General features: G+C 38.7%; 2 protein-coding genes across 32 annotated transcripts; both read right to left on the minus strand.

Moving 5' to 3' along the window:
- Positions 1–26857: 26857 nt before the first annotated feature.
- LMO7 (LIM domain 7) lies at positions 26858–158167 on the minus strand. 28 transcript variants are annotated; one of them, XM_064408536.1, is made up of 34 exons: positions 158004–158167; positions 123179–123249; positions 119309–119378; positions 100430–100536; positions 71306–71336; positions 70817–70930; positions 70185–70383; positions 68807–69059; positions 67467–67754; positions 66997–67197; positions 65822–66538; positions 64280–64309; positions 61863–61980; positions 60562–60704; positions 58812–59280; positions 57730–58053; positions 54722–54836; positions 49114–49275; positions 47553–47737; positions 46809–46869; positions 45759–45815; positions 43614–43639; positions 43192–43296; positions 41715–41807; positions 39979–40376; positions 38239–38304; positions 37844–37909; positions 36124–36176; positions 34316–34535; positions 33167–33439; positions 31736–31844; positions 29907–30009; positions 29358–29404; positions 26858–27598 (listed from the first exon to the last, which is right to left on the minus strand). In XM_064408536.1, exons 1-33 carry the CDS (start codon positions 158070–158072, stop codon positions 29361–29363), a joined length of 5340 nt encoding a protein of 1779 aa, XP_064264606.1. In that variant the 5' UTR covers positions 158073–158167; the 3' UTR covers positions 26858–27598; positions 29358–29360. The 28 variants fall into 28 exon arrangements, with proteins under 28 accessions (XP_064264606.1, XP_064264614.1, XP_064264613.1 ...); XM_064408544.1 differs by lacking the exon at positions 158004–158167 and having other exon boundaries at positions 54722–54833; positions 57730–57770; positions 57924–58053; XM_064408543.1 differs by lacking the exon at positions 158004–158167 and having other exon boundaries at positions 57730–57770; positions 57924–58053.
- A 5351-nt stretch (positions 158168–163518) lies between these two features.
- UCHL3 (ubiquitin C-terminal hydrolase L3) lies at positions 163519–204927 on the minus strand. 4 transcript variants are annotated; one of them, XR_010356014.1, is made up of 10 exons: positions 204747–204927; positions 204527–204538; positions 195059–195187; positions 191866–192022; positions 191457–191542; positions 190335–190382; positions 168135–168210; positions 165516–165574; positions 164951–165069; positions 163519–164244 (listed from the first exon to the last, which is right to left on the minus strand). XR_010356014.1 is itself a non-coding variant. In XM_064408565.1 (9 exons), the coding sequence occupies exons 1-9, from the start codon at positions 204786–204788 to the stop codon at positions 164161–164163; spliced, it is 693 nt and encodes a 230-aa protein (XP_064264635.1). In that variant the 5' UTR covers positions 204789–204927; the 3' UTR covers positions 163519–164160. The 4 variants fall into 4 exon arrangements, 3 of the variants coding, with proteins under 3 accessions (XP_064264635.1, XP_064264637.1, XP_064264636.1); XM_064408565.1 differs by lacking the exon at positions 164951–165069; XM_064408567.1 differs by having other exon boundaries at positions 163519–165069.
- Between the last annotated feature and the right edge of the window lie 1940 nt (positions 204928–206867).

Here is a 206867-nt window from a genome sequence, read left to right on the forward strand (position 1 = left end):
AATCATTCTTGAAATCCAGCAACCTCTTCCAAGTCTCGTCAGGTAAGGATCTGAACTAGTGTCTTCTCTTGGCTCACAACATTTGCAGGCAATATAGTTTCAGTGGGTTGATCTTAACCAGCTGCTAGGCACACCTCCAACTGCTCTCTCACTCTCTCCAACAGGATGAAGAAGAAAATGAGGTAGAAAAGCCCATGTGCTGAGATAAAGACAGGAAGATCACTTGTCAAATACCATCATGACCAAAACAGACTTGAGGAAGATTAATTTCATTCATTGCCAATTAATATAGAGTTGGATTAATTGCCAATTAATATAGAGTTCTCTTCTCTTCCCATCAAGTATTAAAATGTTGCTGTTGGGTTTTTTTCCTATTGGAAAAAATACTGAAATACTGTGAGAAACAGAGACAAAAGTAAAACAGCACCTTACCCTTGCTCCCCTGTTTTCTCGGGCTAAACTTTATTTATTAATTCCAATATCTCTACCTCTTCCACCTCTCCAGACAGGGCAGGAGGAAGGAGGATGAAGTCTGTGGTCAGTCCATAAAATCTCCTCTCTGCTGCTCCTTCCTCCTCACACTTTTCCCCTACTCCAGCATGGAGTCCCTTCCATGTGATCCAGTCCTTTAAAAATTGCACAGACATGGGTCCTTTCCATGACTGGCAGTCCTTCAGGATTACCCTGCTCCAGTGTGGGCTCTCCACAGGCTGTGCCCAGATATGTGCTGAGAAAATTGCCTGAGTGTATCAATAAGTGATGGGCTCATCATCTCCACCTTCTGTTAACAACTTCCAAAAAAGTGTTAATTCATTTTCTAACTAGACTTTGCTGTCAGGCCTAAGCAGAAAGGAAGCAAGGAGCAGGGCTGGAGGATAGGGTTCTCCCTCAAATCTGTCACCTGTTTTAGGTTTGCATCCTTTTTTTTAGCAATTCTTACACTTGTGTCAGTGGAACATGTTGCCTTCCTGAGTATATTACCAGAAGTATATATATAAGTATATATAATCTTACATTTGGATTTATGAAACACTCAGACTGCTCAATGAAAACAGAGAAAGAAGGAGAGCTTATGAATTCTACTCACTACACCACTGAAGGTTCAAAAAATCAGTTCTGGGTTGCCCCCAAGGCCTCTGCCTCTGAACTACACCTAATCCTGCCTCCTCAAACAATACCAACTATAATTCCATTTTATTGTGAATAAACATTTAATCCTTTGAACTCTCCTTTTAATTGCAAAGACTTCACTTTCCTTCCTTATCACTTTTCTTGTTTGTTTGTCTGAGAGAAACCTATCTTTTCTCTTCCCATCAAGTATTAAAATGTAGAGGTTTTTTTCATATTGTAAAAAATACTGAAATACTACAGCAGATCCCCTTTGACTTTCAACTTGTCTGAATTGATTTCTACTCCAAAATTCCTTTATTCTGCACCATCTTGTGTCCTAGAGTCTATGGGTTGTTGGCAGTTACCTTCAGTTATTATCTTTTAATCTTCCCCTGTCACTCACTTAAACTGCTATTTCTGACTTATCTTGCTCACCTGTCATTCACTTCAATCCCCTGACTTCAATTCACTTTTTTTTTTCTTAGTGAGGCAACTTAGACACTCATCATGTCAGCTCTCGATTTACCAGAAAACCCAAAAAGAAACGGATACACAAAGGACTAAACTCTGTTCTGCTATGTCTATACATACTAAATTACTTAAATGGAGAAAAGTTGTTTTAAATGCAAGAAGAACTGAGATTCCAGTCTCAAGTGTGCCTCTTGGAGCACTTTGAAAATGGTAAAGGCAGACGAGATCAAAAGGCTGAGTGGAGAAGAATACGTAACTGGGTACTTGAGCTCTTTCTTTTCCTCTCAAGAGACAGTGATGTTTTGGAATGCAAACACTGAAAGGAAATGAAATAAAGCTCATTTCAGAGTTAGTTTTGAAATTACATGAAACTTCATAATCTTTCCCTACTTTAAAACTGGGTTTAGAAGAAAACAGCTTTCAAATGGATTAATGTAGACATAAAATCGAATGCAGAAAACTTTTGAAGCTTCCCAAATATCTCCTTAACACTTTCCTGCTCACAGTTTAATGTAGACTAGTACATCATACATTATGGCAAGTACTGTGCAAGTGTTACTCCTCAATAAACTCGCAGGCCTTAGCACCTAACTCATTAAATCTACTGGTTTAAATGCCATACTAACGAACCATAAGCAAATTAAAAATATACTGAGCAAAATAACTCAAAAGCAGTACATACTCTATCAATCTAATCTTTGAAGTACAAAGTCAGGAAATTATTCTGCTGGTAGCCTTATTTTAATTTAGAGAAGTGCTGTTCTGGGTGTTGTGGCTCATCTTCAAAAAAAAAGAAAACCACAAAAAACCCCACAAAAACATTACATGGGCCCAGCATAGTGAAAACAAATAATTTCATAAAATACATTTCAATCTTTGCTCCCTTGTCACCTCAAGGCCATAGTACTGATATTTGCAGTAGTTATGATGGCAGCAGAGACATACAGATATTTAACAAACAGTCTTTCTCTGCTCTGGCAGCTTTTTAAGAGCTTTGGAGCTCTGCAAAACAAATGACGATTTTGCTTTTCAAGTGTCTCCTGCCTTTTAATCCTTTGCATAGCAAAGGAAAAACACCTCCAATACGTTTAAATTAAGCAAAGCAATAGACAAGCCAACAAAACAGGATATTACCAGTTTGACACCAGGCTGCTGTCTGGCAGCCTGTGAAGACACTTTCTCGCGCAGCTTCAGCTCCCAGCTCTGATGCTCCACATTATTTTGTGTTTTTATGTAATGCAGAATGGTCAATGGCATAAACTACAGCCCAGATATTACAATGCATCCATTAAAAGAGCAGTTTAAATCATCCCGTATTCAACCCTCCGCCAAGCACACATCAGAAACCCAAACCATCCAAATAATTTGCAAAACAAAACCATACGAAACCTAACACCAGCATGAGTTATTTTACATAGTGAAGAGGTTCTTAAATGGCTCTTAGGGTTAGTGCAACTATGGTCAATTTATTATGTTGAAAGCAATCCAATGGAGATTCAGAATGCTGAATATGGATGACATTAGTTTTGCAGCTGATTCTCAAAAAAAGTGCCAGTATACACTTCACATCTTAAAACCTACTGTAATTAGAAGCCAATATCTGCAGGGTCTGGTGGATCAGGATAGCTGTTTTTATGTTTATGTGCCGCCCGTTTCCCCCACATCTGTATCCAGCAGAAATGAATCCCTGGCAGTTGCTTGGTAGTAGTGCTTGGCAGATGTGAATTGTTGCAGGCCCATCTAGGACAGCAGGGTCAGAGTCCAGCTCTGTGCAGAAAAATTCAGAGCATAGGTAGTTGCTTGTTAGGCTTTTCATGTCATCCTTACCCATGTAAAATGCATGGATGTAACATGAGTGTGGCACTGAGCAGTGGTTTGAAATTTTCTTCATATGTTGATTGTGAAAAGATTCCAAAGAAGTGACAGACAATCCCAGGCTAGATTTAAACCCACTGCTTTTCTTAGTTTCCTTTTGCAAAACTTGCCTGGGGGTCCCAGGGTCACCCTAGACACAGTTTAAACACCACCACTGCAAATGAAGAAAAAAGATTGAGGAAAATAAATACACTGCTACTAAGGCTGGACAAAAAAACATGCAGAGACAGACTGACTTAAAATCAGCCTGAAAAAGCAGGAAGACTCTAAAAAATACTCTGTTTCTACTGCAAAGCTGTTTTCAAGAAGACTCACAGTAATGCAGAAAGATATCCCATTACTCCCCATCAGCTGTCAGAAAGTTCTTCTATAGACAGCCAGTGACTAAACAAGGAGAAGTTCCAAAAATCAAATTTGTTGAAAATGGGATAAGGTGGGTTATGACAAGGATTTATCGGAAACTTTTAAACTCAGATTTACTCCCTCAGAATTTTGTCTCTCATAATCTAGACTTTGGAAAAAAGGGATGTGTATGGTCAGCTTTGCTTTAAGATATCTAGAGAAATAGATGGGTTTTAAGTAAATAACATATTTGCTTAAATATGTTATGTAGTAACATATTTAAGTTATCAAATAATAACTTAGCACTGTGGCAGCCTAAGCTTCCTCAGATACAGGGCCTGAAAATAAAACTTAGATTAAACAAAAAGACAAATAACCTTAATACCTAAAATGAGCAAAATGGAGGCAAGGAAAACAAGCTGTCCACAACCTGGAGAGTAAAGAGTTGTTTAATATCTTCAGTCTTGCTGAGGTGAGATGTTGATTTCAGCCTTACTCAAATCAATGAAAATATTTGCAGCCATTTGAGGGAGCTGTGCATTAAGTTTTCCTTTATTACAGCATACAATCTCACGTGTGTTTAGTAATGATTAGTACCTTATTCATTAATTATCAATTTTGATAGGATATATCCATGTAAAGACAAACAAACAAAAAGTTAATTTCTAATATCCTTCTAAAAACTTCATGGTAACTCCTGGTTTTGCCAGAGAAGGTTTATTTTGCTGATAAACCAATACAGAATTTAAATATAAATCATATATACTATATGGAATTGTTTGCTTCAAACATGAAGATTTAAGAGGGTAAGTTATTCTCAAATAAATTAAAGAGTATTAGTGAGTCTGGATAATTTGATTAAAAATTATAAATATTTACCATTTTAATTGTGAATAACAATTAAAAAGCAGAAATTTCTTCAGTCCCACCCCAAAGAGATTAGCTATTACCTGGTTCAAAACATGTGCAAAGTAATGTGCACAGATTCCTCTGGTCTGCAATCTCAGCACATTTGCTGTATCTCAAACCTCAGTACCTAAGACCACAACAGGAGAAATCTCAAGAAAGAGATGGGGAAGGAGACAAGAGAGACATGCAGGATTTTACAGCCAAAGCAGCAACTGTGTTTAACACTGGTGATGAGTACTCTGAAGTGGAAAACTAAAAGCAGAAACAAGTGCTCCAACCCAGCACTGTAAGAAGTGCCCTCTGTGTGTTCACAAATAGAACAAATCCTTTTGCGCTTTTCATCCTTTTCCAAGTGCCCTAACACTAAAGCAGTAACTTGAAGTGATGCCATTCATTCAGCTGCTGGGCTTTGCTGAGGCTGGGATTGGCGCAAAGCACTGAAGGAGGCCTCAAGCAAAGAGAGAAATGAACCAGCAACAGAAAAGTTGCTCCTTAAGTTCTTATCTCATTCAAGTATGTATTGAAAGAAATCTCTCCAAGAAGAAAAGGCATTTTTCCCACATTCATTGTAAGTTGGAGTCTGGAAAGTTTATGAAAATAATTCCATATTGTGGATTACCTCAAAAATGCTAGTACTCATTTTCCCTCTAGTCTCATATTTCTGCAGAAGTAGTTGCATGTATGCATAATTATATACATACATATTCTTTTAAAAGCTTTTTAAACACAATTTATTGTACTTGTACTTCTTTTTTTCAGGGGAAGAAGGAGCAGTAGCAGCCTGCCCTTGTGAATCATGAGTAGAGTGAGACTGAAACTGTCCACTGTCCCTCAGAAATGTCTCCTGACATGATAGCATCTACTTTTAAAGGCTGAGCTGGGGACTCCTGACTCCTCAATCAGTGAAGAAAGAAAAGCATCTGGAAAGCATCTAAAGAGGGAAGAAAATGTATATGTCATCTCAGTGGTTCAAATTACTCTCTGGAATTAACTCTTCCCATGGCTCTACAGGGAATTTCAGCTTTTAACCTAAATTGACTAACTAAAATGTTCTTACTGTAAATGTTGGGAATACCTTCACAAGATCCCAAACATCAGTTCTCAGTATCCCTTCTTGCTTAAGATCAGATAAGCCAGTTAAATTGCTCCCTTTTTTTTTCTGAAAAAACATTATTTATTTTCCTGAACAGCCACCAGTGAGTTAATATGTTTCATTTGGGGTTAATGGTGTATAGAGTTTTGGGGTATTGTTTTTTTTTTTAAGTGATTCATATAGTCAAGGCCAGAAAACATGATTACATTTATTTCATCTACTTTCATGAGCAATAAGAGAATATAGAACAGAACAGAATCTAGAACAACAGCTACTGCTCAGCAAATCATATGGGAAGATTCCTAATATCTGACAAGACCAGAAGATTGGAAGCAAGTCTGTGGACAAAACCCATTACTGTCTTGGTTTGGATGGAAGACTGTATGTGTACTACTTAAATAGTAAATTAGGCAAACAAGTATTTAGGGATTTTTTAAAACCTGGTTCATTTATATGTTTGAACTTTTAGTATCTATTCTAGAGATACATTCATGAAGTTCATAAAATGTTTATTAACGAAACTGAGGAGATGCAGATCTTTTGTTCCATGCTGTAAAATTAAAATTCCATATTAAATATCATTTTAGTATCAAATGGATCATAAAATACTCATGACTTATTTTTACATAGACAATATAAAAAGCACAAACTTCTGCCCAGACAATCTCTATAAAAAATAGAAACATGCTTGTGTCTAACAACTGATTTAAAATTGTTGGACTGGGCCAACTCTGAATTATTTTTAGCAGGTCAGGGTGGAAGGCATGAGACCACATTCAGAGATTAACAGCTAGATGTGACGTCTGAGTTCAGTAAAGCACAGATCACCCTGACTTAACAGCCAAAGTCATCAACCCTTGAAATGCTCTAAGAAAATCTTTCCCAGACAGATAAAATACCATTCAGCAGACTTCAGGGACCTGTGTGGTTGGGCTGAGCAGAAAGGAGCAGAGCAGCACTTAATAATCTGTATTAGGGTGCTTTTTGAGTACAGCTGTCTCTGCTTGCTGCTGCTCCAGACAGACTTGCTGTTCACAGAGGTTCAGACCTCACCTCCAGCAAACTCTGAGTTGTGTGGACAACCCGCGTGTAAAACATCTGTTGGTCATGTCATCGTCACTCGTCACATCGTGCTGTGTCCCCCAACACTGACTCGTGTTTCTGTGCATTCTGCTCGTTTCTCACCCAGCCCTGAGGACCGGATCCCTCCAGCCTTTTTCCTGCAGAGGGAGCAGCTGCCCTGAGATTACCCTGGGCTCCCCAGCATCCCTGTCTCTCCTACGGAGGTGGAGAGAGGACAGGCTTCATACAGAAAAGGAAAAAAGTTTTTTTCCTGTCCCTTCTTGCCTTTGCTTTCTAACTGGTCACACCGGGTGCAAAAGGGATGGAAGCACCTGGTTCCTCACATGTCAGGACCACTGGTCTCCATTCCTACAAGTTGTTCTCAGACATTTTTTTCCAAAGGGTAAAGGTCTCTGTTTTCAAAAGCAACTAGTGATATTAGGCTCCTTGACCTTTTTCTAGCTTACTTAAAAGGTCTTTTCTCTGAAAGTAACATATTGTAAAGCCAATTATGTAAGTATCTCACCCACCAAGCAACAATGTAAAGCAAACAAACAAAAAATAAAGCATGGAGGTTCCCAGACTTTAGTCATTTTCCAAGAGTCAGCCTGGCAATTTTAATGATGAACATCTATTTCCCTGTGTTATCCATACAGAGATGTGCCAGTTATTCTTTCCCTCCACCCAATGCAAGAGAGAAAAGTGTCAGAGATAAAAGGAAAAGAGTGAAAACACTGAACAAATCAATCTTTACGTGTGTCTCTTAAATGTCTCACCTGCTAAACCTTCTGAAGATTGCCACTGGCTTTTGCTGATTGTATTCGGTTCCAGAAGCTGGGAGTCCCCCTGTACTTTGATTTCTTTGTAAGGTAGTTCTTTGCCTTGCTGGTGGCCCTATTACAAGCAGTTCATGCCAGAAGTGCCTTTTGAAGAACTAGAAAACACAAAGCCTCCTAGGAAATACATGATACATAAAGGCCATGGCAGTAAGGTGCTGTCATATTTTCTTTAAAAATTAGTGGTAAGATGCCCATTGACTTTGATGGTGACAGGATTTCATAGCATGTGCCCATAGACCAGGTTTAAGTGTTGCCCAGGTCTCAGTTTCATTCCTCATGAGTAAGAAAACACAGTAGAAATTTTTTTAATACCATAGCCAGCATAGATACTTTAGTACTTCCCCGCAAGTAAGCCTTGTATATTATGGGAGTTTTTAATGCTTGTCATTAAAAGCTCATTCTCCTCATTCTGGCAGTTAGCTATAGCATAACTTTTTAATCTTAGCTGAAATGGCTTAAGGCAGCTATGTTATGTAGAGCATCTCCAGGATAACAAAGCAGGAGGCAAATCCCATGGTTGTAAGAAAAATGAGATGGAAACAAGTGAGCTAATATCAGAGAATGGGTATACACAGCAACAGCAGAAGCATATGGCAGAAATGGGATTTGAAAGCAGGAATCAGCTCCAGATTCAGATATTCCAATGTGGATGCCTGCAGAAGTGGCCACACTTGTCATTAGTGGAAATCTAATCAGTGTAGCCAAGGGGAGCAGAAGAGCAGCTCAGCAAGCAGATGCAGGGATGCAGTCTCATTGTCTCAAGTCAGTCACCTCACTTCTATAAGGTCCATGCAGGTGCCTCAGATTCCCAGGACTGGTTCAAGCAGTATAAGATATATATACTGCAACAACAGAATTGGGGCCCCAACTGTTGATTGCTAGTATTTATGACAGTCACCTACTTGTTACTTTAGTGAGGAGGATAAGAAAAAGTATTTACAGGTATTAAGAAAACCCCTATATATATCTTCCTTTGGTTTTTTCCCCTGCTTTTGGACCATGTTGATATAGGTCATGTGTCTCCTTTGTTAACATACATTTTATACATATATATATAGGTAATTTTAACACAGGTTAATGTCACCTCAAAATTTGGAACAGCTGTTTAAATAAGTAGTCACATCCATGATTAAATACACTTGCTATTCTCTCTGCTTGACAACAGCTGTGCTGTGACACTAGCCAGCTATAGTCACTGATACTATCCAGACACATCTTCACAGGTTATTTGAAAGGAGTTTGCTTTCCACATTATCCTATCTGGCTTCAAGACTGTTTAAGGTGAAGAAGGGAGAAACAATGTTTGCAGGTTTAAACAAGAACTGGGGTGTAAGACAGGGGAAAACAATGGGGGGAAAAAACCTGAACAAATGGGCAGCAAAGCATTAACAATGTGACAAGACTTTACAATACACTGCAAAGCTATTTCCATGTCTGTTCAAAAATTACTGTTTCCATAAGCAGCAGAAGGGTCCCACTGCTGGCTGCCCCTAAAAACTCTCCAGTGTCCCACCTCTACACACCCACAAGCCCTGCAACATCTCTGTAGAGAGACCCAGGTGGTTGAGATCCACACAGTTAACACGTCTCAGTCAAGGCATGTGGCAGCTGAGCCTGGATCCATCTCAACTGATCTAAAGCTTTCAGCTCAGGCACTGATTTGGGCCCTTTTCATCCACTTGGCATTTTCATGGAATCCCCAGGAACGTGTCTGTTTTGAGATTTCCACATCTCTGCCATGTTAAGCAGATGTTGACCAACAAAAGCCTGACAGACAGAAACAGTGCAATCACAGAAACCTGTTACTCACAGGAAAGCACTAAAAAACAGATTTCAAAGGTATTTCACAAGTCAGTGGGGAGCAACTCACTGATTCTAGAGGTTGTGTGAATTGAAAATAGAACAATTCCCCCAGAAAAAAATTTATTTTGAACACATTCTGAAGCAAAATTTATGTTTGATGCTGCACTGATGTCACAGAGAAAGAGTAAGAGCCATGTCAAAATAAATAGTTCAACATAAATGCTGTTTGCTTGGTTTTGTCTGCTAATCATTGCCCAGAAAAGGTAAATCCTCATAGCTCATCCAGGATTTTCTGGATTTTTCCATAGGAAAAGGTAAGGACCATACATCTACCATACCCATGCATGGATTCAAGAAGAAAAATACATACAAATCAGAAAGCAAACATTAAAAGACACAAAGAAGGAGAAAGAGAGGAAAACAGTCCTCTTGTAGGCTGGCAGGTAAAATTTAAAGTGGTGTCACAGTCACTAAGGAGAAATTAGTGTCAGCATCCAGTATCACTATACTGCCTTGCTATGCATTAGCAAAGAGAAAAGGCAGTTTCCCTGGATACAACAGGAGTCAGACAGCAATAAGCAGCAGCCTGGCTCATCAGACAACAATTCTCAATTATGGGAAAGTTTGTTTTCTCAGCAGTTGTTCCTTTCTAAGGGAGAATAGTGCCATGACCTCTAAAAAATTTGCAAGACCCAGCAACTACCATGAATATTCAGTGGCCCTGTGATCACAGTGCCTGTGTTGGATAAAGAAAATTCAGGGGTTGGTAGGACTCTGTGGGTTCCCTCCTACCCACCTCTGAGACAAACCCTTCCAGCATTTGTCTCTTCACATTTTTTGACCATCAGTGTAGACTCAAAATGCTCCTGTCTAAAGTTTCACTGAAAGTTCTTTGGAAATTTGATTTAAAAAAATTAGTACTTTTCTGTTGGTTTTGTGGTTTTGGTTTTTTCTTTCTTTGTTTGGTTGAGTTTTTTTCAGACTTAAAAAATCATGGCATTTCTCTACTTACAGATCCAGCCCTCTTTTTTCACCCAGAGGAATTCTGTCTAGGTTTTTCTCAAGGCTACATCACTGGGTCTGGGTCTGACTTTAAGCTGTCTCTCCTGTTTTCACCCACTCATGCACACCTTTCCTCAGTAATGCCAAAAAGGACCTTTGCATGTCACCGTCCTTAACACCTAGACAGAAGTGGGGGCAGCAAGGAGACACTGACCAAATGGCATGGAAATGGAGGAAGATGCAGGATAAGGTAGATGCTTTTCACCATGTGAGTTAGAGATCCCTAAATAAATGCCATGAGCAGCCCAATTTTTTAAACAGAATTGCACACATTTTCAGCACAAGCAGCAATTATGACCCTTTATATAAACTCTTTTGATTTTTTTTTTTTCCCTTTCTTTTTGCCTTATGCAGGAAAAGAGGGAAACTTTTTTCACAGATTTCGAACACCATAAATGAAATTTTCACCATCTCTTTAACTGCACTCCTTTTTATGAACACATCATAAAGTGATTTGCTTATGTCAGGTTTGAGATAAAGCTAAAACAAGACTTTTCCAAAAGAAAATAATCAACAAAAAATGTTTGCAGTTACAAACATGTTTTCCCTACTCTTTCCCTCAGACAATGTTTTCAATTGTGGCTATCCTGCAATGTATTTTTACACCCTAAATGTTTTTTGGTGTGATGATCGTTCCTTTGTTATTTACAAGATCTACATATAGTTATATGGCAATAAGCTTTAGATAAAACCTTTAAATAGCAAAGAAAAAACAAATGAATTATCAAACTCTGGGATCACCCTGCACAACCACAAAACCATATCAAGAGAATGATCAACTAAGATGTGGTTTACTTACTAATAAGATAATGGCTTTTTGAGCAGAGAACTGTTTGGGAGGATGTCAGTCATGAGAGGATATGATTCTTCAAGTTATTGCTGCCACCCACCCTTATATGAAGAGAACCAGTCTGCACCAAGTGCATAGAACAGAGCTTAGGTGAACTAAACGACTGTGAGCATGCAGAGCTTTTCTTTTTCACAGTTAACTACCTTTTTCAAGAGGATGTTGGCAGTAGTATTGCACCCAGAAATGTCTGGATTTGCGCAGCAAAGATGCATGTGGGCCTGCACTGCAGGTGGAAAAATGCTGTGAAAATGCAGTTGTGTTTAGTGGACAGATCAGTCAAAAAAAGGCAGATGGCAGCAAACAAACCAGAAGCTTCTTTTTTCTTCTTCTTTTTTGGTAATGAAGAAATTACAGCTTTCTGCATTGTGGTCCCTCTGAGAGGTTTCCTCCTACACCCACAAAACCTCTATGACTCCCATTTTCTAAGTGCCCATTCAGCACAAGACACCTGAACCTGTGCACAGCAGCTGCAACCCACTGATATCTGATTGCTGGAGTGTCTTCAGTGACAGACTTTCCAAACAGCTCTCAGAGAGGCTGACCTGGAGATTTAGGCTAGAGACACTTTGTAGCATTCTTTCTTTACTCTCTAAATATTTCACTGGATTCATGCATTTCTCCTTCAAAATACTATCATGTGGGTTTAGCCTCTACTAGTCCACAGAGAACAATATTGAGCCATTTAAGCACTGAGTATTTTCAGAAAAGCACTTCAGATAGCTCAGGGAATGACAGAATGGGTAAGACTGGAAAGGACCAGTGAAGATCCAACCAGCCTAACCCAACCTCCCTGCTCAAGGAAGGACCAGCAGACTACCTTACTCAGGGTTGTGTCCAGGCTGCTTGTGAATATTTTCACAGAAGGAGACTCCACAACTTCTCTGGGCCATCTGTCCCCTTTCTCTGTCATCCTCACAGCAAAGAAGTTTTTGACATGGGTGAACTATTCCCATTTACATGAGAAGTTCATACCAAAGCATGATTGTTATCTTTTCTTAAGTACAGCTGCAGGATAAAAGCCTGGTAACATCTGAGAGCACAAATTCATTTGTTATATGCACGGTGGTTACGCATTGTAAAGGAATCCTCTGTTCTTTCCGCAGGTGCAACTCCTCCACAAGACTTAGCGAGATGCTTTGTGATAAACTTGGGTGGCACAAAAGTTTACTTTGCCTGAAAGTCAACCAGCAGAATTTTAAAAAGCATCCTATTGCCCAATACAGTTGTTTTTACAAAGCTGTCAGGGAAGAGTAGGTCAGCTACTTTCAAAGAAATACAAGGAATGTCAGTGAACATCAGATGCATCATCAATTAATAGGCAAGTTAAAAACTGAAAAGTAGGGATTCATACTTAAAATTGCAAAATTTAATAAAAAGCTCATGGATGGCTTAATATGCTACTTATAGCATAAAACAGCAGCATTTGGGCTGATTTCCTGCTTCACATCAAACTCTTAAAGAAAAAGAAGCTTTTGGAAAATCATCAAGTGTCCTTTCAAAATCTCTGTGTTGAAATTAATGAAAGACCAGATCCTTTCTGACAAATCCACATCCATCAGTTTTTATAGTAGATCCTCTAATTGTGCATGAAGAAAACAAAAAGTAGGCTCATTTTAAGTCAAAGCTGCTGCCTTTTAATGTGGGGCAACAGGGAACTGGAAACCTTTTCTGTTTTTAATACTGAGCTCCTGGTTTCCCTTTTTGTGATATGCATGCAACAATTTGGCAAGCGTAAATTTTTTAGAAAACAACATTTCAACTCCTTCCATGACAAAATACTTGAAGAATGAATCTCACAGACTGACTAAAAAAAGTCTTCATTATTTGAACTGCCCAGTTTAATGAGCAAATTATTAAATATAAGAACAGGTATTCTTATTTTTAATGTATGTTCATTGTCAATTATCTCTAATAGAGCAAAAAATTAAACTTGAATTATTAGGATAATTCCCTAAAGTTAAGAAACAGTCACTGCCCTCCACTTTTAAATATGGCAGGAAGCAATCTGATGATTTGACCCAGGCATTTCATAAATATGGCACAGGAAAAATATTAAAGAGTATATTTATGTACATATATAGACTTCATTGGCTTATAGCTCAATGTAATTTGCCTCTTAACTACATTTTGAAAAGAAAATGCTAAATCTGATGTACACAGAGATAGAAGTGACCATTAGAAAGCAGGCAGAAGGAATATAGGCTTCATACAGTATTGTGCCTTAGTAAAAATCTAAATACTGCATCTTACCATCATATCTGAAAAAATAATTCATATTGGCTTTCTGTGCTATGAACTGAAAGACTGGAAGAACTGTAATAAGAGGCTACTCATGGATGTCACAGAATTTCCTTTTCAAACTGTTTTGGCAGTGTAAGATATTTAATGACCTGGAAAACAGTAGATTAAACCTGAGCACAATTTTACGTATTTTGGAGGGGTATTCAGGTGGCCTCAAGTGATGAGGGGCAAATATGACTGACTGGCCAGAGAAAACTCAAGTCAACTGCATTACAGAGAGAGCAGCAAACTGCCACAGGCAGGGGCAGCTGTGACAAAACTGACTACACAGAGCAGGTCTCAGCTAGATAGAAAAAGTGAAATGAAGTGAAAAAGAGCTATTGCATAGGTATCCAACACCCAAATTCAGTCAGTAGCTGAATTTATATAATGTGCCATAGAAATATATCAGAAAAGGCCAAGAGAATTTCCACAGTCCTTAACCCAGCTAAGGACAGGGAATTTGCCTTGTAAAGTTCCCTGTTTCTTCTAGGTGATCCCACATGTGGGCAAAACCCCAGGCATCCTGCCTGGGAAGGGCTCTGTCCCAGTTCCAAGAGCAGCAATTCAGTCAATCCTGTGAGTGATGACAGCAGATAAACCTCAGACCTGTAAAATACACAAATGCCTTTAAAAGGACCAGCAGACCCTACTCATGCCAGTAGCTGTAGCCAAAATAATGTGCCTCAGAAACCACCAAGAAACGGAAGAAGTTAATTCTGGTCCTACTAAAGAGTAACTCCCCATTTCCTCACCCCTCAGAAAAACTAATTATATTAAGACATGCACAGAGCATTTTGAATTATTAACAAAAGTGATGTGACAGTTGGACAGCCTCACATGCCATCTATGTATATTATAGCAACCACATAAGAGTTACAACTTGCATTTTGAATGTAATTTAGAAGACTTCATTTGCTCCCCTTCCCTTCATTAGTATTCTAAGTGTATCAAGGAAAATACAATTGATGATTACGTGAATTCAATCTAAAAGGAAAACAAAACTCCAATTAGACTGGTAGCAAATAAAAGAGAAACTGGTATGTTCGCTTAACTGAATATAACACTGAGCTGTTAATTGACTCCACTACCATTTCTCAGTGTAAAAGAGTGATTAAGTATTGCAGTTTTAAAGAAAAACCTTTAAGCTCATTCAGTAAATATATTTAAACGGCATTTGTTGAAAAGAACATGACCTTTCACTGAATGGTTTTAATGAATTTAACCCGAACAGGGGAGACTCATGTTGTCTGACAAGATTTTTGAAGGTGAAGAAGAGGTGATGTTATGTCAAAAAAAAAAAAGTATCAGTTTGCGCTAATCAATACAGTCTTGTAAAATTATTTTAATATTAACTATTTCCATAAGTGGTCAGTACACCCTGTGAGCCACTCTGGGCTGGAATTTCTTAGCCACGAGTTCTGAGTTTCAGATCAGACCAGGACACACAGGGGAAAGACTACTTTAAGTTTGGAAGAACTCATGCAAGAAAAAAGCTGAGTATCAAAGCCAGTTCATAACAGAACTAGAAAGGCTGAAGCAATTGAAATTCTAAAACATAACTACAGCTGAAGCTAACTGAGAGGAGAATGAGGATTTCACCTTTTTAGTACTGGCTCTCTGTGTTTATTCTCCCCTTCCTCCTATAAACTAAAAAATATTAAAAATTAATTAAAAGGCATTTCTAACTCTTTAATCATTCTATGTGTCTGCAAAGCCTGAGGCATTGCCTCAAATGCTACAACGAATGCAAAGCCAGAGAGCTTAAATACGAAACTTAGGAGAAAATCCACACTTATTGAATCCAGGCCAGCCATGGTGATGGGGATCTCAGCAGCAGCCACAAGCTGGGTTCTGCTTAGGGTGCAGAGAGCTGCAGAGCCTACAGCTCCTGGAACACTGGCACTGTAAAGGGCATCAGGGCAGGGTGCCAACATTGCCAACTTGACACTTTTTAAGCTGTGCCACCTATGGCAAGGAGGATCTCTGCCACAGTGCCAAGCTGCCACTGGAGTCAGGGCTGAGCTAGGATTAGAGTTATGGCTAGGCTCAGGGTTGAGTGAATGAACGAGCCTACAGCTCCAGGAACACCGGGGCTGGAACAGGCATGCCAAGGCCATTCTGGCAGGGCCACAACATTGCTGTTTCTACATCTTTCAAATTTGGACCACCCATGGACTATGGGCTCTTGGCTCATCAGCCCCAGTGACAAGATGCCATTCGGGTTCCAGTTAGGTTGGAGACAGCAAGAGAGCCTAGAGCTTCAGGCACATTGTGGGTGGAATATGCATGCCAAAAGGATCATGGCAAAGCCACAACATCTTTCACATTAGGGGCATGCATAGCGAAGGGAACCACAGCCACGGCGTCAAGCTTGGTCAAAGCTTAGGGAGAAAATCAATGTAATTGTGAAATTAAGTGAACCAAATGAAACTGAATGGAAGGGAAAGGAAGTGCATTTAAATTAAGTGAAACCAGTGAAAAGATTTGGCCCAATTATGTTCCATTTCATGTCTTTCCACTTCTAGCATCTTCTTAATTTCTCAAGTTATATAAAAACAACCTATTTACACAGAAAGCCCCCAACAATACACTACACTGAATGGCTCTCCGCCATTTTTTCCCTGTTTGAAGAAATCCCTTCTCCCTTGAAGAGCGTGCCTGTCTCCTGTCCGAAGCAAGGAGGTGAAGTGTTATCAAATAACATCCAGGTGACAGCCATGTCCTCTCCTAGCTATTGCAAAAGTTAACTTTGTCCTGGCAAGAACCAGGACAATTTATCTGTCATAAAGCCCACAAACATTAATTTGCATTGTATGATTTTCTCTTATTTTCCTTAATGACCAAAAGCACAGCTCAAGGTATGATTAGGAAAATATTTTTTTAATGACTGCAACCAGTGATGCTGAAAGCTGCCTTTCACTACTAAGGGCCCAGCCCCTTCCTGCTGTGATCTGTGCTTTTCAAATTCCTGCAGTCAGCATATACTATCACACCACACTCTCACATAAACCATACTAACCACAGTACCACCTAAAACCAGAAAGTAATCCTTCATACAGTTTCCTATATTTCTATTCTTCTTGGAGATGGGCTACAAGGTATGAACAGCTTTCCTGCTAAGCAGTCCATAGAATCATGAAATGGTCTGGGTTGGAAGGGATTTTAAGAACTATTTGGCTCCAACCCCCTGCCATGGGCAGGGATGCCACCCACTGGATCAGACTGCTCAGGGGCTCATCCAATCTGGCCTTAAACACTTCCAAGGATGGGGCATTCACCGCTCCTCTGGGCAACCTGTTCCATCACATCACTGCCCTCACAATAAAAAACATCTCCTATCTACATCTATCCACTTTTAGTTTAAACAGGTGTATGTTTGTACTTCCTTTATTCTAAATTACTCCAAGTGCCCCCTGGAAGTTTCCAACAGAAGAAGTGGATTTTGCTGAAAACAACTTCCTTTGCATGGTGGAAGACCACACAGCCAGTGGAAATCAGGAAAATACAAAAATTCTTTGCATTTAAAGCCAGTGTTTTACAAAACCTACAACTTGACTAAATTATAACGTCAGTGGGGAAGAGTTTCCCTCAGCACAGTGAACACAGAAGAGACCTGACCCCAGTCTGTATCCGTAAAGTGCTGCTGAAGCAGGGCAGAAGGAAACAAGGGATAAGTATCAAGTCACTTGTGGGTTAGCTGCCAAAGAGACATCACTTCTGCCAGCGAGACATCACTTCTGCCAGCAACATGAGCAGCAGTAAATAATCACTGAGCCAGACTGACAGTGTGTAGGAAAGTGAGGAGACTGCCACATTTCCCTCTCCAGCATGGCTGCAACCAGCCCAAGGCTTGCTGCTTGGCAAGTGAAACACTGCCATCAATTACTGACATTACAGGGAGAGGATGACAGAGGGTGAACATCAGTTTTCTTCCCATTTAATTTGTCAGGAATACAAAAACCTGACTTGAGTGCTGGATGTGAGTGTGGAGAAGATAAAACCAATACCCACAGTACACGGTGTGTCCAACCTCTTGGCCAGAACCACCAGTGAAGAAGCACAGGAGAGTGCTGTTCTCGTTACAAGGTAACTAGGCAAACACATCAAATTCTGTCCAATGCAACCCACAGGGCCAATCCCATACTGGCAGAATGAAGAAAGTTCATACTCCAATGCCAGAGAGACTGGGACAGCAGAACTTGTCCATCATTTATTTGCACTGGCTGTTGTTTGCCCAATCTTGTTTTGAAAAGCTGGCAGATGAAGGCCACTTTCTACCCATTCTAAGTGTTAAAACATGTCTCAGAGGTTCAGGACTTAGTACGGGCAGAGAAAAAACACTAGTCCTTTTAATCTGACTTAATTCAGTAGAGAGGGATTAGTCTGGAAAGAAGTTTGATGCACTAAACCTTTTAGGACTGGTGGAGATGATGTACCACAGTGCAACCTCCCCATCCCTATCTGTGGAAGTATCTTCCACACAGACAAACTGTTCAGATTTTGGTCAAATTTAGATCTAAAATGAAACTGAAACATGTTATCATCCTTTTGAGCATTCTCCTCACAGGCTGGTAGGCTGAACACTGAAGCTCATGGGTGCTACAAATACGTGTGGAAAATCCAAACTTAAGTCCTCATGTGGAAAATAATTAACCAGTAGAGCTGCACAGATCCATTTTACAAACATCCAACTAGAAACACTAGAAAACACTACTTGCAACCTCTTTTTAAAAGTTGTGTGGAATCACAAACCCGTCACTCGAGTCCAGGACCAGCTGATAGCTTGAAATTCAATTTTACAATTTAAGAAAGAATTCAACCTCAGAATATCTTTTGGTGAAGTAATCATCTATCACAGAATATATTCTGTGATTAAGGGATGCACAAGGATCTTCAAGTCCTACTCTTAAGTGCATGGCTCATACAGGGATTGAACCCAAATCTTGACATTGTTAGCACTGGGCTCTAACCAAGTGAGCTAATCTCAAGGTCAATCAAAGACTCTTCTCACTCTATTAGCTGAAGAGACAGAAGTTAATATTTTTAAAACTATTTCTTCTGGTCTCTCTTTTCTTAAGAAGAAAAAAGTCAGCAGGTTTATAAAAACTACCATTTACTTAGTTTGAAATCAGAGGCTTCAGGAACATCACAAAGAAAATTTCTAGTCCAACAAAATACAAGAGCACTGAGCATCTTCCCAGCATCACAGCACATTGTTTTCATCACTCTTGAATCTCCAGCTTCTCTCTCAAGCTTCCAGAAAAACCCCTGGTGATACGACCTCTTCAGCACCCATCCAAAATCTTATAGACCAGAGTGCCAATGTAGTTGTAATTTAACCTGCACCATGCACACCATTATCAGCTGAAGAAAACCAGCATAGTCCTACTAAGCAGCATAGTCTTTATTGTATTCAGCTCAGCCAAGGTTATCACTTTGCCGCCTCACTAATGGGCCTTGCCGATCTCAGTCATATTCCTGCTCTCTCTGGACAGCAGAGAAATAAATCTCCAGCAGAGCAGGCTCTCCTTTCACACAAGCTGCTGGAGTTTACTGAACAGCAGAACACACCCATGGGCTGCACGGGGAAGCCTTTTTCCCACGCTGGAGAACAGCAGTGGTGTTGCAAAGAGCCTGTTCCATCATGGGAGGTAAGAGGCAGGCAGCTGACTCCCAGGCTCATGGTCACTGAGTGCTCTGCATAAAACCAGCAAGGCTCTGTGGGAATCAGAGTTGCAGTAGATCTACATGCAAGAGAACAGGATTACAAACACACCTGTTTTGCTGCCTCAGCATTCAATCTGATCAGAAGATAAATGCACTTGCTGAATAGTGTAACCATTGTTGTTATTGTGGAAAAAAAACCTAGTGAAGCAGGACAGATGAGAGAAACAGATTAATACTTTGACTGCAAAAACCTGTGAGTGTAAATATCTGCTTCTTAAGGGATAACCAAAGATCATTTTTGCCCTTGTCTATTGTGATGTCCCAGCCTTGTGGGGAATGGAGCAGCCAAGATTCCTAGATTCTCATGGTCAAAAAGAATGACTAAAATCAGAGGGTCTGCAAAAACTCAAAGTTTTATAGTAGATTACACACTTGGCATGGAAAACAGTATCTTAGGCCCTGACCTATTCTATGTAAGCATATGGCAGTGGGTTTTGGATAGAGGGGTAAGATTTCCTAATCTTAGGAAAGAGAGAGAGGAAAGAAAGGCGAGAGAACCAGTCTTGGTTTCAGCGTGAGTCCAGCTGATGGGATGCCCAGGGTCCTGGGGATGCTACCTGGGTTTGGTGGGGGTAGCATCTTATAAATAGATTTTCCTGTCCTGAAGACACATTTTGCACTTTCTTTGCAAATGACTTCTTATGCATAGCCCTTTCCTCTGGAAAAGGGCCAAAGGGCTTCAGGGTTCTTTGGTGATCTTGATCCCTCCCTCCAGTTCATGCCCACTTCTCCTTCCTGCACTTGTACTTTACTGTGTTGTGTTGATCTTCAGGAACGAGGACAAGGATTTTATCCCGGAAAGTGCTGCACTACCTCTGTGTGGGCCCCTTCTCAGCCACATTTTGTTCTTTTTCACAGGTTATTACTAACAATCTGTGGTTGGCTCCACAGCTATCAGCTATTGCTGATTGAGACACACACATTATCTGTATCTTCTGGAATTCTATATCTCTTGATACTTTTATGAACATATTTCAGAGACCATAACCTTGATAAACTGAAGGGAATAATTCAAATGCTATCTAGTACTAGGTGAAGGGATACTTTGGCTTCACAAGCTTAACAAAGTCAGCACCTTCAATTGGCATTTTCTATACAATCCAGATTTATGAACAACTCATGATCTAGCAAAGACATGAGGATTAAAAGAATATATAAACAGTTTTCCTAAATAGGCAGCTTTCTTGGCTTCAAGTCAAAGCTGTTACAGAGAAATAGGATTTAAGAGGACATTCAGTGTATATGATACCAGAAGTATCCTATGTGGTAACACTATGTAGCTACAAAGTGCTATAGTCAGTAACCAAAAAGGGCATTAGTGTAAAAAGGCAAAATGGATACTGTAGCCTGTATATCCTGTCCTGTTTACCATCCACCCATATTTTCAGTACCAAAATGGCATTTATAAACCCACTTTTTGTTTACCATTTGCACAACATCACTAGAAGAAGGAGATTAACTGGAAAAGTTTAGGTGATGGTGAAACCAGGGTGGTTGGTGTAACACAGAAGGTCTGAACATCCTAAATATATTTGTACATTGATAGGGGCAACCCCCATTTCAGAATTACCTCTCCTTTATGGCTGAGTTGACACAGTATTGAGGGAGAGGAACACAAAACACTGCATTAGCAGGTGCTAGATGTGCCATGAACTATCACAGGCAACAGAACACTCCAAAGAACACTGAGCCCAACAGTAAGAAGCCAAAATCATCCAATTATTTCAATAGCAAAGAAGTGATTTGTTACTTTTTTGTTTACTTGCTGAGATCCAAAAGTACTTGTATGCGTGGAAGTTGTTGATAGAAACACATGCACATCTGTAATATGCATTTTTTAGTATTGTGAATAGCACAACTCGTGACTGCCACTCTGCAGTGCACCGTGCTCGATGGCTGTGGTTTATTCACAGACAGGAGCTGTGCCTGGCTGAAGGCTGCTTGCTCACCAACTTCCTCCATTGCAGTGGGGCTTCTCCTAAACTGTCTTGGGATTTTCCTCCTCTGTATGCAGACAGGAGTACACTGGTATAACTCCTGGCTTTTACAGCAAGCAGCACATATATATCTCATAGACATGACAGTTACCTTGGCAGGAACTAATTTCATTTAAAGTACCACATGCAAGTATAACTAGTGTTTCTCTGCAGGAATCTCGCTTACATGGGCATCAAGAGACAGCAGCTGTTATCTTTGCAGAGCTAGAGTTTGATGAAAGGCTGGAACTCTCATATCAATATCTGCCAAACATAGCGGCACTAATTGTAATTTTTGCAACTGACACTTCATGCTGAGAAATAGAAATGGAATGTCATCTTGTCCCCTTGCCTGTCAAGACACATCAGCATGGAAATCTCTTACAGGTGCTTCCCCAAGACAGGAAAATTTAGCAGAACCACACAGGGCTTTGGGCATGATCATTCCAACAAAGGCAAACCAAAACCTGAGTAATTATCCACAAAAGCTATGCAGCAAAATTCCATTATGGACCTTAACTCTTATTTGAATATATGCCTTATGAAAATAAATCCTTATACAGCCTCAGACTTTTTTAATGCTCTTCAGGATTATTTCTCCTGTGTTATAAAAATTCTCCTGGGAAAGTTTTGTGTTGCAGTTCACTGGGAGGTCTTTCAATCCAAAATGTCCACCCGCAGAGGTAATCTTGCATTTTGTGTTTAATGTGGGCAACAAGGCTTTATGTACAGGTATAAGAAACAAAACAAAGCAAAAACCCAAAAAAGGACATATGTACAATCTAAGACAGAACAAAGATAATCAATCTAGCTCTAGAAGTCTAAATCAACTTAAATGAACAAAAATAAAATCTAGACTAATAATAAGCTAGAAATGTCATTAAAATAAGTTAAAATTAGCATTTTTAAGAGTGCTAATTAACCACTGGAACAATTTATTTTGACACTTTTCATCATTTGCATACTTCAGATCTATACAGAGCTTCTTTCCAGCAAACACCACTGTTCAATACAGTTGTGTTCAATATGGGAATTGCTGGATGAGAGATTCTGATCTTTGTAGCCATACAGGCAGACCAAATATTGCAGTAGCCTGGTCTGAGCCCGAAATCTGTGAATTTTGGTACAGAAGGGCCATATACAATTGAAGCAGCAATAAACGGCACATCTGGTTAAGTGCCTAAGGAGATGAGCAAATTCCAGTTCAGGGAATCAGAAACACTTGTTCTGGCCCAGGTACTTGCAAAAGACCATTTAGGGGGGCACACTGTGCCAAACACAGGCCTGCTCTCACGGGGGTGTGCTCATGAGCTGCCCATTTGATGGCCTGAGCTTTTTCTTTCTTCTATTGCAAACAACAAAGAGAAACTGTAGGTGCATACACACTTGCACATGTTTGTTTTTTTTTTTTTTTTAAGTGTTTTTGTTCTCTGTACAATATCAACTGTTCAGGAGAACCCAGTAATTCCCACTGCACAATAAGGCAGGTCTTTGGAGTGTTTGTTGCCTACAGCAGGTACTTAACTGGCAAGTTTATTTCAAGTTGGTTGAACCAATTAAAAAAATTCTGCAGTTTTAATAAACTGATACCCCACTGCTCACCCTAGAACATCCCTTTTGAGAGGAAGCACTTTAAATCATCCTCATATGTTGTTTTATGTTGGTGCCCCTAGCTACCAAGAAGCGTGGGGCTAAAATGAAAATGCTAAAGTGCTTCCAGCATGAAGCTGCTCTTTGGTGTAATTATGCCTGCTGCTAATAAGCCTTCCATTACAGCCATGGCACAGGTTTTGCTAATCCATTACAAATGATTGGTTGGAATTTAAAACACTGCTGCAAGCACACCACTTTTCACACTGAGTTCACATTGTCAGATTTCAAACACTTTCCCCTTCCATAAGTGACAGATTGGGCCATGCAACAACAGCTATTACCTAAGGGAAGTGTTGAACTTATCACTTGAACTCTCCCTTGGGATTCACCTGGAAAGTATTTTATTGAAAATAACGAGACTGCCTCTGACCATTTCTGGTGTCAGTGTGAACTCCAAACTCAGACATCAGTTTCTAAAAATGGGCTTTGCTGCATAAATCCTGCCACTGATCAGCACTGCCTGTGGTATGACAGCTTGTGTGAACAGGTGAACTCATAGGTAATTCATGTTGAAATTTCTGACAAATCTCCTGTTATAAAAACTCCAAAAGAAACTCATAAAAACTAAGAACATATGCAGTACCTTGGACTGTACTCCAAAATGCCTGATTTGTTCATATATATTAGACATAACCCACAATGAAATGGGGAACATTTTCTATTTTTGAAGTGTCACTCTGTTTGAATCTTGACCTGTGACAGAGCTGTTACCCATAGACCACTCAGTTCCAAAGCTGCATTCAAATGTACACTACAATTAGTTGCCTGCAAGCCTAAAGAGAGGGGAGATTTCAAGAGTTCTCAAATAATTCCAGATTTTTTAAAAGCCAGATAAGTAAGTATTAAGTAAACAGGTGTGCAATAATGCAGGTGTCTACATGTGAGTCACAGTCTGCATGACTGCTGATGTCAGTGAAGCTTAGACAGCCATACACCTCAGCTAACAGTGGACATGTTCTCACCAGCACCCTGCACTGGGAGTATTGAACAGAGCACACAGCCTGAAATGTACTCAGAGTTTAGCAGCAGTGCAAAGTTCCAGCTCTCCTGTACACCCATGCATTTGAGGGCTGCAACTTTAAACGGCAATTCTGCAGCTGATGAACTGAGGGAGAGCAATTGGTTCTTCTTTCCTTGAACAATACCTTAAAAAAGAATCCAGCAAAATACAGCAAAAACCTCCACTAGAAATCATCTAGTTCATTTTTCTGCACAGGAATTGTTGTCATAGCCATCATCCTTACCTTGAGGTGCTTTAAGCAGCAGCTAATAAATGAAACAGGAAAAAAAAAAACAAACAAAACCAAAAAGAGCCCAAGAAGATGTCTCAGATTCACTTGCATATCACACCTCCATGATGCCAGGTGAGGAGAAAGGGCCAAGATTAAGACAAAGTTCTCTTACATCACAACTTTAGCACCTTTTAGAAAACACAACCCCTTTTATATGAGATTACAATCACAGAAATGGCTTTTTAATGTGCAAGGTGTACTTCCACAGTGCCATCTTGTGTCAATAACCAGGTTTGCTGAACTTGAGAGCCCAGCATGCTCTAAATACTTCAGGAAGGATCAAAACAGAAAAAATACAATATTTATTAGATGGGCTTTTCTGTCTGTCCCCCTCCAAGAGAAGGAAGAGACAAAGGAATTTTTGTTACTCACATTTGCCACTATGAATTAACAAGTGCAGATTTGTTGTTATCCTATATCAAAGGTTCCGTCCCTTCTCGGAGATTTCTCATGAGCAGCTCCTCACGGCACTGACTCCTTCTCACCACAGCCAACAAACTCCATCTCCCCTCTCGACCAGCCAACCTGCTCTTTTATAATACCCCTCTTAACTGGATCCAGCTGTGGCCTATTAAGGGCAGGCTTGTTCTTAATGCTTGATAATTAGCACAGCTGTAACTCCTTAGGGGCCAGATTACCTTCACTACTTGTCTCTATTCTCCTACCTTCTATCTAACCACACAGATTTGAAGGAGCTTGGTGGAAACTCAGCTTCAACTCTTCAAAAGTTTCAATTTCAGCTCTTTGAGGCCCACTAAATTTGAAATACCAACTCATTTGTGCACAAGCAAGCTAACGAAATAACCCAGCCTTTTTGCAGACATTTTGTGGGAAGATGAAATTGGAACCTGCATGGAAGTACTTGACACCATCTAGGAGAAGCCAGCCTGGCTTAGAGCATACCACTCCAGGCTGTGGAACATGAGTCAGGCAGCATTGCAGACCACAGGCTGCTGGATTTGCTTTCCTTCCATTTTTCACCACCAATTTCCATGCCCAAAGGATTCCCATGGACAGGAAACAGACTGGGCTCAAGATGCGAAAAACAGCATCACCATCCTTAAATTTTCTCACAGTTTTGCTGCACAACACAGTGCTGGCAGAGGGATGAACAGGCTAAGATAAATTCGTTGGTTAGAAGCTGAGAATCTTTGACTTGTGACCAAAACAAAAGTTTCTCTCGGTGTACTTCAAGGCTGGTAGTGGAGACTGTACGTATCTGGAATTTGGGGGCCAGAAGAACAGTGGTTCATTGGTTCATTATTGTAGATTTTGTCTACAATAAATGCAAGTCTGAAAACTACCATGTAGAGGGCCATCACAACATATTCATCCAAGGTATGTGCCTTAACAGAAAGCCAGACCTTCACAGCACCCAAATCAGATTCTGAATTTAGGGAAGCAAGCTTCTTCCACAAGCAGCAGAGAGGACTCTAGAGAGCTCTTTGAGCAGGCAGTGTCACTATAGTCTGTACTTGATGAGTATTCACATTGCAGTGCTGTCATCTGTGGTCTATCATGTCATTACTTACCACAACAGTAAAAACCAAATTAAACACTTTACCAGTCTTTAACTAAATACCAAAAAGCAGAGTCAAGTTTGGCCAATGAGACATTTTAGATTTTTATGATAATTTTTAAAGCAAAAAGTAAAAATAATGTTTGGCACTTTGTAATTCAGCAAGCAGCATTCAGTTACGAGCAGGAGAAATTACAGGAGCACAGGTGAAGTTCTCTCACTATGCCAAAACAGAACAATCTCCCTTTGTGGCCCCAGCTATCACAGCCACAATCTCTCTTCCCAGTCTGTGAGCTCCCCTACACACCACCCCCTGCAAAATCCCCTGAGAGCAAGGAGCACCCCAAGCTGCTTTGCAGCCTCACTGCAGCTCTTCATGGTGCCACATACAAGCTCACACTCAAGAGTCCTCCTACACCTGTCAGCTTCCTCTTCCTCAGTTTTACCCACAAAACACTCCCCCAAATTCCTCTGATGCACTTCCTATGCTTTTTCACTGCTTCCAAGGATATGGACACAGAAGGGTATGTAACGAAGCATGAAAGGATTTGGGGAAGCCACTGTCCAGAACAATTTGGAAGCCACCACTGAGACATAGAGCACATTCCAGCTGTGTTTTCAAGAGGAGCAGAACCTAACCCAAAAATATTTTTGGCATTTCATTTCTAGCACTAGCAATAGCAGAGAAATTTTGAGGAACATCCACCTCTTTCAATTTTTTTTCAGGGATGGGCATATAGTCTCACCACTGGTACTGAATACTCAAGGGAAAGAGCATGAAGAGTTTGATGAAAAAGCTGTACACAGACTTTGACATTGACTACAAAGGAAGAGAGAAAAAAAGGAAGAACTGTTTTCTTGCATATATTTATGTGAACAACTTAATCCTGTCAGAACAAATATTTTTCCCAAGATGAAAATCAAACAATTTTATATTTCCACACACAACCTTAGACATCTTTAGCTGAACAGAAAGGACAAAAACTTCTAATAAATGCAACATCCGATTTTTTATTTACAAATATATGGTAATTCAACAACCGTTCTCCACTCAATTTGCAGAGGAAAGAGTGATAGTTACATTTCCAAACAGGAAAAGAAAATGCTCTCTCTTAAATGGATTCCACAGAATATTATGCCAACACCACTGAGCAAATTCTGAGATTATTCTTTGTATTTAGGTTTCAAAAAAGCACATAATTTTAGAAACCAGCATATAGAAAGCAAACACATTTGTGTGCATTTAAATGCAGCTTCATATTAACCTAGAGAATTCACTTTCAGTATATGTCAAAAATAAAGACAGCAATTGCAAATATATATTTATATTAGCTATTTCTCTAATGCTCATTTCAAGAGCTTAGAAACAAAATACCCTCTTCATATACCATTGGAAAGTCAACTAGTTGATTATAAGCCTCAAAAATATTTTGAAGTTATTACTGAAAATATACTTATTCTCTCTTGTGCTCTCAGTACTTGAAGCTGAAAATGTGAAAGCATTTTTCTCAGCTATTTTCTTACTGCAATTACTTTCTTATAAATAAAAATAGTTACATGAAGAATACAAGGTATTGCTATGAAGACTAGACAAGCAAGAGTTACTCTTAGAAAAAAACCACACACACAATATATATATTTATAGATCTACATCAGCAGCAATCACCTCTTCTTGTATCTGCAACAGTGGTTTCATATCTTCATTTGCTTCACATGGAGGTTGGTTGTCCAGCTGTTAGGGAGAGACAAAAGAAACTGTAAGTAAAGTCTAGTTACTGAAGAACTTTTGTGACAACAATTAACATTTTAAAGTTTAAAATAGTCACTTAATAGTAAAAAAAACATTTTGAAGTTTCAAATACTTATTGAAAATGGTAACACACTAATGTATGCATTCTGAATCAAGCAATCCAAATTTAATGAACAATACAAATTTGAATTTAATCCAATTATAGCACTGCAAGTATTTCAGGCCAAGTCATATTCCACAGAACATGCACCTTACCAAATTCTTAAGAATTATTTTAAATTTATTAATTTTTAGTATTAGCACAGAGTGATAGTTTCTCTAAATTTACCCTTCAATAATGAAATTAAAATTTGCTAAATTACTATAATACTATAAAGAACTTTTTTATCCTCTCTGCATACCTCTGTGTAGGTATCTGCCAATACAGTGGTGTTTCACTAGAATGTTCCAAGTTTAAACCACAGAACTAATACAAAAATGTGCAAAAATATCACATAAAATTACATAAAATTGCAAAATGAACATTAATAACCCTACAGTTTATCAAACCTTTTAGCCAACATGCTCACATTCCAAACTAACAAATAATTAGCCAGGTTGATGTCAAATGCCAACTGCAAAACACAGGATCTCGCATCATAGGCCAGTACGGTCCTCTCAATGCATTTTCACTGCAGTAATTGCATAGCTGGGTTTTGTATTATTCAAATAGCTGATTTCAATTACTAATAACTAATTTGAATACTGTGTTCTGTACCTACAAGTTCTTACAACTCCTGATTTTACTTGTATCTCATAGAATTATGTTTTGAGGTGCCCACTGGCCCAAGTAGATGCAGTCTGAAGGGAAGGGAATAGAAACGTTTCCTCACAGATCAGCTCTGCTTCTGAAAGGCACTGCTGTGACTTTATGGGCTGTAACGTCAAAGAGAGACTAAATAGCAATTCATCCATAATAAAATTATTTATCCAACTCACCCAGCAATATTTCCCCCCAAAAGAAAAGACAGAGAAAAAAAATAACGTGAGCAAGCTCCAGAGTGAATCTCACACATCTGAGTGCTTCAAATAGGAACACAGTCACTTCAGTGTCATCTTGTCATCAACAAGAAGATACATTCTCCAAACTTTAAATTAGATATGGTTTGACCCAGTGCCCTGGATCACCTCCAGATGGAAGGGAGTGATTCTCTTCCTCCTTCCACTGACCACATTAGCCTCTGTGAATGCGCTATTACCCTCACGAGGTGTTGCGCTTTCTGGTTTTAGCTCGAGTACCACATCATCACCTCTGTGACTTCTCTTCATGGAAGTCAAAAAGAGCCTGCAAACAGCAACAGCATCAGATGCAGAGCTTCTCTTTTCCTGAGCTAGGTTTCACAGCCAGCAGCTGCCCAGTTCCTGCTCAAACACTGTAGCATGAATATCCTGTTCCCTTCACTGCCTTCCAATATGAGAAAAATGTGCCAGGCTCATAAAGAAACACGGACATTTTTCCCAGGAAGTAATTCAGAAATTATTTCCCTTCCTGGATTTTTATCATCCTATAGAATTTCACATTTGCTACATAAAAAAAAAGAGCTGTATGAAACTCCTGACACTTATCAAAATTAGGAAGTTGTCTACCATCATCTATGACAGCAGAAAAAAAGACCTAAATACCACTATACAAAGCCTTAACATCATGCTCCAGTAAATCAGAAGTCTGCAAACCATAAGAAGGAAAAAAATTATACTGCACCTTTTAATTAAGATCTGTAAATAAATCAATTCCTCCTGAACTTGTACCTAAATGAATAACCAATTACAGACCTATAATTCCAATAATAATAGCATCATAAAAAGAAACCAGCATTTGTGCCACCTGCACAAGATAAACTAATTGCTTTCCAGGTATGCATTAGGACTGAATTAAATACCTATTTCAGCTTACTTTTTAAGAAAATGTAGACACTTTTTCAAAAAGGCTTCTCTGTTATCAAGAAAAGCCCATTTAGCACCTGACAGCTCCTTGACACCACTTTAAGATCTATAAAGGAAGGAAGATGACTATACCATGCTGTTTGCTTGAAACTGCATAATAACAACTTGGTAAAATCAGCTACCAGTGAGTTAGAAGTTAGGAATGACTACCCTAAAAAAGACAGAAACTGGCAATCAAACCTTGCTGAACCTATTTGCTAATTTAAAGCTAAACTTGAAAGCTATCAAGTGGCTCAGCTGTGCAAACACTTGAGGTTGTACAGCACAAAGAACTACAGTCATGCACACTGCAGTTGGATTGCCTTACTTTTAAATCTGATATAGCAGTCGTTGCAGAAGAGTTTGTTGTTTCGGATCCTGACTTCAGCTCCAGAGCGGGATCCACCAAGGTCGCATCCACAGGCAACACACTGTATCACACATGAATAATTAGCAACTCCTTCCAAAATACTAAGAAACAAAAATGCTGTTCAAAAGCAGCTCAGATTAAGCTCAACAAAGCCTGAACCATAACCCCACAATCACTAGAAGCAAATGTACAACGATTAGTAGATCAAAATGCAACCAACCCTGAGGAAGTATTGTAAGGCGACGACGGGACAATGAATAGCAGAGATACACCAAGTAAGCAAACATAAAGCAGACGGTTTTTAGAGATTAGTTCATTTAATCTAATTTGAACTTTGGTTTCTCTGAAAACTAAAACTGCTTTGGCACAAAAATAAATTTTGTTCTTTAGATGGCAACAGGAATTTTGGCACAGAACACCTGGGTGTGCTACTTGCAGATTTCCATGTGGCACTACATGCTGCTGGTGTCCTCAGTCCCCTGGCACTCAAAGCAGAAAATACTCAGGCACTCCCAATTTCCTGGGTTTGCATCATCGAAACAAGTTCTGATTTGGAGAAATGGGGCTGATTTAATTTTTCTTGCATAAACACATAAGAGGCTTGACCAATGCCATGCTAACACTAAACTATTTAGCTACGGTAGCTAAACATGTACTTGCTGTGAATATGGACCACATCTGGAAAGAATGTAATCCAAAACATAATACTCCCCTTACTGAATTTATGAAGGACAGATAGTTTCCTTGCTTAACCAAGTAATGAATCTTTTGGATGGCAGTCTGTTCAACAGCTCATTAATTTTCAGAAATTTGAAAAACAGAAACTTGGCATTTTCTTATGGAGGTTATAAGCTACAGGTGGATTGTCTCACACAGAATACATGTCCTGCAGAAAAGGGAATGACAACTGATCACTATGGATTGGTCCTGTCTCTCCTGCTCAGGGAGGCAGAAAAAGGAAGAGCTTGGAGTCAATCCCTAGCAATACTGCAGGCGATGCACTTGAGCTGGCCACAGAAGACAAGTGTTCTGAACTAGGCACAGAAATCTCTTTCTTGGAGTCAGGGAAGAAGTAGGGTCCAACAGCACCTCCAAGTCATAGTCTAATTCCACATCTGAACTGAGGGCAGGGGAATGGGACTGCTTTGCTGTCTTTTGCAGGCAAATACTTATTCTTTCAGCTCTGTAAATGCCCCAAGCTGAGGGGAAATCATGTAGGTAGGTCCAGGTCTCAGGGCATGAGCTAGTACACTTAATAGGTGACTAGGTCTGAGAAGCATTAAAGACACCTTTTTGGTTTTTTTCTGGGTTTTATCCTGCCACTTTGAACTCTTCCAACATGCCTTCACTTGGAAAATAGCACATGAACACTGTCTTCTAAGGTTAACTTAGAAAGGATGGGTCATCTTAAATTATTTAATTGCCAGGGTCCAGGCAGAGATTTTTATTTTTTTTAAGAGGAGCTGCTTCCTCTGTGAGAAGTGGTTCAGCATTTTCCAATATTTTGCCACCTATTCAAAGAAGGAAATCTTTGATCTCACAGTCCATGTGCTCATCTTGCTTTTCAAAGTCCTACATGTTACCTCTGGAATTTAAGAAACACTTCTAGAGTTGAGTGCTAAATGCCTGCAAATGGGACTGCCTCATGGAAATATGCATGCACCACGCTGTCAAGAGTAGAAGGCAAAGCAGGTGATTAGTAAGAACCCCTGTGAGCATAACACTGAGTAGCCATGCGTGCTCCTGATTAGTTCCTGTTCCTTCACGATGTGACTCCCAGCTCTCACCTTAAAGCAATGTAAATGATAACAAAGACCAAGAGACTCAATGATCATGGCTGCTCCTTTGCCCAGAATGTTATTACAGTATGAACAGATTTTCTTCCCACTGACTGACCTAAATATAGAATGAAAAACCTTAAAACCAGCTTGAAAATGTTTAAAAGACAAAGAAGATTTATCAAATACTTTTTGAGATTAAAAAAAAAACACATGGGCAAAAACTGGACTGCTTCGGGAAAGTAAACTAAAAATTAATATTATTTAGAATAGAACTGAAAGCCATGGAAAGCTGAAGTATTATACATCAAATTTACATAGGAACAAGTTAAGAAATTCTGTGACATTCTTGGCACATATTTCATTGTATAAAATACCTTCTACAAATAAAAAGTGTACTGTTAAGTTTGGAGTGTAAGAACAAAGGTTTTGTGCTCCTGCCTTCTTAGTTGCAGGGAACTATCCAGAAGGCTAAGTTTTAGCAAGCACCCCTTCCAAGTTCCACCATCTGCACCTTGTTAGATAAAAGAAGGCTAGTCCTGGAGATAAAATATTATGTTAACTCTTTGAATGTAAACCATATGGAGGTCAGTTTCCATAGATCTACCAAGGTGTTAGCAAATGGAAGTGAGAACAAATAAGCAAATATGGTTAAGAAGGTAATATTCTTACATCATAAAGAACATAAAAGTCTAGCCTAAAAAAATAATAATGGGGTCAATTTATCACTAAGTGCCTGAGAGTGTAAGAGCTAGTGAAGTAGTGTTCACTGTTGTTATTTATAACACATGCAATTCTGTGTGGGATGATTCTCTGGAGTACTATCCCAAGGTATTTTTAAAATGTTTTAAGTACATAAAACAGCAGAGTTATCTACCCTACCACAGCTGAATTCCACTTTTGTTTCAAAATATGTTGCAATTCTTGCTTTCTCCTCCTAGATTAAAATCAACATCCTACTCTGTAATTCTCCAGGGTCATGGGTTATGAGCATTCCTGAGTGCTCCTCAAGATGATATTGACCACATGCCAGGAAGTGAGGAGGAGAGACCAAGATGAGGGTCATAAAGCGTGGGTTTCAGGAATCTTTTGTTAAAACAAACCAAGGGAAAATAAATGTCAGAAATGCCATCTGGAACAGGCTTTTGCTAATCATTTTGGTAACCAACACACAGCTTGGAGACTGCAGATTGATTATTGAAGTTCCTTTGTTTTTTTAACCAATGTCAAGCAGTGATGACAAACCTGCGGAATTTTCTGAGTGACTGGAGCAAGGAGGTAAAACCAGCCTGTACTTCCACTGTCCCCTCCAGCTAGAAAACTCCATACTTGTTAATCAATGCTATGGGCAAGAATACTGCAAGTCCAGCACATACAAAAAGTCTGCCTTTTAGTGCTGTCCAACATTTTTATCTTCCCAGAAAATGGGCACCCACTCACCTGCTGCGTGTCTGGGACCCTGACTGGGAAGCAGAGAGGGGAGACTGAGCCCTGGGAGCTGTCTGTGATGTGGAGGGGGCTCTTGCAGAGGTGGCCACAGGAGGTGCTTTGCTGGAGGAAGGAGTGCACATGTAGGCTCGGTTTGAAGTGGACACCGGGCGACTAAAATCTTGACTAGAAGATAGAGATGAAGAGGATGCAGACTGGTTCAGCCATGAGTGGTGCCTCCATGACCTAATTCCTGAAGAATCAAGATTGTCCAAAGACTCCCCTCTGTAACAGAGATACAAGCACCTCAAATGTAAATGGCAGTACAGATGGAGCAGCAGAGCTATATCCCGACTTTTTTAAGAGAAAGCCATTAATCTCGCGTTTTTCATATTTTCTGGGATTAATAGGTTTGTTTGATCACCCTGAGCAATATTCTTCATGCACAGATTTAAATGTATGACTGATAAATTATCCTTTGTATACAGGCATAGTTCTCATGGTAAAAACCAGGCGAGGCAAAAGCAAAACACTTCACTGCAGCCTTATCAGGGTGAACTGTATCAAAATCCACAGTGCAGCAACAGACCTCAGATATCAGCTTTGTTTATGTTTTCTCCAAGGGATACCAGATCAAAAATAACAATCCACCCAGACTGGACAGCATCACCCAGGTACAACGTGTTTGCCCAATAATCAAACACTCTCCTGACTGATAACTCAGCTGTTTCCTAAGTGACAAATCCAACATTCATACATTAAATAAAGCAAAAATAAACTATGCAAACTTTATGACATATTTCTGTGTTGAAAAAAGTATAATTCACCACAATAATTCACTTCCAAACCAGGTTGCCATGCTGATATTCTGAAATGCGTCTGCTGATGACAAGGCACGTTATTGATTTCCATTGCTGCTATACCAACCAAGAAACAAGCAGCTGAGTTATTTACAGGTCACATCCACATTCCTTACTTGCAAAAAAACCCATTCAATCCCAGGTGTAATACAGCTGCCTTCTATCTGTGCTGCTATGCTGTCCACCTTACGGCATTTCACAGACTCAATTTGCTTCTATGCTCTTTAATATAGGCTAAAGTTCAGAATAACCAAAAAAATGTATGATGAGAGACACAGTTAATATTTAATGAGATTCCTACCTCCTCATACTACTGCTGTACAGACTAACGGGTTCCTTATGTATACTGGCACTGCGCTGCCTAATCCAGCTGCTGTCCGTGTGTAGAGATGTTTTCTTTCTCATTTCCTGAAGGATTTGCTGTCTCTCCAACTCTGCTGCAGACAGGTTTTGCTCCTTCTGAGACTTCTTCTGTGACTCACCCATGTTCCAGGACCTCTCCGAATACTTGCTCTGGGTACCTGTGCAGGCAACACGTGCAAATATCAGCCTGACACCTCAGGGCACAGAAGCAGCTATCGTCCTGTCAGCACTCTGGCTATAATTCCAAGAGCTGTTGTTCATCACTCCATTCACAAGTTATTCCAGTTCCCTTTTACAGCTGAGTAAAACTTACCAATACAACATTCCTGAAATTTTTTGTTTGTCTTTCCATTAATGTAGCCTTTCACATAATGCTTATTTAAATACATTCTCCTTCACTTCCTAAGTGTATATGCATAGACATTAGTGTGTACACACCCCTCTTTTTAAAAGGGTATCGTCTCGTTTAGAGCCATAATTTGGACTCTTCCTCCAATACAAACTGAACCACATGCAAAGTACATCATTAATTAATGGGATACATTCTTTCTCTTCAAGAGTTCATACTCTTTTCTTCTGCAAGTTGTCTCTGTTTACAAGAATTTATCCTTCTTTCTTTCTTTCTCTCTCTCTCTCTTTCTTCAAGGCACTAAAAACACTGCTTTATATTGCTTTTATTGTATCTTTATATAGATACAAAGGGGAGAGGGAAATCTTTCAGTTATTTGGATTATGTGTTAACTACTGAGTTGAAATGAAATTTATGGTATAGATGGCCTTTGCAAATTTGGAAGGGGAAACAAAGAAGCAACCTTTCTCCAATAGGTGTTGACATATCACAAGGCAACAATTTTTTATTTCCTAAATCCAGTACATATTCTTTATAGTAAAAACAATTAAGAAAATTACTCAGCAATAAGTCATTTAATTGAAATTTCAATCCTTTTAAATGGTGCTCTGACTGTAGATTTGTTCTTGGATTTAATGGTATTGATTATCATTGTAAAATACTGTGGAAGTTTACTTTCTCTTTAGTTTCAATGACAGTGTTTTAATGTAGGAAAGCAACATTTTTAATCTGCAATATATCCCCTAATACATCTACTTTCTTTGATTACTTTTTTAAACTGTGTTTTAGACACAAAAGTACCTTGCAGGCATTTTTGACTGCAACATATTTATAAAATTGGTTTGTTTGCTTTGCACAGAATTCTTCTAATATAAACAAAGTAATATAACTGAACTGGAGTCCAGGACACAAGCCATTTGACATATCAAGAGCTGACTTCTTGCTCTGTTATTACTACACTAACTGAAATTAAGAAGACAAAAAGTTGCATTAAATACATTCATCATCTTGGTATGTGCAGCTTTTTGTTGTTGTTGACAGAGTCAATGCATCAAAACTACACATATCTTCAATGATATAACTGCAGGATTGATCTTATCTCATGTAAAAATCTCATGTTAAAATTTAGGCATCTAAGAGCCATTGGTAATCACTGTCTTCAATAGGGTAGTTCATCATATTTGTCCTCAGCTTTTATGTTGACTGTATGATCTTCGTCTTGCTGTTGAAGGTTCTTTAAATTGGGGCACAGTATGAATTCACAATGCAGCTACCAAAAAACACTCTAAAAATTAATTTTCTTAGGATGACTATATGCACACTTTTTTTCCTCCTACTTTACTCCTTCTCTACCTGCCAAAAATAATTAAATATAATGGAAATTATACAGTACTTACCATTTCTGATTGTGTTGAATTCATTCAGTTCTGTTGTTGACTTTGACTTATTCCTAAGGATATAAAAACATCTGTCTTAATTATAAGACCTCATTACAGACAAAGCTCTTATCATTGCAGATGATAAAACCAGTCCTCTTTTTTTCACCATTCCGCCCATCAACCATTTATGCTATACTTAAAACAAGAGGCAAAAAATAACTAATGATCAAGAGGATACTAAGGGGAAAAAAAGTCTATATTTAGATCTCAATAGACAATCACCAATTAAAAGTTAAAATTTTGTACTGAAAGTAGTCAGTGCTTCAGGTATAAGGAACTGATCATTGTAGTTGTTCCAAAAAAACATATAAAAAACCAAATCCTTCCCTATGGAAGCTTTGTGGAGACTACAGTCAGACAAAGAAGTGAGAACTTTCAGAGCAGATTTACAATTTATTTGGCTTAATGACAAACTGAAATCATACTTCAGCACTGTTGCTACACTGTAACACCTTCTCAAAACCCTGCATGCAGATTGTTTTTGGAAAAAATTACTGTCCACTGATTATACATAGAAGCATAATTTTTAATGAGTTTTAGCCAAGAAATGGCATTCAACAAAGGCCATATACAGGAAGACAAATCCAAAAAGTTTGTTTTCTGACAGTATAGAGCAGAAGCTTCAGCAACACCTCTGCTGTATTATTAGTCTCAAGTAGTACAGCCAATGTTTTAGTTTAAAATAACTCACAAAGGATTTTAAAGGAAATCCTTTGGTCCTAACTCAAAGCTGCTACATTAATGTTTTTACACATACAGCATTGGCTGCACAGCCACATTTTGAAAGAATCTTGTTCTTTATGTGGAGATAAATGAAGCATAAACTTCATCACATCTTGCTTCCTTAAATTCTTACTGTCTGTCCTATGGTGTGGACCTGTTTTATTATCTATTTAAGAAGATGGAATACTCTCACAGCTGCCTGTAGTGAAGAAAAAACAGTGTCCTCCTCACACCTATATCCAAGATGTAACTATTTAGTGCATGCTCCTTCTGAAGTTAGATCTAGATCTTCTGTTAGTAACAGATCCATTAAATGTACCTTGTAATTTTTGGAGTTCCTCTTTATATAAGAGAGGTATGCTCACTTCAACTACAAGAAGTGATCAAATACACAGCAGAAGTCATCTTTCAGAACTACTGTAAGATGCAATGCAAAACAAAGGCTTAATTTGTAAAGCAAGAGATTGTACCTTAAAATTAACTTGTGTAAATTACAGGAGTAACATGCACTGTCGCCTTGATAAATATCCTGCTGCTGCCTCTCACTTCCCTTCTTGTTTACTCTCTCAAGTTGCACAACCCGAATTGAGATGACTGCACCTTAGTTTGTAGAGCATGTTATGACACAACCACAAGAAATCTGAAATTGTTTTCCAGCCAGGTAAGTTTAGTACCACCCACATATTTACCTCCTCACAGTTTTGTTTCTCCCCATGGAATCCCACTGACTAACTGTTGCTTACAACACAGTGTATAATTTGACAAAAGTTTGGCCTCTTGTTTTTTAAATATGAAAACATGCCATAAAAACTGCAAAACACAGCAGCAATCCAATGTATCCTTTTAGCTGCTGTGACTGAAGTTCACTAGAATTAGTGAATTTATTTAGACTTTAAGTTTTCTGACAAAGAAATGGTGATGTTACAGTGGTGTTGAGATTCAATAACAGACATACCTGTCAACAAATGACTGGCCAGGCTGCTCCTCAATGGTTTTAGAAACTTCGTAACGCTCATAATGCCTGTTGGGAAAAAAAAGAAACATTATGTTCACATAAAGAAAAAGACACAAATAGACATAAATAGTTCCTAAGGGAAATATTCAAAATAGATCCTTAAGGGGAAAAAACCCCCAGTTTAAATTAACCACCCCCCAAACAAGTAAAGTTCTAAGGAGTCTTAATTTAACAGTCAGAAATACAACTGATAAAAGAAGGCAGAAAAAGAAGAGTTGTCAGAAAAACTGCCTGAAATTACATTTTGTGAAGTGACAAGGAAACCAGACATAAGCATGCCAGAATGGTTATTGCTAAAGATGTTTCAACTATGTATTGATTCAATTTCTTACTACCTATCAATGAGAGGATGGCCAGCTCGTTCCTCTATTGTTTTAGATACTTCATAGCGCTCGTAATGTCTAGAAGCAAAATAAAGATAAAATACATATTAAAATAAAATTCTAGAAATTGAGCAAACACTAAGTATCCCCAGAAAAAACTGAGAAAGTTCAGATGTGTTAAAAGAATCCCAAAGATGAAGGTGCTGCAAAAACTACAAGCATCAGTATACAATAGTGATTATCTCAGCCATTTCAAAACCAGTAGGAAAATTTTATCAAAGCACAGCAGTTCTCTAAAAATTATATTTTTATTGCAGAAGAGTGTACAGGTGCAGTTCACAAACTCACGAAGTTTCACAGACAACACTCTTTAGCTGACTGTCCCCTCCCTCAGTGTACTTTGCAGGAAGTACCATGCCTTTGCAGGTGTTTATATGATGTTTCAGATTTCAAGTCTTATCTTTGGATATCATCTTATAGCAAATATTTAACACCAGATATTTTAAAGCCCAGTTTCACTGAACTTGCTCCTTTACTATTAAGCAAAACCACCCATGTTTAGCAAAGCACATCCTTTGGCAGCAACCTCAGAAGCAATGAAATCCCTGTGGACTAAAGAATGTACCAGGGATTTAGATATGCAGATATTACCTCAGCTCAATAAATTACTACACAAAGTTCTATCATCTTGCAACTGGGACAAGCTAAAATTGCAAAGTTATCCTGGCTCTGCTGCCAGGAAGAACCTGTTCAGCCATTGTAGCATTGCAGCCTGCTTTGCTCAGCAGGCATATCAAGCAGCAGTCATTTAGATTTAACTAAAGTAACTTTGGGTCTTACAACCTCCTCTGCAAATATATGCAGTTTTTAAAAATCATACCACTTTCTCCTAAGACTTAACTTGATACCATGTGTTCTCTTCAGTCATCTCTTTTTACTTACATAAGAAAAAGAGAAAAACCTCAAGAGAAGCCACAAGTCATACACAAGGCAGTAAGGTAAATGGAGACAAAATAATGAAAGGTTACTGGTTCAATTGGTCTCAGACAGATTAAACTCCTGTAACAGTACTCTGAAAACTTCTGGGCAAGAACACAAACTTGAGAAGTAATAGGTGGGGATTTGTTTGATTGTTTTTTAAATCAAGCTGCTGAAGAAGGTAATGAGAGGAACAAATATATCTGTAGTGGATATTTCTAGCAGGCTATGATATGTAAGCAAGTAACCATTTACTCATATACCACGATGTCCCTCACTGACAAACTAACCCAGTACTTAAATTGCAATTAAGCTTTATTGTTACACTGTTGAATTAAAATGAGAGACAAATCTGTAAAAATCAGCCACACATTTGTTGAAGAAGTGTTAACTTGGTATTTCTTCTGGAAGCCCTGTATGTTGAGTCACTGGCTCTCAAGTTGAGTCACTGGCTTGTGCATAATTCTTACAAAATTTTCTCATCAAGTCCTTCAGATCTTTTTTCATTTGGCTGTAATTACTGTACTTACACATCCCATTAAAAAAATAGCTGAAGTAGGGAATAAAGCACTTGATTCTTGGGAAAGGCCTTTGTGTTATGCCTGATCCTTCTGTCTTTGGAAGGAAAGACTACGGTACAGTATTTCGCACCTACTGATTGCAGCACGAATCTCACGTGAACATCCTTATACACTCAGGACAGACACAGCCCCGTAAGAAATGGATTTGAATTTGCAGAAGGAAGAGAAAGTACATCCTAGCACAAGTGCACACCTTTGGTACTGAGGCACCTCCACTGACACCTCCCTCTGCTTTTCTGCCTGCCGCCTCTGCTCCTCCATCTCTGCCTGCCGCCTCTGCTCCTCCATCTCTGCCTGCCGCCTCTGCTCCTCAGCGTGCTGCTTCTCCCTCTCTTTACGTTGTCTCTCCAGCTCCAGCTCTTGGAGCTCCTGCTCTTGCTCAAAATGCCTGGTTGCTTCTTCCTGGATCCTCCGTTCCTCCTGAAGCCTCCTCCTTCCCTCTTCCTCATGCAGCGAGCTTGCTGCCAGCTCGTTTTCTCCATCTCGTTCTGGCTCCTCGGGAGCATTTGCTTCAGGGCTTGCTCTCCAGCTGGACACAGGTGAAGCCTGAGAAGTGATGGATGTTGTATTTAGGGTTAGAACGGTCTTCTCCTGAGGCAAAGAAAATTAAAGAATCATGTTTTTAGGGAAGGGATCTGTTTTTTAAATGGATTGCTCACCCAGAAAAGGTAATTTATTCTATAAGGTAAGCATGTATAAAAATCATCCCCAGCACTTCCAGTGCAAGACGCAGGGCTCAGTTTGGTTTCACATTCTCCTAATTCAAGAGCTTCAATCCACACACCAGCCTTAGCAAGCACCACAGGCAGCATGGCCACAACTATGTGAAACATTCTGCTTTCCAAAGTATCGCTTACATGTCAAGCCATCCCTTCCCAACTTAAATACCCATGGAAAACAAACCCTTCCATGATACCCAGCGTTTCTCCCTACTGTTTTGACTTAGAAACCTGAGACCTGCTTAAGAGTGTGTACACAAAGATATACACTGCAATCTATATCAGACTGATGAATTTCACATGAATCCTCATGTGGAGGAATCTCCACTCTTCCATTCTTCTACCATTTCAAAGTCAAGCCTCAGACCTATCACTCTATGACTCTTCTCAAAAATGAGAAAAGGCCTTTCAGTGGTCAAAAGATGTTTTAGTTGCAGGAAGAAAATAATGGGTCCATCAAAACCTCTAATGACAGAAAAAATATTAAATGGTCTAGATTATTGTACAGCAAAGTCCTCCAACAGCTCAGAAAGCTTTCTTATTGAAGTTCTAAGCCTTAAATTATGGTCTACTCATTCATGACTGTGTAAATGCAACTGATCTAGTTTGGATGGCTGAAGCAGCACTTAGCAGTAGAGAAGAGATACCTCAGACAGTTCCCACACTCAGGAAAAAATATGTTCATCTTCCCATAAACAACAGCCACAGAAGTCAGCATCTACAGAAACTACATACATTCAGTGTTTTAAAATAGATAACTGGAAATCTAAAGTTGATTTGGTATGTAAATTTATCAGATGAACTGTCTGCCAGTAACAAGCCAGACATCTATGAACATGCTTCCTGATAAAGTATTGAAGGAGAACTCCAACAAGTAGCATCAGGTGGTAAATAAATAGCAAAAGTCTCCATTTATGATCACAACAATTAACACATGCTGTGACTTTTTGCCAACATATTCTTCCTGTTAGTTACCTAACCAGCTAATAAGGAAAAGACACAAATTCAGCATATCTCAATACATCCCACCTACTCTTTCCATCCCATTTTTGCAATCTCTTTCTACCAAGACATAGACAACAATTTATTTCCCAAAATGAGAAGATAAATTACATAAAAATCCCTAATATTTTGCCTGTTTGCATGCATCTAGTATAAGAGAAAAAAAGCCCTGATGAAACTAGTCAGCAAAGTTTTATTCACAGCCTACCTCATCAAAATACTTGGAGCTCTCTTTTTCTGCTTCTTGCTTAGCTCGTAGCCATTCTTCCCTCAGTTTCTCTTGTTCTCGTTGGTATTTCTCCTGTTAGGTTAGATTGAAGTTAAACAAGCAAATAAGAAACATGGTATTTTTTACTTTTATTTAAATGTACACTGGAATTTAATGTGTTTTTTTAACAGACCACACAGACCAGACAAAAAAGAACCCTGAGCTCCACTAGAACATTAGGTCTGCCACAAATTAAATACTGGCTCAAATACCATCCAAAGGAGTTCTGTAATTGATTTTTGAGACTCCAGGCTTATTACATGCTAAGTCTCACAAAAGTCAACCTCATAGTCCCTGTCCCCCACTTTAGTTACCATTTGAACAAAAAAACCTCAGCTATCTAAGGTATTTCAGGAAAAACACAGTGGTTGTATTTAACTTGGAATTAGGCACATTAATATGGTAAGTATAAAGAAATCACTAAGTGAAATAGTGAGCAAGATCTCTCATTCTTTTGAAATGTTACCTTAAACAAAACCCAATTTCTTGACCTTGAAATTTGTCTTTTGACTTTTGATTTGGTACGAAAGCAATATCAGGCATTGCTTAAAGCACATGGTAAATGTTTTGGTGGTTTTGTCAGTCACCACTTTTATCTTGGGAAAAGCAAAATATGCTTGCATTTTGACATCACAGTTTTCTGCTGAATACAGCCAAAGAGGGCTTGTGCAGAATAAATTGTATTCACTGATGTCTCTCCTAGCCAACAGACTTCAGACAACAAACTTTAATTTAATTTGCAGAGATGTGTCTCTGAGCATGGTTACACTTCACTGGGCTGAGCTCTTTGCAGAAATGTACGCTTCGGTTTTTTGTGCTATCCTAAGACTACAAACAATGCCCCTTCCCTCTGCAACACCACCTCCAGTTCTAGCTAGAGGTTATCAAGGTGCTTTGGCATTAGCAGATTCAGCTTCCTGACTCAGAGGTCCTGGGAGCCAGATTATTCCAACTGATTAGCTGATTGCTAAACGACAGGATTCTAGCAGGTAGGTACTGGCTACCTCCTCTACATATATGAATATAAGGCAGTATCACTAATTGAAGGTAAAAGTCAGGCTAGAGGCAATTTCCTTAAGGGGAAAAAATACAATCAATATTCAAAATGGAAGACCCCTTAGTTCTTCACTTAACCTTTAAATTCTGTTGTCATTAAGAACATACCAGCCCTGGATGACTGAGCACTTCTGGCTGTAGTGAATACACATTGTGTGTTTGATTTTATGATGCTCACAAAAGCATTATCCTCTTTTTTCTGAATAACTCCTAATGTGTGTGACTGTGCAGGCCACAAAATGCACCTGAGAGTCTCCCCAGGCCATCAGTAAGAAGAACTGCAGAAGTCACGTGCTACTTTTCTTTCCTTGTTGCTACACACAGGAGATTGGCAGCCCATGATTATGAAGATGAATTATACCTGCAACAAACGGTCCTGCTCTTTTTGCCATTTTTCCTGTCGTTTTCGCTCTTCCTCTTGATCCCAAACCCGACGGCTAGGAGCGCTGATGGACGGGACTGGAAGCTAATATAGCACAGAAATTAAATTGTATTATCCTCTTGCCATGTAATCAACACTCTACATTTTAAAACATTTTTTTAGAGTGAGAAATAGGAACCATTACCAGCTCTACAGTACAGTCACTTATAGTGACAAGGACATAAATTAGCCTTTTCTTCAAACAGACAGAAAGCAACCAATGCCTTGACAAAGCAAATCTTAGCCAGTACGCTCCGATGTGATTAAAATTGTAAAGCAGTATAAAAAGCAATAGAAAGCAGAGAGCTTCTTGAAAAGGCTAGGATTATACAATCAACTAGTAGTTCACAAGTAGTACTTACATCAGGCATTGCAGGCTCTGGGCCTCCTGGAAGATTTGGAAGGCAAAGAGAGAAATCATTAGACCCATACATAACTACTGCAAGACTTGTGTAACTGTGGCAAGTCTGTGAGCTTCACACTAATTTTTTCTTCCTTAGTAAGACATACTCGCATTTGCCCTGCTGAACTTTCTCAGGGGCAGAATTTATTAGGTGCTTTCAACTAATGTGCACAATTGTTTCAAAGCTTTGCATGCTTGCAAGTGCCGTCAGCAATTGCTTGAATTAGCAGTACACCTTCCACTGTAGCAACATAAAGGTTCTTTACTATTCCTCTCTTATTATTATTATTGTGAAACCCAACTGTTTAGCATGACCAATACCCAGAACACTGCACACGGGTAGAGAAGCTATTAATCCTCTGCCCTTGGTATGAATTAAGAGCAACTGAATCCACCGGCAATTTCTCCACCAAAAAAACCGTGTATTTCTGCTCTCCAATTTTACTTCCTTCCTACTTCCAAAAGTACACTTGAATTCAATGAACTGGTCACCATTCACCACAAACCTTTTGCTATTTGAGGCTATCACACTTGGCCTTGCCATCCTGTGACAAGATGATTATCAGAGAGAGATGTGTATTATGCTAATTTATTAAAAGCTGAGAAAATGGGGAGAAGCACAAATTTAAATATAACAATTTCTTAAGTAATGTAACTATTTTTGTTTGTTGACAGTGTACTTGTTACTTAGCTGTCCAAATCGCAGTTTTGAAAAATAGCATTAAAGAAAAAATTTGCAACATTATTCTGAAGTATAGTCACATGAAGTGGAAGAAAGTTCATATTTAGGATACAAAAGACTCTAATCATCTGTTCTATATATACACAATTTTGTTGTCACTCTCAGATGACAACAGCCACAGTGAAAATCAGACAATCAGCTTAATCTATTGCAGTTGTGCCAGGAGATATTAAAGGGAAGCATAGACTTTTTTGCTCCCCTCTTCTCTCACCCCTGTAATCTTATGCTGAACTCCACAGGAATCTTCATGTAATTGCAAAGCTGAAGTGTCAAAAGTTTAAAATTAACAAGCTGAACTGAACATGCACTCTAGAAATACAACCTTGTCCTCCCCCTCAAGCACAAGTGAAATACCTCAAATATTGTTCTAAAAATAATTAAAAGAAAAAACTAATTTCTGCCAGCCATAAAATAAAAAACCAGACAACAACAACAAAACCCCAACATCAACAAACAACCACCAACAAAATACCACCATATTGTAGATACAATATTGCAGATACAGCAGAAGCATTTAAAAAGCAAACAGAACCACAAACACAGATATCTACTGTGGCACTTCACATATTGCTTCTGGCGAAAAACAGAAATCATCACCACTAAAAGCAAAATCCTGGCCCCACACAAATCATTGGCAAAACCCAACTGAGCTTCCAGCAGGCCAGAATTTCACTCTTTCAGGCTACAGCAAAACAGAAAGGCATACATAGCCCAAAGACAGCATAGGACATACAACATTAGTGGAAGTATGTGAGCTGTGACATGCAAAATGCTGAAAAGCAACCTACAAAACCAAAATTGAGTGCCTCATTCATTGTCTTTTTTTAAAAATGCTAGCGTATTAAATTCAAAAATTATATTGGTCTTCTTGGGATCTCATAACATCACCACATAGTGGAAAGCCAGCAGATGCCTTTTTATACCAATTTATGCAAAAGCACAGAGCTGCAACTCAAACTCAAATCCAGAGTTAAATACTTCATCAACAGCTCTGAGATCTTCTCTAAACCCCTGCTGGAATATTCACCATTATTCTTGTTTTGTAGGTAGTAGCAAACCTGAACAGAGAGTGCCACCCTTCCATCCAGTGGGGAAAAAAAAAAGTATGAACGACACAGAAAAGATTTAAACAGCTATAGATATAAGAGAACACGCAAAGACCCATTACCACAAAGGTAGACCCATGAATTGTAAGAATAACCTGATGACCCTGGGGAAAGAAGGGAAATTAATTACGTTGCTTCATTGTAACTGCAGAAACAACACTGAAGAGGTAGAGCACCCAGCACCAGACTTGTTAGGGAGAGTGTGCAGCAGGAACAATTTCATGGAAGTACATGAAATGTTAGCTCTTTGGTTTACCTTGTTCAAAAAATTGTGACCGCCTTTTTAAGTTTTTCAAAGAAATAGGTTCAGATGCTATTTGAAAAATACAAAGAATACAAACAAGTCAATGAGGTGCCTTTTTTTTAATGACTATAATGACTGGATAAGAAGTTTCTGTTAGACCTCCCATACACTGCAACATCACTTCTGAAAAACAAAAAGCCCCTGAAACACAAAGGAAAACCTTAGGAGGTTACATCATATACTAATTAGGATTTCATTTTGTCAGTAACAATGTCCAATTATAAAAACAGCAGAAGTGTCAAACTCAGACTCAGATTCTCCCTGTCTGATTTAACCATCCTTGACTGGGATTCTGAATTGAAATGAGAAGTCTAATGATCACTCAAGGCCACCAAAACATCTCCAGAGGGCAAGTGTTATCTTGGAGGAATTTTTCTATTAATTGGCATTCAAGCTAAAATGAAATACAAAGCTCCTACTTCAGGATTATTATTCCATTAGGAAGTATACGTACCTGATTTCTCTCACTGCTGTCAAGTAAGGTTGTAACTGCTCATAGCCTCATATGCAATTATTATTCATATCAGAAACATCAATATTGTTCCCCGGGAATACAAGTAAAATAATAATAATGAAAACAGCCACTAACCCCAAAACCTTACAACTGAAAGAGGCAGGAGAAAATAGCAAAAAGTTGAGTACTCTTCATTCTTCCTGGGTAGTGAAATAAGTCAATACTTATACTAACTCAGTCACCATACAATGCAGTAGCAATTACAATAAATGGTGTGCCTTCTTCTCTTTCACCCCTACCACACATTACATTTACAACCACTAATGCAGAGACAGGCAGCTTTGTCACAGTTCTCAAACTGCCTGACAAACTGTGGAAGCAAGCTAGACCCAGTTTGGATGCAACAAGATCTCTGTGATATCTGTCTGGCTTTTGGCTTGTTAAGGTCTCACTTCACCCGCTGTGTAACGCTTCCAGTCATTACTGGCTTCGTGTCTGTGCTTGTCGCAAACCACACAATTAGCAGATGAAAAGCAACAGTGCTTTACCTCTTTGTTCATTAGAGCCAAGGTCTCCTTGCATTCCATTTATCAATTTTGTTTCTGTATCCTGAAATATATAAATGAATGAACACATAAATGTCTTAGCCTCATTAGATTTGTGGAAGTTTATCCAGCTATGCATCTTTCCTATCAGGAGCTATATGTCACAAAACACTTCATAATATTTTATAGAAAGATACTAAACAATCTAAAACTTCCCCAGTGTAATTTATAATAAAGCTACTGCATGCATTTGAGGGAATCAATAACTAGCTGTGAACTGCTGCAGAAATAAAGCACATTAGCTTGCAGGAAAATTCCAGAAGTCAAAATTTTCCTATTTCAGCTCCTTGGCAGGAAGGTTTTATTTGCAAGTTTGCAAATTTGAAAACACATATGCACCTGTTCTTTGAGGCTGCAGCTTCCATTTAGGCTAAAAATTCAGATCAAAGTCTTCTCTAAAGAACAAACATTATATATGGTTTTAGTCAAAAGACAGTCTGCACCTGTTTTAATATTTATCATTCACCAGTGTTCTCTCATGAACAGACAGTAGAAAGTCTTTAAAACATCTTATTTACCTTAATACTTACATAACTACATCTCCATATTTCAGATGCAGGGTCCTATACTTGTATTGCTTAAAGAACAGAAGATTTACAAGTTCTTTTCTCCATCCTCCCACTATCAAGACACTACATTTTTTCTTCCTCCCCCCATTCTCCCATAAACCTTCAAAAACATACTCACAGAGCTTTGAAGGCTGCTGGAGAAATCTCTTTTTGTGGATGTGGTGGAAGCATTTGAAACTTTTTCTCCCGAAGTTGCATCAATCCATTTATTTTCAGATGTACCTATAATGTTGGTACCCATACTGGTGAGATTGAGGATTTTATGCCTTACACGTGGCAGGGAAGGCAGGTCTTTGCCCCAATCTTTTTGGTATGTGGAGGATCAAGAAATTAATATAGACAGTAACGTCAAAGAACAGAACAAGAGCTAGTGAAAACATTAAAATAACACAAAAACAGAAGAGGGGGACACACAAATCAGGTGGAATTTGTGAAGACAGGAAAAAGGGCATTTATAGCAGACCGCCTTCCCCAAAAATGCAAATGTTAGTCATAAGCCAGGTAAAAGTTTGCCAAAACAAAAGATGTTTTGCTGATATGTGCTACAGCAGCTGAACATAAGAGAGGAGTTAGCATTCATTGGAAACTATTTCATTAGTGTTAGTAAGGATTGAGAAAATTCTTCCGACTTTACTCACTCCAGGTACAATGAGACTCATACACTATCCAGGGAAGGGTCATTTTCATGTCCATGCTCATCAGGAAGCACAGAGAGGGAGAAGAAAAGGCAGCCTAAACTAAACTGGCAAATTGATGAGGCAAAGACAAATGATGCTCTTCTCACATACTCCATTCTATCTCCTCTCCCACTGAAAATTTTATTCAATTAGTTTTTTGTCACTAATCACACTCTTCAGTTTTATTAGGTCCTATGAAGTGATTTGTTCCTTGTCTCTTCCTAACCCCACTGTTTTTATCCCAGTTTGCTGGCAACTTATTTACCTAGCTTCCCACTAAAAGAATGTTTTGTATTTATACTGTGAAAAAAGTCACTGGTCACACTTCTAACTCTGCAAAAATTCTTCTAGAACTTTGAAAGGATTTCATGATTAAAACCATGGCAAATCAAGACATGCTACTAGGCTGCCAAGCCAGGATGAAAACCCTCCCTACCCAGAACATGGAGTACCATTCTGGAGAGATTACAGCACCACCATATTTGGGTCAATGGCCAGAATCATAACACACAGGTGCTGCACCACCCACAAGCTTATACCTCATTTCAAATGCTCCCTGAAGAAAGGAACAACAGATCCTCCTTCCCTGAAGAAAGGGAGCTGTTGATTGAGAGAGAGGGCCTTTAAAAATTAGTGATCAGACTCTCTAGATATCAGACCCTCTTAATTCTTATGGTATGGAAGGGAAGAAAATGTTAGATTCCTTTTTGTGCTGGTTGCACACTTTTTTAACCTGTCCATCCTCTAAGAAACAGGCCAGAGCACAAGAGTAAGGTCAGTAGTTCAATGTTTTGCAGATTTGCTTGTCAAGACATTTCTAATGCTCAAGCAGTTAAAAAAGCCAAGTTGTGTTAAAATGCAACAGACACGTTGGCAAACTACTCAGCTTAGATACGTATTACTGCTGTAAGGGTAATAAGGACTCTCAGCTGTCAGGTACAGCAGAGACAAAGCTTATTTGCCTTACAGAGCATACAGTATCTGCCTGACGAAACAACTCACCATTCTTTCCATATCGTCTGACATCCATGACCAGGTTTCCAGTTTCTAGTGCTCTGCTGATGGCTTCTTCCCACAGACTGTAGTCCATGTGTGAAACCTTTGTGCCGTTGACAGCAATGATCTCATCATCTACGTGCAGCTGACAAAGTGCTGCAGGGCTGCCTGCAGGAAACAGAAGAAAAATGTTATTATGTCTCCATTCATATTTTTTCTTTTTATCGCAGTTGTGATTGGAAGAGAGTGGACTGGAGAATCATTCAAAGAAATGCTTAACGGTGCATATTTAGAAAGTCTTAGAAAAATTCACTACACTGTAACATAAGCTCAGTAAACTCAGTATCAAAGCAGCTTTTCAATTTAGAACTTATGGGAACAAAAAAAGAAATCAGTGTTCCGGACTTGTAAGTTTCAGATTATGGTCACCCCATTTAATGAACAACCTCTGTGTTCAGTCTTCCCTTCACTAACTCACCTTTATAATCTGTGATAGTGAGAGTGAGGCAGCCCCACAATGTCTATATCCAATGATTAGCTGAAATTCAGCCAATGTTTGGGTAATCCTCTTATTTGTCAAAAAAAACCCCCAAAAACTAAACAGCTTGCACTTTGTTAAGTCCAGTAGAAGCTGGCTTTCTCATATTCTCATTTACATTTTCTGAGCTCTGCTGACAAGAGTATGCTGCTTTATTGCTTTGCTAAAATCGTTTATTAGCTCTGAATGGATTGGTAATAAGACTCAAGATATTGCTGGGTATTGTCCCACTAGACTTCTCTGGATTCTACTTATTTTATCTATTAAGGGCAAACTTTATGGCAAGTTGGACTTTGAATCTACTGATGTTTTGCAAGACAAGCTGCACTTTATACTTTTTTCATCTGCTACACATTGGCAGGCAATCTCACTAGACTAAGGACAGAGTACATAGAAGACCAGTCCACAAACTTTTTCTCTATTTAATTCGGAAAATGGATGAGCTGAGAAACTCAGACTCTCCAAGCAAGATTTTACAGATTACATAGGAATGGTTCTTCCATTAAGAATTATTCCCTTAGCAGAATAGAAAATAGAAAAGCCAAGTAAAAATATAGTTAAGGATTGCACAATAAACCCTCACTTTAATAAAACAAGTTTGAATTACACAGTGGAAGGATTTTCCAAAGTAGTGAAATCCACACATCTTACTTAAAATATACCAAGAACAATGCACTATTACATTATTAGAAAAAAATGTGGACAAGTATGACAGAAAAATTTAGACACCATATGCTTCATCCTGAGTGTCTTTTGACTCGTTAGTAAAATGCTGCTGTAAGTCTGGCTCATCCACTAAGGATTCAGATGGCTTCACACATGAGGAAGTTAAGAAATTAAGAAATGCTGTTTCCTAGTACGGCACCAAATAATGATTCATCATAGTTCACTAAAAATCTCCATTGGCATCTCTGCTAGAAGAACATGGCTCCATACTATATCTTTCTGCATCATTCTTAAAATATGGACTAAAAAACTTCATTTGCTGTTATCAGTACTAATTGCTTTTAAACTGTATTGTGGAATAAAAGGTAGGGTTTTCATCTGAAGGAATGGACAACAGTTTACCTGGAAAAAAATATGCATGTCTGGGGGTCAGGAAGACATTAAAGAATCACAGATTTTTCAGGTCTGTTAATGGAAGGTATTACTAAGAATACTATCAAAGATACTAACACTGAAGTTACTAATTTCGACAATATCATGCAACATTCAGAATCATGTCTGATATTTAGTACCAAATAGGTTAACCACATCTGGATTAAGCCTTATGCTCATGATACAGGGTCCATCAGAGTCATTAGATCTCATAATTTCTGTCTTGAGTTGTGACAGAATAAGCCCCCAGTAACCAAAAAAGGTTGTGTTAATTTTATTCAAATAATTTGTCAGGGATGAGACTGGGCTCAGAGGTGTGAACAGTATACCTTGGCTGACTCAGTTTTAGGAAAGGAAGGGAGCTGAAGATTTCACAGTTCCTCCTATAACATTAGTAGAAAGGTATATGCAGACCATACTCCAACCATACAGACTGAATGAATAGCAGCAGTCTCTAGATCTGGACCTAAAATAGCCAGAACAACTTACACTGCTCATTTTTTGGCCTGTAACTTTGCCAGCAGCTCTTCCTCCACAGTCCCTGGACAAAAGGGCTTCTCAAGAGGGCAGACCAGGGTGCCTAGAGTGGGCTTCTGCTCTGGTTCACATCCAGAGAAGCCCACAGAGCCTGCTCAAAAATTCAGATGCCAAAGGTTGTATGCTACCAGTTCTCTTCCCATGTCCAGCTCCTCCAAGACTAGAGGAGTTAATTCCTGTATATTCCTATAAAGAATTTTGTTTTCATTATATAAAATATGTACTGCTTTTATGTTTTTATAGGTTTTCCTGAAGGTAAAAGGCTTTTCATTCTTACTAGTCCCCAGTAAAAACAAAAACAACCAAATACTAATTTTCCATATGTTCTAAGTTATCTCTAACCTATCCCCATCTGTTGCTATTACAATAGATAAACACTATCTCAATGATTAAAAAAAAAAACAAACTTGAAGAATCTGGATCAAATTTACTTTGTCTTACATGACTACAAGTGTTTGATCAGACATGCACTCCTATACCAACACAGTCTCAAAAAAATTATTGCAAAGGGAAAGTGAAAGGGGAAGAACTGAAACAATAAAGATTATATGGCACTGGGGAAGTTGGCAGAACAATGTCTAGATTGATGACTTAAGGCTTTCTATTTACCTAATTTTTAGTGTAAAGGCTGAAAACTCCTTTAAAAATGAGAACTGTCCTTTTTTATATGTAATAAATGGGTCTCACTGTGTTACAAGCTTAACTCTTACTTAGGTTTTTGAGAACACTTATAAATTAATGTTGCCTATCAAGTAGTTTTCTTAGTAGATTTTTTAAGGAATTTTTTAAGAGTCATCTGTTAGTAGTAAAAAAATATACATGCTGGGTATCATCTCAAGAAAATTCTACAGTTAGTTAGGAAGACAACATATCAGAAAAAGTATTCCTGGAAGCTTTTTCTGCGCTCAGGAAAGAGAAAAAGGTGACTAGAACAGTTGGTTTGCATTTGCCAAGCCTAAATCACACTTGACCAAGCTGGTTATCTGCAATGATGAATTGACTGTGGATGGTGGAAGAGAGGTTACAATCCACCTTGTCTTTAACAAGACCATTGACATGATATCCCACAGTATCCTGGTATCAAAAGCAGGATGGTATTGCCCACAGGGCAGAACGACCAGATGGTGGAAAACTGGCTGGGCTGTCAGGCTCTGTGGGAAGTCGTTAATGGCTCTTACTCAGCCCGCACGCTGCTCACAAGTGGATCATGAGGATGTATCCAGGGACCTACCCTCGTTAATGTGCTCACCGATAAGCAGGAGAAGGAGGAAAACACACCCTCATCAAGTTTTCAAACCTTGCCAAAAGTGAGAGGGTGGCCAGTACAATGGAGGGCAGGGCTGCTCTTGAGAGCAGGAACCTGACACTCAACAAGGCCACATGCAGGGTCCTGCTCCTGAAAAGGACTAATCCCAGTGATGGTACAGGGCTGAGAGCAAGGCTGGGGGAGCCCTGGCAGTGGTGGGGCTGTAGGAACACTAACATGACCAACAAATCGAGACACATGGCCATTCAGTTCTCTCAGCACCTCTTATGCCACACTGACAATACTGTGTCCAGCTTTGGTGCTCCTCTGTAAGAGAGACATCAATAAACTGGGGCAAGTTAAATGGGAAGGTACTGGGATGGTTAGGGCTGGAGCCATCACCAGTGAGGAAAGGCTGAAGAGTATGGACTTGTTCAGCCTGGAGAAGAGAGGCTGCAGGAGAAGTTAACAGTAGCCCCCCACCACCACCCAGTACATACCAGGAGGTCCCTGAGAAGGAAAAGCCTGCTCTTTATTGAAATTTATGGCTGGAAAACACAGAACAGTGGTTATAAACTGGGACAAAGACTGGTCTGACTATATACGTAGGGGAAATTTTCTCTGAGAGGATAATGCTCAGAGAAGCTGTGTGGATTCCATTCTCAGAGGGTCTCAAACCCCTATGGGTAAAAAGCCCTAGGCCACTTGGTCTGAATTCCATCTTGACTTTTTTTGAGCAGTGTATTGCTCTAGATGATCTTCAAAGCTGAATTATCCTATGACTTATCCTTAAAAATAGGAAATACAACATTCCCAAGTGCCTAGCTGAAAGCATATAATATTCTTTCATGGGTAATCCACCTCTTTCATCCCTCATTTCTTTAAAGGGAGTAAGGATACAAGATGAGACAGTTGTTGGAAGAAAAAAGTGCTGAACACAGGCTACAAACAAGAACACTGAGATACAGCCCAATCTCAGTTAAATCTATACTTTGTGCTCTTCCTTGTGAGAATGGTAATAAAGCATAACCAAGATAACAACCACAAGGCCTTCACCTTTCCTTGGGACAGAGCCCATGTGGTCTTTTGTGAATGGCAGTGGAAATGGACAGACCCTTGCCTCCAAGGAAGGAAATTAAACTCGAAGCCTAGCAGCAGGAAAAGCAAAGGGAAAGTTATTCTTCAGGCAAAGTGAATATCACTATTTCTAGAATCACAGAATGAAACAGGTTGGAAGGAACCACAGTGGTTCATCTGGTCCATCCTCTCTGCTCAAGGGTTATCCTAGAGCAAATCTAATTAAGAAAAGTACTCAGATATAGTGAAAAAAGGCCACTTCACTTCTTGAATTTGAAAAAGAAAAAAAAAATCCAAGACTGCTTGTTAACTGCTGTTAAACAGTATTGTTTCCTCTCTGGAAAGCATAATACAGGGCTAACTAAATTAAAAGTTTCCAGTTATTTCTCCTTTCTCAGGATGATCGTGTGTTAGGTGGAAAGAAGGGCACAATTCAATATTCCTCAAGTATTACTGGCAATGGGAAAGAACATTGTTTATAAAACACGCATTATATGTGATTTGCTTAGGTTTTTGTTGTTTTGTTGCCTTTTTTTTTTTAAATTGAGCTCATTCTCTGCAGAAGACTATTAAAGGTTAGAAATAAACCTTATATATGTGTCATCTCAAGACAAAAATGTTTGCTTTCCTTCAATATTAAAACAACTGAAAAAACTACACTGGAAATCAATTTAGAAGTTGCAACTACTTAAGAATATGAACTGTCTCCAGAATTCAGCATGATTAAGAAAGCAGAAAATGAACAAAGAGTATTAACTCCTAAGTTTCCTCTGCAAGTGTTTACAAACCATGTGAAGTGAAATCTTTCAAACTTAGCTGTAAGAAACAGTCTGGATATTGGAAGTCTGTATTTGCCCGTAAACACTGTTCTGTAAGAGGCTTGGTGAGCAAATATTCATGTTTACACCCTCCTTGATCAGAAAAATGCATTTTGTTATTTCTGCATTCAAACTGTTTAAAGAGATGAGGAAATACATTAGCAAACTAAATAGTGATTTTTCAGTTCTGCACCTGATGTTTTAAAATGTTTGCAGCATTCTTAGCAGAAAACTCCTTAATTTGGAAGCCTCTGCAAATTAAACATAAGAAAAAAAATTTGTGTATATATACACATTTACCTTCTTCAACTGTCTGTACAATGGCTCCTGAAGAACTCCAATTTGTTGTAAACCCAAAGCTGCGACTGTGGCCAGGTCTCTGGTTTATACTGATTCTCATTTCACTGTACTGCTCCTGAAAAATAAAACATGACACTACAGTATCTGGTATCACAGGAATCTAAATGAGGGAAAGTTTATCCTCTAAATAAGTGAGGCTGCTCACAATGTGCACTTTAATCATCTATTATTAGCATCACAGACAAAGGAAACAGTATTGAAGTCAGTTAACTAACTCGTTTGCTTTTTATACCAACAGGTGTGTTTTCAGTTTACATTTATATTTTCTCTACACATATCTTTCACTCTGCATTTCTGTTATTTAAAATGTTTTGCAACACAATGCTAAAAAAATTTAAGAAGTTGGAGGAAATTAAACCCCTAAATGATTCTTTGTGGATTGTCTTTGAATTTGTGAAATGTACCGCCTCCTCAGAGAGCATCAGAGACGTGAAAAAGCTAGATAACCATAATAATTTTTTTTTTTTGCATATGTTACCATAAGAATCATCATTTTAGGTTCATGCTGCAACTAGGTTTACTTGGGTGCACAATCATCTTCTTGATTTTGTGTGAAATACTACCAGCTTGCTATAGATTTTGTAATAGAGGCCTTGGATAATAAAAATAATCCCAAAATTAACTAAATTCAGATATTTGCTTTTAATGGACTTTCAAGATGCTTTCAAAAGCTGAATCAAACTCTAACATGGCCATTTTAAAAAAACAAGAATATCTGAATGGGAAAACATTTTGTAACACTTGCTTTCAATCCCACGCTACATTTGGAGCATGTGTTGCATACATTAACATTCTAAGGTGAGCTCATTAAAAACTACTAAAATACCTAAATGCATGCTACACACTTCATGAGCATGACACTGACATTGATACAAAAGAAAAAAAAGTAGATTTTTCTGTCAAACAATATTAAGATAGATATATTCCAGCAAAATGTGAGTGGAAGGGACCCTGCACATTTTTACACAAGCTTTAAATGTACGCCTACATTTTGGTTCCCTAGCGACCCAGCCTTCCTGAAGAGTCGGATTCATTTTCCTTAACTTAAAATATTTAAAAGTCTAGAAACCTATGCCAATTCCTCTAAGCTCCTATGTTGTAAGATGCAACAGACAGCTACAGCAAGCACTGCACAAGCAGGTGCAGCCAACTGGAGTCTCAGGGAGGTGCAGTCAGAGGTGGTTTCAGCAGCACCCCAGTACTGGATAGAGAAGAAAACAACAGAGCACGGCATCATCCCAAGGTATCACCTCATGTTACAGGAATGTTCCTGGGAAAACACTCCCCATTACAGCCCAGGGTAGAAATTAAGTCTTTTCTTCAGAACGCAGCTACTGGCTTGCAAATGCTCCCACACAGCCCAAGCCCTTAGGTGAGTATATTAAAAGTGAATCTACTGAACAGGTTAGCACACTGGGCTAGAGAACATACACACCTTTAGAGTTTCAGTGTGTTCCTGGAAATTACTACTGGTCTTATTTTTTCTTCTCACCATCCCAACATGACTCTTCAGATCCCCCTCTTGCCAGAGAAGTAATGTGACTTTGTGCACTGAACTTTTAACACTTTTATAGGTCATCTCTAAAACAGTGCTCCGCAGACCTGGTGTCATGGCCCTGATGACTAGTGAGCTATATCAATCTCTCTGTCAATGATTTACAAACACATCAAATGGAACTTGCATTCCTTAACTTGGAGCTTGGTAAGTTACATAATACGACTGAGATTTTTTCAACTTTTTAAAATATCTTTAAAATGTCCTCTCCCCCCCATATTACTCAATTGTAGGAGGAAAAATTTATAATCTTTTAACTAATGACAGCAGAAGAACAAATGGACCTAGTACATGCTATTCTCATTTGCCTTGCTTAAACAGATACTAAGAACTCATATCAAAACTGTCAGTTTTTACTGATTACAACAGAAATTCCTCTGGCTGTTTTTGCTACAACATAGGAAACAAAAAGATCATGATCTCTTTCCTTATACAGCAATCACAGTTTCAAAAAATTATGATAAATTCATTACAATGGCCAAGAGGCATTAAGGGTATTAAACTGCAATGTATTTCTTTTCCACAAGTGATTAGGAAGAAGAATGTTTGGAAGCAAATGAATTTCTAAAAGAGTTGTTATGGGAAGTGATTTCATAAATCAGCATCCAAGGTCTTATGACCTTCACCCAAGCAACTGGCACAATTAAGTTTTACAGCAGGATCAGGAATGCAAATCTGTTAAGGGTTATGAACTGAATCATCAGATAGTACAGAAAGGTATTTAGTAATTTAAAATTAAAGCTATTGTTGGTGAAACATGTAAACAGTTGGAGGAAACAACACTTAAGATACATATTTCAAAAAGAACACTGAAAGACCCAGCCCTTTGTCCAATAAGCACATGCAAAAAGAGATGGTGATTTACTTCAAAATTAACAGGAACATTAATTAGATTCAAGTAAATAACTAAAAAAAAAATATCCAAGCCACAACAGATGGAAAAAAGGATAGTGTGATACTCATGTTTATGGCCAGCCTTTGAAAAGCTGACCTTTATTTTCCACCACCAGTTTAAAAGTGCAAATGAATGCTACAGCAGCTCAGATAATTCATCTAACTGTCACACCTGATTATAGGAACAGTGTGCTAATTTGGAGAATAGCAAAAAACTTTGCAAGCATTAAACATATGTAGAATAACTATTCTGAATTAGAAGGATAAATAAAATTAAGCACATGGCAAAACAGATAGGGAAAAATTCAGCAAAAGTATAATTTTTTCTTCCCCAAATACTCTCTTTTCCTTAAATTAAATCAAAGGAAATAGCAAGTCTCTGAGATGTCCTCTTAGTACCAGAAAAATACTTGTATTAGATGTACTTTTAGTTATTTTTTTCTTTTATTCTGCTGTGGCATTCAGTTACACCAAGTAATCACACTATTTCCACACTTACCATGGATTTTGAATCCTTAGGCTCTGTCAGACTGGCAGTTTCTGCAGAAGATGCAAGTGAAAGAGAATCAGGAGGACTGCCATACTCTGGCTTAGGAATACTACTTCCAGCATCTTGGTCTTGGGACTTTAAAGGTAATGCCAAACTAAGAGGAGGTGTTGACTGAACACCTTTTTCCTCCTCTTCCTCCTCACCTCTGCTTCTGAATGCACCGGTGGAGACAGGGTGTGCAGAGTCTGGTTGTGAAAAGGAAATGCTGGTGAACAAAGTTTGAGTTCTTTTAGCTTTTTCTACTTCTCCATTGTATTTCTGAGCATCATCCATCTAGGAAAAAAATGACAAATTTTTATTTGGTAAATAAGTGCTTTAAAAAAAGAAATCCTTAAATCTTTCAGTGATTTTTATTTTTAACAAAACCACCTCCCCCTTTGAAGCAAATTCTGGTTCCTGTACCCATTGTTAACTACCTACATAAAAAAAATTATTTTTTTCTCTTGAAATACTCGCAGAACAAATAGTCCAGACTTCTTAAGATAAACTTGTTAAAGTCATCTGCTTAGAATTATTTACATTCTTACCACTTTTTAAATTTAAACAAATAAGGATTTAGGAGAAAACTATGAAAATCATCATAGTAATGGGGCAGGGGGGAATCAGTTTCTTTGTTTCAGTGCTTTAGAGTGTAGACAAAATTTAGTCTAGCATAAAATTTCACCAAAGTCAGCAGAGCAGAGGAAACTTTTATCACCTGAAAAATTGATCTTTAACACTTAATTATGTTAATCTGGCTCCAGATAATTACCTCCAGTGACAGTTTTTTGATAAAGCAGGCAAAGGAGACTTACTACAAGTAATAAAAAGAATATTTTACCAAATATAGTTACCAGCTTTAATTCTAGGTGTGCATTTAAGCACAGAAACACAAGTAAACATCTACAGCCACGACAGAACTTCCTGCTCTATTAACACAGCCTTCATCACACAGGAGGCACTATTTAACAAAGCAAAACACTAAAACTACTGTTCTCCCAGCTATTGAAGACCCCAAATTTACAAACTTCAGGAATGAAGCAGAATTTTACCGTGAACGACCGTGGAAGTGACGAGATTCCTCTTGAATGGACACCAAAAGGTCTTGGTGTAACCACAGATGTTAACCTGGAGGTATCAGTTTTCTGGTAAGTTCTCGGGAGAGAAGCTGAAACCTGAGCTGACCCAGTTTGAGCATTCACTGAGTAACGAGTGGACGAAAGCGCCGGGCTCTGCTCCCGCTCCAGGCTCTCTGGAGGAGCAGGAGCTTCTCGAGCAGCCGAGCTCTCCGGCAGGTTCTCCTTGGGCGGCCGGCTGGCGGACACACTTTTACTGTCCTTAGTGCTGTAGGAAGTGTCTTCTTCCAAACGGTAATCTTTGGCTGCTGACCAATCTTTTGCTGCTGTGGAAGGTGCTTTTTCTTCACCAAATACATCATCGTTCAGTGAATACGCCCAGTTGTGTTCCTGTTTCTGCTGCTCATAGGAGTCCTGATCTCTCTCTTCCCTATGGGAATAGAGCCTGTTAAAATACCAAATTCACTTGGCAAACAGGCAGGCCTCAAGTCTTTCAATTAGTAACTGTTTAAGGCTGAGCATAAGCCAAATAATGCATCTCCAGTAAATTAAAATTATAGCATCATTTAAATATATTAGTATTTCAATGTATTTTTTAATCTATCTTCTTCCACCTCCTCCCCAGTTCAGCACTCTTATAGCACTCAGACATACTACTATCATATTATCAGGCTACCACCATGACAGAAATCTTTGCCAAGAAAATGATCTAGCTACACATAGCTGTAAATGATACAGATACACATATGTTCAAGTTACACATCCTCAGAAATTCAGATTTATTTCAGAAAGAACAGGAATAAGATAGTCCCATAACACTGCCTCAACGGTGTAACTGTGCTCAATGTTTCTGAAATGCTATGCTGAATTTTAGATACCTAAATAAGACAGTGCCCTGAAATTCAGCTAATTATTATTTTTTTGCTATTCATTCCTTTGTCATAAATGAACAACGCTACAAGGATAATCTTTAAAACAACAGTTATAGGATTCTTATTGGTGCTGAACATTCAATACAGTTAGCAACCATACTTTTATTCAAGCAACTAATTTTTGTCCTCACAAATAAGTAAAAAAATTAAAGAAATCCAAAATATTAGGCTTTTTTTAATATGAATACATGTCATGTGTATATTACCTTCAGCTCAGTCATATGTGCATTTGAAATAAATAAATAAATAGATAAATAAATAAGACTGTCACCACTAGAGATGGTACTGTGCAGTTTACCAGAAAGTAAGTACCAAGAGGAAAAATTAGGGATGAAGGGGAAATAAAGTAAAAGTTTACAGCTCTGTGATATAAATTTAAATTCTGACTGCAGTTCTCCCCAGTTGCTAAAAAAATGGCAAACGTAGTGGTAGAAGAAAGATAAATAGTTAACTTTATTCATGAGTAAAAAAGGCAGCTATCCAGTTCAGTGCTATTGTTTTAACTAATTTAAAGAGAATGCAAATGTTGACTTCTCAATACTTTTATTTATGGACAGCAAAGTAAAATAGCATTTATAGAGAAAATTGTTTAACATTCCGTGCAAACAGCATATCAGAAAATCATATTCAACCCTTAAAATGTAGAAATCTAGGCAATTGATTTTGCAACTAAAATTGTCAAGATCTCTGCAGAATCAATTGCAACTTGTTGGTAAAAGAGACTCAAAAATTTAAAGAAATAAAAATGCTCAGATTTATGTTCGTACACATAATACTCCCATTAGGACTATTACCTCTCCTGCTGCATTTCCTTCAGTGACTTGGTACTCCTTCCAGACACCTCAGAGGCTCTCCTTTCAATTTCTTCTCTCTCTTCCTTTTTCTTTTGCAATTCTGAAGTGTAACTCTTTCTACGACTCTTCCATTTTGCTAGATCCTGTTTAGAATAACAAGAATGTATACCATCATATTTTCTCAAGGCCTCAAAGACTTACAGAGGCATCCCATTACATGCTATTTATTGGCCTGATTTCATTTGCATGTCTGCATCACAGCCACATTTTCATCTACCTTTCCCCTAATTGACAAAGGGGTTGTCATGTCATGTTCTAGTCAGGATTGCTGGCTCACTGCCTCCTTAAATTAAAAATTATAATTACTGGACTATATGCAATTTGTCCCATTTTTTCTCCTCTTAACATTTTCAATTTTATTCTAAAATACTTCACCAATCACACGTCATTGAAAACTAATGCAAATGCAATCTGTACTTCTTTGTTGAGGGCTTTAGACTTTAGTATGTAATTATTTTTCCAAATCACTACTATGTTAGACTGATACACTAGATTGAGAACAAATATGTTTTAAATTCTAAATTGAAAACAGACATTTCTGTACTTTCTTCATTTCTGTAAAACCAAAATATGAACTGGCAATATTGTCCATGAAATACCAGAGCTGAGTTAAGGGAAGTACTGAATATTAGAACTGAGATGCATTAAACAAACAACTATGAACTTCTAGTTTGGTGCTTTGTTCTTATTTTCAGCTTCTTGTTGATACTCCTTGTCAAGCAGAGATTTTAATAAATTGAAAAGTCTTTATATATGCTTATGATGCTGTGCAAAGCTACCATACAGTTTACAAGCTGGATTTAAGACAGCATTATTAGGGGATAGGAGCCTCAAGAATTTGCACAAGGAAGTATTATTTATTCTCCTTTCTCCCAGAGGATCAAATACTCAGACATTCCAATCATTTTTCCAAAAAAAGTATTCGAAAATTGCAGATAACACATGCCCTAACTTCTCTTTATGTCCAGAGAAATCAAGCCTGAAGGCTTTATTACAGTACCTACAAGTTTTATCCTGAAGCGTTAACCAGAAACTTAGGAGGATATTTAAAATAATTTCAGTTCTGCATTAAACAGGCATCCCCAAAAACTCTAGTAGCTGCATGAGATGAATTGTTTTAGAAGACAGCCCCATGAATTGCTGCACACATGCCAAAGCTTTTTTACTAGGGACACTGAAGGCAGGTGACACCCGGCCCCATCAAGCAGGATGCACAAGAAGAAGTGAAAAGGAGTCCTTACTTCTTGCCACTTTAGATCTTGCTCTTGTAATTGTTCTTTTATCTTCTGCAGTTCTTCATAACGGATTTTGCGCAGCGTCTGCAGCTCCTCTGCACTGACATCATTCAAAGATTTACTCCTAGAAAGGGAAAAGAGAACTCAGCTTTATAACATCCTAGCCCTCATTTACACGAGTGAAACCTTCAGAGAGAGAAAAAGATTTATATTAGTACAACTGAATGCTCATGAATGTTATTTTGAATGGAGCAGGAAACACATGGGCAGCTGATGGGATGTGCTGTAGTGCCAACACGCAAGTCATTAGCTGGGTATTGGAGCAAATAAAATCAGGTTAAGGGAATAAGCAGCTCTGTACATCTCCATGCTGATCATTCACATTGAGCTCCGCATAGAACACTGGTACTTCTGTTTTAACTTGCTATTCTCTTTATTGATTTCGTTTCTTTCTTTGACTGAAAAGGCATCCCCTACCCCCAAATCCAAATTCCCACTCCTGGACTTCTCTCCTGTAACAACCCCTCTATCACCTCCTGTTCTTTCCTTCCTTCCAAACCAGTTATTGATGCACGTTTCCAAAAGACTAAGAGTCACACACGGCCAAATGCTCAGTTCATGGAGGTCTCAGGTCCCACTAGCCTATGCTGATCCTCCCCAAGGCTCTGAGATGCTTTCCATTAAAGGTGGGATGGCTAACACAGCCATCTTCCTGCTAACATCTTCAACATGACTACAATTTCCCCCAGGAACTCCTACTTGCTAGTTCCCTTTAACCTAAATTCCTCAAAGCTCACCTTTCATACTCTCCCCTACCACGTGCTATGTTTTCCTTTATTCTTTTACACTGCAGTGATAAACATAAAAGGACATTTAGTTTCGATATAGGACCAGGCTCCTGATGAGATGTGACCACAAGCCTCTGAGACAGTAAGCAAAATGCAGGTGTTTCATCATAAGGTTCAATGGTATAATGCTAGGGAAAAGGAAAAGCTAGGTCTCTAGGGCTTGGGGATTTTTTTGTTTCTTAATATTCAGAAATACCTTTGTTTCCATTTATCCAAAGTATGAGTTATATAGAGGGATGTAGTTAAGTTACAGCAGGACTTGAAAATGTGGCACTTCTCTGATTTGATGGAAAATAAGATTAAAACCAAAATAGATTCAGCACGGAGCCTTGCTCTAATCTGTTGCATTCCAAGAGATCTCTGAACTAACAAACCAGACTCTTAATTCCTCCCTAGTGGCTGAACTCATTTTCATTGGTAACATGAGACTGGCCTCTGGCCTCTAGAAATAAAGGCTTGGGCAGTAACTCATCATGTCTGTTTGCTTATCTATTTTCTGAATGAGAAGAGTGCCAAATTCAGCAAATATCACCTGGTTGCTATTGCAGAAACTCTTTTCTTGTACAGTTCTTTTCCTCATTTTTATGTTTAAGTTATATCACACAGAGAACTGTTTTAGGGTAACCAAATACTACATAAGGATGTATCAAATTTGTTCCAGATTAGTTAAAGAAAACTTAAATAACTACCATTTCCACTTCTTTCTCTTGAATTACTATATCTGCCTGCAACAAAACAGGAAAATCTCAACCTAAAGAAGATATAACCTAAGAAAAGGTATATTCATACCGTGGAACTGCATCTTAGTTTTAATTTCAGTCTAAACTGAAAAACCTAACTAATGGCTTGAGTCTTCTGAGTCTCCCTCTCCTAACACCTAACTTCTGAAACATTTTTCACTTCTGGAAGTGTTCAGTAATTTACCAGGTTTGCCTCAGAGTAAAAATAGGGAAGCAAATATATAAATAAATTTAAATTTAAAAAAAAAAATCAGTAGAACACCATACATTCCCAAATACTTAACATGCTATCACACAATAAGTGGAAAAAATATTTCTCTTTGAGTCGCAGTTCATCATAAACAACATCTAATTTCCCATGGCACAAATCTATAAGTTTACCACTGAGCATATATCTTCCACCTGGAAGATATAAAATAACCCCAGGCCATTCACCAATCCCATGATAAATACCACTGCTGTTAATTATTTTCAGATTCTAGCTGTACAGCCTTCAAAATAAAATATTTAATTTAATACTCCTTTACACTTTTTGAGTGTTTTAAAGCCTAATTTAAATACAGAACAACAAATTTTTCACTTCAGCAGGAATAAAACATTAGAGCTGATTTTCAAAGTGCCTGATAACCATAAGTTGAATACATGAGACAGCAGAGAGAACTTTTGCCATATACACAGCTTTTATCTCACATTCATTACATAAATGGCAAAGAACAGAACAACAAAGCATCATGCACAAGTTTTCAGCATGAGTTTTTAGCTACTGTGCATGCATAAAGATGAAAAGAGGCAAAAAAAATAGCATTACAATCGTTCAAGCTTTTATAAAACTTACCCTTGCTCATCAGAAAGCTTTTGAAACAGTCTGAGAAATCAGAAACCAAAAAAAGAGATTCAGTGTCTTGATATTGATAACAACATTAACACTATTAGTAGACCAGCACTCTCACTAAGTGATGGGGAAACTGAAAGCTTGGGAACCAGCCAGCATGGAAAAGCACATCAGGAATTGGACACCAGTCAAAAAACACACCAGGACTTGCATGATGGGCAAAGTTGGGTAGAACTGTCAGAACAAGGTTGCCTGCAAGTTTCCAACACTTTTCATTTAGCAGTACTGCACAAATAGAGCCTTGTGCTATTTCTACACCACTTATTCATTCCAGAGCTGCTGAGCAGCAGGATGCTCAAAAGAGACTCATTTCAAGAAAATAACATTAATGCCACCTCGAGTCCCTACAAAAAGTGTGGCTTACAGAGGTTGTTCTCTTGTTACTCCATTTCTGATACTAACTGAAAGTAATATTTGATGTGTACCAGAATAAAAGACCCTAATAGGAGTTTAGCATATTAATCCCTGAACACAACTAATCCAGGTCAATTCAAGAGGATTTTTAGTATTCTTGAATATGAGTATTCTATAATACACCTATTTAATGCTACTGAATGAATTTTTAAAACATGCAATATTTCCAAGCACTTCAAAAATATTTCTCAGTGAAGCTCAAACTTTGTTAACAGTATTAAGCTTAAAAATTAAATGCAGCAACATCAAAATATCAACTGGAACACGGAAGTGTCTTAGTCACAAAATAATGATGCACAGCTGGGAGATCTGCAATTTGCAATGCCGTATTTTCAGAGCTAAGTAAACATCTGGAACCTCATTCTCCCCCAGTAAATACAAAATTCAAAGGAGAGAGATAGGAAACACTTAAGAAGCAGTATTCAGTCAGACAAGAGAAATTTTGAGGATACCAGGAAAGAATTAGGGGAAAGAATGAATCAAGACTTTATGAAAGTAGGAGGAGAGTACTGGCAGAATAAAACATGCCATGGTGGACTTTAATATTACATAGCCACTACTTGCATGCACCATGAAAACACTTTTTTTTTTCACCTCATCTAATCATCTCAGAACTGTGGCAGAACAGTTTACAAGCATTTTTAAACTTAGGTGCAAGCAAGAATATCAGAATGCCCGTTTCCAGAATTTGTCTTTAAAGCATTCATGTGTTTCAGAAATGTTTTTACAAATTATCTTGTAGAATATAACAAAATATTTCTAGACTCCGTAGTCTTTTGAATAATCACTATTTCTGTTCAACCATGGAAAGAAACTTATGCAGAACATTGAGCCTGGGGGAATGATAACATATTTTCTCCAAAATGGCAGCCGAAAACTAGAAAACTTTATAATTTTTTGTTGAAAATATGGTATTGCAGTCATGAGCTTCTATTCAAAGCAAATAAAAAGCTTGTTCGAGGACAACACGAACAAACAGACTGGCACTCTACGAATGGTTCAGCACAGGATGATGCTTTTCTGAATGGGAAGGGTTCAAGGGCACTCAATCTGTGCAGGACACAACCTGACCTCTCCACCATCTGTCGTTTCTTGTGTCTAACTTTGCTGGCCTCCCTGATTGCTTCCCACTTCTTCCAGTCTTCTTCACTGCATGGACCTGGGATAAAATTTACTGGCTGGACATTGCTTCCCACTTTCCAAGATTCAATCTTGCGGGTCAGCATATCGTCTTTCTTATGGTGTAAAGATGGTGACAGAACTCTGCCATTGCTCTTCCTTTCCTCTGGTATCGCATTTTTTTCAAGTAAACATAGAAATTTGGACCGGATCTCTTCTGGAAGACTCCACGGATCAGGAAACAGTGCTGGGTGATACTTGTCAGGAGCACCTGATAAAGGCACCTCTTTTTTTTGAGAGAGGACTTTACGAAAAATCATGTCATCCTTTTCCAAATCTGGAATCACAGTTTGGCCCTCTCTAGGTTGCAGAATTATCTCACCCTCTAGAGGAGGCTCCTGCTCAGAGAATTTCTTTAAGTAACGGGGGTCTTGAAGAACAACTTGATTCACATGGAAAGCCCCAGTTTTCCGAACAAACAAATCATCATTCTCCAAATCTGGATATAGATATCCATTGTCCTCATCTCCTTGCTTGCCTCCTGGTATAAAGGAAACATTCTTTCTACATTTTATGAGCCTAGGGCCAGAAGTGGGATCAATTCTGGTCTCCATTTCAGAAGACACGTAGTCAGTGTATTTTTGCAGGGCCTGAAGTAACGAAAACTGACTGAAGCATATAAAACAAAAGGAGGGAAGTAAAAATATCATTAACTAGCAAGAGACAAGCAGATCACAACGTTTTGCAATATACATTTGGTTTAGACTTGCAGTATCCCAAGCAGAATGACAACACCACTTGGCATTCACCACCACTGACCGTAGCGCAGCACACGCCAACCAACGCAAAGGTATCCCGGCATCCTAACCTGCTCAGAAACATCACACTGACATGCTCACAATACAAAGCCAGTAACCCTATGCAGCATGTTACACTTTCACATTTACACGTTTCAGAAGGCCAGCAACTTATGGCTACATTAAAAGAGAAAAAAACCGAAACCCAGCAAAACAGTAATAATCAAAAAAGCACAGCATCACGGGACGTGGTTTAATTTCATTTAGCTGTTGCATATCCAGCATTTATTTTTGATGCATCAAGAGAACAGCTCATGCAGCAGTATCAACCTGGGCTGATCAGGAGACTCCAAGATTTTTCCTTCTGCAATCTGTGACAATGAGCTTCCCACATATTCAGCAGTTGGCTTATAATTCTGATCCCTTCTGCAGCTACTGTTCCAGTCAAAACTTGGTCTTGATTGATTAGCAACAATGGTACAGCTTTGTTTGTAAGCAAATTCCTCATCCTCAGAATCTGATCTCTTTCTACTGTGTAGCAGCAGAAAGAATGAGCAGAGGAGAAAGAAAAAAAACATGAAGTGTACTCACTGAGTAAAATGCACAGAGGCAACAGTGCAACAGGTGCAACAGTATAACAAAAATAATATTTCAATTATTAAAAGAGAAAAGAAAAAAATAAAAAAAGAATAAAACATATCCTGCTGCCACACTGGCAATGAAAATTTAAAAATTCAGAGTCATAGAACTACACTTTAGGCTTTGCACACAGGAGAGAACAGGCATGCATGAAAACGCACCTGAACCCTTGAATCTCTTTATACCAGGGTTTGAAAGAGGATTTCTTGATTTTTTTCCATAGCAATTCCTCCTCTGGAGTCCAAAACTTAGGAAGAAATTTGTCAAAAGCAACAACTGTATTTGGCGCTGAAGAACTTAGCTTGCGAAAATAGAGATCATCTTTTTCAATGTTTGGGATGCCTACTTCTTCCTCGTCCTCATCAAAATACCCAGATAATTGTGAAGGATTGTTAGCTCTTGGTTTGTTTTCCTCTTTAGTATCCAACTGCCTCTGCCTCTTCTGGTTACTGTTCAAAATATCCAATCAGTTAAGATATTTTAGGAGCAACTTGACATAAGGAATGCAAAAAGACATGCTTTTTGGCTCAGGAGCTCAGCCTTGTGAATGAAGCATATTAGTTCTCAATTTCATCACTGCAGCACCAGAAACAATAAGATAGATTAAATTAAAAAAAATTAAAAATAAGTTAAATGGTTATATCAGCATCCTATCTCCTCTGACAAAAATACAAAATTTGACAGAAAAAGCAAATCAAATTATCAGCTGTGTTAAAATGCCGATTAGAAGACTAACTTTATGGAGTTATTTAAGGGCTGCGATTTAGGTAACGCAATAGTTACTGGATCTTGGATTAGTATCTCTGACCTCAGTGGTTCAAGCATTGCAGCTAGTGGACCAGCTGGATAACTTTCTCGCGAGCAAGATTTAGGAGAGTCATTGCGCAACATGAAATGATGTCCAGGTGCAGCAGAGCTTACAGGGCTCTTTTTGACTAGAAATCTACGATTTGCTAAGTCATCCAAAACAACGTCGGGCAGCCTTCTTTCATCTTCTGAATCAGAGCCACTGTCATACTCAGAGATGATCTGGAGGGAAGCTGGATTTGTGAGCCCACACTCTGCTCTGCTATTTTGACAGGAAGCTACAGGATTCGTTTCACATCCACTGAGGTTGACCGAGACAGGAATAGAATGAAGATAGTGAAGTCACGAAGATAATGGTGAAACTCAAGAACTGCCCACTAATCTCATTTGTATGCATCAAGAAGCCGGACAACTGAAATTCATCACTATATTTTGGAAGCTTTAACAAGCAGTCAAAACCATCTGGAGTCTGGCCAGTTAAAAAAATTACTCAAGCATCAAAAAACAATGTAAAAATCCAAAACCAAAAACCAAACCACACAACCACACCAAAACATCCCCCTTGGTAAAACATAGAAAATCAAATACTTGACTTCTTATTGCAGCAAGAGCAACTTTTCTTTAACTAATAAAGAAGTAACTTATTTTAAAAATTCTACATAAAATCTACTTTAGTAAGACCACACACCAGTACCTTGAAAATGCTCCATCTGACTCAGTGAAAACAGGACTTGCCCAGCTCCTCCTGTTGTCCTCATTCTTCTCTATCCTCTTCTTCCTTAAAGGTGCTGGCACATATGCTGTCTGCTTGTTTTTGTTCGGTAAGAAACGATTGAAGTCAGTGGTAGGTTTTGGTTCAATCACAGAAATTCTGCGGTAAGACCTGTCATCTTTATGGGAGTCATGCATTTTGGAAGGCAGTTCTGAGTCTGTGTCACTGTCGCAACCTTAGAAGAAAGTGAAAATAAAAAGGGAAGATACAAACATCATTCTCCAGACATGTGCTCGTAGCTAAAACTTGGATCAAAGTCTTCTAAAATCAATTTATGTCTGTATTTTAGATGTTTCAGCTGCAAATTTGCTGAGCTACTGACAGGACAGTAAGAAAAGTATTTTTAGAAGTCTGTGGCAAAGCTGTGATAAGATCCATTAAACTCAATTTGGTTTGCATGATCCTCCTGCATTTGTTCCATTCCTTCATTATCACTGTTCCCTGCAGGAAACAAAGTGCTGGCCTCCAGACTGAAGACAAAAAACAGCACAGAAATTTTTTAATTAAATAGTATCTGCAAGATAAATTTACTAACACAGACAAGCAGCAAATAATATAGCATTGTGCTCATTTCACAGATTAAAATCCATTAGAAGCCCAGGGTACATCAGGTATGTAGTATGGCTAAATGTTGCCTTGCACAGATCAGCAATGCTCCATGGAGCCTCTTCTCAATGATTTTGTTACTCACATGAAACAAAACCCAAAACCTCACAATTTGTGTGACTTTAGACTACAAGTTGGCATTGAACTTTAAAACCAGCAGAGAAATACAGGCTAGAGCACTGCTTTAGGGATCCAATGTCGCTATCTTCTTGTTACCTTTATTTTCATGACAAACAACTAAAAGTAACAAATACTACTCAGTGTTTAACCTAGGTGGGAAAAACCTTATTGAATATTCACAAATGAAGTAAAGACATAGCAGTTTGACTCAGTCGCCCTAAGAACAAGGTAAGCAACTTGTGCAACTGGTGAATTTTAGGTAATTCCATGCAGATATAATTTCTAGGAATTTCCCTTACAGAACTCTGGGAATATACTCTGGACATACACACACTCTAATGTGCCAGTGAGAGCAAGAGTTTCAGCAACCCTTCCGAGGAAGATCTGTGTGAGCAGTGCTTTTTTTCTACCAACTGTTAGAGGTGAATATTTGCTTACGCAAAATGAAACTGCAACAGTTACAAAACTAGAACTGACTTTAAGTACTGGATATCCAAGTACTAGGTCCATACATTGTCTTTTCCCACACTCATAAGATACAAGTCAACAAAAGATTTCAGAGAGGAAAACATACCTTCACTGCCACCTTTCAAGGTTATATCCGATGAAAAGCTTGTGCAGGATCTTGAACCAAGAGAGTCCAAGCTATCAAAGGAATCGTCTCTTTTATGAGTAACTGAAGATGAGAAAGGCTCTCCCCGGTCAACGTACCAAATATCGCCGTACCCACTGTCTCTGCCGCTTCTGCTCAGCTGGCTGGACTCTTCAAGTGCCTACAAGAGTCACTTTTGAAAGGCCTTTTCCAATAATTTAATGTGCAAATGCTACTCATGAGCATTTTGAATTCATAAACAAATTTCAACAAAGACTACTGCAAAACCCGGAAACACATAACAACAGTTTCAACAGGAGACTTGGTAAAAGGTCTTAAATTTCTCTCATCTCAGCAAAGAGGACTGAGATAGGGCTCTTCACAATGTACCACATGAATTACAGCAGATGTGTTCTGAAATTCGTATGGGTAGCAGAAGAACTAAGCTAAAAATCATTCCTTTCCTATGGAACTTGACAGCAAGCAAAACCAATTACTGTGTTCTCCAATCTAAGAAGAAAATGAAGCCTTCAAGAGACTGTTTAGAATTGCTGCTGTATAACAAACTATAAAATTCAGGCTATTTGTTTCATTTCCTTTTTTGGATTCCTTACCTTACTCAGTGCTTGTCCTAATAACTTCTCAAATGCTTTAAGATTGAGGTATGGACCATTATAATCAGGGTCACTTTGAGCTTTTCTCCCAAGCCAGTATAATGTAATCAAAACCTAAAAACAAACAGAAAAAAAACCCTGAATACAAACTTACTTTCCTCTCATGCCAGTGTAAAAGAATCTCAGCATGCTGTTAGAGATGTTTCCACAATGCACTGCAAAATCTTTCATACAGTATCAGCTGTGATTGCTACCAAAACCAATCAAAGAGTGTCATGATACATCTCATATATCTCATGCGAGCAGATATAAGTACTGGTTTTGATTATTACAATGATTTGGGAAAGTAAGATGCACATAGAGATCATTGTAAAATGGCATTAATTTGCATCAGATAAATCAATAGTTGAAGGATAAGGTAAATATGATAGTACCATAAACAGAAGCATTTAGAAATAATTAATCACAATTAATGTGCAACTCTCTTACATTTTTCACTCTTCTGTTGGTTTCCTCTGGTCTGATGCAGGGCAGAGAATGAGAAAAAGAAAAGAAAACAAAATATTTTAAAATTTCTGACTTAAAATTCAATTATTATTCAAGATGTAAAAAGCTTCAAGACCAATTATTAGTCAATATAAAATATGCAACTATGACTGCTCCAAAAGAAATAAGAAGCATTTAGCTTTAAATACAATCATAACTCTATACTATTCCAACTGTTACATGCAAAATGAGAAGTTAGCCAATCTATTACAGTTTCTGTTTTGAGAGGTACACAGAAAGGTTCTAGGCATTTTTAATTAGCTGTCATTTAGTTATCAATGAAACAGAAGTAGAAAATAAGCTGTTGACTTTGGGAAATATAGCCTCTATTAGCCAGGGAGATCACAGAATCAGAATGGTTTGGGTTGGAAGGGCCCTGAAAGATCACCTACTTCCAACCCCTCTGCCATGAGCAGGGACACCTTCCACTAGACCACACTGCTGAAAGCCCCATCCAGCCTGGTTTTGGAACCTTACAGGGATGGGGCATCCACCACTTGTCTGGACAATCCATGCCAGTGCCTCCCCACCCTCGGAGTAGAGAATTTCTTCTCATTAGCCAATATAAACTGACACTCTCAGTTCAGTCATTCCCCCTTGCTCCTATCACTACAAAACCCCCCAAGAGCCCCTCTCAAGATTTTGCATAGGCTTGCTTTAGCTGCTGGAAGGCTGCTACAACGTCTCCCTTGAGCCTTCTCTTTTCCAGCCTGAATAACCTCCGATTGTCAATTCCATATGAAAGGAGATTCAATTGTAACTTTTCCCCTAATTGTATTGTTTTCTAAAGTATTTGCCTTAGACAACAGAGAACATTTTAGCCAAGAGTAAACTTTTCAGACCAAAAAATGAGAAACTGAAACTGGGACAAGTGGAGAGAAACGATGTAGGGCTGAAAGAATGGGTTTGGCTTCTTTTATGCAAATACATTTTTAAAAAAAAAATATTAAATACATCTGCAATCACTAACATTAGGAAGCGTTTACATATATACACCAAGTCTGTAACCCACCTTGGAAGTGTACCAATGGACATTCCTGTTCTCCTCCCACTCATTTTAAGAGCAAGAAGAAGAAACTTCTCAAATGGGAGGTTCCAAAAGCCTCGTAGTCCCCAGGTATAAATACTCAGGGCTGGACTGCAGACAGTGGTTGAACAACACTGCTGTCTGCAGTGCCAGCAGTTATAGAAGAGCAAATGGCTTAAATACACCAAAACAACTCTTCACCTGCCCTGGTTTGGAGCTGGTTCGGCTATAAACTTCACACACAGCACAGTGAAAGAGTTCAAACAGAAAAGCAGAGACTTCACATGCAGCAGCAGAAAAACTCTATTCAGAGGTCCCTAACATGCCTGACCAACAATGTGTCAAGATACTTATCCTGTTTCTGTCTGTCTAGGAACACACTAGTTAAAGGTTACAAGAAAAAAAGGAGAATAAACCATTCAGGAAACAGTTAGGAGTTAGTGTAATAAGGACAGGGCATGGTCACTCTTCATGGAAATTGAATAATCAATGAGACGTGACAACCATCAGGGACACAGACTGTCTCTTCCCTCCTCCTCTTTCTTCCTATTTTGAGAGCACCCGCTCCCACTCAGTGGCTCTAATTGCCTTGCCCATCCCCACATCATAAAGAAATCAGGCTATCAGGAACACAAAGTCCTGAGGTGGGTCTGACCTCCACAGTCCTTGCCTGAAGCTTGCTTAGTATCTCATGCCAGAGATGTTTCTGCCTTTGTAGCCAGTGACCTCTTTTGCACAGATAAGGAAGAACCCTCCTCCTTTAATGTGAAATATTTACACTTTTTTGTTTGTTTTTCAATCCCTTCCAAAATCCATTGCTATTAGTTATTCACTCAAGAATAGTGAAGAAAATTGTTTTTGAAGAAAAAAAATTCCCCCTTTTTCCAATGAGCTAAACATTTTGTCAGTGTCCATGTTGCAGGGCACACCATAGCTGTGACCTAAAGGGCTACAGGAGACAGGTGATTTCCCATTCTCCAAGCAGAGAATGGAAAACTATTCTTACAACACTACACTTCTCATACCCAGCGAAGAACATTTTAAAGGTTAGCATTCTTTACCCTTAATTTGTTAGCAGAATTTCTGCTTTGGTTTGCAATTACAAAAGCAGAGACCCTTGCTAAGGATGCCTTAAAGTTTGCTCCCAAACTTCAGCATTCCAGTGAGGCATGGAAGACGCTGCCCTTAGCTGGCAGGAGCATATATCCAAAAGGCCGCCAACCTTCATGTAGACCAAAGCTACAAGACTAAAAACAATGATGTCCACTTCTGCTTTCCTTGAGTTCTCTGGGATAATTTCAGTCAACCGTTTTGCAACAGGAGCAATATTTAGTTGTCTTTATATTTCAATAAAATTTCCTTACTGGAATAGCCATAAATACACTCGGCCTGTGTATTTGGACTAAAACCAACACAAAACTTAGGCCATTCTGGTAAACAGCACCAAAAATGCAGGCAGGGAGATATTTCATGCACTCCAATGACAGACCCTGCTTCATTCCTGTTTACCCTGCTAACAACAGAAGCAAACAGACAAGGTGTTTACTCTTCATTCATGAAGTTTTTTCACTTGCATTGCTACTCTCCTTCTCTGAACTGCATCTATTGGTTTCTAAAACTTTTTAACAACTTGTGACAGTAGACACAGTCTGAGCAGAAGAGGATAAGAAAAAATCCAAGACAAACTCTGCTGATCTAGAACACTGTTCTTCATTTTTGTATGTATGTATTAATTATTTGAATGTACTTAACCAAGGAAAAGGATTATTCGGAATGATGAATGTACTGTCCAAGACCTGTTAAATGATAGGTATATAATTTTTTTTTGGTCAAAAAATCCTGATTAAAGAAGCAATGTTGTTATCTTACTGGAAGGTCTTAAAATTAATTTCTGACCCAAAAATTTCACAGCTACATCTTCTCTGAGGCATGCAATTTGCAGAAGGTGTAGTTTGGATCTGCTTTCTAACATTCTCTGTGTGAAATAAGAGCCTTTAAGGCCTTTTATATGTACAACCTGTCCAAGCTCATCTGTGTTTAGCTGCACATGCAGTTGCCTATTTCTCTTCCAGGACACTCCACTTAAAATATCTATTGTGTAAATACTTATTGGTTAGAAGTATGATACAAACTGAAGAGCTATTAGAAGGAATTAATTTTCCCTGTATCAAAACAGAAAAAGCAAGGCTTTTAACTCAATTGTAGTAAATGAAAACACAAAATGGAATAATTCTAGTACACAGAAATTCTTCATGAGGTGTTATAAAAATAACATAACTACTGTGCAATCTATGCAAATAATTCATCTAGGGTCTTGTGTATAACTCTGAACAATTATGGTTCATAGGAGGGCACAAGACAGAGGCATCAGCCTCAAGCATAGCAAACTCTTTGCTGCTGTAAGAGTAGGCATGACCCTACAACTCTTCTGAGAAACTGTGACCTAACAGGAAGCTCCTGCTCTCACCCCCAACTCCCCTTTACAATCCTGGCTCCAAATACACAGGGCTTCAACACTCAGTTTCTCACACTGTATTTGAATAAATCATTTAGAAGATGGAGTACAAGAACTTCAGCAACTTAGCTTTTAAGCTTTAAAAAAAACACTCTGGGACACTTACAACCTTATTTTAAACATAAGCCTATAGCACTGAAGTGCACACACAACTGATTTCAGAGACATTTCTCATACGACAGCTAACTTAGGAATTGATGGGGTAGCTCACTTGCTGAAGTATCTTTGTCAATGCAAATAAGTGCCAATACTACACTTGGTTACTGTAAAAGAAGTCTGCTTTTTCCTGTTTCCATCCAAAGCTGTCATAGAGCCAGCCCAGCTGATGCTAATCATATTCTTTATGAATATTGGTATAACCCAAGTTTTATGTGGGCTGCAGCTTTGCCCAGGAGGGCATAGCCAAGGCTGCATCTTAAAACTAATCTGCTGAAAGAATTCAGTTCCTCCCCACATGACACTGCAACACTGTTTACTAAATCACTTTGTGTATTTTTAAACATTAACTTCTCTGTCTTCCCACAGCTTTCTTATATCTCCTTTCCTTAACAATACAACTTTGCTAAAGATGTCTGAACTAAGCAAAGAAAGCAGCTAAGTAGAGCAGTTAAGATCTTACTGGAAAAATTTATTTTAAACACTTTGCTCTTGCCACAGTCTCAGCATTTAAGCATCCATTCTGAAGCTCAAAAAAAGCCCAACACCAATCAACCTATTCTAACCTCAATATCAAATTCCAGCTAACAGAGAGGTCTCAAAGTTGTAAAAGTAGAATCCTGATTCACGAAGTGTGAACCTTAAATGTTGGCAGCAGTATTAATAAAAGTTTACATACAACTTCAAGATTAGCCACCCTGGAAAAATCTCTAAAGTCTAAAGGCCACGAGACAAAAGCACATGGGGGATATTATGATAGTAATTGTGAAGCACAACCACATAAATCCGAGTTGAACACTGATGGAAAAAGATGTGGAATAACCACCTGTGAAGAAATAATGCCTTCTGTGTAAATCATCTCAACTACGTCAATCCTTGAGCAAACAGAAGAAAGACAAATGGGACAGGAATAGCTCTCACTTGTTGGTGCGTGATATGCTTAGAACGAAACACCTCTGTTACATTTGAACACAACACATTGACAAACATCACTTCCAGACTGACAGATGTTTCTCCAACAAAGACCACTCTACAAGAATAAAACAAAGTGACATGGCAGATCAGCACAAGGCTGAGCCACAGCTCAAGGCATTTATTCTCAGCTCCACTGTTTGCTCAAGGTTAAACAGCAGAATTAGTCACCAAGGCCCTAGCTTGACAATACAAAGGCTTTGGCAGCAGTTCTAGCTTAAGGATTTCCTGGTCCCCTTCTCTCTTCCAGCCACTCCTGTTTGCTGCCCCCGTGGTTATGCCAACACAACCCTGAATCACACTGCTGTTCCACGCTGCCAGAGGGCTACACCTGTTTCTCTGTGTTGTTCCTAATATACATTTTCAACCCCTAAATTAGCTTGCTGATCTGTTTTAGATCACACTCATACAAGCAATTGCACCAGCACCATGGCAGAGGAGCAGGCTGGGGGCTTGGTGGAGGACTCTGCTCCAGACACCAGTACCGTGAGAACCCCCATGTGATGACCCTGAGACAGAGGCGCTCTGTGCTTCCCATTTTTAAGGAGTCAGGAAAGCCTGCTGGGATTATTTTAGTGCACTTTTGGGCATTTAAAATATTTTTTTTTAAATTGTAGACAATCATACACGTTAAAGGAACTGGCAGGCCACAGTACTTTTAAGAAATCATGAACTAGAGTTTAACCAATTATAAAATACATCCACTGACACCTACAGACACCTCTCCACTGCCTCCATACAAAAGAGCAGTGCATTTTAAGCTACTTTTTTTTTTATCTATTGCAAAATTTTTAAACAATAAACTAAATACTTTGGATTTTATTTTTCTGACACGATATGGTTTTGTTTCCCCAAATCCTAATATGTATGAAATTCCAGCAACTAGCAACTCATGATGTCAAATCTACTGTAACACTTCACTTTATTATTTTCCAGGAAGAACAATGTGGAACTCAGGACCACATCCAAGATACCAGAAGTCTGAGCAAAATTCTGGAAGATTATTTTAAAGCATCCTGTTCAGAGAAGGGTCTGTTTCTCATAGAGAAACATATTTAAATATACTTATCAATTGAAGATTTAAAATTTAAAAAAACCCAAAACCAACAAACAAAGAAGCAAGTTTGAACGGAGATTCCTCCTCCCCAAAATGAGGGTTAGCTGCCAACAATACATGTGGTCCTGTCCAAAGAGATAAGACAAATCTGAATCCATTTACGGGGAGAAAGAAGGAACAGAGACACTCCCACTGATAGAAAGGAATGTGGCAGTGACAAATGCACCCTGCCCAGTGCCAAACCCATCCTTGGTGACGAACACTTCAGAAACCCCAACAGCTGCCAACCCTGTTTTCTGTCCTTTCCTCTAAACTACAGATCTCACAAACACAAGACTTGAATAGATTGCTGTTTAAAAAAAAATACTGGTGATCTCCCTTTGAGCTTCCATCCATCAAGGCAGCAGTCACACCTCCAAAACGCCCTTTGAAGGTCTTGGAAGAGCCATACCCTGGCCTGGAAGCTGTAGCATATCAGTTGGCTGTAGAAAAGCCCATTCCCCACCCCTTGCTGAGCTGCAGGCACTGTAGCCCTACACCAAGCAGCTTCACTTACGGTTCTGAGGAAGATGTCAGGGGATTTGGAGACTCCTGTACCCCCGCCGGGTATTGCTGCGCAGGAGATGAATGCTGCCTGTCCAACTAGCAGCGGGCTCGTGCTAAATTTCAACCTCTTTGGCCACCTACTCAGCTGCTATTAATATTGCTGTTATCGGATTTCACTGAATTCCCACGTGCTGCTGAGAATAGAAAGGCTCCAGTGGAAGATGTGGTTGCTGCATGGGTACAGAAACATGAGGACATTCCTCCAGCACTTGGATTCGTAGCAAATTGATATTCAACCCCGAGAGCCACAGTTCACTGCTGAGAATGCTGGAAATAAACCAGCCAGGCTACGGCTGCAGAGTTAGAGAACAGCATTTGGAAACACACCTTTCTATTTGACTATGAAAAGCACATACATTTTCCATGGCAACGCATCCACCAGACCCAATGCCACTCACATCATAGCAGCACAGAGTTGGGTATAAAATGACAGCAGAAAGGGTTTCTCCGTGCCCCTGTGGAACCCCTGGCTGACAGCGAGGAGATGTGGGCCCTGATGAATGAGCAGCCTGTCTCCACCCCACCCCCCCACCTACTAAAGCTAAGGGGTGGAGGAGAAATGCTCAAAAAGGAAGAGAGGGAACAGAGCCAGCCAACACCCTCCGTGGGAACACATCACCATCCATGGCTTCAGAGGCTGTCTGCTCACACTGCCTCCTGAGCATGGTGCTTCCTTGCTGATCTCACCCATTATGTCTCCACACCATTCTGAAATCCCTTATCAAAACAAAAACAGGCACGTCTAGAAAAGTGCATCAACCACGGCAAGTCACCAGACGATAACATTATCCATTTCCTCATGCTCTTTTCCGACCCCTCCCTGGGTGGTCCACCTCTGCCAGCTTCCTCATATTTCAGTCTAATCTAGACGTTCTCCCAGAGAGAAAACTAGTATCCTGTAGGGAAGAAGGCATGCCTGTCAAATAAAAAAAAAAAAAATTGCCCAGAAGAACAAGCAGAAGAGCCTCAATGACAATCTGAGCACTCCTTGGCTCTTGTCTGAGGGGTGTGCAGGACAAGTGGCATGGAGCACTCACTGCAAGTCGTTGCTGTGGCAAAAAGGAGGCTCACAGGATCGTGCATCTTCCTGCTCAAATACTAAGCTCTATTAAAGAAAATTAAAGTTGGACTGGATGATCTCTGAGATCTTTTCCAAATTAAATTGTTCTAAAATTGATAATAATTAATGTAGATTTGTTAATTGGTCCCCTTTTGTGACTTTTTCTTACTCCAATCCTAACCTTCTCTAAAAACTCATCAGCTTCACTAATTACAGACAATTAAATTGTGTATCTCTTGTACTGTTTTCTTTGCTTGGTTTTTCCAGGACAAAACTAGAATGTTTTGCCAATCTTTATTAGGTACTTCCAATTCCAGATCTAGACTGGCACCCACCAAAAAAAAAAAAAAAAACACCCACAAAACTAAAAACCCAGCAGGTATTTTATTTCTGAAATCTAGTGATCAAGTGCCATACACTTTGGCCAAGAAACATAAGAACATCCACTGACTTTTATGAGAAAAGATGGACTCTCTGCACAAAGTATTAGAAGTTGTGCAGTTGACTCTCAGCTCACACAGAGTGTTAGGAGTTCTCAAATCACTTTGTTCATGCTCAAGAAGACTTTTTAATTTCACAGGTGAAATTAATTCTTTCTCAAGGAAAAAAAAACACTTTAATTCACATAGTATTTTAAATAAATTGATAGATCGCTATTATATCAGTACTTATATATATTATAGGTTTTTATTTCTCCCCAAGTTTTGGTATTTAGAATTTGGAGCATATGATTTTGCTGAATCTCTCCTTTTATCTCCCTGCTGCCTTTTTTTCTTTTTTAAAAACCTGTTCATATTTCAGTTGACCTTTGCACAAGGATTACATTAAATGTTCCCCCCGTTCTACTTTTCTCCTTCCTTGTACCTCAAGAATCAACATACTTGAGAGCTCATTCTCTTGATCACCAGGATCATTATCTACATTAACTTCTCTTGCATTTAGTTTTAAAGACCCTTGCCCTTCACTCCCCCACAGAAATCTAGACCATATTGTATAAATTTTGTAGATTAATTTGAAGAGAAGTCAAGATGGGGAATGTACAATTTGGCTAACAATCTTTCCAAAATAAATAGTTGGTATATCTGGGGAGTCACTGAAAAATAAGTATCAAAATAGACAATTAAAAGCATTGTGTATGTTTGTAGAAATATATTCAAAACCACAAAAACGTGCAGCTGCTAGCTTGCTCAAAAATAGTTCAAGAGCATTATTAAAAAAAATGTAAAAAGTCTATTATTTGCTACAGCTAAGCTGCAGCAACCATGCCAACACACAGCATTATTTTTCATTGCATGACCAAAACTCATTTTCTCTATTGCCTGATGCCTCTTTGCCATTATTAAGAATTTCCAAATCATTGTCCTTTTTATTCCCAACTCTCACACCTAATTGGAATATTTCAACATCCCCAGTTTCCACACACCCACCAGAGGTGATTTTTTAGAATAGCCCTCAATATTGACCACATTAATTCCCACCAAGCCTTGATGAGACATGTCTGTACCAACTCCAGGTATGAATAAACAAATCACTGCAAGGTAAGCTAGGGTAAAAAATTTTCCACCTACCAATTACTCCTAACACCTGCCTATGTGCACTCTCTTACACTCAACCCCCAGGACTAACACAATTGTTCAATTTGGATAAAGCATTTAGAGGTGGTCTCTTGGGAAGAGCTAGGATTTGGCAGGTTACACAACACTTCTTGCTCAGAGAGAAATATTTTTATAGCCTCTGTATACAGGAAAGAGGAAAAACCACCCCAACAACCTCCTTCATTCAATCTCCTCCCTTAGTCCATGCCCAGGGAAAGATCCAGTAAATGTAATCCTTTGTTATCTTTGTGTCAAGCAAACAAGCAATGATGCAGAAGTGCCTTGTGTATAAGCAAAACAGTTTAACACTCAAAAGCAAGGTTTACTCAGTTCCTCAGGGGATTTAAAAAAAAAAAAAAACCAAAAAAAAAAAAACAACCACCAAGAACTCAAGTCTATGCTGTATAATTTATATCAGATATTTGGCAATGAACATATCCTCTGATAAAGAAAAAAAGATGACTGACAGTAACTTGTACTGGATATTGCTGTGTTTACACTCGTGCTTACATCCAGTTTCACCAGTCCAAATAGGCATCTGCTTGGCTGCTAGTGTTATGACACATAGTCAGAAAACAATTCAGCACACAGGTGACTCAGAGTTACCAGCAGAAGCTACAGATGTCCTATTCTAGGCCCATAAAAGTAATCCAGGATTCAGCCCACTCCAGACATCATCTCCTCAGGAAAGCCAAGACCCATAAATGCCACGTATATGTACGAGGGATAGTTATATCTTCTGGAGAAGAGGCAGACCCCCTGGATTTTGGGGATACATGGAATTTACAGCTCCTGGAGTCACTTCACAAATTTCCAAGGCTCATTTTTTCCTCTAGAGCAATTCCAATGTACTGCTGGCCAAACTGTTGCACAGGGGGACAGAGAATAGGGGCAGTGTATATGCCAGACCTTCTTTTCATTCTAAACTTTTGTTACATTATTAAAAAACAAATGCTTTTTTGTTCTGCAGTTCAAAGGGGGACTACTAAAAGAGTGATAAAGCTACGGAAAGAGTGATAGAACTAGGACTTTGAAAAAATTTAGATTTATTGATAGAGATACAGAGCAAAGATGAAGAAATGGAGGTACAAGGTAAGAGCAGCTTAGTCCATGATAAAGATTTTGGAAACAAAATGAAGTGATGCTGCATTTGTCCTTAAGTAGAAGTAAATCACTACTGCATGACTGAATCATTTCATTTAGTCTGTACACTTTGACTAAAAGCTTTAAAAAACTACTGGGTTTTCTCAGTAATATTCTGGCAAAATATTTCAGAGCAAATAAGAAGCACTGAAAAAAAATTATAATGCTTCCTTTTTGGAATTTTGCCATATTTTCTCTATGTTTCTTTTTGTTACCCTAGCAACACAGAGCACAACACCATCACTCATCACACAGAGCACATGAGTATGAAATACAGGCTGAACCTGACTTCTCTCTATGAAAGTCTGTTCTCTATTAACTTAAGGTGATCAAATACATCCAAAAGGAATGAGATATGCAGATACAACAGAACTTTATTATTTCCCATGTTTTCTTGATCTGCCTGCATTTGTCAAAAGATACTTAGAGCCAGGAAAGAGTTCCTCAATTAATGCAAAGCCAAATATTTATGCAAGGTTAACAGACAAAAACACTGAAATAGAATGTATTGCCTTGAATCAGCTCTGCCAGAAGACACGGTGTGAAGTAGCAGCAAAATTTAGACCAAAAACAAGATACAATCAAGAACTCACCAAGTAGTACATTTATGGAAAAACGTGCCCCTTTTCTTTTGGGGAACAGTCAAGATCTGAGACAAGTATATATTATTTTCCACATTTCCTGCAATTCTCACCTCCTATCCTCAGCTCTTGAAGCATCCTAAATTAACAGAACTCCTTAAGGATTCAGCTATTCTGATTCAGGTTTCTTACAGCTTCAGATTTATTTCTATAACATTTGAAATACATAAATTAAATTTGTTGCTATCAGTAATATTGGATAAATATTACCTCTTTTAATTAGCTTTTTTTGGGTGAAAAACAATTTTTCCACCCCAAAAGAAAACAGTGCTTTAAGGCTACTTGGAGCAGCCAAGTCAGAGGGTAATTTTAAACATTTGCTCAAAACATTAGCATTTTTGGGCCAGGTTTTCTGGCCAAGTTTTTAATGTTGGAAAAATGAATGCTTCTTTACTGTAAAGTGAGAGAATGGGTACACGTCCAAATACTTGCTTTGCCAGAATGTTAGAAAACTTGTGTGGGAGGCAAAAAAAAGAGAGGTGGGGGGGAGAAGTTAAGCTTGTCTGACCATATACTCTGAAGTTGGAGTTTACATTCATTCAGACCATCCCAACCAACTGAAACCAAATGTGCTATTAGTCACTTAGGAGTTTCTGTTGTAAAGTTAGAGGAGTCTGAGAATAAAAACTCGAAGAAAATTAATGATATGGGAAAACAATCTTAGCCATGGAGCTATAGATGATCTCACACGACTCTTTCACCAGTACTCGTGAAGTATGTAATTTGTATCACAAAACTGATGACTGAGGGAAAAAAAAGGCTTAATACACCAATTAAGACATCACCAAAATGCTCCAACAAGCTATTACAACTAAGTCTGCTGGTAGGGAAGGAGTGGAACAAAACTATCAGATTCTACTCCAAGTGAGGCCATGGCAATATTCCCAACATCTTTAACGAGTGCATGAGTAAATGCTAAATTGGGAATCTTCCTTCTCATGAGAAAGAAGATACTACATGCATCAAGTCTTACAAATTACAGTTAGCCATCTGCAGAATTTCACCAGCTGCCCAGCCAGATGAAGCACTGGAGAAGTGGGCTCCTTAAAACACACATGGTGGTGGTAAGCTATCCTTCCCAGAAGTCAATCAAACCAAAGAGCCAAAATAACACAAAAGCAACCCTCAGCTCTTGATGGGGTTATTCTATAAATTCTTTGTCCAACAGTCCTCATAATTTCTACATGAAAAACAGGCACTCTTTATCACCAAGAGAAGATTAACAAAAACCCTGAGACTCTCATCTAGGAATCCACAACTTTTGAAAACTAATGATGCCTCAAAACCTCTGTGAAGCACAATCATTACTGCATTTAATCATTGGAAAGATTATCAAACTAATGCTTAACCTTAAAAGTATGTCAATTGCACCAGTTTAGTACAAACTGCAGCTTCCCTTGGGACAGTACACATGCTGCATTAGCAACTGCTACATCCAGACCTGTTACCTTGGAATTGTCTATGAAAGTATCCCTTTTGATCTCAAGTGTTTGGCCCTATTTTATTCAGAAATCCCAACAGCAACAGTACTGTCACTATATTCATGAATTTCCCTATATTCAGGGAAATTCAGGGGAAAGCCAAGTCTTTACCATCACCCTGCAATTAGGACAGATTAATCTAGACAGGATGAAAAATTAAAAGACAGTTTAATAAAATTTCTCTTCTTGATTATACTTAATTCTACCTGAAACAAATTACAGTTACAGAAGAATCACACAAAATATATACTTGATGTTTCTCTTCTTGATTATACTTAATTCTACCTGAAACAAATTACAGTTACAGAAGAATCACACAAAAAGTCATCTCAGTGGTCTCATCACCAACATGCACCTTACAACAGTGAGACTCAGAATAATTACCAAGATCTCCCCTTCTTCTTTTCACCTCCAGGCTAACAGAGCTACAAGAAAAAATTAACTCAGTGTGGTGGAGGAATACCCAGCAGTACCCTCCAATAAGGAGAGGATACATCAATCTCTGCTGACGGCTTAGGAATATGTTGCCAAATCACAGCAAAACCCAGGTATTCCTTGACAGGAAGGTAACCCCTGAAAAGTACAGGAGAAAAGACCAGGATGAACATACCTTCACCCTTTGATCCACAGGTAGTACAAATGGATTATAAGCTTGAGCATTATCATCAAGTTTGATTGCCAGACAGCAAACTGTTGACCACATTACCCACAAAATACTCAAAGTGCCTTGCAATAGGCTACCACTTTCTTACTGCATGAAGTTAGACAGGTGGAAAATACCATGAAAAAATAGCTGGAATTCTCTTAATGTATTATCTTCTCTCCATTTCAGTGTAGATGCAGTTAGTGGTTGACTTAATCTGCTGCAGTAATATATTTTAAAAATAAATTAAACAGAAGTCCCTTTTGTAGATTTTTTTTGTAGCAACTGAAGGTACAAAGATATACAACAGTCTTCATCATCAAGGAAATGCATTTATGTCATTGTAGGACAGTACACCAGTTTCCTAAGATACTAAAAAATAGCTCATTCTGCCATGTAAGTTATGCAAGCATCATCTTTAGTAACGGAAATCAGTACTATCAAAAGCAGTTCACGAAATAACAAATCAGCCATCTGTTGGACACTGATTTATTGAGAGACACTGATTCAGAACTGCTCCAGTAGTCAGATATTTACTGCTCAGAAAAAAGATAAATATGAAGCCTTCTGCCACACTGCATTTAAAGCTCTTCCCTTAGAAAATAGTACATTGAATACAGGTAAAAATATGCAACCCAAGTTTTTTTCAGGTAGGAAAGAATCTGTGGAAGCTTCTGTTAGGGAAAGAAATCCAGAACTGTTGCATGAACTCCAGACAGAATGTCAAACATGTAATTACTTGAAATATTATTAAAAGTAACATAGTTATTACTTAAGGCCCTGAAGGAAAAACCCAGACACAGGACAGGTACATAGGTGAGTATACTTGAACTTTTTTTTGCATAATAAAGTACCCAACAAAAACTGTGCAATCCTTCAAAAAGGAAAGCCACGAGGAAAAGAATAATAAATTAAAAGCACAAATCATTCTTTGCAAAGAGAAAAAACTGAACTCTCATCTCAGATGCATTCTCTAACTTCCTCTCCTTTTAATTAAAATTGATGAATGCTGATAGCGTAGAAATCAACAGTTTGGATGTGAAGTAAACAGGACATTTAAAATACATAAATGCACATTTAAATTAAGTCTGCGCTGATTTTCAATTTGTAAAATCTCATATGCACTCATTTTGAGTGTCATACCAACTCCCCTCAAAAATAAGTTCACTAACGCATTCATGATTACAGAGCAGCTTACCAAAATAAAAATTGTTTTTAAATTCTACTTCCTCACAAAGCTTTTTATTTTTGCTAATTTTAGCTTGCATAGAGGATCCTGTGTTTCATGGATACAACCAAGGCTTGCCAAAGTTCTTTCACAAGTTGAAGACAGGCCAGTGAGCACCACCAGCAGTAATAGAGCTTTAGCTGAAACAAAAAGCAATTCCCTTTGAAAAATTAAGCATATAATTATTCAATGAACACAATATCACAGTATTTACTCTCTCAGGTAATTATTAATTTTGTTGCAGGCACTAAGATTAGAATGGATTGAAACTTGCTGTATTTAACAAGACAACTTTTTCTGCCCTCTCTCTGCTAAAAGTGTTAAGTTGACCATCTATACTCAGTTTGTCATATACTCTTCTCTTTGTTCCTGTATCTTGCTGTGTTGACCATCACATAAAAAAGTCACACACTTTCAAATTCAGGCCATAAACTAATCTCTACCACTAGGGAAAGTACAAGGTAATGTTTTCTAAAAACTACCCACTAATTATTTTTTTGTCCATAAGGATTGGGGCATTACACACTTTAATAAGCAAATGCATGGAAACCTGTACAGCTACCTTTTGTAATACCATTAAAGACTAACCTTTCATAACTGTCATCTGCTCTCTACTTCAAAGCATGCACTCTTTGAAGCTGACCTGGTGTTGCTGTTTGTTTTGTGAGTTGCCTGGCAGAGACATCTGAGCAATAGAGAATGAAAACAGCGAGAAAACATCTTTACTGGGTATCCCAAATTAGCTGAAGAGCTACAGAAGGCTATTCCAAATAACAGCAGTGGTGGCACACAGTCTATCTACAAACTAGAAGGAACCAGAAACCAAGCAGATGCTACCTCCTCTTCATTAACAGTAAAAGCAGATTATGAAGTTTTTCACAGGTAAAGTAAAAAAATAAATTAAGAAAAATCTCAATGCACTTGCTTTGAAACTGAAGGGAGTCCTCATAATTTCAAATTGCATTAACAAAGAAGTCACATTACCAAGGGTTGAAGGAACCTGAACTAATTAGCTGGAGTACCCTCTCACATGTGGAGGTAGGAAAAACCCTCCAAATTTTAGTAGTTTTCTTCCACTGTGGTTACCGCTGCTTACTTTAGCTCTTGAGGACAGTCTCTCCTATGACTGCAGATGCACAAATAACAGTAACATGTTCCATTAAATGTTGAATGCCAAAACCTACATGCAATTAAGCCTGACCAAATAGTTTCTAGGAGCTTGAACATATTTGCTTTCCTGACAAAAATTCTGCAAACAAAAGCTCCTTCTATAAGTAATGTACACGTGCCTTTGGTACATGTCCATCAAAAAGATTCCTGCCCTGGGAGATGAAAGCAGGCTTCTTCTCTCTCTCCCCTGTCTGACTGATCAGGCAGTAATAAGTCATTTTTAAATGATGGGAACCACACAAACACATTCCTGGGTAACAGGTGACAGGAAGAAATTTTGAGTGTTCACTTCTTCTCCATCTCTCCTGAACCCTAATTGAGATAGAATCATAGAATTGTTCAGGTTAGAAAAGACCTTTAAGATCATCGAGTCTGACCATTAACCCAGCACTTATAAGTTCACCACTATACCATGGTTCCCAAGTGCCACATCTGCAAGTCTCATAAGAACCTCCAAGGATGATGACTCTACCACTGCCCTGGACAGTCTGTTCCAATGCTTCAAGCATTTAATTGAAGAAAAATTTTCTAAACCCCAATTCTGAACCACACAATTGGTTGGCCATATGTCACAATTTGAGGTCATTTCTTCCTGGCCTGTCACTTGTTACTTTGGAGGAGAGGCTGACACCCACCTGGAAATTGTGGAGAACAGTGAGGTCCTCCCTGAGCCTCCTTTTCTCCAGGCTAAACATCCCCAGCTACCTCAGCTGCTCCTTATCAGACATGTGCTCCAGACCCTTTACCAGCTCCATTGCCCTTCTCTGGGCACACCCCAGCACCTCAATGTCTGTCCCGTGGTGAGGGGCCCAAAAATGAACACAGGATTTGAGGTGTGGCCTCACCAGTGCTGAGTACAGGGGCACAATCCCTGCCTGGTCCTGCTGGCCACACTCTTGCTGATACAGGCCAGGATGCCATTGGCCTTTTTGGCCACCTGAGCACACGCTGGCTCATGCTCAGCTGGCTGTCAACCAGCACCCCAAGGTCCTTTTCCGCTGGGCAGCTTTCCAGCCACTCTCCCCCAAGCATTGGATGTTGAGACCCAAGAGCAGGACCTGGCATTTATCCTTGTTGAACCTCATCCAGCTGGCCCCAGCCCATCCATCTAGCCTGTCCAGATCCCTCTGTAGAGTCTTCCGACCCTCCACAGATCAATGCTTCTGCCCAGATTGGCAACATCTGCAAACTGACTGAGGGCACAACTTCCCTTCCCCCACCCCCCTTGTCTGCCCTTTCACTGCACTGCCCCATTGTGTAAACACACTTTCTGAGAAAACCAAGTTCCAGTCCTTCATTCCAGCTTTTCTCCTGATAAAACTCACACTGTTCATTAAAGGCGGGAATTTTAGCGATCAGCTTTGGCCCACACCTGGCACAGCACAGGCACAGAGCACCTGCCTTAGCCCTCCTGTGCCAGCAGCCCCGGGCACACCGAGAGCAGCTGCTGGGCCACCCATGGCTCACATGGACCCAAGCAAGCAAAACTCAAACACTCAGACTCATCCCATTCAGTGCCACCATTCCCTGGATTTGTAGATTTAAGTCTTATCCTAGCAATGAAACAAACAATACTGAGCAAAAAATAGAAGTCATTTACAAATGCAGTCACGTCATTTAGGTGTGATCACAATGCCAGACTGAGTGCATTACCTGGATAACTAGGGATTTCTGTATAGGTTATTTATCCAACTAGCTTGTTGAATACATTCACAAATAATTCAAGCAGCATTAGAGAAAACAGAATTGAACTAAGGACTTTGCTTGCAGCTCTACAAGGAACATGCTTCAAAAAACAAAATGTTGTTTATAAAAAGAAAATTATCCTTTTGCAAGAGATTCTGTTCCTCTTGAGGGAATAAAAATATCACAGTGAAATGGCAAATATTACTAAACCACCAGCACTAAGTGACTTTTGTATGATTTCCCAACAGCAGCCAACATTCAATACCAGAGGCAAGCTCAGATTTCAAAGAATAAAATGTTCTGCACAGAGAGAGAGGGTTTTGCAGGACAAGTGGAGTATCATTACCAATGCATCTTATTCTGTGCTTATTCAACCTGTGTGGGAGTGCCTTCTACATAACCATCTGATGTGTGATTTTACAGTTACACTTCCCATGCCAAAATCAGTAACAAAACCTCTTAATTTAACTGATCTGAGAGCAAAAGCAGCTTTTAAGCTGAATATAGCATAGGCAAATACATGTACCAGCTTATTTCAACAGACTTTCAGCCATTCTTATTCATTATTCTTCTGAAGCTTTTAATGAAACTTCCAATGGCTTAATGAAAAACTGTCATATGTTAAATTGCTAATAATTAATGATAACATTTTTTCCCTGTGATTGCACAAACTAGTCACATACAGAATACTGGTCTGGATTAAAAGACCTACCATGATTTTATTCATATTTTCAGATAGCTTTACATACAATGTTCCACATTTGCTAAAGCTTAACAATGGCAGATTGCTTGACTGATTTATCAAATCAAATTAATTGCTTCCATATGATTTGTGTTTGATTTTTTTTCCTTAGTTTTGCTTCTTGGAGTTTTCCACAGAGCTACAGAAGTTAAAAGCAGCTTTCACTGTATGCAACCTTTCCAAAACCACACACAGGAACATCCACATGGGGCCAGATCAAAAAACTGTATCAAGCCCAAGATCTCATCCTCCCATGTAATCCCAAGTGGCTGCCTAAGGAAAAGCAAAAATAGACAGGAAAGATGCTTCTCCCTTGTGGACTCTTTAAACTAGATGTGGTTTCCACACACTAAGTAACTCTTAGAAGATTTCCCTTCTTTAAACTTCTCCACTATCCCTTGAATGCAAGTAAATTTTGATTATCCACATCATCTGTTGGCAAGGAAGCCTACTTCCCCTTCACTGATTATTCATATAACATGGCATGCATTGACCAGTTGAATCACTTGTCCACACCATCTGCTAGGGTTCTTTTTTGTTTGTTTGTTTTAAGCTTGCAACTTTGTCCAGCTCTGCCCTTCATCCATCACCTCTCATTCAGGACTCTCAGCATGCTTAACTAAGCCTGCAGGGGAAGCTATTCTGCTTCTAGTCAGAGAGATGCCATGAGGGTGAAGATATTCCAGTTCCATAGATCTGCTTTTGGGGGAATTCGGGCAAGCGAGTAAGTGAAAAAAGGGAAAATTATCCAAGGCCAAAGCTTCATGTGGTATTACAACACCAGCAAATGCCAGATTAACCACAGCAGCGCAGTACAGTACAATTGGTTTTCCTATTCCTAATACTTGTTTCTGGAATAAGGTTGGGTCCTTTTCTTTTTTTATCTTTTTCTTTTTTTTTTTTTTTTTTTGTGGTTCGTTGTACTTTTGGTTTTTTGGGGTTTTTTTGACTGGCACTGAACACTGCCTTCACAAAACCTCTAACCTCTTTATCTCAGGCCTGAGCAGTATTAGCTATTCCAGAAGTCATCATTTCATACACAAAACCGAAATTGTTCTGATTTTCTTGTTCTCATTAAAGTAACCCAAATTTCCTTCTATTTTTTTTTACATATAAAGAGCACAGTTTATGACATAAATAACCTGAAAACTACTACTAAAAGCTGTTTACAAGAGTGTTAACAGTGGTATACTTGGACAGATTAGGATTCAGTTGTGGAAATGTACAGTAATTCTTCAACTGCACAGATCTGTGTTGAAAATACATGACAGCTTCAAGTCAAACCACACATAAATAAACTGCCTTCTGTTAGCTCAGGCATTTTTAGCTAGTGCTTTACCAAGTACATCCCTCACCCCCGAAAATTATCACAGCTGAGGGCACCATACAACATCAGGTCACAGAGTTAAAAAGAATACATTACTGCATCATAAATCTGACAAGCGTATTTCAGTGGTTATTCACAGGGAACAAGTGGCTGTCTGTAATTTAATAGCCTTTGCAAGAGCATAGGTATTTTGAACTTGGACTCCCTTTCCCCGCCCCAGTTAAATATTTTATCATATAATGCATTGGAATCCACGTCAGTTGATGCATATCTGTACATACTGGGTTCAAAGGTGTGTGCATGTTTACATTTGCAGGACATTTTTTCTGGAAGGGAAAGGAAAAAGGAAATATCATCAGCATTAGTCAACCTTCTTATTCTAGTCCCAGAAACCAGCTGCAGCAGCTTTCAAAATTTTGCCTTCTGAGTCAGGTTCTGATACCACGCTCCCTCCCCAGGCAGACAGAATCGTAGGAGGGGATACATATGCTGGAGGGCGGGGCTGTTGGGAGGACTGGCTCTGCAGAAACCTCATATGACATCCAATAAGCACAAAGTCCAAGTCCTGCCCCATGGATGGACCTAATTCCTGTAACTGCAGAGTGGGGTGGAGAGCTGGGCCTGGCAATCCTGCTGGGCCGAACCTCAGCCAGCAGCCAGCTCTGGCAACACTGGCCAACAGCACCCAGGGCTGAATGAGATGGGGCACGGGCGTGCAAAATGGAGCATAGCCAGAAGGCTGACAGACCCTGTCACTCCCCCTTTGCTCAGCACTTATTATGCCACCTCTGTAATGCTGCTGTCTCCAGTCTGGTGTCTCACAGTGCAGGAAAGACATTGATAAAGTGGAGCAAATTGAGTGGAGATCCTGAGCTTGATCATCCAGCTTGTTCAGCCTGGAGAACAGTTCCCCTGTTGGGTTTTCTTTTGTTTTTGTTGTTGGGGTTCTTTTCCTTTTGTTTCTCAAAGACAACAGATCTCTATCATTTAAAAGAAACATGCCTTTGTGTGGTTAAGCTTGGCTGCTATCTAGGGCTCTTGATTTCCAACCCTCCGCCCCTTCTTATCATCTAACCATGTGGTGAGACATTATTTTATTTAATTGGTTTCAGTGACGGCATGAAAACAACCCTGTAACCCTCTGGAAATGCAGTTTATAAGAATATTTGAAATTGTTATTTCATTGCCAATTGCATTCTGTAACATTTACAGCAAAAAAACCCCAAAACATTAATGTCACTTTAAAGGATAAAATAAGTGCTCCAATTAAGCAGTAATAATAATTAGAACTGAAATCTCTGAAAGGAATAAAAATGGCCAGAAGCAGGGTTTTGCATGAAGTATGATCAAAACCTGTCACTACACTGTTCAGCTTTACCTTCTCTATTTACAGAGTTTGGTTAACTGGCAAACTCCTGTATCCATGGAAAACTTCAAGAAGTCAGCTTCCCCCACTATTTAAATATAGCAGCTCTTCCTGTTGAGTTGCCTGCAGAAAAACTAACTGAACTTCAGCAATTAAGCAGTAAAATACAATTTAGAATAATACAATAGTGAACTTGCATACATGTTTCTGTGTAATTGATAGAAAAAGTATAAGCTTATGTAAAGTCGTTTCATTTCCAACATCAAACACAAACACTTTTTTGTATGGAGGAAAAAAGAACCACCACCAAAAAATTCTCTTTACCTTCTTTTGTAAGGTACTCACTGCTACTCATCAAAAATGCTGTCTTCCCTCTCATGCATTGTTTTATAAACTGCATTTAATCCTGGGGAGTTAGGGGATTAAAATGAATACAGGTATTTAAGATTTAGATGGATTCCCATGGGAATCCTAAAATGCTAGAGACACTTTTGTTAATACACACAAACACCAAAAAAGCATTAAGGCTTTCAGAAATAATGGTTTTGTAGCCACTCCTCCTCCCAAGTTATCCCAGAGACACTTTTGAATTGTAATAGGATCAAATATGACAACTTTGACCAAACCAATGCAATTCAGCAGAAAGCTACTGCAATCTTCTCCAGGGAATCATTCACTTCTGTAGAAGAACTATCTGAATTCCAATTCAAGCCTGTAGATCTGTGTCACTAGAGATACTTGAATTGCTTTTGATACAACTAACACACACTACATGTATTGTTACCCCGAATTGTTGAAACTCCTCCTATACACATGTAGGTACAGGTACAGAACTCCAGAGTTCTTCATTCTTAGAGCAGAATCATCTTCACAAAAAAGCAAACGCTATCAAAAATATAATCTGATAAAGGAAGTGTAAATTATTAACTTTTAAATTACTCAACAGCAAAAGTGATCTATCTCCAATGTTATTCACAATGACCAGAAAATAAAGCAGACGGATTAAATAGCACCACACCTAACACTTTACAGACTTTAAACCTAAGAATTGGATGTAAATTTCTAGCAGGTATGGTCCAAAGTCTGGAACATATTTTATTGCCTACAACGTTTTTACTGGAATGATTTACAGTTTGACCAGATTAGTGACATGAGCATGAATATTTTACATTTAAGCACATCAGTTTCACAAGACTGAAGAAAACCAATTTTTTCTTTATCTCTGCATAATTTTCCTAAGTACTAAGAGAAGTAAAACATGCAAAATGACTGATCTTGAAATTAGTTATATCATTTAAAAAAATAGCAATTTCAAGATTTAGAATATAGCTATACCCAGGAAGCAAACACATTTCTTTGACAATGCCCACAGCAAATAGAGAATTTGCACATTTACAAAGTTGTAGAAACATTTCTAGAGTCAATCTGAAGTGCTGCACTTTTCCATTTCAAGGGAACTGTCACTAGGAAACTTAGTTACCACAATAAAGTCCTATTACAACCATATGTGTAAAAATGTTATTTCCCTGAATATAAATGGGGGAAAGCTGCATCCATTGTCCAAATTAAATTTTGGTTAAATGGTTTGCATTTCAGTTTTCAAGACCCACAAAAAGCTGTCTCATTTGTTTCACCTCAGCTTGAATTCAAAGACAGTTTCTAAAATGCTCATCTTTTGGGATTATTGATTCTTCAGTCACATAGGTATAAGCAATAGAATTTAAGCAGATACAAGTTTTGGTCCAATCATTTTCATACTTCGTGCACTGAAGCACTTGGCTTTCATCCATCTCACCACTTTCTATTCTACACAAAATAAAAAGGCAGGAAAGGGTGGTTCTATGTGTGTGAGTGTTTTGAGTTGGTTGGTTTTTTTTTATTTTGAGGCCAAATTAGAAAATAAGTTTTTCAACTCATTAAAAATGCATGTTTCTTGGAAAAATCAGCACAGCAAGCTCAGGTTCAGCTCTATCATACTCTCTTATTGCAAGCATTCAATCCTTGAGCAAAAAAAAATTCAAGATGATATAGTAACTAAGCAAATAAATATGAAAAAAGACCACAAATTCAGTAATATCAACAGAAAACACCAGCTCTGAAATATCTGTCCACAAATTGATCTGCATTGTCTCTCCTTTCACTGTTGTTTTTGAGGTTGGTTTGGGGTCTTGTTTGGTTGGTTTTTCAAGTATCCTTTTTCAGGGTATTTAACTATATCTCCTTTGAGCAAAATACGACAGCTCTTCCTGAAGGGCAAAACAAGTCCCAAAAGAGTGTCCCATCATCACACCTCAAGCTTTCAGGTAGCTGATTTGCCAGTTTAAAGAGTTGAGTGACACTGGTAAAGCAAACCTAAAAAATTTCTCAGAAGACTGAGATGTGGTATTGCTTTTACAATTAAAGCTCTCCAAAAATTTCCAAAGAGCCTTGACAACACTTTTCCACTCAAAAAGATAATATTTTCAGGAATTTCTGTGTAGATTGCTCAACAGTGCTAACATTCTCCCTATAGAATATAAATTTCACTTTGCCGTTGTTTACCCTGAAAAAAAAGCACCCTGAGCAGGAAACAGAAATGGAATCAGGAAATGCAGCATATTCCCCAGGACTAGACAGGAAGAACATCCAAGTCATAAGAAACATCAACTACTATTAAAAAATAATATTTTTTAATTCAATATCTACTATATCAGGAAATAGTGTAGAGCTACTTCCTACCACAAAACCAGTAATTTGCACTGGCCGTATTGTAATTCAAATTACAGGCTAAAGAAGATAGGTACTGTGTTTAGCTTAACTCACTGGTAGAAGGCTTCCCTTCTGACTACCCCTAAAAGGAGAGGATTTCTTAATAAGAACACACAATAGCTGTGATATGGAAAGTAGTCATTCTGTACATATGCTCAAAATACTTAAGGTTGGTATATTAGTTCACTCTTATATAATCAGAAGAGCACCCAATGAAATATATCCTGCTCCAAATGGAACAACAGGTGCAGAATATGTCCTTACAGCCATACCACACAGCAACTATTTAATTTTCTCAGGTTTTATTTGGAAAGCATCTATTCTCTGAACCACTTTTTTGGGTGGTATTTTAAATTCAGAAAGTGTTATCTCTGAACTGAAATAGAGAGCCTGTCTCAAAAGCTCAGCTGAATTGCAGGAACACAAGGATGAACATGCATGTAACAGTTGTCACTTCTCTCCAGCTGGCTTTAGTTATATAGAGCTTTATGTTATAGAAAGCATGGCATTTTAATTTTTCCAGGATTGCTTTTTGTTTAGGAATTAATGAAAAAAAAAAAAAAAGATTATGCTAAAGAAACATTAAGTGGATTAAGTTAAAAACTACCCAAAATTTTGAAATGCCAGGGCCAAAGTCATAGCTCTGTTATTTCATCTCATGTATGCACTTAGTCCCACTTCAGCAAAACTTCTCCAGCAGGGTTTTCTGTTTGCTTTATAGAATTAACATATTACAAGACTGATAATGAATATGTGGAAAAAGTGCAGGTCAGCAAAAAGATGAAGGCCTTATCCAAATACCAGGTTCTGTAAGGTGATGAGACACTCTGATCTATCTTGGGAAAAAATCACAGAATGGTTTGGGTTATTAAGATTATCTAGTTCCAACCCTTCTGCTCTGGGCATGGACACCTTCCACACCAGACCAGATTGCTCAAAGCCACATCCAATCTGGCCTCAAACACTTCCAGGGATGGGGCATCCACAGCTCCATCTATTCCAGTGCCACTCCACCCTCACAGTGAAGAATTTCTTCCCAATATCTAAAACTAAACCCACCCTATTCTAGTTTAAGCTATTACCCCTTGTCTTATGTGTTTTTGTGACAAGTCCCTTTCCATCTTTCTTTTAGGCCCCTTTTAGGTGCAGGAAGGTCTCCTTGGAGCCTTCCCTTCTTCTGGGTGAACAACCCCATCTCTCTCAGCCTGTCTCATACGAGACATGCTCCCTGCTCATTTCCATGGCCCTCCTCCCAAGTCACTCCAGCAGGTCCACATACTTCCTGTGGTGGGTGCCTGAGAGCTGGACACAGTGCTCCAGGTGGGGCCTCAGTTTTTAGTTTCATTCAGGACATACTCTAAATATAACAATGTAGTAATAATATTAGTGGCAGCCAAGTATTTTAGTTTGCCCTATTATTGAAAAATGAAAGTAGTATGGTAAAACTTCAACATCAGAAGTCAGGGCTGTGGTAGCTTTTAAAAAGTTTTCTATTTAGGATTTTCCAGTAAATTTTCTTTTTTCTTAGTTTAATATTTTACTCTATTAACACACCTTTTTAAATTTAATATTAGAATTAAATTATATTCTTCAACTGGTGATCTCATTTCACAGAATTATAAATGTTTTCATGTAGAAGAATTAATTTGCTTCAAAGACAACTTTGAATTTACACTCTCTCAGCATTCAGGCTGCCTCCTTTAAAACCGATAATTGAGATACCAAACTCCATCAGAATTGATGCTTGGTATCTGCCCATTGAACGCTCCCTTATAACTCTCCCTTATAACTCCATGGCATGATTTTATTTAGAACCCTTCCACAGCTGGGACCAAATGGGTGTGTCATCCCTAAAGAGCTGGGTGAGGAAGTGCTTAACATTTTTAAATAGTAACCATAGTGACAACTGAAAGTCACTAAGCTTGTATTACGTTCTTACTTTGACAGAACCAAAATGAATCAAATGAAGTATTAAGACAATCTTGCATTAGTACAAATAAATTAAAAAAACCTTCACCAACTGCTGTGTTGTAAAACAACATCTCCAAATAGAAATAATAAAACACTACAGCGAGAAACAAAAATCAAATCTACCAAAAGAACTGAAGAGGGACACACATGCATTTACACAAATAACTAGCCACTGAACAAGATGATATGCACATGACTGCCAGACAGGGTATGTGAGGAGTAAGTCCATCTGGATGATCCTTCTTGGAACACATGACATATTGCTCTACTATACCACTGAGCAATAACTTCTGCAGATTTACAGAAAGACTGAACTATAAATCTCAGACATTAATCCACACTCCCATTTTCACTGGCAGAAAAGAAATCATCCATGCCAGGACTATTTTTCCACACCACCCAACTACTAATCTTGCTGATCTGGCAAAGCATAAAGTTTGCAAGGGTTGGAGCAGCAACCAGTAATTTTAGCCAGCCTTTTTCATACAAACTTCTAAACAATAAAATTTTAAGGAGCTTTTTCTTTGCAAAAAGGATAATCACATAATCACTTAGAACTGAAAGTCTGGATATGTAAGAGGATTCTTGCTTCTCTTGTCCCAGATTACTTCTAGTAATTATAGAGGAGGGTTTCACATCATGCCTGTGCATCATCTCAGTTGCAAGAGAAAACAAAATACAAGTGAAAGTTGTAGCCTCCTCACCAGATAGAAATATAGTTTTCTTGGAACAGATTCTGTTCATGAGGAACTGAGGGTCTTGACCTTAACTCAGGTGACACAAGAACACTGCACCACGTAACAGAGTTTAGTAACTCTGAATGGCTTTGTGGCAGTGCTCATCAGACAGAGTGCTGTCAGCAAAGGTATGGCAAAAGGCAGCAAGCATATTCAGAAATAAAGTACAAGGAGAAAATAACTCTTCCTGTTGGGAAGGGGGCCTGCCCAGGTGGCACAGGATGCCAGCCTGAGATGGCAACAGCCTGAGGGCATATGACTTCCCACAAGGTAAGAAGGAGACAGCACAGGTAACTGCCAGGGAGCAGAGACAGGAGAAGCACATGGAACACCACAGAGCTCATCCATTTCAAAAGGGAGGTGTTCCTCTTGAGGACCTGCCCAGCTCCTGAGGTGACAGATCAACTGAACACGTGTAACAGGGACAGAGATGCAACCTCCCAGACAATGTGAAAGACTGGTTTTGCTCTTACATAAGATGACAACTCTCATGTCCTCCTTAGCACCAGAAGCAGATCCACCCTTTTAAAGGTGCCTTCCTCTGACCAATTTTCAATATCCAAGGCAAATCAAGCACCTTGTCATACCTGACAGTACATGCATGTCCTACCAGCACCCTGTTCTCTGCCACCCCAGCCTGTTAAGCTGACTTTTCTAAGCAACAGTTTATTTAATCTATTTTGGGTAGATAAAAAAACCTGTGCTAACAGTGGTGCAACAGCAAAACACAGCAGTCCTCTTGCGGTGTCAAAACACACACTGCTTCAGGCACACATTAATGTTATCCCATACAACATATCACAGCTGCTTTAAGATGTGGGCAGTTAACCTCAGGTGATAGCAGCAAAATGAATTTGCTTAGGAATGTTAGAAATCCAAAAGTTAAATGCAATCTTTTGAATAAGTCAGCAGATGAAAAGTTTTACTTCTTGGTGACAAGAAATTATTTACTTCTAATTATGAAACTAGAGTTAAAAGAGGATACGACAAAAGCAAGACATGAAATAGCACCCCTTTTCTGAGGCCTGGCATCCTACAAGTTTTGAAGACATTTGTAATTCACCTTGAATGTATGAAACTACTTATTTCTGTTAAATAATAAAAAGACACATCAGATAAAATTCTTGATCAGACAGCATTTCCCTCCTGACACAAATATAAATCTCTCTGAAAATCCTCTGAAGAATAGCTTGCCCTCTGGGTAATAAAATTATTTCAGTAATTAACTTTTCAATTGAGAGAGTTATCTTCATGTCACTTATTTCCTTCATTTCTTGGAATAAAACTTTCCTCCCATCCCTCTCCAACCTCCCAAATACATCAAAAGTGCTAGTATATTTAGGACACCACTTTACAGCATGCTCAGATACAGAAGTTTTGAATTACTCTGGAAGCATTTAATACACACTGTGGGACTGTCATATGATATATAATGTGTAGAGAAGCAAACTCATACTGAAACAAATTACAAGAACATGTTTCTATGGTTGGCAGTTCTTTTGACTCTAACCCAGACCCCCCACACTGCTGTCCATAAGAAGTACTCAATAGTTAAATCTGCTTTTTTGAAAAACACTAATTAAACCATTGCTGAGAAAGTACCATGTAAAACCACTGTTGCCTCGTGACAACTTCAAATTCCAGCCTTACTCTTTGCTCACGGAGCCGGGAAGGAAACTGGTGGTGCTGCAAGGACCCAAAAAAGCCTGGGTTACGGACCCACTGGATGGATTTCACGGCTGACCTCTCCTGGGCGCCGTGGTTTAACATCGGGACGAGTTGGACAACATACCTTGCACAACAGTTCGCTATCCTGACCTCCCCGGGGTTCCAGCTTGTCGCTACTGACGCTGCTGAACGCCAGCTCCCGACCGCCTCCAACCCTTCCCAGCCATACCCCCGGAGCAAACCTCCACCAAAACAACTTTTGCTAGGGCTTTGTGAGTAATTTAAGCGCGGCAGAGGTTACCAACCCTCCAGCTTTTGGCATGACGTAGGAACTGGCAGAGAGAATACCAACATCCTGGAAGGGTGCCAAGTCCCTAAACAGCAGATTAGTGAGAAATTACATTTCGGGTATGAGTCAAAGACTGAAAACACACTGCCATCTCACATATCAGACCTCAAAACAGCATGAACTTTCGTTCTGAAACCAGGCAGAGAGAATGTCAACAGGCTACCACTCGACCCACCTACGAGAGATTTCTTTCTAATTAAAGCAGCTACATATCATTTCGCAGTATTTTTTTCCTTGTATTTACAGAAGGATTACTGCCTGTTCCTCTTTGATAAAACGGGTAATTTAAGACAGGAATCAACCCTTCACATTTAACTTGACAGGTTTCCAGCAAAACCCACTAAAGATTTTATTTTTTTTGGAGACAATAAATGCATCCTTTTATCCCAATATAACAGAAACAGTTAACACTGTAACAAGTCAATGTGCCCTAGGATGATTTTTGCCCTGACTCATTTATTTTAAAACACCTGTCTATACAGTGAAGTTTCACCTTAATCTCTCAGAAACTGGTAATAAAATGCTTATTAGGAGATAGAGCAGTCTTGAAATATGAAAATCCACTAAATATATTTTAGAATTAAGCCACTGCTATTTCACAGGAAAACCTCCCATCTCCATAAATATGCCAATTACATGCAATTCAGTACTTAATTTCTACTCACACACACACATACACCCCTTGACAGGGGATGTGACACTCAGAGACAAACATCTGATTAACACTTGGAGTGGCAAGACCAGCAGTCCTTCAGGACAACTATACCTAAGCATCAAATCCATTTGGATAAGTATCAGAAGTACCACCTCAGCCTTTCAGATTTACATTGATAATCACAAATCATAAATAAAAGCGACGCTTTTGATATCATTTAACAATTTTGCTCCAAGTCTAAAATAAGCTGAACAGTTTCCATCTCAGATTAAATGCTGTAAATATTCATTAACAATTAGTTTGCCTGTAAGGTAACTATTATAATAATACTTCATTTTTTTAATTACATTTCTGCAAGTCTTATCCTCTAGCTTTAAGAAGGCTGCAACCCTCACCACAGTATTCAGAACTGCTCATACCAGATTAAAAGAAGAATTTTCCATAGGCAAACATTAGGAAAAAAATAGACCGTGAAAGAGCTTAGAGGGAGAAGGGAAAGGAGAAAACAAAACCACAAAACTCACTTGACTGTAACTCGATTGGACAAATCCTGAAGATCTCCTGGGTGAAAAAGCTGAGCTTCTTTCAGTCCAATGTTTTCGCACGCTTTCAGAAAAACATTTATATTATCCTGCAAAGAGAAGTAGAAAGCAGTTGCTCAGTTAAGAGCACTAAGCAGGTTTTGCAAGATGATTAGTACTAGCCTTTAAATGTCAAAGTCCAGCTCACATAAATGAAACTGGAAAAGCAATCTGCTGGATCATAAACGCTGCTCGTTTCTCATGCACACAGGCAGGCTGGGCTGCGATCGCCGGGACTGAGGGGTATGTTAAAGATTACCTGGCATAAGGCAGCGGTGAGCCAGTAGGCAGCAATCTCCACTTTGATGTCAGCTCTGCTCAGCAAACAAAACGCCCTCTTCCTAGCTTTGCACGACAAGCCTCACCTCAATGCCTTTAAAAATAACTCCAGCTACTGACATTCACCACCCAGAAACTCTTGGCAGGGGAGGAAGAAGAGGAGGGACTCTTCGTTTCTATGCTCACAGACTGATGAGGGAATACTGCACCTGGAGTCTGGGTTTGGTTGCTGAGCAGAGCTCCGGAGAGACAGAAACCAAACTGTATTCAGAGCTGCTGCTGCTGCCTCACATGCGGGGGGTTCTTTCCGAGTCCCTCCCTTCCCACATCCACACCCCCTCCTCAACTTCACACCGACCTGTTATAAAATACAGGAGCAGCACCCACTCTCTGCACCTGCTGCAGGATGGACTGACCCATGAGAGAAATGTTAAAAAAGAATAAATCTAATGACATATACAGAGATTATACAACTTGTGATCCCTTTCCACTTCATGAACAGTGGGCAATAGGCAAGAAATTCCTTCTCGTTAAGGCGGAATGCTATCAACAACAAAAGAATGTGCCCTCTTGTGCACTTGCTTCCTTCAGCTGCAAGCCAAAGGAAAAGGTACATGAAATTACTTAATTCATAAGCTACACACAGCCCTGTCATTAAGAGTTTCTAAGTCAAGGTGCTGGTATCAAAATTTCATAGTATGGAGAAGCTCTGCTTTAGCAATTTAATATGCTTTAATTTATTTTTTTTGACACATAATCACTGGATGTAACAGTTATTCCTTCATTTAAAATTAATTTTAAAAACAACCTACAAAGAAAATAACAGCTGTTTCTAATAAAGAAAGTAAAACAAACCCAAGAATCCCCACAACCTTCTGTTTTGAAGGTCCCTGGGGTTCTAGTATTTCTTATCAGTCTGTAAACATGGCTTAATTCAAGGAAAATATTTGAGCAAGGTATTCCCCATGCAGGCTGCGGGCTCTGTGTTACCACATCTGAAAGATCCCAGGTGTCTCATACCCTGAAGGTTATCCCCAAGGCCTGATGCGATGTGCCACAGTGGGGGCTGCTACATGGTGGCAATCATGGGGGTCACGATATGGTGGCAGATGAGAGGAGGAAGCTGGGAAGGATGGAGGACAGGCAGCCTCACCTGTGCCCAGGCACTGTTCCCTGCAGTGCCCGGGGGGCTGCCTGTACATTTACCCATAGAAGAGCTTCATGCTGTGAGATGCAGTCTCAGAAGGGGCATTTGTTTTTCCTTTCCATGCAATGCCCCTTTTTTCTTTCCATGCAATATGGGGAAAGCTGTCTAGATGTGTCAACTTTATTCAATTAATATCTGAGTGTCACATTAGTACCAACCAGCAAGGACTTGAAAAGGCATTGTTTCCTCTACATGGAAGAAGCCACAGGCTGCAGTCCCATTGCAAGAAGAGGAACTACTTACTAAACAACCATCAGGTCAGTGTTCAGGGGACTAGGGAGTCTATGAAACTGGCAAGTAAGGCACAGGAAGAAAGCAGCAGGCACAGGAAGAAAGCAGCAGAGCAGAAAGAATGAGTAACTCCAAGGTAATGAACTGACACCAACACCAGTGAAGGCAATATGGTCTGATTGTTCTGCCCAGTCACCACAGCAACTCAGAGCAAACTCCCAAACCAATGGGTTACGTCAACCACAGGGCTGAAAATGAGCACATTGTGCAGGTAAACAAGGAAGAAGAGTCAGATTTAGAAAAATAGATGTCGTCTACACCCTGAAAGCAACAAAAACAAAGCAGAAGAGTTGCTCATCAGTGGATGCTTGGCTGCACAACCACCAAACTTCTGGCACATGAGAGAATTAATTTTGAAGGTGTTTCAGCAATTAAACCTATCAAGCATCAACCTCCTGATAAATAGCACTTACAGCCCCTGAGAACATCCCTGCTGACAGAAGTCAAGACCGTCAGGAATGGGGTCAGAAGCAGGGAGAGATAACATGGAAGGCAGAAGACTGTTAGTTACAGTGCACACGTGCAGGATAAAACAGGGTTCAAAATCTTCCTTCCCTCAGCTTCCAAGCCAGAAGTTTGATCATACCTGCCATCTCACAGGTTACTGCCCCAACACCAGCTGGTCTGCAGTCAGAGCCTAGAAATGACCCTCACAGCATCAAGAGGCACCATACCCAACAGGCTTTTGATCAGGTTTGGATATTGACACAAAAAGGTATCATTTAAACAAATTAGCACTTCTAAATACTGTCTTTGCCCAGTTATTCTTGACCATCCCTAATCACTATAGTCAATCAGCAAAGCCACAGGTCTTAAAATAGCTAGCAGCCATTTTAAAACTCTACCTAAATAATGAATAGGAAGATGAATTTTAAATAGCACCACAGAAATAAGTAGGGAAAAAAAAAGACAAGTTATCAACCTTGCAATTAAATTTATCATTAGAAATGTGAATGGGAACATTTTTCAGAGATTAATGCATTCAAATATAGAAACCATTACACCATTCCCTTTACCAATGTAACTGTACTTTAACAAGACTAATGGTCATTGCCATTGCAGCTTCAAGGGACATACTGCAATCTGAATCTCATCACACTTCACAAAAATAGTTCTATTTAAACAACCAGGCCTCAAAATCCTGGAAAAGAACAGCACATCAGACCTATCTCCAGGTGGCAAAAGTCACTGACAAGATGTGCTTAAGAGAAAAAGGTTCATACTTGCATCCACCACTCTCTTCTGCCACCAAGGTGTTCTCAATCTGTGTACACATGAGCAGGCTATTTAAACTTAAGAAAGAAACAAATTAGCAGAGAAAAAGAATTATTATGCTAATGGAAGGTAAGGGACTTAATACAAACTGGAGAATTTGATACCAAAAAAGTGGATCATGAGAGGCAATACTGGTGCCACCTATCAGCACAAGAGAAGCAAAAGCAGAAGGGGAGAGAGGGGCTGCCCATTCAAAAGCAAGGATTCATCACTGGACAGATCAAATATTTGCAGGAACTAAAAGGTTCTGACCATTATTAGAGAAAGCTCTTGAACTAACAGGGATGAAATAATCAGTTATTTTTTGTTCATGTTACTAAGAGAACTCAGTCACTGCATTTCCCTGAGCATCTGAAGCTGGAATGAGCATCACAGAACTACAGGGTTTAAATCACAACAAAAATAAAGCCTGAAGTCTAAACCACAAAATTCAAGTGTAATTAATTTCTGGTATTCTATTTCTCACTAAGTGTCTTAGTGAGAAGGGGTGTGGAGGTTTGAATCAGACTGTGGGAAGGGCTGGTTTTATCCCCAAATGGTGGGCATGATGGAACAGCAGAGCATTTCAAATGTTCCTAGCATGGCTTGAGTTTTCCACATCTGTACAGACTTATATTAAATGAACAATGTAGAACACTGACTAGATAGTGCTATTACCCTTCAGGATTCCATTTTTGCCTCAAACTTCAAAGTGAACCACACCCAAAAGTGCTGCAAAGTCATAATATTGGGGAGATGGAGCTGCCAGTGAGAAGCAGGTCATTCACAAGCAGGCTTTTAAATACTGTTATTCAGGGAAAAGGCAAACAGTACTGTACACTTGCTGCTCTGTACCTGACTTTCTGGTGCCCATGGGGCATCACTGGACACAAACCCTTCCTTCTGCCTGTTGTTAAAGCATTTCCCTCCAACCAGTGCTTTGAAGGAGCCAAGATGTCATCTCTACACTGAAAATGTAGACACTCCCTCCAGCATGTGAGCAGAGCAGGACTGACTCTCACTCCATGGACTTGAGGAAAGAGCTCCTCATCACCATCACTATCCTCCAGACCACAAAGAAGAAAGAAGCTGGTAATTCCACAGGGAAACACAAGAATTTAGATACCTTCCTTTAAAAATAACAATTTTAAATAGCAACTTAAAAAAAAAGGCAACAAACAAACAAACAAACCAAAAAAACCAACAACACAACAACAAATAAAACCAAATCAAAAAAAAACAACAACAAAACAACCAAAAACCAAAAACCTGAGGCACTGGGCAGTGGTTCTGTGTTGCACCTGTGATCAGCTCCTAATGAATGTCACCTTGGCAAGAATTTGAAAAGAAAGAGTGCTGGTGAGCTGCTGGTGGTGGGTAAGTACAGAGGTTCCTCAACACCTATAAAACCAAAGAAAAAGAGTACTTCTAAACCATTAAAAAAAATCAGCATGCAACAGGAAAGAAAGAAAGAAAATAGAAAAGATGCAAAAAAGATCAAAAAAAGGTTGCCCTTAAGTAGGGGAAAAAAACCCAAAGTCACCTACCTGAGAAGGGGCACAGGGTGTGGAGCGTGTAAAACAGGAAAAAAAATTACATGTCTAAAGTAAAAGCTAATTAAAAGAGGTCTCCCCATAAGGGTGTGTAAATACTATCTTATTTTGACTACTTACAAACAACGCAACATCACACTAAATTCAGCTTATGTAATAGAGCTGCAATTTTATTTTTAAAAAATCCCTCATTATCATGATTATGTGGGTGGGACAGGAATATTAATTTAAACAAGTGTGTAAATAGATTTGCTTTCTTTAGGGTGCAGTCATGCCGTGTGGTAAGCCTGGTCTTCTCTCTAGTTAACTGTTTCTCTGAACCCCTGTGCATGCACCAAAGCACAATGAAATCTTGTAGGCGTACAAGTTATGGCACATCTTTCAAATCACTTGGCAACAGGGAGAAAAACAATTTAATTAACATGTTGTTTTTAGGTTTTTCCTGGGTGTATCAGCCAATAAAAGACAGTACTCCAGGTTGTCTCCTATTCTGATACAAATAACCACTGTTTCAGTCAAACCTCTTATTTCTACTGCTATTCAAACTCTAGTTTGGAGGGGAGAGTTGGATAGGAGAAGGGTGGGGTTTTTGTAGGTTTTAGGGAGGATTTTAAGCAGTTATTTTCAGTGTATGAAGGGGATGGTATCCTATGCTTGCAAGGCCATGAAGCATATTTGCATAAAGTGTTACATCATCATCCAGACCATGATTTGGCTCCAGAGGTTGTTTTCAGTTTCCAGGCCTTCAAAAAAAAAACAAAAAAAAACAAAAAAAAAAAAAATAAACAAGAAAAAACAAAAAAAAAACCACACAAAAAAAAACCCACAAAAAAAAAACAAAAAAAAACCAAAAAAAAAAAAAGACAAAAATCACCAGGAATGTATAGTGCCTAGCAACAAAAGCTTTTGACATTTTAAGAGTGACTGATGCATTTTTTTGGCTACAGAATTCTGACAGTCATTTGAGTAGATCAGATTTAACAGGCATTTTTCCTTAGTCCTGCATTTATCAAGACATTTAGTCATCTTGAAGGAGACACAGCTTTCAACTCCGCATTCATGACAAACCCTCTTTATTAGCACCCTCATTCCCTTAAGTAAAAGCAATTTCCATCACAAAAACCTGGTATTTTTTCAAAGTAGAAAATATTTTTCATAGACACAGCATTATACAGTCCACTCAAGTTGGCTCAAATCAGCTTAATGCAGAATTTAGAGCTGCATTTGGCAGCAGCATCACTGCACAGCTACACATTGTTTACATTCAGAGGTGGGGTAAAGGAAAGAACCTACAGCAGCAGCTCGCTGAACAAGTTGGGTGACTTGCTCTTCCTCGGAGGTACGTTTCGGTGATTAGCTCTGGCTGCGGGTGCAGGCTGGGGCAGAAGGGGTACTCCCCATTACCACCTTGGCCTTGAATGTCAGGATGTTTTGTGCCCATTACCCACTCATCCCATCTGCAGTGTGTGATCACAGCTCCTACAGCTCCTACAGCTCTCTGCTTCTCTGAAGGCCAACAGTTCCAACCTTGAACCAAATGCAGAAGGAGGAGTGGATAGGATACCTAAACTGCTATTTTCGTCCCTTTTTGGGCCCAAAATGAAAAATAGTAATTAAAACAATCATCCTGCAGACATAATTTGACTTAGAGTGACCTCAGGGCTTCTGTTCAGTAAATTATCCCACCTATAACAGAGTGCACAGAGCCCTGTGTTGGCCAAAGATCAGAAACTGCGTTAATTGCTTTGCCACTCCCCTCTGCGCGCCCTTCATTGCTTTTCCACACTGGGTAAAACAATAAATTACTGTGATCCTTGACACAGGGATTCCCTGCTCCAGCTCTATGCATGATTACAGACACTAAATCTTTAATGATTCACTGCCAGCTTTCCTCTCAGAAAGCAGGTGCTCCTGCTGTGAAAATGCAGGAATGAAACTTTGTGCACAAACTTTGCGGTTACCTTGGTGCTTCCAGTATCAAGAACTGTAGGAAGAGGAGGAACATTCCCCTTTGCCATTGCAACCATTATGGAAACCACGTTTTGAAGCACCCTTAGGGAAAGAATCATTCTGGTTTCTGACAAAAAGGTTCATCTGTCTCTCACACCCAAATTCCATCTGCAGTGGCTGCAGCTGGTTACGGATCTCTGTAAGACCAAGGTATGTATTGAAGGATCTTCCCCAGAACACGTTATTTAGGTCTGGCACTGCCCACCAACATGTGAAATGGCCAGCAGAAAACATTTCTGCTCAGCCCACCTCATTGCCTGCAACCTCTTGCAGCATTGAGCTCTACAGTTTCTTCACAACAGGAGTAACTGGATTAAGGAAAACACACAGGAGAAATTAATGTGGGTTGTTGGGTTTTTTCAACAGGACTTCTGAGTTGACAACCTGTAAGGTGTTTAAAATAAGGAAGGACTAACTGTCTTCGTTGACTCCAAATGCCTCCCAGGCTCGTGTCTCCAAATCTGCTACAGCATAACCTTCACTGTGACATTACAAACATATATCACAGCAACAATGTGTACCAAATGAGCCTTTTATTGATAAGAGAGTGAATATCAGGTTGTAAACTGCAGGTGTGTTTCTGGGATGTCACTGCTACCAAATAAGGTTACCTGGAATGGAGAAGGGCTGAAGTACAGCATGTTGGCAGACAAGCCTTGCTAATAGAGCTAATCCACTCAGAGGCATTCATACTGAAATGAAAGTATAGGTCTGGAAAGCCGGTATGGAAGAACTAGCCTGGGCTATTTCCTTGTTTAGACAAGCCTTAACTTTCCCACAAGTTAGTTGCATTCCAATCAAAGTCGAGGGAAAAAAAAATTAAATTTAAGCGATATGCTTTACAGCCTGAACAGTTTATACAAAACAGACTCTGCAAGCGAAGTGTACTAAATACTCCAATGCTAAGTCACCCCACTATACAGAACTGGAATGACAGTAATCCACTTAAAGGTGAAACTCCCTTGAAGCCTAATGAGTAATAAAAGAAGTAAAGACCTCTTGTTCTTGAAACACAAAGTTTTGGCAGAGCTTGCTTTCCTCCTCCACCCCTCCCCTTATTTTTTTATTTGTATAAGTAAGGTTTTTTTGTTTTGCTCACACAGGTTAACAACTTGATATACGTGAAATTCAGCTTCTTCATACACAGGACTTGAAACAGAGCCTCAGATCCTCAATCCATGTAGCCTCTGATTTTTGGACAATTATTTTGTACTTCATTCTTCATAAGAGAGCATTTGGCAGTTTCCTCTAACTTTGATTCCTTCAAGAACCAGGCATCTTTTATTTCTTAACAGGAGTAGCATCCTAGTACTGCATTTAATCCTTCCTGCCCTAGGTGGGCTTATCCCATGCTGTCGAGGAGCTTTCCGAGCACCCTGGATTGATGAGCTGGTTTGGAGATGACCTGCCTCGGAGCCCCCCTGAACCCCTGGATCAGTGCCAGGCTTCCTCATGCCCCTCAGCATCCTCCTGCCATGCAGACAGCAAGCTGGGCCAGCGCAGCTGAGGCAGCTCAGCACCCTGCATTTGGCAGCACTTGTTGCTGGTGTTGTTGTTAATAGTTCTCTCACACACCTCGCTGGAGGAGGGTGATTCAGCACAGACACATGAGCACGGAGGTGTTCGGGCAGGTGTTAGGAGATGTGGTATGAGGATTTTACCAAACAGAAGGGTGAATAGCACAGCTGCACAGCTCCACCATGGATACCACAGAGAAAGTTATCAGCGCTGCAGTTAACTTCTACTTTCTTTGAAAACTGTCATGATTTTTAAATACCTTGCACTGATAAATATCTGACAAGCCAGAGGTGGTGGGGGGTACTCCAGTGTCCACCTTATGAAGACTTAACACAAATAAACAGAGTGCTGCAAGGAATCTCAAATCTGCACTTCCTTTGCAAAGGAAGGAGAAATCAGATTATGCATGGCACAAGTATGAGTTAAGGTGTGTACTTCTACATGGTTGACATTTTTTTTCCAGTTAGGAAGGAATGTTTCTTGACAAACAGACACAGTCATCAGTTACTTCAGAAATAAAACCAGCATAGAAATGACAGAGTATACCACAGACTACAGCTGACTGAATTGATAAATGGAAATTTCTTGCAGTTCTTTTGGCAACCATATTTATGTATTTTGCTAAGTGATGGCAAGCTGATGCAAAAAGGGTAATACTTTCTCAGAGCTTTGGTTTAGAGCAGGAAGAAGGATGAAAATTTTCCATATTAGAAAATTCTTGCTGCCAATCATATTCTTTTATAGTCACTTGACAAGATCTTTAAAAAGTAGTTAATCAGTTAGCATTTTGACATCTCATGCCAGTAGCACACTAAAGGCATTGGTTTGGAAGATTTAAAGCATCCCAAAATACTGCTTTTGATTCAGAGATCAACCAGCAGGCACAGCACTTACTGTCCCCCTGACAAGAGGCCAGGGCTAGTAGCTGAACCACCATTTCTTGGGGTCTGCATCCATACACTTCCTCCCCACTTATGTCTCCCAGACATATTTCACTCCACCATCACTTACCTAAAAATCTGTCAAGTTCAACCCTGTGTCTGGGTTTCACTCTGCCTGATTGATGTCTTGAGCAGCTACTAAAAATTTCACAAAGAGTTTACATCAACCTCCTCTTTCTCCACACCCTACATTTCAAAGTGTTTAGGCAGAAACAGAAAACAATTAAAGGAAATTCAGAGCTAAGGCTGAAATGTACCATATGTTTTGAAGCAGAGGGGCACAAAACATCAGTAAACCACTGCTGAGATTACATACTCCCACTATCAGGCATTGAAAGACTACAGAACAATGTCATCTCTAACTATTAATAACCATACTTCCTTTCTAGCACACAATCCTTTTCTCTTAATTGTCTGCTAGAGGTATTTCCATACAGGCCACATTCCTCTTTCCCGTAACACAGCAGAAAGAGTACCAAAAGTGATTTATAGTTTCAAATACATTCCTATCAGGTCTTGCATTACTCCTGACATTTGCTAATTTACTATTTTTTTTGGTTTACAGTGTGGTCAGTGAGAGAACTGGACTGAAAGTCAAGATTTCATCCCCACCCTGCTATGACTTGCTTGTGACTTACTGTGACTCAGCACTAAAGCCACTAAAACTCTCACTAACCACACACTCCTATCTTTAGGTATAGAACTGAAGCGATGGTAAAGAACTCTTCGTGAAGTACTCCAAGACTGGACACATTAAAAACTTCTTATACAAGAAAAAGCAAAGACTTTTCTTAAACTTAACTATTTAAAAATCAGATTTCTACAATGCTTCATAAATTTATAAAAACATTAAAAAACCAAAATGTTTTTTGGTTTCTATTTAAACAGAAATTTCATCCCAGTTACTGTGGCCATCATGTTCCCAAACTTGAAGAAACATCTGCTTAGGAGCTTGAAGTAATGTAAAATTCAGAAGTTTCAGTTGCCAATGGAAACACAGTTACTAATTTCTAACTGCAATTTTCTGAGCACTGACAAAAACTCACTAAAATACATTAAGTAAGAAATTTAACACTTTATTTGATGGCTACATTTGAAATACAGTGCTGTGTCAATTCCCAGGTGAAAAGATTTTTTTCTCATACTAATAACATGGTATCATAGAATGGTTTGAGTTCAAAGGGACCTTAAAATAATCTTAGCCCAACCTCCCTGCAGTGAACAGTGACATCTTTATCTAGATCAGGTTGCTCAGAGACCCATCCAACCTGACCTTGAATATTCCCAGGGATGAAGCATCCACCATCTCCCTGGAAAAGTTGTTCCAATGCTTCACCACCCTCACAGTAAAGAATTTCTTCCTTGCATCTAATCTAAATCTAGCCTCTTTTTTATTTAAAACCATTACCTCTTGTCCTATCACGATAGTGTGCCTTCTAAAAAGTTTGTGCTTATCTTTCTTATAACCTTCCTTTAAACATTGAAACCTAGAGCCTTCTCTTCCCAGGCTGAATAACCCCAACTCTCTAAGCCTGTCTTCATAGGAGAGGTGTTCCAGCCATTCATCATTTTTGTGTTCAACATCATTTTTGCGTTCCTTCTCTGAACCTGCTCCAACAGGTCCACAGCGCTCCTGTGCTGGGACCCCAGAGCTGATGCAGCCCTGCAGGTGGGCTCTCAGCAGAGCAGAGCAGAGGGGCAGAATCCCCTCCCTGTCCCTGCTGCCCATGCTGTTTTGGATGCAGCCCAGGACATGTTTGGTTTCTGGGTCATGTCCAGCCTCTCAGCCACCAGCACCCCCAAGCCCTTCTCAGCAGGGCTGCTCTAATTTCTTATCTTATAGAATACTGGGGGGGTTGCCCCAACCCGGGGGCAGCACCTTGTTAAACCTCCTGAGATTCCCATGGGCCCACTTCTCAAGCTTGTCCAGGTCCCCCTGGATGGCATCCCATGCTTTATAGGTGTATCAACTGCACCACTCAGCTTGGTGTCATCTGCAGATTTGCTGAGGGTGCTCACAATCCCTTTGTGTCATTAACAAAGACATTAAACAGAACTTCTCCAAGCAAGAATCCTTAAGGGATAACACTAACTATGACCACTACCCTCTCCAAGCAACTGTCCAACCAATTCCCTATCCACCAAACAATCCACCCATCAAATCTCTCTTCAGTTTAGACACAAGGATGTTGTGGGGGACTGTATCAAAGGCTTTACAGAAGGCCAGATAAGTGACATCTGCATTCCTTCCTCTGTCCACTGATCCCAGTCACTCTGTAACAGAAAGCCAGTAGGCTGGGTCAGATGGGACTTACCCTTGGCTGTCCCAAATCATGTCCCTGTTCACTGTGTTCCTTAGCAGAGCTTTTAGGACGAGCTCTTCCATGATCTAAACAGGCACAGGGGTGATGGTGATGGGTTGGTGGTTCCCAGGGTACTCCTTCCTACCTTTTTCAAAGATGGGTATAGTGTTTCCCTTTCCTCACAAATTTCTTGCTTCCCACAAGAAAAAGGAAAATAACAGTTTTGGGAAGTTTTTTTACCTGCAGCATGAGAATACTGAACTATGAAGAGGAACCTGTTCTCATTCTGCTATCCAAAGTGCTCCTGAGCGTGTATTAAATATAAACTGCATTATAAAGGAGATCACATTGGATGCAGAGCATGAGTTTGGGTAGGTCATACCCACTTTCACTTTCTTCATCTTTGGTTTTAGATTTATTGAAGATCATTCATAAGAAACACCAATTGCTATTGCAAAATAGAAGTTTTCCCTCATGTAGAGATTATGCCAAGTAATAAGTCTCTTAAAATACTCGTCTTTCTGAATTTCCCAACAACTTGCTGAGCATAGTCATCCAGAAAACAGGTCATGATGCCTCTTTGTTTTTGTTTACACATTTAAATTAACAACTTAAAAAAAAAATACAGGTATCACCTTGTGCCTTGCCTTATGAAAAACAATACCAGACTAATCAGCTTCCCGGTGAATGATATCAAACAGGACTTGCTCAGCTTCACTCTCAGCAGGGCTGCACATGCACTCGCCCTGTACCTCTGAACGTACATGCCACTGACAAATCGAAGTCCCATGACCCAGCTCAGCCATAAGAGAGGGCCAAGGAAGCAGGACTGACAGCAGAGCCCACAGCTACCACATTGTAGAATAAGAGAAAACATCACAGCCAAAAAGGTGACTTAAACCTTCAGAAGAAATACCAACACTCCACATCACTCAGTATTACTCCCTCATCGCTGAAAAAAACCAAGAAAAAAGGTCAGAAAAGCAAACAGGGCACATCAAATGCTTATCAGATCATTAGTCAGATCTTGACCAAAATTTATGAGGCTATTTCTTACAAGCATTTCTGGACTTAATTGCTGCACAACCAGGAAATTTAAGTCTATATTTTCTGGTGTTTGGTACTGAAGCAAAGCAAACAACAGCAGCTTTTATATAACTTACTCCATGTATTTGTGTACTTACCCTTCCACATTTTTCATGAGGAATGGAAATGAGAAGTTCCTTTGTAATCAATTTCACATAGCAGACAAGATACCTTTTCCTTGTTGGAAAATATGCTGTCAAACCACAAAATCCTCCCCCTTGGGATTATATTCAAACCATGTCCACATGCTGGGATTTAAGATGAAAACTATGTATATTTTGAGGAAAAAAGTTTTCCTCTGGGTTTGCTTCTGTTAAACATGCATTTTATTTTTATTATTACTATTTTTATTTATTATTACTTTATTATTACTATTTATTATTAATATTTATTATTATTGCTATTGTAACCCATACTAGTCAAATTCACAGAGCAGGAGTTTAAAATTTAAAAAAAATTATTTAAAAAATATATAATGCAAGAAGACAAAGGATGTACCAACATAAAGTATAAAAGCTATACTAAAGACTACAAGGTGAACAGCAAGAGAAAATAATCAGCCTGAAGAAATAAACTTTGAAAGTAGAGGTGCTTTGAAAAAAAAAAAGAATTAATTAAAACCAAATTAAGCCTCTCAAATATCATTAAATTTCTTAAATTTAAGTGAAAAACACAACTAATTTGATTCTAAGTAATCTAGAGAAGAAAGTTTGTAGCTAAGTGCTAAGTAAAACACACAACTAATATGTACAAATATGAACTTTGCCTGAAAAACTGTTTTGAAAGTGTCCTATAATAAAGAAAAAATGTTGTCTGCATACCATTCCCCTGCTACACAAGGAAAAAAACCCACACCACCAAAAAACCCCATTGCCCTGTTGAGAAAATTTTCCCACAGAAAAGGAAATTTTGGCCAGCTCTCCTTGATGACAAAAGATAAGGAAATACCAGGGCGGTTCCATGGTTTGCAAAATGTTAAGGCACAAAGGCACAGAAAAATATTTTTATTTTTATGTTCTCCACCCCTTTCTTTATCTCCCCTTTCATTTTAGTTTAGCTTTTATATCATATTTCTCTCTTTTTACCTTTATTATTCCCTACTTTCCTGGCTTAGAAGGTATATGCCAATGATCTAATGAGTACTGTTTCAGGTGGTTGCCTCGGTGCAAGTGGTATTAATACCTCCTGATGCATTCAATAAGCACATATTAGAATGGTGCCATATTACATTGCATTAAAGAGAAGCAATGATGTTGGAGTAGCAATTGTCAGAAGGATATGTTTCCTGTTGAATCAGGAAAACAAACGTTTTAAAAAAATCTGCATGGAAAAGCATCAAGATGATCTCCACCCTAAAGGAACCCTAATTCCCTACTAGAAAAAAAAAAATCCCGTTCTACAGTATTTCAGATAAACATTTTCAAACCTGCGACTGCCTAGAGATGTGCAGCTTTTTTTGTGTGTGTGAGCAGGAAATGAAAATTCACTAAAAAAATCTCTTTTCCAAAGCTGAAGATGACATTTTGTGCTCATTTTCATCCAGCATGCACACAGAAAACTGCACACAGAGTTATCAACATCTCACCTTGTTTGAAATCACAGACCAACTTGAAATCAAAGTGCTAATGTCATTTCATTTACAGCTCTGAAAAGCCCAATAGCTTTCTATTCTGCCCTGCTGTATGATCACAGCCCTCATGTCTCAGATGTGAGAAAAAGCCTCGCAAACACAGTGCAAAGCATTGCACTTCCACTTCACAGGAGCTGCAAGCAAAAATAGATGGTCTTAGAAAACCAAACTGGGATATTGCAAGGCAAAAATTGGTATAAGCAAGATTTCCATTTGCTACCCCTCTCCAAGGGAGACACTGGCTTCTGCCTCAGAAGTTGCTTCACCACCTGGTCTCAGCTGGAAATGTACCTTCACTGAAATTCTGCCTTGCTGAAGAGTGTACACTTATTCCTCCTGAGCAACAAGCAATGTGTTATTCTGACAGATATGTTCAGCTTGCATAAACTGTACATAACTCATTCATCTTCCAACTGTCTCATGGCATCTTGTGAGTTTCATTCCAGTTTATGATTCTCTGTGTTCAGCCAACTGAGTTGAAAACAGGAGGCTTTTGGGGAACAATGGTGCTGCAGCCAGAGATGCACCTCTGAAACTGTTCAGCAAAGCCTTGTTGGAAAACATGTTAAACCACAAAATCCTCCCCCTTGTGATTATATTCAAACCATCTTCACATGCTGGGATTCAAGCTGAAAACTCTATTTTTTGAGAAAAAAAGTTTTCCTCTGGGTTTACTTTTGTTAAGCATTCATTTTACCACCCCACTATCCAAGAATTGCAATTAAAATAATTTTGCAGGATGTGAACCCAGCAAGATTTATCAATTTGAATAATTTTCTTTAAACACCATCTCTGTTTCACACAAATAAGGACCAAAAAAAGTGGATCTTTATAGTATGAAAGTGCAGTCTGCACTTTTTCTACTGTACATAATGAAATCTCAGCTTCCACAATGCTGTGACCTTTCTGTTACCCTTCCCTTACCCCCCAAAAACACCTGAGGGCTTCAGGACCTGCTGTTCTCTACCAGTTTGCTTGCTCCTCTGCTGTACTGGGAAAAAAAATGTGCACTGCTCTTTATACAAACAGTGTATTTTAGACAGTCTGAAATAGTATCAGAAATTAAATTTTAATTTTCCAGAAATTGTTTTAGTGCAAAGGTCCTAAATGGCATTTAAAAATAGTCAAAATTAAAGCAAAAAAAACCCAACAGCTACTTCCCAATTAACTCCCTTTAGGATATCTCTGGGAACATCACTGGCTCCAAAATCTGCCATGTGCTGTTAAAAATCAACCTGCTGCAAGTGGCAACTTTCATGCTACTATTGCTGGAGTTAGAACTTCGCACCCTGCAGCTGGCACACCTCACTGTCCAGGAACGCATCATAAAAGCTGTGTCATTTCTTCAGTCACCTGCTCCTGACCACAGCTTCCCTACAACCACTCTGGTACTTGCCTTACTCCCAGAAGTTCCATTTTCCAAACTGGAAGAGAAGTGAACGGGCAAATGCAGCTAAGACAATTGCTACATCTCACACACATGCCTCAGGAGAGAAGTGGAACAGTGAGGCTAAAGCAAAAAGTTGTTTTATGGATAACAAGTTATAGCCAGATCCAACTCTTCTTCCCAAACAGTTCTTACAAACTCTCCTACACAAGCTGCAGCCCAGATTTCACATACCATGCCAAACTGGGGAGACATTTAATCAATTTTTTGAACTTTCCTGGTACCAATTAAGCATTTTTCATTAACCGAATAGCAAGTTTCATTTCAGTATTTAATCCTCAAAACACATGTATTTATTTTTCCATTGCATCATGATTAAAACCACTGCAATCCACACCTAAAAATCACTAGGCAGCAGTATAATCAAACTAAAGGTAAAAGCAAAGGCTTACTCTGAGTTGTGTAAAATGTTCCTACTAACATAAAGTCTCTATTAGATCTTATGATAAGTAAGGTGTTATAAAAGAAAAAAAGACATAACAAATCAATAATGCATTGACCTCATTAAAAGCAGCACCTCACACTAACTCAATGCAAAAAAACTCTAGCACACCATATTCCATATAGAACAGAATGTTTCATTATTCCTACAGGCCTTCACTTGCTACTTTACTGAAACAGTTTATTTTCAAAATAACCATGAACTCAAAGAAGTGAGATAACAAAACCTTTCTGGAGATTCAACCAAAGGCATCTATTCAACACCATATTTCTGTACTGCTGAAAAAGCCTGTCAAATAGTTGAAGTGAACACAATGCTTAAACAACATACTTATATGGAAATGAGATATATTAACTCCCTAGGGAACAAAACCAAAATTCAAGGAATTTCTGGAGGGGAAGAAAAACAAAGGGGAGGGAAAGCTGGGGGCGGGGGCGCGCAGGGGGAAGAGCAACAAGATGTCTTTCAAAGCATTTGTTTCCTTCTGATAATCAGTCTGCCACAAAACTCTCAAAACCATGGGGGGGGGTGTTTCCTTTGAATCAGAAAATTCAGGAGAGAAATGAATGCTAATTAGGCGATAAAGACATAAAATGTTTTGGAAATGGACTTCAGGATATGAGTCTAAAGGAACATGAAGAAGCTGTAGAAAGAACATGATCAGATCCCTTTTTGTTTTAGGAATAACACCCTGCCATCTCTCAATATTAAAATTTTCATCGGATTTAAAAAAAAAAAAAGGCAAAAAAATAGAAAAATGAGAAATGAATTCACCCCTTCCAATAGTGATTTCTAGATCTCATGAAGGCTTGCTAGGGAGCAATAAGTGTGAGACTCAAAGGCATTGAAGACAGCAGAAGTGAGAGCCATAGAAGTATATATAACATTTATGAAGCCACAGAAAATGCTAGAAGCAAATTTGTGGGAGAAGCAACAATCTACAAGCAATGAAAATATTTCCAGAACATGTCAAGCAAGCCTACCACCAAATTTCCTAGTAAGCTTTTTCTATTGCTAAAAGCTATCTTTCAACCACTTTATCCTGAGCCTCTCAGGTATCAATGTCTGCTTACTTATAAATGCAAATCCCCATAATTTTTAGTTTGAGTTCTACATGCTGGGATGAAACCTGGGCTCTTCAAAGCTGGCATAACTGAGAAGGCTCCTCTCAAGTGTGTAACAACCAGTCTCCCACCATTGTCACCATAAGCACCATCTTAATATGATCTTCATAATTGTTGTCTTCAGAAACTGGAGTGTTTATGTAAAACCTTTTCCACGGGTTAACACAAAACATCAACTCTCTCAATTGCTACCTTTAAGTTGTGTTTTAACAATAAACTGGGTGAGATTTACGAGAATAATTCGCCTTTCCACCTTTTTATTTTTGAAGACTTGTAGGAACTAGAAACAACTTCAAAAACAGAAATACACTACCAGTAAAATATAAATTACACACCAAATGAATACTCTGCATTTTTACATCTGGAAATAAAAAATGTATATAAAAACGAGAGTGCCTGCAGTTATGATTTAAGACAACACTTAAATCACCACAAAAATGAAATCTAGCTTATGGTTTTCTGGTTTGAATCTAATGGCTACTTCAGAGGCCACATAGACAGACAAACCCACTGATCAAATAACTGTGCTACCTCCCCAGAATTATCATGGTTTCATTTGAATTTTTTTTTGTATGCATCACAGGAAAAGAATGTGCAGCAGTCTTATTTGCAAGCCTAAATACCTGAGCTTGTCTGGGACAAAGGCAATTAATACTTTCTACATTCATTTGATGTGGAAATGCACATTCTCAGCTTATGCAAAAACTTTTGGCAATTTAACCTAATCTTATGACCTCCAGCCAAGTTAACGACACTTATTCTGTAACAAGCTGCATGGGTGACCAGCAAAAGGCAATGTTTTGTTGGCTCATGCCATTAAAACATATAAATAAAAGTATCTTAGAGAAGTTTTGCATTCTACTCCTACTAAGAAACCAGGTAATTTCCCCTGATGTTGAGCTTGCATGTTTGTCATAAGGTGGGATCTTCCATTTGGCACACGAATCATTCATATGTCCCTGTTCACCCTGGATCTTTTATTATGAGACCAATGGCATTTGTGACAGGACTAAATAGCCTTGACAGCCTAAATGACATGAACAGCCAACAAGGTTGTCGCAGTGAAGAAAGTGATGAAGAAGGAATTCTTTGAACTTGTTTGCCCACAGGAGGATTTCTGATGCTAAATGGCTACAAAACTTAATCTAGTCTCTGGGCAGCAAGTTTGCCAAACAGCATACAGAAAATCTTTTACATTTCCTGTAAAAATTATGACATACATCTCCCACCTCTACACCCAGCAATGTGATTTACAGCCAAAACATTGGCAAATCCCTCAGCTGAATCCTGCAGAGAGATCTTTACATCATCACAGTTATTTTAATGCAACTGAAGCTCTGCTGTGGGTAGAGTGAAACAGGTTCTAAAAATACTTTAACTCTACAGAACATTTCCTACTTTGCCCATTCCCTGAGAAAGGGATATCAGAAGTGGCTTCTAAATGTTAAGCCTAAGGATGGTGGCCTTTAAACAGAGACAAGTAATGCCACAGAGGTTTGTACACAGGAGCCAGTGCTTGATACATCTGGCTGGGGATGATGAAGCTTGATGCAGTGACAGGATGGCTGAAGTTACAGATCCAAATGACAGATTAATTATCCTCTGTGGTCTAAGATACCATAGAAATGGTACAATTTTGAACAAAAAAATAAAATGGAGCTAAAACTTTGAAAATTCTTTAAAAACAAAGACTTCTTGGTTCATACACCAGATATTAGATTTAATGCCATTACTTACCAAGCCAGCTATTGGAGTTGGCAGACGATTGATCTTCTTAACGATGCCAGGTTTGATCTTGTTAATCAAACTAAAAAAAAGTTATACGATTTTCTGTTAAATAATTCACTGTACTTAAGCATGAGCATCAATGCTTATTAAGAAATGCTTTTCATATGGTCCTAACGTAACATGAGTTGAAGGAGTTTGAGCTGAATGTATTAACACTCCCAAGAAGTGACAAGCAAGAACAGATTGTAGGAGCAAAAATGAAAAAAGTCACACAAAAAGAGGTTTCTGGAAACAGCAAAGCGAGAAAGAAAAGAAAATGCCTGAGGGGGCGTGGGCAGAAAAGGATCTGTGTTTCTACTACAAGGGTGGTGATGTTAATTGGACTAAAATTTCCTATTTATAGCTTTTTGTCTTATAAAGGTTCTGAGCAGACGTCAAAAATGCACCAGAATACTGATTTTCAGAGTTCAGTGTAATAGCACTAATATTCCTGGAAGAGTGAGAAATAAACTTGGTTTTCATAATGCTACCAAGTCCACTATGCTGCGTGCAGCAGTCATTTTTGGCACACATAATTTACATTCACAAGACATTTTCCATCTCAGTCAGAAGATACTATACTTGATATCACTCTTCACATAAAATTCATAATTAAGCTGAGAAGACAGGACAGACTAACACATCCCTATTGAATACATAAGCCTAAATGCATACCTTATCCTGCAGTGAAGATGAGGCACAGGATTCCTTGCAAGTCTATACCCAGGTTTTCAATCATGGAGCTAGTGAAATATTTGTGGTTCACCAAACTACACACTGGATCAGAGGGTCAGTAGAGAACAGGGACCTCAGGACACCCTGCAGACTTCATCTGCCTCTATACCTTCAAGGATTTTTTTACTTGCTCTCACTTATTTTTGCTGCTTCTCTGGCCAGACCCTTCACCCCACACAGAGCATCAGCAAGGCTTTGTGATCTACCCACACCAGTGCAGAGACAAGGCCTGGAGTTTAAAACTGTGTGGGGGGAAAAGCGTATTTTGCTCAAGCAGAAAATATATTTGGGAAATAAACACAAAGAACAGTTTCCTTTACACTGGAATGAAGGATACATTTCTAAACTCCCGCAGAAAAAAAACCCCAAACCTGCAGATCCTGAGATTTTCCAATAACACCAAGTTATTTAGCAAACAAGACACATTTGATTACTTTTCCCACCCAAAAAAATGATCTGTTGAGGTGGAACAAAAAAAAAAGCTTGCATTTCTCCCTTTTTTTTAAAAATTTTTAAATCTTCCAAATGCATAATTTTTGATTTATTTTACTGAAGAACATGAAGCAGCATGTGATCAGAAAAACTTCAGTGAATTTCTTTCTCTAGTGTATGCACACCAGAATTGGCAGAATGTAAGAAGCTTTATTTTGTCAACTACTGACCACTCAGCCAACGTGTGCACTTAGTCATTGAGCAGGACAAACTCACTGTATGCTATAGGAATATGTGGTGCAAGTAGAGGTCTTATCTGCTATGGTTTAAGTCAGCTCTACAATCTACAGAGATAATATATCCACCTAAATTAGCCATGCCACAACTGAACCAAGGAAATGGACAATCTAATTTCTAGATTGTCTCAATTATTTGAGATGTTACACTATATTGTCGTTGGTGAAAATTGGACAGTGAAAATCTTTGCCATCTGCTCTTTCCTGCTTCCACAGAATTTCTATGAAAATCACTCCTCCTTGGACTTCAGGTATGTCAGATTTAAAATTAAGACAAGAGAAAAGCTGTTTTAGTACAACAGAATAAGGCATCTTTTGCTTTAAAGAAAGTTGCAAGCCTCCTAAGGCAAGCTGCTCACTAGAATGTTTTAGGTTGCAATGCAAGATGTGGCTGGCAGTGTGTATTCTTTTGCCACCTGTTAAAACCAGGTGGGGCAGTTTTCTTTATCTCTTCCGCAACCAGTTCTCCCTCTGGGAAATATCTTCTGTTAATGGGCCATTGAGTCCCACTGATAAAATTACATCATCCCATTGTCAGATGCTCCACCAAGGGGTAGGAGCCAAGCCTTCCTACCTGGATATAGTCTGCGATTTGGAACAACAGAAACTGCCTTTTCCCATTGGATTCCCAGAGGAAGACCAGGCCCATCAACACCACCACTGGACCTTCAGAGGAAAACTCCAGCCTTCTACAGGATTCCTGCTCCAACAGAACCACAGCTGGCATTGCAGGAGGACTGCAGCCACAATTTCATGGGACTGCTACCAAAACCCTGACCCACAGGGTGTCAGGTCATATTCTGATTCTCTCAGTATTGTTTTGTATTACTGCATTTTAATTTTTTCCTAATAAATAACAGTTATTTCTTCTCCCATATCTTTGCCTGAGAGCCCCTTAATTTCAAAATTATTATAATTTGGAGGGAGAGGGTTTACATTTTCCATTTCAAGCAAGGCTCCTGCCTTCCTTACCAGCCACCTGTCTTTTGAAACCAAGACACTGAAGAAATTACAGGATGTTTTCCTTGCATTATTAATTACAGATAAATTTAACTGACTTGCATTTGGCAGAGGAATCCTCATTCTATTACCAATTAAGTGTCAACAATGAAGATATCAAAAGATTAGTATGTATCTTAAACATCTGAATATAATACATACATCCCACTAAACATATACTTTCTTATTAAAAGTAGAAACTATTTTTATTTACCACATTCACACTCTTTAACATTTACTTATATAAGTAAATGTTAAAAAGTAAATGTTAAAGAGTGTGAATGTGGTAAATATAACATTTACTTATATAAGTAAATATTTCATATAAGTAATGAAAATAAAGCATCCAGCTCTACAATATTATTGAAAATTAATTAATGCCCAATATCACAGATAACTTCAGAAGCATCTAGCAAGAGAAGACTGGAAGGCAAAGAGTGCAAAGCAAAATAAAGGCAAGGACAGAAAACATGGCAATATTACCAAAAGGAAAGAAAATATGTATAGGAAAAGAAGTTGAAAGAACTGAACTTGCACAAATATTTTCTGAAAATTAACTCTGCTGAACTGATTTTAGAGTGACTCTAAGTTTTGTAGTTTTGGGTTTTTGTTTTTAGCATCCTAGGTAGCTCTCTAATGAGATTTCTCTTGCACTGGTGTTCTAATGACATGTACAACTGCTGTTCTTTAAAATACTAAGGGATTAGCACCACTTCCAGTCCTGGAAACCTGTTCCAGTAAGTACCAAGCCAATTAGAGATATGTGGATGAGACCTGTTGAGTGGACATTTTATACCTCTGACTCAGTCTAGCAACGAAACCAGGCAAGCCCCATCACTGCCAAGCCTACAATATATAAGCATGAGGAAGCTTCCTACAGAAAGTGCTCCAAAACAAGCTGAGTGTAAAGTTTTGTGACAGGAATAGGCAGTTTCAGGATTTAAAAAATCAACACTAAAAGGCAGGGGATGGAGGACAGAAATCTAAACCCAAACAACAGCAGTGGGTATTGGGGTAACAGTGTGCTTTTATCCCAGTCACAGCCACACCACCTTGCAGAAGCTGAAGAGAAAGCCCAGGGTTATCCTGGGCATTATAACCAAAACCAATATAATCAGTCAACAACAGCATGATCCTCTCAGTATCACAAAAAGAAGTGTGTGGGACAACACACAAAACATGTGGATTTGGAAAGAGTCTGCCAAAAGCTGCTTTACTTCCCATGACAAACAACAAGTATTAAAAAAACTTAAATTATTTACTAGAAAATATTTCTGGTGCTTAAAAAAAAAAAATAAAAAAAAATCAGAGGCCAGGAAGGAAAGAGGCCAGCTGATGTTAACCTGAGGGGTTGTTATTTAGGTAAGTCAATACTCACTCGCACAACAGGACTCCATTTTCTAGAGCTGCTCTAAAGTCTCCAGTTCCAAAGCTTTGCCTGGTAACTGCCTATAAGAATAAGAGCTGAGAGTTAATTGGACACACAGACAAAATCAGGACTAGCAAGAGAATCTTAGTAGTAGTTAAAAACAAACAAGCAAACGAACCCTGATTTAACAATTAGTTCATACTATTATTTTCTTACATTAATTTCAAAGAAGCAAGTATTTAAAAGACAGTTCTTTACGCCTCAAAAGAAGGCAGATCCAACATCTTAAAATAGTTTCCTCTAGTGTAAGTCAATCTTCAGCTAAATTCTGTGGGAATACTTATTATTTTCCAAAGCAGTACCAGTCACACTGAAAAGCATATAAGAAATTTCAAACAGAAATGCAAAAGAGATAGAAAGTCTTTTATCTCCTACTTCATGTTACAGCGTGTATACCCATGATATCTAGCACAGAGTATTTTAACAGCAGGTTTTTTTCATGCCACTTGCACCTAAGGCAGTGTGACTAAAGAACCACTCCAAGTCTGCATTACCACCTGCTCATCAATTGTCATTCCTTGGCAAATGGTAGGACTATACTAATGGGACTCATTTGTATATTCAGAGTGAAAAAGCAGTGAACAAGAACAATGTCTTATAAAGGACTTAAGATACCCAAAACTAAAATAATTGACTACAAGTTTTCAGCAAAGTAGTTTTCAAAAAATACCCCAAGCCCCCAAAAAACAAAGTATTTGTTCAAACCTACACTCACTTGGAGCCACTACTAGATCCCCTCTGTGCCTACATTCCCTGCAGGGACCAAATTTGGCAGATTTCTTCCAAACACCCAGAAGAATAACCCACATACAAGTCAAAAAAGGACTTTTATACAATTCTGCCATGAGTCCAAAAGAGAGGTTTCATGCCAGCTGGGAATGGAAATCAAATACTAGGAATTGTACTTATTTCAGCTTAGATGTCACCATGTTCAGCCACCAGCTAACTATGAACATCCCTCTGGGGACCCTGACCATCCTCAATCCTGTGCAGGAGTTCAGGCACACAGTTTTAAGTGCTGTGGAACCTGCATGCTTCCAGAGCAAAGCTACTGGTTACCCCAGTAAGTAGGGAAATTAGCACTGAAAAAAAAAATGAGTTTTGCTTGGTAAAAAGAGCAAAGGACAGGATGAAGCTCTTTTAGGATCTGTAAAATTATTACATTATCACCCTATCATTTTATTTCATTTCAAGTGGAATGCACACTAACATGAGAAATCCTACAAATTAAGTAATTAGCTTTAACATAGGTTTTCTTTTCATTCAAATGCTAAAAGTTCAATCCTCCTGTTGAGAAGAAAATTAGGTATTACAAACATATTTTGTGTTTAAGGTTTTTTCCTAAAATGTAACAGATAGTGACAAAAAATGAATGATGGCACACCAACTCAAGATAAGAAAAAATTCAAAATTCAGGGAAAGAAAGGATGATAATGATTCCCCAGGAGAATTGCACTTTATACAATATTCATATAACAACAGTCTGTTCCTACAGAAAACTAGAAGCTGCATCTTAGAAATATAATCGTCAATAATCACTTAAAAACACAGAATCTGAAAACTACCCTTATCTCATATATTGCATAATATTTTGTTTCCAAACCTGTATATTTAGTGATAATGATTTTGAGGAAGCTAGCCAATGTAACATAACAGCATGCAAACTTTAAAAATAAATATTTATGTTCCCTAGGTTATAGGAATATGAGGAATAGGAATACCTAGTTTAAAATTATGCCCTCCATTCTGCAAGTCAGAAATTTGACATTTGCAGGTCATATATTAGTACTGTACTGTAAGAAAGGCTGTAGGTCTGGAGTCTAACTTTACAGCTATGTTTCAAACTCCAATCAATTCCTAAGAATCCTAAAGTTATTCTTATTGTGAAGTTGCCACTGACATCTACAGGACTACACAGTCAAAATGTTGGTGTTTATAAAGAGTTCATGGGCAAGTCAGGCATGCAATAGATGACAAGGTGTTCCCTTCAACAAGAGCTGAGCCTATCCCAAGCCTGCAATTCTTCTAAATGCCTTCTAAATGTCTTTTGAACCCACAATCAACCTTCACGGTGAAATGCATAATCCTGTTTCCTTGAACAGCAAGGGTCCAATTTGAGTACAAGGCTGTAAATGCCTCTATTAGACTTGCAGACCTCTTAAAATTACATCAGAAGACATTACACTGGAAGAATTTTGACTAAGCTATTTGTGCAGCTGCTGCAGCAATCAACACTGATTTGCTATACAGGACGGAACTGTCAGACTGATCTTGTGACCCACTGATTTTGACAACTACGTGGTTTGTTGATATTAAAATAAAAGCATTGGTTCTGCCAAGTTAGGTTTCATTAATACTGACTTTCAAAGGATAACTAATAATTAAGTAATTAGAAGGTATTCTCAAAGAACAATTTAACACTGGTGCTTGAAACCAAAACATTTTCCAAGTTGCACAACAACTTGAATTTGTTGATGTCACAAAAGTAAGTGCTCCATTTTAAGATCTGTTTTTGTACAGAGACGGAGGACGTTTCTCATTATGGACTTTCACCTGGCTCATACCCAGTGCAGAGCTTCAAGCCCAGCTGTAACCCTGATAGTCTACCCAGGAAACAGGTATCATTAAAAAAATGCAAAGACACAGACTGCCTCAGAGTTCTGCCCTGCAAGAACCTAAGTAGACAAAGTGAATCCCACCCTAAGATATTACATCTTCAAACTATGTCTGTGATTTCTGAGTCACTGTTTATTCATGAAAACTGCTTATACTGGGTGTGGTACTCTTATGTAATAGGCATAATTGATATTGAACAATTTTTCAACCACTTAGCCATGTGAGCCACCAAATAATAAAGAAAATACCTTACAAGAATGGTTTCTATCCATCTTTGAACAACATCCCTTTCCAAATTATATGTCTCTTTTCTCTCCTCCATTCAGCTGAATATATTCTGCTTCTATCATTGCTTTTTTGATAGAATGAGAGCAATGACATAATTAAAGGCTATATAATAAAATCAAATTTATTTGCTACTATAAAACAGTTTAATGTTTTTCAAAGACAGCGTCCCCTAATACTTTGGTAATTTGCAATTGCCAAGTCCAACCACTCTTCTTCAAAGAGTATGCATATCAAGTCTTTATTTAAATTTAGACATTTTAAAAATGCTTACACACAGAGGGCTAGTTTATTTTCAGGTTTGCTGTGATTCTTGTATCAGGAGACAAATCAAGAAGAACTAACCAAAGATAACCATTCTTAACATGGCATGACATCAAAATCATCATGGACTGAACAAAAAGCACATAGCACAGAATATGCCGATTACACGCCCAAGTACCAAAATAATCATTGAGCACATTTCTTTGGCTTGCTATACTGGAGGCCAAATACAGCTGATCATAAGGCAGGGCTTCTTTGCCTTACAATCTATCCAAAGTTGAAAAATTCTTTCAGTGTTAAAAAAAAAAAAAAAACAACAACAACAAAAAAACCCAACAAAAAACACCAAAACATACTCAGAGAGTTCATATCAAGTTGTTTCCATGGTTTACACAGGTTTGAATGGGTTTAGCAAAAAGGCAGCTCTCCCACAGGCCAGTCAATGTTTACCACCACACAAAACTCAAAGCAAAGGAACTAGTAGGTTTCTCAATTTAACTTTGCTGTGATGGAAACACCCAAGCTAGACTCTACCCATCCAAGGCAAGAATCCTACCACATACCCAGGCATGCTGGCTGACCAGTTCTCCATCACAACAGCATTAGCTGCCCAGAGACAAGGAGGCAGTGCCGTACCACACCCAGCCTGCAATCTCAGCCCTGCCTTGGCACAGGTACTTGCCATCCAGCCTGCTCTCTCCACCTCATTCAGAGCTCCTCTGCCACCCTGCCTTTAGACTACAGCATCTCAAACCATGCAAGGATCCTGTGCCTCAATTTGACAGAAATGCTGCTTGCATCAGCTTGAAGCACACAGCTCCCTGATGCCAGGATGTAGGTTAGGGATGGAAGGAAGATGCAAGATACTGCTACAGATGATAGCCTTGCCTGAAGGAAGGCTTATGTCAGGATCTCAAGGGGCAAACAATTACTCAGAGGGGAATTGATCAGATCAACACTGATTTATCAATTTCAGGTCCCCAGCATGGTCTGCAGGAAGAAAAGACAAATTTTGCATGCTGAAGAGAGGACTGGCTGTCTTCTGCAGGAAACTGGGACAGTGAAGTAATGGTGCCATTCCCAGTACAGAATTTTGGCTACACCCGCCAGTTCCTGTCACAATGCCTGCTATAGCAGATCACCCCATCTGCGTATGAATGTCTGAATTCATGACTTTCCAACGGCCTTTCTTCTCCCTACCCATTACCACAAATCTGGATCAGACTGCATGGCAAAGGGCTCTGTCTTTAAATAACCCCAGCGTTGGATCCCTCCATTTACAGAACTTCTTTGGCTATAACTACCTTCATGCAGTGCAGAATGGCACTGCTCCTGCAAGATGCATGAGGAGATACATTGGCTACAACCCAGCCAACCAGCAAGCACGCAGGCAACTCCCAGTGTGCTGGCATCTGTACAGCGTGACCAGGTCTGGAAGTAGATTCACAACACATTTTCAAGTCGTATTTTGAGCCCCCTGCATTTTATATCCAATTGTCAAGACATGTTATACCTCAGCTTTACAGATTTTTCTTGTCCATCACAAAAGAAGAACAACATCAAAAAAAAAAAAATTAAAAAAGGCAGTAAGGATTTTTTTCCCTCTCCTATCTTCAGATGCACTGCCCAAAGTCCTGCCTCCCCTTTTCATGGCTATTTGCAGTTCCATTTAAATGCCATGCAGTACATGAGCTTGTGTTTGAACAGCTTATGTGGCAGCTACCAGAAAGTGCTGTCACTATGCTTTGAAGTAAATAGCTTGTGCTGCCTGGCATTTGGAGTCTTCCCATACAGTCTTCTCTCAAATTTTTTAATCTCCTCCCTCTTTTTCAAAAAAACCCAAACAAAAAAACTCCTAACATCGCCTCAATTTTCTCCTGTAGTGATTTTCTTTATCCAAAGCCCTCCCAAAGGGCATAGGGTGGTAGGAGCCATATTTAGAGGGTTGCTGTACACAGTCTTGAACACAAGTTCAAAATCAGCCATTTGGGTAGAAAACTTTTGACGTTGCAGCAAACAGCCAACCATAGCGATGACTAGATTTCTCAAGGTCAAGCAGTAGAAAAGAGCAGCTCAAAGAGCAGGATCTGTCTCCCTGAACTTTGAGCCCCAAGAAAATGTATGGAAAGAATGGTCATTCACAGCTCCCATCCACGGGAAAATACTACTGACATTTCATTTCTGGTAGCAGCAGGGATGCCAGGCCCAAAGCAGGCAAGGTCACTGTGGGAAAAATGCTGCTGTTGTGGGAAAAATGCTGCTATCTTCCCTCCTGATCAACAATTTAATTCACACTCTAACAAACTCCTGAGGGGTCAGTGAAGAAGTGCTCAAGAACTGGTATCCACAGAGGCTCTCCCAGTCAGCTCTCCCGCAATGAAAGGATGACACAGCCCAACCTAACCTGCACAGGAGTCAAGAGCAAGACCTAGGTTTACACCAAAAAAAAGCCCTTAATTTCAAATCCCCACACCTCACAGCTAAAATTCATGACAGGCATGCCACTGAGGAAAATAACTGGGATGGCTAGACTAAGAAAAATATCTACAGATAAATGTGTTATATAATCTAACTGAATAGAAAAAGGAAGAAGGTGGAAGGAGATTAATATTTTTGCCATTGATCACTTATGCTGGACCATGTGAATGTTCCTCTTGATCTCCACAACAGTAATGTTTTTCAGTTGGAATAATTCACTCTCTGTGCCTCAATGCAAGGCTGTACTCCCCTGTTTAACCCCACACCCCAAATCCCTAAGCATCATTACATTTCAGAGAATGTAGAGGTTTTTCAGTCTTCAGTCCAAACTGCCTTTGATAGCAAACCAGAACAGATATTTATAAAAGGAAATGGCTCATTATTGAAAAAAAGTCTTAACTGTTATTTTCTATCATCAGCATAATGATGGGGTCCTATTGTGGTATGCCTTCTGGACAAACATACCAAGACTCCTGAAATAACACACAGCTACAGTCTTACAAAAGATGAAGAAAAACAGTAAGGAGTGAGCAAGAAGGGAAAACATTACTGGTGTAGTAGGTGTGAAAAGCACAGATCTCTGCTCATCAGATGCTTATACTCTGCTCATTTCAGCTTTTCTGTCAAACCACATGTAGAAACACACTCTGAAGGATGAAAGCAAAGTTTTCCTTCCAATGGCTCACAGAACGCCTGGCTTGGTTGAAACAATGCTGCAGAGAGAGCAGGGATAAACATTTGGGATTAATCAACTCAGTCAAGCTTTTCCCCCACAAACAAGACACTCCTATAAAGGAAAACAAGATGAATAAGTCTACTGTTGTTTATCCTGATGGCTGTACTGACAGGTGTCAAACTAGCAAAGCCATCATACATTACTTTGTGTGACAAGAAAGTGTTATTGTATGTGCAGATACGGGCAGCATCAACTAGATGGAGGTAGGTGTTCCAGCAACACAAAGCTTGCCAATGCAAAGTGAAATCAGAATGACTAGGCATCTCTGGAAAAAAGAAATCATTGACATTTTATTTTTAATTACATAGCTACATCTGGTTTCTTGGGAAACTATTAATTCTGCAAATACCACTTAAATGCACACAAGCTCTAAAGCTGCCACCTCAAGTGATGCATGCTGATTTCAACTTTAACCACACATTCAGTTTCTCACATGTATTTACAATTACTTCCAGTTAAACAAAAGTGGGCATATATTCACCTTCCCAAGGCAACAGAATAATAACAATATTTTAAAATTTTCCAGTTGAGCTCCATACTAATTTAGTAGCTTGTGGTAAAAGAATGGTGGTATTTGGCCCCTTAACCATAAATGTTCCTTACTAAACAGAGAAAAAGAATTAATGAAGTAAAAGACATCTAAACATTCTGTTCACCCTTGAAATAAGCAAAAAGCAAGCACTGAATTCCGTAAGTATGTAAAAACCTGTTTTACTGGAAGTTGTCTTTTCAACCAATTCACAGTAAAACAGTGGTGTACTAGACTTCAGTGCTTCTTTCTGACAGAGAAAATTGTTAAACATACCCTGGGAACAAGAATTATGAAGGAATGGTTTCCAGAAAAGTCATTAACTGAGATAACAGAAGAAACTACAGGGAGAAATTGCAGTTTCACTACTTAGATACCTGTTAATGACCAGGTTTTATAATATATGTGCTCTCATGCTAGCCAAATTTTGAACTTGCCCATTGAAAAAGTCAGTCACTCCATACACCATTTCTTATTTTTTTTTCTGAAACATCTACATATTCAGCACTGCACTGGTTCTTATCTGACCTCAAGTTGTTAACACCTTTCCAAGCTGGGGGATAAGCAATCAAGAGACAAATCCATTCATAGCTGTTGCAGCTGAATAAATGAATACATGCATAGCTACATCCTGTGGAGTGTCCACCAGGGCAATAAAAAAATGCTTGTCCTGGACAGAATATCAGTATGTTCTCAGTATCTCCCCCCAGACTCAAGATGCACAATGCTTTGCATGGCTGGCTGAGCAGTCCAGTCACAGCATGATCTTCCTGCTATGCTGAAACTGCACCAGAGCCTCCATTCCCACTCTTTTCTTCATGCCCATGTGAAGGGTCTACATTTATGCAGTGCCCTGCAGTCATCCAGGCTATTTGTGCTTCAGTATAGTACTAAATATATATTAAAGAAACCCAGTCTCATCTCCATGTAACTCTCTCACATACATCCCACCACCTCTCCTCCTCCCCAAAAATAAGTATAGCAACTGAAACAGGGGGGACAAGCATCAGAGAAGGGCTGGAGCCACAGCATGCTGGAGATAAGAAAAGGATAACATTCAGATTTTATGCAGATTCTTGAGAGGTTTGGCATACCCAAAGATCCAGTGATTCAGTGCCCTGGCAGCCGGGCAGTATGTGACTGATGGGACAGGGAGCCACTTGCCCTCATGAAGAACTTCAAGTTCAGACAGCAATAGTAAAAAATTCTGCCCCAAAAGCCTTTATGCAAAATTTGTCTAATTTCTTTTGCTAAAGGAGCTAAAAAAAAAGCCTGTGACAACTGCAACAATTTTTTTTCCAGGGGAACAAGAGAAAAAAAAAAGTCTTTGAAAGCTTCAATGCAAATAGAGGCATTACTTGCAATATTAACAGATAAAATGTTATGATAATAAAAATCATTGTCTAAGGCAAACAAAAAAGGACTAAAGCAAATACTAGCTTAGGCTTTTTTGCTGTAGATGTAATAAAATAACATTTGTCTAACATTTAAATTTATTATTTTATATTTAGTATTTTAAATAATGTCTCCATTTCACTGTAATTGAATTTTAAATATTTGGTATTGCTCATTTAGAACAAAAGATAAATGCAAACTATAAAAGCTCTTTGGATGTTTGTATTTCCTAAGTTCAGTTTTACTACTATTATAATTCCAGTCTGGAGTCTATGCTGTAAATTTCAATACAGCTCCCAATCCACTAGCATCTATTTTTACAGGAAGGACCTTATAGAAAACAATATCCTTGCTTACACTGATTAGGAAAAACATGCTAAAACTCTGGTGCTATCTGCAAGCAAGTCCCTGTTGGGATTATTTATATAAGTGGCAGAGACATACAGAAATACCAGATTAAATGGCCAAGAACAGAGCATGCTTCTGCCCTACATTACAGTTATCTCTTACAAATTTACTGCCTCGATCTGGGTATATTCAATACTTTGATTTTTCATATATTTTAAACACTTCTCCATGCTTCTCCAGAGACCAGCACTGGTGCCATGAGCAAACCAGGGAGCTAACCACAAGGTCTTAAAATTACATTCAGCAGGAGGAGGAAAAAAGGCATGAGATAAAAGAAAATGCACACAAAGGGGAAATCCTTTAGATACGATTGTTTTACCATGTTTAGCAAGGTTATTCATGCATGAAAGTAGTTTCTTGCTATTCCTAGAGATTCGTCAATCCTTTCAGATTTTTCAGCCTTTACTGTAAGCAGTAGTTTGAGCAGGACACATAGTGCATTGAGTCCAAAGCATTCACCAACACTCTCCCTCTCTCTCACACTACACCCATTTGCTTGCACTTGGGGCTTAGGGAACCAACAGCCTTCTCTGTGCATCTTCCCTTCTGCCCCCACATCCCCTGACTTTTAGATCTCTCTACTAAACACACTGGTTTCCAAGCCATTTCACCAGGTTCTCTTAGCTCATTAACAAGGAAACAGATGGACAGTGGAAAAAGAAATTGTGCGGAAACGAACATTTAACAGGGTCAAAGACACCATAAAGGCAATTAGTGGCATGTACAGACCCTGGAAAAGTAGTCACAACATCACTTCCCACTAAACTATAGCACTTGGCATTAGCTACAGATCTTAAACAATGCAGCCTGGAAATTCCAATATTATCTAGCAGCAGTTATGTAGAAATAAACAATCAGGTGGAAGTCACTGAAATTAATGCTGACTTCAGGTGGAGAAATACTACACTCTTCTCTGGAATTTGAATAACTCAGGGGGAAGGGTTAGCTTAAAAGAACTCCACTGATCTGACCTCTCTAAATAAAAATAAAAGCAAGATTGCAAATCTCCTGTTTGGTAGCTGGGGGCTTTCTTAACTATATTTACATTTTATAATATGATAGTAGGTAAGCAGTGAGAGAAGCTACATAGAACAGTGACACCAATAAAAAAAAATATTTTGGGGTTTTCCTAGCTGTTTATTAGAAACGTTTAAAACATGGAGTTGAAAGGAATATAAACACATACAACTAATTATTTTTGGAAAGCACTGTGCATGGACCAAGTTACTACACTGGGAGCGAGACTTCCAAATGATCCCCTTCCCAAGGCTCGTGGGGATGATGCCTCCAGGTGTGAGCTCCTGTATCCCAGCAGAGGCTACTGTCGCTGCTGCACAGCACCATCTAATGGGAGACATCCCGTAGGACACATGACCACATGCTCTGTGCTTCTGTGCAGCCCTTCTCCTTGGCAGAAGATGAAAGAAATCGCCTCTGGCACAGAAATTAAATAATTGCAGTCAAAGGAGGAAGAATGGCTGTGGAGGAAATTGAAGTCCAAGGGAGCCACAAAAGGATGGCATGCATTTGAAAAGATGACAGGAGAACAACTAGATGAGGCAGAGTATCAGTCTGGGCAAAGGAATAAAGAAGTTTAGGCTCAACAAAATTTGCTGGCCAATGTTTGTCACTGATTAGGTGTTTGCAGAGTTCCAAAATATGAATACTGCCCTTTCAGAGCATTTAAATAAAAGGGAATACTTGGTGAACAAGTAGCAAGATAGTCAAGTGTTTTTGTACTTTGAGAACTCTGAAATGAATATGTTCTTGGGCTTGAATACACAGCTTTCAGCTTTTCAGATGATCCTGTTGTAGCTACATCTCCTTCAAGACCCTTCCATCATCTCACAGCAGGCACAGTGCCACCCTGAACAGTAACCACACATTGTTCATAATTATAGATATATTCTCCCCTCCCCCCCAAAAAAAATTTTTAACTCCTTCATTGTTTGAGATATATTTGCCTTCACAAAAAATCAAAGGTCACTGCTAGCAGAAATTAGGGATCAAGCTACCTCAAAATCAGGACTTCTCCCTATTTAACGTGACCTGAAAAGGTCCCTCTTTAAGCACCACATTGCCCTGTCTCGTGTCCCTCCTATCTGAACACTTTGGTGAAGCTGATGGAGTATTTATCAAGCCAAGCATTACTAGCCAGGGATCTCTGGTGCATGGTTTGCAAAACCACAGACAACAGATGCACTATCAGCTGCCAGTCACACACAGGGATAATTGCTGCATTACAATTAAAGAATTAAGGTGAAGAGCACAGAGGTCCAGAAGGGAAGCACTGCTGCTCTCCCAAACTCTTTTAACACTTCCTGCTTCCCATCCCCTTTTCTACTTCAACACCATCACTCCTCACTCCACTTCTGATCCAGGGTGAGCGCTGCACATGACGCAGGTGTGTAACTCAACCACCTCCAGCATGACACTTCCTCCAGCCATTTTACTGCTCCCTGCAAATGCAGCGTTATTTATTTCATTATTTGAGGAGCCAAACTGGTTTGACAGAGTGCTTGCCTCCTTGCTTGGGTGTGCAGAGGAACCCAAGATAAGACTATCACAGCAGCTGCACAGAGTTGCTACGTACACTGCCCAGAGGTAGGATTTAATTACTAGTCAAAAGCAGTCTATCTCCCCATGATTACATAAGAAAATTATAATTTGCTTGTATTTATTATGACATCCTTGCAGAAATGTTCACGACTCTTTGTAAACAATTCCATATTCTGCAAGGGAGAGGCAAAAATTTACATCAGTCTCCATATTCAACCCATTAAGCATTTAAAATGTGAATCCTTGATATCCACCTTTTTATATCATTAGAAAATTCCATGTTGATGAAATTTGTTTTTGTTCTTATTCAGAGGAAAACACGTCAGCAGTGTACTAAACAATTTATCTGCATATAGCAAATACATCCTTTCTCAAAGACACACTCTGACCTTAAGTACTGTGTAGAAAAAACAGTGTTCAATAACCAGTGGGCTGGTTCACATACATTCACATAATTTCCCCTAATGATACATCTACAGTGATTAAAAAAGCTCCACAAAACACACACACAAAAAAAAGCTCTGACACACAAGCAGGCAAATTGCACTAGAAAACGTATCCAGAGCTATTAAAACAGTCTTGAAAGACTGCTCTCTTCTACACATTTAGTGTGTTTGTGCCTTGAAACTATTTTTTAGACTATGAAAAGATGCATGTTCTTTGGGCATTTTTTGTCTTTTGCTTAACTTTATTTTGTCTTTAAAAATAGCAAGGCATTAAATGGAGAAATACCATCGGTAATCCGTACAGTTTTTTCACAGACAGAATTATCTATGCCCTGGAAGACAGAGATTTTCTTCTACCATAGGCAAGATGCCTTAAGCATTTCAGGTTTGAGCCACAATGGTTTCTGTGACCAGCTGTCTTCCAGGGCATGCAGACTCCAAGAATGTCTGAAATTTTGCCTAGCAACAGCCAAAGCACAGACTGCCCCCAATTTAAACATTTTACATGTTGCATGAAGTTATGCTGATGTCTGCTGCTTGATCTAGTAAGTGGTTGGGATTTCTACATGAAAATATTTACTATTTTATTTGAAGCTCATAAAGATGTTTCTCCTACCATAAAAAAACCCCACCAAACCTGGGAGGTGCTTTTAACATTAGGTCCACTGCTTTATCAAAGCAGAATGATGTCTCTGTGGATTTTTTAATTCAAAATTCCAGAGAGAAAGGAATGATACTTCATAGCACTGATGGCATTTCCAATGCAAGATTTAATTCTGGTTTTGGGGCCATCACAAAATCATGCATTTTATTGGTCATACATACTCGAATCACTTGTTAGAATAAGAAGTTGGATATAATTTCAACTTGAAGCATTCAAATATGACTTGCACAACATTTAAAGATTAACAAAGGAATTATCCCACTGAGTTAAACTAGTTGTCCATCCCACCCAGCATCTTCAGCCTGACAGTGACACGTACCAGGTATGTCAGCGCATTTGCAGGGTGGGGAGGGAGGATACCAGTACTTTCATATTTAGAGCAGAGGTGTTGGAGCCTTCTCTATAATTAAATAGTAAAAAACACAGATAGGGAGAGCAACACATCTTTTCATAAACACTCCTCTTGCATCATAAATCATTACAGAAAGGAGAAATATCACCCACCACTTCCTCCTGTGCCTATATACCAAACTTTTTAAAAGACTTGGTTGCTTGAAGATTTCTCTGCTTGCACTATACCACATATGGAGATGTGCATCCAGAAGAACCTGAGCACAAGCCTAACTTGTGGTAAGTCCAAGGTGATGAATGTATGCAATGCCTTTTTAACTAAGGCATGTACCCATGAATATCCCACTAAAAACTCATGCGTCTTATGCAGGACAGGATTCTCCAAGCCTGGTGCCTCAGATTGAGAGCCTGTGTTGAGAGCAAATGGGAATTCATACACCAGCTGGGAGTCACTGCAAAACTGATCTCGTATCTCTTGACATATTCTGACCTCTGCTGTTATAAAGCGGAATTTATTTTGACAATAATTTTTTTTCTTTAAAACACTACCTTCAGCTGAATAAGAATTTTCAATATCTGCAATTATCTAGGGAAAAGAAATTATGGAAAAATCCCTTTTATTTTATACCATGAAACATAAACAAAGTTTCCACACTTTTTCCCTCCCCCTCAATGTTTCTACCATCCTGCCACTTATTATAACCTGCATCATTTGACTATTATATAAATATGCATACTTCGGTGTTTTTTTGGGATCTAGACACTCTATATGCTCCCAGTCATCTCTCTGAGAATGAATTGTTTTAGGCTTTTGTGACAGATACCAGCAAAAACACCCAGCACATACCCAAACAGAGACTACCACTAATCTGAAATTATTCATACTAATTTTAAACATCACTTTTTTATTCCAATGCCAGTTGCACTTTCACCACCAAAATATTCTACAGTAGCCTAGCAAGTTCTAAATTATGTACAAGTCTAGAACTCTACACCAAATTTGACAGTATTTATTTCCTATATATAGGAAAGAAATAATATTCTAAATATGCTATACATTAACATCAGTGAAAAGTATGAATGTGAATGAAGGTTGGTATACTGGTTGACAAACCTGAAAGCAGCAAAACATCACTTTGTAGGCTATAGGTACACTTTGAGGGAAAAGGAAGAAAGAGAGAGTGTCCATCATGATTCTCTGCTTCTAAACTTGTCTTTCCCTTTTGGATAAGAAGTCTCCCCTCAGACCTTGTCTTGAAGATGAACATTTGAACCGGTACTGTACTTATCACAAATGCTCAAAGAACATTTCCTTTCCTTTTCCTATCACAACAGCTGTCACACTTCAAAATAAAATTTCATGTACAGCTTATATGATTTTCACCAGACTTGCTGATTCCCCATGGCTCAAGAGATGATAAAGTACTTGATCAAATATTTATAAGCAGTATGAATTCAGACTATCTTCCAGTCAGAATACCCTTTTGATTAAGAAATAGAAAGACAGCAAGACAGCACAATGAGTGTTTCAGCACTAAATGCTAATTTTATCTTTATGTCTAACTAGGGAAGCGACCCTAATCTAAAATCAGCTAGTTCACCTTTATGCCAAGAACCTACTTCTTGTAGTTCTAAACATAAGAAATAATCTTGTTAAGCTCTTTTCAGAATATTTTCACCATTAACTGTGTTCTTTCTAAGCAATACTAAAATTAATGGATTTTTTTTTACTGCATGCAACAACTTTATTTGCACCTTCATGCATAGTTAATTTTTTTTTCACCTTCATGCACAGTTACATTTTTTTAAATCTTTGAATGCTTTGCTTCTGCTGAGAGAAACATATAGTTATTTGCCTTTACTGGAGTAAACACAGGAAATGCAACTGCATAATGCAGATAAACCACTGAATCTTATAGGATCCTCAACTACAGCTACAAAGCAAACAGCCATTAAAGCCCAGCACAGCACCTTATTCCACCACACAGACGTCCCAAGACAGCCTGCTAGTTTACACATACTTCCTATTTCAATAACTCTGTTTTGCCCCAGTTAAAACCATCATCTGTTGGAAACCAAACCAGTGTGGACCCCCCAAAACTGCACCCCCAGTAACTGATACCTAGACTGTTAGCAAGGGTGATAAACAATGAGTTATACAGACTACCACAAGTGTCCTGTAGGATTTAACATTACAGCTGACTTTTTAAAAATATGGAACTACTTCAAATAAGACATGTTAAAATACCTCAGCTTCCCACCAAAAAATTTTGTTAATAAATATGAGTTTTGGACAATATAAGGAGGAAGCCTTAATTGTGCTGTCTTTATAGAGAGACCACCCAGCAGCATACTGCAAGTGGTCTCAAGGCTTTATTAGTTTGATTGAACATCTGTCAGATTCTGTAATACCCTTGAAAAGAAAAAATAAAGTAGTATGGTAAGTTTAATTTTGTATTCTGTCAAAAAATTATTGGAAATTGAATAGCCTAAACCAAAGTATAGCATGATTAAACAGGAAGTTTGAGAAACCAATTCACAAAAAATAGAAGTGAATAAAATTCATACAACTAGCAAAAAAAAAGAGGCAATTTAGGTTAAAAAGTAACTAAAGACAACATACACAGAAGAAATTCTATGATCCTGCTAGAGGAAACAAAGGACAGAGCAGGCATGATGAAAGTAAAACAGATAATGAAAAGATGTTTATGATGCTCAGTTAAAGAACTGGCAGCTGCTTCAGAGAAGCACAGGACTGGGAAAACAACCACTGAGAATATAAGTGTTGAGATGGCAAAGCCTGGAAGAATTTGCATAATTCAAGTTCTTGTCTGTTCTAGAGCATGCTCTAAGCCATTAACAATTATCTTCAACTCAAAGGACTGGAAAGGTCTCACTGACTGAAAAAAAAAAAAAAAAAATTAAAATAAAGATCCCCTTTTGAGGTGTGATGACACGAGAAAGAAAAGAGAAAAAAGACTAGAAAAACATTTAGACTATTCTCCCCAACTTTAGCTTCTAGAAGGGTATTAAATATTGCTGACTCACCCCCAACACAAGGACATAACTTTTTGAAAGGAAGGAACACTCTGGTCTGAAAAGACACTTTTTTCCCTTGCCTTGGAAAAGAGACTGGTTTGACACCAAAGCAGCAAGTGTGCTATAGATGAACTGAAGTTACACAACTGGAAAAAAAGCCTTGTTATTTTATTTAAAGGCAGACTGGAAATGCAATCTAGGTAAGGAGATTAAAAGGCCATGAAAGTTGGAAGACCATACTTGTCAAGAGCTGGTTTCTGTTGTGTTAACTAGGATAAGGTACTAACTGGACCCAGGAGAAGTTGTTTAAAATCACTCTAGTATGTTCTTAAGAGAATTAGGTGATGGACAACCACTGTATTATTTACAAACTCAACCTGAGACACTGCATGAAACAAAAATTCCATGCTCAAGTCCTAAGTTGGAACAGTGGTGCAAAATTCAGCAAGAAAAATTCAGGGTTGGCAACAAAATCTTGTTCTTAAAAGAGGGCAACCAAACATATGAATAGGATATTCCTGTACATCTCACAATAGTGTTAGCCTTTTTTTTTTTCAACAGACAATGTCAGTTTGTAGTCAGTCACCCTCATACAATTTATGCAATGACACTGTTTTAAGTGGTTATTCACCAGTCTGTATTGGTGCAGTAGGTGTCCTGCTCTGAGTTTGGGTCATGCTATTTCATGTATTGTGCTTCAGGAAAAGACACTTAGGAGTATGAGAACTAGTTACTGCAAAGAAGAGGTGAGAGGGAACACTTTTTCTCCAAATGTATCAAAGCAAAATTTGCACTAATAGATTTACTTCACAGCAAAGAAGATGGTCATGCATTAGGGAGGAAAAGTTAACCAGGAAAGTTAAGTACCAGTTTTTAAGAGGTTAAAACATATTGAGATAGACAGATATGCCAGGAATGGTCTAGGTATAACAATATCCAACTTTACAAGAGTAGTCATGAACTACGTGATCCCTCAGCTTCTCTGAGCCATATATGCAATTTCTACATAAAAGAACTCATTACTCACTCAGTCTCATCATCTAAATACTAAACCCAGTAAAAACTCTTAGTTAAGCATGTATGTATCCCCATGATTTAAGGCACAAGAGAGAAAGTGAGTTTCAGGGTGAGTTTTGGTGGTGTTTTGGAAATTAGGTACTTCACAGCAACTTCTCAAAACACACAATAACCCAGATGTAAAAAACTCTACAAATAAATCAGTTTATTTTAGGACATACACTCTAAGTGCCAAAGCAGAAATTTAAACCTGTAATGCCTACTATGACACAGCATTGTTAAAGCAACAGAAAAGAAAGATGGCATATGCATGGTGGAGGGGACTGACATGTGCTACCCCCACAAGTACCTTTAGTTATTCAGATCAGGATAATTGCTAACTCTGAGGGCACAACATTTAAGTGGCACTTACAAATAACCCACATATATATAAGTGACCACATATAACCCAAACACCAGGCTCTGTAACTCTAATGTTGTGGTAGAAGACGCACAGAGAGAGGATTTACTGGAATTTGAAGGCTACATCCAATTTATGCTCTCTAATGTATTCTTTAATCAATACTTTTGTATGGTCTGTTAATTCTCATCACTTGCTGGGGGTCAGGAGGAAAAAACTGGTTGGTCTTTATGTGCAAGGTTATTAGTGTTACACTGCTCAGAGGTGGCCCACCTGTGCTTCTCTAGAGACCCTGGAAACACTGGAGATGCCTGCAGAGATGGGAGAGTGCAGGGTGGTGGTGCTGAGGATGCCTATGAACCACTGGCACATTCTACACTTCCACAGAGACTACATGACAGTCAGATAACAAATAAAAAAAATCTGGTTTCCCTTTCCTTGATGGAAGATGTCTTGAGCTAGTAAAAATGACTGACCTACAAGCTCTGAAGGACAAAGGGTTCCTCCTGGGCACCTGCAGTGACAGAGTGATGTGGGAATAAGGCAGGTAACTGTGGAGAGAATAGTTACAACCACAGCAGGGTTGTCTTTGAAGAACTTCCAGAAACCACATAAGAAAAATAACTTTTATTTTTGGGGGAGGAAATATTCAAAGTGAAAGCAGGTCTGGACTTCATTACATAGCTTTTGGTCACAGGCACATGAATTCACCTGCTCAAGGTATTACTTAAGACACATATTTAAAAAAAATTGAAACAAAAAAAAAAAAGAAGTTTTTGCCACCTCAAGGAAGAACATGCAAACCTCTTGCCAGAGGTGCAAACAGAAGAAACACAGGACAACAGTAGAGAACCCGAGAAGATGAGCTGTTCATGTTTGCCTATGAGAAACAGGGGGGTGGGAAGATGAGAAGAACCACTTTTGTTTCTACCCCAGCCCCTCCAGCCCACACTGGCAGAGTATCCAGCACAGCCCTCACATAAGCCTGCCTCAGGTCTGCAACAGGGACTGGCATTTGCTGCACCTTGGTCTCCTGCCTTAATCTACACCCATACATGCTGGAAAAGTTGCAAGCCTGGATAATTCCAGTCCCACTGCTGCTTCCAGCCATCCTGTGCAACATCACTGCTGAACTCGGGGAAAGTACACAGAAACCTGGCAAACTGAAAGAGCCCCAAGGCCTGGTGACTAAATATTCCATGGTAATGACACTTGGCACCAGAACCTCAAAAAAATAAAATATGATTTACCAGCTTTTGACATTCAGAGGTAGCCCTTCAAGGTTTTGTTTGGACAAAGATTTGTAGTAGTCAAGGCCGCATTTTAAAATGTACAAAATTCATACCAATATATATCTCTATCAAAAGAAATGGCTGTGAGAAGTCACTGTCAGTCTTTGCATTAGACTTATTAATAGATGTCAAAGGACAGATCTAGGGTCAATAAAATAAATTACCCATCTTCCATTTAATTACTTTGAAAAAAAATTAAAATTAAATAACATCCAACAAAACAATCAAAAGCCTTGTTAATATTATTACCTACATGCAGGAAGAAGGCTACAATGTAACTACCCAAAACAGATTTCGTCAAAAAAAAAGGGATACAGTAAAACAATCCTGAAACATATATTCAACATTATTTGAAAACATCCTCTTATGAAACAAATTATTTCCTTCATAAGAAATGTAATGGTAAATTGAGAATCCCTGTAAAATTTCTTCTAAATCCTTGGAAAGTTGCAACACTCTGCAATAGAAGACATTGTTACTTTAACAAATCTGAAAATTTAGCACAAAATGAAACTGGGTTAAGAAGTAAACATTTTGATGGCTAGAGAATTTTTTTTTTTTTGCAAGTAAACTTGTGATACCCATACCTTCATTAAAAACACTTAATAACCCTACATGGGGAAAATACTATGGCAGAAAATTCTTTGCAGCTTTTTACTAGAAAGTAATTTTGTAAACATTATAAAGATCTGTGCTACTCAAAAATACTCAGCAGTTCAGAATAACAAAGTAATTGACACAAAACAGCAACTCGGCTTCTGTCTAGATTCTGTTTGTTTCACATAAATGAAACATCTGTGAAATTCATAGCATCTGAACACAGAATACACATTTTTTCAGTATGACATAGTAAGGGATATTTTAAGATGCTGGAATGTCATTAATTTGTGCCCCTTAGCTCAGCAATTTGTAAGTTATTAGCTCTAGAGCACCAAAACAAAGTAGAGCCTGTCCAAGCCCATTTTATCTAACCATGAGTGCTTAATTTAAACACCATTTCAGCTTTAATGCCAAACCCCAGCATATATAATTTATCATAAAATTGAGAAGGACATCTGATGGCTTCCTGTCCTATCAGAACAACTTTTTTTATTTATCTGCAAGCCTAAATCATGGCCGTTTCAATTTCCCAAGATTTCAAACAAGTACCTACATTTCTCCCTGAGGAGCAAGTTTAGCTTGAGATGTCACTGTCAAGCCTTTTCCTATAGTGTCAGTAGGAGGGGAGGGAAAGAAGAATACAACTAGGAACAATGCTCTTTCACTGTCTATTTTTCTGGTTACAAGAGAAATGGGATCCTCACACCTTAAAAAGGAAGGAGACTTGTTCCTGTTACTACTGAGTTTTACAGGAAATAGCAAGCCCTTGGCTCCTGTGCTCTGACACAGAAGGCTGCTCTAAGGATTACAGAGCCATGGCAGCTCTGTAGCTCTGATCTCTAGAAAAACCTTCCACTCTGCAGAGGCTGTGAGACCCCCACCCCACACCAAACAGGGCTAAAAATGAAATTACATTGGGTCAAGTGAAGACCTCCAGAATGTTTATGAATATTTGGCTCCAGGAAAGAAGCCCTCCTGACTGCAGACACTACTTTGTGTTTGTTTGTTTTGTAAATTCCATGAAACAGAACACACCCACCTCTTCTTTTTTCATCCTGAGCAATTCATTCAAAGTCAAAGCTTTGGTCTGAAGCTTAAGGTCTTCTATTTTATTTTATTTACTTCTGGGCTAGCCTTAAAGGAGCAGTGAGAGAGGTTTAAAGCTGGCTACATCATTCACCAGAAATACAAGTTTTCTGCTCTTGGGCACCTATGGAATTCACTTGTTTCAAGCTCTTCAAGTTTGAGAAAAAAAATCTAGACTTCAAAAATTCCTTGCTTTAATTAATGACTTGCTTTAATTAGACCTCAAATTAGTTTAATCACTACGAAGAAACAGTGAAAACAAAAAGTTCAGCATCACATGATATTTTAACATAACATCTTCAAAATGGTGCTGCACAGACTGCAGGGTCCCACTCCTAGCCAGCCCTTTCTGGTAGGGGTCTCTGTCCTAACAGCAGGAAGGGATAGACAGCCTCTGGGGCACCATGTACTTCCAACCAGAATATTTCAATCAGGTAGTTTAAATGCACATGGAAAAGTTAAATAGGAGGGGGGGAAGGGGTTCAATAATTCTACAAGTCTTCCTTACCTAAAATGTTGCAAAAGCCAAAGGAACATTTTGGGAGAGAGAAATTTTGAAAAAGTATGCCACACCTCAACAAAGAGAAGTAAAATTTAAGCAACCAATTTCCAACTTTAAAAAAAAAACCAAAAACAACAACCCAAAAAAACCAACCAAAAAAATAAACCCATAAGAGAACTCTTATTTTGAAAACTTATCTGGAAGGTTTTTAAAGTCATTATTTACTAAAAATAAAAAATTAATAAGGAAAGGTTACTCTGAAGCACAAACACAAGGTAAATGCTTTCCTTAACCTCAGAAAGATACCTAAAATTTACCTTCCCTGGCAACTGTTTTTATCACCACTTGGAAATATTTTCTCTCTATTTTGGGCTTAAAAGAAAAGATTCAAATTCACAGGCAGGCTGCTGTAGCAGGTCTGAGTTGCAATGTTCCTGTCACTTCAGCTGGGCAATTTCCTCACTCTGATGGGCGCCACTAAAGCACTCAGATTGTTTAACATCCTATGCAAATTCCTGGAGATGAATGCTCAAATCTGCAGCACACAGACAAACAGAAATCAGCAAAATCAGCAATATGCTAATTCAGCATGATGCTGAACTCAATGCAAACATCCCTAAAGGTAATCAACAGGAGATGGGAAGCAAGACAAATCTGGGGACTGTAGCATGAGTTATAGCAGAAGGGCCACCTGATGATATTCAAAACAGAAAACCTCACTCCACAGACTGTTTAGGATCTGAAACAAAGAATCTTTACCTCCTCCTAAAAAGGCCCAATAAAACAAAAACCCACAGAAAACCTCCTCCAGCTATGAGTACATCTTAAAGTTGTTGTGGCAGACATTCAGTACTAACAACCTTGAACCTTCTCCCCCACAAATTTCATCTCTGCAGAGTGAAACAAATATTAATAATTGAAAAGTACACAAAGTGATTTTGCTAAGGGGGTAATTAGCAACTTCATTTCAGTTCAGCAGCTGATTTTGAATTGGCTTTAAACCAACAGGAGCTTAAAAGAACCTATTACAGGGATAAGTTTCTGAATAAACTTGTGAGTTACTTGCTGCAGTTTGATGTGGCCCTCAGACTTCAAAGGCCCCTTTCATAAGAAAACAGGACAAAGACAGAGAGGTCTTTATCATCATTTATGGTAAATAAGAGACAAATCCTCTACCCATTAGAAAGCTGATGCAAGGAAAAGACTGAGCTTTGCATGAGCTTCATCAACATTCTAGGAGCCCTAAATTATCCAGTAGTTTTTTGATTAGATGATGCCAGTAATTTGGAAAGGCAAGTAGTCCAGGAGCACAGAAGCACAGAGATAAAAAGCCTCTGCTACTTTGCTATCAGCGGATGTTTGTGAGGACCCATCACCAGACCACAGTGGAGCACGTGCCCAAGCATTTCCTGACACCTGAGGTGAACAAGCCAGGGCCTCCCATCCTGGGCACACAGAGCTCAAACTCTCACAGTGTTCTCCTGCTCAGCCTCAGTGACTCCCATTGCCCTAGTCATGGACATGCAGGCAGAACTGGCAATCCTGCATCTGGGTTTAGAGGAATTCCATGTCGAAGTTGTAGCACCAAATACACATGTTGCTGCTAATTAGGCCATGCAGAAACATAAGGAACATCCCCTTACCAGAATTCACTGACTGAAAACCAGCAAGGACATACAGCTTAAAATTAACATAGTGTGAAATGAGAAGTACAAGCCTTTAAGTGGAAAACTGCCAAATGTAATTTTCACAATTACCATTTAATTTAAGAAGCAGATCAAAAGGAACACATCATTTACATTTTCAAACATGAAGTTTTAAAGATCAAAGACCTCTAGTATTTCCAGACTGCATATATGTAACTTGGTTCAAGTAATGAATCTATGCAGAGGGAGAACATGAGCTGCTCGTTTGCTCTATGCAGCAGTTTCCCCATCGTCTCTGACTGCAGCATGTGATATCTACAACAGGCATCATCACCAAGCTCCCACTGACCCTAAAATACAAATAGAAGCAAGGGGTTTTAAGGCCTAAAATAGCATTATACCAATTTTCTGACTGCTGAACTCTCTCCCTGAAACTAGCCATTGCTTCAGAGATTTTTTTCACAACTGCAGCCTGACAGCTACGACTTATGCAATGTTCCAGAGGTCATTAAAGATCCCACATTACCAAAACTGTGTTCCTGTGACAGTGCTGTAGCCTAATTATGCTAAAAAATTAAATACAGAGAAGTGCACTATGCAAATATTCCAAACCACGTCACTTAAACTCCATGTGCAATGGAATAACAACAGCACAGGCAATGTTTTAGTGACCACTGGGAGCTACTGCAACAGATCCTGGTCAAATTCAGTGTAAAGTAGAAAGCGTCCTGGAACTTATAACCAGGAAACAACTGAACTTTTAGTTCATACTGAAACCTCATGCCTACTTCTAAGTACCTCCCAAAAACCCACAGCTCAGAATTCAATACAAAACTAGATTTTTCTTAGCGGAAAACCAGAGAGCATCATTACCATAAAACCTATGCTAAAAAAGACATGATCATTTAAACAGAGCCAGTAAACAGGAGCTGCTTGTGGAAGTTGAGAAGATGACCAAAACTTCTAAGTTGAGGAACACAACACCACCATGCAAGTAATGGGCAGCTGTGTTCAGTGCTTGATTGCTGGTGTTACAACAACATTCAACCCCCAAAATCTTCCTTATTGTACACCAAGACTGTCAATACACCACGCTGTCTATCAGGGTGTTCCCAGGCATGGGATGGATTTTTAGCTGCATGTCCCTTATGTTCCTATTTCCCTTCCAAATCCCAGGATTAAAACTACTTTAAAAGTAGAGAGGAGGGGATATATAATACTAACATTTACATAGAGACTTGAATTCTTATAATATGGCATTAACGTCTAATAAAGGAAAGAAAAGGGCATATGAAATCCACTAATCTCTAAACATGAGAGGGTTTGAAGCAGCATTCTCAAGAACAGCTTTTCCAACAGACACTTCTCATGATAAGGATGATGCATTCCCTAACTAAGACTATAAAGCTCTTGAAAGAATGAAGAGCCATTGTATTTTTACAATAGCTGAGGCACCTATTTACTAGTATTTTGGTAAACAGGTCTTCCTGACAGATAAAAGCAAGTTTCATACTTCAAATCTTCTCTCACAAAACATAAAAAAAAAAGTGAGCAAGATCCAGGTTCTTTAGATGAAGGAACAATGAGCTATGTCTGGCTGCAATTAATGCATAGCAACCTAATCTCAAAGGATATTTATATTGCATAATGCTGTGGGTATTCTTGCCAGACTTATACTGCCTCACATGGAATTCTGTGTGACGGCAGCCACTCTGCTTTCTATTTCCAGCCTACAGCAGGTAGGCAGACACAGTCAAAGCACGGAGAAGTCTCAATTTTCAACTATATCAAAAATTTGTACCCCTATATGCAACCTAAACAACATTTTATGCATTGATAGATTAAAAAATTGGTTAAAATGGTGCACTTGACATCTTCCTCCACCAGCAGTCTGCAGAAAAGTGCCCCTGTCCAAATGGGAATACATATTTCCGTGCCTCCAGGAAAAAAATAAAAATACACGTACACTTCTTTACTTGAGTGTAGAAACACTGAGGTTGAGATGAGAAGAACCTGGAGATGCAGATTTCATCTCCACATCCTTCCCCCAGGATCAGCGTTCAGCAGAGTATGCACAGGATTCACCTGTTCCCATATTCCAGAATAGTGCAAAAATAAAGGTAAGACATGGCCAAGCTGCAGTCACGACACAGCTGAGTTAGGGATAACACCCTAAGGAAACAACACAAAACGAAAGGAAGGTGAGGAAGCTGGCATACCTTTATAAACAGCCAAGACACACCAATATCCTTTCCTCATTCCATTCCCCCATCTCGGAAATGTAGCGTGACAGAGAAGCCTTCTACCTCCAGAGAAACATCCTCCTCTATCCTATCTCCTCAACTAATCACAGAGGGAAGAGAAAATAATCAGATGAGTCACCACTGGAAATGTGCACGGCTGGATCGCATCTAAGCCATCAATGCACCAGACACAGGAAACCGAATTTCTGCCAGCTTCCCGGCCACATCTGCCGGGAGCCGCTGCTCCAGCCCTCCACTTCTGTGCCACAACCAGGCAACTTGGGTCCTGCAAGACACCTGCCTGCGTGCACACACCAAACCCTACTGCTGAAATGTGCATGGTGAATATTCTGTGTTCTGACAAAAAATTAACCATTGCACTGAGAACCACACCAGATTTAACAGCATTATCTTTCTTAACTATGGTATATCTAAATATGTTTAGGAAAAGAACATTCACGTTTTTACTATCATTTCCAAAGGAAGAGAGTTTTCACAAGGAAAGATCAAAGATTCCACTGGAAAATGGAATGATACAAGATTTTAGTTGCCACAGTAAAGAAAAAAAAACTATTTTAGAAATTCTTAGCTGTGGAGGTAAGAAAGGGAAGAAAACAAAAAAGGAAACATAAACATGAACATAAGCATTTTTTAGTCAGGTATAACAATAGGCTTCCGTGTTGCATTGTAAGTAAAGTAGATGAGATACTAATTTTAAAATATGTGAAAAAATTAAAATAAGTGTAGTAACACATTCAGAAATTTAGGATAGTCTGAGACTGCATTCTCCCAATCTTTTAAATGGCTAAATGCAAAACAAATGCAAAAAAAAACCCAGAAAACAACAGATTGAAAAAGCTGGCACATTCTATGAAATTTCACAATTTAAATACTTACAAGGTAAGAAATTAATGAAGGAAAAAGTAGTTATTTACAAACAACTTCAGGTGCACATGTCTCCTCGTTCCTTTCCAAGCCTCTCTTCTCTGTCATTTCTTCAGAGTGCACAGCTCCCAGCCCTATTCCACTGACACCTGACATGCAGACCTTCCTGGAGTCTGAGATCACTTGGCCAGACCTACCCCAAAGTCACAGAGGACTTTGGGATTTTATCAGACACATGAAAGCTAGGTCATTAGTGAGCAACCCAGTCTGTGCATTTTAATGGGGATTTGGCTTTGAAAACTTCATCCACACGTAAGACTTGTAGCTGTGAAGCAATACCCTCTTGAATAATCATCGAGTTGATGTTTATTATATCAGGGATTTTTTTTTTGCCTCCACAGCATCAGGCAAATGTCTGTGAAAGATATCCATCTGTACCTGGAGCTCACTCCTTCATCCTCACTCCATTTCCATTCTGTCTGAATAAGATCAACTACAAGCAGCCTTTTTATTGAATGTTGAGAACTCAAAATGAAGATGCCCACCTGACATTCAAAAAAAACCAACAAACCAAAACCATCACCCCCATACACACATATACACAAAGGTGAGACTGTTGTAATTAGTTAAGACAGTCAATGCCACTTTTTTACAACCCCTCTATTTGCAAAAGAACCTGCAACCAAACATCTTGCCCTGTTTGATCTAGGATTACATTTTCAGGTGCATCAAGTGTCAATGGCACCATTTAGGCAAAGAGAGCATGGTGACACAAGGAAGAAAAGGTTTTTCCTAGGTCAAAAATGCAGTAATGCCTTTGTCCCCTGCTTCACCTAATCTTAAATAGTTTCCAAAGAAGTATTTCAAGGCAGTGCAAAAGGTAATGTTACAAAACTACTCCAATTAGTGTCAAACCTGGATCTTTATTTTTCCCTCCTCCACAACCACTCTGGCATCTGGCTTCACAGAATCATTAAGGCTGGAAAAGATTTTTAAAGGTCCTCAAGTCTAACATTCTGCTTCTTTCAGTGCTAAGCAGATACTAATTAATAGAAGTAGGATACTTATTTTTGGAGGCATCAGCAAATGACACAGTACTGCCACAACTGACCCAGCCTATGTGGTTACCACTGGCAGAAAAACTTGACATGGTGCACCCATCCACCTCTTCCAGCATCCCCAAATTCTGACACTGGCTTTACAAAAGGCATGTTGGAGCCCCATGGCATACTGGCTGGTTTTTCACCCACTTCCTTAAAGTAAGAAGAAAAAACATCCTACACTTGTTTCTGTTCTTTATCACATCTTGATATATTAGCTGGTGTGGTCATTTGACCACACAAAATCTCAGATCAAACTCCAGAAACTAGACTTCTCAAATTCCTTCCTGAAGGAATAGTAATAAATAACAAATAGCAGGGTCAATAAAGCAATTCCAGGAAAGAATTTACAAATAACACTGGAAATGGGGTTTGGGATTAGATTGCCCCTGTGAAGGGCAGGTGATGATGACTGCAGAACTGCTGGGCAAGATATCCCAATACCTCTGATTGACCATCTCCCAACATAGCCTTAGTGAGACACAAGGACTGCTTCTTCCATAGTACAAGTCAGTGCATAAGCATATCAAATGCTTTGGCTCAGAAATGCCTGGCAGAGTTTCTATTTAAAACAGCTCCAACTGTATTTATAAACCTTATGAAATTCATCCTGAAGGAGTTATGGCTGGCTGGAAGCCAGCCTCCCTAATCCAGGTGTCTAGCTTATACCTCGACCCTGGGCACCTAGCAAAGAGCTTCTGAGTCATGTCAGGAAGAGAACCAGGCAATGGGCAGAAGCAGGTGACTCGAGAAACCTCCAGGGAAAGAGGTGGCTTGTCTGAGTTCAGGTGTCTGCCTCGCTTCATCCCACTGGTCAGCTGCAACCCAACAGCGAGCTGCTACCCAAAGGCCGCCTCCATCAACACTACCTCTTCCCTGGCTGGAGCACTGGTGCCCTTTTTGCCTTTCAGGAGCCAAGCAAATACCACAAAACGCTCCGATTTTCCCCTGCGCCAACTCACCAGAGCATCACACAAACACCACTGACACAGCAAAAGGAGGCAGGGGAAGCACAGGCCAAACACAGGCGTTTCAATGACACCCTGCTGGGATAACATCTCAGCACTAACACAAAACCACATTGTCCTGGGATCTACTGTAGGAGGACAGCTTGGCCCAAACAACAGATTTCACTGTTTGTGCTAGCTGAACTGACCTCAGCTACACTAACTCCTTTAAATCTGTGATACATTACAAGGATTTTGACTTTTCTGGCCAACACAGTAATAACTATTTCCCAAAGTTAGTATATTGTGCTCTTTTCTAATAGTAACAACTGAAAGCTGAATCACATCCAGAAACAAAACTGAGAACTTTCACATGAGCTGGTACCAAAAAAAATGTGCCAACATTTGCACAACATGTGCCAACACTGGCAAAAAAACATAAAGCAAGTCTTATAATCTTCATGCCCTTCCAAGGTAATACCAGATATTTTGTACCACGAATGGAAAACTGTTGAAAGTAGGTTTCTCTAGTCAATATAACACAAATGAAAGTTTTACAGCTAAGTATCCAATTGGAAGCTAGCATGCTGTGAGTCAGATCCATACATCTTTTTTATAGGAAAAAATAAAAAAATAGCACTAATAATAAATGCTAAATTCACAACACCTTGCAGAAGCTCACAGCATGAAGAGCAACATAACCTATTTTAAAGTAAATTATTCACTACATTTCTTTAAATTTATATTTTCACTTGGATTGACAGCATTCAGAAATGTGAAAAACGGCAAAACCAAAACACTCCTCCCAAGATAATTTGGATAATAACTGAGGTGTGTCAAACACACCTTAGACCAGCAGAAGCATTTCTAGTACACTGGGTCTGAGAGCACATGCTGTTTTTCATTAAACTGCTGTAGCTGGAAAGCGTGTTTAGAAAATGATAGTTAAGAGTTATATTAGTCTTGTTAAGCAGAAAAGGTCAGGGTTTGTTTTGTTTTTAAAAAATATCCTGCAGGAGTGGATAAAGGAACTTGAAAGTGGAGGAGTGGAAGGTACAAGAAACAGCTGGAATGTATCTGGTTCTTACAACACAATAAAATCCAAGTGTTTTCCAAAGCTCAGCAAGGTCACCGTCTAACATAAAATATGCATAAGTGCTCATTATAACTTAAAAATTTAGCCCAAAAAAAGCACCTGACAAAGAAAAGCTGATAAAAGTGAGTCCATAGTAGTAGGGGAGGAGGGGGAAATTAATGCTAAAAATGGAAATGATTATCATCTCACCTTCTCCATAAACTATGGGCAGAAAAAAATGCTTGACCTTACAAAACTGCAGAAAGTATCAGGACACTGTTCAAAAAACAAACAAACAAAAGGACAGGAGAAAAAAACCAGCAAAAGTAATGCCACAACTAACTCTACTTGCTAACCACAAAATATGGACTGGAAGAAAACAAAAGCCTGGTCAGAATTGTCTGCAGCTCCCCTTAAGCTGCAATGCATTTCCCCAGTATAGAAGACATCCTCACTTCTACAGTCAACAAGTTAATTCTTTCTCAAAGTGCCTGCAGATGCTGCTTTCATGCAAAATTTTAATACAACGCTCAAAACTACAAAGAGAATCTTCATAAAGGAAACTATATTGTGAACTCAGCTCAAAGCTATGCATGCCCATCACACAGGACTGTGTGAAGACAGACTTTTGATTACCCCTTAGAATTTCCAAAAATAGACTTGAAAATATATAAACCCACCTTGCAGAAACCAGGAAATAGATTTTACTCTCAAGCAAAAATTAATCCCATTTTTCTCTCAAACATATTACAGACACCTTTCCTGAGATCTTGAAGTAAGGGGACAAAGAAACAGAGAGAAAAAGAGTTCAGCCAGATCAAAGGGTATTACTGTCACCCTCTCTCTCTAACACATTGTTGCTAGCCCTATTATATGGCATTTTACCACAGCACTTTCATAGTCTGCAGGCAATGGAGAGAATATTATTTCCAGGATAAAAATTCCCACAGTATTTACTTCACAACATGTACATTTATGCATCAATTAATATTTATACATCAACTAGATAGACTTAGATTTATTCCATTAAATACTCATTGTCAAGAATATACAAACAGTAATAAAATATTGATGCATCCACCTAAAGCAGGGTTAACTACAGCCCTTATGTAAACGTGAGCCAGGACTTTGGCAGCTGTGCTGTAAGAAGTTCTCCAGAAACCAGCCCACCCAGGTTTTATGACTTGACAGAATTACCCAGTATTAAACATGGTTTAGGGAACACAATATATAGATTTTGCCTTCTCATTCATACATCTTTTATTCTAGCACTATACAGGATACTGACTGACTCTCCACAGACTATCCAAGAGTACATGACCCAGAACTAAGAAAAAAATCTTTTTCATACTGATTAGTTCAACTTAAATAAAGGTACCTACAAGAAGAGGATTTGAACAGTGAAATTAATCTTCTATCTCCACAGTTATTCTTCCCATATTAGACTGTATGCATTAGATTCATGCTTGGGGGAGAAACAAAACAAAATAATTGCTGAGGTAAGATCTGTATGCAAATACAGGGAAAACATCAATGCTAGACCTCTAGCTGCATTTGCAGAAACCATAAAAATATACAGTAGAAATGCAAACTCCGAACAGAAACATTTGGTGGCCACATGTCAGAGACCATTCCCTGCGTTTGATTGCTGTACTGTTGTTCCAAACCAAAAGATTTCAATAAGTTGTCCTGATTCTCAAGTTTAATCCTCAAGCAGACTCTTTCTACCAAGGTACTTTGCAAATCTGCTTTTTCAATCTTCTGAGTAGGTTTGAGAGGGTGGGGGCAGGGAGTGCACACACACACATATATATATATATATATATATAAAAACTTGTTTTCTCCTGGAAAAAGAAGGGAAAAAAGGCCCTAAATAATTCCCAACATTCACTGTAATGCAATAATGCATGAAGCTGTCAATACACATCAGCATTCAAAATAAATAATTAAGCAATTTCACTATCTATTTAATGGTCATGACAGACAGGAGTAGCTTTAGTTTTCGTCCAGATAAGCTGGGCTTGCTTCTGCTATTACTGTCTATTAAAATTGATAAAAACCTTATCTTGCTATAGAAATCTTCATGGTGAAACAGCTCTCTCCATCATCACTGGAGTGATGATGTTAGCACCAGGAAGAACTTCTGCTGCAGTGTCCCTGCATGAGGAACAACTCCAGGATTCCAGGCTCCCGATTCTGACACTCTCAACACACTCTGATGAAATTAGTACCGCTCAGAATATCGGACTCACAGTTCCATAGGAGTTATTAGAGAAAGAAATTCAGCTCACAAGTAGAGCTGTAATAATTTGCAATATTAATAGTTACTTGGCTGAACAGCCATTTTTCACTTCAGTGGATTTGTTGAAGTTGCTCCATACGCTTTCCTAGAGCTTTGCTGCTTCACTCCAACAATTCATTCAGGCACACGCTCGCTGGCCACCCTCCCGCAGACTGGATCTGTACATTTGACTACTTCAGGAGGGAAAAAATTCAAGCGTTATTTGCCTCAAGGCACTTTAACTAAAGATTTACAGACTTTGTGGGTCAGGTTTCAAGTTGCTTTAGCAAACAATTTCAAACCATAGACATTTACCAGAATATTAGAATTCATTTAAAACACAGAAGTAGAATCAAAAGCTGACACATTTTACAAGAAAGCAGTGCACACTTCTTTCTTCTCAAACTCTTCAAGGGGCATCACTCCTAAAACAGTGAAGCATGTGTTGGGAGAGAGAGACTGTGTCTCCCCTCCATTCACAAGGGTGAACTTGGTGGTGGATTGCAGAAAGGGAGAGGCAGACTGCCCTCCCACATCTTGAGGCAGGAAAACAGACTCGGCAGTCTGGGATATTTAATAGCTGGGGGAAGAATGCTTTGGTTTGGAGGAACAGCTTTTGGCTTGCTTAAGTTATAATATGGAACAGAACATAGTAAAACAATTTAACCCAGCTATTTCTAGCTTTGGCACACAAGCTCTGCCTTTCATAGAATGAGACAAAATCCTGAGCTGCAAGAGACCCACAAGGATTAAGTCCAACTCCAGACACTGGACAGGATGGCCTCAAGAGTCACACCTGAGAGTATTGTCCCAACATTTCTTGAACTCTGCCAAGCTTGGTGCTGTGACTACTTCCCTGAGAAGCCTGTTCCAGTGTACAACCACCTTTGAGTGAAAAACTTTTTCCTGATACCCAGACTAAACCTTCCTGACACAACTTCATGCTATTCTCTGGGGTCCCATCACTAGTCACTACAGAGAAGTCAGTGTCTGCCCTCCATTTCCCCTCACAAGGAAGTTGTAGACTGTGATGAGGTCTGTCCTTGGTCTTTTCTTCTTCGAAAAACTATTGCCAAGTCATGGTATTCCAGTGTTTTATTCCCAGCATGCACCATCTGCCCAGCTGAGGTGCCAAGTGAAGGCTGGGTGAGTTTGATCAGCACCACTTGCCCCAGGCAGAGCTCAGAAAGTGCCAAAAGTCTCAGATGCAAGAAGCCAACATCAGTAAACAGTGCTGGCTTCTGTAGAAAGGACACCTGAGAAGAGCTTTAGTTTTGCACAGAAAATGACCATTCCTTCGCCCAAAGAAGTAGACATCCTCAACAGGCAGCTTCCTGAGTGACTTCAACTCTTGTAACAAGAAACATCCCCTCCCAGCTCCTAACACATGAAACACAAGAGGTTGGGGACCACACTTTCAGAGGTCTTTGCACTGTAAAGACTTCAGACACTTCTTGTCTGCATTATCATAAAATATGTCTCAACATGAACCTGAATTAAAGAACAAAGTCTTTCTTTAAGTAACACCAGATATCAGATGCAATTTTTTGTTGTTATTACTCTTAATCAAGCTCTTGCACTTCTTTGGTTTGGGTTGTTTAAATGTTTGGGTTCAGGGGGTGGGGGGGCTTGGGGTTTATTTAGTTTGGGGGGGTTGTTGGTTTGGTTTGTTGGGATTTTTTTTGTTTGTTTTTTGTTTTTGTCGCATAAGAACTAGGAATGCATATTTGAACTCCTATGAGCCAGTGGCTGCCCTGCAGCATAGGGAATTCAGCTGGGAACAGGCAGAAAAGGAACCTGACCAGGACACAGTTTTCTCTCACCAAAAATTTTTTTAAAAATACAGGGTAACATTTTTTTCTTGGTTTTGGGGTATTTTTTACTCCTCTTGGGATCTGACAAATACAGCTGCTCATTCCTGTTACTAAAAAGCCCTCAGCTTCAAGGTTGGAGGTTATTTTTTTATGTCTCAGAGTCCATAGAGTTCTCCATTGAAATACAGAAATATGTTAACAAAGCTTTCATTAGTAAAGGGAAAGAGTAACAGTTTACAAAGATATTTTGGCTTGTTCCCTTAAATACATAGTAGCTAGTGTCTGTATGCTTTCATCTCCCCTAATGTTAGGGAGAAGCTGGTACACAAAACCTTACCAAAACATCAGAAGTTCAAGTTCGTAAATATTTGAAAATTTGCCTCATCTTCAAAACTAATTGTTTAATCATTAGGACTCACCAAGTTTCACTATCATGTATACACCACTTTGTTTCACCGAGACTCACAAAACCTTGGGACACGCCTCATTATCCTAAAAATATCATTACTCTTCCATACAACAACGGAAATTCTTAGTCTTGGCTTTTTAATCCATCTGGATGTAAAGAGCAGAGAAACACAACAGTTCTGAAGCACAAACCTCATTTCATAGGGAAATAAATATTTACATCTTCCTTTAACATTATGGAATTCCTAGCATCCTGTTTATCAATACCTTAAGGTTTGCAAATTACTTGCTTTACAGTAAAATGTTTCTCCAAGGGATAAGTTTAAAAGTTACTTTAAAATAAGAACAGCTTTCACATATCAAAGGACAGCCACACAAATTAGACTGGGCAAGGGGGAAGCTGAGCATATGTTTTTTCCCCTACACAAACAGTGCACACTACACACTCACATTACTTTGCTAGAGCTCCCACATGCTACTGGCAGGCAAAGACACAAAACCTTTTGTAGGAATGGTACAACCAGCCAGTATAATATGAAATCTAATAATAATTAAAACAAATCCCCAACTCCTTAAAATAGGATTTTCAAAGTCAACATTACATCACCTTAATGAAGCTTTTTAAAGTAAGCTTTGCCAATTTAAAGAAAGCAATGCAAGAAAGGTATACGTGAGAGAGGAATGCTTTAATTACTTAAACTCACAGCTGGCTCTTACAAAATTGACACATGGGGAAGCCAGGAGCGCTGTAATTAACTACATTCACAGAGGACACAAAACTGACACTTGTGGAGGTCGTTTACGATACCCTTGCCTTTGGTGTGCTCAGTTCAATATTCTCAATAGATTTTAAGCACTAGATGTCATTGTTTTACAGAGGAAACAAAGAAACCTGAACTCAAGTCTTGACAAGCTTTTAAAGATGAGCGGTAAAAAGTAACAAACATCCTTTTTTGAATATTCCCTCCTTCCAAAGTTACAGCAATAGTGGCTCTAAATTTCATCTTAAGTGACTAAATACAAAGAAATAAGCTTAATACGTTAAAATACATCTAACCAGCACTCTAAAGCTCCTCTTTAAAAGCACACCACGACTCTAAGGGAAACTGTTCAGTATTCCTAACATTTCTCAACTTCCAAGCCATCAGCCGATGCTGTCCTGGTCATCCTCAGGTACCTCAAGGAACAACCTCTCTCCCCATGCTTTAGCACGTACCGCACCGGTGTGACTCGGGATAATCATACAGAAACACGGATATTTACGTCAAGCGCTATGTGCAGTCAGACAATCATGTTTAAAAATAGGAGAGAAGAAAATGAGGTTTAATTTCAGGTTGCTCTCTGTCCTGAACTCTTTCGAGACAGGAAGGAGTGTCTTTAATTCAGACTGTCTCGGAGCAAGCGCTACAGAAGTAATTTACAAGATGGCAAGAAATTATAAGCCTTAACGACAGGAGGGCAACCAAGCCAGCCTTTAATTTGGATTGCGAGGAGGGGGCGGCGGCGATACTGCACAGACAGATTTCTGCAAGTTGCCACGATACTTTCCAAAAATAGCAGTCCGCAGCTGCCGACAAAGAACCGAGGTTTGGGGCCGCGTCCCGGGAGCTGCTGCTGCGGGACGGCGGGGCAGCCCCGCGGGAGCGCGCTGCGCCGTGCGGGGCTGCGGCGGGACCCCGGCCCCGGGCAGCACCGAGAGACGCCTCACCTCCAGCCACCGCCGGGCTTCGGCGAACGCCTCCTGGAAGTCGTACTCCGCGTCCTCTCTCCCGTCCATGGCCAGCAGCGAGCGAGCGGGGGGCGGCCGGCGCTCGGCGGGGCGGGGGCGCGGCAGCGGCCGCTGTCATTCAGCTGCCTCCTTTTAACGCTGCCCGCGCCGTCTCCTCCCCCTCCGCCTCCTCCCCGCGGAACTCCCCCTCCCGGGAGCTCGCCGGCGCTCCGCGGCCGCAGGAATCCGAAGCGCCGCGGGCCGTGCGGCAGCGCCGGGACCCCCGGGGCAGCCGGACGCCGGGAGGGGCCGCAGCCCCCGGCGGTGGCGGCTCCCTCCCGCCGGGACGCGGCGCCCCTCGCGCTCCCGGCCGGTGCAGGCTGCCCCCGGCGGCTCCCGCCCCGGCGCATACCAGGAATAGCTGGGGACAATCGCACCTTTCAGGGCCAGCCCCGCCGCCCCGGCCCCCGCCACCTGCCGGCCCGCCCGGCCGGGACTGCCCAGCGCCCGCCGCCTCGCTCCCTCCCTCCGTCCCTCCGGCGGGGCCGCGGGAGCCTCGGGAGCCCGGGCCGCCTTCCTCGGCTCCGCGCCGATGGGGCTTCCCTGGCCAGCCACAGGCAGCGCCGCGATCCCGGGGAAGCGGCTCCACGCTCTGCAGCGTTGTCCCGTCTGGGAACGAAGATAGGAGCCTTTTCCCCAGCTACGGGAGACATGAGAGATCCACACTGTTTCGAGAGCTTTTCCTACAAGCCGCACGGCTTCCATGCTTCCCTCCCCAGCCCCGCTGGCCTCAACTCTGGTTTAGCTCCCACTACCCACACTAGTGCCCATTGCTCTGGGTCATTCGTGTCTCTGTGCCCGGCTCACTGCAGCAGATTTTTTGCGACTCCTCCATTCCACAGGCTATGCCAGGCTCAGAGCTAAAGCCCGGTCTCAGTACGGCTCTACCGTGGACCTGGGTGGGAGCTGCGCTGGGCTCTGCCCACTGCGGTGACCACAAGCGTGGGACAGGTTGGGATCACGCTGTGCTGCCGCAAACCGAAGCACGGGAGGCAGGTGGGAGGTGGTTTGCTGGCTGAACACAGTGAAATCCTTTCTTCCAATACAGAGGTAGATGGGTGCTAAGCAGAAAAGTAAAGTATCAGTGAGAAGAGCCATTTCCTGTAATGCTAACCTACAGCATTAGGTTGTTGTGTTTTGGCTTTGGTTTATTTAGGATTTTCGGAGTACTAGATTTCATTTTGACATTGTATTTAAGCTCTCTACTCCTGCCTGGAAGGAGCAGTGAGCTTAAATAAAGCTCAATCTCTTTTCCCAGGTAACAAGCAACAGGACAAGAGGAAACGGCCTCAAGTGTTGCACAAGACGAGGTTTTGATTGCGTATAAGGATAAATTTCTTCAATGCAAGCATGGTCAGGCATTGGCACAGCTGCCCAGGGATGCAGGGATTCACAGTCCCTGGAAGTGTTCAAAATGTGTGCATGTGGTACTTGGGGACATGGTTTAGTGGTGAATATGGCAATGTTAGTTTAACATTGCGCACAATGATCTTAGAGGTGTTTTCCAACCTTCACAATTCTATGATCTTTTCCTACTTGAACTTTTTGTAGTATTTTTTCTTTCCATGTCTTCTCTGTAAGTAAAACTGAGTTGCTGCACATATCTTTTGCTTTTATAGCCCATGACAGAACAGATGTAATTTTTCAAGGACTACTGAGAAAAGATAACTTACAGCTTTTGTACTGCATACAAATTCACTTGTCCTGAGATGCTGACTTGGGAACGCATCTTCCGTTTTACAAAAAACCTTCCTAGAATGGAGAAGAATTTTAGGAGATCAACAAGCCAAGAAGCTATGAGCCATCAGTTTCTGCAGTATATGGAAATCAGTGTTGCTGGGGTTAGACTCAGGAGGAAAAATGCAGTGACTTTGGCTGAAATAAGTTCCACAGGAGATATTTGACCTTTATTAAAAGTTACAAATGTATAGAAGTTATGTAGTTAGCTCCTCACCATGGTATGATTTGAGACATCTATGCTATGGAGCTAGCAAGGAATAATATGATAATCAAAGCTGTAATTTCGAGGGGTTTTTTCTTACCCTTTTTTCCTGTTCCAAGCCAGATCAGCCACAAGACTAAATACAAATGAAGATTCTGCATTTTTCTTGAGTGGCAATACTGAACATCAGAAAACAACCCTCTCATGTCACTATTTAACATCCATGATTACAAAGGTTAAAAATGTCTAAATAAACATGTCTAAATAAACATCAGCTGCTGCTGCTGGCTCACATCAGTTTGCATTACCTGAGGTTACCAAACATTTTTCTGGAGAACAACAGCAGCCTTTCTCCAGTTTTTAAGGACTTTCACCTCATCTAAGAATACAGTGCTTGTCCCTAAGCAGGAGAAAGTAACTAAGAATTCTATAAAACAGGCTTCAAAAGAGGTCATGTTAAAAAAATCACATTTCTCACTTATTTCTGGTTGCTTTATTTCACTTCGTAACAAATCAAATAGCTTTTCTTACAAATGAAGCCGTTAATGTTTTAGATCAAGTAATTTGAGTAATCATGTAATTTGATTAAGTGTTTAAGTAGACTGCATGGATCATAGCAACTTTCAAGTCAAAGTTCCTCACTAAATAAAAAGTTTCAACATGTAAATCTCATCCTCAAAATGAATTTTAAATCAACTGTCACAGATAAATTATCTATGTAAGCCTGAGCAACCAAAATAGTTTTATTATTCCTTTGTGCTAACAATGTAAGTCACCAGAGTCCTAGATCAGAGAAAGATTACATACACCAGATAGGACTGCTAATTGTTGCTGTCAAAAGTAGCAAACGTAATATTGTTCTACTAGACAAAAATAAACCCTTTCAATGTGTGTGCTCCTAAGGATAAATCAAGCAACAGCTCACGTCATATTCTCTTCAAGGAGAGTTCTACAAATATTTGACACAATAATATTTTCTACCAAGGCAGGCTTCTTTCTTTAAGGAAAGACGGTATTTATTTTGTAAGTGTGGGCTGTTAAGTCTCTATTTTCCAAAACATACATTTCAATGTCAGAAAACAACTTTCTTCTTTTTCCCTTAACTGAATCATGCAGCCACAGTTGAAAGGAAAGGGCATTGTACTGGTTATTAAATTATGATTTCTTAACAAAATGTCTGTAAAGAACATAGGAAAACTTGCACTAATATACTTAAAAAGCTTGAACAATCCTGAGTGCTTAATAGCACACCAGCTCCACTCAGCTAAAATTAATGCAAGCGCAGAGCATGCATCACCTCCTCACTCCTACACACACCATTTCCATAAAATGGTGTGAACAGCCAGCCCAGACTGCAGAGGCTGAAGAGGGATTTCCTGGCACTGCGTGCCCATGGCCAAGCCACACTCCTCCACACAAAGGTGTCGAGGCTCTGGCAGGGCTGCACAAGTCAGAAAATACAGTGTTATTTTCCCACAGAGCTTGAGCTAATAAGCAGAGTTTGTACAGCTCAGGCGACAATGCAGACATTGGGGCGTCACAGAGCACCATGGGGTCTGCAGGGTTTATCAGCCGCTAAGCAGGACCTTGCTCGACTTTACAAGTCAGCCAAGTGTTCATACTTCACTTTTTTTATCCATGTTATACAGGTTATGTCAATGATGGAGATATTCCAGCAGCTTGTAGATCCCTTTACTTCCTGTTCTCTTCGAGACAGTGCCAAAGCCTGTGCCAAAGCATGGTCTCACAAGCTCTGGAAGGCTGTTACACTGTACATGTTGGGGAAGATGAATTTCTGCAGTGCAGTCTTTCACAGCTTCTACCAAGAGACCATGCAGTGAGCAGATACAGTTCAGCATAAAAACTAGTGCCTTACTCTTCCTTTGGCATCTCAAATGTACCATCTTACGTATTAATAAACCAGAAATTAACACTGCAAATAAAAGAGCAGAAAAAAGAGCAAAAAAACCTTACCCTGCAGAACAACTGATTTGAAGACTATGTAGATGCTAAGCAAATCTACAAACGCCAAAATACTAAGAATTCTTATTTATAGGTTTTACTTAAGATTCAACCTGTATTTTTCAGCATGACCACAGAAAATCCCACCCCAAATTTACTATTCTAACCTTATCTTTGTCCTGAATTTGTCTAGTCAGTCCTTGTATCCAACAAGGAGCTCCACTTCTGACTTCTGAAGGGATTTTGCAATAAACAGCTGCATAGAGAGACACACCATTGATTACTTAAACCCACTGAAATCTTTTGAACACTGAAGATCATATATGATGAGACCATTTCTCTAGACAACTGATGTAGCTTAACAGCTTTGGACTGCACTTCCTCTCTTTCCTCACTCTCTCCCCTACCCTAAAAGGCCCATATCTGTATTAACTATGGCTTACTTAAAAGGCAATCCTCCAAGTCACCATTAGCTTAAAATATGCAATATCCTAATTCAGTGGTGACAACCTTTATTTGATTTTGCTGATATTAGCAAGAAGACAACACAGCTGGTTTGGTTACTAAAGCCTCTGATTTTTATTTAAAAGCAAGTTTCAAGGTTTTACTAATGAGCATGGCAACATAAACCAAGTCTTAATCATACTGCATTTTATTGGAGTGAAAAAGCAAAAGCTTCAGAAATAGAAGCTCATTAGTGTTATTATTCTCCTTTGCTTTTCCAACCCGCTCACTTATAGAAAACAGACTTGTTGTTACTGGACTCTCCAGGTGACATGTTTTAGACAGACATGCCAACTTTTTCTTTAGAGTGCAAGAGATGTTCCTAAGTGATAAGACAGGCCTTTTTCTTTTCTATAGAGAAGGAAACCTCTGCCAGAGTGCTTCTGGCATAACCCCATTCACTTTTCCTGCAATGACAATTGATAGAGAATGAAAGCACCCTCTGGGACATGGAGGGTTCAGTTTCCTTTGGCAGCAGGTTTGATTGGAAGCAAACCTAAATTATTCCACTTCAAAGGAGTGAATAAGGAGTATTTTTCTGGAATGTCAAAAACACCCACATTAACCCAAACCAATCTTCACAAGAATCCTAAAGTATTAAGATTGCTTAGCTAAAAAACCAAACCCAAACCCAAACAAGAAGATCAAACTCAAAACAACCACAATGTTACTGATTCAGGTATAGAAGTTGGTCAACAGTACCTAAAGATCAGTGGGTGGAGTGGGAGGGATGGCACAGGGGAAGGCTATCAGATAGCATTCAGTAATGCCACCTGACAAACTTACAACAGATATTCCAACAGGGGAGAAAAGGGTATGACTGTCATGGCTGTCTTAAAATCTCCAGCCTGTTTGTTGTTGCTAAACAAAGCTTCATTAAAACAAGCACCCCTTTACTATAATTTATTTCAGATATGTGAGGTACTTCACATTGCTGTATTCACCTGTGTGTGCCCTCCACAGTCCTACCATTTGAATTTCGTAATGTGCCTTTTCAGGGGGAAAAATCCATGTAAATTTTCCACATATATAAATAGCAAACATTGGTTTAACTAAAGTTTTTTGACAATTTATTAACATTATTAGACTTGAGAAACAAAGTGAAGTTTTATTCAAAATGTAAACATTAAGATAATTTTAAAATGTTAGTGCTCACCAACAATAAGAATAGTCCTTTTTCTGCCTATTTTTTCCACATATTTATTTATAAATAATGCACTGAAAAAATGTTTTTGTCACTTGAGTCACTTGAAGAAGTTCTTATAGTATTCTTGCACCATTATCAATAAAAGATGGAGATAGCCTCATACTCCAAGTTTTCAGCTATCACCATACCACATACTCCACTCAGAATGTTATTTGTGCATGATACAAATCCTGCTCTGAAGCAGCTCATCATTATTACAAGGAAATATCACAGACAGTAAGTCCCAAAACTTTTAAGGGGGAGGAAGGGAAAAAAACCCACCAAGATAAAAATCTTGCACAAAATGCATGCCTGTATAGAAATACCCAAAGTTGCTGTAGGAACAAGCAGCAAAATATAGCAAGGACAAATGCAAAGTTTATTCCACGTATGCTACAATTAGTCAAGATGTTAGGAAGTATCAAAATTTGTACTATTAACATATGGCAACAGTTTTATTTTTACAATACACTGCAATACAGTTGCCTCACTGGAAAAGGCTTTTAAGCTGCCGACAATGCAATTGCATTAAATCTTAATTCTTCTGGGTCACGTTCCATGAATTTCTTGCAAACTTCTATTGCATCCTAGGGGAAAGAAAAGTACAAAGAAAATCAAAATTAAAAACAGTATAAATCATATTTGTTATATAAAAAACCAAACAAAACACAACCGAAATATGAAGATATGCTCTATCCAAATTATGCTCAAAATGGATTTTTCCATAAAAATTTACTAAATAGTGTGACAAACCTACATAAATGGTATTTCTCATGTGAGTTACCACTACTCAAGAATACTTGCGGTGCTCATAGGGGCAGCCTAAATGAGAAAATTTTTTATGAAGGACCTTAACAATGATGATTTTTGTTACTGAATATTACTTTGTGCAAGCAAATGTGTTGCTTTCCTAACTTTCTAAATGCATCTCTGAAGTTTGCCTTAACTAGTACTGCTGCCTTCATAAATTTTTCCTTTGTTTCAAGATGAATCTAAGCTGGGTGGGGTAATTGAAAGATTTTAAGTAATTCCTTCATCTAGCTTTAGGGTGCAATCTGGAGAACACATGTTATCAGCAAAACAGGAAAAAGACTCATACGGAATAAGGAAAGCTTTATCCAATTTCTTCCCCTGTCCAAGCAAGCACAAATTATTTGCAAACTTTACAGACATTAGTCTATGCTACTAAACTATAAAATAATTTTGTATTTTGTTTGTTTTAGTTTCTCTGGTTTCTTCCTTTTGTAATGCTAATCCAATCTGGATATCATAAAACTCAGATCTATGCATTGCCTTCTCTCAACTTCAACTTTGCATCATTCTGTGGGGATGACAGTTTATCCTCCCAGCTCAGTGTATCCCTTTTCCAATTAATTTCTCAGCTCATGACACAAAGAAGCACCCAAAAGAAGCTGTGAAAATAGAGAAGAATGATTATTAGCAAGGGTGAGAAAGGAAATCAAGTTCTCTCTAGTGTGACACCTATCAAACTATAAACCAAAGGAAAAAGAATGAAAAATTGTATGTTTTCAATCTGCTACCTTCTTGTTAGATGTACTAATTGAAAGGAGCAGGAGTATATGAAAATCTAAGCACAGAAGATAAGTCAGTCTGATCTTGTAGTCAACCCTTATGATATTTGTTACGATACTCTGTCATCCACAGCCACAATGTAAGTGTTCCAAAGTATCTCTTTTCAAACCGAATTTGGCCTCACCATCCCACTTGCTGTACTCCTCATCCAACTATAAATATAGCTAGACTTGTATAGGTATTTTCATATATCTATTTTATAAATTTTGTAGAAATACATCAAGAATTTCATATAACACCATTTAAAAAGGTTCCCTATGCCTACCTCTAAAAAAGAATCATCGCTGGTTTCCCCGTGGTTTATTGGAAATGGCTTGCGCCCATCTGTTGAAAGACAAAGTGGGATTGAATAACACATTTATAAAATTATAGAAGTTTCATTTCTCCAGTGAAAACTATTCAAACAGATCTTTTGTATTTCACTTTCCAAAATGCCATCGCATTTTTCATAAATTTCTCACACACAGCTAGCTGTTTCCCTGGTCTCTCCACTGCTGACTACTTCTACCAGTATCATTATATACAGTCTGTTGCTTTTAAAAAATAATCCAATCAAAATTATGAAATATTTTTCAATATTTAATTTGAAAGCTTCAAAGCTCTAAGTTGCTGTTGGTTTAGTGCTAGTATAGTACTTCAGGTTTTCAAGTAGACTAGAAAAATTTCAGCTACGCTTGATGGATTTACACAGACAGACAGCTGTGTGTAAATTTGTATGTCTGTGGTGTTTGACAGCTGTGATCAGGGACTCCACAACAGACCAGAGCAGCAAACCCACCGTTCTGAAGAGTCTGGCATCACTGAAAATATTTCTGTCATTTAAAATAAATTAGCAAACAAACCTAACAGCTCTAAATATTTCACAGCATTTAAACAGGATTGCTATGGTTATTTTTCTTTTATATTTTTTTCCTTGTATTTCCAATAGAATGTTGTCATTATCAGCATTTAAAAAAGAATTTCATTCATATAAATGCTTCAGGTTACCTGCAATGAGTTAACAGTATGAAAACTTATGTCAGGGTATCTTAAGTATTTGCTAAACCAAAATCACTTTTGGCTCTGTCTTCCCTGTAAAAGGCTTTTCCCTCCCCAAAGATGCCACCAAAGTTGACAACACTTCCAAACTACATTTTCCATAACTAAAAATAGATTTGATGTTAGAAAACATTTAGATTTATATGAACAAGATGTTGTTCATTATTGTAACTACTATGGTGGAAGATACAAGGCAAAACCCTTAGAAAATGCTAGGGAAACAGAACTGAATACCCTGCACTGTTGCAAGCTAAGTTTACCTTAATTTTGGGGCTTTTTTATGTACATATTGGCAGAACAACATTTTAATTTCATGTGTCTATAAATAATGTGTTTTCTATGACAGAAACATCATATTCATTTAATATCCATGTGCTTCCTTAGCTTTTTCTGCATGCCAAAGACCACATGCTGCCCACACTCTCTGAAGCCAGTGAATCAACTGAAAAACCTTCAGTTTTCCTAGTTTTATGTTGGGGGATTTTTGCTTCCCTCCACTAGTACAGAGAGAAGTTATTTTAATAACAAAAGAAATAGTACTATTGACATTCCACTGTACAGCAGAGCTAAATGCCTCTTCGCCTTCTAATTTTTTATTTTTAGGAAAAATTCAAATGGGGTTTCTCTCACATCACACCTACAGAAAATGGGTAAACATGGACATCATAGTATGCAGTCTGCTTTTTAAGCAGCATAAGTTAACGGACAATGAAAATGTATCACGGAAATAGTAGCACACAACCAAAAAAAAGTGAAAGTCACCCATTATGCCTTGAAATTTAGAGACATAAAGTATTTATTGCATCCTACAGTACTTGCCTTTTTGATCTAGTCCACTGACAGATATGCAGCATCATAAAATACAAAAAATGTGTGCCTATTGGTTATGACTTATCCCTGGTAATACCCCTTAGATCAACTTAATACTAACATAAGCACTTCTTATATATTGCTTATGCCCCATGTTGTGATTACTTATCACCTGTTAAGGGCATTGCTTAATTACATGCTGATTTTCAAAAGATGAAAGTCTTATCACCATAAAATACTGCGAAAATTATGTTAGGAAAGATCAGTGACTTGCAGTTTTTAAATGCTGATCTGCTTGCTGGATTTCTGAAGAGCCTGCTGGAAAACCTAGTTGCCCAGCAACATATTTAAGATTGGAGTCATTAGAGAATATCTGAGCAAAACTAAGTGCTACACAATCTGAACAGGGAAAAAATAGCTGTATTCAAAAAAATAAGGAGTACTGTTGCACAGTTAACTGTCTACTGACCACAAAAAGTAGAGGAAAAAATACCAGACTATTACAAACAATTTGCACAGTGTTAATATCTCTTAGCATCCTGACTACATAATTTGAGTTTAAACATTATCACACTGCTTGTTAATATAGCTAACATTTCTGAAGTGGCACACAGTTAATTTAATACTTCCACAAGCAGTTCAGGAACATAAATATAACAAATGTCCTGTGAAATTTTGAGGTTTTATCCATTTTTCTTGCTTCTTGTCCTTATAAATGCCCATAGAAGTTTGGATGCAGTCTAGTATTCTGTACCATTTTATCTTAATAGGATAGAGTTGAGGGAAAGAAAACAAAAAGACCCCAAAAAATCAAACAAAAAAACCTAATAAACAAACAACCCCCCTCTAAAATCCCCAAAAAACCAAGAAGAAGGCTGCAGTTGTTTGAAAGAAATCCCCAGACCCCTAAGATGCAGGAGAAACAACCTAAGCCCTACATAACATCAAAAAAATCTCTGAAACTTTGACAGCTAACAGCATCACTACTTGCATTTGTTTCCAACAAATGGAGAGAATGGATAAAAAGTGTTCTTACCCAATTCATAGAGATGACCACCTACATTAACTAATGCAATAAAGTGAAGATCTACTTTTTCATCTATACTTGGTGCCTGCAAGACAAAACAAGACAAAAAGAAATTGTGCTTATTAAACTCTTATTGCTATATGATTTATGAGCACGTATCATCATATGCAAAATACCTGGACAAAAGAAATCACAATTGGGAAGCACATTCTGGATCTATACAGAATGGCAGAAGCCAAGAGAGGAACATTTTGGAATACAAAGAAACTGTCTGCAATGCATACATCAGTAAGAATCCATGCAGTAAAGTATCTGGAAGTATTTCTGATTATAGCTCTACATAAAAGCTCTATTTTTCATTACTGAATTAGAAGTAAAATCAGCTCAAATACATAAAAATCAAAAACAGACTTTCATATAAATAACAAATCCTTCACTAACCTATCTCCCATAACAAAGTGATGCAGAACTCAACTCTGAAACGGTAATATATTAGAAATTAAAATATTTACAGGTCAAAATATTTTTTTCCTCAAAAGCCAACCCCAGTTAACCAGTTTCCTCTTCACAGGCAGTCAAAACAAACACATCTTAGGATGTGTGGAGGTGGAGAGGAAAGATAATAACCAGAGGTGCCCAGACTGAATTTTCCAAGCGGCATCATACTCATCAGACCCAGTAAGAACTCAAGTGCAGTGACTGCACCAAGTGACACAACATAAAAAATGCTTACAGTTAGTAAAGATCTACCTAGCCCAGTACTGTGCTGGCAACTACAGCAAGCAGCAAAAGCTTTTGCAGGAGCTTGTGGGCATGCAGGACATGGTGCTCCACCAAGACACGTTCCCAGCACCCGCTGAGCAGTGGTGGTGGAAGCTGTGAGCCAGGAGATCTATCATCACTTCTGAGCCAAAAGCTCTATCGCCACTGTTGTGTTCAACAGCAACTGATGGCGTTAATTCCTTATCAGTCTGTCCAGTCTGCATCTGAACACAATTTAAGATGATACTGTTTTGAGCAAATGGGAAAAAGGACTTCAGGTTTTCTTCATTATCAAGAATCTGACTGTGTGAAAATGTATTTCATATAATTTTCTTTCATCTTTTAATTACTGATAGGCTTACATGAATTTTCTAAAAGATTCAAAAAATGTAAGAACTTGCTAAAAACAGATTAGAGTGTAAAATAAGTTGTAGAACCTCAAAGTCGTATCATCTTTTAAAGAGTGGGTTCAAAATATCCTTTTTGATGACGGTCATGAAAAAAGGCTTTTAAAGATGATATAAATTGAAGAAATCTGGCAAACAACCAGAATGACAGGGTGAAGGACAAGAAGTCACTACAAGTCCTTCAAAAACATCAAGAAAGCCAAAGAACACAGCGCCGTGGAGGAACTGCCAACAGCTTGCAGAAATTCTGTGCAGCAAGCTCAAAGATGAGAAAAAAAGAAAAAAAAAAAAAAAAAAAAAAACAAACCAAAAAAACCCCACACAACTTCCCCTCACTCTCATTTAAGATTTATTTCCATGACCAGTTAGAAGTGTGAAAGGTACAAACACCCTGTTTGATCACTGTTTCAGAGAGCCTAGAATGGAGAAAAGGCATTCTGACCACTGAAGATGAAGCATCTATCAAAGGGGAAAGAGGATCTTTCCACCAGAAATTCAAGCAGTCTAAGTGAAATGGCCTTTGATAATGCAGTTTCACAGAAGGCCAAACAGCCATGACTTAGTGATACCAAACAGTCCCAAGAACTTGACTACTCCAGCTGCAAACTTCAAAGGACCACAGGTTTCCATAAAACCACACAAGACAGCAGGTACTATCCAATGGCATCTTGTTGTTATTGCTATTGACCACCCAACTTTTTACAGACATCTAAACTGTAGTGCTACAAAAGTGTGCAGGCAGGCAAGGCTGAGCATGCTTGTCAAATCCCACATTGTCACCTAATTCCCTTCACAGACATATCACTTCACAGCTATTCACTTATCAATCAAACATACCAACTAAGAAATCTGGGTTTAAGAAATTTCAGGGTTAGGGGGAAGACCACTGCCAGTTAGTGTCACTTTAGGAAGGAGGTGGCTTAACAATTTAAAGACTACATCTAAACATACTCTACCTGGGCTCAAGGTGACATGAAGTAGGAGACTACGTCACTATTTCTGAGGACTTTGAGATGTTCAGGAGTTGGTTTTTACCACATTTAGAAACAAGATATTTTGGCCCTTTTGACCATTTTGGGTGTTAAGTTCTTTGTCAAATTCTAATAAACACGCTTTCTCTAGAGAGACACCATTGGCATGCTTGGAATGCTGAGTCTATATATAGAAAGAAGATGAATAAGTAAGCCATCAAAAAAAGCATGATTGACTTTTCATAAAGTATACTTAGAGACAGACTCCTACAGAATCCCGCTGATTTTTTGTACAAGACTAATCTAAATAACATGCTTTCATTGCCATAAACCGTGAGAAATGTTGTGTTTTTACATTTTTAATTCCCCAGCCTCAGAAAGAATGAAAGTGCCATGCCATTAGTAAGTTTTCTACCATATGTTCTAATGTAGGCAGTCTCCTTCCATTAAGATTTCTTTTTATCTAATCTAGATAGCAGTAAAATTGATTTTTACATTTCTTCAAAAATTAGGATTTCAATAATTTTTGACAGAAAAATATTTGCATAATCATAAGCACAGTGAAACAAAAGGGTCTGAATAGTCACGATAACCTAAAACTTTGTATTAGAAAAATCTGTTGCTTATAACTTCAGCAAACAAGCAATCTTTCCCAACATGATGAATCTTATTCAAAATCCCTCCACCCCTCCTCTCCTTAGGGAAAAAGACCCCGACACATCCATATGTGTGCAAGCACGCTCATACACACACACAGACACCACATGAAAAGCCTAGTTGGGCCAATTTCCACTTCACTGGGAAGTCCTAGAAATTCTAACACTTGAACCAGAAGACTTTAAATTTCAAAGGAATGGAAAAAAGTGGGAATGTCACCTCCAGGGAGATGATTTTTGTGGTCTCCTCAAAAAGCTACACCTTTGGCCAAGTTTTCAAGTTTCTAATTAAGTGTTTTTGTGAATGCTTAAAAGAACACGGAGCATAGCTTTAAGAATATTCCTGCACATTCATCATGAAGTAGTATTGCTTAGAACAGTTACAGAGGATTTTCTCTTGATTGCCTTTCTTGTCAAAGACCACAGTAACACAGAGATCAATCAAGTGTTCAGATGATCTGTTCCTCTAGATTTTTTCACTTAAAAGCCCAGTCAGTGTACAAAAGGAAAAAGCACATTTGAAGGATCACATGTGTGTATGAACCACGAGAAGAAAGATATGAGAGTCTAAATTATGTGATTGTCTTATCAGGATTTGGAACTAACCTATAGGATTCTAGAAGACTGATTTTTCAAGTCTTCTGAAGAGCTGTCATGCTGAGTACTTGAAATTTATACTTCTCTCCTATCCAGGAAAGACAGAAAGCACCTTGAATAGCTTACAAAGCTTACATTATGGTTGCAATCACAGTGTAAGAAGTAAGTTTTGGTAATTTGGGTCAGTGGACATAATTTTTCAAATTTATTTCTCCAAACTAAAAACACGCTGAAAAGTAAAAATCAGAAGACTCAAAACTGATTTAAAGAAAAAAAATACAAGAAGTTTGGTGCTCAAATTGATGGTTCTGAGAACATCATCTCAAATATAACTTTTTCCCAAAGAACTGAGGTAACATTCAATGATAATAATACAGAATATTTTCACAAATACTCAGTTGCACAGACAAAAGAGACCGCCAAGGTTTTCTGCCCTCTAATTTTGGATACCACATTAAAAGCACTTAAATGTCAGAGTCCCTGTTATTCAGAGGATTTGACTGCCTTCTCTGCTAACCTGGACATTCAAATTGAATAATAAACAAGTGCTGACCTTTGTGAGAAATCAATTTGAATTGACTTGTCTCAGTTCAATAGCTGTTAGTTCACGCTACTGAAACAGAACCTCTACATTTCTTCCTGTCTTCATTAGCAGGTATCAAATCTGTAATTAAAACTGCATTTCCCAAAGTTTTTACAATATAAATGATAACCCTTCCTATACCTTCTTGTACTAAGAAATTCCTTTAGTTTTACCTTTCACCAGTGCATGCTGCCCTCTCCTCATGAACTAAACCAGTCTTTCCAATTGTTGCACTAATCTTCAGAAGCTCAATGGTACACCCCATATCACTGTTTGCCCAATCGTATCAGCCTATCTAATGAAGTATATTTCATCACCTGTACAGATTATCTTGAAATGCACTGAGACCATTATCCCAATCTAAAAGTTGGTATTCAATTTTCATGCATGTGAAATCCTTTGATATTCAAATGTTTCTAAGTCAAGATATAACTGTTTGTCAAATTTATGTGCAACTGGTTTCTTTTTCTAAGAACTTCATTTCAGTGACAAACTTACAACTGAGAAAAAAAATGGTCTTGCTCTCATGTATCCACTAAACAAGTCTTACCACACCCTGCTTTAAAAGTATTTATAAAAGATCACATTATAAAAGCAGATTCAGTATTACAAGACAGTTTTCAGGTAATTTCTTCCAACTATATCTTGTATTTTTGTTGTTCCCTTACACTTGCTTTTCAAAGGAAGAAGCAAAGCAAGAAGCCTCACAAACCAGTTTAGCAGAATGCTTTGCAATACAGGTAGTGACTGGGAAAAGAAAAATAAGTCACTTGGTGTTAAGTCAAGAAACTAGCATCAAGAGTCTGTTAAGTTATGGAAGAATACTGAATACTGATAGGGAAGAGACAACTTTGCAAAACCTTCAAGAATAAAGAAAATTCAGATACATCCAACTGAAAGATCATGACAAAAGCACCTAACAGTTTTAGGAGAAGAAAAAACCTTAGAGGTTTATCTGCACAAGTTCACTCACAAGGTATTACAAGAAGCCAAAGATAAACATACCCAAAAAAGAAGACTACTAGGTATGGTTTAAATTCAATAAATTCTGAAGTAAAAGGGAAAAAGTGATGCAATTACTGTTGAGTAGATCAGACATCTGTAACTTCTGTTTTGCAGCATGGGATGTGCTTGGACAAATATACTGTGTAGGACTGTGAAAGGCATTTGGGTCTCAGTTAAAGTACTGCGACTAAAACAAAGACCATTGGAATGATAGCCACAAGTTTTTAGTAAGACTATTTCTGGCTTTTTCTCACAAAACAGTGACAACTCTATTCATACTCAATATACTGCAGTGAGTTTGACATATAAAAGGCAGCAAAACCTAAGGCAAACAGAAACACTAAAAGAATAGATGATCTGGAAGAGAAAGTGACAAGGATGGAGGGAAAGTCAGCATTACTAAACAAGCATGCTGTTAGCTTATCTTAAAAATTTGCCACATCTACTGCAATTTATCAGATTTGTACAGAATGCTTCTGGACAGTCTTTTCATTTTTCCCCCCCTCCTAATATATGTTCTTAACTCTAGAGACCTACTCTAAAAAGATGTACTGGGTGTGACTGAGATGGATGGAGCTCCTTTCCCCAGAGCAGCCCTCCCAGTGCTGAGCTTTGCATTGGTAGCTGCAAAGGGGCTGGGAACACCCCAGTGCTTTGGCCACTGCTGAGCAGCGCTGGCACTGCAGCACTGTCCTCTCTCTAACATTTCACCCTCACCTGTAGGAGAGGGGTGGGCAAAATCCTGTGAGGGGACACAGCCAGGACAGGTGGCCCAAACTGACCAAAAGGATATTCTGTACCATATGAGGTCTGCTCAGCAATGAAGGCTAAGAGAAAGGAGGAGGAAAAGGGGGCTGGCATTAGTTATTGCGACATTTGTCTTCCTGGCCAACCACTACACACACTGAAGACTGGCTTCCCAGGAAGTGTCTGGACATCCCCTGCTGATGGGAAGTACAGAATAAATCTTTTGTTTTCCCCTGCTTTCATGTGAAGCTTTTGCTTTACTGAACTGCCTTTATCTTGACATACGAGTTTTTTTCTCTTATTTTCTCCCCACCCTGGCCTGCAAAGGAGGGGAGTGACAGAGCAGCCTGATGAGCATCTGATGTCCAGCCAAGGTCAACCACCACTGAAGTCAAGGAAAGTTTTCAACAAGGAAAAGTGCTTTTAGTTAAGGAGCCTAGAAAAATCCTCCCAGCATCAAAATTTTTGCTCTAAATTTTGAAACAATCTTTTTTCTGTTTATCAATGTTTTAGTAGTAGAAATGTACTCAGAACTACAAGAAAGTTCAACTATATTTTAAACACAACATACAGGATGTTCCCAACCCCTTAAATTCAAGAGCATAGATTTCTTAATAAAAGCAATACTAAAATGCTCATACATTTCTCATACACTGGCCTCAGGCAATGCTGAACAGTTCAGCTTCTTTGTACACTTAGAAGAATATCAGAGCTGTACTAATACTACTTGCTGACAGGACATTAAATACTACCTTGTCATTCAAATTTTACAAAGCCAACAGAGACTGCTTTAATGCCAAAAATGCTGTCTGGTTTCTTGCATATTAAACTAATTTACAAAAAGGTTGTGTGTTCTTAATTTTCTTGTAAGGCATGTTATACAAATGTGTAAAGATGAGAACAACATTGAGTTACCAATACATACCAGACTATGTAGTATTTATCAGCATTCACTGATAAATCTTTATGTATAGGACTTGCAATTTAATCTATTGGATGAAGACAGGACATCAGGGGAATTAAGGTATAATATTTTAAAAATTTTTAGCAGCAAGCTTCTGCTTTGCCAAACAGAGTTGTACTGAAAGCTAAACTAATTTTCTGAGCATTTTTAAAGCAAATGCTATTGGATGAGGACTCATTTTTAGACATTTTCTGAAATTAATAAAACTGTCAGCTTAGTTTTCTGCTATAATGACAACAGATTATGCTGTAATGTCTTAAATAAGTCATCATTTATTTATTGTTGAAGTAAACTCATGTTCAATTAATGCTTTTGTTCTAGGCAGGCACACTCAAGCTCAAGCCTCCTTCAATAAGTATTTTCTTAACAACAAACATAGATAAGTCAAATTCAAACAAGATCCCAGTTTCAAATTACAGAAACATGACATAGAATCTTCCAAGGTTTGCTAAACAATAAAATCCCCAGGTAAAATGTCAGATGTTTGTCAATGTCAGCAAAACAAATGAGGGCTAAGAAGCATGAGTTGGGAAGAATTTAAGTCTGTACTTCACACCTCCTAAGATCCCAAAATATTTCACTAGCTCCACATGATAACATCAAGAATGGTCCATAGTTCTGAATATTACGTGAGAGCTAGATACTTAATAAAAGCAATTACTATTCACATGAAGACAAAGAAGTCTGGGTAAAGGCCTCATCTTGAGATATTTATCAGAATAAAAATAAAAAAGCTACAAAGAAGTGGAAGCATTTGACACTAATTTTTAATAGCAGTAAAACATTAAGGATTTCCACATGTGCAAAGACACAATTGAATGAAAAAGAAAATTATTTGGACCACAGCTAGAGTAGTTATTTCACCTCTGTAAAAAAATCCACCTATCTCAAAGAAGAATTTCCAGGAACACAGGTGAAATGTGATCAGTATCAAAGAATGATAAAAACAAAATCAATGTCCCAATTTTGCATTTAAGAGCATTAACTTCTACATACCAAGATTTATTTTTCTGTTCACGTATGCATTAGAAGTGTGATCACTCTTAAAAGCAGGATGAAATAGCACTAAAAGACTCAGTTCAGTGTTTCTGCTGGTGGCCATCAGGCCATTTAGAAACATTGGCTACGCTGTACATTTAATTTTTTTCCAGATTTTCAAGATTCATTTGTGGTTGGTGAGTGAAGGAGGAAAAAAGCTTAAGTATTTGATGACAAGCTTTTTTATTGGAACATCTTCCCTTTCAAATACGTTTGTGTATATGAAGAAACAAGATGTCAAGTGAGAAAGTAACCAGCCCCCTGGGATTAAAGAAAACATCTTTTCATTACTGAAATACCCAGGGACCATTAACCAAGAGTTAAGGAAAGAAAAGGAGACTAGGTTTAGGATATGAGAACTTAAAACCAGGTCTCAAACACAGAAGAAATAATACCACGTGGCAAAAAATTAGAAGCCCCTGGATTTAGCAGATCCAAATGAAAGATCATGAAGATGAGGTGAAAAGAAGAGGCTGAATGTGGAGCCTGTGGCAAAAAAAAGCGCCAGTTCATGAAAAGTAAACTTCTTCTACGCTTGGAAAATGATTTGGAATATGTATGGAATCAAAAATACCAGGACAGCAAAGCATGGAATGATGTACTTTTGCTGTCTGATGTGGTGGAAAGGGAAAAAATAAACCAGGAAGAAAGAAATCTTAAGAATGGTTGAGAAAAGGCCCCAACAAAACATGATGCCTTGAAGACTGAAGCTACATGGCAGAAGGCCAGTGGTGTCAGAGTAAGAAAAGACTGAAGATGGACTACACTTACAACAGAATGAAGCCCGACAGATGGAAGGCGTATCAAGGGCCGCCACCGACGCAGACGGACTGACGGACTGGGAGCCTTTGCAGGACCTACATGATTACGTTTGGCCCAGGAGAGGGATGCAGAGTGACACAATGGTGAGGCCTTCGTTCTGCTGTGGCTAACCTGAGGCTGCGATGAGCATGGTGGTGAAGACAGCGAGGACGATGACGACTACATAAACATTAAAAAAGAACATACTTAGCCCACTTGAACTTGAAATAGCATCCCTGCAACTGCAGCAAATAGCAACTGCAGAAATGTCCACTATTGACTATACTGTCCTTTAACTGCTCGAATCACACAGATAATAATCAAGAATGTGTTGAATTTGAATGAGAAGATGAAAGAACACTGCAAATAAGCAAAGACGTTGTTTAAATCTGAAGTTTATAGTCAGATAAGCTAGAGGTTATTCACACCCAGGGAACTTGACAACATGAACACAAATTAACTGACTCATTCAAGAGACAGAGTGTTGCAAAGTGAGGAGGGAGGGGATTCAAGCATCATTTAATAGAAGAAATTGTTAAGAACAGAGAAAGAATCAGTTTTGTCCACAGCTACAAAAGCTGTGAGCAATAGTTCTTTGGCAATTTGGGAAAGCTAGATTGTGCTGCTCTGGGATTTACGATGCATCAAGTAACTATGGCAACAGAACCCAGAGTTTCTTTACTGTTCCATGTCTAACATAAAAGGAAAGCAAAGGAAAAGGGAAGCTTACCGTGGTGAGGTATGCAACTTCCTAAGTTTTTCACCTATTCTTCTAAAATAGCAGGCCAGTGGCAGTATTGCCATTAACACTCAGGATCCCTTTAGTATCCGTGGAAGCAGTAGGACTATGTTAAACCATTCAAATTGTTACTATTAGAAGAAAGACCATAGAAGTATTAAAAATGACTCTCAGCTCCAACTGACAAAGTTATAGTAAATATCTTAAGACCAGAAAGGACCATTGTGATGATTTAGTTTTGATCTTCTGTCCCACACAGGCCACAGGACCAAACAAGTTCAAGTTTTGCTTGGATCAGAGCATACTCATAAAACAAAAACAAACATTCAAGCTTAGCAATTTTTCAACTACTGAAAAAATCAGAACAAATAAAAAATTCAATCAATCCTGTCTATAGCTACATAGAGACAATAAGCAGCACATTCATACAGTTTACTAAAATTTGTAATAAATGAAAATGCAACCTTCTTAGTCCTGCTCAATGATGACATAACAATTCATCTGGCCACGATGCCAAACCAGGAGCTCATCTTCAGCATTTCATCCACTATTATCTTGGAATATATAAAAATTCCCAGTGTTATCTAGATCCTCTCAGAGAAACCCTTGCGTTCTGTCAAGAAATAAAGTTAATCTTTTGTGCTAATTACACAGCTTTTATTTGGCCTCAGAAAAACACTCATTTGTTTGAAGCTAATCTAAAGAGTGATCCAGATTGTCCTGTGTTGATGTCTTGTGCTTTAGTATCTGCTGATCTTTTTCCCTGCCTGTAAGCTTTGAGGTGTATTTTAATAACAGAATCATGGAACGGTTTGGATTGGAAGGACCTTAAAGATCATCTAGTTACAATTCCCACATGGGCAGGGACACCTTCCATTACACCAGGTTGCTCAGAGCCCCACCCAAATCGGTCTTGGACACTTCCAGGCATGAGTCATCCAAAACTTCTCTGGGCAACCTTTTCCATTGCCTCACCACCCTCACAGTAAGGGATTTCTTCCTAATGCCTAATCTAAGCCCACTGTCTTTCAGTGTGAAGCCATTCCCTAGACCTGTCATGACAAGCCCTTGCATAGTCCTTCTCATGCTCTCTTGCAGGTTTCCCTCAGGAGCTGCAATCTGGTCACCCTGCTATTGTCTTCCACGTCACTGACAGACTACTTAATAGTACAGGTCTTAGAACCAATCTCTGCAGAGACCCACAAGCTAACACAGTAACTCACCACTGACACCCCACTTATCTGCTATGAGACCTGCCAAGTTTAGGGCAGGCAGAATACAAACTGCAGTTCCTTAAGGTATGTCCCAAATGATGCATTCAGTGGAATGACTCCATTAGGGACTGTGAAAACCAAGCATTAGATAGCTTCTCTGAAAAAAAATTATTTGCACTCTTATTAGTCAAAATAAGTCACTGTAGTGCCAGTTAAAATTATTTACTTTCTTTGCATTATTTATTATTTTTGAAGCAACTAATCTCAGATCTCTTTTTTTTTTTTTCTATCAAGAGTGGGACAATGAATAGAGTCTTTCTGCTCCCATATTGCTGACCTTAAAGAAGGAAGATAGGGTTAGGAATTTTTCATTAAGAGCAAGCATCAAATACAGTAGAAACTGTAAAGCTCAAAGACATGGAATGTTACCAAGTCTCAGAATTTGTCCAGAGAACAGTTTTCCACAGGGTTGTTACAGTTTGGTTTTTCCCTTTAGTTTCAAGCATTCTGATCCATCTATAACTCAGCAGCTCCTAATAAAAGAGGACAGAACTAGAAAACTTCCAATCCAAAAATGGAACTACATGAATAAAAAGGAATTCAGTAATGACAATACTTCTACAAGACAGAAAGTCTTACAATAGCTTAATGGCTATTACAGTTTACATGTACTAATGACTGGGGTTTTTTCATATTCTTCATTGGAAGAACTGATCTAAAATGAGATATTTTATGTTTAGATATATCAGACGGCTTTAGAAACTATCTGTTCTCAGTTTGCTTAAGAAAATTTTAAAAGATGATTGGTAAAAGACTGCTTCTAGAAATCCTCATAGTCCACACACCTTCCAATGCAGGGAGGAACCTGCTGTCAGGCAGAAATTTAAGAGCTTTGCTGACTGGACAGCTCATGATAAAAAGCAAGAGACACTTGTATGTTTTACAATTTTGTAAGCTGCTGCCATCATAAGAGACAGGATTGATAAATCTTCCAAGAATCTGAACTATAGTATCTTTTTAGTAAGAAACATTTAAAAAAATTGACTGGAAGCTGTTAAACTGTATACTTCTGCTCTGGAAAAAGCCTATTTTTTTAGGACTCCTGTATAATTACTGTGAAGCTGTTTATAAGATTTTGAACAATACCAAATTTAAGAATTGTTTAACAGTACAGGGATAGCCACAATATTGAAAGATTTTCTTCAGAGAGCCTTGTTTTAATTTTGCTACCATTTTTACCACAAGTCTATAATTCTACCATTCTTCTTCATTGTACTTTTTTGTTTTCTGCCAATATTGTTAAAATAATGAGAAAATATTAAAAATACCCCTTGCCTGAATGTAATGAGACCAAGAAATTCTTTAGCTTTTCAAAACTGAATTTACACCATAGAATGCCATTTAGGGCAACTAATATTTTAGTATTTCTAGTTAGTATTTGTCCTGATTTTTACTTTCATTCATTGAATCTTTTTATTCTTTATTTCCTGTACTAGTGGGTCCCCTAGTGAACTAAGGGAATGAGAAACTTCCTCTCCATTGAAAATACACTTTTGCATCTGTAAGAGTAGAATTTCAGCAGACAATATACAGAACTCTGGAAAAGCAAACTTAATACTGGATTATGGCTAATTAACAAGGCTGTAATAACCAGAAAATTCTATGCATAGTTTTAATAATAAGCACAAATTAAGCTATGTGAACTGAGGTTGTTTTAAAATGAATATAAAAAAATAAATTAGAATTACATGTCAAATTACTACGAAGTTAATGTTAAATACACATCTCCAAAAAAATAATACCATTCATACATTTCACATTTGATTTAAAGTATGGAAGACAAATCCTAACTTGAAATACTATATTCAAACAAAATTTATTAACAGCTAGAAACTGCAGAAAAGAGAATTAGTCTGACTTCGCAAGAAGAAAAGATCACAGAAGCATATTCCTGTGCTGAAAATTGTAATAGGTCAAATATCTGAAGTGGTAAAACAAAAGCCCTGAAATAGAATTGAATGTTATTGTCATATAAACCAGTAAGCACATCAAGTTTATTGTCTGAAATGCAAAATAATACATTATAAAGAAGTTAAAAGCTTCAGGGAGTAGGTCCAGAAAATGTTCAGGCAATTACCATCTGCCCCAATCCAAAACTCACTCCTATATATAGCTGTTACTAAAATCTAAGATCTAAAAGGAATCACATACAAAGTTTGTCAGGCACCAAGAGCTGTGCTTCTGCACATACCTAAAAGTGCCTAAGTTTGATAGTGCCAAAGAGCTCATGGCTTGGTTCACACCCAAACCTGTCAGGGATCTGTTTGCTCATCTTGTTTGTGGAACCCAATCCAGCAAATTATTTCAGTCCACGCGTAATGCACTGAAGACCTGACAGGATAAAGCAGCATCTGGTATTGCATGCCCATTTCTAAACAGAAATACATATTTTTATTAACTTGCTAGTGGCTACAAAAATTCATCTATCTGGAAACTCAGGTTTAGAGCATCCTTGCAGTGGGAAGTTCAAGCCCATGCTACCTTCATCTTTGGAAGCTTCCCTGCCTATCAGCTCACAACCTGTGCTGGGACAGGGGCTTTTCTTTTTTCCTCCATTCTGATGTTGTGTCACTGTGTAGAAAGAAACACCAGCTGCAACTGGGACAGAGATAAAATGAGCTTTAACTGCATAACAACGTGTCTGACAACTTGGGAAACAGAAGGAGATAGCATACTTGGTTTCATAGGCACAAGCCTGGGATCAGAGGCCCTGGCACATGTTCTGCATCTGCCCAGTTGCATTGTTCCATAAGCATGCAGGGACTCCTCCCAATATGCTGTTCATTATACAGCTCCCATACAGTAATCCCTAGAGCAGAGATGGGAGAAGGTTGAAGCAACAATAAAATGTACAACTATTCCAGCCAAGTGGGCAATATAAGGGTTATTACAGCTTTAAGATTACTCCCAGAGAGGTTGTATTTAGTATCCATCAATCACTTTTCCCTACCATCTTTTGAAGCTTTATTTTTCTTAAATAATTGCTCATTATTGAATTAAACACAATATTTTAAAGGGTCTGTATTATAGTTAAAACTAAGTGTTCTTCTTCCTAGTCATTAACATTACTGGGTTTTTTACATGCAAATTAAATCTATGTATCACACTGTCTGAAAAAACCCTCTTCCTCCTCTTTCTTTCACAAGGGTTTTAAATTTCTAAACAGCATTTCAAGCCTATGTTGTTGTTGGTGGTGAAATCTTGAGAGACATTAAGTTCCTTCAAGTTTTTATAAAAAGATAAGCAGACAGACAGAGGAGAGGAGTCTGACAAAGAAAGAATTCCACAGAGGCAGAAGATGCTTCATGAGCTCATCTCCAACATTACACCACAGAACTCACATGAAGTAGAGACATTGTGTGTATTTCAACTGCAAGAAAAGCTTGTTCCAAACTAGATGTTCCTTACGTGCAACAAAAACCTGACCAACATGTAAATTCTTAGGAAGTTAAGAGTCATAAACTCCAGTCCTCACAGATCTACTAGTTTTGCCAACATTACATTTATTAACATCATTATGTATTGAGACTGAGATTACAGACCAAACTGGGCTACATCTGCTAGCAGATCAACATCTGTACCGGTCAGTTTAGTTAGTCCTTCTGCAGCTGGTAAAAACATATTTACAGTATTCCCCATGTAAGTTCAACCCATGATTAAGAACGGACAATATCCCAAGAGTACCACTTTGCTAGACATACGGTTAAAGACAAGAAAAATGGTGAGATCAGAGCACCTCAAAATAATCTTTCCAAAATTAGTGGCAATTTATCTCTCCCTGAAGACTTAAAATAAAGTTCTATGGTCTATGTTAGGCAAAAGTCAAGCTAGATTATCACAATGGTGACTTCTGTGATCAAAACAAAGTATAATCACAAAAAAAGGAAGAAAATTTCAAAGGTTAGGGAGCTCTGCAAATGCTAAATTGTTTTTCTTTTCAAATAGTTTTTCCTTCACAAGTTGTTTTTTTTTTTTTCTGAAATAAATTGTACAGCATTGTTGCACATCAGCATGTATTTTTTGAGTGCTTCCTTGAGCAAAGTCAGTTGATGCAAAAACAATTCTCTGAGTGGTTTTATCCCACTGTCTAACTTCAGCCATATTGATAAAATGTTGCAAGTCTTAAGAATTGTAAATTCTTTTAATTTTCACTTTCTAAATTAGTGGGTTGATAAAGGAAAAAAAAAATTAAAAAGAGGGAGCCAAATGATTTTCTCTTCTGCCTAAGGGCTGACTGTGAACTCAGCCACCACCTGTCACACATGGCTATACCCTGCTGCATGCTGTCTCTTACAGATAGTGCAAGAACAGCACAGGAAGCATTATGGATTGGAGAGATGCAAAAAACCAAACAAACAAAAAGAAAACCAAACAAACTTATGGCAGTTGATTGGTAGAGAATTTGGATGTAAAACTGCAGAAACATTTTTTCACTTGTGTTATTTATTTCTTATAAACTTCTTATTTAAATCCATGGGTGGATTTATGGGTGCGAATATCCTCTATAGTTATGTTTCATCCTAGGAATCAGAATTCCTTCATGCAGATTTTACGGTTAAGCATAAGATCCAGAATAACAATTCTACTGTATTAATACCTTTTTAGCAATTTGCTCAGTATAGAAATCAGATTAAGGCATGTCTCAAACACTAACACGTTAGGTAACATGGCAATGCAATGAGTCACAGACTAACCAAGCACAATTTCTAAAACATTTCACATGATTCTCATAAGCTCTTGTTTACACTTTTACTTTGTAGATTGTAAAAGAAAAAAAAGCCATAGCTAATTTTTTTAGGCAACTTCACCACCTTTACAAGAGAGACTATATGCTTGTTCTCTAATGCTAAATTAAAAATCATGTATGAAACAGTTACATGATTGATTTTATATTCTCTCAAGATGGAAATGTTTCTTTAGAAGACTATGGATTATTCAGAAGAAACATCAAGGAATATGGGTGATTTAAGAAAAAAATCCCACCATATGCTCTTGGCAGGAGCAAAAGGGAAGCCCTTTATGTTTCTTCTCTAGCAATAAATTGTAATGCCCCAGGGAACCAGAGATCTTTGAAAGTTCAAGTTTTATAGCAGTTGGGAACAGAGTGCATTGATTCTACTTAGCTCTTGCCAATGTTAACGACTGTTACTGTGATCAAAGTCTAACTTTGTGCATTCCAAGCAAGATTACAGTTCTCCAGGCACATGAAACAAGTTTACAGACTACAGTTTGCAGTTATGTTTTGAGTTAAAGAAGAAATCAAGCTGTGGTAGCGTTTTTAGAGGCTGCCAACTTCAATCCATGTTAAAAATATTCCTGATCATATTTGTGAACAAAAAGTGTATCTAAGTAAACACAATGATGTGCGCCAGTATTTCAGCTTTTTGTGAACATCTGAGACATGTTCTTATTTGTGTTTTTTGACTCTTTATACAAAAAACACAAATAAGAACATGTCTCAGTATAAACACTACTTTTGATTTTCAAAGGCTGATTTTTGAATCAATATTTTTGATAAGGGTCTAATGAGGTGCAAGAATGGTGTTTCCATTTGAAGTAGCAGCTCAGATGCTGCACCTCAGTCCATTCAATTCTGAGCCTCATTTTGCTAGAACATACAGTTCTAGTAGCCAAAGCTGTCAGCTGGGAAATAGATGCACAAAGTGTACTAAAATAACCCAAACAGGAGGAGTGACAGAACAAAGGCAGTGTTTTCTGTGCCCTCCCTTAACAGCTGATATATTTATTATGCAGTTCTGTTTTTTTTCTCTTTTCCTCTTCTTAACAACAAATCTTAAACACTCTAGGTTAATCTTTATTTAGATGGACATTCTCATCAGTCTCTAAGGAAGGGGAATGAAAATACATTAATGTAAGAGCTCTTGATTTTCTCCTAAATATTTAGGTCATGAACAAAATCAAAAGCTCTTATTACCCTCTAGCCAATATCCAACACAGTTCTTACTACTCGCTAACCAATATCCAGAATAGGTGTTTCAAGTGGCCATATCACTTGTGTTTATTTGCTTGATTGAAACATCATTTTGAGCCATGCTGCAGTAACACTTAAACAAGTAAACTTCCCAAAGACCACAAATCACAGTCTGCTAAGCACTAGTGCATAAATGTTGCTAAAACTCCCCTGTCCAAAATAAATTTTACCTCCATCACAAAAGTAGTTCCATATGCCACAAGTACCACACAACATAACAAAAAGTTCACTCCATCACTTGTACTTTACATCAAGAAGTGATAGGGAAAGCCATTGGCAGCAGTTAGTGACACCTTGATGTTACACAAACAGCCTGCCAATACTTAACAGCACAATTATTTAAGTATTTGCTGTTCACAAAAGCTGATCTAAGTCTAGTCTGTTAAACTTTCTCCTCTCTTTCCAGGAGTGTGCCTGTAACCCCCCTGTGCCAGCATTAGCTCCTACACGGCTACAGGATCAGCTGTTTCAGGAAGCTGTTTAGGAAGCCCATGAAGTTACTGTAGGAAATTTGCCAATCCAGAATGATTATAACAGCCACAGATACAGCTGGCTAAAAGTTCAGATACTATTACCAAAATAGCACTTGAACAGGAGTTAAGCATGTCAAAGCCTTGAGAAATGCAGAATTATTCTCCGGATCCAATTCCTTGCCTAAAGGCCAATTAATATTTTTAAAAGATTTCTGTGGCATAGCTTGCCATTTTCCTTACTGTAATATTAAGCTGTAGCGAAGCACAGTTGCAAAAGTATTGGATACAAATGCCAGTAATATGACAGCAGAACAAAAGTAACTTTTACTCACATTATTATATTCCCTTATTAAAAATGTAAATTATTTCAAGAATCGGTACTTGGAATAACCTCCCTGAAGCATGTAATTGTTTAGTTGAGCTAAACAATTTCTGCTGGTTTATTTGTACACAAAGTGTGCCTTTGCATTTTCCTCCTCTCCTACTCTCCCAGGCAGCTATATAGTATATGTAGTAACTTTATAATATTAATGGAAATGAGGGGTAGGATACAAAGTAAGTTTCTTCCTCAACTCCAACTTCAAAATTTATTTACTCTAGACCTAGAAGTTTCTCCCATTTAATAACATTTTCCTGTTTTCAAAAAAATGCTCCCCTCAGATTTTCCGCTGTTACTTGCAAATAGTTACTACAATAGTTTTGAAAGCAAGGATGAGCCTCATTCTGATCACTGCTATAAATTGGTACTTTTCCTCCCTCAAATATTGCCATAACTAAGTTGTAATTGGTTCCTGTTGATTAGATAGCTAATGCAGATCTATAAACTGTTTGTCATTTTAATATTTTTGAAGGGTTGTGGTTTTTCAAAGGGAGAAGGTGGCTTTGTTTTTTTAAGAGGGTATCAGAAGGTGTGTGGCAGTACAGGGGTATCAAAGCTCATGAACTGCTCAAGGAGGCATCAGAAGAACAAGAAGGAAAAAACCCAAATGCAAAACAAAAGGGAAAACTCAAAGAAGGCTAAGCTGAAAGCAATAAAATAAGGATCAGTTTATAAGTGTGTGCAGTTCTGCAAAGAACCAGGTTCTATTTTCCACATCTTAAGACATCCTAGATATTATAAATAGAAGTCTATGCTCAGCAGAAGACTCACTGAAGAATAAAGAGGATCTTGAGTATCTGGCATTCTACTCTCAGCAATAGCTGCAGTTCAGGAGCTGTCACACAGAAAAGAGTACACCGGATCTATGAAGCTTTCGGGTGAAGACCTAGATTTTTTTTTTTTTTTGGCAGCTTTGGATATTAAATACCTGTCATTTGAAAAGGTGTAAGCTTCATCATCATAAACTGCAACAGAAATACTGTTACAGGAATCTTATATTAATTGCCCTCATTATAGCACTTAAACACACGACCAGAATCAAACCACCTTTGAAACCAACAAGACACTTCATCTGTGGAAACATTCCCAGATCTTACTACTTGCTACCAAAGTAATTTTAAACAGACCTACATTATTTCCACAGAAGTATCCATAAAAAGTACCCATAAGACTGCATTAGCTATTTATTGGTTCTACTAGCAATAAAGTGAGACATGGAGCCACACAACCCAGAAGTATTAACAGAAGCTGGTCCAAAACCTGGCCTGAAGGATTAAGTGCAAATTTACAACCCTTTTAATTAGCACACTTGAAATGAATTATCAAAATGAAAACTGCTTAACAGTTCTTGAAAGTTTAATCTCCTTGAAGGAAAAAATCTTTTTGATTTTTAAGAAAAGTGGTTGGGGTTTTTTTTAACTAAACAAATTAATCACAGCTATCAAACTTGGGAAGCTTGTTAAAGCACCCATCAAGGCAGAACATTCTATAGTTTTCAGCTTCACTCCACTTGCTTAGCAATTCATCCTCATGTTCAGCCAAATAGATCCCGCAGTAATGATACATCCCAGAAGCAAACTGATCTCTGTAAATTCCAGCAGTCTGGAATCTAGAAGTCCATTACAAGTAATACCTTGCCTAGTGTGGGGGCATTTTCCCCCTGAGAAATGCTCTTTAAAACATACAAAATTTAGGAGAAAAAAAATCTAATTACAGATTATACTAAAACAGAAAAATCATGACCAACAGACAGGATGACAAAATACACAGATATTAGGAAGATAGGACTGCTTTATGCTATTCTGATTTTTATTTCTAGCTAGACTTGCTTTATTTTGAGGTTTGAAATACTTATGCACATGAAACAGATAAAAGCAGAAAATGTATTAGCATATGGTAAGTAGTTTTTAAGTAGTCACTGAGATTATAAGAAAAAGTCTGGAAGATATAGCAAGATTGTCAAGGGCAATCAAAAAATAAAGACTTTACTCAGAAGTATTAAAGACTGAATCCTCAAATATCTGAAACATCAGCACCCTGAAAAAAAAAACAAAACCAAAACCTACCAAACAGTATTATCAGAAGACAACCTATCTGTACTCTGTGCTGGTTTTAAACCTTCTGCAGCTCATGATTCCAGAAAATTTAACTTTATCTTGATTGTATGGTGATGTGTTTTTTATGGTGGAAGGAAAATATCCTTCCTTCCTAAACAAATTCGTGGAATTGTCTGCTATCCATCCCACTTTTGGAAGTTACTCTTTCTAACACAGATAAGTTTTAGCAAGACTTTCTAAAAATGTGAGTGGACAGTAGTATGCAATACCTACCTAAGGGACAGAACTACCCATACAGAAGGCTTTTCTCATGAAGAACACAAGCCAAGTTAATCATCCTAAGAAAAAGCAAGCCTGCATGTTTTCTTAATCTTTACATCTGTAAGAGACCTAGAAAAGATCTGTAAAGACCTAGAAAGTACTTTTGTTTGCAAAGCATATATACAGCACTTACCATCATTAAGCAACTAAATAAGCCACTATTCTCAAAGGAAAGATTTCTATGGAACATGCTTTGACTACTTGGACAGTGGAGGGGGTGCATGGAGGTCAAAAACCACAGTCATAGGAAGGCAACCTTGTTCCTTTCCAGTGCTCCTAAAGGAACTTTAAATGCTCAGGAAAGTAATCCTAACAAGTAATGGATATGCAGGAGGAATAGGAGTCTCTTCTTTCTTTCCCAAAAGGTGCTAGAAAAGCTCAACTTACCCCACAGGACAAGTCAACAACTTCCTATGACCTGCATATGGTAACTTCAGCACCTGCAAGATCATGCTGTTTATCACTCCCTTCAACCCCCATATGAAGAGCACAGAGTGACATTTAAAATGTACCCATGGAAGGAAGAAGAGATTAATTCACTTCATCTCTCAGTTACACTTCTCAGCATATTCATGTTCTGTATTTTGATTCACTTCAAAAGAATTTTACTTTAAAGTAAAGCAAGTCCTTAGGTACCAATAAATGGGGAGATCTTGCTGCCTTGTTTAACTACCACCTGGCAGGACAGGATTTCCAGGCAATTTGATGTTCTAGTAACAAAACTTGTTTGTTTCTTCCCTCCTTGGCTGATGGATGAGAACTATTCTGAAAAAATGATCCTGGGAAATGTATTCAGTCTTTGTACTATTTCAACTTTGGAAATAAAAAGACAGGAAAAAAGTCTAAGGAATATCCATATTGAATTACTTACAGTTATAGTTATACAAAATGGAATAATAGATAATTGGCAAGGAAACTAGCTATTCAATATCGGTGTTTAGGCATGGTTGCTAAGACAATCTTGTAATTTTTTATTATGAAGTCTTCATCTTTCCACACAATTATTAATCTTTTGTAGTGTGTTTATCTTGATCAGGAAACAAATTAATTAGTGGAAGTTCAAGAAGTTAACTGTCCATTATTAGGAGTTTCCATTGTCACTTAGGTGCTTCCTGACTCTTCATGAAGACTCTCAAAACAAGCAACCCTTGTATTTTCTTTCTCAGTCATTCCATAAGATCTGCCAGAAGAATGCAGAGACAGATCGTTCCCTACATGAACCTCACAGTACATCAATACAACTAAAGAAGTTTCTCTTTCACAAGGATCTTAGGAAAAGATTCAGTCTTCAGCAATTTGTTGGGATAATCACTCTTTCTGAGCTGGCCAAGAATAGCTAGAAATGAACTCATTTAGAAAAAACAAAACAGACCAGATTTTTGAGTCTCTTACTTAGAAAAGGAAAAAAAACCCCACAAATTTGTTCTGATGCTTCTTCTTGAAATATAGAGCATTGACTAATTTGAGGAACAAGATAAGAAGAGAGAGTGGTAGGTTTTTTAAATAAAATACTACAAAGGAAGCTGAGTATTTATAACAGAAATAGTTAAACCAATTCTCATCCTTTCCATTTCCAGACAGGGCAAGGGGGAGCAGAAAGGACTGCTTTGCGTTCTCTTATATTGTATAGAAGATGCTGCACAAAAAAAAAAAAAAAAAAAAAAAAGAAAATGTCACCTACTGCACTTCAAAAAGAGAGAATGGATGAGTCACTAGAGCCACAGCCAAACATAGAACTGTCTCTCTTTTTGTCAAACAAAGCAATGCTAGCATCAATACAATCTTTTTTTTTTTCAAACAGATACTGAAATCTGAAACAGAAAGATGGAAAACTGACTTAGTATGATTGAAGCAGAAAAATGTTGAATGTTCAAGTTTATGGTTATTTCAGGGTTCTTTTGTCAGCTATCAGGTTGTTTCTTCCATATCACAATCTGGTGGGGCATAAAGGATTATAAATGTATGTATGAATGAGAATTTATCTGAATTTGTATTGTATACAAACAGCACACCCACAACTGCAAACCAACTATTGGACTATTTCTTTTCTTGAATTATAACTTTCCGATATTCAATACACTTGTATGGTTACTATGAATCTTACAGTCTTACCTACAAATGTGCAACATGAAAACCTCAAGTTTCTGTCTGTTTTACTCTGAAATGAAGCTTAGAAAGATCTTTCATGTTACATTAGAGCTAAAAAAACCTAATGCAAACAACCCCCACCACCAAAACCCACAAACAAACAAAGAAAAAGCCCCCAAGCTTCAAGTTTGGTTCCCCCGCAGCAATGTCACTTAATTTTGGACTAATGACACAATTCTGAAAATCAAGCAATAATCTCAATTTCACTGTAAACCTTTAACATGTGATTGGTTTCATGTCAATTATATTCAACTCAAAGTAGATATAAACAAAAACTTTTTTAAAAAATGGATACCTCAGTCTGACCTTCATGGGCACTGGATTCATGAGTGACACGAATAGCCTAAAATTAAAATATATTTCAATCAGACTTTAAATGAGAGACTTTCAGTGTTGTAGAACTATTCTTGCCTTTATTTTATCAATTACATAAATGTAAGTATTTTTGTTCAGCGCTTATAATAAATAAGAAAGTTAATAAACAAATAATCTCCACCTCCAAGGATCTCAGAAGACCACTCTTTCAGTTTCATAACAGTCAATTCAGGTCAAATACCTGAGAGTTTGTAATGGCGCTTTTACGCACAGAAAACACTTTTTTTACCCATCATTTTGAGCAGAAAAAATAATTTAGATAGAAGCTCCGATCAGTCATTTTGTGTCCAACATTTCCATAGAAAATGTCATCAATCTCTGCTGTTCCTGTTTGTTACTACTTCCTTTATCCAGATGTTAACACTCATATTTCTGAGGGCTTGACAATATGCTCTGACTTAAAAATCATCAAGGTTTTCATTTTGAGAGAGGAGCACCACCAGGAGCAACAGCACTGTCCTCCATCCACCACTGGCCAGATGTTTCTGCCACATCTTTTCAAACAGCACTAATGATGTGGCTAACCACATTATCAGCTAGATCATCTCATGAGGTTTAGGATGGTAGGGGAAGGAGATCGTATTTCAGCCAAATCAGCTCTTTGTGTGCCTCAGCTTCTAAAAGCGTGGAGATATGACCAGAAGGCACAAATTAAAAGAGCCAGCAAAAGGACTATCCTTTCAGCAACAGCCCCAGATCAGCTTAAATTGACCATTAAACTATATCCTGAACCCATAAAAAGAAAAGATTATGCACACATTTCTCATGCATTTCAAAGTAATTTTAAACTAAGCCAGGGAATTAATACGGATGAGAACATTGACAAAATCCGTTCTGCTGACTGAGCTATGGACAGGCAGGAATACTCTAAAATACCAAAGCAGAGTTTCCTTTGTAGCAACTGTCTGATCACAAGCTCATAGTGATCAAATAAATCAAATTTGTTTAGCTGCTTCACCAAGTCAATCCCCAAGGACAGTACCTGCTCATGCAAGTCATTCTTACACCATTTTAAATAAAAGTAAAAACACACGATACTAACTTCGTAAGTTTCTAGGTATTTGGCCCTCTCTTCAGGAGTCATAGATAATGAATCTTCTAAGAACTTCTTCAGTGAGGAATTAGTTTCTTTAAAAAAATTAAAAAGACATAATTAGTGTCATGTTTTAATTCCAACTTCATTCACAGCTTACAGAACCCAACAAAAGATCTGAAGATAGAATTGCACTGTATTTTTAAGACACAGAAGGCTGATTGCACTTTGCAATGTTTCAAGTGCTTTAGTTCATTAATTAGTATAAAATAATAATCTTGTAATTATAGGTAAAAATGCACTCCTTCAGCCTTTATGAATGGGTATATTCAGAGAAAATAGTACAAAACACACCCTTCCCTCTATGGCTTCCCACAGTTGAAGAAAAAAAGGGAAAAGCCAACAAAAAAAATCTTACCAAAGTTCATTTTATCTCTGTTGTTTGCAATGGCATGAATTAGCCCAATTGTCCCACAAGCATTGTTAATGGTCTGCTTCATGAAATACACTGATGATTTGACATCTTGTCCCTTAGCTTTTATCCTCTCTTCTTCTTCTGTTCTGAAGGTTTCATACTAGAAGGAAAAGTTCAAGACACAAATAGTTACAGTTACTTCACAAATAGTATGAGTAGCTACATCATTCAAGACACAACAATTTATAAAATACAACAGCTAATTAATACTGCCATTTGAAATGTTTAACACATGTGGTCCAACAAGTATATGTAAACTTATCTGAACTGCTCTATACTGTTTCTTAACCGAATGTCTTCACACTTGAAACATCGTTTTGAGTATGTGTTATCTAAAACAACCTTAAAAATTTTCAAAGTATTTCCTTGATCTGAGCTCATGTTACCATCTCTCATCAATGAAACGAAAGGCTTTTCAAGGATAGAACTGTCCAAGTGCTAAAGAAAACCATAATACTTTCAGGTGATCAACCATCATGAAGCATTCTTTAAAAATTCTACTGTTACATTTCATTTTTCCCAGGAATTTAAACAAAGATCTATATAACACCCAAGGCATCAAAACAGGCCCTTCTGAAACAATATTCATAACGTAAACTTTTGTATTCTGTAGTAAAAGAGAATTTGCTTTGACAGAACAATCTAAAGTACTTGTTTTATAAAGATCATATTTGACTAAAACCTGTTATACTGTGAAATAGTGTTCAGTTTTGTGCTTTTTTTTGTTGCTGGCTGTGATTTTTTGGTTGTTTTCTGGGAGTGGTGTTATTTTTTGACTGGATTTGTTTGAGGTTTTTGTTTATTTTCTTTTGGTACATTTTAATTTCAGACAGAAAAAGAAAGAAATAAATCCACAAATGTTCCAGTTAATGCTTCTTCCTTTGCCTCTTTTACTAAGTACTTTTGCAGACAAAAAAAAAATAGAATTATGAAGTAGATGGGCTTTTTATATAAGTATGATGAAAGTGAAGTAAGTATGCAAAATGTTACCAACGAACCCTTCCTGCAAACTCCTGAGAAATTTCCCTTAGGCTCTCTGTACTGTCAGTGACAAACAAAACCAAAAAATTTCCAGCATCATATTCCACTTTTGTAGGTTGTCTCAATGTTCTGAATAGGCTAAGTAATAGCAAGAGCATTATAAACCATTTTAATTAGGTTTATCTACAAGCTAACAAAAATAGCCTTAATTGAGATAAAAATTTCATAGAATTAAATTGGACAAAAATTTCAGATTTAGAGCGGTGAACAATACAGCTGCCATTCATTTCCTCCCAACCAAAATAAAATCCACAGAAAAAAAATAAATATATAAGTGCTGAGAATACCAAAAATACAATTTTGAGAAAGGGATAGATCAGATCATCCCAACAGATTCCTCCTAACCTAAGCTATATCCCATAATTTAGATTAGTTTGGATCTATTCATACATTAGGCCCAAAATGCCAACACCCACAATATTCACGTTGTCTACAACATACTATACAGCCTAAGAAAACCATTGACCTTTAAAGTGTACAACAATCCTAAAATTATCTAAACGCTAAGAAGAGTAGCTTTCCCTAAAAGCAAGTTCTAGGAAACTGATATACACGAACCACAAAGCCACTAAACTTCCAGACAGAAGAACAGACAGACATGTGTTTACAAAGGCAGCAAAATTGATAGGCACTTTCATAAATGTAGACACAGCCAAGAAACAAATAAACCATAAATTAAATAAACATGTAATTTCACAGGCCATTTTGAAAGGGGAGCTGAGGAGGGAAAAACTACTCTAGAAATGCAAAATAATGCTGAAGGGTCTTGTGGAGTTCACAGTGACCAACAAAAGCTTCAGAATATTGGGAGCTCCCTTGAAACATTCACCGTTCACACAGCCAGGCTAAAGAGTTGATGGAAACACTTGTGTCCCTGATGTTTCAGAAGGATTAACACGCTGAACACTTGGCTGGTGCTCACATTTGACTGATTGATACAACAGAGCAAATGTTGTTTCTCTGGTTTTGTTTGTCTTGTTTCTTTAGGATGAAATCAGATACAACTTCTGGAACAAGAGCAAGGTTCTTTCCTATGGGATGATGCTCCCATAGCATGATCCAAAAAAAGGTTTGCACAAGCAGGGAGTCAAAAGAAAAGTGACAGTCAGACCTGTACCTCAAACAGCCAGACAGAAATGACAGAACACAGAAAAAAATGTCTCAAAGGTGACAGGAAGGACATTTCCTGACGACAGGTGAGGTGAAAGTTTGATTAAGCTCAAAACTATCAAGGAACTGAAATCAAGCTGGAAAAGAACTGCCTGCATAGCTATTTTGGAAAAACTGAGAATGCAGAGGTTTACAGAACATAATGTGTAGGAAGACTGACCTGTCACTTTTGTCTATTTAAACACCTTGCGTTTAGAAGTTAAGCTTCAATAACTAAGTGATTTGTCCTGATATGCTACATATTATTTTTGAGAGACATATTAAAAGAATGAATTGTGGACAGATTCACTTCAACCTTTTTGGCTGACCTTATCACAATCATGTAATACTGTTATAAATTGAAAGATCAATACGAATCACACTACATAAAAACAGGTGATGACACAAAATAAGCACACTGAAGATTTAAGTTTAACATAGTGAAATATGGAGTGGAAATTGTCTTTCATCTTCTGTCCAAGAAGTGAAAGCCACATCAATACTGATGACTGAACTGAAAGTGGATTGAAATCTGAAGGATTGTCAGTGTAACAGGACAAAAACTCAAAAAGGAGTTGCATATTGTCCTACACCTTAGTTCTCATTTTCCTTATGCTACTGGAGCTTTCTGCTAAAATTAGCAAATTGCGCCATTTCACAGTGCTTATTACAAAAAATACCTTAAATTGCCTGTAATAGAAAAGTGAGGCATATTTCTCTGTGCTTCTACATTAGCTTTTCTCACTCTGATTTGAAAAGAAATCAGAAATATACATGCAAGGTTTTTTGTGAAGCATTTTTTGTGTTATTTTTAATGAAGAAGTATCTCAAATAAAACTTGAGTCTTGTCTGGATTCTAGTATGACACCAAAGTACAAGATTTAAGCTTTCATTCCCATTTCACTTACGACAAAAGCAATTAACTGATTATTAAATGAACATTTACCTTTTCTGTTATTGGAAAGAGAAGTAGTACTGCACATACAGGTCTTGGCACCATGCTAAGCAGTTCTGGTTCCATACCATAAACATCTACAAATTGCCAGTCAGGATGTATACCCAACTGTTTCAGGAACTGGAAAAGAAAAAAACCCACATAATATTAAACAAGAACACTCAAACACCTATCTTTTCAGAAGCATAACAGAGTATCCACAATGTGACACACATTAAAACAACCATGCTTTCTAAAATTTAAGGAGACTAAAAGAGATAAATGTTTTAATAAATAAAGCTGAATAAATCACACACAAACACACATAAACCCCCATGTTTTATGCATTTAAATAGTATTTATGGAAGGGAAGTGGAAACACTCCCAGCACAATGTACTGAAGCATCAAAGGACTTCAACCATTTAAAAAGTGTTCTGTCACAAAACAGAAGATTTTGTGAATCTACTTTCTACTTCTACTGAATATTCATGTTAACTAGAAATCATCAGAGCCATCAGTCAGAGCACATATGAACAAACTTATGGCATTATTTGACTCCATAGGGTATTATTAGACTCCATGACTTCAGAATACCTGGCACCAGGGCTCATATGGGAGCTCCTACAAGCAAAAAGACGTTAGGAGCAAAACCACACAAGATACACACTTTACTAAGTGTGGCTTTTACAACAAAAATCCCTTCAAACTATGACGGAGTAATATATTTTGAAGACTGGATGCTCACTTTTTAATTGGATATTCTTCTACTCAAGTAAACTAGGCATCACAACAACAGCTGCAGAATTAATAACCACAGAGATGGTCAAAGATAATTTGAAATCTTTTCACTGTTGGTCTGGAAGAACCTAACTGATTTCAGGAACTGTTGTTACTATGCACACACAGTGACCATTCACAATTATATGCAAAAACTAATTATACACTGTGGCATATACAGATCTTTGAAGGAACATGAGGAAAAGGGGAAATGTTAAGCATTTAGTAACTCATGAAACAGAAGACAATGGATTTTGAACTTCTATTCTAACCTTTTATATTGTGAAGATAATTACTGCTTTGTGAATAGCCAAAAAAAAATTTAAAAAGCAAAGAGAAGAGACCACATGTATGGATGCATTAAAATATTAATTAATACGATAAGTACTTCCAGTACTTCTCTTATTAAGCCAGCAATTAATCTACCATTTTTATTGCAAGAGAAGTAACACAACTGAAAAAAACCCCATTCCAATATCACTTGATATTTTGCAATATTCCATGAAATAAGGGTACAAGCAACCAAAAATAAAAAAATACCCCACAAACCAGAAAGGACAATTACAAAGAATCCCATTAAATTACTGCACAAATAGGTGGTTTGTCCTTTTGTTCTCTTGTCCTTTTCTACACCACTGGGGAAAAAAAATCACCAAGCAACCAAACAACCAACTAACAAAAATAAAACCAACCCCTTTAAACCCAAAGTCAACAAAATGCTAACTAAACCCCAGAATGGTATACTCGAACTCCTGAATTAAGAATTTAACAGAATAAAACTCCATTGATGCAGTGCACCTTTCATTATTCATGCTACCATACCACCTAGAAACTTTACAATCTGAGAAATTTTAACTTCTAGTAAACAATGAGAGTAACAATGAAAAATGATGGTCAGCACTACAGAGAACAGCAAGAGCATAGGCTCAGTACAGCAAGCAGTGATCTTAACACAGAACCCGCCTAACAACTCCACTGTAGAATCATAAACCAAAAATAAAATACTAAGGACAGATTCAAAATAGGCACAGAAGGTATCTCTTATATGCATCAAGAGGGTTTAATTCAGGCCTGGAAAAAAAGATAGAAATATCCTTCTGAAAATTATTAACTAGATTGTAAAAACTGTGCAAAGTAAGTCCCTGTGTAAGAGAGAGTGACAGATGGGTAACAGATAAACAATAGATGGCTGGATGGGAAGACAAAGTCATTCCTGTTTTAGGACAGCAGGAAGTTCAGTATGCTTTTTAGACAATGTAACTGTCTAAAAAGGTGAGAGATCTCTACTGTTTTCCTTTCCAATTATTTAGGGATTATCCAAGCAATTTTATTCTACAAATACCTACTGTTAAAGAACAGTTAGGGTTCTATGAGGGCTCACTCATTTTCAGCTGTTCACTTTCTCTTAATTTACTGATACTATGTATGCAAGATAACATAAAATAGCAGCTTCATATTTCTCTGGATGTGCAGAAGAGAGTATCACAATCTTTTTCTCAGATGCTGCTTATCACACTGCTGACAATTCTTAATTTATAGGTCTTTGAGCTTTCACCTTATAAAAGAAAAAAAATTCTTGGCTAGATTACAGAAGTCTTAGAGGAGCTCAGGAAGAACAGCAGCAGCAGCACAAAACCCACACACATCTGTATCTAGTATTCACTTTTTCACAACTTTATTTTTACAGATTGTTGTCACAGTTTTGGTTGTCTCTTTTCTTCTTGTCTTAAAAGACCTTGCTGAAGAATACTTTCTGGTTTTTCACTGGTCCAGCTAGCTAGTAGACAAAAAGCCATTTTAGAAACTACTTTACACCCCTCAACCGTATCTGCACTTCCTGTGAATTTGTCCTTTTTGTCCCAGTATTCCAGAAGGCCCTGCTTTCTCACCTGACTACTACTGTTTATAACTAGCTAAGGCAGAGCAAAGAGAAGATGGATACAGACTCATCTCAGCTGTGCAGAGTAAAACAGTGAGAAACAAGAGGCTGAAACACAGGGAAATATAACTTGATAGGGAAGGCACATAAAAATAAATTTTAAAATAATAAATATAGTAAAACACTAGCACAAACTGTCCAGGAGACTGTGGAGTTTGTCTTGAGAAATTCAGAACTTGACAGGTCGCTGAGCAACTTGTTTTGAACAGAGTATGGTTGGTCTGCAGAACTCAAAAGCCCCTTCCAGCCTATCTCATTCCATTCTAAATGATCATAAATTGTAAATCTGTATGTCTAAATGTTGGTTAATAGCAAAAACATTGCAATAGGCACTTCTAGGCACTCTACCTACGCAGCATGTGGTACAAGCTATTCTGTTTTCATTGCTGATACCACTGCTTCAGCCTACTAACTGAAAAAAAGCACAGAGCAGTTATCTTTAATATGAGTTTAGAATCCTACTTCTGCCAACAGAGTTACAGAGTCAGTAGGAAGATTTGATCTATCAGGTTTATGGACGTGCAGAAAGGGTAAGTGGGATAACACAAGATAAGGGTGAAATTTATTATAAAGTTATGTAGTAAATGCACAATTGAAATACTGTCTAAGCAGCCATTGTGCTTTTCTACTCTGTTACTTGCAGGTAAAAACAAAGTGAGGACAAAAACTGAAACAAAATAGGAACTTGACATTTAAGTGCAACTAAAGTTGCACAGCTTCTGCAAATAGTTAGGAACATCACATTTTAAATACTAAGGCATTATACTCAAGACCTCGATTTTTCCACGTTTTACTGCTGTATTTATATAAAAGTTGGAACCATGAAAACATAAAACTGGCAAAATGCACAAACATTTCCAGACTCTCAGATGCAGAAGTCAAGAGAGCTTTTGTGAGAAGAACCAACTGTTGCCATCCTCTTCTAAGCACAAATGTAAACCAAACACCCACATCGCTACATTTTATTGTACTTCTGGTGAATGCATTAAAGCATCTCTATATCACAACAAAACCACAGTTGAGAATTTCCTCTGCAAAAATGAAGTGTTCTTATGGCTTTAGGAAAGCACAAGAATTTTTGGCACTTTATTGAATTGAAAGCATTTTTCCCCTTAATTGTAGTAAGACATTGTGTAAAATGTAACTGATTGAATAATCATCAAGAAAGGGAAAATTATTCATTTCTTAAAGTATCCAATTCTTATTAATCTGTATTAAAATACAAATGCACAACATGCTTTTAATTCTTTACACATCATTTCTAGAAGCATGTAACAAAACCAAGTCTATTTGAGAAGTGAAATCCCTTTCTAGAAATAAGGGAACCACGCAAACAATATTTAACTGTTGGAGCATTATAAGGATATATTTCTCCATTCTTTCATCATGATGTTTATGGAATTAAAACAAAGGAATAATTTTTCAGTACATTTTAGAGACAGCATCATTTCAGTCATATGTAGCAGCTGTAAAAACTTTAGTTCTGTACAGCAGGTCAAAAAGCACACCAGGAGCATAGAGATAGCTGGAACTTACATAAGCTGCATTATTCTTCTTTACCAACTACTCCTCACTTAGAATGGCCACACTATGATCTTGTTCAAACAAGAGATGACCCATTATAAGAGACTTCCTTGGGAAAATCAAAATTTATTACAATTCTTTAACATCCTCAGGTTCTGTACTTTGGGACACCATAATAAAGGTCAAAGAATACAGCCCATCTCAATTTTTTTTTTCAAAAACATGAGAAAACTTATATCCCCAAAATTCTCATCCTTCCAGTTGTGTTCACTACTTTATGGTGTCTAGAAGAGCAACACTGACTCACAGTTAGTGCTGCTGTTCTTCAAAATGAGAGGTATATATTTTCACAAACCCATAAAGCAGTTGTCGAACTTAGCACTCAGTACACCCAGGCACTGCTGTACGTATTCAACCAGGGCATCTCACAGAGAGCAATGCAAAAAAAGCACTCAGAAATGTGGATGAACCAGCTGACCCAGGCTTCCTCTGAAACCAGTGAGCAAGAGCTTTAAAATGCTTCCAGCAGTGTCCTGAGGTGTGGATACTGAGACACTGATTCAAAACAGAATACTGTGTTATTCTGTGAAAAACATTTAACAGACCTGTTTGCATGATCTAAAAAGTTACTCATAACAGAAATGAGCTGGATCAATCTACTCTTCTAAATAAGCTGTTATACACATTTCCTTTTTTACAGTTTACTGAAACAACCACTGGATTCTACTGACTCTGCTGGTCCTTTAAGCAAGGAAAATGTCAAAGTGGGAAAAATTATTTCAGTGCAGCAAGATAATGTAAAAGGCACAAATAAATGTCACCTGTTTTCCCCTTTGTCTTCAAGACAGTAAGGATTTCCTTGTAACAAAAACAAAGAAACTGAGCAGAAATTATCATAAGAAGGACCAGAAGAGGCAAATTCATGTAGAGGAGTGAAATACATGTTTTTCATAGCTTTCAATTACTGAAGAAAATACGAAGACTGAGCTAAGGCAATCTTTCAACTATTCATATAAATACTACTCTAAATCCCAAAACAAGTGACAATTTTCCCTATGCAACATATTTACCTATTTAAACTCCATAAGATGGCTACATAGTTGGAGATATTTCAACCTAGAAGAAGCCATTCACGAAGTGCTCTCACAGTGGTCACCTACAATTCCTTCGTATTTATCCATGTGCTTATTCTTTGTTATGCAGCATCACAGGCTCAACATTCCCCCTTTGCTAGTTCTGTGAAAGGTTTTCTGGGATATTGTTTTCACAAAAAAGACACAAGCTAAATCCTGGTTTTCAACTTTCTAATGCTGTTTTCCAAGCATGTACACTATCTCCACTATTTTTCACTCTGCTTTTTAACTCTTAACCACAAAAGAGTTAAACTCCACTCCCTCACCTGAAAAAAAAAAGTAAGCTTAGCTAGGCATTTAAGAAGGACATCTGTGTTTCTCCACAATCAACATCCTTTCACACTAAGACAGTACCTCAGTACCTCATCTATGAGCGCTGCCTCCCAATGCACTTCATTTGTGCACACCAGGTTTTCAATTATTTTGATCACTACGGCTTTTCTTTCGGAAAGCTTGTGGGACAGAGTTTCAGAGTCCAGGCAATGAAAAGATCTTTTAGGAAGACTAAGGCCTGCTTCCAAGATACTTAATTCTTCTCTGTATTTGCCTGACACCCTGAAGTGAGGTGTTCCATAAATGGATAAAGACTGGCTGTATCCAGTTTCTGCCATTTGTTCTATGCTTTGTGAGCTTTATCGTCCCCATAACTTTCAAGTCACAGCTGTCAATGGTGTTTGTGAGCTAAAATAATTTTCTTTACGCAGCTGACTCTCAGTACCTTAATGGCTTTAAAAACTCAAAACCCCAAACCCCTCCAAAAAGTACGATCAAAGGCCTACAAATAATGCTTGAAGATAACTAAGAACCAGTAACTAAACACTATGGGGCAAAAGAAACTCAAGCCACAGCCAACACTCAGTAGTCCAACTCTGAAGCCAGTGCTTGAGCGTCACAGTCAGATGCAGTCAATTACTCTGTCCTTATCTGGATCCAACAAAGGCATGAGTGGAAATGTTATCTTATTCAGGAAGCAGGAATATTTCTTAGAACGTTTAAGATGAAGACAGGGAAGAGAGAACGAAAAAAGATGGGACATCAAGAAAAATATCCACCCATACTTTTTGTTTATCTACACTTCCTAGACAATCAGTTGTGGGTTGCAAGCCAGACTGAAGCAACATTATGAGAAAGAACAATCAGCTTGTGTTCTGATCTCTTCACTCCAAAAAATTTATATGCAGTCTTAATTTTTTTTTTAGAAGAAATTGGGAACAAGATACACAAACATCATATATATGGTAATTGATAAACACAATTTTCTTGCTTTCTCTCAGGAAAATCCCATAAGATACCCAGGACGAAGGGTAGCAATGGTCATGTCAGGCCCCCAGCAAAGGAAGGTCAAAGAGAAGAAGCCATTCCCTGTCATCACTGCACACAAAATGGAGCTTTGTAAATGCTGAATCATCAGCTCTTTCTGTATCAGAGGTAGACAACAATTCACTCTGTCAGACTGTAGAAGTGAAGGAGAAAAAAAGTTCTGTGACAATAACATAGCATTGTATGGTACACTTAACTCTTGACTTCAGTCATTACAACCAGCACTGCGTGCTGCACTGAATGACTGTCTTCTCTCTTGAAAACATCACTACAGACACGTGGCACATTTCCACTGCCACTGGAAATCTTTAAAGCTAAGAAAGAATATTCCTGTTTACCCTCAGCAGCCAGTTTCTGAATCTTCAAATAATTTTAACACATATGTACAAAGAGAGGTTCTGTACAGATTAAGGATTTACAAATTTCTGGACTTGTATTATAATAGAAACACTTTTGGATAGAGAAATCTGAGATATTTTTGAAAGACTTCACATACCTCTGACTGAGAAACACCCTTTTTTTCCATTAGCATCTGAATTTCTACCACAAAGACTGAAAGCCTTACATTTACAGCCTATATTTCAAAACCAGAGAAGACACAGTATTGTAAGAACATACTAAAAGCAAATGAACCTGCATTTAGTACACTTCCTTACTAATTACTGTTTATAAGGGGAATAAAATTATTGGTAAAAAAAACAAAACAGCATAAGCACTTGATGATAGCTCCAATTACAATCTAACAGTAAGAATCTATGCATCTTACAGGTCACTGGAATTTTTTTTTTAAAGATTTCACTACCATACCTAGCAATAATTTTAACACTCACAAAAGTGTATGCATAAGAGATAGTCTAAGACTCAACTAAAAAAAGTCAAATAACAAACAACAAACCCCAAGAAGAAACACTTGGCACTTGGCTAGATGTCTATCCAAATACATGTATTAAATGACTACCAGACACGAATATTGCAGTTTGTAGAGGCAGACCATAGGGTTTTCTAATGCTAAAGACTTCTAGAATGTTTTACAGAGCACAGCACAGAGTACTACAAGAAATGTCCATCCTTGCAATTAACTCAACAGGATTTTCCAAAAAATTAGTTACCAACTTCATTAGAATTTCAAATTACTATTATTGTTGTTTTAAACACAAGCAGGATATGAATAACTTATGACTAACAGCCCTGTTGCTACAGAGTTCACCACTGTACTGATGAGATTAAAAGAACAATGATTAATAATGCAAGGTGCATTCACATTCAACACCCACCTGTTTATTAGTTTTTTAAATATACTTCTCTCAGTCTAGATAATAACAATCCTGCTCAGTCAAGACTGGTAGTAAAGGAGGAAGCCTAACTGGTTTCAAGTGACCTTTTCTATACAGAAACAGTAACAAGAAAATCCTCGTGGAGTACAAATTCCTATTATCCATGATCATCTACAATAGCTACATCCATCACCAATGTGCAAAAGAGATGAATTTTAAACACACTTAAAATTGTACATTTGGCATTCCTTTAGGATTTTCTCCATACAACATAAACAGATAGGGATACAAGATATTTCAGATGAAAGAATGTCACTATTTCCTCCTCCTCAATTTTTACTTTAAAGGTGATCTTAATTTGTACCATGATGAGCTCATCTCACCATCTGGAAAGCCAGAAGAAAAAGTCAGATAATTAGAAATTTTTACTAGTTATTTATTCACTTGTTTTCTTCCAAACTGGAATTTAGTCTCTGAATTTCAAAATTAAAAAGAGGAAACTATAGCATGTGTTCAAGATGGGCTCCCAGGAAAGGTCATCAATTTTAACTCAGAGGCTGAGATTACAGACTTCTCAAATCACTCCACAGCAGCAATACCGTAAATTATTTGCCCCAGGAAACTATAATGCATAAAATGACCCAGAATAAAATAACCCTTTACTCTCCTGCAGATGTAGTTTGTATATTACAGCAACCACAACAACAAAAAACCCAAACAAAACGTTCTTCACACACAGAAATCTCCAGTTTCCAAAATATTTCAACAGCATAGTTTTAAGAATACAATTTTGCTGCTGGAAGTTTCAGAGCCCTTTGGCTTAAACACCATCTTTAACATTACCAACAGGCCTGCTGAAATCAACAACTGACCATTAATGCCATGCCCAAAATTGTCACTGAGGACACCATGCAGTGTTAGAGTATATATGATTCCCTTTCAGCCAGAGCTTATTTAGTGGGAGCATTGTTTTGTGTACTAGAACAAGCTTCCTTTCTCTAGCATGGGTTCCACCACACTAATAAAAACAGCAACAACCAATCATGCACACAGTGTCATTAATAAGTAGAAAAGTGCAGATATAGTAAAATTACATTATTTTTTTATGGTTAGCCAAAGAAGTATGAGACTACAACACAGCGATGCAAGCAGATCCATATATGTGCCCAAAGCCATCATGTACAGGTCCACACCTGGCACATGTTATATATAAATTAATGTTTTAACCACTAATTAATGAATTAAAACCCACCTTGAAAAATATCAGAGATTTCATTACAGTAATAGCCAGGCCATAACTATTCTCTTTTTACTGTTCGTTTTTCTTTCATACAGTATCTTTATGGGAGAGATGCCAGTACGGTCCGACATGAGGAGACCGAGCGCAGACACGCGTGGGGAAGGAAGGGGGCACTCTCCTTGGACAAGACGGAGCCTTTACTACACGAAAACGAGAGGAGACGGGCCCAAAGCTGCAAAGACTAAAGGTTACCTCAAATAAAAGCTTCTCACCTGATTCGTGACCTGAAAAGAAAGCAGAAAACAGAAGGTAGTTAAGACCCAGTCGGACCCACGGAATAACACCTTCCTCCATCCCTACCACCACCAGCCACCCCTCAGGAGGCGATGCGGTCCGGCGCGGCCCGGAGCCCTCTGCCCTCTCCCCTCCGCCACCCTCCCGCCAACCCCACAGCAGGCGGGCAGCGCCCCACTGCCCAGGCCGGGCACTCACGTCGGGGTTGGCCTCCAGGGGCAGCCAGCGATGGGGCTCCATGGCGGCGGCGGCGGCGGCGGCGGATCCCGGTGCGGAGCTGGGCGGACCCTCTCAGCGCGGCTCTGACAGCGCCTCACGGTGCCGCCGCCTCAGCCCTGACCCGGGGCCGCCTCACCGCGCCGCGCCTCGCAGGGGGGGCGGCCGGCGGAGGAAACACCCGCCCGGCGCCCGCCCGCACCGCCGCGCCGCTTCGCGCAGATGGCCGAGGCGGAGCGCCGGCAGTGGCCGCCGTCCGTCCCTGGAGCGCTCCGGGCGGCGATGCCCGGGAGATTCCCCTCTCCCCGCCCTCTCGGCTCCCCCGGCAATGGACTCTCCCAGCGGGGCAACGGGAGGTTCCTCTCCCGCGCCGCCGCCGCCGGGGGGCGCGGCCGCTCGGTGCCGGGGCACGGCGGGGGCTGGAGCCGGGCACGGCGGAGCCGCGGGAGCGCCCCGGCAGCCCGAGAGCCCGAAGCGGCCTCAGCAGCTGAGCTGAACCGCGGCGCGAAGGCATGGGCAGCGCTCAGCGAAATACACTCGCGGGGGACGGGGCAGGCCACGGGGCGAGGCGGGACAAAGGGAGCAGAGGAACTGCTGAGCAGCAGTGGCAGTAAACCCCCACTGCACGGAATCACGGAATAGTCTTGAGCTGGAAAGGACCCACAAGGATCATGGAGTCCAGCTGCCGGCCCTGCACAGGACGTCCCCAAGAGTCACACCATGCGCCTGAGAGCATTGTCCAGAATTCTTGAACTCTGCCAGGCTGGTGCTGTGACCACGTCCCTGGGGAGCCTCTTCCAGTGCCCAACCACGCCCTGGATGAAGAAACCTTTTCTGTTACCTAACCTAAACCTCCTCTGACACAACTTCAGGCGTTCCCTCAGATCCTAGCACTGACTGCCAGAGAGAAAAGTTCAGCGCCTGCTCCCCATCTTCATCTGGCCTGAGAAGACCTCAGTGTAGCAGGGTGGTGAAGTCCCCATATGTCTTGCTGAAAATTACTGCAAGATGTGTTAAACACAGTTAAAAACATTAATCTTCTATAGTTACAAATCCCATCATACTTCCCATCTCAGGACCATTAAACATGGCATTTCTTGGCCTTTTTGGCTAAGAAAAAGCATACTCTAATACATGCATACCATATACAGTGTGATTACATATATGTACACATACCAGACTTAGTGTTATGCCTTCTTTCAAGTTATTTCAGAAAGGCTAAAAATAAAGGAACACATAATGGCATTTGTGAGGGCACACTCCAGTACTGTGCCCATTCTGGAATCTGCCCTTCAGGAGGGACATTGAGGTGCTGGAGCGAATCCAGAGAAGGGCAACAAAGCTGGTGAAGGGACTGGAGAGCACATCCTGTGAGGCACAGCTGAGGGAGCTGGGATTGCTTAACCTGGAGAAAAAAGGATGCTTGGGGAGGACCTTATCACTCTCTGCAATTATTTGGAAAGAGATTGTAGACAGGTTTGGGTCAGCCTCTTTTCCACAGATAGGCAGACAAGCCAAAATCCATTCATATTTCACCACCTCCTGTTCCAAATTAAAAAAAATAATGCATATTTATTTGCCAATGAAAAAAAAAAACCAAAATATTTTAAAATTTTAGAAAATTATTATGTAATTACCTAACCACCAGGATATTAAACTTCAGCTCCATCTCCACATGTTGGAGATAGAAAGTAAGAAAGAAAAGTACCATAATGAATATTAGTCATAGTGCTAAGGGCTCTACTGAGAGACTTAATTAAATTGTAATATAAAGTAATATGTAAAGTTCTCTAGATAACAAAGTATGTATTAGAGCCAGGTAAGTTAAGAACAAAGAGATTGTTTAGTCCTCAGCATCAGACAGATCTCAGTGATGCATACCTTGCCAGTATTTTGACAACCATGAGGTCGTAAAAACAGAGACTACTCAAAATTTGCACACTTAATTAGATACTTTAGAAGGGAGAGGCCAAGATCAGACAGGTCATAAATGTATAAAGCTCATAAAAACTCACCATGTTCCATAGTGACTAGTCTTTTCCTGAAATATATTACAGATTCTGATGCCTGAAAGATAGGCTGGAAATAAATCCCCACAGACTG

The sequence above is a fragment of the Passer domesticus genome, chromosome 2 (genome assembly GCF_036417665.1).
Source record: "Passer domesticus isolate bPasDom1 chromosome 2, bPasDom1.hap1, whole genome shotgun sequence".
NCBI lineage: Eukaryota > Metazoa > Chordata > Aves > Passeriformes > Passeridae > Passer > Passer domesticus.

Coding starts and splice junctions, on each gene's coding strand:
- LMO7 (XM_064408536.1), bottom strand. CDS start 158,072: ATGGACGGGAGAGAGGACGCGGAGTACGACTTCCAGGAGGCGTTCGCC. Junction 70,384..70,816: donor TAGGACAAGCACTGAGTAAG/GTAAGGAATCCA, acceptor TGACTCTTGTAG/GCACTTGAAGAGTCCAGCCA. Junction 43,640..45,758: donor GTCACAATTTTTTGAACAAG/GTAAACCAAAGA, acceptor CAAATCTTCCAG/GAGGCCCAGAGCCTGCAATG.
- UCHL3 (XM_064408565.1), bottom strand. CDS start 204,788: ATGGAGCCCCATCGCTGGCTGCCCCTGGAGGCCAACCCCGAC. Junction 190,383..191,456: donor AATACCTAGAAACTTACGAA/GTTAGTATCGTG, acceptor TTTTAATTTTAG/GCTATTCGTGTCACTCATGA. Junction 168,211..190,334: donor CCCATGAAGGTCAGACTGAG/GTATCCATTTTT, acceptor TTTGTCTTGCAG/GCACCAAGTATAGATGAAAA.